Source organism: Martes martes, assembly GCF_963455335.1.
Source record: "Martes martes genome assembly, chromosome: X".
NCBI classification, from domain to species: Eukaryota; Metazoa; Chordata; class Mammalia; order Carnivora; family Mustelidae; genus Martes; species Martes martes.
Genome location: NC_137897.1, coordinates 43,458,320 through 43,746,677, shown reverse-complemented (window position 1 = coordinate 43,746,677; position 288,358 = coordinate 43,458,320). Strand labels below are relative to the sequence as shown.

The window sequence follows — 288,358 nt, the reverse complement described above, 5'->3', positions numbered from 1 at the left end:
TGAACTTCTGGGACTTCATCAAGATAAAAAGCTTCTGCACAGCAAAAGAAACAGTCATCAAAACAAAGAGGCAACCCACGGAATGGGAGAAGATATTTGCAAATGACAGTACAGGTAAAAGGTTGATATCCAGGATCTATAAAGAACTCCTCAAACTCAACACACACAAAACAGATAATCATATTAAAAAATGGGCAGAAGATATGAACAGACACTTCTCCAATGAAGACATACAAATGGCTACCAGACACATGAAAAAATGTTCATCATCACTAGCCATCAGGGAGATTCAAATCAAAACCACATTGAGATACCACCTTACACCAGTTAGAATGGCCAAAATTAGCAAGACAGGAAACAACGTGTGTTGGAGAGGATGTGGAGAAAGGGGAACCCTCTTACACTGTTGGTGGGAATGCAAACTGGTGCAGCCACTTTGGAGAACAGTGTGGAGATTCCTCAGGAAATTAAAAATAGATCTTCCCTATGACCCTGCAATTGCACTGCTGGGTATTTACCCCAAAGATACAGATGTAGTGAAAAGAAGGGCCATCTGTACCCCAATGTTTATAGCAGCAATGGCCACGGTCGCCAAACTGTGGAAAGAACCAAGATGCCCTTCAACGGATGAATGGATAAGGAAGATGTGGTCCATATACACTATGGAGTATTATGCCTCCATCAGAAAGGACGAATACCCAACTTTTGTAGCAACATGGACAGGACTGGAAGAGATTATGCTGAGTGAAATAAGTCAAACAGAGAAAGTCAAGTATCATATGGTTTCACTTATTGGTGGAGCATAACAAATAATATAGAGGACAAGGGTAGATGGAGAGGAGAAGGGAGTTGAGGGAAATTGGAAGGGGAGGTGAACCATGAGAGACTATGGACTCTGAAAAACAACCTGAGGGTTTTGAAGGGGCGGGGTGGGAGGGTGGGGGAACCAGGTGGTGGGTATTAGGGAGGGCACAGATTGCATGGAGCACTGGGTGTGGTGAAAAAACAATGAATACTGTTACGCTGAAAATAAATAAAAATTTAAAAAAAAAAAAGTAACAAAGTAGGAGGTTCCACTTCACTTAATTTCAAGACATTACATGGCTACAGTTAGCAAGATATGTGTTATTGGTGGAAGGATAGATACATAGATAAAATAAAATAAAAAATAGAAGAGGAAGGAAAACTTCCCAATTCATTCTCTTTTTTAATTTAATTTTATTTTTTCAGTGTTCCAAGATTCATTGTTTATGCACCACACCCAGTGATCCATGCAATACATGCTCTCCTTAATATTCACCACCAGGCTCACGCATCCTCCCACCTCTCTCCCCTCCAAAACCCTCAGTTTGTTTCTCAGAGTCCACAGTCTCTTATGGTTTGTCTCCCCCTCCAATTTCCCCCCACTTCACTTTTCCTTTCCTTCTCCTAATATCCTCCATGTTGTTCTTTATGTTCCACAAGTAAGTGAAACCATATGATAATGCCTTTCTCTGCTTGACTTATTTCAGTCAGCATAATCTCCTCCAGGCCCATCCATGTTGATGCAAGTATTGTGTCTAATGGCTGAGTATTATTCCATTATGTATATGTACCACATCTTCTTTATCCATTCATCTGTTGAAGGGCATCTCAGCTCCTTCCACAGTTTGGCTATTGTGAACATTGCTGCTGTAAACATTGGGGTGCATGAACCCTTTTTTTCACTACATGTGTATCTTTGGGGTAAATGCCTGGAGTGCAATTGTTGGGTCCTAGGATAGCTCTCTTCTTAACATCTTGAGGAACCTCCATACTATTTTCCAGAGTGGCTGTACCAACTTACATTTCCACCAACAGTGTAAGAGGTTTCCACTTTCTCCACATCCTGGTCAATATTTTTTGTTTCCTGTTTTGCTAATTTTTGCCATTCTAACTGGTGTAAGGTGGTATCTCATTGTGGTTTTGATTTGTATTTCCCTGGTGGTTAATGATGTTGAACATTTTTTCATGTGCCTGTTAGCCATTTGTATGTCTTTTTTAGAAAAGTGCTCATGTCAGGGCGCCAGGGTGGCTCAGTGGGTTAAGCCTCTGCCTTCAGCTCAGGTCATGATCTCAGGGTCCTGGGATTGAGCCCTGCATTGGGCTCTCTGCTTGGTGGGGAGCCTGCTTCCCCCTCTCTCTCTGCCTCCCTCTCTGCCTGCCTCTCTGCCTACTTGTTAGCTCTCTCTCTGTCAAATAAATAAATATTTTTTTAAAGGAAAAGAAAAGTGTTCATGTTTTCTGCCCATTTTTGGACTGGGTTATTAGTTTTTCAAGTGTTGAGTTTGAAAAGTTCTTTATAGATCTTGGATACCAGCCCTTTATTTTTAGTGTCATTTGCAAGTGTCTTCTCCCATTCTGTGGGTTGCCTCTTTGTTGACTGTTTCTTTTGCTGTGAAGAAGCTTTTAATCTTGATGAACTCCCAAAAGTTCATTTTCATTTTTGTTTCACTTGCCTTTGGAGACATGTCTTTTTTATTCTGCTTTTTATTTTATTTTTTCAGTGTTCCAAGGTTCATTGTTTGTGTACCATTACCCCAAAGATACAGATGTAGTGAAAAGAAGGGCCATATGTACCCCAATTCTCATAGCAGCAATGTCCACAATCAGCAAGCTGGAGACTTGTCTTGAAAGAAGTTACAGTGACCAATGTTGAAGAGACAACTGCTTATGTTCTTCTCCAGGATTTTGATGGATTCCTGTCTCACATTGAGGTCTTTCATCCATTTTGAGTTTATCTTTGTTCATGGTGTAAGAGAATGGTCCAGTTTCATTCTTTTATACATAGCTGTCCAATTTTCCCAGCACCACTGTTTAAGGAATCAATGCCATTCACCAGAGCAACAAAAACCATAAGATACCAAGGAATAAACCTAACCAAAGAGGTAAAGGTTCTATACTCTAGAAATTACAGAACACTTGTGAAAGAAATTGAGGAAGACACAAAAAGATGGAAAAATATTCCAAGCTCATTGATTGGAAGAATAAATATTGTTAAAATGTCTATCATCCCCAGAGCGACTTACACTTTCAATGCCATCCCTATTAAAATTACCATTGGCATTTTTCAAAGAGCTGGAACAAAAAATCCTAAAATTTGCATGGAACCAGAAAAGACCCCAAATCACCAAAGGAAGGATGAAAAAGAAAAACAAAGCTGGAAACATCACACTGTCTGACTTCAAGCTATAATTCAAAGCTGTGATCACCAAGACAGCATGGTATTGACACAAAAACAGACCCATAGACCAATGGAACAGAATAGAGATTCGAAAAATTGACCCTCAACTCTAGGTCAACTAATCTTTTTATTTTATTTTATTTTATTTCATTACATTTTACTTTATTTCATTTTAATTTTTTCAGTGTTCCAATATTCATCGTTTATGTACCGCACCCACTGTTCCATGCAATATGTGCCCTCCTTAATACTCACCACCAGGCTCACCCATCCCCGACCTCCCTCCCCTCCAAAACCCTCAGTTTGTTTCTCAGAGTCCACAGTTTCTCATGGTTCATCTCCCCCTCCGATTACTAATCTTTGACAAATCAGGAAAAAAAATCCATTGGAAAAAAGACAGTCTCTTCAACAACTGAAAAAATACTTTAAAACTGAGATCGTTTCCATAAAGAAAACAGAGTGCCATGTTTTAGAATACTGTGTGAGAACCTAATTTAGAAGGTGTGACAAGTACTGTTGGTTTCCCACTCCCAATCATCACAAGCCCCTTTCTTTGCTGACAGAGATGCTCTCTCATCACAAAAACCCAGAGAACTAAACATTCACTTTCTCAGCCTCCTTCACAACTAAGGAGTAGGTATGTGACCCATATCTGGCCAATGGCACCTGAGAAGTCTGCTTTGAGGATTCTTGGAGAGATTTCCCTTCCTGATAGAAATGCAAAGAATTTTTCTTTCCTATTTTTTGATATCTGAAGACCCCTGAGGGGCCTAGGTAGATAACAAAAGCCAAAACATTTTCTGCTCTTAGGTCACTATTTTCCTTTCCTTAAAGCTTTTCTTAAAGCAGTTCGGGGTTGGAGGCTTCTGCAGCACTCTATCCAATCAGGATATAGGAGAGGCACTATGGAAACTAAGGGAATTCACTGCTGTTTTGTTCCTCAAGTCCCAATGTCCCTAGGCAGTTTATCTTCCTTCCACCTTCAGAGTCTTCATATGCTTGTTTGTCATGTATGTCCAGAGCTTATTAGTTGTATGAGACAAGACCTAGGGAGAATGGGATTATTCCACCTGGGAGAACTGGGAGTCCAGAAATGCGTTTTAAATGTTTATTCTGGTTGCTCTGTAAAGCTTGGTTTATATGGAGGCAAAGATAGAGCATGGATACTTACTAGGAAACTGTTGCGTTGTTCAGGACAGAGATGGTAGCTTGGACTAAAGTGATAGCAATGGAATCAGAAACAGACAGATCAGAGATATATGTTGGAAAGAGAATTAGGTGAACTTGCTACTGAAACTTGCTATTGCTATCCACATTGGGAATGGGGAATGAGGAAAAGAAAGGAATCAAGCAGAAACCATTCAATATCTGGAATTTTCAGAGATGGAGGAGACTGAGGTAGAGCTGGTTTCCAGGGGGAGAGGAAAGGATGCAGCATTTTTGTTTTGAACATGTTAAATATGAAATGTCTGTGCAACATCCTAGCAGAACTGTCATGTGACCAGTTTAATATATAAATCTAGAGCCTGGAGGAGTGGTCTAGGCTAGAGAGTTTAAATTGGGAATCTTCATGTTAAAATCTTGGGACTAGACAAAATCACTTAGGGAGAACATGAGGAAAGGGAAGAGGGCCAGGAACATGTCCTGAGGAGTCCCAATATGTAGAGGCAGAATAAGTCATAAGAGAAGTATGAAAAGAGGAGGCCAGAGATGTAGGGGGCACACTTAAAAATCTTCTGTGACTCTGGTGTCATAGACGCTGAGAAAGGAAAACATTTCAAAAAGGAAGGAGTGGTAAATTGTCCAATATCCTGATGAAAGCAGGAATTAGAAGTCAGCAAGGTGGCTACTGAATTTGGCAACCTGGAGTCTATTTGTCATATTGACATATTTCAGTTCGATTATGGGGTTGGAGGACAAATTTGAATGGGCTGATGAGTAAAGGGAAGTGAAGAGGTAGTAGCCATAAAGAGTATAGACAATAAGTTTGAGAAGAGTGGCTTTGAAGGAGAAGAGAAATATTCATTCATTTACTCTGCAAATAGTTGCTGAATGACTAATATAGGTTAGGTATTATTTAGGCTCTGCGGATGTATCTGCGAACAAGCCAGGTGGAATAAGCTCTAATATGGAAAATTACCTGGTTAAGAGGACTTTGGGGTTAGAAAAACTAGAGTATATCAATAATCCAGTTGAAAGAAAAATACTATTCTGCAGGAGAGTGCATAACACAAGAAGAAAAGTCCTTCAGAAGGCAAAAGATAATCATAGGCTGAGAAAATATTTATCACCAGTACCTTGTGAAAATTATCTGAAGATGATCTCCAAACAATGAAGCAAAGTTAAGTTTAAATATCAATTTCTAAACAAACTGAGGGTTGCTGGGGAGTGGTGGGGGAGAGATAGGGTGGCTGGGTTATGGGCATTTGGGAGGGTATGCACTATGGTGAGTGCCGTGAATTGTGTAAGACTGATGATTCGCAGACCTGTAGCCCTGAAGCAAATAATACATTATATGTCAATAAAAAATATAATCAATCAATCAATTTCTAGTTTGAAAATAATGATTCTTTATCCATTCGTCTGTTGAAGGGCATCTTGGCTCTTTCACAGTTTGGGAGCACTGGGTGTAGTGCATAAACAATGAATCTTGGAACACTGAAAAAGTAAAATTAAATTTAAAGAAAGAAAATAATGATTCTTCAACATTTATTGTAGTTTTTTCAAGTATACAGAAAAATTATGAAAATGGTACAGTGAACACTCATATACCCACCATCTAGATTCTATAAATAATATTTAGCTAAATTTGTTTTGTCACGTGCTTAGCAACTCATATTACTTTTTGATGCATTTACAAGTGTTAGAGACATCAATACACTTCATCCCTAAGCACTTCAGAGTGCATAAAAGATAATTATTTCAGCACATGTGTTTAATCCAACTGAAACAACCTAAGAGCTATAAAGATAAGAAAAACTCTTTATAAGTGAACAACAAGTAGAACAGAAAAATATCTACAAGATAGTCAGATAAAAGAGGTGAGTAACCTACAATTTAACTCATCAAGGTAGGGACATATGTAAGAAGTAAGATGGTTATCCACCCCTGCCCCCCAGAAGAGCTTTGGAAATGGCCAAAGTCAGCAGCTGAGAGTGGAAACAGAAGCAAGCCACAAGACAGACACCAGGGAGAAAACCAAGGGACTGATAACTGTTTCAGCATCTCACATGTGGACCAGCTGGCTGAAGTCTGGCCCCAGCTTTCATTTGCTGCAGATGGTAAGGAAAGTGGGAGGCATTACCATAGCAAGATTCTTAAAAAGGTAGTTGAACCAGTTAGAGAAAGGGTGTTGTGCCCATTCTAGCAATTATCACAATGATAATCACAATTGTCATTGGCACATCAGGAACATTCCTTGCACTGTGGGCATATTTTCCATGGGCAATTAGATTTAGGGCCCAATATAAGAGCTCTAAATCTCAGACTGCAGGAGCCTAAGAGTAGACTACAAGATCACTCTAGGGAAAAAATCCAAGTTAAGAGATATATTGGGCACTATACACCATAGTGCTGGCCCATAGAATAGCTAGGGAAAAAAACTAATCATTTGACAATATACTTAACTTCCCTGACCTTTTGGTAGTTCATTTCATACTCTTCATGTCCCAGTGGAATTCCCCCAATACAGCAAAATAAAACTACAGAAAATATAAGCTTTCACTTTTCCTCTTTGTTTAGAATACCATCTCAGAGAAAATCTGTCTCAAATGTCAGGAATAGAAAAACATAGGCCCCCTCTTCAGAATTAGCAGTCAAAGTTAAGTAATGAGCTTATGAAAAGATTCAAAAATTTAAGGGAGAAGACCATTCGGAGGAAATGTTTACCTTTGAAATAGACTCAATGTAATAAATAGGTGATAACTTTAGAAAACTACAGATTAGTATTCTCAGAGAGATTTGAGAGGACATTCCATTTCTGAAGAGGGAGCAATCCAAGCTTAATTTCAGATGAAAAACCTGATTGCTGAATTTGAAAACACAATAGTGATAGTGAATAGTACTTTGGATATTGCCGCAAAAAGTCAGTTATTGAGACAAAGGCTAAAGAAATTCTTTTATAACCTAAAAATTAAAAAGGTGATGATAATGAGTCAAAAGAAAATCAACATGAAAGAATATCATGAGGAAGGAATGAAATCCTATGAAAATCTAGAAAGAAAAGAGCAGATTAACCACAAAGGGAAAAAAATCAGGTCACTATCATATTTCTCTTCCACACCATAAAATGTGAGTGCTCACTTCAGCAGCACATATACACACCATAAAATATGAGAAGACAATAGAGCATTATCTATATAGAGTTTTAGGGGAAACCGAAGTTGTGACACAAGAGCTCTATATTTCACCAAACTATCACTTGTATGAAGGCAGAAAAAAAAGACACTCTCACAGATATTCAGAGACTCAGAAGGTATACACATTTATTTCCTCCATGCCCAATCCTGCTTTGTAGAAAAGCTTCCTTGCACACAGAACATGGAGAATGTCCCCAAATACCTGCCCATGGCTCTATGGACTAGCACTAGATAGATACTCCCAAAATGAGGGAGTCCGTTTATTCACAGAACTGGAAATGGGACGCTGAGAGACTGGTGAGGGAGATAGCTCTGGACATTTGAATCAAAAGGTTATTTAAAGTCAGGGTGGAAATCACCATATTGTAAACCTGCAAGTTCAAATTCTGGTGGAGCAGTGTGTCTCTAAGAGAGAGGAAGAATCTGATTTGCAGAAAGAAGCAGGAGAATGGAGTGGATCCAGAGAGATGAATGAAAGAAAGAAAGTATTCAATTTGAAAGTATTCAAATTGGCAAAGAAGAAGTCAAACTCTCTCTCTTAGCAGATGACATGATACTTTATATGGAAAACCCAAAAGACTCCACCCACAAGTTACTAGAACTCATACAGCCATTCAGTAATGTGGTAGGATACAAAATTAATGCACAGAAAATAGTTGCTTTCTTATACACTAACAATGAAAATATAGAAAGACAAATTAGAATATCGATTTCACTTACTTTAGCACCAAGAACCATAAGATACCTGGGAATAAACCTAACCAAAGAGGTAAAGGAACTGTACTCAAGGAACTACAGAACACTCATGAAAGAAATTGAAGAAGACACAAAAAGATGGAAGAACATTCCATGCTCATGGATCAGAAGAATAAACATTGTTAAAATGTCTATACTGCCTAGAGTGATCTATACTTTCAATGCCATCCCAATCAAAATTCCACCAACATTTTTCAAAGTGCTGGAACAAACAATCCTAAACTATGTATGGAACCAGAGAGGACCCCGAATTGCTAAGGAAATGTTGAAAAAGAAAAACAGAACTGGGGACATCACATTGTCTGATTTCAAGCTTTACTACAAAGCTGTGATCATCAAGACAGCATGGTACTGGCACAACAGACACATAGACAGACACATAGTCTAGTGGAGCAGAATAGAGACCCCAGATATGGGCCCACAACTCTATGGTCAAATAATCTTTGACAAAGCAGGAAAAAAATACATAGTGGAAAAAAGACAGCCTCTTCAATAAATGGTGCTGAGAAAATTAGACAGCTATGTATAGAAGAATGAAACTTAACCATTCTCTTACACCATCCACAAAGTAAACTCAAAATGGATTAAAGACCTCAATGTGAGGCAGGAGTCCATCAGAATCCTAGAGGAGAACATAGGCAGTAACCTCTTTGACACTGACCACAACAACTTCTTTCAAGACATGTCTCCAAAGGCAAGGGAAACAAAAGTGAAAATGAACTTTTGGACTTCATCAAGATCAAAAGCTTCTGCACAGATCTTTAACCTCTTTGGTTAGGTTTATTCCGAGGCATCTTATGGTTTTTGGTGCTATAGTAAATGGAATCGATTCTCTAATTTGCCTTTCTGTATTTTCATTGTTAGTGTATAAGAAAGCCACTGATTTCTGGACATTGACTTTGTACCCTGCTACATTACTGAATTGCTGTATGAGTTCTAGTAGTTTGGGGGTGGAGTCTTTCGGGTTTTCCATATAAAGAATCATGTCATCTGCGAAGAGAGAGAGTTTGACTTCTTCCTTGCCAATTTGGATACCTTTTCTTTCTCTTTGTTGTCTGATTGCTGTTGCTAGGACTTCTGATACTATGTTGAACAAGAGTGGTGAGAGTGGGCATCCTTGTCGTGTTCCTGATCTCAATGGGAAGGCTGCAAGCTTTTTCCCATTGAGGATGATATTTGCTGTGGGTCTTTCATAGATAGATTTGATGAAGTTCAGGAATGTTCCCTCTATCCCTATACTTTGAAGCGTTTTAATCAGGAACGGATGCTGGATTTTGTCAAAAGCTTTTTCTGCATCAATTGAGAGGATCATGTGGTTCTTCTCTCTTCTCTTATTGATTTGTTCTAACACATTGATTGATTTGCGAATGTTGAACCATCCTTGTAACCCAGGGATGAATCCCACCTGGTCATGGTGGATAATCTTTTTAATGTGCTGTTGGATCCTGTTTGCTAGGATCTTGTTGAGAATCTTAGCATCCATATTCATCAGTGATATCGGTCTGAAATTCTCCTTTTTGGTAGGGTCTTTGCCTGGTTTGGGGATCAGGGTAATGCTGGCTTCATAAAAAGAGTCTGGAAGTTTTCCTTCTGCTTCAGTTTTTTGAAACAGCTTCAGGAGAATAGGTATTATTTCTTCTTTGAAAGTTTGATAGAATTCCCCAGGGAATCCGTCAGGTCCTGGGCTCTTGTTTTTTGGGAGGTTTTTGATCACTGCTTCAATCTCGTTACTAGATATTGGTCTATTCGGGTTGTCAATTTCTTCCTGGTTCAATTTTGGGAGTTTATAGTTTTCCAGGAATGCATCCATTTCATCTAGGTTGCTTAGCTTATTGGCATATAACTGTTGATAATAGCTTCTGATGATTGTTTCTACTTCCTTGGTGTTAGTTGTGATCTCTCCCTTTTCATTCATAATTTTATTAATTTGGGCTTTCTCTCTTTTCTTTTGGATTAGTGTGGCCAATGGTTTATCGATCTTATTGATTCTTTCAAAAAACCAGCTTCTAGTTTCGTTGATACGTTCTACTGTATCTCTGGTTTCTACCTCGTTGATCTCTGCTCTAATCTTGATTATTTCCCTTCTTATGTGTGGAGTTGGTTTGATTTGTTGTTGATTCTCTAGTTCTTTAAGGTGTAGAGACAGCTGGTGTATTCTGGATTTTTCAATTTTTTTGAGGGAGGCTTGGATGGCTATGAATTTCCCCCTTAGGACCGCCTTTGCTGTATCCCATAGGTTTTGGAGTGAAGTGTCTTCGTTCTCATTGGTTTCCATAAATTGTTTAAGTTCTTCTTTGATCTCCTGGTTGATCCAAGCATTCTTAAGCAAGGTGGTCTTTAGCTTCCAGGTATTTGAGTTCCTTCTGAACTTTTCCTCGAGGAACTACAGAACACTCCTAAAAGAAATTGAAGAAGACACAAAATGATGGAAGACCATTCCATGCTCCTGGATCGGAAGAATAAACATCGTTAAAATGTCTATACTGCCCAGAGCAATCTATACTTTTAATGCCATTCTGATCAAAATTCCACCAGTATTTTTCAAAGAGCTGGAGCAAATAATACTAAAATTTGTATGGAATCAGAAGAGACCCCGAATTGCTAAGGAAATGTTGAAAAACAAAAATAAAACTGCTGGCATCACGTTACCTGATTTCAAGCTTTACTACAAAGCTGTGATCACCAAGACAGCATGGTACTGGCATAAAAACAGACACATGGACCAGTGGAACAGAGTAGAGAGCCCAGATATGGACCCTCAACACTATGGTCAAATAATCTCTGACAAAACAGGAAAAAATATCCAGTGGAAAAAAGACAGTCTCTTCAATAAATGGTGCTGGGAAAACTGGACAGCTATATGTAGAAGAATGAAACTTGACCATTCTCTTACACCGTACACAAAGATAAACTCGAAATGGATAAAAGACCTCAACATGAGACAGGAATCCATCAGAATCCTCGAGGAGAACATAGGGAGTAACCTCTTTGATATCAGCCACAGCAACTTCTTTCAAGATATGTCTCCAAAGGCAAAGGAAACAAAGGCAAAGATGAACTTTTGGGACTTCATCAAGATCAAAAGCTTCTGCATAGCAAAAGAAACAGTCATCAAAACAAAGAGGCAACCCACGGAATGGGAGAAGATATTTGCAAATGACAGTACAGATAAAAGGTTGATATCCAGGATCTATAAAGAACTCCTCAAACTCAACACACACAAAACAGATAATCATATTAAAAAATGGGCAGAAGATATGAACAGAAACTTCTCCAATGAAGACATACAAATGGCTACCAGACACATGAAAAAACAACGTGTGTTGGAGAGGATGTGGAGAAAGGGGAACCCTCTTACACTGTTGGTGGGAATGCAAACTGGTGCAGCCACTTTGGAGAACAATGTGGAGATTCCTCAGGAAATTAAAAATAGATCTTCCCTATGACCCTGCAATTGCACTGCTGGGTATTTACCCCAAAGATACAGATGTAGTGAAAAGAAGGGCCATCTGTACCCCAATGTTTATAGCAGCAATGGCCACGGTCGCCAAACTGTGGAAAGAACCAAGATGCCCTTCAACGGATGAATGGATAAGGAAGATGTGGTCCTTATACACTATGGAGTATTATGCCTCCATCAGAAAGGACGAATACCCAACTTTTGTAGCAACATGGACAGGACTGGAAGAGATTATGCTGAGTGAAATAAGTCAAACAGAGAAAGTCAAGTATTATATGGTTTCACTTATTGGTGGAGCATAACAAATAATATAGAGGACAAGGGTAGATGGAGAGGAGAAGGGAGTTGATGGAAATTGGAAGGGGAAGTGAACCATGAGAGACTATGGACTCTGAAAAACAACCTGAGGGTTTTGAAGGGGCGGGGTGGGAGGGTGGGGGAACCAGGTGGTGGGTATTAGGGAGGGCACAGATTGCATGGAGCACTGGGTGTGGTGAAAAAACAATGAATACTGTTACGCTGAAAATAAATAAAAAATTTAAAAAAAAAAAACAGGGAACTTGGCAAAATAGAAATTTTACACATTAAGCAAAGATAACATTGTGGTTATGAATTATAGGGTCCTAAGAGCTCATCTGGCACTGCCTTTTTCTTCTCAATGGCCCAAAGTCATTTGGCTTTTAGAATATAACCAAGGATATGGGGCGCCTGGGTGGCTCAGTGGGTTAAAGCCTCTGCCCTCAGCTTGGGTCGTGATCCCAGACTCCTGGGATCGAGCCCCGCATCAGGCTCTCTGCTCAGCAGGGAGCCTGCTTCCCTCTCTCTCTCTGTCTGCCTCTCTGCCTACTTGTGATCTCTGCCTGTCAAATAAATAAATAAATAAATAAATAAAATCTGAAAAAAAAAAAAAAGAAAAAATGTTCATCACCACTAGCCATCAGGGAGATTCAAATCAAAACCACATTGAGATACCACCTTACACCAGTTAGAATGGCCAAAATTAGCAAGACAGGAAACAACGTGTGTTGGAGAGGATGTGGAGAAAGGGGAACCCTCTTACACTGTTGGTGGGAATGCAAACTGGTGCAGCCACTTTGGAGAACAGTGTGGAGATTCCTCAGGAAATTAAAAATAGAGCTTCCCTATGACCCTGCAATTGCACTGCTGGGTATTTACCCCAAAGATACAGATGTAGTGAAAAGAAGGGCCATCTGTACCCCAATGTTTATAGCAGCAATGGCCATGGTCGCCAAACTGTGGAAAGAACCAAGATGCCCTTCAACGGATGAATGGATAAGGAAGATGTGGTCCATATACACTATGGAGTATTATGCCTCCATCAGAAAGGACGAATACCCAACTTTTGTAGCAACATGGACAGGACTGGAAGAGATTATGCTGAGTGAAATAAGTCAAACAGAGAAAGTCAAGTATCATATGGTTTCACTTATTGGTGGAGCATAACAAATAATATAGAGGACAAGGGTAGATGGAGAGGAGAAGGGAGTTGAGGGAAATTGGAAGGGGAGGTGAACCATGAGAGACTATGGACTCTGAAAAACAACCTGAGGGTTTTGAAGGGGCGGGGTGGGAGGGTGGGGGAACCAGGTGGTGGGTATTAGGGAGGGCACAGATTGCATGGAGCACTGGGTGTGGTGAAAAAACAATGAATACTGTTACGCTGAAAATAAATAAAAAATTTAATTAAAAAAAAAAAAGCTTCTGCACAGCAAAGGAAACAGTCACAAAACAAAGAGGTCACCCACAGAATGGGAGAAGATATTCGCAAATGACACTACAGACAAAGAGCTGATATCCAAGATCTATGAAGAACTCCTCAAGCTCAACACTCAAAAAACAGATAATCACATCAAAAAATGGGCAGAAGACATGAACAGACACTAGTCCAAAGAAGACATACAAATGGCTAACAGACACATGAAAAAAATGTTCATCATCACTAGCCATCAGGGTGATTCAAATTAAAACCACATCGAGATACCACCATACACCAGTTAGAATGGCCAAAATTAACAAGACAGGAAACAACAAGTGTTGGAGAGGATGTGGAGAAAGGGGAACCCTCTTACACTGTTGGTGGGAATGCAAGTTGGTGCAGCCACTTTGGAGAACAGTGTGGAGATTCCTTAAGAAGTTAAAAATAGGAAAAAAAAGAAATTAAAAATAGAGCTTCCCTATGACCCTGCAATTGCACTGCTGGGTATTTACCCCAAAGATACAGATGTAGTGAAAAGAAGAGCCATCTGTACCCCAATGTTCATAGCAGCAATGGCCACAGTCGCCAAACTGTGGAAAGAACCAAGATGCCCTTCAACAGACAAATGGATAAGGAAGATGTGGTCCATATACACTATGGAGTATTATGCCTCCATCAGAAAGGATGAATACCCAACTTTTGTAGCAACATTGACGGGACTGGAAGAAATTATGCTGAGTGAAATAAGTCAAGCAGAGAGAGTCAATTATCATATGGTTTCACTTATTTGTGGAGCATAAGAAATAACAAGGAGGACATGGAGGGATGGAGAGGAGAAGGGAGTTGAGGGAAATTGGAGGGGGAGATGAACCATGAGAGACTATGGACTCTGAAAAACAATCTGAGGGTTTTGAAGGGGTGGGGGGTGGGAGGTCGGGTGAGCCTGGTGGTGGGTATTATGGAGGGCACATATTGCATGGAGCACTGGGTGTGGTGCTTAAGCAATAAATTCTGGTACACTGAATATAAATTTAAAAAATTAAAAATTAAAAAAAAAACAGTTTGGCAGTTTCTCAAATGGTGAAGCATAGAGTTACTGTATGACCCAGCAGTTCCGCTTCTAGGTATATACTCAAGAGAACATATGCCCACGTGAACACTTATATACAAATGTTTGTAGCAGCATTATTCATAACAGCCTCAAAGTGGAGAAAACCCAAATGTCCATCAATTGACAAACATAAAAAATATGGTATATCCATACAATTTAACATGATTTAACCATAAAAAAGAATGAAATATTGGTATGTGATATAACATGGATAAATCTTAAAAATATACTAAATAACAGAAGCCAACATAAAAGACCATATATTGTGTGATTTCATTTATACAAGATGTACAGAAAAGGCAAAACTATAGAGACAAGAAGTGGTTGCCAGGGTCTGGGGGAAGGAGAAGTGGGGAGTAAATGCTAAGGGGTATGGTTTTCTTTATAGGATGAGGAAAATGTTGTAGAACATTCAATACCTTGAATTAGTTGTTGGTGATGGCTGCACAATGTTGTGAATGCACCCAAAAATCATTAAATTGTACACTTTAAAGGGGTGAATTTTTTGGTATGTGAATAATGTCTCAACAAAATAATTGCATGAGAAAAAATGAAAGAAACCTTAAAACAATGCATGCTTATTCTTTTTTAAATATCTAAACAATAAAGAACTCCATAAAGTAAAAAGAAGTCATTTTCTGATCACATCTAAGGAGTAACCATTATTAACAGGTTGCTGTGTATTCTTTCAGACCCTTTGTTATGCATATAAAATGTATATATAATCTCCACAAATAGGTTTGGTGAGGTTTTCTTTTTCTTTTTCACAATGATCAAATCAATAGAATAATACTATACGCTGTTTTGAATTTTTCTCTTAACCTTGCATGAGTGCTACATTGTGTTGACCAAAGCCTGCACTCAGTGCCAGGGGTTGGAGTCATGGTACAGTCAACATGCTAATGGACAGAGTGCTCTCCTAGGTAGTCTTCTGGGGATAGGAAAATTCCTTGCCTTCCAGGAGGCTTCAGCTGCCTGGGTACCACCTTGACTCTGCACTCAAGGGCTTCTATTCACAAAGATGCCTTTGTTTCATCCTTCAAGCAATCACCCTTGACTCTCTTCTTCTAATGTTTCTATTATCTCTAAACTTGGAACATCCCCTTCTCCAAGACGTCACTAAGTTTTGTAGCATTTTTTGCCTCTTTGTGTGATTCAAGGATTTCATTTCCTTTGTTTTTCCTTTTTTTTAATTATGTTATGTTAGTAACTGTACAATATATCATTAGTTTTTGATGTGGTGTTCCAAGACTCATTGTTTACATATAACACCCAGTGCTCCATGCAATACGTGCCTTCCTTAATGCCCACCACCAGGCTCACCCATCACCCCACCCCCCTCCCCTCTAAAATCCTCAGTTTGTTTCTCAGAGTCCACAGTCTCTCATATTTCATCTCCGCCTCCGATTCCCCCCTCTTCACTTTTCCTTTCTTTCTAATGTCCTCCATGTTTTTCCAATCATATTTGCCTTCTCTCTTTCACAGATTCCTCATAATACTAGTTCTTTTGGGGGAACATCTTTCAGTTTTCAAGCACCATATTTGTTTCTTTTAGAAATATATCATTTATGTCATTTCCAAATATTTAGAGCAGGAGCAAGATGCTGGAGCATGTGCTTAATTCTCCATCATGATCTACTCCCCTTCATACTGCTTTGTGACCTATCTTTTTCATTCAGCATTATATAATGGGGTAATGGTTAGAGCCCCTTGACTGCAAGGAACCAAGCCTGATTTATTTTAACAAAAGAAAAAAAGGGAATTTACTGGAAGAAGAATGAGATAACTCACAGAATCAAAGAAAAGCTGAACAACTGAACCTCAGAAAGGACAAGAACCAGGACGACTTTTAGAATCTAGGAAATCAGTTCAAACGGACAGGATGCCGTTATTGAGATGAATCTGCTCCTACAGTAATTTTTTCCTATTTTTGTGATTACAATCAAGTTTCAAAATTCCTGAGAGAGGCTTATTGGCCTAAATTAGGTCATATGTTCAGGCCTTTACCATGGGAAATAAGACTTAATGTGTAGTTTAGTCAAAAGTATATGTATTTATTGGGATAGGATAGCTCTCCACAGGAAAAAAGGAGTTATTACTAAAAGAAGTATACTGTGCAGACAAGAAACAATAGCTGTCCACCACAGGCCATTCCTCATCTGCCCAATAGCCACCTTCTATACTTGCAATTTCAAAAATGCCCCCTTACATAATGTACCTATTCCATGTACAACTGAAGCACACTCACCCCATTCCCCTAGAGAGTCAAAAGAAGTTTCATCAGTTGCTACACCCAGATCCAAGTCCAGGATCTCTGCAGGATGACTTTCCTTCTCCACTCCACCCTGATCCTAATGTTCTGTAGTCTATGGAGTAAATGATAATGTTCATCATCACATCCATCACTTCTACATAGAGCAATGGAGAAGAGTAAAAGAAAAAAAATTAAACATATATAAATATAGACACATGTATGTGTAACAAATGAAGTAAAATATTTAAATTAAAGTGTAAATATTCATTTCTACAACTGGTCAGGAGGCTGTGTTTGGTATTTATGACTTCCCTTCCCCATTACCCATTCTACATTTTGAGCTGTTGGTAGGCCTGCCTATATGGAGTTGCTTTAGTTTTCCACTAGCTTTTACTTCTGAACATAGTAGTAGCAGAAAGTGCCCCAGAAGATCCACCAAGGAGGGCCATCCATACTCACCCTTGTCCCATTGGGCTGTAGGAACCCTATTTCCCCTTGATAGAGTTGTTCATTTCAGCCTAATCAGTAATTCCCTCCCTTTTTCTGGCCCATCTCTCCAGCAGCATGAGAAGCTTGAAATGACAAGGTGGCTGTTTTCAAATATACTTCAGGGGAAGCATTCCTCTCTTCAGTTTTAAAAACTTCTAAACTGGTAGAGTTCAGAATCACGGAGACAGGAAGCAACATTTTTACAAATGATGCATTAAGTGTAATAGTAAGAAGGATCACTCCTCTTTTCATCCCTTGGTTCCTTGATCCATGTGTTCTGGCTATGAGATAAAAGCACCATATGTTTCAGTTACTGTAGAATGGCACTCCATGTTAATAAGGTGCTGCCTCCCAGCTGAGGCATAACTGTCCTCCCCATCCTCTAAAGCTAGTCGGTTTTAGGTGATGGAAAAAATGGTGACCTCTGAACATCAGTTCCTTGCCTGACTTTTTCTTCTGTGGGACAAGTTTCTTGGTCAGAACAGTGTTCTATGTAGATATCATAATGTTGGATGAGGCATTCAATAAACCCATGGATAGTGAAAATTGTAGAAGTATGGTGAACAAAGAAGGTAAATCTGTTTCCAGAATAATTAGACATTACAGAGACAACAGATCACTGCCTGTTCAATGAGAGAAGGGGTCTAGTGTAATCAACATGCCACTGTGTAGCTGGTTTGTCCTCTCAAGCCATAATCCCTCATTAGAAGCTCATGACAAGCAATCAGCATTAACAACATGGTCATTCAGCAAAGACCAATTCAGACTTAGGAGAAGAAAGTTGGACTTTTGTTCATGAGTCCATTTTTTTAATTAAATTTTTTATTTATTTTCAGCATAACAGTATTCATTGTTTTTTCACCACACCCAGTGCTCCATGCAATCTGTGCCCTCCCTAATACCCACCACCTGGTTCCCCCACCCTCCCACCCCGCCCCTTCAAAACCCTCAGGTTGTTTTTCAGAGTCCATAGTCTCTCATGGCTCACCTCCCCTTCCAATTTCCCTCAACTCCCTTCTCCTCTCCATCTACCCTTGTCCTCTATATTATTTGTTATGCTCCACCAATAAGTGAAACCATATGATACTTGACTTTCTCTGTTTGACTTATTTCACTCAGCATAATCTCTTCCAGTCCTGTCCATGTTGCTACAAAAGTTGGGTATTCGTCCTTTCTGATGGAGGCATAATACTCCATAGTGTATATGGACCACATCTTCCTTATCCATTCATCCGTTGAAGGGCATCTTGCTTCTTTCCACAGTTTGGCGACCGTGGCCATTGCTGCTATAAACATTGGGGTACAGATGGCCCTTCTTTTCACTACATCTGTATCTTTGGGGTAAATACCCAGCAGTGCAATTGCAGGGTCATAGGGAAGCTCTATTTTTAATTTCCTGAGGAATCTCCACACTGTTCTCCAAAGTGGCTGCACCAGTTTGCATTCCCACCAACAGTGTAAGAGGGTTCCCCTTTCTCCACATCCTCTCCAACACACGTTGTTTCCTGTCTTGCTAATTTTGGCCATTCTAACTGGTGTAAGGTGGTATCTCAATGTGGTTTTGATTTGAATCTCCCTGATGGCTAGTGATGATGAACATTTTTTCATGTGTCTGGTAGCCATTTGTATGTCTTCATTGGAGAAGTGTCTGTTCATATCTTCTGCCCATTTTTTAATATGATTATCTGTTTTGTGTGTGTTGAGTTTGAGGAGTTCTTTATAGATCTTGGATATCATGAGTCCATTTAGCAAGCCCTGCAGTGGCTGGGAAAGGAGGATGACTGATGTTAATAGGATGGTTCATCCTGTGCACCTGATTATTGAGAGCTATTTCTGTAGTTGAGAGCTATGATGAATATTCTAGAACTATAAAAACAGTCTCAAAATCTGGGACAATTTTGAGAGTTCTGTGTGTGTGTCTTCCTTAGATCTCTATGCTATTATACCTCCAAACATGTTCTTTTCTAGTTTCAGATCCTCCAACCAAACCATTAGAAATTGCCTATCATTTGGTGTAGATCCAAACCTCTGACTGTTTCTCTTTCATGGAAAAGAGGACAACCAGTTTTATTACTTAAAGTTCTGCCCACTGATAAGATGTCCCTTCACCACTGTCCTTCAAAGCTGTCCATGAGTGAAGCTATAACACTGTAGCAATCTACTTCTAGCTGGCGACAGCAAATTACAGATTGTGGAACAATCTGTAAACTAGGTCAAATAGGTTTTTTTTTAATTCCTTTATAATCTGTCCATGGGTAATTCTTCATCATCCTTTAGGTATGGGATCCAGACAATGTAAGACACCTATTCATGCAACCTACTCGGGCCTCTAGGAATTTTTTGAGTGCAGTCTTGAATTTACTTCCCTTTCATTATGAAATATCTGTGAGGACACCAATTTTATCACTTGGTAGATCAGAAAAAAATTAATGACAAGCAGCTTAGGTTGTATACCTAAGAATGTTGCATGCCCAAGGTCAGGTATTCAGTCTCCACCGGAGCAAACCAAGATGTGCTACTCAAGAGGAGCTCAGTGCTTGGTGAAAGGGGCACAGATTAATTTCAAACCCTTAAAAATCTCAGTTGTGATTCCCCTATCAAGGTCTTCCACAGGATCCCTTCCCATTGCAAATTAAGCTGTTTGTTCCATAAAGGAGATAGTGGAAGGAGCCTGGGGGGATTTCAGATTTTGAAGTGGCTGCTGTTCCCCTCTCCCAGCCAGCACCAGAGAGAAAGAGAGAGAGAGAGCCAGTGAGAGAGCACTTTCTTTATATTCTCCCCATTCTATTGTTAGAGCCTGGGGTGGGGGAATTCCTGGAGGAAAATACAGCAAGAATGCCCTTGCCACTCCCAGGAGACCCATACTCTCATGCTAGTTCACATTCCAGCAATTGCCTCCAGCAGTTCATCAAAATTACTACTTTACTGTTCTTACTGGTTTATATGACATCAAGCAGTGTCTGCTCCAGGAAAGCAAATGCACAGGTTCTGTGTTTCCCTGCAGGCACCCATCTCTAGGACATTTGGTTTGAGACCTCAGTTCTCTGAAGGAGTCTTGAAAAGTCATTAATACATAGGCTTTCCAGCTTTTTTCTTATGAGGGCAGGAGTGACATCTTTCTAGCTCTCTACATCTCCAAGTTGAAGCTGCACATTCTTTGGAGACTGAATTTAAATTTCATATGATTTTCACATGCCACAAAACATTATTCTTCTTTTGATCTTATCTTTTTATTTTTTTATTTCTTTTTTTAAATTGTATTTTATTTTTTCAGTGTTCCAAGATTGTTTATGCACCACACCCAGTGCTCCATGCAATATGTGCCCTCCCTAATACCCACCACCAGGCCCTCAAAACCCCCCACACCCCTCCCCTCCAAAACCCTCAGTTTGTTTCTCAGAGTCCACAGTCTCTCTCTCTCTCTCTCTCTCTCTCTCTCTCTCTCTCTCATTTTTCCCCTTGGATTATTTGTTTCTTCAATGCCATATATTAGTGAAATCATATAGTATTTGTCTTTCTCTGACTTATTTCATTTAAGATAATACTCTCTAGCTCCATGCATACCCTTGCAAATAGCAAGATTTCATACTTGCTCATGGCTGTGTAATATTCCGATATACATACCACATCTTCTTTATCTATTCATCAATCACTGGACACTTGGGCTGCTTCCATATCTTGGGTATTGTAAATAATGCTGCTATAAACATAAAGGTGTATGTATCCGGGGCACCTGGGTGGCTCAATGGGTTAAAGCCTCTGCCTTCAGCTCAGGTCATGGTCCCAGGGTCCTGGGATCAAGCCCCGCATCGGGCTCCCTGCTCAGTGGGGAGGCTGCCTCCTCCTCTCTCTCTCTCTGCCTGCCTCTCTGCACACTTGTAATCTGTCTGTCAAACAAATAAATAATTTTTTTTAAAAAGTGTATGTATCCCCTTGAAATAGTGTTCTTGTATTCTTTGGGTAAATACCAAGTAATGCATGTGCTGGATCATAAGATAGTTCTATTTTTAACATTTTGAGGAAACTCTATACTGTTTTCCACAGTGACTGCTTCAGCTTGCATTCCCACCAACTGTGCATGAGTGTTCCTTTTTTCTACATTCTCCCCACTGCCTGTTTCTTCCTGTGTTGTTGATTTTACTATTCTGGCAGGTGTGATGTGATATCACATTGCAGTTTTGATTTGCATTTCCCTAATGATAAGTGATGCTGAGCATCTTTCCATCTGCCTCTTGGCCATCTGTGCGACCTTGGAGAAATGTCTGTTCAAGACTTCTTCCCATTTTATAACTGGATTATTTGTTTTGGGGGTGTTGTGTCAGTTCTTTATATATTTTGGATACTAACCCCTGTCATGTGCAAATATCTTCTCCCATCCCATAGGTTGCATTTTAGTTTTGTTGATTGTTTTCTTCACTGTGCAGAAACTCTTTATTTTGATGTAGTCCCAATAGTTTGTTTTTGCTTTTGTTTCCCATGCCTCAGGAAACATGTCTCAAAAGAATTTGCTGCAGCCAATATCAGAGAAGTTATTGTGTGTGTTCTTCTTTGGGATTTTTATGGTTTCAAGTCTCACATTTAGGTTTTTAATCCATTTTGAATTTATTTTTGTGTATGGCATAAGAAAGTGGTGGAGGGACGCCTGGGTGGCTCAGTGGGTTAAGCCTCTGCCTTCGGCTCAGGTCATGGTCTCAGGGTCCTGGGATCAAGCCCCGCATTGGGCTCTCTGCTCAGCAGGGAGCCTGCTTCCCCCTCTCCCTCTGCCTGCCTCTCTGGCTCCTTGTGATCGATCTCTCTCTCTCCCTCTCTCTCTCTCTGTGTGTGTGTCAAATAAATAAATAAATAATATCTTTTTTTTTTAAGTGGTGGAATTGTTGTCCAGTTTTTCCAATACAATTCGTTGAAGAGGTGGTCTTTTTTCCATTGAATATTCTTTCCTGCTTTGTCAAAGATTAATTGACCATACAGTTGTGGGTTCATTTCTGAGTTTTCTATTCTGTTCCATTGATCTATGTGTTTACTTTTGCACCAGTACCATAATGTTTTGATTACTACAACTTTGTAATAGAACTTGAAGTCCAGAATTGTGATGACTCTAGCTTGGCTTTTCTTTTTGAAGATTGCTTCGGCTATTCGGGGTCTTTTGTGGTTCCATACAAAGTTTAGAATTGTTCTAGCTCTGTGAAAAATGCTGTTTGTATTTTGATAGGTTTTGCAGTAAATGTGTAGATTGCTTTGGGGAGTATAGACATTTTAACAATATTTGTTCTTCCAAGCTGTGAACATTGAATGTCTTTCCACTTCTTTGTGTCATTGTCAATTTCTTTCATTAGTGTTTTATAGTTTTCAGAGTACAGGTTTTTCACCTCTTTGGTTAGGTTTAGTCCTAGGGATTGTATTTTTTTTTCAAAGATTTAAAAACTTTATTTCATATAAAATTTAAATACAAAATATATAATATCTGAATATTTCTATAAAATCTTTACCTAGAAACCAGAGGAGTAGGAAAAAACTTTAGAAAAAAAAGTAAGGAGGGAATTGTATTATTTGCAATTGCAAATGGGATTCTTAATTTCTCCTTCTGCTGGTTCATTATTGATGCATAGAAATAGAACAGATTTCTGTACATTGATTTTGTAACCGGTAACTGTACTGAATTTGTGTATCAGTTCTAGCAGTTTTTTGGTGGAATTTTTCAGGTTTTTAATATATATCATATCATCTACAAATAGTGAAAGTTTTACTCCTTCTTTACTGATTTGGATGTCTTTTATTTCTTTTGGTTGTCTGATTGCTGTGGCTAGGATTTCCAGTACTATGTTGAATAAAAGTGGCAAGAGTAGACATCTGGATCTTGTTTGTGACCTTAGGGGGAAAACTGAGAGTTTTTCCCCATTTAGGATGATGTTAGCTGTGGGTTTTCTTTTTTTTTTTTAATTTTTAAGATTTTTTAACTTATTTTATTTATTTTTAAAATTTTATTTATTTTTTATTATTAACATATAATGTATTATTTGTTTCAGTGGTACAGATCTGTGATTCATCAGTCTTACACAACACGCAGAGCTTACCACAACACATACCCTCCCCAGTGTCTATCACACAGCCTCCCCATTATCCCACCTCCCTCCTGTCCAGCAACCCTCAGTATGTTTCCTGAGATTAAGAGTCTCTTATGGTTTGTCTCCCTCTTTGGTTTCATCTTGTTTCATTTTTTCCTCTCTTCTCCTATGATCCTTTGCCTTGTTTCTTAAATACTACATATCAGTGAAATTCTATAATTGTCTTTGTCTGATTGACTTATTTCACATAACATAATACCCTCAAGATCCATTCATGTCCTTGCAGATGGCAAGATTTCATTTTTTGATGGCCATGTAATATTCCTTTGTTATCCATATATAATATATACCAGCTTTTCGTTATCCATTCATCTGTCCATTGACATCTGGGCTCTTTCCATAGTTCAGCTGTTCTGGACATTTACTTAATTTATTTTTTTATTTTATTTTTTCAGTGTTCCAAGATTCATTGTTTACGCACCACACCCAGTGCTCTATGCAATACATGCCCTCCTTAATGCCCAACACCAGGCTCACCCAAACCCCTGCCTCCCTCCCCTCCAAAACCCTGTTTGTTTCTTGGAGTCCACAGTCTCTCATGCTTCATCTCCCCCTTCAATTTACCCCAATTCATTTTTCCTTTCTTTCTTCTAATGTCCTCTGTGTCATTCCTTATGCTCCACAAGTAAGTGAAATCATATGATAATATGATAAATGACTCTTTCTGCTTGACTTATTTCACTCAGCATAATGTCCTCCAGTCCTGTCCATGTTGATACAAAAGGTGGGTATTCATCCTTTCTAATGGAGACATAACATTTCATTGTATATATGGACCATATCTTCTTTATCCATTCATCTGTTGAAGAGCATGTTGGCTCTTTCCACATTTTGGTGACTGTGGCCATTGCTGCTATGAACCTGGACCTTCTTTTCACTACATCTATATCTTTGGGGTAAATACCCAGCAGTGCAATTGCAGGGTCATAGGGTAGCTCTATTTTTAATTTCTTAAGGAATCTCCACACTGTTTTCTAGAGATTTTTTTTTTTTTAAAGATTTTATTTATTTGACAGAGAGAAATCAGAGCTAGGCAGACAGAGAGAAGGGGAAGCAGGCTCCTGTTGAGCAGAGAGCCCGATGCGGGGCTCGATCCCAGGACCCTGAGATCATGACCAGAGCTGAAGGCAGAGGCTTAAACCCCTGAGCCACCCAGGCGCCCCTCCACACTGTTTTCTAAAGTGGTGTGCCAACTTGCATTCCCACCAGCAGTGTAAGAGGGTTCCCCTTTCTCCACATCCTCTCCAACACTTGTTGTTTCCTGTCTTGTTAATTTTGGCCATTCTGACTGGTGTAAGGTGGTATCTCAATGTGGTTTTGATTTGCATCTCCCTGATGGCTAATGATGATGAACATTTTTTCCTGTGTCTGTTAGCCATTTTTTTTAATTTTTTATTTATTTTCAGCGTAACAGTATTCATTGTTTTTTCACCACACCCAGTGCTCCATGCAATCTGTGCCCTCCCTAATACCCACCACCTGGTTCCCCCACCCTCCCACCCCGCCCCTTCAAAACCCTCAGGTTGTTTTTCAGAGTCCATAGTCTCTCATGGTTCACCTCCCCTTCCAATTTCCCTCAACTCCCTTCTCCTCTCCATCTACCCTTGTCCTCTATATTATTTGTTATGCTCCACCAATAAGTGAAACCATATGATACTTGACTTTCTCTGTTTGACTTATTTCACTCAGCATAATCTCTTCCAGTCCTGTCCATGTTGCTACAAAAGTTGGGTATTCGTCCTTTCTGATGGAGGCATAATACTCCATAGTGTATAAGGACCACATCTTCCTTATCCATTCATCCGTTGAAGGGCATCTTGGTTCTTTCCACAGTTTGGCGACCGTGGCCATTGCTGCTATAAACATTGGGGTACAGATGGCCCTTCTTTTCACTACATCTGTATCTTTGGGGTAAATACCCAGCAGTGCAATTGCAGGGTCATAGGGAAGATCTATTTTTAATTTCCTGAGGAATCTCCACACTGTTCTCCAAAGTGGCTGCACCAGTTTGCATTCCCACCAACAGTGTAAGAGGGTTCCCCTTTCTCCACATCCTCTCCAACACACGTTGTTTCCTGTCTTGCTAATTTTGGCCATTCTAACTGGTGTAAGGTGGTATCTCAATGTGGTTTTGATTTGAATCTCCCTGATGGCTAGTGATGATGAACATTTTTTCATGTGTCTGGTAGCCATTTGTATGTCTTCCTTGGAGAAGTGTCTGTTCATATCTTCTGCCCATTTTTTAATATGATTATCTGTTTTGTGTGTGTTGAGTTTGAGGAGTTCTTTATAGATCCTGGATATCAACCTTTTATCTGTACTGTCATTTGCAAATATCTTCTCCCATTCCGTGGGTTGCCTCTTTGTTTTGATGACTGTTTCTTTTGCTGTGCAGAAGCTTTTGATCTTGATGAAGTCCCAGAAGTTCATCTTTGCCTTTGTTTCCTTCGCCTTTGGAGACATATCTTGAAAGAAGTTGCTGTGGCTGATATCAAAGAGGTTACTCCCTATGTTCTCCTCGAGGATTCTGATGGATTCCTGTCTCACGTTGAGGTCTTTTATCCATTTCGAGTTTATCTTTGTGTACGGTGTAAGAGAATGGTCAAGTTTCATTCTTCTACATATAGCTGTCCAGTTTTCCCAGCACCATTTATTGAAGAGACTGTCTTTTTTCCACTGGATATTTTTTCCTGTTTTGTCAAAGATTATTTGACCATAGAGTTGAGGGTCCATATCTGGGCTCTCTACTCTGTTCCACTGGTCCATGTGTCTGTTTTTATGCCAGTACCATGCTGTCTTGGTGATCACAGCTTTGTAGTAAAGCTTGAAATTGGAGAAGTGTCTGTTCATGCCTTCTGCCCATTTTTGATGTGATTATCTATTTTTTGGGTGTTGAGTTTGAAGAGTTCCTTATAGATCATGGATATCAGCCCTTTGTCTGTACTGTCATTTGCAAATATCTTCTCCCATTCCTTGGGTGGCCTCTTTGTTTTGTTGACTGTTTCCTTTGCTGTGCAGAAGCTTTTGATCTTGATGAAGTTCCAAAAGTTCATTTTCACTTCTGTTTCCATTGTCTTTGGAGACATGTCTTCAAAGAAGCTGCTATGGCCAATGTCGAAGAGGTTACTGCCTATGTTCTCCTCTAGGATTTTGATAGATTCCCGCCTCACGTTGAGGTCTTTCATCCATTTTAAGTTCATCTTTGTGTATAGTGTAAGAGAATGGTTAAGTTTCATTCTTCTATACATAGCTGTCCAATTTTCTCAGCACCATTTATTGAAGAGGCTGTCTTTTTTCCACTATGTATTTTGTCCTGCTTTGTCAAAGATTATTTGACCATAGAGTTGTGGGCCCATATCTGGGGTCTCTACTCTGCTCCACTGGTCTATGTGTCTGTTTTTGTGCCAGTACCATGCTGTCTTGATGATCACAGCTTTATAGTAAAGCTTGAAATCAGGCAATGTGATGCCCCCAGTTTTGTTTTTCTTTTTCAACATTTCCTTAGCAATTCAGGGTCTTTTCTGGTTCTATACAAAGTTTAGGATTGTTTGTTCCAGCATTTTGAAAAATGTCGGTGGAATTTTTATTGGGATGGCATTGAAAGTATAGATCACTCTAGGCAGTATAGACATTTTAACAATGCTTATTCTTCCGATCCATGAGCATGGGATGCTTTTCCATCTTTTTGTGTCTTCTTCAATTTCTTTCATGAATGTTCTGTAGTTCCTCAAGTACAGATCCTTTACCTCTTTTGTTAGGTTTCTTCCAAGATACCTTATAGTTCTTGGTGCTGTAGTAAATGGAATCGATTCTCTAATTTCCCTTTCTATATTTTTGTTGTTAGTGTTTAAGAAAGGAACTGATTTCTATACATTGATTTTGTGCTCTGCCACATTACTGAATTACTGTATGAGTTCTGGTCATTTAGGGGTGCAGTCTATTGTGTTTTCCATATAAAGTATCATGTCATCTACGAAGAGAGAGAGTTTGACATCTTCTTTGCCAATTTGAATACTTTTTATTTCTTTTTGTTGTCTTATTGCTGTTGCTAGGACTTCTAGTACTACATTGAACAACAGTGGTGAGAGTGGGCATCCTTGTTGTGTTCCTGATCTCAAAGGGAAGCCTGTCAGCTTTTCCTCATTGATAATGATATTCACTGTGGGTTTTTCATAGATAGATTGTAGTTCTATTTTTTAGTGGAGTCTTTGTCTGCCTTTGGAATCAGGATAAGGCTGGCATCATAGAATGAATTTGGAAGTGTTCCCTCTTTTTTGTATTTTAGAATTGTTTAAGAATAGGTATTAACTAGGGGCACCTGAGTGGCTCAGTTGTTAAGAATAGATATTAAATCTTCTTTTAAAATTTTTGGTAAAATTTGCCTATGAAGCCATCTGGTCCTGGACTTTGGTTTATAGGGTGTTTTTTTGATTATTCACACAATTTCCTTGCTGGTTATCAGTCTGTTCAAATTGTCTATTTCATCCTGTTTCCAGTTTTGTAGTTTATGTTTCTAAAAATTCATACATTTCTTCTGTCGTCCTATTCATTGGCATGTAGTTTTTCATAACATTATCTTATGATTTTTGGTATTTCTGTGGTGTTGGTTGTAATTTCTCACCTCTCATTTGTCATTTTATTTATGAGTCCTTTCTCTTTTTTTCTTAATATATCTGTCTAGAGGGGTGCCTGGGTGGTTTTCCATTAAGTGTCTGCCTTCAGCACAGTCATGATCCCAGGATTCTGGGATCAAGCCTGGCATTGGGACCCTTGCACAGTGGGGAGACTGCTTCTCCCTCTGCCTGCCACTCCCCATGTTTGTTCTCTCTTTCTCTCTCTGACAAATAAAATATTTTTAAAAATATCTGCCTGAAGGTTTATCACAAATGATAGAGGAGAAATAGCAAACAACTGCATGAAAATACAATCATAAGAGATATTATGAGCAATTATACGTCAAAAAATTGGGCAATCTGGATGAAATGAATAAATTCCTAGAAACATATAAAATACCAAAATTGAAACAGGAAGACATAGAAATCTTGAACAGACCAATAACCAGCAAAGAACTTGAGTCAGTAATCAAAAATCTCCCAATAAACAAAAATCCAGAGCCAGATTGTTTCACAGAGCTATTCTACCATTTAAAGAAGAACTAATACCTATTCTTCTCATGCTGTTGCAAAAGTAGAACTGGAAGGAAAGCTTCCAAATTCATTCTATAAGGGCAGCATTACCCTGATTCCAAAACCAAAGACTCCACTAAAAAAGAGAACATAGATGGAAAAATTCTCAGTAAAAACTAGCAAATCAAATCCAACAATACAATAAAACCATCATTCACCATGATCAAGTGGGATTTATTCCTGGGCTGCAAGGGTGGTTCAATATTTGCAAATCAATCAACATGATACACCACATTAATAAAAGATAAGAACCATATGATCTTCTCAATAGATGCAGAAAAAACATTTGACAAAGTACAACATACAATCATGATAAAAGCCATCAGCAAAGCAGGTTTACAGGAAACATGCCTCAACATAATAAAGGCCATATATGAAAAACCCACAGCTAATATCATCCTCAATGGGGAAAAATTGAAAGCTTTTCCTCTATAGTCAGGAACAGTACAGGCACGTCCACTCTCACCGCGGTTATTTAACATAGTACTAGAAGTTCTAGCCTCAGCAATCAGACAACACAAAGAAATAAAGGCATCCAAGTCGGTAAGGAAGAAGTCAAACATTCACTATTTGCAGATGACATGATACTCTATATAGAAAACCCAAAAAAGTACTAGAAATGATAAATGAATTCAGAAAAGTAGCACAACTTTTTTTTTCAAAGAAACAGCTTCTGGTTTCATTTATCTGTTCCATTGTTTTTTTAGTCTCTGTATCATTTATTTCTGCTCTAATCTTTATTATGTCCTCCCTGCTGGTTTTGGGTTTTTTGTTTATTGTTCTTTTTTCAGTTCCTTTAGGTGCAAGGTTAGGTTGTTAATTTGAGATTTTTCTTGCTTTTTGAGGTAGGCCTATATTGCTACAAACTTCCCTCTTGGAAAGGCTTTTGCTGCATCACAGAGGTTTTGAAGTATTGTTTTCATTTTGATTTGTTTCCATATTCTTTTTTTTATTTCTTTGATCTCACGATTGGCCCATTCATTCTTTAGTAGCATGTCATTTAGCATCTGTATATTTTTGGTCCTTCTAGATTTTTTCTTGTGGTTTACTTCTAGTTTTATAGCATTGTGGTCAGAAAATACATGTCATTTGATTTCAGTATTCATGAAGTTGTTGAGGTTTGTTTTGTGGGTTAATATGTGATCTATTCTAGAAAACAGTTCATTTGCACTTGAAAATAATGTATTCTGATGTTTTAGGATGGGATGTTCTAAATATACCTGTAAAATCCATCTATTCCAATGTGTTATTCAAAGCCATTGTTTCCTTGTTGATGTTCTGTTTAGATGAACTGTGCATTGAGGTAAGTGAGGTGTTAAAATCCCCTATCTTTGTGTTTTAATTGATTAGTTCCTTAATGCTTGTTTTTAACTGTGTGACGTATTTGGGTGCTCCTATGTTGGGTGCATAAATATTTAAATTGTTATAGCTTCCTGTTGGATTGTCCCCTTTATTATTGCATTGTGTCCTTCTTTGTCTCTTGCTACAGCCTTGTTCTAAAGTCTCTTTTGTCCAATAAAAGTATTGCTACCCCAGCTTTCTTTTGAAATCCACTTGCATGATAGATATTTCTCCACCTTCTCACTTCCAATCTGCAGGTGTCTTTAGATTTAAAATGAGTCTCTTGTAGGCAGCATATAGTTGGATTTTTTAAAATCCATTCTGTCACCTTATGCCTTTTGCTGGGAGCTTTTAGTTCATTTACTTTCAAAGTAATCATTGATAGATATGTACTTATTGCCATTTTGTTCCTTGTTTTGTGGTTGACCCTGAAGATTTTCTCTGATCTTCTTTTGTCTTTCTCTCTTTCATATTTTGCTGATTTTCTTTAGTGATATATTTGGATTTCTTGTCATTTATTCTTTGCATATTTACTAGTGGCTTTTGATATATAGCTGCCATTAGACTTTTATATAACCTCCTTCACATATAGCAGTCTATATTAAGTTGATGGTCATTTAAGTTTGAACCCATTCTTTTCTTCTCCCCTCCCCACATTTTAGGTATATGTAATTATATTTTATATCATTTTTGTCATTTCCTTGACTGATTGATTTTTTTACAGTAAAAATTCATTTCTACTGTTTTTGTGTTTCTTACCCCTCTACTATCAATTTTGTCCTCTCCTTTCCACTCAAAGAGTCCCTTATAATATTTCTTACAGGGCTGGTTTAGTGGTCATGAACTCTTTTAGTTTTTGTTTGTCTGGGGAAATCTTTATCTCTCCTTCTATTCTGAATGATAGCCTTGCTGTGTAGAGTATTCTTGGCTACAGATTTTTCCATTCAGCACTTTGAATAAATCATGCCACTCCTTTCTGGATTGCAAAGTTACTGTTGGAAAATCTCCTTTCAGCCTTATGTCTTTTCCCTTATCAGTTAATGACTTCTTTTTTTATTTTTTTTTAAAGATTTTATTTATTTATTTGAGAGACAGACAGTGAGAAAGAGCATGAGAGGGGAGAAGGTCAGAGTGAGAAGGAGACTCTCTGTGGAGCTGGGAGCCCGATGCGGGACTTGATCCCAGCACTCCAGGATCATGACCTGAGCCAAAGGCAGCTGCTTAACCAACTGAGCCACCCAGGTGCCCAGTTAATGACTTCTTTTGTCTTGCTGCTTTAAAATTTTTTTATTTATCACTATATTTTGCAAATTTAATTGCAGTATGTCTTGGTGTTGTTGGTCTGCCTTTGTTGATTCTGTTAGGGGTTCTCTATACTTCCTGATCTGGACATCTGTTTCCTTCTCCAGAGTAAGGAAGTTTTCAGCTATTATTTTGCAAGTAAATTTTCTGATGTCCTTTCTCTATCTTCTTCTTTTGTGATTCCTATAATATGAATCTCATTATATTTGATGGAGTTATTAAATTCCCTAAGTCTATTCTCATTTTGCATAATTCTTTTCTCTCTTTTGTCTAGTTTGGTTATTTTCCATTACTCTTCTTCTGGGTGACTAATTCATTCCTCTGCTTCTTCCATCCTAGCTGTTCATTCCATCAACTGTGTTTCTCACTTCATTTATTGAGCCCCTCATGTCTGCTACTCGCATGTCCTATTCCTTGTCTCAAAGTGCAGTATAGATGATAGGAGTTCCTCTTCAACATAGTACAATAGATGTCCAGGGTGATCTGAAGCCATCCTTTCATGTGCTAGAGCTAAGGATCTTCACACATTGGCTAGATGATTGTGATATAGGGTCTTGAGGCACAGACAGAATCTTGTTTCCATTCATGTCACAAGAGAGCAGTGAGAAGGTTAGGTCCCGGGGTATATAGGTAGAGCAACTGTTCTGTCATGCAGATGGCTAGGGGAAAAGATCTCAAAGCACAAGGTGTTGTTTCCATTCATAGGATGGATACCCTTGAGACTTAGGCCCTGGCCATGGTTCCAGGTTTGGTTCCCTGGTCCAAATCAGTGTTTCTCATGACCATACCCCTCATCCATTGACAACGACTTCTCAAGCCCTCCTCAGGCTATGTAACTACACCCAGTGGCCAGTCTCTATTACTTCACTTTTCTTTTCTTTTCTTTCTTTTTTTTTTTTTTTTTTTGGTATAGGGTTTTTATTATTTATGGTCTCTATTACTTTAGAGGATGGGTAAATGTTTTCATTTTTTCAAGGTCTCAGCTTGCCCCCGGGAAGGACTTCTTGCCACAATGTGTGTGTGTGTGTGTGTGTGCATGCGCATGTGCACACGCACATCACAATTTGAGCTCACACTACATACTACACTATGCTGCCCATAAAAGTCTGTTTCCACAAGGAAAATTCACTCCCCATCCCACAGCCCTCTCCAAGAGAAAAAGGAACGTGTTAGTTTCTAAAACTGATTCAAAAATTCCTGTCTGGTGGTTTCAGAGTTGATTGAATTAGTAATCAAATAACATCATCAAAGGCACAGGGTCTTCCATTCCTCTTTCTGTCTTCCTCTCCTGACAGCAGATCTTTCTTCCTGGTTGCAAGATGGCTGTTGCAGTTCCAGCATTGCATGCACAGAAACATCCTGTTAAGAAAAGAGGAGTTTCCTTCTATATATCTCCTTTCATTACTGAGGAAAACCGTTTCCCAAAACCCCCCAGCAGACTTTCCCTCAGATCCTAGGACATGATCTCCTCAGATCCTAGGTCACATGTCCATACCTAACCCAATTACTGACAAGGAGAATGAGCCAATTATTTTGACTATTTTTTTCTTTTTTTTTTCTTTTCTTTTATTTTTCTTCAGTGTTCCAAGATTCACTGTTTATGCACCACACCCAGTGCTCCATGCAATACGTGCCCTCCTTAATACCCACCCAGTACCTCAACCCCCTCCCTTCTAAAACCCTCAGTTGACTTTGACTATTGAGGATTTCGCCACCACCACAACAGAGGACTGGGGTAAGATTCCTTCCCTAAGGACATGACCACTTCAGGACTGTGTCAGCAAGGAAGAAGGGGGAGAAATGAATTCAGGCAAACAACTAGCACTGTCTGCTTTTTACCCATTTACCTCCAGATGACCCACATATAGATTGGTTGGGTGCTGCACAGGATTCCCCAGAGGTGTAGGTGGGTGGACAGTCTAATAGGTGGCTGTCTCCATCTCCCCAGTCAAATTCACCACCCAGCTCCCTCATTCTGATATTTTAGGTTCTGTTTCCCTCAATTTTAAACAAAGTTGAATCCCTCAAAAGATTAGTTCCTGTTTTCTGTTCTGGATACAGAGAGATTTTCCCCTGTCTACACTGGGGTATGTGGAGGTAGGTTTTCTAACCAATTCTTTTATAAGCAATAACTTCATTTGGTAGATCACTTTATCTGGTCTTGACACATTTTCTTTCTTTTTTTTAAGATTTTATTTATTTATTTGACAGATAGAGATCACAAGTATGCAGAGAGGCAGGCAGAGACAGAGAGGAGGAAGCAGGCTCCCTGCCGAGCAGAGAGCCTGATGTGGGGCTCGATCCCAGAACCCCGGGATCATGACCTGAGCCTAAGGCAGAGGCTTTAACCCACTGAGCCACCCAGGCGCCCCAGGTCTTGACCCATTTTCTGACTACACTTTGAACACAGTAGAGGGACTCAAGTTACCTTTCCACATGTTAGGAAGTAGCTGTCTAGTGATGGCTCACAGGACAACCCCAAGTTTCACAGTAGGACTTAGGGCCTTATCACTTCTGAGAATTTTTTTCATTTTTCAGAGTAAAAACTCCCTAAAGTTGTTATACATAGATTTCTTATCTTTGGAAACAAATGGCTGCAATCAGAAAATGTACTCTGCTGCCTAATTTTGTCCCCATGTGTGTTCAGGTGCATCCCATCAAGGGATCAAAGGCAATGACTTGCTGAGAAAAGCACTTTAAATTCTCTCCCTCCACCCACCATCACCATCCACTTGCTCCCAGATCACCCAAGTTATCATGCCAGGGTCTCTAGACAAGGAAGTTATCTTCTAAGAACAACACAAATTGCTCTCTCTGCCTTGTATAGGGCACTGAAACTCCTGGTACTGTCCCTAACACCAACCATTAGGCAGTTCTCATTCCCTCCAATCTTGAAGCAAAATATTAAGGCCCTGAGGGAAATAGAACCCTTGTTTCTTTTTTAATCACTTTCCTCAACTCAGGGTCAGCCCAGTCTGTCTTCCTCTACTCTACCCCCAAATGAGTTAGCAATGACTAACTTGGTGCCACATGACACCAGGCAGCCCCCAACCGTCAGCCTGTGCTGGGCCTTTTGCTACTCTTTTTTGCGTGTACATTTGAACCCACTTCCTCTGGTTAGGGACTTCCCCATCTTATGATTCTTGGAAGGAGGCAGAGCCTGCCTTCCTCCATAGACTTAAGAAAGCCACATCTACTCTCCCTTGCAGCTAGGGTGTTGGCACATAACCTAGACCAGTCACCCTAGACTTTGTCTTAGGAATTAGAGACTTGGAGACTGAGTCTCTTTCTCTCTCAGGCAGCACTAGCATTCTCAGCAAGACAGAGCTCCCTGCAGGGAAACAGTGGTGAAAGCTACAGAGTGGAGTGCTCAGAGGTGCTGCAGTGGGCTCCTCACCAGACCAGTTCTGCGGCGTGGCTTGAGTGTTGTTCCTGCCTGCAAACCTGCTTCTCCAGTCTGCCTGCTCATTCTGGGAGCTGCCCAATATCCTTTTAATGAATTCTTTTTCTACCTAAATCATCCGGAATCCAATTCTGTTGCTTGCAATCAAGAATCTGGACTATTACACAGCTGTATCTCCTTCAGGAATTTGTCCTAGTTCCAAGAAGTCCCAAAAGGCTCTCTTTGTCCCCAGGGAGAGTTGAAGGGGATTCTTTGTAGATTTCCATTTTGTTATAGATACCAAAATTAGAAACAGTAAGGCTACCCACTATTGTCCCACAGTATCTAGTTTAGTATCAGTGAGCACATATGCTCTGAGCAATGCTGGAAAGCCCCTTTTAAAGAGATTCTGTCCTGTCAAAAGACTTTAAAATGCCTCTTGAAACAGTTTCATGACATCTTTTGTATAATCGACCTGATCTCTGTGAACACATTATTTTGAAATGGGGATTTAAAATGTGCTTTGGCAGGAACTAAATATTCAAACGCAATGAGTGTAATTGACTATAAGAATGTTTCTTTTGAGATGATGCAATAACTGCCTGGTATTGAGCCTGCTTCTCCAGTGTGTGTTGGCAGGAAGGTTTTCAAAGTTTATACTGGTACATTTGAAATCTAGTAAGCGATTGGTTCCCTTTCTAAGCTCTGGGGTAGAATCCAGCCCTAAGTGATAAGGCACTAACAATGTCTTAAAACCTGACCAAAACAGGACTGGAACACTTTTCTGGAAATTTGATTTTCAGCCATGTCAGTCTGTCTGGGAAGACAATGGTGCCATCCCTCCTGTCATGACTGCCAGCATCCACCTTTCCCATTTACCTCCACCTGCTGTGCCCACTTCAGAAGGGTCAAAAGCTGCCTCATTAGGTGTTGCGCCAAAACTATCCATAAACACTAAGCATCTGGGCCTTGAGGGAATGGATGGAGGGTTTCTGCATGTCAAGAACATAAGAGCTGGTAAGGGAATTTGGGGAATGATGGAACTGCTCTGTAGCTTGATTGTGGTGGTGGTTATGATTCTAGGCTCTGTCTAAAATCATAGAACTGTACACCAATAATAAATTTTTATTATATGTAAATTAAAAATAAATTTAATTTTTTTTCTTTAAAGAAAAAGGGTGCTGTAACATTCCATGTGTAAATTATGGCTGTGCAGTGGCACAGCAGACAGACACATGACCACAGTGGAGGACAGTATCTCCAACTAATCTGAAAGCATGATGTGACTGTCAGTTCACACTTAAATTAGCCACCTCAAACAGGAAATTCTAAGCTTTTTGAGTAACCACACACTTCAGGGCCAGGAATTCAAATTTGTGAGGAGGGTACTGGGTGTGGCTTTCTTTCAGGCTCCTGCTGGAAGCTGAAAGAATCTGTTCCCCTTTTCTCTTGATATAGCGCTCTTTATTCCTAGACCCTAAAAACTAGGGTCTAAAACTAACGCGTATATACATAATGAAAAGGTTAGTAGGGTCACCTAACACTGAGAAAGCAATTCGCACTGAACAACCCATAGGGCCCAACTTCCCAGTAATAAGACCAAATTTCCCTGAAAGTTTTGTGGAGTGGCCGGATTCCCACCATTCTGCTACTTAGTTGGTGAGCAGCCCAGGTCTCAATCATCTTCGGGAGCTGGGCCACACAACTACTGGTTGACCTCCAGTAGTTCTCAACCTTGGATGTAATTTAGAATCACTTGAGACCCAGGCCACCACCCAGACCAGTTAGATAAGAATCTCTGGGGTGCGGGACTTAACGTCAGTGCTATTTTTTAAGAACACCTCAGGTGACATCTATACTTCTGAAAGGGGGCAACTTTCCATTTCATGGACTAGCAGGAACATGGGAAAAGGCATATATTAGTCTGCTTAGGCTACCATAATAAAATACCTCAAACTAAGTGGCTTACACAGCAGAAATTTTTTTTCTCACAATTCTAGAGGCTAGAAGTTCAAGACCAAGGTGCCAGCAAGGTTGGTTTCCCCTGAGTTCTCTTCTTGGCTTGCACATAGACACCCTCTTGCTGCCTCTATCCCAGGTAATCCCTCTGTGTCCTGTACTCCCGGTATCTCTTTGTGCATCTTAATCTCCTCAATTTATAAGGACACCAGTCAGATTGGATTAGAGTCAATCCTAACGGCCTCATTTTGCCTCATTTTCATTTAATTTCCTTTTTAAAAGCTCTATCACCAAATATATTCATATTCTGAGGTACTAGAGGTTAGGCTTTTATATGAAATGGGGCTGGGTAACACAATTCAGCCTATAATAAAGGAGATCATGATTCCTCTAATACTCCTCAACCTTTTTATCTTAACCTGTTGGGTTTAATAAACAAACTCATTGTCCTTTGGGATTGTGGCTGCCTGCATCAAGAGTTCAACAGAGCAGTCCAGTTTCTATCTTCACAACACCATTCTCCCAAAACAAACCACTGTTTCTCTTAGGACCAATGTTGTGCACTTCTGCTTTGTCTCCAGAATGCTCTGAAGTGGATAAGAATAAGACATTAACCAAATTAATTCCAAATTCCAGGCTACACCCTAAGCTATACAGTCTGTCCCTGTTTGTGTTTCCCATACCAAATTATGCCTAGTCACATTGTCTAAAACAGTTCACCAGAAGTTATATGTCCAGACCAAATGATAGTACTAAAATGTCCCAAATAACATATAAATATCCAAAATCTGAACAGTGTGAATTTTTTTACATTATTCCTTTCTTTATTATTATTTTTTATTATGTTATGTTAGTCACCATATAGTACGTCGTCATTAGTTTTTGCTGTAGTGTTCCATGATTCATTGTTTGCATATAACACCCAGTGCTCCATGCAATATGTACCCTCCTTAATACCCATCAGAGAGCCAATCCATGCCCTCAACCCCCTCCCCTCTAAAACCCTTAGGAGAAGGAAGGGGAAAACGAAGGGGGGCAGTCAGGGGGGAGACAAACCATGAGAGACCGTGAACTCTGAGGAACAATGTAAAATTTCTCAACTTCTGAAATTCTTGGGCAGAAAATAAATTTCAAAATTCCAAAGAAATTTAAGTCTAAAATTATTTCCTTCCCAATTACTGTTTCTGCTCACTCAGCTAGAGGTGTGAAGAAAACAGAGGTTGCGTTGGCAACTACAACCTGGGCAGTCATCCACTGGAATAAGTGAAGTTCACTAAGGACCCCCAAGAAAGAATTAATCCAACTTCAAGACTCTCATTCGTCCCACTGTGTAAGAGTTTTAAGAAATTAGACACATAAGATTGTCCCAGCATCAATGCCACATGTGCAAACTTTAGAAGAAAATAACATAAAAGAAGCAACCAGACAAACCCAGTAAGTGGAATATTCTGCAGAACAATTGGCCTGGTATCCTCAGCATATCAGTATTACTAAAAATGGTCTGTGATAGATTAAAAGAGACTTAAGGGACATAAGAACAAGATGTAATGCATGGTCTGGATTGGATACTGCTTTGGATGAAGCAACTGCAATGGACATTTTTAGGTCATTTGGGGAAATATAAATAAGATCTGGTGTTAGGTCAGTTGAAATTTTACTGAAATAGTAAGATAGAAATTGATGACTGAAAAAAATGGGCTAATAGAACAGTATATTTAGTGAGATCTCAGTCTGGTGATAAAATAGAAGCACATATAGACATACAGAGAGAGAGAGAGAGAGAAGGAGAGATCCTAAAAGGAATGCACTAGGGTCTTACAGTAGCGATTTCTGGGTAGTGGAAATTTTACTTATTTAATTATGTATTATATTTCCGGTTATCTATATAGTCTCGTTTTCTACAATGCATCTGGACTGTTTCTATACTAATAAAATGTTATTTTAAAAATTCTTAGTCACAAGTAAAACTCAGCCACTGAAGCAATTGTCCCAAGAAAAATTATGTTGCTGGAAAGTAGTACATAATACAGTCTAGACCACATCACTGTCAGAAAGCACAGCCTATGTATATCAGAGACAGTGTTATCTGGAGGAAAGAAGGGTAACCATAGAAAACGTGAGAGAAAGAGGAAATCATCTTGCTTTCAGTCTCAACAGGAGGCAACTTAAATTGTGCTAGTCGTCTAGGGTTTACAACCTCTCAATTTAAACTCTACTGGGATTTATCAAGAAATTAATGATGGCACTCAGTTTACCCTGTGGGGGAGGGTGGAGTTCCCTGCACGGTTGCTGTTACCTCTCTCAGAGAGTGGTGTTTGAGACAAGCTTGTCTTCTTGAAAAGTTGAAAGATTTTTTGCGGTAGCACTCCAGTCCTTAGGTCATCTTTGTGGCTCCTTTCTTCAACCTCCACTCTATTGGAAACCACTTAATTCCCATTATGAACCCAATGCTCTTGGCATCCCGCATTTCCCTAAGGATGGGCTTTGTGTGGTGACCCAGCCTCCGCACTGTGAGCGGTTACATGCAGTAAGCATGGCTCTGAGCATGGTTCAGAATCTTGCTGCAGGAATTTTCTATTGCTGTGGAACCAAATTTCCACAAACTTAGTGGCTTAAAACACACATGTATTCTCTTACAGTTCTGGAGGTCAGACGTCCCACGTGGGTCTCACTGGCAATAATCAAGTGTCACCGGGCCTGCCCCGGTCTGAAGGCTCCTGAGTATCTCATCTGAGCTGTTGGCAGAATTCAGTTTTTTGCAGTTGTTGAACAAAGGTCCTCATTTTCTTGCCTGCTACAAACTGAAGCTGACTACATTTCTTGGTTTGTGGCCCTCCTCCACCTTCAAAGTCACCTATACGGGTCAAGTCCTTCTCAGACCTACTCTTTCTCCACTTTTAAAGACTCCTGTGTTTAGACAGGGCTATCTCTGTTTCTGACCCCAGAATAACTCCTTTTTTGTTAGTTTTCAACCTCAGCCATCCATTTTTTAAACTTTTTTTAGGTTTATTTATTTAATTGAGAGAGAGAGTGGGGGGAGGGGTAAAGGGAGAGGGAAAGAATCTCAAGCAGACTCCCCAAGGAGTACAGAGTCCTATGTGGGGCTCTGTCTCACAACCCTGAGACCATGACCTGATCTGAAATCAAGAGTTTGGGGTTTAACCAACTGTCTCAGGGACCCTGTTCATTTTTTTTAACTTTAAAAATAGTTTATAAAAATGCAGGACTACTGTTTCAAATTCAAGCAAACTAAAAGAGACATTACATGCAATGCCTGAAACTTGACTGGATCCTGGTTTTTAAAAAAGCTATGAAAACTATATTAAGATATTTGCAATAAAGGATAAAAAAAATTCCCCAATGGGAAGCTAAAGGACAGTTTCAAATAAATCCCAACAGCCAGTTATGTCTCTGGGCTACCTCATTGTCCTTGCCACCAATAGTATGAGATTTCTTGAGACACTGTGTCTCTTTATGCTTGTGTTTTATTTAGTGTTCATTTGGAGAGAGGCTTTCTTTTTCTCCTACAATCAAGAAGTGACTGGGTGATACTGACACTTCGGATCATGCAGCCCTGAATATTTCAGAACCATTTTCTGGGTGCTTGATGAAAGAGTCAGAAAGTTCAAAGTTATGGAGATTGCTAAATTTAGGGGGAAATGTAACTTTAATTCACTGTTTTTATGGCAGCAGTTGGAATAGTATAGCAGGGTTAGAGAAAATAGGTTAAATATACTAATAAGATCTCATGAAACCAGGTAATAACTTTATGGAACTGGAATAATCTGCTTGAACACATTCCTTACTCTTATCTTTTTATGTTATTCTTTTAGATGCTCTATGTTTTAATTAGCTTCTTTCCTGGTGTTATTATCCATGAATAGCAATAGAAGCAGTAGCTATTGCTATTGCTATCAATAGCAATGAGAAGCAGTATACTCTGCTCCAACAATAATCCAGATCTGATGTTGAAAACTGCTTTCCATTAAAAGGATTCAAGACTCCTTGATTCCTTATTTAGTGCAGGAGAATTCAAGATGATCCCATGATCTCTTGCTATTATCCGAAATCAAGGACTCACTGAGAGGTAGAAGGATATCATTAAAAACAACAATGTAGTCATCATCTAAGGAGAGTTGCTATAGTGACAATTGGAGAATCCAAAAGGAAATGATAATGAAAGCTAAATGGATACAGTTGGGTCCAGGTAAAATCAAAAGGTATGATGCTTTAAAGAATACGCAAATATAAGAAAATACACAGATATAAATTATACTAGAAATAACCCTATATGGCCCAATTCTTGCTGTAAATATGGGGGACAAATCACTCAAATAATAAATTTGAAGTGTTTTAAGTTGTAAAACCAATACAATATCTTTCTTACACAAGGAAGTATAAATAGATGTTATGGTGAAATGATAATATACTTATTTTTTCTTCCTACATACGTGAAGTGGTAAATTTTTTTTAAAGATTTTATTTATTCATTTAACAGAGAGAGAGAGAGATCACAGGTAGGCAGAGAGGCAGGTGGGGGTGGGGGAAGCAGGATCTCCACTGAGCAGAGAACCTGATGCAGGGCTCGATCCCAGGACCCTGGGATCATGACCTGAGCCAAAGGCAGAGGCTTTAACCCACTGAGCCACCCAGGCACCCCATGAAGTGGTAAATTTTATAAACATTCCCCTGTATATGGGTTTGTTTCATTTTGTCTTTTATATAACCACTTAGATTTCAACTTTCTCATCTTTGCTTAGTCAGTTACAATTTTTCAGCAGCTTTCCATCTTTAAAAATTTTGTTGATCTCTTGTTTACTACTGTCTTTCTGGTTTACTTCTTTTATATTCCTTAGTTGTAATTTTGGTAGAGTTTGAATAAGAAATAGCAATGTAAGTGAATATCCATTCAATTACGTTTAGTGCGTATGTAGGAGTTTGTTTGTCTGTTTTTAAGAAATAAAGTATTCCAGTTATGGAAGGGCATTTTGGGGACAACTAGGGAAATCTTATTTTTTTTAAGATTTTATTTGTTTATTTGACAGAGAGACAGAGAGGTCACAAGGAGCCAGAGAGGCAGGCAGAGAGAGAGGGGGAAGCAGGATCCCTGCTGAGCAGAGAGCCCAATGTGGGGCTTGATCCCAGAACCCTGAGACCATGACCTGAGCTGAAGGCAGAGGCTTAACCCACTGAGCCACCCAGGCGCCCCAGCTAGGAAAATCTTAATATGGCCTTGATATTACTGGATTATATTAAAATATTATAGTGAGAAAATTATTGCTAATTTCCTTAGATGTGATAAAGGTTTTGGAATTAGGTAGGAGAATGTTCTTTCAAGATGCACATTGAAGTTTTTAGGAATGATGTAATTCAACTCACTTTCGGATGATTCAAAAAAATTAGATACACAATGATAGATACAGCAAATATGGCAAAATGTTAACAGTTGAAACTGAGTGGTGGGCGTAACAATATTCATTGCACTAATTTGAACTTTTCTACACGTTTGAGATTTTTCACAATAGGAAACTGGGAACATTTTGCACTAGACTTCTAGGTATCTAAAACAGGCCTGAGGGCAGGTTTTAGCAAATGCCCAAGCCCCCATCTTGATCCAGAAGCTCAGCTAAATTTTTCATGTTTTAATCTGCTTCTTAGGTTGGTTATCTTTCCTTCTCTAAAGTGCATGTGGCTATATTAGTTAAGATATGGATTCAGCTTCTTGTAAGAGACACCCAAATTGACAAAGTCTTAAATAAAACAGAAATGTATTTCCCTTGAATGTAACAGACCAGAAGAAAGCAGTCCAGGACTAGTGTGGTAGCTGTTCTATAAGGTTATTCAGAGACTCAGTCTCCTCCTCATCAAGGAGAATGGTGCTCCCGTCCATATGGTAAAAAATGGCTCACATTTTAGCCAGTAGGATGAAGAAAGGAAAAGCTCTCACCTTAAGGGATCTATGCAAAAGTTGTACACATCATTTCCAGTCACATCACATTGGCTAATATTTAGCCACACCTAGCTGCAATGGAGAATAGGAAATGCAATCTCTAGCTGGGCAGGTATGAGCATACCTAAAAAGATAATTACCTTGAAAGAAGGTGAGAACAGATATTGAAGGACAATTAGTAGTGTTGGATGCATTAGTTACTACTTTTTGGGTCACAGTGTGTTTCTTCTTTTTACTTTAATTTTGTTTTCAGACCCAGTCACTTGTTTTCCTAACAAACTCCTCTGTATTTTGTGAGGTTCATCATAGTGAAAGACATGCACTCAAGAAATTGTGGTTAACTAAACCCAGTGTGGCGATCATTTTACAATATATACATATATCAAATTATTATGATGTACACCTTAAACTAATAAGATGTCATATGTCCATTATATCTCAATAAAACTGGGAGGGGGAGAAATTCTGGATCTGGCAAAAGCATCCACAGTTCAGCAATTCTTATCTACCTTCACCTTCCAGAATTGGATAATTCTACCAGAAGTTATTCTCCCATTAAAATCAATATCAATTCCATCAAATCCTTAACTCAATCCATTATTTTCTTGCCTGATTTCTCTGTTGTATATCTCATCTTCCTAATTTCTTTCTCTAGGAGTCTTAACCCTACACGTTTTAAGCTTGTGCCCACAAGGGCATGTCATACCTGCTTCCCCATCCATAACTGCACTGCCTTGAACCTCATCTAAAGTGCTTGAAGTATTTTACAATGATCTTCTTAGTCTCCCTTTCATAAATCTGTCCAAATTTTTATACCCACTTAATATCATGATTTATAGTAGTTTTCTACTGCTGTTGTAACAAATTACCACAAACTTCAAGGCTTAATATTACAAATTTATTATCTCACTCTTCTGTAGATCAGCAGTCCAGATTGGTTCAACTGGTTTCTCTGCTCAGGATTTCACAAGACCAGAGTCAAGGTATCAGCCAGCTGGGCTCTTACTGGGAGACTCTGGAAGTAATCTTCTTCCAACCTCATTTAGGTTGTTGTCAAAATCTAGTTCTTTCCACTAATAGACCTGAGGACCTAGTTTCCTTGTTGGCATTCAGCTAGGAGTGGCCCTTAGTTTTTAAAGGCCTGTTTCTGTCCTTACACATGGGTCCTTACATCTTACATTTGGAATTCCTCTGACTTCTCCTTCTGCCATATCTTTCTTGCTGCCTGCAGAAGTAGGTTCTCTGATTTTAAGGGCTCATGCTATCAGAATGGGTCTACCTGGAAAATCCAGGATAAACTCCCTATCTTAAAGTCTGTACCCTTAATTATGTCTGCAAATTTCCCTTTGTCATGTAATACGTCATATTCACAATTTCTAGGGATTACAGTGTAAATATCTTAGGGAGGGGGCATTTTGCCTATTAAGCTGAGGTCTTTAAGGTAGGCCAGCTTTCAGAGAACATCTTTATATGCAAATACTTGCCTGTAGCATTGTAGATCTGGACTCTTGCTGGTAGAGTAATTTCGGCATGTTTTTTCTTCTCTGCCTATCTCTCTTTGGTCTTTCCGGAACTCAGGAAACATCTTTGACCTAGTAACAATTAAAGTATCACCCTGTTTTCTAGTTACATCTAGTTGCTAGTTCAACTTCAAGAATTAATAACACTTTGTCAATTTTAATTCATCTTTTCATACTTTTTTCTTTAATATTTCAAAGAAATCTTAGAAATCATGTCATATCACTCACACATGAATTAGTATAAAGCATTATTTTGAAAGAAATCCAATACCTCTTTGATTTTGTGAGCAAACCCTATTCTTAGAAAATATGGTCTTTAAAGATTTTTGCTTAGTCTTTGGAACTTTAATAATTTTGAGACTTGCATAGAGTACTGGGTGTGGTGCATAAAAAATGAATTTTGGAACACTGAAAAAAAACTAAATTAAATTTTTAAAAAAGACTTGTCTCTTCACCTCTAAACAAGAAGATGCTATGTCCTATATATGATGAGGACTCCCATTTCTCTATGTGTACCTTGATTAAAAAAAAATCACCTGCCTTCCTAGGTAAAGCCAAGAGTCTGAGTCTTTAAAATCTAAAGTTATAATCATGGTTCAGGTAATTAATAAGTTCAGTGCCAACCTGACACCATGTGGAGGTGGTGGGGGGGGTGTGGAATGAGTCTAGGAATCTGTGGATGTGCCACAAAAATTCAAGAAGGCAGCTCCTCCAGAGTTTTTTCCTTGCCTCTGTAACAAGATGCAATTCAAATCAAGATAGAGGGACAGAATTGATAGAATACAGCCTACTAAATATAAAATACATAATCTCATTCTTTAGTACTTTGTGGTTCAGATGGAATTTAGCTACTTTTTCAGTTAAAAGCCCCAGATTGTAGTCTTGACTGAGAAATAGGAAAAAGGGAGCAAAAAATTTTCACTCTTCTGATGCTGAAAAGCCTGATTATTAAAGCTGTGCTGAACATGAAACTAATGTAACATTGTGTGTCAACTATACTTCAATAAAAAATAAAAAGCTGTTTTAAGGCAAACCTAACCAAGACCAAAATATTCTTTTTCTGAAACTCTAATCCCTGTCTCAGCCACAAAAGCAAACACAGTCTGTTCTTACTAGGGTCCACTTGGTTCCACCTGCTTTTAGACACCAGCCACAGTTGTAAGGTCAAAAACCTCTGGGGCCTGTTCTGTCTATTAAAAGCGTTGCATGCCTGCAGACACCAATCATAATGTAAACTGTTACAAACTCCCAAAGTCAATGATGCACATGGCCAGCGCTTTCCAGGGCTGCCCTTATGGGAGAAAGAAAGAGAGAAAGAGGGAGAGAGGGAGGGAGGCAGGAAGGAAGAGAGAGAGAGAGAAAGAAAGAAAAAGAGAAAGAAAGAAGAAAGAAAGAAAGAAAGAAAGAAAGAAAGAGAAAGAGGGAGGGAGGCAGGAAGGACAAGAAAGAGAGAGAAAGAAAGAAAGAAAGAAAGAAAGAGAGAAAGACAGGAAAAGAGAAAGAAAGAAAGAAAAAAAGAAAGAAAGAGAAAGAAAGAAAGAAAACCGGTTGCAACACCTGTGCATACTGGCCACCACACTCCCACAAAGAAAACTGCCTCCCTGAAATGTTATTCTAGATCTCAAATGCCAGTCATTGTATTTGTTTCTCAAGGTTTCTCCACCCATACACCATGGGGTCTCTCCAAAGGTCCTGCAATCACATCACTGTCTCCCTTGAATTCCAAACTAATTAAGAAGTAGACACAGGAGTCAAAGAGGGATCTGAAAATTGAGATTTATTGTTGACAAGACTAGTTTGGAGAATTTCATCCCAAACCTGGATTTTCGCACCTTCCTGAGGGAATAGATGGGTCTGTACAGCAGAATCTTACTCCTGCTAAGCTGGCCTTAGTGGGGCTTGCCCACGTGAAGGGCAGAGGCTCAGCAGGGGCTGAGCAATAAGCCCTCAATTAAGTTTTGGAGTCTCACCAATCAGTCACTGTGGGGAGAAGGTGGTAAGTGAAAGAGGTAGGGTGGCACAGAGTGGAGACTAGAAAGCTCTCTTCCCAACACTTCCAAAAGGGCAGAAATTTCCAGTTCATGTACAGATGGGAATACTAGAAAGGGAAACATCACATAATTAATAAATATGGTGAAAGGGGAAGAACTAAGAGAAGGACTGCTTCCCCAGTGCTCATTCCGGTGGCTAGCCTTACATATCACTCCATGACTGGAACAAACCAGAGTGCAGTAATATGTAGAAATGAGTGCTACAGTGTCCAGTAGAAACACTGGAACATACTGGTTTTGCTCCATGAACATCCCTTAAGAGTCTTGCCTCCCATATGGGAGGGAGAGAAAGTTAGACCTAATTTAAGCCCAGTTATTCGTGGATTTTTGTTTGTTTGTTTTTGGTTTTGTTTTGGATTTTTTTTTTTTTTTGCCCCAGATGGCAGAAGACATCAAATCCAAATGCAAGACAGAGACTAAAAGAGAGCTTAAAACAGAGCTTGCAAAATGGTAGCCAGCTGAACAGATCCAGTCCACAGATGTGCTTGATTTGACCCATAAGAATTTAAAAAGATATTTTTAAAATTACTTGTCAGCATATAAAAATTGTTAGAGTCCATACCAAAAAAACAGATTTTATGGCTCTCCAGAAAAGTTGGAAGATTCCAACCACGTGAATGTGCATTTCTGTATGGCAAAATCAGATGGACAGAGTAGCCACTCCTTCTTTTAGGAAGGGATGCAGTGCCCAGCTAGCCTTTTGCATGACCTGCCTAGCCCCTGCGTACATTTGGGTTTGTGATCTTTGATTTAAATTGACCAGCGTTAGCGGTTGTTTGTGATCTGGAAAAAAAAAATGCAAATCACCCATCTCCGGGAGTGTTTAATCATGTCAGAGTGAGTATTTGGCAGTGTGAAGAGTGCCAGGGTGGTGTGTGCCAAGAATCTGACCATCCATTAGGAGGGGGAGGGATGAGAATACATCTGTCTATGTAATGAGGATGGAGAAATTGTTATGAAAGGCAGGAGAAAAGGGGGCCAGAGCCCGCAGTGTGGAGAAGCAGTCTAGGCTGGAGCAGGTGACAGCGGGAGTCAATTACAGCCAAGTGTTGCTAGGGCAACTCTGTCTCCATGAACAGCCTGGAGGGCCTCTGGCCTTCTCACTGCTAAGGCAGCTGATTTAGGAGCCCAGAGCTCTGAGGTCAAAGAAGCTTATGAGGAAAAAGATAAGGTTGCTGAAGCATTGTCCTTGGTTAGGGCTCAAGCGTTGGTAGTAGATATAGAGGGAGCCACAACACCCCACATACAGCTACTGGTGGCCACTCTAAAAGCCTCTGGAATTAAGAACCATCACGTCTCCATCCTTAAGGGCACTTCTTTCCAAACTGCAGATTGTAAGTCGTTGGTAGGCTACCCAATTAATTTAGTGGGAAAAGATCAGCACTTTTTAATGAAAAAATGAATACAGTTTTTAAAACAATAGAGTGCACTGCAGAGTAAATACCGTTTTGTGAAACAGTAGTTTCAGATGTCTGTGTGTTTGCATGCATGTACTGAATTGTGATGTCAAATCTGTTCCTTGCTCTGTTAAATTGAGCTCAAAAAATTTGAAAGGCTCTGTCACAGGCTACAGAGTCAGTCATGGTGGCCAGTTGACCGGATGTGTCTCATTTGGCAGGTCTAGTGGATTTTTTTGCTCTTTTGTTTTTGTTGTTGTGAGCAAGAATAGCAGATGTAGGCCAATTATAACCTCCTAAGGAGGAGTCTCTGGTATCTGAAAAAACACAGGTAATGTCGGGCCAGCTGGAAAACAGGTTTTGAGGTGTGGCTTCTCAAGGGAAGTGCAACTCCACCTGACTGCTTGAGACTTGACCCACCTGGGAGTGGTAGCACTGCAGGTGATTGTACAGGTGAAGCCAAAAGAAGAGCCTGTTCCACAGTAGTGAACCCAAATTATGTTTTTGTCTGGAATTGTCCAGGGTGTTTTTCCCTCGAGTTTTGATTTAAATTCCATTTAGTTAACGTAGAGTGTAATATTAGTTTCAGGTGTACAATTTAGTGATTCAACACTTCCATACAACACCCGGTGCTCATCACAAGTGCCCTCCTTAATCCCCATCACCTGTTTTATCCACCCCCGCCCCGCCAGACCATCTTCCCTCTGGTAATCACTAGTTCTCTATAGTTGAGTGTCTGTTTCTTGGTTTTCCTCTCTTTTGTGCCCCTTCTGTTTGTTTGTTTTGTTTCTCAAATTCCACATTTGAGTGAAATCACATGGTATTTGTCTTTCTGACTGACTTATTTCACTTAGTGTGTATACTCTCTAACCATGTGATTGCAAATGGCAAGATTTTATTCTTTTTATGGCTGAGTAATATTCTATTATACATATACATACAGTTAATATATATAAAATATTATACATATAAAATATTTTATATATATTTATGTATATTACATCTTCTATATCCATCCATTAGTCAATGGACATTGGGACTCTTTCCATAATTCGGTTATTGTTGATAATGCTGCTGTAAACATCCAGGTGCATATATCCCTTCAAATCAGTATTTTTGTATCCTTTGGGCAAATATATAGTAGTGCAATCGCTGGATCATAAGGTAGTTCTACTTTTAACTTTTTGGAGCCTCCATACTGTTTTCCAAAGTGGCTGCTCCAGTTGCATTCCCACCAGCAGTGTAAGAGGGTTCCTCTTTATCTACATCCTCGCCAACACCTGCAGTTTCTTATATTGTTAATTTTAGCCATTCTGATTGGTGTGAGGGGGTATCTCATTGTAGTTTTGATTTGTGTTTCCTTGATGATGAGTGATGTTGAATGTCTTTTCATGTGTCTGTTGGTCATCTGTGGGTCTTCTCTGGGAAAATGTCTATTTTATGTCTTCTGCCCATTTTTTAACTGGATTATTTGATTTTTTGGGTGTTGAGTTGTATAAGTCCCTTATATATTTTGGATACTAACCCTTTATCAGATACGTCATTTGGAAATATCTTCCCCCATTCTGTAGGTTGCTTCTTTGTTTTTTTTTAAAGATTTTATTTATTTGACAGAGAGAGAGACAGCGAAAGAGGGAACACAAGCAGGGAGAGTGGGAGAGGGAGAAGCAGGCTTCCTGCTCCCCCCACATGCAGGGCTCGATCCCAGGACCCCAGGATCCTGATCTGAGCCCAAGGCAGACGCTTAACTGACTGAGCCACCCAGGCACCCCATGCTTTTTAGTTTTCTTGATTGTTTCTCTCACCGTGCAGAAACTCTATTTTGATGTAGTCCCAATAGTTTATTTTTGCTTTTCTTTCCCTTGGCCCCAGAGACATATCTAATATCTAGCAAGAAGCTGCTATGGCTGATGTCAAAGAGGTTACTGCCTGTGTTATCTTCTAGCATTTACTTATTTCTTGTTTCAGATTTAGGTGTTTAATCCATTTTGGTGTAAGAAAGTGTATTTCATTCGTTTGAAAGTTGCTGTCGAGTTTTCCCAACACCATTTGTGGAAGAGATTTTTTTTCCCATTGCATATTCCTTTCTGTTTTGTTGATAATTTATTGACCATATAGTTGTGGGCTCATTTCTTCATTCTTTTCTGTTCTATTGATCTAAGTGTCTAGTTTTGTGCCAGTGCCATACAGTCTTGATCACTACAGTTTTTTTTTTTAAAGATTTTATTTATTTATTTATTTATTTATTTATTTATTTGAGAGAGATAGAGAATGAGAGAGAGCATGAAAGGAGAGGTCAGCGGGAGAAGCCCGCCCAGCAGGGAGCCCAACGCGGGACTCCATCCCGGGACTTCAGGATCATGACCTGAGCCGAAGGCAGTCCCCCAACCAACTGAGCCACCCAGGCGCCCCTTGATCACTACAGTTTTGCAATGTAACTTGAAGTCTAGAATTGGGATGCCTCCTGCTTTGCTTGTCTTTTTGAAGATTGATTTGGCTATTTGGGGTCTTTTGTGGCTCCATACACCACAAAAACAATTTTAGGATTGTTTTGTTCTAGCTCTGTGAAAAATGCTGTTTGTATTTTGATAGGTTTTGCATTAAATGTGTAGATTGCTTTGGGGAGCATAGGCATTTTAACAATATTTGTTCTTCCAATCCATGAGCATGAAATGTCTTTCCATTTCCTTGTGTCGTCTTCAATTTCTTTCATCAATGTTTTATACCTTTCAGAGTACAGATCCTTTACCTCTTTGGTTAGGTTTATTCCTAGATATCTTATGGTTTTTTGTGCAATTGTAAATCAGACTGATTCCTTAATTTCTCTCTCTGCTGCTTCATTATTGGTGTATAGAAATGCAACAGATTTCTGTATGTTGCTTTTGTCTCCTGTACTTTACTGAATTCATGTATCGGCCCTCGCAATTTTTTGGTGGAGTCTTTTGGGTATTCTAAATAGAGTATCATGTCATCTGCAAATAGTGAAAGTTTCACTTCTTCCTTACTGATTTGGATGACTTTCCTTTGTTTGGTTGTCTGACTGCTGTGGCTAGGACTTCCAGTCCCATGGTAAATAAGCATAGTGGGAGCGGACATCCCTGTCTTGTTCCTGACCATAGAGGAAAAGCTCTCAGTTTTTCACCAGTGTGAATATTAGCTGTGGGTTTTTCATGTCTGGCCTTTATTACGTTGAGGTGTGTTCCCTCTAAACCTACTTTGTTGAGGGCTTTTATCATGACTGGATGTCATACTTTGTCAAATTCTTTTTTCTACATCTATTGAGAAGATCACATTGTTCTTATCTTTTCTCTTATTAATGTGGTGTATCACGTTGATTGGTTTGCAAATACTGAACCACCCTTGTAGCCCAGGTATAAGTCCCACTTGATTGTGGTGAATGATTCTTTTAATGTACTGTTGGGTTCAGTTTGCTAGTATTTTACTGAGAATTTTTTTTATTTCTTTTCAGCGTAACAGTATTCATTATTTTTGCACCACACCCAGTGCTCCATGCAATCCGTGCCCTCCTTAATACCCACCACCTGGCTCCCCCAACCTTCCACTCCCCCGCCCCTTCAAAACCCTCAGGTTGTTTTTCAGAGTCCATAGTCTCTCATGGTTCACCTCCAATTTCCCTCAACTCCCTTCTCCTCTCCATCTCCCCTTGTCCTCCATGTTATTTGTTATGCTCCACAAATAAGTGAAACCATACGATAATTGACTCTCTCTGCTTGACTTATTTACTGAGAATTTTTACATCTATGTTCATCAGGGATATTGGCCTGTCATTCTCTTTTTTTAGTAGAGTCTTCACCCAGTTTTGGAATCAGGGTAATGCTGGCCTCATAGAATGGGTTTGGAATTTTTCCTTCCTTTTCTATATTTTGGAATAGTTTGAGAAGAATAGGTATTAACTCTTCTTTAAAAGTTTGGTAGAGGGACGCCTGGGTGGCTCAGTTGGTTAAGCGGCTGCCTTCGGCTCAGGTCATGATCCCAGCGTCCTGGGATCGAGTCCCACATCAGGCTCCTTGCTCCGCGGGGAGCCTGCTTCTCCCTCTGCCTCTGCCTACCACTCTGTCTGCCTGTGCTTGCTCGCTCTCTCTCTAACAAATAAATAAAAAAAAAAAAATTGAAAGTTTGGTAGAATTCCCCTGTGAGGCCATCTGGCCCTGGACTTTTGATTACTGATTCAACTTCTTTGCTGGTTATTTGTCTATTCCAGTTTGTATTCCTTCTTGTATCAGTTTTGGTAGTTTTTATGTTTCTGGGAGTTTATCCATTTCTCCCAGGTTGTCCGATTTGTTGGCATATAGTTTTCCATAGTATTCTCTTATTATTGTTTATATTTCTGTGGTGTTGTTATTTCTCCTCTCTCATTCATGATTTTATTTATTTGGGTCCTTTCTCTCTTTTTTTTTTTTCTTTTTAGATTAAGTCTGGCTAGGGTCTTATCAACTTAACTAATTTCTTCAAAGAACCAGCTCTTGGTTTCATTGATCTGTTCTTTTGGATTTTTTTTTTTTAGTATCTATATCATTTATTTCTGCTTTAATCTTTATTATTCACCTTCTGTTGACTTTAAGCTTCATCTTCTAGCTCCTTTAGGTGTTAGGTTAGGTTATTTATTTGAGATTGTTCTTGCTTCTTGAGGTAGGTCGGTATTGCTACATACTTTGGAATTTTCCAGGGATTTTAGGAGTGCTATCATTCCCACCATTTTTTTTTCTTGGCCGACATTGTTGGTACCCTACCCAACTGCCATCCTTCAGTTTCTTCCTCCCTAATACACCTTAATTTCTGTTCATATTTAGGACAACCCTGATCGCTTCTTGGCCTTTTGGCTAAGATCAAGTGTAGGACAACCCTGGATTTCATGGGAGCTGGGATCTCAAATGAAGACCTACAAAATGCCAGCCCCCAATTTTTATTATATTCAGAAGACATCAAATTACTCAGTTAACTTGTTATAAAAGTTTCTACATGTGTAATCTCAATTTCTGCACTTAGTTTGTCCTAAACTAATAGCCAACATTTTGTAGACCAGCACCAGCCCAGGAACCAAACTGAGTAGCATTGGTCTGACCTGACTAATCATGATAATTCTATTTATCTTGCCAAATGATTGGTTTGGGCGTGGACAAGAAACATGATTTCTGGCCATTAAGATAAGAGGGGATGTCTACTGGGGACACCTGGGAAAAGTTTGGTCTTAGTAAGGGACAAAAGACAGTTATGATCTTTTTTCCAGCCTCTTGATGTTAGTGTATGACCATGTGATGCCTGAGTAGCTGCAGCCATCTTGGGGTCATAAAGTGAAGGACTAATAGGCTGAGGATAGTGGAACAGGATGTAGGGACACTGCATTCTTAATGATGTTGCTAAGCTGATGAATTACCTACTCTTGAATCCCTCTATGTCTGGGAGATAATAAAATGGCCTTATTGGTTGATCCACTATGTGTTGTTTTTGCTGTTAATTGCAACTGAAAGAATTCTAACTGATGCACCTTGAAGGACATAACAGAGTTAACAGCTTGGGTACAGAGGCCTATCTGTATTTAGGATATTTCATGGTGACCTTAGAATTCCCAGAAGAAATTATAAGGATAAAAAATGGTTAAATGAAACTATAGTTGTGTACTGACCCACCAGACATAGCAGGTATCATTCTAAAATTAGCATCATTTTTTTGTATTTTAATTTTAAATTAACACACAGTAAATTTGATTTTTTATGTGTGTATAGTTCCATGAATTTTAACAAATGCAGAAATTCATATAACCACCACCATAGTAAGGATACAAAATAATTTCATCATCCCATAGAAACTCCATCATGCTATTGCTTTGACCTCACAACTTTTCCCCACTCCTAACCATTGATCTGTTCTCAATCACTATATTTTTGTCCTTTCAAAAATGTCATATAAATGGAAGCAAACAGTACATAACATTTTGAAATCATCTTCTTTCATTCAGCGCAATGGTTCCGAGATTCATCCAAGTTGCTGCATATTCATTCCTTTTCACTGCAGAGTAGTAGTCCATTGGATGGCCATATCACAGCTTATTTATCCATTCATCCCTTAAAGGATATTTGGGTGCTTTCCAAGTTTTGGTGATTATATGTAGAACACTTTTAAAACATTTATGTACAGATTTTGTATGAACATAGGTTTTTACTTCTCTGGGACAAGTACCTAGGCTTGGGATTGCTGGGTCATATGGTAAGTGTATATTTAACTTTATAAGAAGCTGCCTGTTTTCCAGGGTGGCTACAACATTTTGCATTCTCACCAGCAATCTAAGAAAGTTCCAGATGTTTCCTTATGTTTTCCTTGAAAAATCGTATTGTTTTATGCTTTACATTTAGTTCTGTGATCCATTTTTTTTTTAAAGATTTTATTTATTTGTCAGAGAGAGAGAGAGAGAGAGAGAGCGAGCACAGGCAGACAGAGTGGCAGAGGGAGAAGCAGGCTCCTTGTGGAGCAAGGAGCCCGATGTGGGACTTGATCCCAGGACGCTGGAATCATGACCTGAGCCGAAGGCAGCCGCTCAACCAACTGAGCCACCCAGGCGTCCCTCTGTGATCCATTTTGAGTCAATTTTTATTAAGTGTAAAGTTTTAATCAAAATTCATTTTTTATATATTGATGTCCAGTTATCCTAATATCATTTGCTGAAAAGACTGTAATTTTCCCATTGAATTCTTTGTATCTTTGTCACAAACCAATTGACCATATTTGTGTGGGTCTGTTTCTGCATTCTCTATTATGTTGCATTGGTCTATATGTCTATCCCTTCACCAATACCACACTATCTTGATTACTGTGCCTATATAGTAAGTCTTAAAATCAGGTTGTGTGACTCCTCCAACCTTATTAATCTTTTCAAAATCATTTTGGGTATTCTACTTCCTTTGCCTTTCTGTATGAATTTTAGACTCAACACATCTGTATTTACAAAAAATTTTGCTGAGATTTTGATAGGAGATGCATTAAATCTATATATTAATTTAGGGAGAACTGACATCTTTAATATTTTGAGTGTTCCACTCCATAAACATGGTATGTTTGTCCAGTTATTTAGACCTTTGGAAATTTCTTTCATCATAATTTTATAAACTTAAGCATACAGACCTTCACATGTTTTGTTAGATTTCCCCCCAGGTATTTCATTTTCTGGAGCTATTATAAATAGTATTGTTTATCACTACTATGTAGAAATGTGATTGATTTCTGTGTGTTGACCTTGTATTCTACAAAAATTCACTTATTAGTTCTAGGTGTGTGTGTGCATGTGTGTGTTATTTGGGGTTGTCATCTCTGAATAGAGTTGGTTTTATTCATCCCCTCTCCTTTCTTCTTCTCTCCCTCCCTAACTGCCTAGAGTTGAGCTGCCTAATTCAGGTGAAATATAAGGATAAATAGCGTTGTTATAGGTCACCTGCAAATTATTCAAGTTGCTTAGAAGTTATTCTACAACAAGATGACCAAAATAGTACATGCAGATGATGCGATCATATAGCTATGAAAATGGTAAAACAATAATAAAAATCTATAATAATGAATATTACAAAAATACTAGTACTTCTTATGTGCCAGGGACTGTTCCAATTATTGTACATAAACAAACTTTTGTAATCACAACCTATGACATGGATACTATTATTCCCATTTCACAGATGTACAAGCTATAAATGGCAGAGCAGGGCACAAACCCAGGTAGCCTGTCTCCAAAGCTTGCACTCTTATCATTACCCATTGGAACAGAAGATTCTGGAAATGGAATCCAAAATATCCAGGAGATTAGTATGATTTCAAATGAATGAGTAAAATATTGACTATTCAACAATTATATAGAAATAACTGGGTAGCTATTGGGAAAAATTAAAGTTGGAAACCTATATTTATGTTGTACATCAGAATAAAACCCATATTGGACAAGTATTTAAAGGCAAAAATTAAAACCATAAAGGTGCTAAAAAACACAAAGAGTGTTATAATCTTTTTTAAAAAGATTTTATTTATTTATTTGACAGAGACATAGAGAGCACAAGTAGGCAGAGTGGCAGGCAGAAGGAGAGGGAGAAGCAGGCTCTCCACTGAGCAGGGAGCCCGATGCGGGGTTTGATCCCAGAACCCTGGAATCATGACCTAAGCCAAAGGCAGACGCTTGACCAACTGAGACACCCAGATACCCTAAGAGTTTTAAAATCTTGAGGTAGGGAAAGCTTTTCCAAGTAGAGCACATAAGCCAACTATTATAAATGAAATAATCAGTGATTTGATTGTATAAAATATTTTAAATGTGTATATTCTAAGAAATTTACAAGGGTAAAAGACAAATAACAAACTAAGGAAAATATTTGTGACAGGAAGCCAAAGTGTTATTTTTAGATTTTTTTTTTATTTATTTATTTGACAGAGAGAGAGAGAGAGAGAGAGAGAGCACAAGCAGGCAGAAAGGCAGGCAGAGGCAGAGAGAGAAGCAGGCTCCCCTCTGAGCAAGGAGCCCGACGCGGGGCTCGATCCCAGGACCCTGAGACCATGACCTGAGCCGAAGGCAGCGGCTTAACCCACTGAGCCACCCAGGTGCCCCAGCCAAAGTGTTATTATCCACAACATAAATAGAGCTATTCCAAATCAATAAGAAAATACTAAATTCAATGAAAACCTGGGCAAGCAACACAAACAGGCTACATATTCGAGAAAAGAATTCAGGTGTCTAAGAAACAAATTAAAAGGTGCTTGATTTCACCAAAATGTCAAAAAATATGAAAATGAAAGCAATGACATATCACTTTGTACCAAATTAGCAAATACAAAATGAGGGGAAGTACACAGCTTTGGCAAGAGTATGTGGGGGAAACATTCTCATGCTCTGGTACTAGGAATATAAATGTGTATAATCTCTTTTGGAGGGAGATTTGGCAATGTCTATCCAATTGTAACATGTGCATACCCACTGCAGCAATTCCATTTTCAGGCATTTGTCTTAAAGGAGTACATACATGTGCAAAGCTATTTATAAGGATGTTCATTTTAGTAATCTATAATAATGAAAACTCAATAATGAAAACTCAATCCAAACTCAATCCAAACAACAATCCAAAGAAACACCCATCCCTTGCAACTAATTAAAAAATAAGGTATATCTTTAAGTATTGACATATTAAGAAACCCATAATTGATTGTTATCTCATCCATTTATTTCTGAGGATCCTTAAGGGATTTCATATAGGATGACTAAAATGGGCATAATCATAATGCTTGCCTAATAGGGTTTTTTTATTCATTCAGTCTTTCAAAAAATATTTATTGAAAAGATACAATTGCCAGACACTACACTAGGTACTGAGGTACAAATAAAACAAAAAAGACATGGGCCCTGCTCTCAAGAAGTTTACTGTTTAGTATAGGGTGTATGTATAGGGGGGCAGGGAGAAGGAACAGCCATTAATCACACAACTGTACAATTGTCTTGGGTACCTAGGGAGGAAAATAGCTGAGTATCAAGAACGTGTATTACAGGGTGTCCTGATCCAGTTTGGGGGGGGCGGTCAGGGAAGGCTTCTCTGAAGTGATATTTAAATTAAGAAGGAAGATGGTGATGGGCCGGGCACTTTGTATAAACGCCAGCTCTAGAGTTAGTTTAAAAGAATAAGGTAGATGTATATACATGGACAAAGAAAGAATGTCAAGAATACATTAAGTCATTCATCAGTTGATGAACATTTAGGCTCTTTCCATAATTTGTTTTTTGTTGATAATGCTGCTATAAACATTGGGGTGCATGTATCCCTTTGAATTAGTAATTTTGTATTCTTTATTTAACTACCTAGTAGTGCAATTGCTGGATAGTAGGGTAGTTCTGTTTTTAAATTTTTGAGGAAACTCCATGTTGTTTTCCAGAGTGCCTATACCAGTTTACATTCCCACCAACAGTGTAACAGAGGAGATGTGGGTGGGGGGATGGGTTAAATAGATGATGGGATTAAGGAGTGCACTTGTGATGAGTAGTGGGTGTCCTATGGAATATGAATAACTAAATTGTACATCTGAAACTAATATTACACTGTATGTTAACTATCTGGAATTCAAATAAAAACTTAAAAAATACATTACATCAATAAAACAAGTTATAAAACATATATAGCATAATTCTTCCACTTTTTATGGTTTTAAAGAACCTATGTTGTAATACACATATGTATCTGTGTATAGATAGAAAACAATCTGGAAGAATATATACCATACTAAGAGTTGTTAACTCTATTTGAATAATTTATAAATTTGTCTGACATACTGTAACCACAAAAAAAATAAAGATATATATATATGGGGTGAGAGCTCAAATATTAGAAATATTAGTATTCAAGGCAAAAAGTTTTAGTATATGTGCTGCTGAAGTGAGCATGAGGCAAAAAGTTTTAAATAGGGTAAAGAGAGATACTGATAAAGGAAACTATCTACAAAGAATAACTTCTATCATAAATATGCATACCAAACAATATTACATTAAAATATATGAGGAAAATAGAAAAACAAATAATTTATATCTTATAGTGTGTATTTTTAAACAATACCTATGCAACCCTTGCAAAAAATATTCATATACTGAGTCACAAAAGAAAACACATACATTTCCAATAGTAGAAACCATAAAAATCACATTATTGGACCACAGTGCAGTACAACTAACTTGCTACTAACTTCTAACCACAAAAACAGAAAAAAAAAAGTTGAGTCACTTCAAAAGTCAAATAACACTTCTAAATAACTCATGGTCAAAGAACAAATCAAAACCAAAATTATAGACTAGAAATTAATGAGAATGAAAGCACTGTATGTTAAGGTCAAATACAGAAAAAATATAATATTAAATGCTTTTAGAAATAAATAAGAAAGACTGAAAATGAATAAACCACACATATCATGTAAACCATTACACAGAAAGCAGCAAAATAAACTTTAGAGAACTAGAGGAATATGTTAATAAGTACAAAAGCTGAAAATAATTATATGCAGAGAGGGGGTAAAATGGTAGAATAGGAAAATAAATCCAAGAGTTGGTTCTTCAAAAATATCAACAAAACAGAGAAACCTCTATAGTCTAGTTAAAAGAGAAAGAAAGAAATGCATCAAAAAATAAGACTATTTGATTGATGGGTAGATAGAAGATAAGCAAATGTATTAAAACATCAATGGTAACATCTATGTTATGGGTATGCAGGTATTTACTGTAAAATTCTTTCAACTTCTCTGTATGTTTGAAAACGTTCATAATAAAATAGATAAAAATCTATTATCACCCAGAACATCAGTTTGAAGAACATTCTATTAGAAGTTTCATTAAAACCAGAAAAAACAACAAAGATGCCTGCTGTTACTGCTATATTTAACATTTTTCTAGAAATTTAGTAAAATGTAATATGTCAAGTAAATGCATATAGGAATTATGAATATTATACAGGGGGAAAATCATTATTTGCAGATGATATCATGATCTACCTAGAAAACCAAAGAGAGTGAAAGTAAAAACCATTAAAACTGATAAGGAAATTAAGCAGGGTGACCAGTTAAAAAAGTTATCCTATTATACTCCCAAAATATTAAAGGGCTACTTCCAAATAGAGGTGATAGAAGAAATGCGTGAAAGGTGTCTTTCATATTTTGCTCCATGTTCAATACTTCTGTGATATTTGAATCTTTTACAACCAGAATGATTCATGTAGTTGTTTGGAAAAGGGAAAGTAAATCTATGGTAGGCCAAATCCAAAAAGCCCCCTTCCCCAGATTTCCCACCCTAATTTCCAGACTGTGAATGTGATCATACCTATGATTATATTACCTGACAAAAGGGATTTTGCAGATTAAAATCCCCTTTAAAATAGGCAGATGATTCTGGATTATCCCAATGGCCTTAATCTAATCACATAAACCTTTTAAAAGCAGAGAGTTTTCTCAGGTTAGTGGCAGAAGAGAAAGGCAGAGAGATTCTAAGCAAAAGAAGGATTCAGCCTGCCACTGCAGGCTTGAAGATGGAAAGGGTTAAGTAAGGAGAAGAAAGTGTGGGTGACCTCTAGAAGCTGGGAGCATGGAGATTTCACTCCTACAATGTAGCAAGGAACTAAATCCTGACAATAGTTTAAGTGAATATGGAAATGGATTCTTCCCCAGAGCCTCCAGATAAAAGCCAAGTCTGGGGACACCTTGATTTTGGCATTGTACAGACCTAAGCAAGAACTCAGTTAAACCCACCAAGACTTCTGACATACAGAACTGTGAGACAATAAGGTATTGTTTTAAACTGCTTAATTTGTGATCTGTTGTGGGAAAATAGAAAATACAAAATACTTGGGGTGCCTGGGTGGCTCAGTTGGTTAAGTGGCTGCCTTCAGCTCAGGTCATGATCCCAGAGTCCTGGGATCGAGTCCTGTGTGGAGCTCCTTGCTCAGCAAGGAGCCTGCTTCTCCCTCTGCCTGCTGCTCCCTCTGCTTGTGCTATAAATAGATAAATAAATGTGCAAATAAATAGATAAAATCTTTTAAAAAGTACAAAATACTTTACATCCATTAAACAATGAGATATGTAGCCTATCAAATTTTCAAAGGTTCAAAACCCTTTAATGACCCGGTCATGGATAGAAAAATGACTCACCCATACTCCCAAAGGAAATGTAAATTGGTAAAATCTTTCCTAAAGTACACTGGGCCCCTAAAATGTGGATGTGCTTTGTCTTGTTGAAATTTATTGCAGTTGGATAATCATAGTGGTGAGCAAAGATTTTTTCTGAATATCCTTTACAGAACTGCTTATAACAGTGGACAATTAGAAACAACATGACTTTTTCCTGATTTGTGAAAGATTAGTTGACCACAGAGTTGAGGGTCCATTTCTGGAGTCTCTATTTTGTTTCACTGATCTATGCGTTTGTTTTTGTGCCAATACCATGCTGTCTTGGTGATCAATGTACTATATGGTGGTTAACTGAACATAAGAAAAAAAGAAAGAAAGAAACGACATGATTATACAGCAATAGAAGACTGGTTTGTCAAATATAATATCCTACACCCACTTGATGAAATAAACTTATGCAAGCAAAACCCCAATAGAAATTCTTATAGAACTTTACAAGCTAATTTTCAAATTCATCTAGGAAAGAAAATGCACAGGAATAGTCAAGAGATTTGTGGGGAAAAAAAGAGAGAAGGGCTTATCCTAGCAGATATGAAATAATAATTTAAAGCTCAAGTGTTTAAAAATATGTGGTATTGATGCTGGTATGGATTTTAGGACTATTGAACTGATGATTTATGTCCAAACCCATATACATACTTAGGAATTTCATTTTTGATATAGGGAAAGAATGATCTGTTGAATAAATGTTTAAGTCCTAATGAAAAATACTAATAAGTAATTGGTATTACAAGGGAATAATAGTCATCTATTAAGCATAATATTGTAAGAATATTTAACAACTTAGAAAAATGTCTACAAAAAAATTCCAGAAAATTAAAGAGCCAAACATAAACAATTCTAAAATATCACGAGGAAATACAGAACAATGTTCCTAATCTTGGAGTAGAAAGGCCTTCTTACGCAAATTCAAAATGCAAAAGCCATAAAAGAAATAATTGGTAAAATCTGAATACATCAACATTTAAAACAATCTATACCCCATGAGCAAAATTTAAAAATAAGCAGAAGTCTGCAAAACATCTCCTACACATGTAACAAAGACTTATATCCAGACTACATAATTCAATAACAAGAAGCCAAACAAGCCAATTCAAAAACAGATAAAAGATATGAACAGGCAAGTCACAAAAAAACACAAGCAATAGCCAACAAACATATGAAACTGTCCCTTAACCTCACTAACAATCAGGGAAATGCAAACGAGACATTTTTTACCCATCACATTGGCAAACTATTCAAACAATTGGTTAATCTGTTTTGTTTCTTAAATTCCACATATGAGTGAAATCATATGGTATTTATCTTTCTCCAACTGACTTATTTTACTCAGAGTAATGCCCTCTAGTTCCATCCATGTCATTGCAAATGGCAAGATTTCATTCTTTTTGGTGGCTGAGTAATCTTCCTCTGTGTGTGTGTGTCTGTGTGTGTGTGTGTGTGTGTACCATGAACATAGGGGAAGGGAAGGAAAAATAAAATAAGATAAAAACAGAGAGGGAGGCAAACCAGAGGAGACTTTCAACTATTAGAAACAAACTGAGGGGTGCCTGGGTGGCTCAGTCGATTAAGCATGTGCCTTTGGCTTGGGTCATGATCCTGGGTTCCTGGGATTGAGTCCTGCATGGACTCCTTGCTCAGTGGGGGGCCTGCATCTCCCTCTCCCTCTGCTGCTCCCCCTGCTTGTGCTTTCTCTCTCTGTCAAATAAATAAATTCTTTAAAAAAAAAAAAGGAAACAGACTGAGTGTTGCTGAAGGAGAGGGAGGTGAGGGGCTGGGGTAATTGGGTGATGGGCATTAAGGAGGGCACTTGATGTAATGAGCATATATTATATGCTGTTATATGCATATAACATATATGGTGTTATATGCAACTGATGAATCACTAAATTCTAGCCCTGAAACTAATAATACACTATATGTTACATAAATTGAATTTAAATAAGCAATTTTAAAAAACAATTGATTGATAGTGTGGATAAAATTTAGGGAGATGGCTATTCTTTTTTTTTTTTAAGATTTTATTTATTTATTTGACAGAGATCACAAGTAGGCAGAGAGGCAGGCAGAGAAAGAGGAGGAAGCAGGCTCCCCAGCAAGCAGAGAGCCCGATACGATACGGGGCTCGATCCCAGGACCCCGGTATCCTGACCCGAGCCAAAGGCAGAGGCTTTAACCCACTGAGCCAGCCAGGAGCCTCAAGGGAGATGGTTATTCTTATTCACTGCTGGTGAAGGTATAAACTGAATCATTCTACAAGACAGTTTGGCATTGAATATTGAAATTTCTTTCTTTGAGCTACCTATTTTATTTTTCCATATTTGTCTTACAGAAATATTTTAGCGTATGCACAAAAAATGTACAAGGATTTTCACTGCAGCACTGTTAATAGTAAGAAAAAAGAACACTCTAATAGTAAAAGATTGAAAACAATATATATTTATCAATAGGTGGCTATAGCAAGAGTTAACTATAGTATACTCAGTCAATGGAATACTATACAGTACATAAAACAAATGACATAGATTTATAGATACTGACATGGAAAGATCTTCAAGCATGGAAAGAGAATAAAGCAATTAACAGAACGGTACATAAAATAGGATGCCCTTTATATCTTTAAAAAGTAAACAACACAAAATGCTATGTATTTCTATATGAGTATGTGAATGTAAGAGGAACTTTAAATGCATCTGTGGTAAGTGTTTTTGCAAAAATGTACTCATTTGTGTGTAATTAGGAAAACCTTTTTAAAATGAAAAAAAAGAAGAAAAACAAAGCTAATTACATGTTAAAGAAAGGAATGTTTCATGTTGCCATTAAAATTATGTTATAAAATAAAATAAAATAAAATGTTATAGACAAATATTTAATTACATGGCAAATATTTACGAGGTTAGATAAGATTTTTGTTTAAAACTATAAATACATATATAATGCATTATAAAAGGCATTATTAGTGTTTCTAAGTGGTGGGATTACAGGTTTTTTATCTTTTGGTATTTTCTTTATGCTTTCATATATTTTCTGAATATTCCACAATAAGAAATAGAAGTATGTGTGTGTGCGTGTGTATGTGTGTGTGCGCGCGTGTGTCTGTAGGGGGATGTTGGTTGGAATTAAGACTATAAAAGGAGTGGAATTGGCAAGTAAACTGAAGACTCCTACAGATTGAAATTATAATGAAGATTGTGGGGTATGTGGGATTTTAGAATTAGGAGTTGAAAAACTAGACTTCACAGGGCCTAGGAATTAACAGTAGAAATGTAGGGGTTAGGACTAGGTATAGAGCCAATAGATTATTAGAACTAATGCAGATACTGTGAGAGATTAGAATTAGAGTCAAAGGGTTTACTAAATTAAAAAGTTTTTTTTTAAAGATTTTATTTATTTGTCAGAGAGAGAGCACAAACGGGGGGAGCAGCAGGCAGAGCAGGCAGAGGGAGAAGCAGGCTCCTGGCTGAGCAGGGAGCCGGATGCGGACACGATCCCAGCACCCTGGGATTATGACCTGAGCAGAAGGCAGACCCTTAATCAACTGAGCCACCCAGGTGTCCCTAAAAAGTTTTTTGAAGACTGTAGTAGCACTATTGGTGAAGATATTAGAATATCCAAATAAACTGGAATTTTTTTTTTTAAGATTTTTTTTATTTATTTGACAGAGAGAAATCAGAGCTAGGCAGAGAGGCAGACAGAGAGAGGGGGAAGCAGGCTCCTGCTGAGCAGAGAGCCTGATGCGGGGCTCGATCCCAGGACCCTGAGATCATGACCTGAGCTGAAGGCAGAGGCTTAAACCACTGAGCCACCCAGGCGCCCCATAAACTGGAATTTTTATATATTTCTGATGGGACTGAATATTGTTACAACTGTTCTGGAAAACCTGTCATGTACTTTTTTGGGAGGAGTGGCATTTTGACCCTATCTTTTCCATTTCTACAAATTTCTGGAGAGACATCTTAGAAATATGCATATATATAGTTACATCAAAGTTCATGTCTGTATTTCTTTTAATAAAAAAGTCCTAAACATGGTATCTTGGTTAAATAATTAACATTAATGGAGTAACAGTCACCCATTAAAAATAGCACTGTAAAAATATGGATCAATCTCTCTCAAAAGGGGCCTCCATAAAGCCGAGCTCATACACAAAATTTTTGTGTAAATATATATTTGGCGGGCAGTGGATCCATTCATCAGATACTCATTTCGGGGCATGAACCACTGTTCTGTAAGGTTAGAATTAAAACTGGAATTACAGTTTTTATTTCTTCTACGTCTCAAGAGTATTTTGGACAGTGCTTTTGTGTATATACTTAAAAATATTGAGTTAATACATGCTTTTCAGAAAAAAAACAAAACAAAACAAAACTCAAACCTTACCGAAAGTTGCAATTCAAAGCTCCCCTCTCCTCTCACCCTCTAACCTCATACTGCAACCGATGAAGCATGGTTAATAGGGGTATCTCCTACAAAATTCTTTTTATTCCTATGCATTCACAGGTGAAAATCCTCTATAAACTCTGCCAATCGCACTACCACCCCAAATAATACCAAGGAGAACAATAAAGAGAATGTTTATTGAGAGCTTACTATGTGCCTGTAGTAAGTGTTCTAAGGGTTTGCCAGGGGGGATTCACTGTAGTGGGCGTCGCCGTCGTCTCCAGCCCTCCGCACCGTGTCCCTGCTTGCCCTCTTGCCCCCCATTCTTCACAAGGCAGCTGGAGAGATTAATTTTTAAACGTAAATCAAATCAAATCACGTCACCCTTCAGTGGCTCCCATCGTGCCACGAATCAAATCCAATTTCTTAGCGACCCTACTATCCTCTATCGTTGGGTTTGTTGGACCGCGAAGAGCTCAGGCTCAGTCCCTTAAAGGGGACTCGGCTCCACCGCGGAGGGAGTGCCCTCCGGAGGGGCAGGGGCGGGGCTTCTCAAGCGAGGGGGTGGAGCCTCAGATCGGGTGTGGGGAGAGCCGGAGGGGTAGGTTTTCCGCGGAGGGCGAGCGAGGGGAGCAGGGCTGAAGCAGGGCTGAAGCAGGCTTCTGCGGGCCCCGCGGAGCTACTGCCACCGAGGTGAGCGTCTTCCCCCGGGTTGGGGGGCGCTCTCTGCTCGCGAGGCCGTTCTCTGCTCCTTGCGGAGGGTTGTTCCCACGGGACCCTGCGCGGAGTCGCGGAGGTGGCGGCCTTGGGGAGCCAGCCCGAGAGGCTGGTGAAGGGGCCCGGCGGCCTGCCCCAACCCTCCCTCAACCCCGCCTTCTCTCCCCTCCCCCAGGCATCAGCCGGCGCCAGCAGAAAGCTAGCTGCATCTTCAGGGGCAGCCGGGCAGCGGCAGGCAGCGCGGCGGGAGAGCGGCTGACAGTGCTGACAGTGGGGATGCGAGGTACCGGCATTAGTCGTGGCCAAGTGGCCCTAGAGAGGGAGTAGAGGCCGGGCCTTCGGCGTTTCTCTCACAGGCTCTCGGAAGGCGGCCTCAGAGGAGGGGGAAGGTGAGGGTCCGGCAGGCAGGCTTCGCGGGTAACTACTAGGTGTTGTATATGTATGTTTTGGTATCTAAATGGTGCTACACACACACACACACACACACACACATACACGCATACACGCACAGACATTCATTTCGACTAATTGCTTTTTAAAAACTTAATATGTCTTGTAGATCTTCCTATATCAGGGAATCTAAATTTATCTCATTTGTAAACAGTTGCATTGTACGATTGTACTACAGTTTATTTAACCATTTCCCGATTGATGTACATTAGCTTGTTTCCCTTTGAAGAGGGGGAGGGGGCTATTACAAGCAATGCTATAATGAATGGGTTTGTATATATACGTTTCATGCACATGTATGAGTATTTCCGTAGAAGAAATTCTTAGAAGAGTAATCGCTACTCAAAGTATATATGCATTTGGAATTTCGATAGATTTGTCCAAATTGCCTTCGCAAAAGGCTATACTGTTTTACACTCTCCAATGTTGTGCAACATTGCCCATTTTTCCACAGTTGTGCCAACATGAATAATTATCAATCTTTGTAATTTGGGCCAATTTGAAGCGCAAAAAATGGTATGTCATTGTTTTCATTTGCATTTTTCTGATTACTAGTGAAATTGAACATATTTTTTATTTGTCGGATTACAAAAGTAGGCAAATATCAAATATCTATAAGCGATAAGCATTTCGAAAATTTAATATAACCCCATTCGCAGTAGCAAGAAAAATGAAAAAAAAATCCTAGAAGTAAACTACAAAACTTTATTGAGATACATAATAAAAGAATGTTTGCATACACGGAGAAGGGATACCATGCTTCTTGATAAGAAGGCTCAGTTTTGTAGTGATGCCCATTTTTCCTATGTCGATTTATACAATTGATGGAATGTCAATAAATATGCCAAGTTTTTGGAACTTAATGTGATTCTAAAGTTCATCCAGAAAAAAAGATGGCTAAGAATAACCGAGAAAATATTTTAAAAGATAAGATGGGGGTATTTGTACTACCATCTATTAAAATGTACTCCAAAGGAACAATATTTAAATGAGAATGGACAGAACAATGCATTAGAATAGAAAAGCCCACAAATCGAGCCAGATTGGATCCAAGATTTATTGGAGAAACATTGTTGGCTAGACGTGGAAAAACTGCCATATTAAAAACTGCAAGCACGCACCCCCCCCCCCCCTCAGTTTGAATTTTCCTTTGAGGGCAGACTCCTTTGTTTGGCGAAAACCACTTTATGATCTTTTGGTTGTGCCAAGGTAAAGCGTCCGGAGTTAAAAATTAGTGGCTTTAGTGCTAGAACTAACGATATGAGCCTTTCGTTACGTTAAGATGGATTCAGGTTAGCCTGCAGTGCGGCGAGGGAAAGAGTCGGGATATTATGTCTTAAAAAAATTTTTCCCCGATCTAATGGGCCAAAAATGTTATGTCATTGTTTTCATTTGCATTTGCGAGCTTTTTGTGAGACTGAACGTCTTTTATGTGTTAGTCCAGGATAATATGTGATTACTGGAGGCAGGTAACAATGGGGGACCCATTGCTCCTCTTCCAGAATGGAGTTTGGCTAATTGGTACAGCTCTGCCCGGAAGCGTGAGAATAAACAGGTTGACTTTTTAAATTTTCCTCAAGCACTAGGCTCTAGACACCTTAGATCGGGGGCGGAGGCAGTTTTCAGGACATGGCCGAGATTTGGCGCTGAGCTGTGTCATCGCGAGGTTTGGCAGCCAGCTCCGCAGTGGGTCGGAAACCTCGTGGTAGGCGAGATCCCTGCAGGACGGGAGGTGCCTCCCTTCCCCCGAAAAACTCCCAGTCATTTTCATTGAAGCCCCGCCTCTCTCCTTTTTAGGAGCGTGCACTAGGTCTCGCGAGATCTTGTGTTTCCTAAAGGCGAGGCGCGGGCGGCATCCTGCGGTGAATTCGAGGGTCTCGCAGAGACTAAAACGTAATATCGCGATAGTTCTCTCGGCGCATGCGGGAGCCGGCGGCAGCAGATTGGCTCCGCCCCTTAGTGCTTCGTGAGGTTGTGCGTCATTTGCTTTTCGCTTCGCGTAGGGTGAGAGCGGATCCGTAGCGACTTCGGCTTTGGTGGGAGGAGGGGTCTGGGAAGGGCTGGGCTCAAGCTTTTCCCGTCCGGTAAGAGGTTCTCGCGGGATCGCGCGGAGGCGGCCGCGGTTCAGCTACGGACTGCAGCAGCCGCGGAGGCGGCAGCAGCGTCTTCGGCTCGTGCTGTTCTTAGCTGGTGAGTTCTCGCGCGAGCGGGGTTACGTCCTCGTGGGATCCGTTGGAGGTGGCGGAGGTAGCTTGGGGTAGGGGGGGGCAGTGACTAGGGTCGGTCCGCCTGCTGTTAAGATGGCGGCGGAAGCTGATGTCTGTCCGGCCAGGACCGGAGACTGAGGTGTTGGCTATCCGCGTTTGTGACGCTTCCCAAGCACCCGACGTTAAGGAGGTGACTGTTGGCGAAACACCGAGGTGCTGGTAAGCCGAACCTGAGGCAAAGACCACGCCGTCTCTGCGAGGCGACACCATTTCCCGGGCCTCTGTCGCGTGTGGGCCCGCCTTTGCCCCACCAATCGGTCAACGCCTCCGTTGTTGCCACCGCAGTGGGCGGGTTGGGAAGGGTGGGGGGCGGGAGTGCTGGAGTGAGTTAGAGAGTGGGGCTGGGGGTTAGATTGGGCGGTGGGGGAAAAGGGACCAATCAATGACGACTGGCTGTCTCCCTACTACCTTTTTTCAGGCCTGCCTCTCTTCTCCGCCCCTTCCGCGGCCCAAATGAATCTCCCAATTTTTCTTGAGTTGAGGTGGGCTCCAGTTTCTCAACTGCTTTGGTCTTTTAACTAAGATTTAGGGGTCAAGCTTCGGTGTCTCTGACGTACTCCTCTCCCTTTCCCCCTAATTCTGATCTCATCCACATGGATGTTTAATGCTCGTATTTAATAAGGGGAGACAAAGCTTTTCCCTGTCACCCCCTCCCCAGCCCTACTAAGGAAGAGCTTAGTCCAAGCCCCTTAACCAGGACTGTCTCCCTCTTCTATTGGTCCCCTTGACGCAAGACTTGAGTAGAGCCTTTCACGTTCCGTGCATTTACTCCATCTTTGTGGATGCAATTATATGGTAGCCTTCCATTTCCTCGGGTCTTCATGCTTGTATGACCCTGATTCGAGTACAGGACAGATTTCTGCAACTTTGCAGACTGCTCGACCACTCTTAGATGGAACAATGAATGGGTTGGTGGCTGGATGATTGCAGACCTCTTGTTCTTGGGGCTCTTAGCCTTCCCTTCCTCATAACACCCCTCAAAAAAAAAAACGTAAAGAAAAGGCTGTAGAAGATAATCCTCCAGTAAACCAACTTTTTGTCCTTCTCTGTCCCCTGCCATCCCTCTTTGCAAGCTCGGGAACCTCCCCTTTTCCCTGCCTTGCTCTGAGTTCTTGAGTCCTCTAGGTCTGTGGACCTCTGTCTTTGCTACTAACCATCTCTTAACATTCGTCTCATTTAATTATCTTCCCAGCCCCGTGTTCTTTTTTCAAGAGTTGAATCCGCTAGAGAGAAGATACCCTCCTGTCAGGCTCCACTACATTTCTCCTCCTCCATGTGCTAGAAAATAAAATAGCTTTGATTATCTTCTGACCCTCAATCATTGCCCTGTTCTACTTTTTTCTCTTCCCTTCCCCCATTCCACCATTACTATAGATGATTCCCTATCATTTGTTTTCTTTGTAGATTGCATGTCGGCATTGTTTTCTGTTAACCCCAATGTTGAGTAGATTGAGGAGACCTCAACATTCTCCAAGGGAGGCACCCTGATATGGTGGAAATAACTGTGTGCTTTGTGTTCACGTCAAACTTTGTGACTTTGGGCAAATTTTCAGATTCTCAGTTTTTTCATCTGTATGATAGATAGTAACGCTTACACTTACTATAATTCAACAATTTGTAAAGTGCCCAGCTTATGGTAGGCACACAATAAATTGTGGTTACTTTTTCTAGGTGTAAGAATAGGTTGGAAGACTGATCTGTGTCATATGGTAGTTTTACGATCTGGAAAAGAATAAGATTTTTTATTCCTCTAATTGTGCATTTTCAGTATATTTCTAGGCCAGCCCTGTCATTTTTGTAGTTTTTTCCTACTCATGGGCCACATTCTTTATTTCCAGTGGTTCTTGGTGTTTGATTGTGATTTCCACCTGTCTTAATCTACTAGTCTAGGAATTTCAGTGCGAAGTCACTAGCTTGAAATAACCACTGGCCATAAGGTTCCTGTCAAGAACCACACCCAGGTGTTCTGCCTTTTAGAAGGCATGCCTCATCCCTTGCCTACTCCCTTTTCCACTGCTTCAAAAAGACTTTGTTCTGTTATTCACTCAAAGATGAAATTTGTTGCTATGCTTTTCACAGTAATCAAGGGAACTTCTGCCAGCTAGTTTTCAAGTGTTCATACTGCTTTTCCCCTGCTTCCTTTCTTTGGTTCCTCAGATCAGTGTGGGGATCTGCTATTTGGCTATACCTGCACAGGGTAATTCCTATCTGAGAGAATTTAGGAAAGTTGTTTGGAATACCAAGCTTATTTCCCATAATGAATTACTACCAGTTCTTTAATGCACTACATCCGTTGTGTTTTGCCATTTTATATTTTCCAGCATTCTTTTAAAATAGAAGTGAGTGTATTCAATTTGGAGGTAGTTTTTCTTACTGTTAATATTTTGATTAGACCAATATTAAACTGAACACTTTTATCTATTACTATTACCTTGGCCAGGTGATGGGGCTTGAAATAGGATGGTGAAAAGTTTATGTAGGATTAAAGATCTACCATGGGAAACCATCTGGTAATTAACTATGTAGACACTAGTTTTGAGCTTTAGGGTTTACTTTGTTCAATTTAAAGTGCTTTGGAGGTAATAGAATATTCCCTTTTTCATTGGAGGACAGGAGATCACTTTCTGTTTTGAGATACTGCCTTGGAGTTTTTTACAGTGGGTCAAGCAATGAATCAGTAATTAACTAAACCTTAATTTGATTCTTGTCATTCAGGACTAGAATAAATCTGGAAATGATAATCTAGGTGTGACCTAAAAGGTTTAATTTATTCCAGTAGATCTCTAAGGAGAGAGAGAGAGAGGAAGGAGTGGCAATAGCAGTCAAAAGCTTTGTCTAAGCTTCAGTGGCAAAGTTCAACCTGAGTTTCCCAGGTGTTTATCAGTTGTCTCCCAGTATGCCCAAAAAGCATGTGTGAAGGTGAAAAGTAATTTTTATGAGTGCAGATTTTTTTCCACAAGAAAATAATAAATTTAACATTGCGTTAGTGTCAGTTTCTAGTGAGGATATAAAATTATAATTACTATCCCCTATCATTTCATTTGGATTGAGGACTGAGTTAGTTTTCAGGGGTGTTGGCTGTTGGTTTTGAATTCTTGTTACTGCTTAAAGCAGGTCCTTAAAAATTGATATGTGTGGGCTATTGCTTAAGAAATAATGTGATCGTGTTTGAACATTGATATAATGGTTAACTCCCCTACACTCTAATAAATGTGTTATCTCTTTCTTCCCACCCTTTTTTTTTTTTTGGTAGGTCCTCCAGTAGTCTGACCTGAGTGGGTTAGTACTCCAGAGGAACTAGCAGACCAACTTGGTCAGAAGGTTCAGGAAGCTGTTGGAGAAGTTTGGGATTTCCCACCAGGATGAGTATGATTGGCTGTGATTTTAGGTTAGTTTTTGTAGATCTTTGGGTAGTATTTGTATTTTACTTCATGGAATAGAGGTGGGGGGATATATTTCCATTCTGTAATTGAGCTACTTTGATTTCTTTCATTGTTTGGATCTGATGTGGCATTGGCTGCTTCTCTTGTTATTGTTTAAATGAAGTCCGTCTGTATGTGATTTTTAAATCACTTAAAGCTCCATTCAAAAAAATAAAGTTGTAAGATATTATGTCTAATCAATTCTTTATCAAAGAGTTATGAAAAAATCAAACATACAGAAATCAGATAGTATAATGATCCCCCTGTGTATCCATCACCAGTTTTAACAGTTACTGGCTTGTAGCCATTCTGCTTCATCTGTACTTCTACCTACTGTCCCCATCTATTATTTTGAAATAAACCCCTGCTGTCATATTTTTACTTGCAAAATATTTATATGCCTGAAAGAGAACTTGCTCCTTTAACATAACCTCAAAAACCATTATCACAACTCAAAAAATTAACAGTGATTTTTGAAGATATCAGAAATGAAGCTAATGTTCATATTTTAGTTTGAATTAGGGTCCAAAGAAAATCCATTTATCACAAAGGTGGAGATGTATATTTCTTAAATCTATTTTAATCTGCAGGCTCTCTACCTTTTTTTCTTCTGATTTTTGAAGAAATTGTTGTGCAACTTCCCTCACATTTGGTGATTGTATCCCAGCAGTGGTATCTAACACGTTCTTAGTAAGTTAAAGACCTTGGAGGACCCCTATTATAATGGAACAAAAGCAGTAATCTCCTCTATCCTAGTTGGAGTTGATACTGCTGGCCTAGGCACTATCCCAAAATAACTAGTCATGGATTCCCTTTTCTGTGGCAGAGTCTGATTTAATTGATACCTGACCTTGGTTCCATGTCTTGGCCCTGCTTACTGCTCCACATGAAAAGTAGGCCTCCTTATGGAAGAAGCTAATGTTTCCTAGATAATGACCTAAGTGTGCCTTTGGGATTTTTCATGGTTTCAATTTCCTTAGGTGGTTTAGTTATTTTTATACTATCTTACAATGTTGCTTTTTATTCTTTTGATGTTGGTATCTCAGCTGCTCTGACCCATAACTTCTAAGCTGTTAAGCCTTAGTGATGAGTTCTTCGGCTGCTATAATAGTTTTTGAAATAGCAGTACTAACCAGTTTTTGAGAGCTTCTGCTCGCATCCTGATTTTCAGCTATTAATACGCAACCATAGTTTTTCTGTTGTTAGTTTTCATTTTCTTTCTTTTGGAAATGGTGATCAACAGCACAAAGTCCTTTAAACTGTTCATTTCTTTCCAGGTGTAGAATTGGTTATCTTGGGATCTACTGTATGTCCCTTCCATAGCCAAAACCTGGGGATGGAAGTTGGACATAAGCACAAATATGGACAGAGCAAGGCCACTTGAGCCTACCTTTAAAATGAGAGTGATTCCAAGTTGAAGGACAGGGTAGAGATCATGAATGAAAGTTTTTGAGGTATTTAGATAAAAATATGATTTTTGAATCACCAGTGCTATGGATCATAAGTTCAGGCTTTTCAGTTCATTAATGGAGAAATCAGATCGCTAGTTGAAAAGTGACTGTTTAAAGAAGTGATTTCTTGGGAATTCCAGTGAAGTCCATTCATTTAACAAAAAAATTTTGAGTGTGTTGGATATCATGGTTAGATATTTACTCCTGTCTTCAGTTTTCTGTAGTTATTAGAAGTTTGAACAAGGTCACTTACACCTTCTAATCCAGAGTTTTGAATCTGGGATAACTAGATTTTTGGAACAGAGTTTTATGCAGTAGGCATTTCAGTATTTGAATTGTTTCCAGGGTTCTTAACAGCTACAAGTTTATAATGGAAATGCTGTTGGTTTTTTCTCTTTTGTTGTGTTTTCAGCCATGGCTTCAAAGTATTATTGAAATATCAAACTTGGTTGCTTTGAAAATGTTTGCCTTTCACATTCAGGGTTACCTTTCCTGCTGTTAAATTGTTAAAATTTGCTGTGTAGCCGTAACCATATTAGGCTGCTTTACAGTGGTCTCACTATCTATAAGGTTGATAGTCCCAAGTGCTTGGGCTCTGGGTGTTTTGATGTATTGTTCTCTGACTTGTTTCCTCAATGACTGGTTACCAGATGTTTATATGTTAATGTCAGGGATAATTCAGCTCAGAAGATTCTTTGGAAGCTCTCTCATTTGTTGTGTCATAGGGGTTGAGTTGCTAAAACTTGATGTACTTGTTAACCAGCTTGGTCTTCTGGTTATAGAAATGTTTTCAGATAGTGTGAAAGAGTGGCTCTCTGTGACTAAAACAACTGTAGGTTTTGTTTTGGCTGTTAATATTGAACATTTTCACATTTTAGTGCCCTTAAAAAGTTTTTAATCATTTGGCTTTAAAAATTACAGTGGTGACATGGATTGATCCCAGGATGTGATTTTATAGAAAGTTGGGATTTGTTTTAGGTTTTAATGAATATTATATGAAGATCAGTATTGTAGAAGATTCAGTCTGGATTGCTGATTGGACTAGAGGAATGTGAAAGTTCTTTTTCAACCCCTAGATTCTGACTGTACAGTGACTAAAAGGGACTAGGAGTAGGGAGATTCAAATTATTCTGAAATGACCTTGTAGTATAATCATTTAGATTTTAAAGATTGGTAAATGTGAACATAACTGCTGTGAATTTATGTGCCATATTTAGCATAATCCAGATTTTAAATCCTTATAATTAGATATCTGAGATAATTGCTCTGGAAATACTGGGATATATTGTATTTGATTGCTGCTTATGTTTTGGAATGCTTTTGGAAGATTGCTTTTTTTTTTAAGATTTTATTTATTTATTTGACAGACAGAGATTGGAAGCAGGCTCTCTGCCGAGCAGAGAGCCCGACGCGGGGCTCGATCCCAGGATTCTGGGATCATGACCTGAGCCGAAGGCAGAGGCTTTAACCCACTGAGCCACCCAGGTGCCCCTGGAAGATTGCTTTTTTAATGACAGCATTATTTGCTGTGATTATTTGCCTGTGTTTTTAGTGAGACATATTTCTCCTGGTCTTTGCATTTTTTTCTTCTACTAATTCTTCATTATTGCATTCTGCCAGTTGAGTTCTTATGGGTGGAAAGATCTTTCAGCATAGTGATTAAGAACATGGACTCTGGAACCAGACTCTCTAGATTCAAGTTCTGACTTCATTTTTTACCATTTGTCATCTTGCACAAACTATTTAACCTCTGTGCCACAGTTCTTAATCTGTAAAATGCTAATAGTATTACCTACTTCATAGGGTTTTGGAGTTTAGCTGAGTTAATGCATATAAAGTGCTTAGAACAGTAGCTCTGAAACTTTTGGGAATGTCAGAATTACCTAGAGGGCTTGTTCAAACAGATTGCTGAACTCCAACCCCAGAGCTTCCTATCCTATAGGTCTGGGAGGGGCCTGAGAATTTGCATTTCCAGCAAGTTCCTAGGAGATGCAGATGTTGATGGTCAGGGAATCAGTTGGAATAGAACAGTGCTTTGCAGAGTGTTAACTTTTTTTTTTCCTGGACTGTTTTCTCAGTCCCTGAGTAAAACACTTCACTTTCCAGTGCTGTTTAGTACTGCTTTGAGATATAAGCAGTTTTGAAATCCCTTGTTGCATTGGTTCTCAAAATGTGGTCCCCAGATCGACAGCAGCAGCAGCAGCAGCATCTGGGAACTTGTCAGAAGTGCAAATTCTTGGGCTCCACCCCAGGCTTTATTTTAAACGTGTGTCTTGGCTTAACAGGGGTGTCTTAGACTTTTTAAAAACAGTTTTATTGAGGGACGCCTGGGTGGCTCAGTTGGTTAAGCAGCTGCCTTCGGCTCAGGTCATGATCCCAGCGTCCTGGGATCGAGTCCCACATCGGGCTCCTTGCTCCGCAGGGAGCCTGCTTCTCCCTCTGCCACTCTGTCTGCCTGTGCTCACTCTCTCTCTCTTTCTCTGACAAATAAATAAATAAAATCTTAAAAAAAACAAACAAACAAACAAAAAAAAAAACAGTTTTATTGAGATACAATTCCCATGCCATACGATTTGCCGACTTGAAGCATACAGTGATTTTTGATGTGTCTCAGTTGTACAGCCATTACCACATCATTTTTAAAACATTTTCATCACCCCTAAAGGAAACCCAGTACCCATTAATAGTGACTCCCCTTCTCTCTCCCAACCACCCCAGCCTTTGGCAACCACTAATTACTTTATATTTCTATGATTTGCCTAGTCTGAGCATCTCATACAAATAGAATCATATCATACATAAGCAGCTTTAATGTGAATATAGTGTTTTCCTTTTATTGTAACAAATAGAATACAGATAGGGGAAACCACCCATAAACAAGTTTACAGTTTAATAAATTAAGGCAAACACTTTTGTTACCATTACCCAACTCAAGAAATAGGACTTTGCCTGTTAAACCATTAAGTCTTTCCATGTGCTCATCCCAGTCACAGCATCTTCCCTCTCCAGAAGGTGTCTACTCTTCTGACTTTATAGTCATCTCTTGTATTGTTCTGGTTTTATCATCCAGGTGTGCACCCCTGAACAGTATAATTTGCTTTGTCTACTTTTTAAAACTTGATGTATTTTAAATACCTTTAACTTCCCTTTCTTTCTTTTCCTTATACTATATCTGTTGAATAACTTAGGCCGTTTGACCTGTGGAGTTTCCCACAGACTGAATTTGCTTATCGCATACTCAGTACAGTTATTACATGTTCGTCCTCTGTATTTCCTGCAAATTAACAGTGGATCCAGAGGCTTTTATAAATTCAGGTTCATGTCCTTTGGCAAGAATTGGCAGTGGTGTGTTTATGCACAACATTCATTAAGTTGTAATGACGTCTTATTTTTTTATATTAACAGCCATTTCTGCCTAAAGCTTAGATGGATTAGTTTATTGGAAATATCAAAATGGTGATGTTCTAGCTCTGTCATTTTGTTTTTGTGTATTAGGTGGAATAATTTTATAAGGTTACTCAGTGATATAGTTTGTATAAGAAGGGTAGGATAAATGCTGAATTTTTAATTTTTTTTCTGGCCACTTAATAGTTCTGTCACATTGGGCAAGTTAACCTATCCGTTGTCTCATCTGGGGAAAATGCTTTATTTGTGGGGTTATTGGGGTTAAGTGGGGGAATTTTGGTTGTTAGTATACTCTGTGTGGTCAGCAGATGGTCATTTCTTTAACAAACTATTTCACCTAGCCTCTTCAACAGCTCAGAGATGGGCAGTCATGGTGGTGAAATGATGGCCAGGTAGCAAAGCCTATCTGGACCCTTCAGCTCTGTGTTGGGATCATCAGTGGCGGGGAAGAAAGGGGTTTATACTTTGGTCATTTTGGGGTGGACTGTCTGGCCTGAGATAAGTGGGTGTCACCAGAGTAGTTTTTCACTTTGCCAAGCATTAGGAGTCAAGTTCATACCCTCTAAAGGGTCATATCTACTTCTGTGGTGATGTGTAATACATTGGTTGCCTTGATCTCCTTTCATCTACATAGCCCCCTACTGTTCAACTTTGTTCTGTTCAAGGTTCTGCTGTAACCTTAGTAACCTTAACCCATAATGAGTCTTCCTAATAGTCATCAGTATTACCACTGTTAATATACTTGAGTAGCACCGTATCTAGCAGGTTAGAAAAGAGGTAAATATTATCCCTTTTAACATTTTATATATATTATCAGAAGTATAACACATGGCACATAGTAAGTGCTCAATAAATTTTAAAACCATTTTAAAAAAATTAATATGTCTTTTTCCCTCACATCGTAAGCTCTTTTTAGTTCAGTAACCATTTACTGAGTGTTCTTAAGTTCAAGGAGCTAGGGACATAAAATGAATGAGAGTTGGTTTCTTCACTTGAGAAACTCACAGTCCATTTAAGGACTGAGACAATGTTTAAAGTTCCTTAGCATTTTCCTTTATGTTGTCACTTTTCCACCTGCTTTGTCCATGTGTGATATAACCTGGCTGTTAGCTCTGTATCCCCAGCCTTTGAGATTGCTGATCTGTGTGAAAGCCTGCAGTCGTCTTCTATGAATAGAGGGTAATATCAAGAAAAACCTTTGGGCCAAGGTCGGATTTCAAAGTGGCACATGTGGTTGACACTAAAATATCGGTTTATGGTCTTCAGATGGACCTATAAACTGATTTTCAGTCTCTATCCAATTGCTTTAACTTTCTTCCTTTTGTCCTCTCCCTCCCCCATATCATTCCCCAAGATGTTTGCTACGTAGAGGGTCCTATACCCAATTAGTGATTTATAAAGTATGTAAAGAGACAGCTGAACTTCTTATAAACTAGGATTTGTGTGTGCCTCATATTTCATTCTCACCTATGAAATGGTAATCAAAAAGCCTACTTCATAAGTTGCTGTGAGCATTAAAGTGAGATGATATATTACTTAAAATGTTTAAATTATACAGTATACTACAAAGTTTTGGCCATTGTAATTTACATAAAATAAATACTTAATAGCTGTGTTACTTGGGGCAAATTATTTCATCACTGAGCTAGTTTCCTCATCCTTTAAATGAAGGTGATGATAACTCATTCTCTCAACAAATATTTGAGGACATACTCAATAATGCCAGATACTGGAAATTCAAAGATAAGCAACTAGGGAGTGGAGGGTAGCATGGTCTACTAGGGGAGGGAGACTTGTAAATCTTGGTCAAAGGGATTAGTACAATGAGGAGGAGTGAACAAAATGTGCAATAGCAGTTTATAGGAGGGCTTCAGCGAATGTAACCCAGAATTTTGTGGGGCTTAAACAAGATACATGAAAAGTACATCATGATCTCAAAAAATGCTTTATAAAAATGAAGTTAGTTAATGTATCCCAAATGAATCAGTAGCCTCAACCAGTATTTCATTTCTTAACAAGACTTGTGCTTTAGGTGTGTTTATTTCTTTAAGCTGGATTTTATGAGTTCCTCTAGGGTGTTATCTGCTCCTATAATAGGGTATTCTGAAAGTACTACTTGCATCTGAAAGGCTTTTTTTCACCCACTTTTATAATTTTCTAGTTTCTGTTACTGAATTAATTTAGGAAAAACTAGAAAATGTGTTCTTATTTTGGGAAAAGATTCCTACTCCCACAAAAATATTCAGTCATCATTAACATCTTGGTTGGTGTGTTCCTGTCTTAATGATAAGAGTAACATTTTAAAAATAAAAGCAGTAGAAAATTAAGGACAGGCTTTTCCCAGAATAGGAACTAAAACTGTCTGGTAACAAGAAAAGATACTCAAACTAAATACTAGAAATGCAAATTAAAATGAGATATTTTTTAACCATTAGATTGGCAAAAAATAATTAGATAATAACAGGTTATAGCAAAAATACAGGGAAGAGTATGGTCTTAGAATACTGCCCACAAGTGGTTTAAGTTAATACAGCTATTTATGTGAAGATATTTGGCAAGCTGTAAGATAGTATGTACTATATGGTGCTATTTATATATTAAAAACTAGGGTAAACTGATTTTTTGGAAGGAGTGGTCAAGAGGAACTTTTGCTTTTTCTGTAATTGCATTTCTTTTTCTGAGAAACTTAAAATACACTGAAGAATACAGAGAATAATAAAACAAAACCCTTAGCCTACCCCCCTCTCCTCATGAACTGATAACTTTAACATTTATTTTTGCCTCCAGTCTTTCAGTGGGGGGGTATGATATGAGGGGAAATTCTTAAGTACTTTAACTCGGTATTCCCCTTCCCACTGCGATCTTTGCCATATATTGTGAGAATGGTATAAATTACTCATGTAAGTAGAAATTTAAACTGTGATGTTCACACAGCAGTTTATTACTTGTGTGGAATTGTTTACATACTTACTTAGTTTGTAAAATCATTTAATAAGAATGCTTTGGGAGTGGGCCTTTAGTCATTTGTTCATTTTATTGTAGTTTTTGTTTGAAAATGTTTTCCTGACTTTATTTTTAAGTAATGTTTCTCAGGATTATAGCAGTATATATGGTTTATTTTTGAAAACATACACAAATAAGCACAGAAATCTCCTGCCATTCAGATAAATACTGTTAGTATGCTGGTACACAATATATTCTTCCAAGGCTTTTCTTTATCCCTGTGTAGCATAAGCATACTTTCTCTCCCTAAAACTTTACTCTTTAAAAATGTAATTCATAACCTTCCCTCCAACTTTTTATTGTGAAAATTTTCAAACATAAAAATGCTGAAAGAATAGCACATTGAGCATCTGTATATCACTGGCTATATCCAACAATAGTTAAAATTTGCCATATTTGATATATGTGTACATATATGTGTTTAATTTTTCTGAAGCATATGAAGTAACAGTGACATTTCATCCTTAAAAAAAAGTGACATTTCATCCTTAAGTCCTTCGGCCTGCATGTCTTAATAAGGACCTACAATATCTACAATACTGTTTATCACACCTAGAAAATTTGTTCTTTACCTTGATATCTAAATAGCCAGTCCGTAGTCACATTTCCTCAGTTGTCCCTAAATTGTCTTTTTTTTAAGCTGTTTCTCCAAACCAATATAAAAATGGTATTTTTAAATTTGTTGTTACCACTTTATTGATCTCTGTTCCCTGTCATAATGTATTATGACAACATAATACTTCTCATGGCTGTATTATTTTCTGTGGTGTACATGATTTATCATTTATTAACCAGTTTCCTATTTTCAGACCTGTAAGTCCTAGTTTTCCATGATCTTTAAAGAATGCTTCCTAGCAGACAGTAGGCCATTTGGTAAGTAAGTATTGAATAAAGGAAAGAAGCTTAAGAACATCTGAATGAGATGTCTTTGTGACATTATGTTTACCTCCTTAAGAAATTTCTAGAACTGGAATGCAAAAATATAAAAGGCTTTGGATACTTACTATCAAATTGCCCTTTACAAGGACTGTCCTACATTATTCACAATGGTGAGTTTAGTGTAATCCATGTTGATTTACAGTATGATAGCACCTCAGGGTAAGCCTTGATACGTTAGTGTTAGAGAAGAGCTTAAACCTGGACAGATCCAGTATCATTGCTATAGATGGCTCTCTCCTTACATCTGTATGTACTGCTGTATTTTGTAGGGGCTGGCTTGACTCTTCCAACCTATGGTGCCTTGTAGTCTTTTGACCTAATCTGGGGCTCCATTTCCCTGCTACTCACATTTCCTTGAGTGTCGTGGCAAGACCATCCTTAAAAGTATAATCCGGAGGGATGTAGATATCACTTGAAGACAACCTTTTACATAGATCTTACATAGATTTTTGCTTTTTAAAAGTAAAGTCAGACTGCCTGCATAGTTAATTCCAATCTCTACCTCTAGCAAAACAAATGACCAGTGGCTTTAAAATGGCACTCTTCTCCATGTCCCCAACAGAAGAGCTGAATAAGAGTCTGTATTTGATATTACCGTATTCATACTTTATAGACCTGGATTAGGGGAAATGATTTGTCCAAGATAACAAAGGTTGCTGGTTAGTGGTAGAGTTGGGCATTGAATCCAGGTTAACCTAGTCCAGTGTTTTCAGTATGCTGTACTGTAATCTGTTTCTAAATGTGCCAGCAGATGTCACCCATAGAAGCGCAGAATAAGAAAGTTACCCCCCGGGGCGCCTGAGTGGCTCAGTGGGTTAAAGCCTCTGCCTTCAGCTCAGGTCATGATCTCAGGGTCCTGGGATCGAGCCCCACATCGGGCTCTCTGCTCAGCAGGGAGCCTGCTTACCCCTCTCTCTCTGCCTGCCTGCTTGTGATCTCTCTCTCTGTCAAATAAATAAATAAAATCTTTAAAAAAAAAAAGTTACCCCCCAAAATGGGGAAATTTTAGGGGAGTAGAAAGGTAAATGAGAAGTCCCCCAAAAAGCTCAGTTTCTTTGCCCTTTTGACTATGGCTGTTACTTTTCAACACAGGGTCAATTTTGAGCTCTTTCATGGGACATTTCAATTTGGCCATGGGTTTTTGTGCATATTTATGGATGCCATAAGCCTGTAGCTAGGACCGAATTTCCTGTTCATAAAACTTTCAAATTAAAGTGTTATTTTATAAACCCATCTTTTTTTTCCCCCAAGCCCATCTATATATCCCTTCTCAGTTGTTTTAAATTATGGAAGTGTTTCCTGTTAAAGATTCAAACAAAATAAACATTTTAGTTAAAAATTAGTCTCCCCCCTCCCCAGATGATAGTCTTGTTTTATTCATACCACATTTCAAAAATCTGTTGACAGTTCGTATATATTCTTCTGTATCTTTTAGCATTTACATACTGTGCTTCTCCGTTTATGTCCTATGTATATTTTTATATGTTAAAACATATAGCTCAACTCCATTCTTTTTAATGGTGCTTTGCATTTCAAAGCATGGATCTCCTATAATTTAATCATTCCCTATTTGTTGATCCTTAGAAGTAGAGTTCTTTCTGGGTCAAAGGGTGGTACCATTTAAATTTTTGATGGATACTGCCAAAGTGACCTCCAGAAAGGCTATATTGAATTGCCATTCATACCAGCAGTGTCTGTCAGTGCCCTTTTCTCTACCTATATCTGCCAATACAAGATAATCTTTTCAACTTTAACCAGTCTGATGAATGAGAAATAGCATCTCCTTGCTTTGATTGGAATTTCTTTATTATTAGAGAGGATGAGCAAATGTTAGTATCTTCTGCAGATTGCAAGTTTGCGGTCTTTTACTTGGTTTTCAATCAGATTATTTGTTTTACTGAGTTTTGGGAGTTGTTTGTATATTAGAAATACCAACTCTTTCTGTATCCTTTTAAAAATATTTTCTGTGTTTATGGTTTGGAATTTTTGTGTAGCCAAATCTTCCCTTTTTCTTTCCTTTATGGTTTCTAGGTTGTGTATCTTTCTTGGAAGATCTTTTAACAAGATTACAAGAATATTTATCTGCATTATTTTCAAATACTTTTATAGTTTAGCTTTTTATGTTTAAGTAATGGTGTGAAGTAGGTGTGTGCTTTTATTTTTGTCCAGATGGTTAACCAGTAGTCCTGTTTTGGGAAAGACTATTTGATTTTTAAACATAAAATCAGCTTAAAACTGAATTATTTGGAAAAATGTAGTTTGTTAAAACAAAAGTTGGAATTTGTGCCAAGTAGAAAACAGACTTGGTTACTTTTTGGTCTTTAGTTTTTGAGAATAATTCCAGTTGTTCACGTTTAATACTTAACATTTGTCTTGAACTGAAGGCAAAGTGTTAGAGACAGTGCTTTGAGAGATTTTAGTTCTTTTATTTTACGTGTTTGAAGCTCAGATTGTCCTAAGGTCACAAAGTCAGTTGGTGGCAGGGAACTAGAGTACCTATGCATACTGTTCTTTCATTTTCAGCAAACATCTTTCATGTTATAGATATAAATGTTTTAAAGCAGCAGATTGTTCACATTGTTTAGTTTATTTAAAGAACATTGGAAATGAGTATGTGCCAGGCTGTGTTTGTGTGTGTGTGGTGCTGTTAAATTTATGGAGCCAGTTTTGTCTATATGTTGGGACATACTTTTTTCCTAAAAGCATTGTTTTAAAGTTTTCTTGTCAATGAATTAATTTTAGCCTCATAAAAAACCTGTGAAGTTGGAGTTATTTCATGTTGAAAGGAATTTGCTGCCATGTTGATAATTGCCGTAATTACTACTGTTATTTAAATCATGTAGAAGAATCTTGGTGTCTTCTGCATTCCAGATTCATTTCAACCAGCTCAGAATAGCTCAGATACACTTAAAATCTCTTGATTCTTAAGTTGTATGGCCAAGACAGTATTTAGTGGCCTGTTTAACCTTTGGAGAACTATAACTTGAGAAGGAGATCCAGAACTTCCCAGTCTCATCATCAAAGTTGAGTTTGACTTTTTGGTTCATGTCATTACTTTAAAGCTAACAGTTTCAATACATGCTTTATGTTCTTTCATATGCAGATAACATGTAGAAAGTTTGAAAAAACCAGCCCTTGTTTGCTTTTGGGGTGTGTGTGTGTGTGTGTGTGTGTGTGTGTAATATCTGGCATAAGAATGCTGCCCTTAAATTAATCTGGGGCTAAAAGAAATGGAACAAATAATAATATGGCTTACTCATTGCCAGACATAGTCCCTTGAGGTGGACTGTGTTGTTTATTTTATGGAGGTTACTGACTCAGTGAGGCATAGTAACTTGTCTAAGATCATACAGCTAATAAATGGAATTTAAGCCCATTTGCGTCCCAACTCCCAAGCCTTTCCACTATGCTGTTGTCCTCTACTTCATTTTGACTTTCTTCCAGTTGTATTCCTCAATCTCTGCCTTTAAAATAAATTATTCACAATATACGGTGCAAGTAAATACATTACTAAGGTCTCTTATGTTCTCCCCATACGGATTTATCTTTCGTCAGAATATTTTAAGGCATTAAAACCTAGCTTTTAGGGCGCCTGGGTGGCTCAGTTGTTAAGCGTCTGCCTTCAGCTCAGGTAGTGATCCTAAGATCCTGGGATCAAGCCCCACATCGGGCTCCCCCCTTGGTGGGAAGCTTACTTCCCCCCTCCCACTCCCCCTGCTTGTGTTCCCTCTCTCACTGTCTCTCTCTGTCAAATAAATAAGATCTTTAAAAAAGAAACTAGCTTTTATTTAGAAATACACTTAATCTAGGCTTTTTATAGAAGGTTTGGGCCTTTTCTGCCTTTCTTCAGGATACAGACTAGAGGATTTTATCCAGGAATACAGAATTCTCTCTTATACAGAGGTTTAATCTGCGTATTTCTTCTTAAACCCAGGGATATGAGATAATTGGAGCTGAATAATGCAAAAGGGTTGGAATTCTGTTTCTTTGGTTTCCTGTACTATCTTTATTATATTTGACAGTAGCCTATCATGTGACTTTAGGGGAAATACCATATGCCTGTGTTTCATAAGTGAAAGTGAAAACATTGTAGTCACTAAGTACTAAGCAGTCTTGGAAATCTTCCTGTGGGGTGATGGTTCCTACTGTTGCAGGTCGTGGATCACTTTAAGAAGCCACTGAAAGCTATCAACTGTTTTTTCAGAAAAATTCCGACGTACGCAAAAATTTTCCGTAGAACTTCAGAATTTTTATGGAAATCCCTCAGTATAGGACAAGAAATCTATAAAGATTTCTTCACATGCTTTAAAAGGATGTCCAAATTGCTATGTATGTATTTTTCTGGACTAAAGCACTATGCCCAAAAAGTGAAACTGGGCTAATTGTTTCAGTTTTGCTAACAGTGTACTCTGTTTTATGCAACTTGAATCTCTAAAATCCAAAATTTTAAAAAAAGCAGGAGGATTATGTTTGGTGTTCTATAAGGATTTATTTTATGTATTTTGTTGATCTCTTGTAATTGCGTTTGCAGCTTTGCTTAGGCCACTAGGAAGTTGCAATTTGATTGTGTACTGTAATTTGATTGTGTTTTGTGTATTGACTTTTCATTGCTTTTATACTATCATTGCTTCTAGTTTTCCGTTTTCCTCTAATTTACGTTTCTGAATACCTGGCTATCTCATAGCACCCTTCGCAATGCCCTGCATATAGTGTGTCCATACCTATATGTTGATTGGAAAAATGCAGATTGAATGAATTTTATAAATTGGTTTTGTCAGTTGGAAATTTCACCAAGAGTCTGTGACTTGGATTTTTAAGCTTCCTTAAACGTTTACTGGATAGTCATTCATTCATTCATCTACTAAGTGACAGTTCCTGTGCTGGTGACAGGAGTGCAAAGATAAATAGACACAGTCCCACTTATGCAGAACTCACCCTAGTGTTGAGACTGATAGGTAAATAAAGAAGTGTGTTGATTGAGGGTATATGCAGGACACAGTTGGAGGGGGCACAAAGGAGGGAGTGATCGATTTTTCTCTGAGGGAGAGGATAGCTGAAAAGGCCTCATTGAGGTGACATTTAAGCTGAGCTCCAGGGGATATGCAGAGAGCAGCCATTTTAGCAGAAAGCGCAATCTGAGTCAAAGTATTTGAAGTCTTGAGTGTTAGGGGAACTGTAAAAAGCCTCACGTGGTTAAAGTATGTGGGGAGCCAAGGGGAATATTATGTAATGCTGTGGCCCTGGTAAGAGAGGTAAGCAGGTACCAGGTCCTAGAGGTCTTGGATGCTGGATTAGGTAAGGAGTTTGCACTTGATAATGTAGGTAGATTTTGAGTTTGAGGGAAATTGTTCTGGTAGTAATGTGAAGGATGGAATGGAGGGATCTGGCAGGATAAAGTCTTAATTTAAAATACTTTAATTTATGATATTTTCAAAACTATACAAAAGTTAGAGGATAGTATAATGGAACCCCAGTATACCTGATACCCAGCCTCAACAGTTAACGACACATGGCTATTCTTGCTTTATTTATACCCATTCTATCCCTGTTCTCTTTTTTAAGATTTCATTTATTTGACAACACATGTGCACAAGCTGGGAGAGCAGCAGGCAGAGGGAGAGGGAGAAGCAGGCCCCCCGGGGCTTGATCCTAGGACCCTGCTGGGATCATGACCTGATCTCGAAGGTAGCCGCTTAACCGACTGAGCCACCCAGGCACCCCCTCTCCCCCAGTCTCTTAAAGAAAATTCCTCAGTGAGTCACAAATAGGCAAAGGATAATTAGTATCTAATAAAGTGGCTCTCAAGTCTGGCTGTGCAGCTATATCACCTATACAGTTTGAAGAAAAAAAGTTCCCACCTCCTATTTACTAAGTCAGATATTTGTATAACCATACATTTTTAGTTTTTGAAATAAGGCTCAGGTGACTTTGCACAGTCAGGGTTGAGAACTCTGCATTTAGTTTTTAAGTAAATTATTTTGAAGGTAATTTTTAAGTAGGTTGATTTTTCTGGCAAATATGTTTTTCCTGAGCTCACTAAATGTTGCCTGTGGCACTTCTGGGTGAAGTTCACCTATTAGAAAGTGGTAGGCTTTTCTGTGGTTAAGTTCTTGACATTAGTTTGAATAAAGAGTATTAGTTTAAAGGCTCGTGTCTTCATTTTCTGTTAGAGGTGGGCGAGACTGAAAAGGCAATTGCATCTTTGAAATTCGATGTGATGACATAGGGAATAACCATTGTTACAGTTGATCTTTTGCACCAAGTCCAGCCACAAGGAAGGAAGGAGATGGGAGACAGATTAGTCTTTGAGGGTAGATGAGGATTATTCCAGAGCACCAGTTGAAAATGTGTAGACAAGGAATCTCTTCCTCTCCTCCTTAATTTGCATAATTTTCATGTAGACATTGCTGCTTGTTTTTTTGTTGTTTGGAATGCTAAGAAGGGGCTACTTGGCATGCTGCCCTTTCCTTTCTACTGGCAAAACTGATCTACAACTTTGGTGAGTCCTATTTTGTTGCCTGATTCTTCTGATGCCAGTTTCTCTCTCTTAAGTAATTGGGAGTAATGACCTAAAGGGTAACTCCTGGATCTGCACCTTCCCAGGGCTGTAGGTAGAGCATATCTAGGGGATGTGTTCTTATACATCATTCTTACCTCCAGAGTCAGTGTTAGAGGTTTCAGATTCCTCCTTCTTGGTATCCCTGTAAGAGATTTTCTTTGAATATACTGCAGAGCAAGGAGAGTGAGGATACACACTTACCTGAGGTATAGTGTTTACAGATTTTGAAGGAGGCTCTATCAAGGTAATTCTGCAGATAATTCCCAGATTTGTCTTGGGTGAATAACGGCTGTTTTTTGGGGGGTTGCTTTATTATTGCATTTTACTATCAGTGCCCAATAAAATCTAGGTCAGCCATCCTCAGGGTCATATTTTATATGGCTCAAGGATAAGGATATTGGTGTCTAGGAGGGGGGTGGCAGGGTGGACTGTGCTTATAGACATTTTGTGTACTGTGGAATCATGGAGCAAATTTGGTTTTGTCCAGGTTTACCACTTACTGGGTATGTGGCTACTCTTGGACTTAGTAAGCTGGAAACAGTCTTCATCTTCAAGGATTAGAGATAATGCATAATTAGGTGGTAAGTAAATATTAGCCGTTGTTGTTATAATGACAGATGGGTTCTCTGAATATTTGTTGGATTGATATTAATGTAAACAATCAAACTAGGCTGGATGGAAATGTGTACCCTTTAAGAAATCAGTTAATGTGATGTCTGTGTCTCTGTAATCAAATAGTATATAGCAGAGTGGGTTTTAAGATTGTTTGCTGCTTCCTGAGATAATGGATGGTCTGGGCAGTTCTCACCTGAATTTTGTCTCAGACTTCATAGAGGCAGAGGCTTTTTGCCTTGTGGCATTTTGGAGTTTACTGTGCTCTGAAAACCTTTTTATGTAAAAACAGCCAAATTGGGGTGCCTGGGTGGCTCAGTGGGTTAAAAATGGCCAAATTGCTTTTCCATGATTTCAGTGGGAATTTTAGGCTGACTTTGATTCATCCACACTCCCATATGTGTTTGCAGCATTTCTTAATCTACCAATAATAAATCAGTAAATACTGAGTCCGTGCTATGTGCTAAACTTCAGGATTAAACAGCAGAAGGTATAGAAAAGAAGCTCCAAGAGCACTTAGCAGACTCTACTACAAGGCATTTGTTTAGATGACGCGTTCTTAATTTGATGCTGCATGCCATTTGGATTAGGGGTCCCTCTTTTCTACCTTAAGAAAAATTGTACAAAAGGAAAATTCTCATAAATGGATGTTTGATTATAGGAAGTTTGAAAGAACCTGAAAAGCATGAAGCATAAATTAAAACTGTGTTATCCTGCCACCTAGAGGCAACCACTGATAATGTATATTTTTTCCCTTCCCAGGTTTCTGGGGTTTTGTGTGTATGCTTGTTTTAAACTTCCTCACCCTGTGGCAAGCATTTTCTCATTAGTTGTCAGGGAAGTGATAGGTACAGGGTACAATGTAAGCATATACAGAGGGACACTCAGTCAAGTTTTAAGAGATTAGGGAGAGGATTGTCCTAATTCTGGTTAGTATTTGTGCTTTCAAAACCCACAGGGGCGCCTGGGTGGCTCAGTGGGTTGAGCCTGTGCCTTCGGCTCGGGTCATGATCTCGAGGTCCTGGGATCGAGTCCCAAATCGGGCTCTCTGCTCGGCGGTGGGCCTGCTTCCCCCTCCCCCTTCTGCCTGCCCCTCTGCCTACTTGTGATCTCTGTCAGGTAAATAAATAAATCTTTAAAAAAAAAAAAAACACCCATATGAGTGTTCATTATATTAAGGTGAAATAGAGGTTAAAGGGTCCCCTACCCTCAGCTTTCTTGGAATTTTCTTTCTGTTATCTCCTCTTTCCCTCTACCATTCAATGACCCTGTAATTCTCTGCTTGTATCTACAGACAGCATTTTCAGAAGAGTTTTCTACACATGCTGTCTGTATTGCCTCATTTTCCATTGATTCCCTGACTCACTCCATGGCTTCCCTTCCCATCACCCCACTGAAACTATTGGTGGTCAAATTATCTCTATTCCCAATTTCAGTGTACATTTTTCTGGACATAACTCATCTTAACATTGGACACAATTGGTCAGTCTTACCGTCTTTTGTCTTTCATGATACCATGATGAACTAGTTTTACTTCTACATCACCAAGCTCTCCTTTTCTGGGTTCTCCTCCTTTTTCTTACCTTTAAATGTTAGATCAAGTGGGAACTCAGTTCTGGGTCTCTTTCCTTCCTTCCTTTGTAAGTCATCATCTCCAGACCAATGGCTTCAAATACTGTCTATATACTGACAATCACATATTTTTATTCTCAGTTCATACTTCTTTCATGAACTTCATCCTGCATTTGCCTACCTATATCATGTGGTAGATGCTGTGCTAGATGGTGACAGCTTAACACTGTAGAAAATCAAACTAGTTACATTGATATTGGCTATGAGAGAAACAAGCAGGATAGTGTAATAGAAAAATAAGACTAGCTTTAGGTGAATTGCCCTGGGAAGCCACTTGGGCTCTTAAAAGTCAGTCCTCAAATGGAACTAGCTATGGGAAGAAATAGGAGTGTGAAGTAGAAGCATTCCAGTGGGAATAGCACTTGTAAAGGAACTTAGAGCATTCTAGAAAGTAAAGGGAAAGTAAAGTAAAGGGAAAGACTAAAGTAGTTGTGCCTAGAGGAGATTGGAGAGAGTTCTAGTAGCTAAATCATGCCAGGGCCCTGTGAGTCATGATTAGAGTTTGGATAGAGTTCTAGGAAGTCTGTTGAAAGGTTTTAAGCAAGGAAGTAACTGAGCTGATTTATGTTTTAAGAAGATTACTTTTGCTGCTCTCTGGAGAATGGATTGGATGAAAGTAAATGTGGAAGTGGGGAGATCAGTTATCCCTATTTCACAGTTGAGGAAACAGGAGTACACAAAGGCTGGTTTGTCCATGCTCATACAGTGAGTAAATGATATAGCAGGAATCCTAACCTGGGTTTCCTGATTTTGAGCCTGTATTCTGAATTGGTGCTTCTCAGACTTAAGATAATCACCTGAAGATCTCATTAAAATACAGATTGATTCCTCAGGTCTGGGTGGGCCTGAGATTCTGCATTTTTAATAATTCCCAGGTGATATCAGTGCTGCTGATCCTTCAACCATACTTGGAATTGTAAGGCTAGACTGCCGCTACACTCAACTTCTATTGAGCCAGATTTGGGAACTACAGGTGTCTTTTGCCCTTAAGCTGATTCAGTATTGAAAGTCATTCTAAATTTGATCAACTGAAGGTGATTACTACAAAGTGAGCTACCCTTTCAAGGGCGACTTCCCCTTAATATATTTTAAGTGAACACACTTGTCTTGTTTAAACCCTACAAAACCGAGATTCAAACCTCAAAGGTAAATGAAGTTAGGGGAAAAGGGGGAAGGGAAAAAAGTGGTTAATTAAATAGAAGTATTTAATTAATGTATAGCTATGGGTGGTGGTTCATAGTAATTCATTAATTTCCTTAAAGCTGATTTTTTTAACATAGGTTTAGGAAGAAATCTTTACTACATGTAAAGATTGTTTGGTGCTTAGAGTTCTGGTCTGACCCAACAAAGGCAGTAGGCCATTTCCAGGGATTTGTCTAGAACTGCCTTCTTTTTGTTAGAGGCTTTTTTATATAATGGGATTTTTACCCATTTAACTTCTAAACATTAGGTAGAACTCACTCCCTGGTTACTGTTCTGATCATTAGTGTGATTTGATGGTATCTCAGCTTCTTACCTTGTGCCCCAGCTTTCTCTTTTGCAATAATTTTTTGAACATAGGATCCAACAGTGTAGAAGAGTCTGTCACAAATCTATATTTTCATCTACAGGGATTTATTATAAAACTAGTAAATAAAGTAAAAAGCATGTTATGAAAGCATGGACTTGGGAACCAAAAAGGCCTGGATTTAGATCTTGGTGCCGGCATTTACTAGCTAGGCATAAGGTACTTAATTTCTCTGAGCCTCAGTTTTCTATCTGTAAATGGGGACAAAACTTGGCTTGAGAGGTGAGGATTGTATGAAAGACTATAATATGAAGCCCTTTGGGCAGCATGTTTCAAAGTTTGTTCTTTGGGATACTTAAAGGGGTGGGCTTTTAGTAAATAACATTTGGGAAAAAATGGTTTTGTGCCCTAATAAGTTTCCTTTACCCAAGATTTCTTGGAGCTATTAGTAATGTCAGTCAGCTACATGACTATCCTAAAGGAAGACAAATTCTGTTTTTAACATTTCCCAAATTGCTGGAACCTTGTCTTCCTTCCTGGAGCAGAATGCTCTAAAATGCTTTAGGAAACACAAACTCATTGCCTGGCTTGTAGTGAGTGCTCAAAAAATTCTTTCCTTCCCACTGCGAAACCAGCTTAGAGACTAACTAGGAACAGAAAAACTTTTGAATTTTCTTAATTGATGTCTCATGGACAGTAATAACCTTTTAAAAACTATAGATGTTTCTTGCAACAAAATTATAGAAACCAGATTAACATTGCACTTGTTAGGGGAACGTGTGTGTTCATTCATTTGTTTTGGCTTGGTTATTTAATTGGGTGCCTGTCATCTCAGTCTGTTTATGAAAAGTTTGGAGCCCAAACACTGGAAACGGAAAAAGCCAAATGTACTTGCTCTCCTTGAACCTTGACAGCTAGGCCTTGGGCTTAGGACCTACACCTGACGGATTAGATGCTCACACTTTTTGTGTCTAGAGCCGCTGATGCAAATAACCTGAGACCGTTCAGAAATCATTCTGCCACCAACAGTACCTTCCAGGCATCTAGAGTCTGGTGTTGACAGTAGAGGCACCCCCAACTAAGCTGTGGGAGTTTCTTGGGTATAGTTCAAGGCAGCATAGCTTCCTTGGTTCCTCCTGTTCTCTGAATGTGGATCTGTAGGACTTCCTATTGATTCCCTAAGCTGTTATCCTTCCAGTAAATCACTTTTCTGCTTTGGTCAGAGTCTGTTGTTCTCAACCCAGACCCTTGACTGGTACAGAATTTTCCAAGTCAAAACAGCTGTAGTTAAAGTGAGACACGTGTGAAGATTTGCCAGTACCTCATCTACACTTTCTTAAATCAGTGAAAGAGTTGGAGTTGTTTATTAATGCAAGTTAATCAGTGCTCTTATTTTGGAGGATAGTTTGGTTTTTTATTGTTGAATACTGAGGTTCTTTATATATTCTAGATAACTATATATAGCTTGCAGATATTTTCTCCCAGTGAGTTTTATACTTTCACATTTAAGTCTGTGATCCTTTTTTAAACTTTGAATTTTTTAAATTGAAATAACATGACATTATAATGGTTTCAGGTGTACAACAGTGATTTGATACTGTATCTGTTGTGAAATGATCATAGTAAGTCTAGTTAGAATTTTTTCTTAAGATGGAAACTTTAAAGGTCACTCTCTTAGCAATTTTCAAATATATAATACAATATTAACTATAGTCTCCATGCTCTGCATTATATCCCCATAACCTATTTGTTCTATAACTAAAAGTTTGTACCTTTTGACCCCTTTTAGCCATTTCACTCACCCCTACCTACCTCTGGCATCTACCAATCTGTTCTGTGAGTTCAGTGTTTTGGGACTTTTTTGTTTTTTTTCGTTTATTGAGACTCTGTATGTGAGACCATAAAGTATTTGTCTTCCTCTGACTTACTTCACTTAGCATAATGCCCTCAAGGTCCAGCCATTTGTGACAAACGGCAAGATTTCCTTCTTTCTTATGGCTAATATTCCTCTGTGTGTGTGTGTGTGTGTCCACTCATCCATCAATGGATAATTAGATTGCTTCCATATTTTGGCTGTTGTAAATAATGCAGTAAGCCTGGGGATGCATAGATCTTTTCAACTTAGTGTTTTCATTTCCTTTTGCTAAGTACCCAGAAATGGAATTGCTGGATCATATTTTAAATATTTCGAGGAATCGCCATAGTGTTTTCCCATATTGGCTGCACCAATTTACATTCACTCCAGCAGTGTACAGGGGTTCATTTTTCTCCACATTCTCACATGATTCATTCTGAATTAATTTTTATATAAAGTATGAGGCTTTCTTAGGCCAAAGTTTATCTTTGCCTAAAGATATCTATTTCTTTGGCACCATTTGTTGATGAAACTATTGTTTGAATTGCTTTTTTAACTTTGTCAAAAATCATTTGGGTAGGGGTGCCTGCGTGGCTCACTTGGTTAAGCGCCTGACTCTTGATCTTGGCTCAGGTCACAGTCTCAGGGTCTTGGGATTGAGCCCCATGTTTGGGCTCTGTGCTGGGCATGGAGCCTTTTTAAGGTTCCTTCTTTCTTTCTCCCCCTGTGCTCGCTCTCTCTAAAAAAATAAAAAAGAAAGAAAAGAAAAAAGGCAGTCTGGCATATTTGTAGGAGTCTGTTTCTTGAGTCTCTATTCTGATTCATGTATGTGTCTATCCCACCTCTCCAATACTATATAGACCGTCTTGATTACATATAGAGAAATTATATATGTAGGTCATGAAATTGGATAGAGTGATTCCTCCCTCTTTTTCAGAATTATTTTAGCTATTGTAGTTCCTTTGTCTTTCCATATACATTTTGAAGATTTATTTATTTTAGTGGGAGGGGCAGAGGGAGAGAGAGTCTTAAGAAGACTCTGTGCTGAGTGTGGAGCCTGATGGGGGCTTGATCCTATGACCCTTGAGATCACAACCTGAGCTGAAGCCAAGAGTCAGACACTGAATTGACTGTGCCACTCAGGCACCCCGTATATGTTTTAGAAAAATCTCTTTATTTACAGGAAAATTCTTGCTGGGCTTTGGACAGGATCTGCATTAAACCTGCATATGAATTTTGAGGGGAATTGACTTATTCGCTGTGTTGAGTCCTCTTAATCTAGAGCATAGTTTATCTCTTCATTTATTTAGCTTTGATTTTTTTTAATCAGCATTTTGTAGTTTTGAACATACAAGTCCTATACTTTGTTAGATTTATACCTAAGTATTTCAAGTTTTGTTTTAGCAATTGTGAGTGGTGGTGTAGTTTTAAAGTTTGGAGTTTATGTGTTCATTGCCAGTATATGGAAATGGATTGATTTGTGTATGTTTATCTTGGATCCTGAAACTTTACTGAGATCATTTTTTAGTTCTGGGAGGGGTTTTTTTGGGTACATTTGGGGGATTTTCCACTAGATAATCCTTTGTCATCTGCAAATAGGGAGTTTTATTTTTCCTTTCTGATCTGTATACCTGTTATTTTGTTTTCTTACCTTTTTAAAGTGGCTAGAACTTCCAACACTTTGTTGAATGAAAGTGGTGGAAATGGACATCTTTACCTTGTTCCTAATTTTGGAAGGAAGGCATTCAGTGATTTGGGGTATATGGTGTTGGGGCTGGCTGCTACTTCCTGCAGTAGAGGTAGTCTCAAAGCCTCCCAGCAAATGACTGCAGCCACAGTAGTGTGATAGCTGCTTGTTTTAGGTAATGTGTGAGTGTGAGTTTTGTGAGGAAAAAGCCACAACTGAATACAAGTAGCTCACTTACAGTTTCCACTAAATGAATCAGATTGTTGCCAGAATACCATTGGTCTTGTTTTAGATATTTGGAAGTTGTAGGCAGCAGGCATTTTGTTCATTTTCTTTTATATGAAGAGGTAATTTTTTAAAAAGTAATCTGGAATCCCGTATCCTAACGTGTGAACCATAGAGGGAAAACATTTTTTTATCTCTCCAAAAGCATTTTAGAATATACTTTGGATGTTTCACCAGTTCTTCCTGAGTGCCCATTGGTTAAATAGATGCCAACCATGTAGGCAAATATACTTTATTTCCACAATACTGAGTATGTTGGACTAATCTAGGCCAAAAGCCACCTGAAATTTATACTTGTGCTTGGTCAGCTTTATCTTATGACAGCCGTCATAATACACTGACGTTCAGTTACTGCTGTGTAGCAAATACATTATTAGTAGGAGAATCCTTGGTGTGTGAATAGCTTTCAGTTCACCTCTACTTCTGTCCGTGTGTCCTAGTTGCTAATGGGAGAAACCTGTATTTCTTCCTGTCCCTTGGTCAGAGCATCTTGAGGGACCTGTCTGCCATGAAGGATCATATAGGTTTATACTGTGGGTTGCCCACTTTTGTGCCTTCTAAATTAAATGGGTTTAGTAAAATGATTGTGTTCTGTGCTTAGAACATTTCTAGTGGGAGTCTTACACCTCATTTTCTAATTTAAAAATAAGGGTGTTGTGTTGCCTTTGTCCTTATAACACAACTAATATATTTTTATTGGTTAAAACAGTAAAAAGATACAGAGGTGAGTATACATAATCATTTTGGTTAGCAGTGAGTTAACATTTTGATGCATACCGCTTCTGAGCAGTTTAGACATAGGTTTATACTGTTTGTTTTATAACCTTTTTATTTCACGATGAACATCTTTTCGTTATATAATTGTGTGCAGTGTTTATAACAGTTGTGTAATATTTCATTTTAAACCAATCCTTTTTTGGATGTTTGGTCCTTTCCAATTTTTCACTATTACATATGGTCATACAGTATAGATTCCTGTGGTTAAATATTTGTGTACATCCTTATGATTTTCTTTGGATAAATTCCCAGAAGTGGAATTGCTAAATTTTCCAGAAAACTGCAAGGATACGGTGAATTTTTTCCATCCTGAGGTGTGTTAAAAACAGTGATCTTTTATTTTCAATTATGAGTTTGAGAGGTTTTGTTTTAAGAAAAGGGTTTTAATTTTGGCTTAAATTGATTACAGTCTTATGCAACATATGGATGTGGGCCAATTTTGTCTGGAAAGATTCCTTTTTCTTCCCTACCTCATAGCTGTGCCTCTGAGTTGGCATGGCGTCATAACTCCAGAGTTTTTGCTTTAAGCATTTTGCATGTTCTTCATTCTGTCTTGTTTATGTCAGTCATGTAGTGCTCAAGATTGCTAGTTCTCACTTTTTGGGGGAATTTCTTTTCAGGTCATAAAACGGAAAATCGAAAACATGAAAGTAGACAGGACTAAACTGAAAAAGACACCTACTGAGGCTGTAAGTATCCAGAAGTATGCTCTATTTTTTTCATTTCAGAAAAAAGTCCTAGCAGTCAGTTCAACCATAGTGATCTTCAAAATATGTCATCCCTTATATATACAAAGTGCAATAAAACAGCAAGGTGTCTTGAAACAGTCATATTTACTTTTGAACTTCCCTTGATTAAAAAAGTGAACAGGCGAGTCACCAGTGGAAATGAGCACTAAACTGTTCGTAGCTTTATGTACATAAAGTAGGCTCCCTGCTGCTGTCCTGTGCATTGGAAGGCAGTATGGTATAATGGAAAGAGCAGATGTGGATTCAGATTCTCTCTGTACTTGTGGGGTCTTTCTCAATTTTATTTTCTTGAAAATTAAAGTGGTAACACCTTTCTTAAGTAGATTTCTTGTGAGGCTGGTGTTGTAGCTTTTTTTAAATTATGGATTCTTAATCATACAGTTCAGCTTAACCTGTATTAACCTGTGTGTTGGGTGACCATGTCAATTGGTCCTGTGTTGGCAGTAGAAATCCCAGCTTTTAGTCCAGTATTCTGTCAGCTGGCTTAAACTGCATTTTGAGATTAAGAAAGTATTGCTGTGTTAAGACTCCTATAGATCCCATTATGCTGTAGTTCAAGGAGCACGAGCTTTGAAATTAGACATGAGTTTAAATCACTAGATTTTTGTGGCCTGGTTTTCACAGTTGTAAAACTTGGTTGATAATTTTTCTCTTCTTGGTGTGAGGCAGATGCTTAGCAAAGTATCTGGCACATAATTAGTTCATTTTCTAAATACAGGCCACTTAGTTTTTAAAAACTGCAACTACCTGGCAAGTGTCACCATGGATATCACTATTAACATTTTGCTATATTTCTTCTAGTCTTTTTAAAAGATAATTGCATGGACATTCTTCTGCCCGTTTTTTATTAAGCATTATACTAATGAATGTGAGAAATGCTATCTTCCCATATCGTCATCAACAATACAGATTATCTTTTGGATTTTTGTTAATAAGTGGGGGAAAATATTTCATGGTTTTAATTTTCATGCTTTAATTACATATATTTTCAAATTTATTGGCCTTATATTGGTTGTCTGCTCATGCTGGTCATTTTGTATTTGACATTGGAATATTCAGGTTGTTTCTTATTAAGTGCTGTATATATCAAGTATGTTCACTTTCATATCTATTGCAGATACTTTCCTTTTGATTTAGTTTTTAATGTGTTTTGGCATCTTGAATTTTTGACAGTTATATACTCAAATTATTTTGAAACTAAAGAGCAAAAAGAAAACTTGCCTTAAGAAACTACACAAATTAAGGGGCGCCTGGGTGGCGCAGTGGGTTAAGCCTCTGCCTTCAGCTCGGGTCATGATCTCAGGGTCCTGGGATCAAGCCCTGCATCAGGCTCTCTGCTCGGCAAGGAGCCTGCCTCTCTGCCTACTTGTGATCTCTCTCTCTGTCAAATAAATAAAATCTTAAAAAAAAAAAAAAAGAAACTGCACAAATTAAAACACTGGCATCAAGGCACCTGGTGGTTTTTTTGGTTAAGTGTCTGCCTTTGGCTCCAGTCATGGTTCCAGGTCTTGGGATCAAGCCCAGCATCGGGCTCCCTGCTCAGTGGGGAACCTGCTTCTCCCTTTCCTGCTCCTCCTGCTTGTGCTCACTCACTCGCTCTCTGTCAAATAAATACAATCTTTTTTAAAAAAATAAAGCCAGTGGCATTGGTGTAAGAAGATAACCTAGGAAAGGATGCTAGTGTGCATATGCATAAGAACTTAACATATAATTATAGGAATTATTGGTTGATAGGGAAGGACAATATTATTCAAGAAACTGTGTCAGGAAAATTGTTTATGACTTTTGAGTGGGGGGACTATTATAATGAAAGAAATTCTAGATAACTCAAAAGTCAAATATTTTTTTTTAATTTTTTTTTAAAGATTTTATTTATTTATTTGACAGATAGAGATCCCAAATAGGCAGAGAGGCAGGCAGAGAGAGAGGGGGAAGCAGGCTCCCCGCTGAGCAGAGAGCCCGATGCGGGGCTCGATCCCAGGACCCTGGGATCATGACCTGAGCAGAGGCAGAGGCGCCACCCAGGCGCCCCAAAAGTCAAATATTTTTAAAAGAAATACATTACAGGTGAAATATAAATGAATATTTACTTGGTTTTTGGTTGGGTTGGCCCTTCCAAGCATTAAAAGAAAGGGAAAAAAACAACAGAAGCATTAAGTAGTATATCCAAAGTAAAAAGGTACATGACGAGCTGCGGAAAATATTTATAATAACCTAATACACAGTTGACCCTTGACTAATATGGGTTTGAACTGCAAAGTTCTACTTCTGTATGGATATTTTTCAATAAATACAGTATTGTAAATATATATTCCTTATGCTTTTCCTAAAAATCATAACATTTTCTTTTCTAGTTCGTTATAAGAATACAGTATATAATAAACATACCATAAAAAATACGTGTTGCGTGTTTGTGTTACCAGTAAGGCTTCTGAAAGTCAACAGTAGGCTGTTAGTGGTTAAGGTTTTAGGGAGTCAAAAGTTCTACTTGGGTTTTCTACTGCATGGGGGGTAGTCCGCACCCCTAACCCCCATGTCGTTCAGCAGTGAACTGTAGTTGATATCTTTAGTAGCTATTATCAGTAGGAGAGATGAATATCCCAGTGACAAAGTGGACATAGGTCATTTCAGAAAAGAACAAATTCAGTAAACTTGCAGAATAATTTAACCTTGTAGATAATCAGGGAAATGCAAATTAAATTTTTTCTTCTTTTACCTAGTGGATTCTTACAGATTTGTTCTTGGGGTCACACCTATACACACATTCCTGGCTCAAAACATTTGATAGCTCCTAGCAAATTACTTAAAGTCCTGGAATTGGAATTTTTAGATCACTGCCTATATATTTTTTTCCTAAAGATATTTATTTACTTGAGAGAGAGCTAGAGTGAGAGGGAGAGTGAGTGAGTACAGAGGGAGAGGAAGAAGCAGACTCCCTGCTGAGCAGAGAGCTCCACAAGGGGTCCTGAGATCATGACCTGAGCAGAAGGCAGACACTTAACCAACTAAGCCACCTAGGCACCCCCCCAATACATTTTTAAGGCTTGAAGATGCCTACTTTCCTTGAGCAGCATACCCAGTTTTCTGTACTGTGGTTAATACTAGATACTATTTTTAAGAAGAACATTCGAAAAAAAATTTTTTAACCTTTTGACCCCCTTTACCCATTTTCCCACCTGTCCATCTATGGCAGTCAACAGTCTGTTCTCTCTATCTATGAGCTTGAGTCTTAAACTTGTTTTTTGTTTTTTAAATCCTGCGTAGAAGTTGAGATTATATGGTGTTTGTCTTTCTCTAACTTATTTCATTTAGCATAATGCCCTCAAGGTCCATCCATGTTGTCACAAATGGCAAGAATTCATTCTTTTTTATGGATGAATAGTATTTCACTGTATATGTATACTGCATCTTTATCCATTCATCTGTCCATGGATTTAGGCTATTTCTGTATCTTGGCTGTTGTAAATAATGTTACAGTGACAATGGGGGTGCATATATCCTTTCAAATTATTGTTTTCTTTTCTTGGGTTAAATACGCAGAAGTGGGATTGCTGTATCATGTGGTAGTTCTGTTTTTAAGTTTTTTTGAGGAATCTCCAGTTTTCCATATTGGCTACACAAGAAAGACATTTATTGATCACTTTGTATATCGGCAACTGTGTGAAAGAGTTTTCCCCTAGATTTGATATCTTTACTGGAAGAAATCAGTGTGAACCTTGGCAATCAGTATGCATCCATTGAACTGGCAAGTGCTTTCTTTTGCATTACCAGGTGAAGGAAAATAACAATCAGTTTGCATTTATGTAGCAGGAACAAGATGGTAAAGATAGACTTTTGTCCCTGGTGCATTCTGAAACTATAAGATCCAGAGAGACCTTGATACTGCTGATAAAACAGAACATCATGCTGCTATATTAAATTGATGCTGACTGAATCTTGTGAGCAGAAAACACAAGTACCTTAGATGCCTTAGGCATATGTGTCAGAGACTGACTTCCCTTTGAAGCATGAAGGTCTTCTACATCAGGAAAGTTTCTAGGGGTCCAGAGGTCTGGGAAGATTTCCCTTCTAAAGTGAGAGATGAATTGCTGTACCTTGTACCATATAGCATGAGACAGAGGAACAACATATGAGGTGCCTCTTTGGATTTTGGAGCCAGCATACATCAAATTTGAACTTGCTCTTTTGATTATTTACTGGATAACCTCTAAAGTGATAGTGAAGTCTGGATCTAGAAAAGGCTCAGAACGGTTCAGGTCATGATATAAGCTGCCCTACTACATGGACATTTCGATCTAGTAGAATAAGATGTCTGACTTTGGTATCAGCCAAAGATGCCTCTGGCAAGCTATGATAGGAGAAGTGCAGCTGAGATTCCTAGAATTTTGGCAAGGCTATTGTCTGCCAACAACTATTCTAACATTCAGAAAAGCAACTTCTGGCTTGCAACTGAAACTTGATAAAGACTGAATGCCTGATTATGAGATACCAAGTGATGAGAGGATTCAAATGTTCATCATGAATTGGGTTAATTAACCCACAGAATCAAAAAATTGGATCTGCATAACTGCATTCCATTAGATATTGAAGTGGTATATTTGATACTAAGCCTGAGTAGGTCCAGAAGGCACAAGTGAACTACATGAGTAGGTGGTATAGACTCCCATGTTACATTTCTCTTGCTCCATCACCTCTCCGTCCATCTATATGACTTCAAGGAGAGGAGAAAAAAGTACAGGCCTGGTTATGGAAGGATTTTATGCCAAGGATTTTACATGCATTTAATTACCACAGAAATTTGAGGTAGCTCTTACTAATGCTTCCTCAGAGGGAAGAAAAGGTTTGGGACTTAGCTGAAAGAAAACCTTTAAACCCCTGTTTTTCCCTGTTCTGTTTTGGATACTGAAAATACCTCTAGTTTATATTTCACAACAATATTGCTGGATAAATAGGTGGTGTTAGTTCATTTTGCAGAAGAGGATACTAAGATTCAAAGAGGTAGCTTACCAACTATCTAATTCCAAAGTTCATACTCTTTGTAGTAATATGCTGTTTCTCAGTATTTAAGCCCCTGTTATGTGAAGTAATTGCTTTAGTAGGTGGCAAACATTTGCTTCTCACATTACCAAGGTAATTATTAGGTCTCTTTTCCTAGTAAGAAAACTGGTTGAGAGATTGGAGTAGCTCATGATCAAACAGCTTATTAAACATCAAGCTAATAACTGAACCCAGTTTTGTTTGGTTGCAAATCTAGGCCCGTTTCCAGGATACCATATTGCTTTACAGAGAAAAAAAGCAAGTGTAATCATTTCCAGTTACCATTCATTAATAGAAGACTTCTCTGTCCCAGTCCCTAGCCTTCTTCCTCCTCCACTTTCAGAAACTTTACTATAAGCTTTCAGTCCACACCTTGTTACTGGAAAAACAGGCCCTTTCATCAGTAAAAAGAGAGCAGGAATATATGGCAATGGGAATCCCGTAAGGATGAAGTCCCAGTTTTACAAAGTTAGAAGGTCTTTGCCTCCTACGGTTAGAGGGTTTAATGTTGCAGAAAAATACAGCCAGTGTTAATCTTCACCTTTAACTGGGAATTCACTAGGGCTTTTCAGTGTTCCTGATTCAACATTTCTTATCAGGCATTCTAGTTAACTTTCAACTGTGGTACAGATTCTTCATTTTGTTTTTATTGGTGTCTAGCTCATTTCCTTTATTTCTGTTGTCTGTACCCTTCCAAGTAGATTGTCTACATGTACAAGTTTATCCAAGTTAAAAATGCACAGATGGATTGTTTTATTATAATATTTCCCTTTAATCCCAAGTGATTGGCAAATTTCCCATTTTCTAATGTATATTCTTTCAAAAGTTAAATTGCTAAGTGTGTTGGCCTAAAGATTTCTTTTCCTATTCTTTGTTTTTGTGTATCCCTCATCCTCCAAAACACTCTTTGTGAATACCTGTTTTCCTCAGCCTGCAGACTGCAGAGCCTTAATAGACAAACTCAAAGTTTGTAATGATGAGCAACTCCTCTTGGAACTGCAGCAGATCAAAACATGGAACATTGGGAAGGTATGTGAACCCATGCTCCCAAAAGACAGGGCTCCCTGGAGTATTACATCGAGAAGCCACAATGAGGTAGCATCATTCATCAGTTACTTAATAATTATCTTCTGTATGTCTAGTACAGCTCTAGACCAGTAGCTTTTAGCTTGTGAACACCAAGGAAATTGTGAAAGAAAATTTTGCTAGCTGAGGATGAAGAATGTTTACACAGGTAATGATAAAGAATTTCAACCACAATTCCTTTAGTTTGACAATATAAGTTTGAGATAGTTAAAAGAGTCTTCTTTAGAGAACTCTAAAAATGAACACTTCTGATAAAATGGGTTCTGGCAGGGAGAGTCATTGTGTTTGTAGACCTCAGAATGTAGCCAGAATTCACTCTCTGAAGACCTAGTTAAGGTGTCTACTGGTGTTAGTACATGTGTACTTTGATGGATGTAATAATGAACTCAGGTTTATATGCCTGAGAGTATGATATTTCACATATGGGTTTCTGTACTGGTGGGGTTTAAAGAGAAGCAGAGGTAGGAAGTGAACTTGTCTAGGTTCACGCTCAGCAATCCATTGTAGCAAAGCACCCACACAGTACTTAGCACTTTATTCTTTGATGTTCCTCTTTCTCTTCCCTTCTCCAGTGTGAGTTATACCACTGGGTGGATCTGTTGGACCGCTTTGATGGAATCCTGGCAGATGCTGGACAAACAGTGGAGAATATGTCGTGGATGCTCGTATGTGATAGGCCGGAAAGAGAACAACTGAAAATGCTTCTCTTGGCTGTGTTGAACTTCACAGCCTTGCTCATTGAGTACAGCTTTTCCCGGCATCTATACAGTTCCATAGAGGTAGGAGAGGTTCAAGCCTGTGTGGTCTCTTCTCAAGTAGAATTGTTCATGTCCAGAGATAAATTGCTATTTCTTTCTGATAATTGTTTCTTTCCTTTTCATTATGGAGGTCTAGGGTTTTCATTGTCAAAGACAATGATGATGTTTCTTGGATATAGATACCTTTCACAGATTGTTGGGAAGGTTCTTTACTGTCACCTTCACTCTGCCTTTCCAGATTCAAGAAATTAGTGAGAATGTAATACATGTATTGACGTATTCTTGGGAATTTCCAAAAAAATTGATCTTTGTTCCAGGTTATTAGAGCAGCCCCAAATCACTTAAACTATTAGAAATAGTTTGATTTCCTTGATACATTACTCATTGCCTAAGTTCCCTGTTAGTGTTAATTTCCTCAAGTCTTTGGTAAAGAAATAGGGTAAGAATTGAAAGGAAATGGCTTGGGAAGAGTGGAATAACTGAACTAAAGTGTAGCACCCACAGTTTTAAGTGAGGAACAGATCAGCAGTCTCTTAAAGATAAAACAGATTAATTGCAAAAGGAAATCCATAGCCTTCAGGATTATCAGCAACCAGAGATACCTAAGTTTTTTGCCGTCTAAATGACATAATGATTTTAACACTGACCAAATGCTTCAATATATTGATGAACCTTGATTTTATTAAAAAAAAAATCTAAGTAGTCACTCTTAGGTTACTGTTACATACACTATACTGTAACAGTCGTAAATGCCACTAGCTGTTGTTGATATCTTTAGCTTCTATACGGAGGACCCTGCATTTTAATTAGTTCCAGTTTTATATTTGTCTCAAAGGATACAGAAGAACAATAAAATTATCTTTCTTTCACAGTATTTATAATCTACTTAGAGACTTAATGTTCTTGAGTTCCACTATATATTAAAATATCACTTTTGTCTCTTTTGTAATCCCCTGTGGGGATACCTGTGCAATTTCAAGCTGTTGCTCACTTTTTTTTTTTTTAATTTTGTTGGACTTTCTGGCTTCCTGCCAGTTTATAAGCTGCTTATGGACAAGGTTGCATGTTGTAGGTGCTCAAATATTTATAAATTTGTTTTGTACTGTTAAACTTGTTGATAGCTTTGTATATATAAACAAATCTATTACTACATAGGCATTTTAAGTTTTCAAGGCCTAGTGTTCCCGATACCATGAACTTGCCCTTTTTGTTCCCTGTAGCATTTGACAACTTTATTGGCTTCCTCTGATATGCAAGTGGTGCTGGCAGTCCTTAATCTTCTGTATGTATTTAGCAAAAGATCAAACTATATCACACGCCTTGGATCTGACAAGAGAACCCCACTGCTAACCCGGCTGCAACACTTAGCAGAGGTGAGTCACGGGTAAAGAGTTGGAAGGGGACAGAAATTAGACCATATAGTTCATTTTCCCAGGTGTTTTTTATATTGTCAAAATGGATAGTAATCCCTAAGTTTATTGGCCTAATTGAATAGAATTATGGGGGCCCCCTTAACTAAGTAACCCCCAAAACCTAAGAAGTATTTTCATTTGTTACAGAGCAATTTTGAGGGATTTCATGAATTCCTACTCAACAAAGCAGAATCACTCTTTGTTCAAAAATGGCAACAACTTTTCTAGAAAGAAAGTTCATAATCAGATTCTACTTAGGAAGGAAGTATGGTACAATCTGGATTTGAGTCTTGTCCCTGTTTATTAGCTCTGATACCAGTTTTCTCATAGAATTTAGTATGTCTACCTTAAAAGTGGTTTCAGAATAAAATAAAATGTAGGTTACTTAGTGCTATGCTCAGTAATTGGTTTGTAATGGTAGTAATTAGAATTGAAGGCAAAAGAAAAAACCCTCTCATATAAAAGTTCAACTCAACCAAACTATTGTCTAGTTTTAGAGACAAATTGATGATATGTACTTACGGTTTGAGAGAGGTAGAAAGCTTTGCTAGAAAGCTTGCTTAGAAGAAAATTGAGGGACACCTGCATGGCTCAGTCAGTTAAGTGACTGCCTTCAGTTCAGGTCATGATCCCAGGGTCCTGGGATCAAGCCCCATATCACACTCGCTCTTCTCCCTTTCCTCTGCCTACCACTCCCTGCTTGTGCTCTCTCTCTTTCTGTCAAATAAATAAAATCTTCTTAAAAAATTGGTAAGGCTGACTTCTTAAAAGCCAATTAATGATTACCTCATAAATAATATAACTTAATTTTCAGGCTATTTTTAGGTACATGATTCCTTAAAAAAAATTTTTTTTAAAGATTTGTTTATTTTAGAGAAGGAGACAGAGTCGGGGTGGGGGGTGGAGGGGCAGAGACAGAGGAAGAGTGAGTCCTAAGCAGACTCCATTGCTGAATGTGAGCCCAGTGCAGGGCTCAGTCTCACGACCCTGAGATCATGACCTGAGCTGAAACCAAGAGTTAGACTGTACCACCCAGGCACCCCTCCTTAAAAATCATTTTTGAATGATATGATATGTGACATGTATTATGAAAATTCTAGGACATATGGAAAAATGAGAATATTAATCACTTTTAATTCATCCAGATGGAGCTTCCTTCAAAATTTGAGCAAACTTTCCTCTTGTATTTGCAAATATGTATATACAGATGTGCAGCCTGTTTTCTTAACATAATTTTCTCATGTTATTAAAAAATGTAAGACAGTTCAATATTAGCTCCCCACGTAACAGTAAGAGGAGAAAGAAGCCATATTTCAATAGATGCTTCAAAACCATTTGATAAAATTCAGCATATTAATTAAAACTAATATAGACTCTTAGAAAGCTAGGAAGACAAACTTTAAATATATAAATCATCTACCGGAAGTCTTAATGGAAAAACTGAAGCATCACTGTTGAGTTGAGAGTTACATAAAAATGCTATTACTTTTTGCCGCTTAAATTTGTAGTAGAGGTCCTAACAAATACAAGAGAAAAGAAGGAAATGAAGGATACATATTAAAAGAGAAAACTTGGGCCCCTGGTGGCTCAGTCGGTTACATGTCTGCCTTTGGCTCAGGTCATGATTCTATGGTATTGGGATCCCTACTCAGCAGGGAGCTGCCTTCTCCTTCTGCCTCTCCCTCTGCTTGTGCATGTTCTCTGTCAAACAAAGTCATAAAAAAAAAAAAAGAAAGAAAACTTGATACTATCTGAGGGTGATAGGATTGAGGCTTTTGGTTTTCTGGGGAGGTGGTATAAAATTATTAGAACTAATAAAATTATAGTGAGGTAGCCAGTAAATAATCACTATACAGAAACAAATATTTCTTCCATACCTTGGTAATAACCAATAAGATGATTAGAAAAAAGACCCCATTCATGGTATCAACAAGTGTATTAAAATAAACCATACTAGATAAAGCCATACATTTAAGGAGAAGGTAATGTGTAGAAGGTTATAGTGTGATTTACTAGTAGGGAAGGAACTCTTAAAGCATAAATCTTAACTGTAAAAATTTGAATTTGATAATACAAAATTAAGATTTCCCTTTCAGTGAAAAACATAACTCCCGACTGGCACTTAAATTGGAATGTAAATCAGCATACTGCTTCTTTGAACAAGAAAAACATTAGTTGAAATAAACAGTGTACTTACTGATATGGTTGACTAACATTTCTGGTGCAAACTCATTTTGTCATGGACCAATACCACATTCGAACAATTGGTGCAATATCAGCTGGCCTGTGTACAACATTAAGCAGCCACTGCCAAAGATAAAATTTAACAGAGTAGTGAGTGATAGATCAAAAGTGTTTAGTCATGTTCTAAAACTATCAAGCGGGGTGGGGGTGCTGCAGTGGCGCATTCAGTTGAGCATCTGACTCTTGGGTTTGGTTCAGGTCATGATCCAGGGTCATGGGATCAGGTCATGATCACAGGCTCTGCACTCGGGCTCGGAATCTGCATGAGTGCCTCTCTCCCTCCCTCTGTTCCTCCCTCTCCCCATCAAAAATAAATTAGCAATTTTTTTTAAAGAATTGTCAAGGGACTGTATTAGTGTAGTATATTTAAGGGACACCTCCAAATTAACAAGGATAAACAAAGGCTATGGATAGATAATTCAGTGTTGAAACTCATTAGTAATTACAGAAATACTTATAAAACTCATTAGTTTATAAAACTATAAAACTTTTTTAATTATAAAACTAAATATAAACAGCTTATAAAACTGTCATTAATAGAAATTAGAAAACTGTGTATTGGGTAAGTGTTAGCAGGCATGTGAGGCTATAGGAACCCTTGACTCTTACTCCTGGGTATATATCCCAAAGATGGTATCACATTATTCCTTAAGGTAACATCTGGGAAAATATCGCATCATTGTGGCAATTAGTAGATTGGGTACTGTAAAATGTGGTACATGCATATTATGGAATATGTAGCAGTTAGAAGCAGTGAACCAAATAATACATGTAGCAACATCAGTAGCTTTTAAAAATAATGCTGGGGGGTGGTTAAAAATGTTTATTGGTCAGTACCATTTCTGAAACTTAAAAATGTGCACACACAGCAATGTAAAGTTTTGAAAAAATTAATAGATATCAGAAGTGAAAAGTGTTGTCTTTGGCAAGGAGAAAGGAATGTGAATGGGCAATAATCAGACAGATGGTTTCAATAAATAAGTAAAAGAAAATAAAGTTAATCAGCAGTATTTAAGATCTGTTAGAACAAAACTAAACCTTTACCTACAAATTTAAAAGATGATCTAAATTTGTGAGCAGAGACAGATACCATTTTTTGCATGGGAAGATGCAGTATAGAAGAAGCTCTCTTTGATCAGGTTAGGGTCAATAGTTGTTAGGTTAGTTATTGTTAAAATGTTAAAGCAGATCTTTTTAAAAAATGTCATTAATACATACCACTTTTTAAAAAATATTTTATTTTTAGAGAGGAGAGTGAGTGGGGGAGGGGGTTGTGAAGGGGGCAGAAGGAGAGAGAATGTCAGGTGGACTCTAGACTGAGCATAGAGCCCAGTGCAGGGGGGTTTAATCCCATGATGCCAAGATCATGATCTGAGCCAAAATCAAGAGCCTGAAGCTTAACTGACTAGCCACTTAGGTGCCCCAGTGCATACAGTTTTTTAAAAACTGAAACACAAATGGCAATTCCTTTTCCTCCTTCTAATGTAAGGCCACAGACACTACTTTGAGTGAGAAATAGTCTGTTCTCTTACTTACATAAACTACAACGATCATCTCTGATTTCTTTAAAGTAGAGCAACAGTGTAAAGACTTCTTTGTAAAGGAACCTGAATGCAGAATTAGAAATTTTTATCATTTACCCCTGAATCTTTTTCCTAATTTAACACTTTTAAAAATCTTACCTTTTAGCTTTTGCCAAATATTTGGATTAGTTTTAATACAAATAGTTTCCTTTTCAGTTTAAATCATTGTTCTGTGTAGTGTTTTAACTTCCTTGTATACAACTGATATAAATGAGTTTAGAGATAAACACCTGATTTGGTACACATACAGATAACTGGTGGGAGCAAAAGAGTGATTGCAAGCAAGGCTGCATTATTCAGTATGTTTTAAGTTTTTTAATTGGTATAGGAACAGACAAATATGTCTGCAGAATAAAGTAGTAAGCCCCATGTTGTTTATAAAGAAAAGTGGGACAATTCAAGAGAAAAATGTGTTTAGATCATTTCTTTACACTATTCACATAAATCCTACAAACCTATTTAGAAGTAAATATAGGCAACTCTTTAACATCTTTCATGAGGAAGGATTTCCTAAGTCAGGAAACCTATAAGCCATTTTAAAAATTGACAGATTTTATGTGAAAATAGTAAGACTTCTGTATGATAAAATAGTTAAAGTAAAGGGCAGATGACTTCTTAAACTGGGAAAAAGTATTTGTGTACAACAAAGGAGTAACACATTATGTAAACAGCTTTTACAAATCATTAAAAATGTAAATAACCCAGTAGAAAAACATGCAAAAGTATATGGACAGATAATTCATAAATGAATATGAAATCATTTTTAAACTTGGTCAAGAAAACATGAAAAGAGTATACTAGTAATAATGGGGGAAATGTACATTATGTGAGATCATTTTTTACCATCAGATTGCCAGCATTATCTACAATTGGCTAGGTTGTGGGGAAACGGGTACTTAGGTACTTATAAACTGTTGGTGTAAAAACGCCCTTTTGTAAGGTTATTTGGCCACACCTTTAATTTTAAAATGTATACATTTTATTTCATCCAGTAGTTCTATTTTAAGGAAATTATGTTAGGAACATATTCAGATGTGCACAAAAATTATGCTTAAGTATTCTTACTACACCATTGTTTGGAAAAAAATTTTTGAGACATCATATTTAACAAGGCATGAGCCTATATATGACCCTGATAGAGCTCCTCAATGAAAGGATCTCTTAGCAAGAAAAGTTAGTTGAAGATCCCCATTTATGGTTTTTTAAAAGTCCAAAAGTAAGACTATATTAATAAAGTGAAGAAAGAGTTATATATCTTAATTGTAAGCTTAGATAGGGAATTGAATTGGGGGAAAAGATGATGGGTCAGTTTCACTTTTTATATTCTGTGCTTTAAATGTTTTATAGCTATAATATACTATATATTTTATAATTAAATGTGAGAATTTGTAATAACTTTGTAGATCTATCTTTAATGACTGTAACATTCCATTGTTTGTGCTGTTGTTGTTACCTGATTTAATGCCTACTATATGTAATCCTCTTAATACTCTGGGAGTAAGAATTCTTACCCTCATTTTACAGGTGAAGAGTATGAAGTTAAGCAAGCTGAAGTGATTTGCTTATAATTCTCATAATCAGACAGTGATTTGGGGTTTGAAACCTGATCTGTCTGCTTATACGAGCCATACCCTCTCTGGGGATGTACCATATTGAATGGTTTTCAGATTTCAGAACAAGCTTTATGTTTATAGATGGAAGAAGAGTACTCTAGTTAATTTAGTATTTTGTGTAGAGCCATAACAGTACCTATCAGAATTCATATTTTGTTAGATCATAGCACCCCACTTGGAGGCTGATTATCTGTAAAACTAATACTTACTACTATATTTAACTGTTCTGACGATTTAGAAAGTAAAAGTTGAGATGCATACTATACTTTTACAGGGCACACATATGCAAAGTGTGGAATTTTTTTGCTGTAGTTTTTGGGTAGTTTGGGGTTATCTTGTTCTTTTCTTCCCTTGGATCATTCTATCACCAGGAAGGATTGCTTAAAAGATTGCTGTTACAGTAGTCTCCCCCTACCCTATCCACAGGGGATACATTCCAGGACCCCCAGTGGATACCTGAAACCAGAAATAGTACTGAACCTCTTATATACTATGTTTTTTTTTTAAAGATTTTATTTATTTATTTGACAGAGATCACAAGTAGGCAGAGAGAGAGGAGGAAGCAGGCTCCCCGCTGAGCAGAGAGCCCGATGCGGGGCTCGATCCCAGGACCATGGGATCATGACCTGAACCGAAGGCAGAGGCTTTAACCCACTGAGCCACCCAGGCGCCCCTACTATGTTTTTTCCTGTACATACTTATGATAAAGTTTAGTCTATAAATTAGTCACAGTAAGAGATTAATAATAATAACTAATTGAACAGTTATAAAAATATACTGTAACAAGAGTTACATGAATGTGGTTTCTCTGAAAATACTGTACTGCATTCACTCTTCATCTTATGATATGATAAAATGCCTATGTGATGAAGTGAGGTGAATGACTAGACATTATGACGTAGTAATCGTGATACAGCCTAGGTTTGCTGTTGACCATCTGATGGTATATCAGGAGGATCATCTTTCAGACTGCTGTTGACTGTGGGTAACTGAAATCATAGAAAGTGAAACTTAAGATAAGGCAGGACTGCTGTATATTCTGTTGTGTTTTGGGCTCCTTTTACCATATGATAGATATGCCCCCTTTTTCCTCTGAAATGTGCTAACGTAAAGACTATAGATGGAAGGTTAACTTTTGAGTCCCAGACAATTTAGAATATTGATAGGTGTAGCTTTTGTTACTATATGATGTGCTTGATGCCTTTGTTATTACAAATAAGGGCATCTTAATGTTTTCGAGGGATAAGATATAATATGCTAGGTGTTCAGTAATAGTAGCTACCATTACTCAAACTACTGTTAAAATTTTTAAACTTAATTTTTCTCAATTTACACGATATAATTTGTAAGTTGTTGACACAGGTTGCTTTCTCCTACATCTTCTTTTGAAATGTGACAGTTCTTCTAACAGTGGTCTTTGATAGACATTTTGGTTTGTGTCTTTTCATTTTTTAGACTGCTTCCTAAATCTGAATTCTTACTGTTATCAATGCCCTGTACAACAACTACATGTATTCACTTGCATGTGGTTAAGAACTTGGGTTTAGAAGGACCTAGTTCTGTCAACAGATCAAATTAATCTCTGTATATCTGTAAATTGGGGATTATGGTATCTGCCTCATAGTTTTGAGGTATAAACTAAATGAGGTCATAAATAAAATTCCTAGGTTTAGTGCTGAGCACGTTGAAAGTACGTAATAAATGGACACTATCATTGAAGATGGTTGTCAGCACATAAATAAGTCCCTTTTATATTTACTTTCTTTTAAAACTATATATACATTATTTTGCATAAATACCTATTGCCACACAGTTTTTTTGGTGTAGTGTGTTTTTCTCTTGGGTCATCTTCCCATAACCTAAAATGTATCCTAATTATGTACATATAATGTACATATAAAAGTATGTATGTATTTTTATCTTCATGTTATATTGACAATGTTTAGCATATTTTTGTCTTTGAATTATAAAGGCAGGATAATTTTGCATCTCAGTTTTCTTATTTAATGGTTTGTTAAAAATTCACTAAATCACTTGTATAACTATGTCTCTCTTTTAATGGCTACCTAATATTCCATAGTTTGAATGTTCCATAATTTATTCAACTGTTTCCCTATTAATGCATATTCTATTTTTTCCTGTTATGAACAGTGATTGCTACATTAAGCAGTTTTATATATGTCCTTACTTACTGATAATTTTGATTCTTTGTAAGAGTCCCAGTAATCTCCATGTTACTTTAATTGGCCCTTACCCGATGAGTAGTGAATTTGAGCATCTTTTCATGTTTGGCTATTAGAATTTGCTCTTGTGGGATTATCTGTTGATTAGCCCATTTTTCTCTTTGTTTAGTGTTTTTCTACAAAAGTTCTGTTGGAGATATTAGCCCTTTGTCTCTTTTAAAAGTATTTTCCCCCAAATCTTTGTGTTCTTTTTGTTTATTGTGTTTATGTACATACTGTTTTCAAAAATGGTTGAAAAGAAGGTAAATGGCTTCTAGACGAAATGTTGAACATCATGTTTTGATCTTTATGAAAAAATGACTTTGTATGTGGTATCTTTTCTCATGATAGTTTTTTGGTGGCTCCCTTAACCCAGTGATGTGGGCCAGTTGTGAATATGAATAGTGGTTAGTTAACTGCAAATACAGAGAAAGTTCTCCAAGAAGACTTATTGAATTGTTGAAAGCTAGCTGATTTTTTTTGTTGTTGTTACTGTTGTTTTAAATTTATTTAAATTCAATTTAGTTAACATATAGTGTATTATTAGTCTCAGGGGTAGAATTTAGTGATTCATCAGTTGCATATAATACCCAATACTTATTACTTCAGGTGCCTAATGCCGATCACCCAATTACCCCATCCTCTCACTGATGACCCCCCCCCACCCAGCAGCCCTCAGTTTGTTCCTGTAGTTAAGAGTCTCTTATGGTTTGCCTCCCTCTCTTTTTATCTTATTTTATTTTTCCTTCCCTTCCACATGTGAGTGAAATCATAAGGTGATTGTCTTTCTGTGACTGACTTATTTCGCTTAGCATAATACCCTCTAGTTCATCCGCATCTTGCAAATGGCAAGATTTCGTTCTTTTTGATGGCTAAGTAATATTCCATTATATACATTTATATATATACACATATATATATACATACACACACACACACACACGTACATACTACATCTTCTTTATCCATTCATCTGTTGATGGACATTTGGGCTCTTTCCATAGTTTGGCTATTGTAGACATTGCTGCTATAAACAAGGGGTGCAGGTACCCCTTCAGATTACAACGTTTGTGTCCTTTGGGTAAATACCTACTAGTGCAATTGCTGGGTCATAGGGTAGCTCTATTTTCAACTTATTGAGGAACCTCCATACTGTTTTCCAGAGTGGCTGCACCAGTTTGCATTGCCACCAACAGTGTAAGAGCATTCCCCTTTCTCACATCCTTAACAACATCTATTTCCTTAGTTGTTCATTTGAGCCATTCTGACAGGTGTAAGGTAGTATCTCACTGTGGTTTTGATTTGTATTTCCCTAATGCCAGGTGATGTTGAGCACTTTATCATGTGTCTGTTAGCTATATGTATGTCTTTGGAGAAATGTCTGTCCATGTCTTCTGTCCATTTCTTGACTAGATTTTTTTGTTCTTTGGGTGTTGATTTTTATAAGTTTTTTTTTTTAAGACTTTATTTATTTGGGGTTTCTGGGTGGTTCAGTCAGTTAAGTGGCTGCCTTTGGCTCAGGTCATGATCCCAGGGTCCTAGGATCAAGCCCCACATCCAGTTCCCTGATCAATGGGGGAACCTGCTTCTCCCTTTCCCTCTGCATGCCGCTCCCCCTGCTTGTGCTCTCTCTCTCTCTTGAATAACTAAAATCTTTTAAAATGTTTTTTATTTTTAAAGATTTTATTTATTTGAGAGAGAACAAAGAGAGGAAGGGCAGAGGGAGGGAGAGAAGCATGCTCCCAGCTAAGCAGGGAGTCAGATGCAGGGCTCTATCTCGAGACCACTCATCCGTTTTGATCTAGTTGGTTTTGTGAAGGTCTAGTACACTGGTTCTCAAACTTGAGCTTATATCAAGTAATTTTATTATTGGTCTCCCCCTCCTGTTTATGATTCAGTAGGCCCAGAACAAGGCCCGATAATGTGCATTGTTGTTGTTGTTGTTTTAAAAATTTTATTTATTTGTTAGAGTGAGTGAACATAAGTGTGGGGGTGGGGGGAGAGGGAGAAGCAGACTCCTGGCTGAGCAGGGAGCCTGACGTGGGGCTCCATCCCAGGACCCCAGGATCATGATCTGAGCTGAAGACAGACATTTAACCAACTGAGCCACCCAGGCACCCCGATAATGTCCATTGTTTACAAATTTCTGGGTGAGGCTAAGACTACTGGTCCAGGGACCACACTTTGAAAACCCTGGTCTAGTCTATCTTATTGTGTAAAGTTACAAAATCTTACTGAATTCTTACAGCTGCATCTCAAAGAACATCAAGCCTTTTTCCTGATATCTAAATACTTACTCTTTAGCAAATCCCATCTAGTGAGGTGGTGTCAAATATGCCTCTATGGCATGGTTGGTAAAATAGTTATTTATTGGGTGTCTGCTTAATTGCTAGAATCATGGTAACACTACAGGGTAGGTGAGCATAATGAGATTCAGAAGTTACATTATTTTTGGGAATAGCTTGTGGGCTCTTAGCCTCTGATGAACTGTGAAATGTATTATTTGTTGTTACTGTGGTAGGGGTTGTTATATAGCATGGTTTGGAATAAAAATACAGGTGTGTCAGCCTGAGGCTGACTCTTGAATCCACACCCAAACCTTCCAGTTGATACCATTTAAGAGGTGTGTAACCGGGGCGCCTGGGTGGCTCAGTGGTTTAAGCCTCTGCCTTTGGCTCGGGTCATGATCCCAGTGTCCTGGGATCGAGCCCCACATCAGGCTCTCTGCTCAGCGGGGAGCCTGCTTCCTCCTCTCTCTCTCTCTGCCTGCCTCTCTGCCTACTTGTGATCTGTCTGTCAAATAAGTAAATAAAAAATTAAAAAAAAAAGAGGTGTGTAACCAACCCTCTGCTGGATGTAATACAAAACATGTTCTTTTCTTTATAAAGCTTACATAGTTGAGAAAGCAGATATATGTGCATAATAAAAAGGACAAAGAACTAGTTTTTCTGAGTAGTCTAATAAATACCCTAGAATCTCAAACATTCCATAGATTTACCTTGCTGGCTGCAAAAGAAACTTTTCCCCATGATAAAAATATATGCTCATTATTTTTAAAAATTTAGAAATGTACAAAAGATAATTTATCATGACCATGTGCTATTCTTAGCATTTTGGTAGATTTTCTTAGTCTTTGTTTTATGAGTATTTCTTTACATAGCTGAACATGTGGTATATATAATTTTATAACTTTAATGTATTAGCATTGGTGTTTTCCCCTATTAACTTTACATAATTTTGTAAGAAATGTTTCTTCGTGTGTAATATCATAAATGTCACTGGGTCACAGACTTTGATGAATCAGGTTTGGTTTGGCACATGGTTTTTTAAGGATTCTAGCTTAGCACAACTTTCTAGTCATTGGTGCTCTATTTTTATCAGATTACAAAAGACAGAAGGAAAGATTTTGTGGTGACAGGTGACACGTATAAGTATGCTAAAACAATTAGTTGTGACAACAGAAGAAACAAAAGGAACAATGTGAAGGTGTACAGCCTTTCAAGCTTATTCTGCCTTGCAAATTCAGATCTTTGGTTTGATCCTGGGTCTCATCCTCTCTGTCTTTTCTGTGTGGCACCAAATCCTCATTATTAGCAAATTACATGTTTTTTCACTAGAAGTCCTGGGAATAGCCAAAAAAGTAGAAAATGTAATGACAAAGTATTTTTCTTACTGGGTTTTAAACTTTTTAAGTAAAGCTGTAGGAGTTAAGGTAGCATGGTAGGAACAGTGGAATTCAGTTGAATATTTACACAAACAGATCTAACATATAGGACTGGAATTTATAATAACGACAACGTTTCCCATTAGCAGAAAAAGTAGCTATTCAATAAATAATATTATAACAACTGGCTAACTATTTGTGGGGCAATTAAGGTAGATTCTGCCTCAAAGTAAAATTAAGATGTATTAAGAAGTTGAGTGTTAAAAGCATGAAGCTAAAAGCATTCAAAGAAAGTATAACTACATGTTCTCAGTTGTTTTGGGTGGGCAGTCATTTGGGGAATGAAACCAATACCATCAGAGAAGAAATAGATATAAAAATAATGGTTTTATACCTTCTGTAAGTGAATATTTTAAGTACTCTCAAGTTACACCAGCATATGACTATCTCCATTAACAGAACATTTCTCATTGTTTGGGTAAGTTTTCAGTATTTTTCTGTCGTAAGTAATGCCACAATGACTATCTTTAATGCATCAGTATTTGGTAACAGATGCCTTTATCAAGTTCTTAATGAATGTTGGACCTTGTAATTTATACATTCTTATCTCATGTAATCATCAGAAAGATGCTATAAGCGTCATTTTCTCAATTTTATACCTAAACTCAATTTTGAGATAAAGATCCAAAAAATTGAGTATCTTACTCTGACCGTTGAAGATGACCATAATAGCCAGCTGCCTTAAATCTTTCCCTTTTCACTGGTTCCTCCTATCTATATGTATATTTGAAAAAGAACAAGAGAAAGCAAGAACATACTTTTTTTTTTGGTCAGTCTAAAAGCATGTCTATTTCTGTTGATTTTTTTTTCAAAGAACCAAAATTGGTTCACTTGATTTCTGTTTCGTTTATCTCTGCTATAATTTTTGCCATTTCCTTCTTTTTGTTTGCTTTGGGTCTGGTTTGCTCTTTTTTCTCTAGTTCCTTAAGGTAGAAAGTTAGGTTACTGATTTTAGATCTTTCTTTTTTTTAAAGGTAGGCAATTACAGCTGTGAATTTCCCTGTAAGCACAGCTTTCAGCAAATCCTTAAGTTTTAGTATGTCATATTATTTTCATTCATCTTGGGGAATTTTCTAATTTCCCTTGTGATTTCTTATTTTACCCATTGGTTGTTAGGAGTGTGTTATTTAATTTTTACATATTTGTGAATTTTTCAGATTTCCTTCTGTTTGGGATTTCTAACTCGGAGATGATAACTTTGTATGATTTTACTCTTTTTTAATTTCTTAAAGTTTGTTTTGTTGCCTAACATGTGGTCTATCTGGGAGAATGTTTTATATGTATTTTAGAAGAATGTAGGGGAGGCTGGGTGGCTCAGTGGGTTAAAACCTCTGTCTTCTGCTCAGGTCATGATCCCAGGGTTCTGGGATCGAGCCCCACATCGGGCTCTCTGCTTGGCAGGGAGCCTGCTTCCTCCTCTCTCTGCCTACTTGTGATTTCTGTCAAATAAATAAATAAAATCTTAAAAAAAAAAGAAGAATGTATATCCTATTGGATGGATTGTTACATATATTTATCTGTTAGGTCTAGTTGATTTAATGTTCAAGTCTTCTACCCTTGTTTTTTTGTCTAGTTATAAACATTTTCCCTTTGGATTAGACTAACACTTGAGTAATGAAGAGTTAGTTTGAATTAATCCTTAGTTTTAATAGTACACAAAAAATTTGGTCCTGTAGAGTTCTGTTCCCCCATTTTGTGTTGCCACAAATTACATCTTCATACATTGTGTGCCCATCAGCATAGATTTATAATTACTGTTTTATATAGTTGTCTTTTAAAACACAGAAAATGAGGGGTTATAAAATTAAAAATATGTTAATACTGACTTTTATAATTTACCTATGTAGTTACATTACTGGTGTTTTTATTTCTTCACATGGAGTCAGGTTACTGTCTTTTGCCCTTTCATTTCAACCTGAAGGACTCCAATTAGCATTTCTTGAATCATGTGTACCAGCAACAAAGTCCCTCAGCTTTTATCTGGAATTCTTAATTTCTCCTACATTTTTGAAGGATAATTGTGTCAGATCCAGAATTTTTGATTGGCAGTTCTCTTCTTCTAGCACTTGGAATATCTCTTCCTCCATGTACTCTGACCTCTGTGGTTTCTGATGAAAAAAATTAGCTATTCATCTTACTGAGGATCACTTGTACATGACAATTTCTTTTGCTCTTGCTGCTTCAAGCTTCCCCTGAATTGGATTTGTAGATCATGTCTTCGGTGAAATTTGAGATGACTTTAGCAATTATTTCCATAAATAATTTCTCTCTTCCCCTTTCTCCCCTCTTTCTGGGACTCTCGTTATGCATACATTGGTATATTTGACGGAGTCCCACATATCTCTTTGACTTACTTTTGATATTCCTTCTTTCTGCTCTTCCAGCTGGGTAATATCAGTTAACCTAGCTTCAAATTTATTGATATTTTTTCACCTCCCAGTATTTATATGCAAATATACTTGTCTCAGAATTTTTACAAAAGTAATACATGTTTAGTGTTGAAAGTAAGAAAGTACATAAAATTATAAAGAAGTAATAACAGTCTTCAGTCACCATCATGTACAAAAAATAAACAGTAGCATTGTGTTCGATATCCTGCTTTTCCCTCCACATAACCCATGGTGAATATTTTCCCACAGCATTAAGTATTTCTTTGAAAGTGTGATTTTTAAAATAGAACTACCATATGATCCAGTAATCACATAACGGTATTTACCCAAAGAATACAAAACACTAATTCGAGAGGATATATGCACTCTTATGTTAACTGCAGCATTATTTACAGTAGCCAAACTGTGGAAGCAGCCCATGCCCCATGGATGAATGGATAAACAGTGGAAGAATATTTAGCCATAAAAAGAATGAAATCTTGCCATTTGTAACAACATGGGTGGAGCTGGAGAGTATAATGCTAAGCAAAATAAGTCAGTCAGAGAAAAGACAAATACCATTTGATTTCACTCACGTGGAATTTAAGAAACAAATGAACAAAGGGAAAAAGACAAACCAAAAACCAAACAGATTGTAGCCTGAGAGGAGTTGGGTGAAATAGGTGAAGGGGATTAAGAATACACTTCTTGGGGGCGCCTGTGTGGCTCAGTGGGTTAAAGCCAGCTGCCTTCGGCTCAGGTCATGATCTCAGGGTCCTGGGATCAAGTCCGCATCCGGCTCTCTGCTCAGCAGGGAGTCTGCTTCCCCCCCCTCCCCCCGCCTACTTGTGATCTCTGTCAAATAAATAAATAAATAAGATCTTTTTTTTTTTTTAAAGAGTATACTTCTTGATGAGAACAGAATAATACATGGAATTGTTGAATCACTATATTGTATACCTGAAAGTAAGTTAATACTGTATGTTAACTGTACTGGAATTAAAATAAAAATTAATAAATGTGTTGACTTAAAGATTTTTTAAAAAGCAAGTTTGTTTTAGTACTTTGTAGGAAAATAGAAAATGTAAAGAAAATAGAAAATGTAAAGAAAATTTTAAAGATTAGGTAGTAGTCTTGGCTTCAAAACCACCTCCTGGTCCTCCTGAGTTTCCAGAACTGCCCTTCTGTGTCTCTTGGCAAGTACCTCCTCCTGTGCTCAGCCTCTGAGTGTTAGAGTGCCTCAGGGATCCACCCTTGGCTTTCTTGTATAATTGCTGACTCAAAAATCTTTACTGGATATATAATAGATACCTCAGTTGTAATGTGTACAGTATCAGACTTCTGACTTCTCGCATTTGTTTCCCCCAGGCTCGGTCTATTCCATGTACCTGGCCCCTTTCCTTTCCTGGACGGTGCTAGGTAGACTCTTCTGCAGGACCTCTACATAGCTGTGTTCCCGGTTCTCTCTATGGCTTGCTCCTTCATCTTTACCACTATCTCTGCAAGGTCTTTCCAAACATCCTGTTTTAAAATTGGAACACCCTGTGTACTCTTTGTCACCCTCTTTGCTTTTATTTTTCTTTATAGCACATATTACCTACCACCTGATGTTCTATGTATTTAATTAGGTTAGTTGATTCATACCTCTCCCTGCTTACATCTGCTGGTGAAACACTCAAAAAGTGAATATTTTCATTTTTGTTACTGTCCTTTACAATGCTATAATTTGTTTGCTTCCTTTTTTATAACCTCTTTGTTTATATTTGGTGAAATATTCTCATGGCTTCCTTTAGTTCTTTGTGTATGATTTCCTTTAGCCCTTTGAGCATATCTAAAATTATTGATCTTTGCCTATTAAGTCGAGTATCTGGATTTAGGAACAGTTTTTTTTCTAGCTTTATTGAAATATAATTGATCTATAATGTGTAAATTTAAGGTTTACAGCATATTGATTTGATACACTTGGATGTTACAAAGTGATTACCATACTAGGATTATCACCTCACATAGTTATTCCTTTTTTGTGGGGAGAACATTTAATATTTACTCTGAGCAACTGATAAATATATAATACAGTATTGTTAACTATGGTCACCATGCTATACATTGGATTCCTAGGTCTTACCATAAAACTGGAAGTTTGTACCCTTTGACCAACATCTTTCCATTTGCCCCAGGCCCTAGCCCCTGGCAACCACCATTCTGTTTCTGTGAGTTCAGCTTTTTAAATTCCACATATAAGTGATATTATACTGTCTTTCTGTATCTGACTTGACAGAATAATACTCCTGTGTGTGTGTGTCATATTCTTTATCCATTCATCCATAGATGAACACTTAGTTTGTCACCATACGTTGTCTAGTGTGAATAATGTTCCAGTTAATAGGAGAGGGCAGATATCTCTTTGATGTCCTGATACCATTTCCTTTGGATATATACCCAGAATTGGGATTGCTGGGTCATATAGTAGTTCTATTTTTAATTTATTGAGGATAGCATTTTCCATAGTAGCTGTGCCAATTTACATCCCCACCAACAGTACAAAAGGTTCTCCTTTTCTCCAAATCTTAACCAATACTTGTTATCTCTTGTCTTTTTGATAGTAGTCTAGATTTTAAAAGGTATGAGGCAGTATCTTATTGTGGTTATGATTTGCATTTCCCTGATGAATAGTGATACTGAACACTATTTCATATACCTGTTGACCATTTGTAGGTCTTCTTTGGAAAAATGTGTACTTAACTCTTCTGCCCTTTTTTAAATCATTTTTTGTGTATTGCTGAGTTGTAATGAATTCTTTTAGTGTTCTCTCCCTTGTTTTTTGCCTTTGTTGCTTGTACTAATGGTATCCAAAAAAAGTAATTGCCAAGACCAGTGTCAGGGAGCTTTTACTGTTTTCTTCTAGTAGTTTTACAGTTTCAGGTCTCATGTTGAAGTCTTTAATCCATTTCAGGTTTATTTCTTTGAGGGGTAAAAAGAAAGGAGTACGTTTTCATTTTTCTGCATTTTGTTATCCAGTTTTCCCAGCGCCGTTTAGCAAAGAGTCTGTGCTTTCCCCCATTGATTATTCTTGGATCCCTGTCAAATATTAGTTGACCATATATATATGAGGGTTTATTTCTGGGCTCTTGTTTCTGTTCTGTTGGTGTATTTGTGTTTATGTCAATACCATACTGTTTTATTGCTCTAGCTTTGTAATGTTTGAAGTCAGGACGCATGATACCACTAGCTTTGCTGTTCCTTCTCAAGATTGTGTTAACTATTTAGGGTCTTTTGTGGTTCCATGTAAATTTGAGGATTTTTTTTTTCTATTTCTCTGAAAAAAATGTCATTGGAATTTTAAATAGCAATTACATGAATCTGTAGATGGCCCTTGGATTCTGTGGACATTTTAACATTCTTGTGATTCATGAACACAGGATATCTTTCCATTTGTGTCTTTAATTTCTTTCATCAGTGTTTTATAGTTTTCAATGTATAGGTCTTTCACATTCGTTAAATTTATTGCTGTTTCTGGTGCTAATGTAAATGGGATTGTTTTCCTTTTTAACTTTTTTTTTTAGGTGGGGGAGAGTGAGCAGGAGTGGGGCAGGGATGGGCAGAGGGAGAAGGAGAGAAACCCAAGAATCCCAAGCAGGCTACACACCCAGCACAGAGCCCACCCTGGGGCTCAGTCTCACAACCCTGAGATCATGACTTGAGCTGAAATTAAAGAGCTGGACGTTTAACCAGCTGAGCCACTCGGGCGCCCAGGGATTGTTTTCTTAGAAATTTCTTTTTCATATAGTTTACTGTTAATGTATAGAAATGTAGCTGATTTCTGTACATTGATTTTATATCCTGCAACTTTGCTGAATTTATTCTAACAGGTTTTTTTTGTGGTTTTTAAGGGTTTTTTTAATGCATAAGATATCACTTATAAATGGAGACAGTTTTACTTCTTGTTTTCTGAAATGGATGCCTTTTATTTCTTTTCTTACCTAATTGTTCTGGCTAGGACTTCTAGTACTGTAATTGAACAGGAGTGTTAAGAGTGGGCACCCTTGTCTTGTTCAGGATCTTAGAGGGAGAGCTTTCATCTTCTTACCATTTGAGTATGATGTTAGCTATGGACTTGTCACATATGGCCTTTATTAAAATGTTGAGCTGTGTTCCTTCTGTACCTCGTTTTTTAGTTTTTATCATGAAAGAATATTGACTTTTTGTCATGTTTTTTTCAGCATCTATTGACATCTTGGATTTTTGTCTTTTATTCTCTTAATGTGGTATATCATATTTATTGGCATGTATATGATGAACAGTCATTGCATCCCAAGGATTAATCCTGCTTGATAATTGTATATGATCATTTTAATGTACTGTTTCAATTTGGTTTGCTAGTATTTTGATGACAGTTTTTGTGTCTTCATTTATCAGGGATGATAGCCTGTTTTCTTGTAGTGTCCTTATCTGGCTTTGCTATCAGGGTAATTTTGGCCTCTTAAAATGAGTTTGGAAGTCTGGCCTCTTCAATTTTTTGGTAAGAAATTGAGAAGGATTAGTGTTAATTCTTTAAATGTTTGGTGAATATATACCAGAAAAACCATCTGGTCCTAGGCTTTTCTCCATTGGGTATGTTTTGATTACTGATTTAATCATCTTTACTCATTATCGGTTTCTTCTGATTTTCTGTTTCTTCATTATCCACTATTGGTAAGTTCTGTTTCTAAGAAATTTTCCAATTCTTATAGGTCATGCAATATGTTGGCAATTTGTTCATATATAGTTTCTTTTTTTTACTAAGTTTTTAAATTCTAATTCCACTATAGTTAACATACAGTGTTTTATTGGCTTCAGGAATACAGTATAGTGACTCAACAACTCTTAACATTTCTCAGTGCTCATCATAAGTGTACTCTTACACCCCACCGCCTATTTCACCCATCTCTCTCCCCACCTCCCAACCAGTAACCATCAGTTTGTTCTCTATAATGAAGACTTTCTTGATTTGTGTCTCTCTCCTTTTTTTTCCCTTTGCTTATTTTGTTTCTTAAATTCCACTTACAAGTGAAATAGTAATTTCATTTATCCTTTCTATCTTAATTTTTTCTATGTGGTATCATTTGTAATGTCTCCTCATTTCTGATTTAAGTTTTCACTCTTATTTTCTGAGTCTATCTAGAATTTCATCTATTTCGTTTATCTTTTCAAAAAAACCCTTGGGTATTTTGTTTTTGGTTTTTTTTGGGGGGGGTCTCTATTTCCTTTATTTCTGCTGTGATCATTGTTATTTCCCTGCCTTCTACTAACTTTAGGATTCGTTTGATCTTTTGTATCCTTGAGTTATAAAGTTAGGTTGTGTATTTGATATCTTTCTTGTTTTTTACTATAGTCATTTATCCCTGTAAACTTCTCTCTTAGTTCTACTTTTGGTGCATCCCCTAAGTTTTGATAGGTTTCCACTGTCTTTTGTCCCGGTATTTTTAAATTTCCCTTTTGATTGTTTTTTTTTTTGAGTCATTGGTTCTTCACAAGTGTATTGTTTAGTTTCCACATATTGTGAATTTTCCAGTTTTCCTCCTGTTAATTGATTTCTAGTTTTATACCATTGTGGTTAGGAAAGATACTTGATGTAATTTCAGTCTCTTAAATTTGCTAAGACTTATTTTGTAACTTACTATGTAATCTATGTGGAAGAATGTTCTATGTGCAGTTGAGAAGAGTGTGTATTCTGCTCAGTGAAATGTTCTGTATATTCCTGGTAGGTTGCCATTTGCAATAATATGGATGGAGCTTTCTAGAAAGTATTACGCTAAGTGAAATAAGTCAGAGAAAGACAAATACCATATGATTTCAGTATTTGTGGAATTTAAGAAACAAAACAAGCAAAGGGAAAAGATAGGCAAACCAAGAAACACACTCTTATCTATAGAGAACAAACTGATGGTTACAGGGTGTAGATGTTGGGGGGTTGGGTTAAATAGGTGATAGGGATTAAGGAGTACACTTGGAATGAGCACTGACTGGCTGTTGAATGAAAGTGTTGAATCATTATATTGTACACCTGAAACTAATATCACACTGTATTAACTGGAATTTAAATAAAAACTTTTTTAAAAAGGTATAGTTTAAATTCATCGTTTCCTTATATTCTGTTGGGACAGTTTATCCACTGGTGAAAAAAGTAGAGTATTGACATCCCCTATCATTATCTATTATTAATCTGTTTCTCCCTTCAGATCTGTTAGTATTTGCTTTTAATGTATTTAGGTGCTCCAGTATTGTGTGTATATAATTTACAATTGCTATATACTCTTTGAATTAACCCCTTTATCATTATATAATGACCTTCTTTGTCTCTTGTTATAGGTTTTAAGTAAAAGTATTTTGTCTGATACAAGTACAGCTACCCATGCTCTCCTTCCGTTTCTGTTGCATAGAATATCTTTTCCATTCCTTCACTTTGAGTCTACATGTATCCTTAAAGCCGGAGTGAGTCCCTTGTAAGCTGCTGAGACTTTGTTTAAATTTTATTTAAATTCAAATAATTAACATATATATTATTTGTTTCGGGGGTACAGGTCTGTAATTCATCAGTCTTATATAATATCCAGTGCTCTTTACAACAGATAACCCTCTCCAGTGTCCATCACCCACTTAGCCCAACCCTCCACCCCTCTCTATTCCAGCAGCCCCTCTCTACTCCAGCAGCCTCCATAAGAGCCCTTATGCTTTGTCTCCCTCTCTGCGTTTGTCTTGTTTCATTTTTTTCTCTCTTCCCCTCTAATCCTCTGCCTTGTTTCTTAAATTCCACATATCAGTGAGATCATATGATAATTGTCTTTCTCTGATTGACTTATTTCACTTAGTATAATACCCTCTAGTTCATCCATGTTGTTGCAAATGGCAAGATTTCATTTTTGATGGCTGCATAATATTCCTGTGTGTGTGTGTGTGTGTGTGTGTGTGTGTGTGTGTATTTATATTTATATTTATATACCACATCTTTATCCATTCATCTGTCGATGGACATCTGGGCTCTTTCCATAGTTCAGCAGCATTGATGCTATAAACATTGGGGTGCAGGTGACCCTTCAGATCACTACATTTGTATCTTTGGAGTAAATATCCAGTAGTGCAATTGCTGGGTTGTAGGGTAGCTTTAATTTCAACTTTTGAAGGAACCTCCATACTGTTTTCCAGAGTGGCTGCACCAGTTAGAAGGGTTCCCTTTCTCCACATCCTTGCCAATGTCTGTCGTTTCCTGATTTGTTAATTTTAGCCATCCTGACTGATATGAGGTGGTATCTCATTGTGGTTTTGATTTGTATTCCCCTGATGCCAAGTGATGTTGAGTACTTTTTCATGTGTCTTTTGGATGTCTCTTCATGTCTTCTGCCCATTTCTTGATTCGGTCTTGTTTTTTTATTCCAGCCAGCCATACCGTGCCTTTTAATTGGAAAATCAGTACATCTGCATTTAGAGTAATTATTGATAGGCAAGGACTTAGTAATGCCGTCTTATTGTTTTTGGCTGTTCTGTATTTTCCTGTCCTTTATTCCTCTCTCCCTGCCTTTCTTTGTGAATTGATGGTTTCCCATAGTAGTATGCTTTGATTCCTTTTTGTTTATCTTTTTTCTGTCTAATCTAGGTTTTTGTTTTGTGGTCACCATGAGCTTTACATAAAACATAGATAAGTCTTTTTTAAGCTGATAACAGCTTTGGTCACACACAGATACTCTACCCTTTTACTTCCCCCAACCTTATTTTATGTTTTTTTTTAGAGTTTTTTTTTAAGATTTTTATTTTATTTATTTGACAGACAGAGATCACAAGTAGGCAGAGAGGCAGGCAGAGAGAGAGGGAAGCAGGCTCTCAGCAGAGCAGAGAGCCCGATGTGGGGCTCGATTCCAGGACCCTGGGATCATGACCTGAGCCGAAGGCAGAGGCTTAAACCACTGAGCCACCCAGGCGCCCTTTATTTTATGTTTTTAATGTTCATTTTACCTCTTCTCAAATTGTATATTCATTAATAAATTATTTTAGCTCTTACTATTTTTTAATATTTTTGTCCTTTGAACTTTATCATCCATGGGTGATCATTTGTTTGTTTGTTTTGTTTGTTAGTTTTTACAAACCCTTGTGTCAGGATTGACTTTCAGTAGATCACAGTGAGGATTCTGCTCTCCCAACCCAGAAGCAGGTCATCTATGAATGATTTAGCTCCAGGTTCCCACAAATGTGTGTTGTGTGACAGGCAAGGGGCCAGCCCTCTTTCTGGCCGTATCCCATTTCCCGGGATGAGCAACTATAAGCACTGGACCCTGGTCCCAACAGGTGGCAGGGTCGGTGAGGGACTGGCTGTCTGAGGCCAGCTGAGGCCCCATGACCCTGCCGTATTATTATTCCGCCTGGGCGGGATCTTGACTTAGAGGCATTCAGTCATAATCCCACAAATCATACCTTCACCCATGGGTGATTCTTTAAGACCATGTTCTCCTGGGGCTCCTCAGAGTGGCAGTAGCTGGTTCATAGGCCACTGTAGGGTGTGTAGCTGGGACCAAGGTCTTTAAGTCTATTACCCAGTAGGCAATTGGGTGAGACTCTCCACCACCCCCATCCTTGGGTTTATGGGGCTAGGTTCTCCAACTCCAACAAAGGCACTTTTGTTCATGGGTGGATGCCAATTGTTGCATAGGGGCAGTGAGATATGTCTTATTTGGCCATAATGCTGACATCACTGCTCATGCTCATGTTGCTGTAATTTCTTTTTCCTTTGTGTGTTTCATAGTCTTGTTTCTTTGTATACCTCATAGTTTTTTGTTGTTGTTGTTGAATGGTAGACATTTTTAATATTATAATGTGGCAACTTTGGAAATCAAATTCTCACCCTTCACCAGGGTTTGTTGTTATGGTTTGTTGTTGTTTCTTTAGACTTTCCTGACCTGATTTCATAATTATATGATCATCAGAATCTATGCTCTTAGATTAGTGGTTAGCTAGTGATTTGCCTTAAACTCCTGAACAAAAAAAATACATACTTCCCTTCCCCCACCCCAGTCTTTGCACAGGTAGGTTCTGTGTATATGTTAATATCTTCAGTGGCAATACTCATATCTTCACTGCTTAACCAGGATGTTTACAAACTCTGCCTTAGCCTTAACTTGTGACTTGCACAGAGCCTGATGACCACCCAGGCATGTAGAACTTAGGGCCTTCTCAGGTCTTTCCTGAGAACGTGCTTAACCTTGGGCATGCATGTGGCCTCCTAGATTCCCAGGAGTCTGTGAAACTTTTCCAAGCCCTTATTCTCCAAAGCATCTCACACCCTAGCCTTTTCCCCTCAAGCTTTTCAGTTTGTCTGTTGTTTAACGCAATTGTTTGCCTTGTCCCATGAAGCAGGGATTAATGCATTTGCTATTTAATGTTTTCAGGAAATGTTCACCCCACCCTTGGGAGCATTCCAAATCAAGCAAAAATGTTTGATATCTCAAGCACTGTTGAAAATGCTAGTGAGTTTATTAAGCAAGAATATATGGCTGGAGGTTTGGGTTTGAAGGCCAGTTAATAGTGCACAATTTAGTCATTCTCCCCCATTACCTTAGAGGCTAGTATTGATGAGTTTTTAGACTTTGTGGTGGCAGAGCATAGTAGGAGTAAGCAGTAGAGTCTTCTGCTTTGCAACTTGGTTCATGTTTAAAAATGGGACTGTATGGGGTGCCTGCGTGGCTCAGTGGGTTAAGCCTCTGCCTCCAGCTCAGGTCATGATCTCAGGGTCTTGGGATCGAGCCCCGTGTCGTCTTCTCTCCTCAGCAGGGAGCCTGCTTCCTCCTCTTTCTCTGTCTGCCTCTCTGTCTACTTGTGATCTCTCTCTCTCTCTGTCAAAGAAATGAATAAAATCTTTTAAAAAAATGGGACTGTAGAGCATGTGATTCCTCACTGTAGTGAAGAAGGTGATACAAGCTGAGAGCATGGAAAGCATAATAGAGTACTGAAGGCCTGATGGGATAAAACTAACCTGTCAGCAAGTATGACAACAGGCATTTACAGTGCAATAGTTGCTTATGTTTTTCCCAGTAGCATCCTTACAGAACAGTGAAATTGATCTCATTGGAGAAATCACCTTTAGGCAGACCATCTTGCCTTGAGTCTTAAGTCCTTGCTTCTATTTGCTCCCTCTGTTTGTTGGACTTTCACAGTGGATGTCTTCTCAACACCGTATTCCAGGCAGCCGCATACTCTTAAAATATTTTATACACAGGGCTACTTTAAGCACTATTTTAACACTGTGTTTTTCCTTTTTTAAGAGTTGGGGTGGAAAGGAGAATGGCTTTGGACTTGCAGAATGTTGTAGAGACTTGCATATGATGGTAAGTAATTCTGGGGTATTGGTGTCTTTTGGCAGAGTTATGTGTGGTCTCTTTTTGAGCCTTACTTTATGGTAAGGCTCAGATATATGGTATATTAAGTTGCCGCTTCAAATCAGGACCTTTGAGGAACCTGAGCTCAATTGAGACATAACATACCTCATCTAGAAATGCTTGGGCCCTCAGTGTGGTGACAGTAGGAAGAATCTCAGAAACACAGTGTATGTTCATACCCAGCTCTTGAGTAGGAAGCTGTATTTGGTAAATAGGTTTGAAAGTGTTGAAAAATCCCAGAAATTGTATTTGTTTGCATTCTCTTACTGGAACTATTGGAACTCTGGGCAGTATAGCATGGTTTTTAAGAATGGATGCTTGGGGAATAGTCCTGCCATGAAGGTTATTGAGAACTTAAAATGTTCTGTGTGTTTTACATGTTTACTCTTCATGTTCTGTCCTTCTCATACCTTTCATCCATGCTTTGGATAAAAGGTTGGGCCATCCTCCCTTCTGCTTTGATAGGTTGTTTTGGAACCACAAGGCACAATTGGATTTGTTAAAAACAGTTCTGTTCCAAGAAGCAATTATATTTTTCAACAGATGTTGCTATTTTTGTCAGTTTGTCATGCACAAGACAAATAGCTGCAGTGAAATTTAGTGAATTTATCTTAGCAAGCTTTTCCCCCCTGGGAAAATGGTTTTTTTTTCTGGTCAAAGAAAACTACAAATTAAAACAAATTACTTTCCTGCCTTAGTTGGTGTACTTTCTTTAGTGTGCATTACATGAATGAATATTGGGTAATACGGAGGTTAGTGTTGTCTAATAAAGCTACATAAATCTTAAAAGAATATTCAGCCTGGAATTCTAATTAAGAGAAAATAACTTTCATCTTAAAGTTGGTTAATTCTGAGCCTCCTTTTGTATATCAAGCTTGTTCTTTACCCTTTGTCAGAACAGTGTGATAACACTGTATGGTTTGTATGATGTCTGTCTGGGGCCCAGTCTGTGTTAAGAAATCACACATCCTTTTATTTATTGATATTTGGTATATCAGTGAGACTTTGAAAAATATGTGTACTTTAAAAGGAAGTAATACATATGCATGTTTTTAAAAATACATATATATACATGCAGTTTTAAAATGATTGCATACTGTAATTCTTTCAATTTAAAAAATTATTTTATATAATTAATAATTTAATTATACAATAATTCTCCATTTTCAGAGGCAACCCCTGCTACTGGTTTCTTTTAAGGATTCATTTTAATGGGCATGCTGTTGTCATCTTAATTTTGTTTTTGCTTTTCAGAGTTAAAGTGGATTTTTGTCAGGGTCTGGTTTATATTGACTTGGTATTCACCTGTGCAGAAAAGCATTTTGAGACCATGGGAAGTGGTGTAGAATGGTATGAAAGGGTATTTAAAGAATTAAGAAGGCACAATAATGAAGCACAGTTTGAAAAAATATTTCAAAAGGTGATGATATACACTAAAGTTTCCATTAAAATGTTCCTTTCCACTCCCAAGTTGGTACTTAGACCCTTGTATTTGGTCTCCATCCTTTCTTGGATTCCTATTCATTATTGCTTGGCAGACTTGCCTCTCCTTTTCCTCTTGAGAATAGCCACAGTCAGAATTAATCTCTTGAAAGAAAGGGCAGCTGATAACTTATAAGAAATGTGAAGGCTTTTGGAGCTCTGGGCGCCATCCTCCTGATTTTGTGTTAAAAGATATCTGAGCTCTGCTAAGACGAGGGGTGGAGGCACTGTAGCTGCTGACCACACTGCTCATTCTGCTGCTACAATGAGTTGGACAGATGGTTAGGACTTTGGAGGATGATTTGAGGAGAAGACAGTATCTGATTCTTTCATGTGCTTTATACACAGAAATACCCACCCAGTGCAACTACACTACACTTTGAATTTTATGCAGACCCTGGGGCCGAGGTCAAAATCGAGAAAAGGGTGAGTCTCATTGATTTGTTCTGATAGGGTCTATGATGTACTGTAACTGGAGTTGACTTCTGGGACTCCTCAGTTAAATGAGGGGATGGTTTTGAGCTTCATTGCTGCCCTCCCAAATTAAACATACCTAGTACCTTCTCAGAAATAACTATTCATTGTATGCCCAGCTCTGATAAGTTTGGATCTTACTTATGTTGGAGCTGCTGAAAGACAGGATTCCCCTGTGAGGCATTGCCATGACTTGTGTATTTTTCTCTACTTAGCCAGTTTGTAAGAAGTCTGTATATTGCTTACAAGGTCCTGCTTCAATTATCTAGTCATTCCATATTCTTTTGAGGAGGTACTAAAATTCAGTTTTGTTTATAAGTAGCTTAGTGAATAGATTTTTTTCTACCTATAGCTTAATTTCTAGATTAATGGCGCCCTGAAAACAGCTGTAGTGCATATCTAGAGTGGAAGCCATTTTCATGGATTTGGTCTTTGCTATGGATACAGAGGCTGTGGGAATTAAGCTAGGTTTAAAAAAGGGATAAGGAAGAGAAAAGAGACAAAACAGACGATACAGAGAACAAACTGGTGGTTGCTGGAGCGGAGGTGGGGGGGGTGTTAAATAATAAAGGGGATTAAAAGTAACACTTAACCATGATGAGCATTGAGTAATGTGTGGAAGTGCTGAATCATTATACTGTACACTTGAAACAAATACAACAGTTTATGTTAATTATACTTCAATTAAAAAATAAAACTTTTAAAAATGATAAGGAAGAATATTGTGTCTGACTGTGTGCATTATATTTTGATACTGTTGTCTTCAAAGAAGCATTTTTGAGAATATTCTGTATATAAAATGGGTATTTTGGGGGACTCTAAGGTTACCTTAATTTTAAGAGCATTCAGTTAGGCTTCAACCTAGGGTGACATCTTAGTATTCAGACAGCTCTCTTTTAGTCTTATGGAAAGGGAAGCTAAGGTATTAACACTAACTTCTGACAACTCTGTCTTTTTAATTTCAGACAACTAGTAACACACTACATTATATTCACATAGAGCAACTTGACAAGGTAAGAGGAATCTTTGACTGTTTTGGCCAGTTTCCTAACATTCAGTTTACTTTTTGTTCCTAACCAATTTTTTTTCTAATGTAGATTTCAGAAAGCCCTTCTGAAATCATGGAATCGCTTACCAAAATGTACAGCATTCCTAAGGACAAGCAGGTATGATAGGTCCTAATATTTATCTAAAGGGTGTGGATTGTCATCCATGTAGATTAATGGCACTTGTTGGGCTGGGAGACAGCATATCAGAAAGGAAGGAGTCAGATCATGGGTAAATTAGCCTCTGAACCTTAGTTTCCTCATCTTTTATGAGGCCAACACCTGCTAACTTCCTAGTTAGGTTTTTATAAGAATTGAGAAAGACGTAAGCTGCTTTACTCGTCATGCAAAATGGAGTGTTAGTATCTCAACACTTTACGTATGAAGGAGAAAACATTTAGTTGTGTTTTTTCTGGTCATTCTTACGGCGATAAAATATTTGATTTGATTAATAACAATCAGAACTCTTGCCAAATGTCTTCAGCTTGTTGCCAAGAACTATCACTATACCGTTTTACCAAATACCCCAGTAGGTAAGATTTAGCCCTTAGAAAGTACATTCTCCGTTTTCATTGGTTTCCTAATTGAGGTCTTCTGTTCCTACAGATGCTGTTATTTACACACATACGGCTGGCCCATGGCTTTTCTAATCACAGGAAACGATTGCAGGCTGTTCAAGCCAGGCTGCATGCAATATCTATACTAGGTAAGAGACTATAACACTGTAAATAACAGGCCCTGATTAGGCAATTTAGACATGACTTCCTTTGAGCTTCATCTATGTCTTTGTTGCTGTGAGGCTTAATTGTAGTTATCTAGGTGGCAAATTAATTTGTAAAATCGCCTGCATTTCTAATGTTCACTATATTCATCATTCTTGAGCTTGTTAATGTTGTATTAGAAAACCGTATAATACTTAACAGATGTATTACTTGGGTTTAGTCTTGATTAGCCTTTTTCTTTTAGATGGATGTTCAGGTAGTCCTCTCCCCTAGCCCCTATTCGTCCTTTTGCCATTTCATCTTCCTCTTCTGTTCTGTCAGTAGTACAATTTTGAAGTTAGAAGATATTAAGTAAGAAGTCAATACTGTGCATTTTACTTTTACTTCAGAGTGGTAGAATGGAAAGGACATTGGGTTTGGAATCAGTCCTGGGCTCTCATTTGGATTCTGCAGACGATTAGTGCTACATGTTTATGCTTTTGGCCTGTTTTTTCACTTAATATTGGGATAGCGCTTACCTTATAGATTGATACAAGGATTAAATGAAAACCTATAAAGCACCTAGCACAGCCTAGGCACTTAGAAGGTATGAAATGGTAGCTGCTGTTAATATTACCAGCTTTCATTATGTTACTTGTTTTTCTCCTCTTTTAAACTATGAGTTCTTAAAGTGAAATTCATACTCTTCTTTTTGTACTCACACCTCGCATAACTTCTGGCACATTAATGGATGCATGTTTGTTTAAATGAATGTGCTCAAATCCATTAGTTGCACTTCAGGAGATCATGTCTACTATTACGTCTGTGTGGGATTCATTGAAAGTGGATTATACACATTCTCAACTTTTACTCCACAGTGTCATTTACAAGTTTCTGACTTAATCTGCAGTAGTCCAAAATTCTGTTCTTTACAGCCTATATAAGTGTTTCCAATGAAAAACAGAAGTATCACATGAAGAAGACTAGTCTTCATGTGAAGTCTATACAAAAGGCATAATAGTTACTCTATCAAGTAGTGATACTATAAAAAATTAGCTCTTCACTTTCTCTTCATACTTCCATTCCCAAAAATCCTTGCTCATGACTACCAGTACTAATAATAGGAGAATCTGTCAATTTGGAGGACATTTAAGGCTTATCACCCTATTTGATCAGTCTTCCAAAGTTCAGTGATTCTGCCCTCCAGTGCTGGTTGGAAGGGAATCTTTTCCCAGAATCAGTAGGTGCCAAAGGTTTGTCATTGGGCAGTGGCTTGACCACTGCCTTCTTGCCTAAAGTGTTTATTTCTCCTTTTGCAGTGTATTCCAATGCCTTGCAGGAGTCAGCAAACAGTATCTTATATAATGGGTTGATAGAGGAGTTGGTAGATGTCCTTCAGATAACAGATAAGCAGCTTATGGTAAGTATTAATATTCTAATGTGTATGTCAGGCTCCTGTGTATTTTGTTTATTTTCCTTTTGGTTTCTCCCAGGGGTTTAGAATGAGCTCCAAGAGGGGAGTTTAGTTCTTTTACGTCTTCCTCTTTGGATATTTAGCTACAGAGTTCAGGGCTGGATTTTCAGTGTTATTCTCAACAGACCTCCATCTACCCCAAACCATTATCAGTAGAATGACCTTAATTTTGAGTTCTGGATATTAGCAACATGGTTCAATCATCTACCTTTTTTTTTTTTTTAAGATTTATTTTATTTATTTATTTTAGAGTACGTGGGGGAAGGGGCAGAGGGAGAGGATCTCAAGCTGACTCTGTACTGAGCACAGGACTCAATCTCACAGCCATGAGATCATGACCCGAGTGGAAATCAAGAGTTGTATGCTTACCTGACTGAGCCACCCCGGTGCCCCCAGTCATCAACTTATTTATTAATACATCACATGTTTACCTTCTGTTTTCATAGGAGATTAAAGCTGCTTCTTTACGAACATTAACATCAATTGTCCATTTGGAGAGAACTCCCAAACTCAGCAGTATTATTGACTGTACTGGAACTGCCTCTTACCATGGATTTTTGCCTGTACTTGTGCGGAACTGTATCCAAGCCATGATTGGTAAGTTTTGATGATTATTATTTTAGCTAGCAGGAACTTCGCCTTTGCTTTTATCAGTCTTTGTTTAACATCTTGCCCTCTTAACATCAAATTCTGAGCTTGCTTTTTTTTCTCTCTCCCCCAACTTCCCATATAGATCCTTCCATGGAGCCATACCCTCACCAGTTTGCCACTGCTCTCTTCTCTTTTTTATACCATCTGGCCAGCTACGATGCTGGTGGTGAAGCCTTGGTCTCCTGTGGAATGATGGAAGCCTTATTGAAGGTGCCTTGTTTTTTTGTTTGTTTTTTTGGGTTTTTTAAAAAATACATCTTTGGAGAAATCAACTAAGAGCAGGTGTAGAGTTATAAGTTTGGAATGGTTAACAGTGAGAGCAGATAGCATAAGGAAGCTTACCCAGAAAATGTTATTCTTAATTTTTCTAGTTTGGTATTCTAGTTACCTATCTCATTAACAACTAATAAGTGCAGCTTAATTATTAAGAATTGATCATAGTGTAGCATGGTCTGAGAATCAGGAGGCTCCAGGTACTAGTTAAGATTAGCCATATCTTACCATGACCTTAGGCTGTTACCCCAAAGAAAAAATATGTAAAGGTACTTTGTAAATTGTGCTATTAAGGTACATTGGTTTTACTTTGTGCTTGGCACTGGACACCAGCTTTTTTCCTCTCTGAATATTTTATTTAAACCTGAAAAGTAATTTTATGTCCCCATTATCTCAGGAGGTTGAATCCCAGAAGTAATAGAGCTATCATTTGACAAACACCTATTTTTTTTCTCCCACACAGTACTTGCCTCCTTGAGACCCTAGACAGCATGTTTCTAAAAGAATACATTATTCACAGTTTTGTGTCTCTTCTTTTGATTGGCTTTGTCTTTTTTCTCTCCTCAATAGGTTATAAAGTTTCTTGGCGATGAACAAGACCAGATAACATTTGTCACCAGAGCTGTTAGAGTGGTTGACCTCATCACCAACCTGGACATGGCAGCTTTTCAATCCCATAGTGGGCTTTCTATCTTCATTTATAGACTTGAGGTATTATTATACAAGGAGTACTTGGCATAGACATACCCATCCAGTAAGAGATGAACCTAGGAAGTATCCTAATAACGCTAAAGAGCCATCTTAGCCCTTTTCTGTTTTTAGAAACCAATTTTATAATCTGCCTGTGACATTCTTTCATTATAATTATTTTTAACTCCTGGTATATATGTAGGATTTTCTTACTACTTTTCCCTTGATTGTAGCATGAAGTAGATTTGTGTCGGAAAGAATGTCCATTTGTGATCAAGCCAAAGATCCAGAGACCCAGTACTACACAAGAAGGAGAAGAAATGGAAACTGATATGGATGGTAATTAACAGTTACTAAGTCAGTATTTTTGTGCTTGGCATTTTCTTATCATCCAGCCCCAATTTTCATTCTTCCTCCTCATAAATTCCAAAGTGCACAAGTGACTTGAGTGTGTATTTTCAGCAACAAAACAGTATTTTTCTACATAAGTAATTTGCATATTTTTCATGAGGATAATTATAAAAGGAGGAGGCACAAGTTGTTGGGAATAGCAGTGGAAAGTGAAGCAGACGGTAGAGCTGCAGTAGAGCACTACAGTCACTCTATGGGATGTTAATCTGTTTTATTTCAAGACTTAATAACTGTTTTCTAAGTATTGGTTCATTATCTTCCTATTCCCACTAAAATGTAAGCTCCATGAGATCAGGGTACTATTTTATTCACTGCTCTATCTTCAGCAGTGCCTGATACATCGTAGGTGTTTAAATAATGTGTTTGAGAAAGATAAGGAGAATGTAGGCTCTAAAATGGAAACTGTCAGGCTATTTTGAGAAGGAAGAGGAGAGGTGAAGAAGTTGTTGAATAGGGAACATATTTTAAATCATAAAGTCAAAAAGCTAGATAACCAGATATTCTTAATGTTTGGGTGCATCATCATGTGTGTCCTTTTTTTTTTTTTGCACTCTCCCTACCCCCCCATGCATAATTCATGATAATAGTAATAAAAGCAAAAAACCATTCCCCAAAACAGCTTTCTTAGAATTCAGATTCTTATCTTGATGACCCAGGATATCATTACATGAATCTGTTATCATGCTTATGATAAAGGTACTAGAATTTATAATGGTTTCATTCTTAACACTCAGTACCCATAGGATGCTGTTCCTTTTTCTCTGTTATCTTTCCTGAACACAGTTATTTACATGCATTGTTGCCCGTAGAAACTCCTTTACCCAGTTTCTGTCTCTGGTTTATTATGGGCAAGCTGGCATTTGAGTTAATGGGTGAGATCCCAGAGTGTTGATTAAAATGTGACATCTACTAAATAGAAGACTATTTAAAAGCCTCATTGTTTATTATAAATCAGGTGTTGTCAAACTTGAATATGCATAAGAATAAATTAAAGTGCTTGCTGAGATGTAGATCTCAGGGGCACCTGGGTGGCTCAGTTGGTTAAGCGTCCAACTCTTAATTTCAGTTCAGGTCATGATCTCAGGATCCTGAGATTGAGGCCCACTTCAGGTTCTGTGCTCATTGTGGAGTCTGCTTGAGATTCTCTCTCCCTCCCCCTGCACCCTGACTTGTGCACTCGTGCTCTCGCTCTCAAATAAAATAAATAAATGTTTTTTTAAATAAATCAAAATTTTAAAAAGTTATAGACCTCATCTGTAATGTTTGATTCAGAAGTGTGCAAGTGAAGACCAGGAAGATCCACACTTTTAAAATTTTTTTTAAAGATTTTATTTATTTAGAGAGAACATGTATAAGTTGGTGGGTGGGGACAGGAGAAGGAGAGAATCTGAAGCAGGCTCCCTGCTGAGTGCAGAGCCCTACTTGGGGCATGACCCCATAACCCTGAAGATCGTGACCTAAGCTGAAAACAAGAGTTGGACTCTTCAACACAACTGAGCCACTCAGGCATCCCAGGAAATCCACATTTTTAATAACTAATCCAGGTGATTCTGATGTATTTATAGAGGAAACTTTATATTCTATAAAGGGGTTACAAAACTATGAGTTTGTGCTGCCTTTATATAAGTAGGCACAAGTATGTATGTTTGTGTATGTATAAAAAGGTTGGAAGAAAGTATTTCCAGTGTAAACTGTGGTTTAATACTGTAGGAACTGTATTATATTTTATAAATTGTAAGAAGTAATTATGTATTTTATACTTCATTAAAATTAGAAAAAGCTTTACCCATAGTTTGCTACCCACTGGTAGTATGTGTAATTGCATGTTTTACTTACCATTGTTTCTCCTCCCACATTTGGTGGGTGAGAAATATTGAAGGGGATTTCTTTTGAAGGATTGTTTTTAACTTGCATTTCTTAAATAACTAGTGCTGTTAAATACTTCTCTATTTGTGGAAAGCTTACATTTTTATTTTGAGTTTCGATATCATCTGTCACCATTTTTTGTATCATTTATCTCACCTTAATGGGAAAAAATTTTTCATTCTTTTGGCGGTGCTTTTATTCTAACAGGTTTCTTTATCATAACTTTTACTTTAGTTACAGATGTGACTATGGAAAGTAGTCCAGGCTCATCCATCTCTGTGGAGCACCGGCTAGATGTTGAATTAAGGGCATCAAGTTCTAGCAGCAGCACTAGCATCTCCTCTGGCTCTGGCCCTGGCCCCCGTCCTGGTGGGTAGACAAGTAGATACACAGTCTTTCACAGTGAATTACTAAGCTAGTCAAGGAGGTACTTTGGGAACAGCTTTAGTGATACATTTGGAGGTTTGTTTCTTGGGACTATGCATGTTATTTTGCCATTCTGGTATCCATTTTCTCATATTAACATTTATTTCATAGCATTTCACAGTTTTCCCACTGTTCACATGTTGATTATTTTATCAAAGCACCCATTTCAGCAGATAATATCTAAAACAGAAACTGAGGATCCCAGAGTTAATCTTTTTACTTGCACTTTTACTTCAGTCTTTTCCTTTTAGTATTAGTTTTGTATAGCCCTTGGTGATTTATTTTCCCCATTTTTAAAGCTTAGTAAGTAAGTACTCTTCCCAACATCCAGAGATCTCATTTCGAATGTCTGCTGGTGTTGATATAGTGTATATGCTTCTCTTAAAAATTTGTTTTATGTGCATACTCATTGTGGTCTGATGGTGAACTCAGTATAATCCTCCATCTTTCTCTCTTGCCAGGAGTCCAGTGTATTCCACAAAGAGCAGCACTTCTCAAATCCATGTTGAATTTCCTCAAGAAGGCCATTCAAGACCCAGCTTTCTCAGATGGCATACGACATGGTATTTGATTTTAGATTCTTTCTTGAAGGATGTGACTCTCTCCAGAGATTAGTTCTTTTGATACTGATGCTACTCTTGTTTTATAAGACAGGCTTAAGAAAAGGCATGCCATGCTTTTAGTCTTTTAGTGTCACTTTTCCTAGACCTAAGGATTCTCTAGCTATTTTCATAATGATTCACCTATTTTTTTCCTTTTTCAGCCTTTGACTCTGTGCTCACTTCCAGCCTGCTACTCCACTTTGTCTGTGTCTGTATTCTTTTGTTCTTTGACCCACTGTTAAGAGGCTATTTCATGGACAAGGAATAAATAATAAAATAGGAGGAGATAAGTAGAAACCATTAGACTGGAATCAACACAGGATGTTTACCACAGTGGTGGTATATATAATACATTGTTCCATCATCTCTACCTATCAAACTACTTCTGGGCTGATGATACTCTCTTTGATGTTCACTTTTCTTTTCTCTTAGTGATGGATGGTTCTCTCCCTACCTCCCTGAAGCACATCATCAGTAATGCAGAATACTATGGCCCATCACTCTTCCTCCTCGGTAAGTGGTATTGATAGTTGGTTATACCAAGCTGGAATAACCTGGCAGAGTTCTCTGTGTATTTTATATCCTTATAGGATTTTACTCTCCACATTTGTCCACTGTGTTATGTATCTTTCTAGTTGATGATGAAATAGAGAAAGGTCAGAATTCAGTTTCAAATACCCATTTTTTGAATATCAAATATGCTTTCTATAAGAAGTATATTATAAATCATTTGTGATAAGTAATATTGTACATTTGTGCTGTATTTAACATTGCAAGTGTGATAAGAAGCATGTCTTAACTCAGTGGTTAGTCCCTCATCTTGGTCTGGAAAATTCAATCAGAATGGTTTCCATTCTTAGAATTGAATGACAGACCCCCCCCACAAACTATAGTATAGAAAATAGTTTCTCACTGTAGAAAATGCAGTTTGGGAACCTGTGGTTCCTTTGTAATTATTTAAAAATGCCTGTGCAATTTTATTTTGGCAGTATTCTGTGTATTGCTGTTGTTAAAACTTCATTTTTTTTTTCATTTATTGGGTACCATACATATTCATTACAGTGAGATACATCAGTTTCTAGAATTCTCCTTAAAACTAAAGGAATGTACTGGGAAGTGTAGAAATAGACAAAACCTCCTTGTACCAGTAGCACATGTTTTTTAATACTTTGGGGTATCTGGAGGTAGTAGTTTTGGCTACTACAATTTAGGTACTTGGTCCCTTGCTAAAACAAATTTGGGGTTTTATATTTTAAATTTGTATCCTGTGACCTTGCTAAATTCACTTAGTAGTTCATAATTGCTTTGTTAATTTCTTAAGATACTCTATATAGGTTTCTTATCTACAAGTAGTTCTTTTTTTAATAATCATTTTGCTTTTTATGTCTTACTGCATTGGCAAAGATTTCTAATACAACTCCAAATAGAAGTGGTGAGAATGGGCCTTTTCGCTTTATTCCTGAACTCAGGGGAAAGCATTCAGTATTTCACCATTAAATTTGAGGTTAGCAGAAGGTTTTGTTCCTCTTTATCAGGGTGAGGAAGTATTCCCTTATACTATAGCAACTCCATCTTGACATGGAAAGACACCCTTAGGTTCATATGGCAGAACTCATGGAAGCAGTTCTTTAATAAAATCAAAGATTTCTTACACAGGTGGAGAAGTCCCAAGTTACGATACAGGGAAGAAGGATGGCTCTCTCTGGGAGAAAGCCCCAAAACAGAGAAAAGCAAGTACACAGGCATCTTACAAAGGGAAACTTTAAAGGAGGCAGCAAGAGGACATGTATGCTTATGGGGTGGAGGCAGGGAGCAGGTAAGCCTTCAGAATGACACAGGAAGCCAGAAATGAGACTTAGAGCACTAAAGCAAACATAGTGGAGGTCAGAATTCTTCTCTAGAGTCTTGTACTTCATCCCTGCTATTTAAATTAGCATAATAACCTTTCTGGTTTCCTGTAAATAACTTGTATTTGAGAGGGACCAAATTTGCAAAGCCAACTCAAAATAATTAGGCCAACAGTTATTATAGCTCCATAAATGATGGTGTAGAGCCTTTCACCCTAGCCAGAGGGAGACAGCCAGGAAAAGAAATTAATGGGGGTCTAAGAATCTCCTGGTACATTTTTTTATGTAGTTGGCTATTTATTTTGTTGTTGTTGTTTAAGATTTTATTTATTTATTTGACAGAGATCACAAGTAGGCAGAGAAGCAGGCAGAGAGAGAGGAGGAAGCAGGCTCCCTGCTGAGCCGAGAGCCCGATGCAGGGCTCGATCCCAGAACCCTGGGATCATGACTTGAGCCGAAGGTGGAGGCTTTAATCCACTGAGCCACCCAGGCGCCCCTTGTTCTTTTATTTTAACTCTTCTGGATACCTTGTATTTTTGACCCACCTGCAGCAGGAAGTCCCCTAAGGCACAAACGCTGCCTTAAAGTGACAGTAGTTTAATACTGATCTGTTTTAAGAGTTTATTTATTTATTTTAGAGAGAGAGAGTTTATTTATTTATTTTAGAGCACACTCTTGCTCAAGTGGGAACTGGAATGGGGAGGGAAGGGGGAACAAATCTCAAGCTGACTCTGCACTGGGTGCGGAGCTCAATGCAAGGCTTGATCCCATGGCTCCCAAGATCGTGACCTGAGCCGAAACTGGATGCTTAAACCAACTGAGCCACTCAGGCACCCCCAATCTTTTTACTAATTATAGCAGCTAAACTGCTTTGTCTCTCATTAAGGGCTTCTAAGGCTTGAGCTCTTTGGTTTATATGATTGGCTAGGAGTTGTGCCATTTTTTGGGTAGCCTCTGTAAGATGCATCTATGTCACAGAATTAAAAACGCCTAATCTTGTGCCCATTATACCAAAGATGGTGATGCAGTCCAGTATAGAAGATAAAAAGATGGCCCAGTGCTCCCTTTTGTGGCAAGACTTGATCAACAAGCTAGACATTCTAGTTTGATCTAGGGTACCTGGATACTAAATACCCATAGGACACAGGTCAGGGTGTATGGACTAGAAGGGAGCAGTTGGTGGAGTAGAGTGTATGACCTTGCTGAATAAGAGTTGTGTCCTAGGAGATCCAGTAGCCCAAGGGGGCTGGAGGGTGGAGTTTCTAGTGGCCAAATTATATCAGGGCAGACATGCGAGGGCAAAACAGTCTCAACAAGAAAGGCATCATTGTCTAGACTCTGGATTGGTGGGGAAGGCTATGAAGGGCATGAAGAAGTCAGTAAGGAAACATCTGGTGAGGTTGTGCTGTCCTGCGGCAATAATTCTGTGCTAAAACCAACCAAATAAGGATTCTGACTCTTCCCAAATTCAACCTCTGACTCTTCTACCCCACTTTTATACCCAACTGTATTCCTTTCTAAGTTCCCCAGCTACCTTTTCTTCTCTCACTTCCTGTTTAAGTCCATATTCCCTGAGCTTGTGCTCTGTTCCTAGATTAGGTGATGCCAACAACCATGATGGTTGTTACGGACTGCTTAATCAGGGTGGTGACAGATAGTCAGTATGAATGTTGAAGACCTTCCAGGGGACAAGAGTTGTTTGTATAACTAATTGCCTGAACCTGGGCACCTGTTAACATTGCTAGAGTTTTAGTGCTCAGGTGACATTCTCTGTTACCATTATATAAATATTGTCTTTCAGGTTGAGGAAGATGGGCAGTGTTGGTGCAGTGATGGTGGAATAATGGAAAGTGAAGTGTGAGACTGTCAGATTAAGGAAAGTCAGTTGATGGGGCCATTGGAATTGTGATGAGTGATGTGGCCACCCATTATAGGGGCAGTTAAACATTTGGGGCTGTTACCACGGAGGCTGGGACCACCGATTGTGCTAACATCATCCTCTAGGATACTGGGTTCGTGGGAGTCCTGACCTAACCCCAAAACTTTGATGGAAGGTTTCATACATTGGAGAACTAATTACAGAAGTGATTTTCAGTATTGCTTTGTCTCTAGGAGTTACTGAGTAATTTCTTTTTTTTTTTTTAAAGATTTTATTTATTTATTTGACAGAGATCACAAGTAGACAGAGAGGCAGTGGGGGGGGGGGAGCAGGCTCCCCGCTGAGCAGAGAGCCCGATGCGGGACTTGATCCCAGGACCCTGAGATCATGACCTGAGCCAAAGGCAGCAACTTAACCCACTGAGCCACCCAGGTGCCCCCTACTGAGTAATTTCTTACAGGGAACTGTGGACTGATTGAATATCCCCAAACAGTCAAGGTCACAGCATGGACATAAAGGAGTCCAAGGAGTTTGGCACTGAGTTGGAATGGTAGACTCCCAGATGCAAGCCATGAGCCAAATCTGACATTGCTAGGCCAACCAGAACCAGAGTGTTCCATAATATTTTCAGACCTGTTGAGATCTATAGGCTTGGCATGATGGAGGTGTCCATTTATTTATGTAAGTCACAGGCATTGTTATCCCAGATCCTGTAGTGGCTTCCCATTCATTAGCTCGTAATTAGGGCTGTAATAGGGTGAATCCAGAGCTAGCATCCATATTTAAGAATGTTAGTACTGAGAACTAATTTAAGATCTTCCTTTTCTTTTTAGAAGAAGCATAAAATTGTAGGTGTGGGAACAGGCAAGACTTCCATTTCTTACAAAAAGGGAACTCCAGTTAGTGAACCTTTAGAACTATTATATTGGGAAAAGACTTTAGCAGAGACTACCTTTGTGGCGTACAGAATAGTCTGAAAGGGCAAAGGGCCTCAATTTTCAGTGGATCCCATTCTGTAACCCACTCTAAATGGAGGTACCAATCTAGCATAGGTTGCACCAAGTACAAAAAGGGGGCAGTGTCTTAAAGTGAGAAGAGACTCTGTTCGGGTATTATAGATTCATACATGGCAGGCATTCGTTTCATGACTAAGAGAAGAATAGAAAGGTCCTCATAATATTTTGTTAGGATGGCATGTGACTTAAAAGGTTGAGAGTTCAGGATAACTAAGATAAAGTGGTTAAAAGAGAGACCCATTTAGGAGACCATTGTCCATTTTTTTAAATTTAAGAGCATGCCCTTAAGTAGGCTATTATGTTTTTGTGTTAGGTCTGCTGTCTGCAGATGATAAGACAAATCAAGTTTCAGATGATGCCTTGCTTTTATTGCCAGTGCCCAGACTGAATGAATAAAAAGTGTACCCCCATGAGAGTCAGCGTTATTTGGAAACTAAAAGGGGACTAACATTTAGTGAGATCTATATTAACTGCCAGCAGTAGTATGGCAGGAAGGATAAACCAAGAACATGGTTGTATAACATTAAATCTTTGTGAGGGAATAGTACCTTATACCAGCAGATTGGGGCAGTGGCTCATTAAAATGAATTTGCCATTCAGAGAGGGAGTGTTCACTCCTTTGTATGGATTCCCATTGACCATGATGCTAATGGAAGACAGAGTGCAAAGATCACACTGGTATGCTAGTGTTTGGGCCACGGCCAGTAGCATTGGATACTATGGCACTGAGCCCAGGTTTAAGGGTCTGGAGACTGCAATCACTGGAGGTCTCATTGAGCTGAGTCAGGGAGTAATATCTGAGCTTATTTGAGAAGTGTGAACAAATTAGCTATGGTGTAAAAATGAGTTTCCTGTGTGGCCGCCTTGGTATGAGTTGAAACATCAGACTTTAATTGTAATACGTGATATCTGAGCAGCAATATATTCCCAATGTAGGAAGCCTAATAGAGCATGATACTGAATGTGGTAACTTTTGAGCCCATCAACCTAAGACCCACTAAAGCTACCAGTTAGCTGCCATCCGGGAATCTATAAAAATATGAACGGTGGTCATACCTTTATTGAGGTGTCCTCCAGTGCCAGAATGACTGTGGTCTGCTCTCTAGTTAGGCTGACTCTTGACCCATCCTTTATCAGGAGTGACCTGATCATGGTTTGGAAAGCACCAACTTTCCAGCAGGTTCCATCACATGTGATTAGTGTTACTGCCTTCTGTAATAAATGGACTCCCTTTCTACTGGATTTCCTATTCACTGTGTCCCTGTGTTTTTAAGACAAAAGCCGGAGGCTGTGAGTCCACATTTTCACTTATTTTGGACCTTTAACTATAGTTTACTTTGTCTGCCCTTCACATTTAAAAAGATTTTTCAGGTGTTTAATCCAGCTTTTAGTTCTTTTCAGCAGAATGATTTATTAAAATATTGTGCCTTTTTATTTTAAAAGAAAGAATTTTCTATGTTGATGTATTTTTTGTGATCACCAATGTTTTTCTTTCTACTGAAGTCTTGTGTCTTATGTTAATTTTTTTCATATTCTGAATCTTACACTAGTTTTCTTACTCCTTTTTTTGTAATGGTTATTTTTATATTTTATTGACATCTAAACTTAAAAAATTTCTTACTCTGTCTTCTGCCAGACTGGAACAACATAAGGTCTTCAACCTGCCTTCATGTCACCCCTTTCTCATCATTTTTTTTTGTCCTTTTTTGACTTTCCTTTTCTGATTCATGTTTTAGTTTTGTTGGGGTACATCTTTGGGTAATATTTAAAGTGTTATACTTCCTTTTCTTTCAGAATTTTGTGGACATTTCTCTATTTTCTTCCAATGTTATGCATTGTAGATAATAACCACGATGTTAAACTGGTTCTTGTTCTTCTGTAGGTAACTTCATTTTCTCTTTACTCTAGGAATTTACAAATTTCACCAGGACATACATAGTTCTCTTTCTTTTCAGTATTCTCTCATAGAACTTGGTTAGGCCTTTTAAAAAATCTGATAATTTTTATTACTTCAGGAAAATTCCTTTGGTTCCTTTTAACTTCTATATTCTCTCTCAGAAATCCTAATGTATAGCTAGCACACCTGCCATGTTGATTTCATGTCACTATCTGAGAGTTTCTCTGTATAACCTTTCAAGATGCCTTTGGCAGTATCAAATTTTAAACAGTTTTTACAAACTTTGTAAATTTCTAACTCTTTCCTTATTCTTAAGGGACCCTTTGTCTCAACACATTATTGCTGTTTTATGGATTTTGTAGGTTCTAGAATGTGATTTTTATCATTAACTTTTTAAAATATTTTTTTATTTTTTTATTAACATATAATGTATTACTAGCCCCAGGGATACAGGTCTGTGAATCGCCAGGTTTACACACTTCACAGCACTCACCATAGCACATACCTTCCCCGATGTCCATAACCCTACCACCTTCCTTCCTACCCTCCTCTGCCTGGCAACCCTCAGTTTGCTTTGTGAGATTAAGAGTCTCTTACAGTTTGTCTCCCTCCTGATCCCATCTTGTTTCATTTATTCTTTTCCTACCTCTCAACCCCCCCACGTTGCCTCTCAGCTTCCTCATATCAGGGAGATCATATGATAATTGATTGGCTTATTTCGCTAACCATAGTACCCCCTAGTTCCATCCATGTCATTGCAAATGTCAAGATTTCATTTCTTTTGATGACTACATGGTATTCCATTGTATATATATACACCACATCTTCTTTATCCATTTATCTGTTGATGGACATCTGGGTTCTCTCCATAGTTTGGCTATTGTGGACATTGCTTCTATAAACACTCGGGTGCACATGCCCCTTCGGATCACTACATTTGTATAGGGTAAATACCCAGTAGTGCAATTGCTGGGTCATAGGGTAGCTCTATTTTCAACTTTTTGAATGCTATTTTCCAGACTGGTTGCACCAGCTTGCATTCCCACCAACAGTGTAGGAGGGTTCCCATTTCTCCACATCCTCACCAGCATCTGTCATTTCCTGCCTTGTTAATTTTAGCCATTCTGACTGGTGTGAGGTGGTATCTCATTGTGGGTTTTTTTCTTTCAAGATTTTATTTATTTATTTGACACAGAGAGAGAGAGATCACAAGTAGGCAGAGAAGCAGGCTCCCTGCTGAGCAGAGAGCCGGATGTGGGGCTCGATCCCAGGACCCTGGGATCATGACCTGAGAAGGCAGAGGCTTAACCCACTGAGCCACCCAGGCGCCCCCTCATTCCCCCTCATTGTGGTTTTGATTTGTATGTCTCTGATGCCGAGTGATGTTGAGCACTTTTTCATGTGTTTGTTGGCCATCTGGATGTCTTCCTTGCAGAAATGTCTGTTCATGTCCTCTGCCCATTTCTTGATTGGATTATTTGTTCTTTGGGTGTTGAGTTTGATAAGTTCTTTGTACAGGTTAGGTACTAGCCCTTTATCTGATAAGTCATTTGCAAATATCTTCTCCCATTCTGTCAGTTGTGCTTTGGTTTTGTTGACTGTTTCCTTTGCTGTGCAAAAGCTTTTGATTTTGATGAAGTCCCAATAGTTCATTTTTGCCCTTGCTTCCCTTGCCTTTGGCGATGTTCCTAGGAAGAAGTTGCTGCGGCTGAGGTCAAAGAGGTTGCTGCCTGCGTTCTCCTCAAGGATTTTGATGGATTCCTTTCTCACATTGAGGTCCTTCATCCATTTTGAGGCTTTTTTCATGTGTGGTGTAAGGAAATGGTCCAGTTTCATTTTTCTGCATGTGGCCGTCCAGTATTCCCAGCACCATTTGTTGAAGAGACCGTCTTTTTTCCATTGGACATTCTTTCCTGCTTTGTCGAAGATTAGTTGACCACAGAGTTGAGGGTCTATTTCTGGGCTCTCTATTCTGTTCCATTGGTCTTTGTGTCTGTTTTTATGCCAGTACCATACTGTCTTGATGATGCCAGCTTTTAATAGAGCTTGAAGTCTAGAATTGTGATGCCACCAACTTTGGCTTTCTTTTTCAATATTCCTCTGGCTATTTGAGGTCTTTTCTGGTTCCATATAAATTTTAGGATTATTTGTTCCATTTCTTTGAGAAAAAATGGATGGGATTTTGATAGGGATTGCATTAAATGTGTAGATTGCTTTAGGTAGAATAGACATTTTCACAATATTTGTTCTTCCACTCCATGAGCATGGAACATTTTCCCATTTCGTTGTGTCTTCCTCAGTTTCTTTCATGAGTACTTAAAGTATTCTGAGTATAGATTCTTTGCCTCTTTGGTTAGGTTTATTCCTAGGTATCTTGTGGTTTTGGGTGCAATTGTAAATGGGATTGAGTCCTTAATTTCTCTTTCTTCTGTCCTGTTTTTGGTGTATAGAGATGCAACTGATTTCTGTGCATTGATTTTATATCCTGACACTTTACTGAATTCCTGTACAAGTTCTAGCAGTTTTGGAGTGGAGTCTTTTGGGTTTTCCACATAAAGTATTCTATCATCTGCGAAGAGTGAGATTTTGACTTCTTTGCTGATTCGGATGCATTTTATTTCTTTTTGTTGTCTGATTGCTGAGGCTAGGTCTTTCTAGTACTGTGTTGAATAGCAGTGGTGATAGTAGACATCCCTGCCGTGTTCCTGACCTTAGCGGAAAAGCTCTCAGTTTCTCTCCATTGAGAATGATATTCGTGGTGGGTTTTTCTTAGATGGTTTTGATGATATTGAGGTATGTACCCTCTATCCCTATACTTTAAAGAGTTTTGATCAAGAAAGGATGCTGTACTTTGTCAAATGCTTTTTCAGCATCTATTGAGAGTATCATATGGTTCTTATTCTTTCTTTTATTAATGTTTCACATTGATTGATTTGCGGATGTTGAACCAATCTTGCAACCCTGGAATAAATCCTAATTGGTCGTGGTGAGTCATCCTTTTAATGTACTGTTGGATCTTATTGACTAGTATTTTGGTGAGAATTTTCACATCTGTGTTCATCAAGGATATTGGTCTGTAATTCTCTTTTTTGATGGGACCTTTGTCTGGTTTTGTGATCAAGGTAATGCTGGCCTCATAAAATGAGTTTGGAAGTTTTCCTTCCATTTCTGTTTTTGAAACAGTTTCAGGAGAATAGGAATTAATTCTTTAAATGTTTGGTAGAATTCCCCTGGGACGCCATCTGTTCCTGGGCTCTTGTTTGTTGGGAGATTTTTGATGACTGCTTCAATCTCCTTAATGGTTATTGGTCTGTTCAGGTTTTCTATTTCTTCCTGGTTCCGTTGTGGTAGTTCTATGTCTCTAGGAATGCATCCATTTCTTCCATATTGTCAAATTTGTTGTTGTAGAGTTTCTCATAATATGTTCTTATAATTGTTTGTATTTCTTTGGTGGTGTTTGTGATCTCTTCTCTTTCGTTCATGATTTTATTTATTTGGGTCCTTTCTTTTTTTTTTTTTTTGATAAGTCTGGCCAGGGGTTTATCAGTCTTACTAATTCTTTCAAAGAACCAACTCCTAATTTTGTTGATTTGTTCTGTTGTTTTTTTGCTTTCTATTTCATTGATTTCTGCTCTGATCTTTATTATTTCTCTTCTCCTTCTGGGTTTAGGCTTTCTTTGTTGTTCTTTCTCCAGCTCCTTTAGGTGTAGGGTTAGGTTGTGTATTTGAGACCTTTCTTTTTTCTTGAGAAAGGCTTGTATCGCTATCTAATTTCCTCTCAGGACTGCCGTTGCTGCATCCCACAGATTTTGAACCATTGTGTGTTCATTAGCATTTGTTCCCATGAATATTTTCAATTCTTCTTTAATTTCCTGATTGACCCCATTCATTCTTTAGTAGGATGCTCTTTAGTCTTCATGTATTTGGGTTCATTCCAAATTTCCTCTTGTGATTGAGTTCTAGCTTCAGAGCATTGTGGTCTGAAAATATGCAGAGAATGATCCGAATCTTTTGATACCGGTTGAGACCTGATTTATGACCCAGGATGTGATCTGTTCTGGAGAATGTTCCATGTGTACTAGAGAAGAATGTGTATTCTGTTGCTTTGGGATGGAATGTTCTGAATATATCTGTGTTGTCCATCTGGCACAGTGTGTCATTTAAGGCCTTTATTTCCTTGTTGATCTTTTGCTTGGATGATCTGTCCATTTCAGTGAAGGGGGTGTTAAAGTCCCCTACTATTATTGTGTTATTGTCAATGTGTTTCTTTGATTTTGTTATTAATTAGTTTATACAGTTGGTTGCTCCCATGTTAGGGGCATAGATATTTAAAACTGTTAGATCTTCTTGTTGGACAGACCCTTTGAGTATGATATAGTGTCCTTCCTCATCTCTTATTATAGTCTCTGGCTTAAAATCTAATTGATCTAAGGATTGCCACCCCAGCTTTCTTCTGACGTCTATTAGCATGGTAAATTGTTTTCCACCCCCTCACTTTAAATCTGGAGGTGTCTTTGGGTCTAAAATGAGTTTCTTGTAGATAGCATATTGATGGGTTTTGTTTTTTTTAATCCATTCTCATACCGTGTGTCTTTTGATTGGGGCATTTAGCCCATTTATATTCATGGTAACTATTGAGAAATATGAATTTAGTGCCATTGTATTGCCTGTAAGGTGACTGTTCCTGTATATTGTCTCTGTTCCTTTCTGGTCTACTACTTTTAGGGTCTCTCTTTGCTTAGAGGACCCCTTTCAATATTTCCTGTAGAGCTGGTTTGGTGTTTACAAACTCTTCTGGTTTTTGTTTGTCCTGGAAGCTTTTTATCTCTCCTATTTTCTTTTCTTTTTTTTTTTTTTTAAAGATTTTATTTATTTATTTGACAGAGAGAGAGATCACAAGTAGGCAGAGAGGCAGAGAGCAGAGAGCAGAGAGCCCGACGTAGGGCTCGATCCCAGAACCCTGAGATCATGACCCAAGCCGAAGGCAGAGGCCTTCACCCACTGAGCCACCCAGGCGCCCCTCTTCTTCTATTTTCAATGATAGCCTAGCTGGATACAGTATTCTTGGCTGCGTGTTTTTCTCGTTTAGTGCTCTGAATATATCATGCCAGATCTTTCTGGCCTGCCAGGTCTCTGTGATAAGTCTGCTGCCAATCTAATGTTTTTACCCTTGTATGTTACAGACTTCTTGTCCCGGGCTGCTTTCAGGATTTTCTCTCTGTGGCCAAGGCTTGTAAATTTTACTATCAGGTGACAGGGTGTGGACCTATTTTTATTGATTTTGAGGCGCGTTCTTAGCATCTCCTGGATTTTGATGTTTATTCCCTTTGCCATATTAGGGAAATTCTCTACAGTAATTCTCTCCAATATACCTTCTGCTCCCCTCTCTCTTCTTCTGGAATCCCAGTTATTCTAATGTTGCTTCGTCTTATGTTCCCACTTATCTCTTGAATTCTCCCCTGGTGGTCCAGTAGTTTGTCTCTCTTTTGGTCAGCTTCTTTATTCTCTGTCGTTTGGTCTTATATATCACTATTATGTATATGGTATATACATATTGTATACACATTATGTATAATATGTGCATATTATGTACATATTACATACATTTTGCAATATGTACATGTTATGTACACATTATACGTAATGTTTATATATTATATATAGTATATATATTATGCAATATATATAATATTTATTATATATTGTAGTAAATATGTATATTATATATCACTATATATCACTAATTCTCTCTTCTGCCTCCTAGCAGTAAGAGCCTCCATTTTTTGTTGCACCTCATTAATAGCTTTTTTGATTTCAACTTGGTTAGATTTTAGTTCTTTTATTTCTCCATACAGGGTTTCTCTAATATCTTCCATGCTTTTTCAAGCCCAGCTAGCACCTTGAGAATTGTTATTCTGAACTCTAGATCTGACATATTACCAATGTTCGTATTGATTAGGTCCCTAGCCTTCAGTACTGCCTCTTGTTCTTTTTTTTGTGGTGAGTTTTTCCGCCTTGTCATTTTATCCAGTTAAGAATATGTGAAGGAGAGAATAAAATACTAAGAGGGTGGCAAAGACCCCAGGAAAATGTGCTTTAATCCAATCAGAAGAGACCCCATTTCATAGGGGAAGAAAGGGGGTAAAAAGTTCAGAGAAAAAATATATATATATATAAAAAAGAAACTATATATATTAGACTGGTGAATAGAACAGAGTCACCCACTTAATTTTTGGAGTACTTTAGTCTCTTAGAAGAAACTATCTCCCCAAATTTTAAGGAATGAAATATATATATACACACACATATACACAATAAGGGTAAACACGATGAAGGGATGGAATATGACTATAAAGATGAAATTTTTTTTTAACAATTTCTATAAAAGGAGTTGATAAGTTGTTTGGGAGAATAAAGAAAAAGAATGTGGAGAGAATTTGCATAGTCTGGAGACTAGAACAAAGCCCTATGCTAGATTTAGGGTATATTTTGATACAGTAGAAGAAGTTGTATCCCCAATTTTTTTAGAAGAAATAATATGTGTATATACAAAAAATAAAGTTAGATACAATGAAGGATAAAATATAACTATAATAATGAAGGTTCAAAAATATTTTTTTGTGAAAGGTGTTGTTAAGATTAACTAGTTAAGAAATGTTAAAAGAGGAAAGAGTAAAAGTTAATAAAATTTTAGCATAAGAAAAAAATAAAAGTAAAAAAATTAATTAACTTTGCAAGACTAAAGAATTATGGGGAGAAATCCATGAATTCCATGCTTTGCTTTCTCCTCCTCTGGAATTCTGCTGTTCTCCTTGGTAAGTGAACTTGGTCTTGGCTAGATTCCTTATGATCTTCTGAGGGAGGGGCCTGTTGTAGTGGTTCTCAAGTGTCTTTGCCTGAGGCAGAATTGCACAGTCCTTACCAGGGGCCAGGCTAAGTAATCCGCTTGGGTTCACTTTCGGGAGCTTTTGTTCTCTGAACGCTTTGTTTTCCGTAGAGTTCTGGAGGACGGGAATGAAAATGGTGGCCTCCCAGTCTCTAGGCCTGAGAAGCCGAGAACTCGGGGCCCCATTCCTCAGTGTGCCCTCGGAGAAAAGCGCTCAATCACTCTTGTCTCCCTGGCCCCTGGCCATGCTCCAAGCTCACCCAGCCTGTGACCAAGCATCTCTGTCTCTGGCACACAGCCCCACCTGGAGTCTCCAAACCCAGCAGATCCCTGAGCATTCCCGGGGGGGGGGTCTCCCCAGATCTTGTGGGGTCCCTGCTCAGAGAGCAGTGTCTTGACTGTGCCACAGATCACAATTTAAGGTAACCCCGAGTTGGGAGCTCACTCCTCGGCTCCATCTCTGTAGCCGGCTTCCCCTAATACCTGTGAGCTCTGCGATGCTCAGACAACCCCAATCCTTCTGTGACCCCACGGGAACTGAAACCACATTGTCCCCACCTGGGCTTCACCTGGCTTAGCCTCTGGAGGGATGTCCCTCAGTGGAGCTGACTTTTAAAAGTTCTCATTTTGTGCTCTTTTGCTCTGCCACTTGCCGGGAGCCAGTCCCTCCCGCAGTGGTCTATCTTCCCGCCGCTTTGGATTTACTTCTCCGCAGGTCCTACCTTTCAGAAAGTGGTCGATTTTCTGTTTCTAGAATTGCTGCTCCTCTCTTCGATCTCCTGTTGGATTTGTAGGTATTCAGAGTGGTTTGATAAACTCTCTAGCTGATCTCCTGCTACCTGATCTCATCTCAGCCTGCTACTCCTCCATCTTGACTCCTCCCTATCATTAATTTTTTAAGAGTCAACTTGGGAGTCAGTTGCTAGGTTCCACATGGAGCCAGTTGGTTTTTGTGTTTCCTTTTTTAAAAATTCTTATATTTGGTCATCTGTTAATTTTAAAAGAGGGTTTAAACTGTCCCATTGCACAGTAGCATTATGACATAGCATTATAGTTAAGACCATGGTAAAATAGCAGATTTGATGTCTTAGTAACCTCTAGTAGAATACTAATTTTAGTTTATGAATACTCAATTTTAGTAACTTCTTGTAATTTAGACATTTGTTTTAAGAAAAAGTCTGTGGAAGATTCTATTATATACCAGTAGGAACCCAAAAAATGACTTATAGTTTCCATAAGTTTGTCGTCCATCAGAAGTCCCAAAGGTCATTGACAACTGTTGGTCCCCAGTAATTGTCATATATTTGCCCATTTCAATGACATTTGGAGTAGATGCACCCCTTTGTCAGGTTTTAAAATCAAAATTTTTAAATCTCATACAGTGAGTTGGGAAGCGTTGTCTTAATTGCTCCTGGAAGGTTTAATAATCTCACATCTAAAATTGTTACTTTAGGGACACCTGGGTGGTTCAGTCTGTTAAGCGTCTGCCTTCAGCTAAGGTCGTGATCCCAGGGTCCTGGGATCGAGTCCCACATCGGGCTCCTTGTTCAGCAGAGAGGCTGCTTCTCCCTCTGCCTGCCTCTCCCCCCGCCCCGCTTGTATGCTCACACTCTCTCTATCTGACAAATGAATAAATAAAATCTTTTTAAAAAATAATGAATCTGTTGGTTTGGTGCCTGTTACTTGGTATTTTTACTTATAAAAAGTCTTGTGGTTAATAGGCTAGCCTGCTTTGCTATCACTTCTTGAGAGTCATTTTTTTTTTTACGACATTTTCTTACAAAAGCATTACATTTCACTTGTTACCATACAGTTTGTAAAAGAATTTTATTTGTTCTGAATCTGGTCAGATCTCCTTTTTTCACTGCTGATATATTGCCTGCTTTTCTTGGATTTCCCATAAGCTTGTCAGCTTTTTCAGTCTTTTCAGAGGGTTAGTTACAGGTTTTAATTATTCGTCCTATTGGCTTGCAGTTCACTAAATGCTATTTTTTTCTATTATTTCTAGCTTCACTTTTGGTTACCTTTAATGAATGCATTAATTTTCTCTTGAGCACTGATAACCATCTATACAGCCCATGTTAAATACAATATTGTCAAAAGTTGGGCAGATTACATACCTAAGAACTCTTAACATTTCTAATGGTATTTTAAAATTGCTAAAAGGCTTTTGAGAAGACATTTTGTCCATTCCATCAGTTGTTTACTTCAGTCCAGGAAACTACCCCCCCCCATCTTAGATATTTTCCCTACATTTTAAACAAAGGTTGTATTTTTAGATTCATTAGTTCTCATAATCGCGGTCTGGTTTATATCCACAGTGGTTCATGTATTTAGTGGAGTGGTATGCAGCCATTCATTTGAATGAAGTGTAGTGTAGTGACAGGGAAAGAAAAAGGAGAATATATGGTGTATATTATAATTTAAAAGAAACAGGTTATATAGCAGTGTAACCTCAGTGGTGTAAAAATATGCTCCTAAAATCTTAATATTTTTTTCATTTATATATATTTCTTGAATTATATATGTTTAAGATGTAGAACATGATCTAGTATATGTAGTGAAATGATTTCTATAATCAAGCTAATTAACAAATCATCTCACATAGTTACCTTTTTTTTATGTGAGGAAAGCACCTGAAATTTCTCAGCATGTTTTTCAGTGTTCAGTATGGTATTATTAATTATCATTATAACTATACATTGCCCATAAAAATCTTGAAGGTTTGTCACCTAATTCTTAATAGTGATCTTCTGATGGAGCAGTATTAGGAGCTTTCATTTCAGAGTAAGTACAAGTATTTAAATTGTTGTACATTGGGTATGTTTTTTTAAGCCTTTGGAGTTTTGTTGTTAATACCTGTGAAGAATATCTGAGTTTTTCCTATTTCTCATCTTTTTTAGCTACTGAAGTGGTGACTGTGTTTGTATTTCAAGAACCATCACTTCTCTCCTCACTCCAGGACAATGGATTAACAGATGTCATGCTTCATGCACTGCTTATCAAAGATGTGAGTCCTTTACTGTTTCTCTGTAAAGAATGCTCTTTGCATATCCTTCCCCATGATATGGACCTTCCCACAATATACCCCTCCCCTATTATTTCTCTGTGCAATAGGCTGGTCAGAGGTTTGTGGCATCTATACCTGAATGCTCTTAGAGGTCTTGAAATTCACTTGATCTTCTCTCTAGGTTCCTGCTACCCGTGAAGTCCTTGGCTCCCTTCCAAATGTATTCAGTGCACTCTGCTTGAATGCCCGAGGTCTTCAGTCATTTGTGCAGTGTCAGCCTTTTGAACGTCTTTTCAAAGTTCTTTTGTCTCCAGATTACCTCCCAGCCATGCGAAGGAGGAGGAGTTCTGATCCTCTTGGTAAGTCGCCAGGATTTATCTTACAATAATTGGTTTGCTGTTGTGCTAAGATTTTAGGTGATTATCAAGCCACCAGTTTGAGAAGAAAACCCTTTTTTGACCTCACATTTCTCTGGCTAGGTGTGCTAAGCTTAATGGGAATTATCAGTATAGTTATTACTATATCACTGTATACGTTGTATTGCAGGTAGAAAAGAATATTTCACCCTTACCTTCTGCTCATATTTTCATGTTTCTTAGCAGTTCAGTGTGTGTGTGTGTGTGTGTGTGTGTGTGTGTGTGTGTGTTCAGAAGTTCAAAGTTTTAATCCAAATTTGTACAAGTGTTGGGAAAACCTTTCCCTTCCTAGGCCACCAAATGGTCCAGATCACATTCCCAGGTGGCCTAAGTGGCTCCAGATCTTCAGGTGATACTTCCAGACCATGCCCTCATGTTCCAGTTGGCTGTAGCATTTGGGCGGGTCAGAAGCTGAACTGTGGAGTGACTCACAGAGGCTGCCCCCCTCTTCTTGGGTTAGGGCAGGAGGGGCAGCCCTGGATTCCCAGGTGGACTACCAGGAGGCAGGACCTACACTGCACTGCTACCTCAGTGGGATTACCCAGAGGAGCAGGAATTATCCAGTGGAGATCTTGGGGGCAAGGTCACCTAGGGCTTGGGGTCTGGCACAAGGGGGAAAGGGTCTCCTTGGGAAATTTCCACCTGTCATCATTCTGTGCCACTTTGATGCCTTAGTGGCCAGAGCTTGAGAGAGGCTGAGGACTTCCTTCCAGTGACCTTCGGATGTGCAAATAAGAGGTGGTGTTCCTCAGACTATCAAACTTCATTGTCAGATCTACTGTCATGGTGCTAGTGAGAGACGGGTATTAGGGGCAGTATATTTCCAGATCCACTGTCTAGTCTAGCAACAGGAGATACAAAGTCCTGAGGTGTTGATCTTAGTAGTCTTCTATTCTAATCCAAGTCCCCAGAATAGTTACAAATGAATAGATTTCCTTCCCAGTGTATTCGAGACCATATTATTGAGGAATAGTGAGAAGGTAGGGCTCTAGAAAGAATCCAGTTTTCATAAGTGTACTTTGTCTTTCGAGCTGCCATTGTCATTCTGTATTGGGGCAGCCGAGGATTAATGGTTTTATGCTTCTTTCTTTTCTCTCTTTGCTAGTTCAGACCTTGGTAGTAGAGATTGCAAGGGTAGAACGTAGACTCAGTAGACTGATGGCGTTTTCTTCTTCCTCCCCAATGATTTACTTTCAGAAGTTGGTGTGAATTCATTTGAGAAAACATGGCATTAGAAAATCACAAGCACCAGCTCAGTTTCTTCTTTCCTCCTCATTGACAAAGAAGATAGCTCAAATTCTATTTTTTCAGTCTTTCTAACAGTTCGTTTTTTGCTTTAAGGGGATACTGCATCTAACCTGGGGAGTGCTGTTGATGAGCTCATGAGACATCAGCCCACCCTCAAAACAGATGCAACAACGGCGATCATCAAGGTAGGAAGTAATTAAGACTGACCATGGGCACGAGAGAGCAGTTAAGGGGGCTTTTAAGAAAAAAACTTGGCCTATTGGAGGTCATTTGGATTCTTGGGCTAGGCCTAGAAGAGGATTATGTCTGCCTTATTTTCTCCATGTCCTTGGTTTGGTCCTTTGTCCCGGACCCTCCCCCAAAAGTCACTTAAGTATTGCTTTCATCTATAGGATATTAACAAGTTGCCAGGATTTAACTTCTATTTGTAAAAGCATGTTACTTTTTCTAATCTTTGTTTCTTGATATTTTTTTCACATTTAGTATCCCTGCCAGTTGCCTGTATAGTGTATGAGTTCCTAGTTCTTGTGAATTAGGACATGGAGTCAGATTAGTCATTCGGTCACTTAACATCTATGTTAACAAGTTACTGAACTTCAGAACTTCAGTTCCCTTGTTTGTAAAATAGGATTGATAACTATATTCCATAAGTGATATACATACATACATATATACATGTATATAGAATGTTTTGGCACTTCTGTGTATAACACATAGAAAATGCTCCAAAAGTGTTAGTTGTCCCCCATTTCTTATTTACTAATAAATAATCCTATTTCCTATGTCTTTCAGTTACTTGAAGAAATCTGTAATCTTGGAAGAGACCCTAAATACATCTGTCAGAAGCCATCAATCCAGAAGGCTGATGGCACTGCAACTGCTCCTCCTCCAAGGTCTAATCATGCTGCAGAAGAGGCTTCTAGTGAAGATGAGGAGGAGGAAGAAGTACAGGCCATGCAGAGCTTTAATTCTACCCAACAGAATGAAACAGAGCCTAATCAGCAGTAAGTATTCACAAGACAGGTTCCCTAGCCTTGTGATCTTAGGCATGTCACTTTCATCCGTAACATGAGGGAGTTGGTTCATTATAAGGTTCTTTAAGCCCTAAGAGTCTAGTTTTTTCTTTCTTTGACCATTGTGCATCATTTATGCTTTCATAATTAATTGTATTGGTTGCCTTAGCAAGGTATCTTTCTTTAAAATTTGTTCATGGAATTGAATCCACTATATCCAGTTTATGGGTTTTTCTCAGAGGACTTTTTCCCCATTGTTGATTTGGTATTTGCATCATTGCTTGATTGTTTGCATAAGTGAGCACATAATGAAACATTGCACTTTTGAATTGAAGCCTGTCTCCTAAGTCCTTAAAAATTACAGAGATTTGTTGTTGGTTTGTCTTTGCTTTTGTTTGATTACTATCTGTTTATTCTAGATAAATCATAAGTCTTTGGAATATACGATATTATTATAACCAGGCACGGTAGATTTTCCTTCTTATTTCTATTTATTTAAGTTTTGTTTTACATAAAAATTGACTACCTGGATGGTGAGATGGGGATGGGCTTAAAGACTGCTTGCTGGCTGGTGGTGCGTAGTCTACCAGGCTCTTTGAGCTTATATTGTCACGTGCAAGGGATGAAATGTAACTTGTAGCTGTAACTTTTTTTTTTAATTTATTTGACAGAGATCACAAGTAGGCAGAGAGGCAGGCAGAGAGAGAGGAAAGGAAGCAGGCTCCCCACTGAGCAGAGAGCCCTATGCAGGACTTGATCCCAATACCCTGGGATCAACAACCCAAGCTGAAGGCAGAGGCTTTAACCCACTGAGCCACCCAGGTGCCCCCCTAGCTGTAACTCTTAATCATATTCATGCCAGAAGAGGGTGTGATACCTCTGAGCTGTCATGCATTTATCCATTTAATAAGTGCTCTCCTGGTTTATAGATAACTAGTTCTGAGAAAAACAGGAAATGTTTTAGGTGTGGATATGAATGGGTTTGGGCTGGTCTTGAAGGACAGTTTGGAACTTAAGAGAAAATTATGGCAGAATACACAGGAGGAGGAAAGTCCTGGACAACAAAACTGGTGTGCCTTCTTGGAGCTCTAGGAAGTGAAGAGCCTGTTGGTATGAGGTTTGTTTGGGTTTTGGTTTTTTGGGGGTTTGTTTTGTTTTGTTTTCTGGAGGAGATGCATTAACTACTAAGTTTGTTGGGCGATGTGTCTTACCCTTGTCTGAGATGGCAACTCTACCTTCATTCTAGCAGCATCTTCTAATTTTGATTAAAACATTCTCTTTCGGAAGACACCTGAAGGAAAACAAGATTTTATATGCAGAGGAGTCAGAATCTGTGCTTTACTTGCCACACCCTTGATTGTCAGCCACCCTGCTGGGATATGGTTTCCTTTCCTGACTACAAGACAAGGGAAGGATTTCTTAAACTTGAGGAGTGGGAGGGTGGTTTTGAGTGAGGTTGTGTGTGTTCATCTGCATATAACTTTTTCTCTACCAGAATATGTTATAGATACCTTAGATCTAACGTGCCCACATTTTAAGCTGTCATAGTAAATTGATGTTTTCTCACACCCTTGTATTTTTTCACTCCATGCTTTTCTTGGGATATATGTCACTGTGTTCTATTCATATTTTCCCCCCCAACCCCAATTATCTTATCTCCTTCTTTTCTATCTACTAAATTCCTGCAAAGCCAGTTCAAACATCACATTCTTTTTTTTTTTTTTTTTTTTTTTTTTAAAGATTTTATTTATTTATTTGACAGAGAGAGAGAGATCACAAGTAGTCAGAGAGGCAGGCAGAGAGAGGGTAGGAAGCAGGCTCCCCGCCGAGGAGAGAGCCCGATGCGGGGCTCGATCCCAGGACCCCGAGATCATGACCTGAGCTGAAGGCAGAGGCTTAACCCACTGAGCCACCCAGGCGCCCCTAAACATCACATTCTTAAAGGAGCTTTTCCTTTTACCTCCGAATGGGAAGTCAGTCTTTTGTGTTCTTCCCAAAGTTTAGTTGGAATTATTCATATATTCTAATGGTTTCTCCCATTAATCTGTGTGCTCCTCCAGGGAAGGGACAGTGTCTCATTTTACAGTGTATCCTGATTACTTTGTATATAGCAGATAATTGCCCAGTAAATGTTCATTTGGTGCTTTGATGGAATGACTCTAGAGCATTAGATGAAGGATTTCCTGAGTTTTAAATGCCAAGAGAGGTGGGTCCTAATGAAACATGAATGAGAAGAGATAGTAAAAATACAGGCACGCACAGCATTAATAGTCTACCATAGTGTTAGTCATATGTAGCTAGTAATTGCTGTTCCATGGTATTGATGTTTTCCTATACTCTGCGTGGTCTGGGTGTTCATCACTACCTCATTCACGTAACATATCTAAGAGTCTCACAAATGTTGACACGTGTATACTTTCCCAGTTCTGCCACCTTCAGAAGCCTCAATTGGGTCCCTCTGGATTATTAAGGCTGGAAGGAAAAGTAAGAAACTGACGAAACTCAACCTTCATCTCGAAAGCCACAATATATTAAAGGGAGTTCTTTTATCTCCTTATCCCAGGTAGTTGTTATGGTGGGAGTTACTATGTTCTTTCTGCCAGTATGGGAAGAGGCTTAGAAAAATTTATAGTGTGTGCCATCCCCTCTCTCCAGAAGTCTTGTTTGTATCCCCCAACTCACCCCCCATGCAAAATTCTTCAGTGGGACTCTCAAATTCCAGTCTCACATGTCCTCATCTGTTGTCCAGTGCCTTAAATAAACACATGAGTAAATTTTTTCCTGTGTTTTCTTATTAAGGTTTAATTTCTGTAAATTGCACAAATCTTAAGATTCCTATTTCTCTACCCTAAAGTGGGGCAGCTACTTATTTTTTTTTTTAAGATTTATTTATTTTAGCGAGAGCGCACATTGCCAGGGCATGGGCAGAGGGAGAGAATCCTCAAGTAGATTCCCCACTGAATGTGGAGCCCAACTATGGGGCTTGATCTCAACCCTGAGATCACAACCTGAGCCAAAACCAAGAGTCAGACACTTAACTTATTGTGCCAGCCAGGCGCCCCTACTTATTTTAATCATCGCTGAATAAATTTGCATATTCCAGAATATTCTATAAACACAATAGATGGAGTCTCATATGTGTAGCATACCTGATGTATGTACTTTCTTGTGTCTGGCTTTCTTATATCTGGCTTCTGTTGTTCAGCGTGTTTTTGAGATTCATGAGAAAGGAATCTCATTGTTGCATCTCTCAGTTGGGTTCTTTTCGTTGCTGAGTAGTGTTTCATTGAATAAATCCACTCCTGTGGATGGATTTTTGAGTTTCTAGGTTTTTCCAGGATAAAACAATATTTTTCTCTTTATTTTTTCTAAAATCAGCAGCTTGCATTTGAAAATGCTGTTTGTATTTGATCTTGAGACAAAACCACATGGTTTTGTGCTCAATCTGGAATAAAGAAATTTAAGCACTACAGTCTACCCCAAATACATGACAGTTTGCTCTACATCCAAAGACATTCACAAGTAATTCTAAATACTTGTGTTTTGGCCTCTTTCTTCTGCCTTCTAAACTGTTTTCATGTCAGTAAAACTGATACTGCTGGGGATGAATATACTTGCCAATGAGTAACCAGGGCTTTTAGTTAAGGCACCATGGTTTATTTTGCAGTAGATTCCATTTACTTTGCCTAACTTAACTGCCTATCCTGAACAACTTGAAAGAAATGAGATATATAAATCCATGTGGTCTCTGAAACTTGAATAGCAAGTGTCTGGGCTTTAAACGCAGCCAATTAGAAAAGCAGTTGTTTCCTTATTTGTAGCTCACTGGGAGGACTTCTTTGCCAAAGGCAGCTGTGTCTCCTCAAGAGCTGGAAGAAAGAGATGATTCACCCCACCCCACCCCACCCCCTAAAAATTCCCTGAGACCTGTTGTCCTGTACACTGTACTATGACACACAATTGGAATTTTTCTCCTGTGCCTTTTTTTTTTAGATTTTATTTATTTATTTGTGAGAGAGAGCGAGCGCACGCACAAGCAGGCAGAGGCAGAGAGAGAAGCAGGCTCCCCACTAAGCAAGGAGCCCAATGCAGGACTTGATCTGAAGACCCTGGGATCATGACTTGAGCCAAAGGCAGCAGCTTAACCGACTGAGCCACCCAGGTGTTTCTTTTCTATACAGAATTCTGATTAAGGGCTCCAGTACCATAAATACACATGTAAAATTGAGTTTGGGAATATGTGTGCTTTATTCAAAGGGGAGACAGGAAGTTTTTAATTTGACAGTTAAGGTAAATTGTTTTATTCATTGTAGGAATGCAGACTTAACTGTTTCATAAATGTTAATGGGTCAAAGTTTCATATGAGGTTAAGATTAAAATTCTTCTTAAAACCAGTTAATAAAGGGATTTCTACTAGGGAGAGTTTATCATATGTACTGTTCCTGTATGATGTTCTGAGCCTGGAGGCCAGAAGATGAGGATAATGAAAAAAGTGATTATTGAACAAATTTGTTCCTAGATTTGGATTAAGAACCACTGTGTTGATTTGTTTTCTTTTATTTTCCCTAACTTCTATTTCCCTAAGCAAATGAAGGAAGTACCTTGGTCCCATTTCATGATATTATTTTGGCTCTTTGCCATTACCTTCGGTTTCTACAAAGGGACAAGTATTTCATTTGGGCTAGAGCCACACCTGTACTCCTTAGCTATAGAGATGGATTTATTGGTTCTTTTCCAGAAGGTGCAACGAAGCTGGGGTAGATGATTGATACGAGTAGCAGGGAATGCTGCAGTGCTTCTGAGAAGGAGCTTTACAGTCAAGGAAAGGTTGCAGTCTTGCCATGGAGTCATTCCACTCATGGCTTATAGGTCCTGCCTTTGTACAGAGTTCTTCCCTAAATTCTTCATTGAGTGTTCACAATATCCTTGCCAAACCCTAGCTCTGGAAATTCCATCACTGAAACCATTTCTGATGCCTCTCCACTAGGTCTAGTCTCCATTTTGCTGCCAATGTCCTCATGCCTGACAAATTTTATTTACATCTTGTCTTGCTCAAGGACAAGGACTGTTAACTTCTTGCAAATTCTCTTGCTTTCTCTCTTCCCCTACTTCTCCCTTTTATTTCTGCCCCTTCCCCCCAAATGTCTTCAAGGGCCTGTATCCAGAATGCTCCCTATTAGACTCAAGTTTTGTCCCTTTCTAGGGTTTACCTTGAGGTAGATTTTGTTTCATTTTAATATATTTTTGTGGATTTTCTCTCTGTTTATTTCTTGCAAAAGCCAAGATTGAGCTAAGTGCTGCATTTTCTGCAGCTGTGGCATTAACTGCAGCATTGAAGTATCCAAAGCAAATGACCTGATCACAGTTTTTGGATAGTTCAGGGACCGTTGTGATACAAATATAAATTGCTAAGAAAGGAGGCTTTGGGTGTTGGCTTCATCTTTGATTAACTTGTTCTGAATGGTTTGTCAGTCTTAAGCATGGAATTTTGAACAAAATTAAATTCCATTTCCTGCTCTCTATTATAACTTTAAACCCGATGCAAGAACATGGTAAGATGTTTATTGTATTTGTTTCTTTGTCTAGCTCTTGTCTTCAAGAAAATGTTTCAATAGTCTTAATCAAACTGGCTTTTTTTTTGTATTTTCATATTGATGAATTCCTCTCATGATAGTTTGCCTAAGATAGTTTCTTTTGAGATATGTGCATATGCTGAGTTTGTGAAGACTTGGTTTTTCCTTTTGTGCTCTCAACCTAGTCAGGCTAGAAAAGCTAGTTTCAGAATTGATTTCAGCTCTTTTTTTTTTTTTTCCTATACTGTACTGAAGACTAGAAGTCTGACTTAGAGAAAGGACCTAGAATTTCATGCTATTTCCCTTTCCTCACTTTGTTCTCTTGCACTGGTATTGTGAATTTGTATAACTCACTCTTTTCTCCCTTAACAGGGTTGTTGGTACAGAGGAACGTATTCCTATTCCCCTCATGGATTACATCCTTAATGTGGTAAGATTCATGGTAGGGTAAACTGAGTAAAGTTGTGTGTTTTTCTGGAAAATGCGTGGGATTACCAAATAGTCTAGTGATTTCCACATTTATTTTCATTGGGGCCCTTAGAGTGTGGATCAGTGGGAAAAGATGTGCAAACCTTGTTCTATAAGACTGGTTTGCCAGCAATTGGACAACACTCTTCCTTCTTTTAAATACTCCCAGTTTTTTGTTCATTGTTACTGTTTGCCATTGGAATTCAAACAGGAGAGTGGGCTTTGTTAGGACAATCCAGTATTATGTTCTTTGAATGTGTCCAAAATAAATTTTTCCCATTACTTGCTATTTTTCCTGTTAACTTCTCCTTTATATTAAAAAAAATAGTAATATGACCATTTCTTTCAACTTACCATGTGTTTCATGGGAGAAAAGGGAAGAGTTTGAATTTTCCCAGAATTGTTTCCCTATAAGGGCCCACTTAGCAATTGTTCTAGCCCACTGAGCACTTCCAAGACTTCCAGAGATGGTTCCTCTTATGCCTGTGTGTTTCTTGCCCACATTTTACTTTCTTCCCTTAAAAAAATGCTTTGGTCCAAGTCACTCTTCTAGAGTTTTGGTTTTCATTTGCATTATGAACACACTGAGAAAAAGTATCCATTTTTATTTATGGGGAGAGGCAACACACTACCATGTAAGAAGCACATTAAGAGATCAGATCTGATTTTGCCACTAATTCATGGGTGTGGCCCTGAGCAAATAATTTATCCTCTCAAATTACATGACTTTAGGTGTAGCCAGAAAGGTAGATTGGGAAGAAGTGATTATTCCTGTGTGGTATTTTTTGGTGGTTTTGTTTTTGGTTTTTTTGGATGTTTAGGGTCCATATCCTATCTCTCTCTCTATTTATTTGAGGTTTTGGTATTCTAGAAAATACTGGTTTTATGACTGCAAGGCAACCCCTGTCCTTACTCCAGGCTTGCTTTTAGTTCCAGATATCAGACTCTAACTTAATTTTTTAAAATTTTCATTACCTAGATGAAATTTGTGGAATCTATTCTGAGCAACAATACAACAGATGACCACTGCCAGGAATTTGTGAATCAGAAAGGACTCTTGCCTTTGGTTACCATTTTGGGCCTTCCCAATCTGCCCATTGACTTTCCCACATCTGCGGCCTGTCAGGCTGTTGCAGGTGTCTGCAAATCCATATTGGTAAGAGCTTCTGGCCAAATATCTTCATTTCTTTTTAGAAATCAATTTTGTAACACTTCTGTATACATGTTTTTACTTTGGTCTCCCTTTACTTTCAACTAAAAATTAATTTGTGGTTATGTATTACAAGTGAATCAAGTGAATTTTGTGGCTAATAAGTAGCGTGTCACATTATTTCTCATTGAAAAGTTAAAGTATTTGTTCATAGGTTTGGTATATAGTTCCAGTAATTGAGTTTATTGGAGGGGATGATAGATGAAGAAAGTTTTGGAACTGGGATTATTACTATTGTGTCATCCTTTCTCATGGATGCTTTTTAACACAATCTGGTATTGTTTAGTCATACAGCTTTTTTTCTTTTTCAAGCTTGATAGTCATGCATTTTAACCATAAGTGACCTATAGTTTATTGCTCAAATTTTGCCAAAAAATTAAGTGCTTTATTTACTTTAGTAGTGGTAAAATACACATCACATGATGTTTACCTTTTTAACCATTTTTAGGTGTATAGTTCAGTAGTCATAAGTACATATACTTTGTTGTACAACTGATCTCTAAAAGTTTTTCACCTTGCAAAACTGAAATTCTGTACTCGTTAAACAACAGCTCCACACTCCTCTCTCCCTCCCAGCCCCTGGTAAACATTGTTCTACTTTCTGTCTCTGAATATGACTGTTCCAGGTACCTCATGTAAATATAATTCATAAGGTATTTGTCTTTCTGTGATTGGCTTATTTTGCTTAGCATAATGTCTTAAAGATTCACCCATGTTGTAGCATATGTCAGAATTTCCTTTTTATGATGCTGTTGTATATATAAGCCACATTTTGTTTATCCATCCATTCACTGATAGACCATTGGGTTGCTTCCACCTCTTGATTATTTTTGAATAGTGCTGCTATGAACACAGGTGTGAAAATACTTCTTTAAGACTAGTGTGTGTGTGTGTGTGTGTGTGTGTGTGTGTGTACACGTACAATAAAAGCACTTAAGGATCTACGGTCAGCAGATGTCAAGTATACAATATATTATTAACTATAGACACCAAGGATATATTATATCCCCACAATTTACTCATACTGAAAGTTTGCCTTTTGACCAACATCTCCACATTTCCCCCCAGCTCCTGGCAACCATCATTCTGCTCTCTGGTCCTATGTATTTGACTTATTTAGATTCCATAAAAAAGTATGATCATACCCAAGACTCCTTTCAGTTCTTTTAGTTGTATACTCAGAAGTAGGATTGCTGGATTATATGGTAGCTGTTTTTAATTTTTCAGGGAACCACCATACTGTTTTCCATAGCAGCTCCATCATTTCACGTCATTCCAACCAGCAGTGTACAACGGTTCCAATTTCTCTGCATCCTCACCAACACTTACTTTTCCTTTTCTTTTTTTTTTTTTGTTGTTGTTGTTGTTGATAGTAGCCAACCTAATAGGTGTGAATTGAGATCGCATGGTCTCAGTTTGCATCTTGTAATGATTGATGATGTTGAGCATCTTTTTATGTGCGTACTGGCTATTTGTGTATCTTTGGAGAGATGTCTATTACAAGTACTTTGCCCATTTTTTAGTAGGGTTTGTTTTTTGTTGTTGTTGAGTTATAGGGGTCCTTTCTATATTCTGGATATTAATTCCTTATCAGATAAATGATTTGCAATATTTTCCCTTGTTCTCTGGTTTGCCTTTATCTCTGTTAATAGTGCCCTTTGATGAACAAAAGGTTTTAATTCTGATGAAGTCCATTTTATCTTTTTTTATTGCTGTTGCTGTGCTTTTGGTGTCAAATCTAAGAAGTCACTCCCAAATCCAAGGTCCTGCAGCTTTTACCCTATGGCTTCTTCTACATGCTTTTGTAGTTTTGACTCTTATATTTAGGTCTTTGATCTATTTGGAATAATTGTTTTTATGTGGTGTAAGGTAAGGTCCAGCTTCATTCTTTTGCATGTGGATATCCAGTTTTCCCAACATCATTTGTTGAAAAGGTTGTTCTTTCCCTGCTGCACCTGTGTTTTGACACCCTTGTCAAAAATATTTTGACCACAGATGTGAGGGTTTATTTGGGGGCTTTATTATATTCTGTTGATCCTGATGTCTGTCTTTATGCCAGTACCACATTTTTTTTTATTATTGTATCTTTGTGATAAGCTTGGAAATCAGGAAGTGTGAGACCTCCAGCTTTGTTCTTTTTAAGGTAGTTATATCTATTTGGGGTCCCTTGAGATTATTCTACAAATTTTAAGAGAGAGATTTCTATTTCTGCCCTCCCCAGCCATTGATGATTTTATAGGGATTGCATTAAATCTGTGAAGCTCCTTCATTAGCTGGGTTGTGCAGTGATAAGAAATTTCTGGTAAAAATCAGTAATCCAGTTGCATTTGGACTTGTAAAGTCCGTAATTGTGACATATCCGTAATGTTTTATTTTGGTTTACTCTTTGCAATATTAAGTGCTGTTTATAGGAGAGAGGAAAAGAGGCTGTGCTCCATCATTATCCTACCTCTAAGATACTGTGTGAGAATTCATAGATTTATCTAAAGCCACAGTAAAGGCACATAAGTTATCCTATCTTTGAATGGCAAGTGATAGTATTTTACTGTGAGATTTTTCTGCAGATTTGAAAAGCAATTACAAGGGCCATGTCCTATGATCCTTAGGTTGTCTCATAAAAAAGGAAGTTGCCTACCTCATTCCTATTCTAGAATCATCTCTTTTTATTTTAGGAAGAAAAAAACAGTAGTAATACTGGCTCACTTCCATACTTTGAAAACTTGCCTAATATTGCTCCTTGTTGAGCAAAATTTATAATTAATCTTATAGTGTAGGGTCATTGCTATAATAGTATATTTTCAGTTTGGCCATCACAAGCTTTTAAATATGATTGACTTACCACATTTGAAAGCCTCTCATTTGAGAGAAGTAAAGGCATTGAGGTATGTCATACCTGCATTCATATTTTGGCTCTACCATTTACCAGGTGGGATACCATGGCCAGGTTCAAAATTTGTGACACTCGTCTTCTGCTTCTTCCATTGTGACTATTAAAGACATGGTGTATATGAAGTTCATTGTATATTAATACTTTAATTATTATTCTTGTTTCAGACACTGTCCCATGAACCCAAAGTCCTTCAAGAGGGTCTCCTTCAGTTGGACTCCATCCTTTCATCCTTGGAGCCCTTACACCGCCCAATTGAATCTCCTGGAGGCTCAGTGTTGTTGCGAGAACTGGCTTGTGCTGGCAACGTTGCTGATGCTACCCTCTCAGCTCAGGCCACACCTCTACTCCATGCGCTCACTGCTGCCCATGCCTACATCATGATGTTTGTTCATACTTGCAGAGTTGGACAGGTAAGAATTGGGGGGTGAACAAGCTAGTTTAAAGCCAGCAAAGTACATAGGTCACATACTGGGCATCTTACTGTGCTTAGAAACAGTTCTACCTGGGCTAGCTGCTAAAAGAACAGATTTGGGGGGGGGGCGGGGAATGCAGGTTTATGCTTCAAGATGCCATCTAGTTTATTTTCCCTTGTTTTTTTGTTTTGTTTTGTTTTGTTTTTTTCATTAGAATTTGGGTGACCATATAATTGGTTTTGTGAATTAGACTTTCTTGAGAGTGAAAGTTGAGTTGAAAACTTTGTTGAGTGCTACCTCAGGAATTTGATCATTGCTCATATTTTATTAAGTTACTGTAAATAATAGGCATTAATGGGGCATCTGGGTGACTCAGTCAGGTAAGCACCTGCCTTCGGCTCAAGTCATGGTGTCAGGGTCCTGGGATCGAGCCCCACATTAGAGAAGTCTGCTTCTCTCTCACACTCTCCCTCTGTTCTCTCTCATTCCCTCTCTCAAATAAGCAAATAAAATCTTTTAAAAAAATAACAGGCATTAATAGCTCTTAGCAGCCATATAGGCCAACTGGGATTTATAGTCACCTTTTTAGTGGACAAGCTTCAATTGGGTGCTCATCTGGCCTTATTACTTCCTAATCTTTGTACAAATGCATGTAGGCCTGATAATGGGATGGCAAGAAGGAAATTTGACCATAGCGCGTTTAAGTCAGTGGTAATTAAGAGAGATTAGTAAAGATTACCTGAATATCAAACCCTATGCCTGTAATCCATGTGAGGTTCCTCCTGTGGTTCCAGAAAGGGGGGGTGGTTTGTGTGTGCTCATGGTTTTACAACTTTCAGTTCTCAAGTAATTGATTCTAAAGATGAATGATTTAGGGACGCCTGGGTGGCTCAGTTGGTTAAGCGGCTGCCTTCGGCTCAGGTCATGATCCCAGCATCCTGGGATCAAGTCCCACATTGGGCTCCTTGCTCCGCAGGGAGCCTGCTTCTCCCTCTGCCACTCTGTCTGCCTGTGCTCACTCGCGCTCTCTCTCTCTCTCTCTGACAAATAAATAAATAAAATCTTTTAAAAAAAAGATGAATGATGTAATGTTTTAGCACCCTTGTTTTATGCTGTTGAGCGGGAGTATATTCTTTGTATCAAATCCATTGAAAAGCATGGATATAAACTATTGAGGAAATAATTACATAACAAAGGTTTGGAATTGAGTTTTATGACTTTTTATTAAATAAAATTAAGGTGAAATGTTCACTTCAAGGAATTAGATAAATCCAAATATTAATTGAAGTTAAGAAGTAAGAGGGAAATAGCAAGTCCCACAGCACAACCTAACAGAATTAGAAGGCTGTCATTGAATCTGCAAAACTGTTTCTTTAAAAAGAGTTGCCTATGACCATTGCCTTTTGATTTACAAAAAGCAATGAGAAGAAATTGAGAAGGGATGTTAGATACAGACTGTAAATGTTACAGAGGGCATCCCAAAGATAGCTTCTGTTTACTTTGTTTGCAGAGTGAAATACGTTCCATCTCCGTAAACCAGTGGGGCTCTCAGTTGGGTCTGAGTGTTCTGAGTAAGCTGAGCCAGTTATACTGTTCCCTGGTGTGGGAAAGCACTGTCCTTCTCTCCCTGTGTACACCAAACAGGTAAGGGAGGGGTCATCTCTTGATTATCTCTGTTGTCTTTCTTAATAGAGAAACTAAGTTCAGTGATCCTGGAGGATTGCTTTGGTCAAGAGCAGAAGGCTGTTAGTAAAGAGTTCAGAGGGTTCCTTGTCTATCTTAATCCATTCGGGCTGCAATCACAAAATACCACAGAGTAGATCATTATAAACAGAAATTTATTGTTCATAGTTCTGGAAGCTGGAAGTCTGAGACCATGTTGCTAGCATGGTTGGGTAAGGGTCCTTTTCTGGGTTGCAGACTTTGCATTGTATCCTCACATAGTGGAAGGGACTAGGAATGTTTCTGGAGCATCTTTTATGAGGCAGTAGTCCCATTCGTGAAGGTTCTGCCCTCAAGACTTAAGCATTTCCCAAAGGCCTTACCTACTAATACTATCACATTGGTCATTAGGATTTCAACAAACGAATATTGAGGGGACACAAACATTCACTCCACAGTATTGTTCTTCCCATTTACTAGCCTAAGGACATGCTTACAAATGGGTTATTTTCTGTATCTTTGATCTTATGTCCTAATTATTCTGTGTCAGCATGATAGGTATTTACAATTTGTTAGCCAAATCTAAAGTTGGGTTGGAAATCTTGTTGAGTACTACCTCAGGAATTTGATCATTGTACATGTTTTGTTAGGTTCACTTACCTGTCAGCCAAGCAGATGAGGGACCAAGCAGAACTTAAGAAATGAGCTATCAGGGTTCTTTTTACTCATGGTTTGTCTTATTGCAGCTTACCATCTGGGTGTGAATTTGGCCAGGCAGACATGCAGAAACTGGTTCCAAAGGATGAGAAGGCAGGTACGACCCAGGGCGGAAAAAAATCAGGTAACTCCAAGAAACTAAAATCTTAGTCATTTATTCTCTTAGATTTGTCTCTATATCTTTATAGGTCTATGGTGAAACTAAGTTAGCTGTATTGTCTTTAGCCCTCAATTTTTTCCTTTCATTTTTATTTTAAAATTAAATTATTTTCAGTCAGTTTCTCTGTAAAATGTGTATATACAATGGTAAAAATTAGAGGTTGCAGTAAAAAGAATCACTTAACATTTGTACCACAAATAAACAGTATTTTGGAACTATATACCTAATCTTTTCCCCTCGGGATGCATTTTATTAGTGTAGTTGTGATTATCTTAGAGATAATATTTTATAGATCTCTTTTTACTTAACATTAAGTGCCATGTAAAGGGTCTGTGAATTAACCATTCCCTATTGTTTTCTAATGTACTATTTTGAAATATGAGTATATTTTTATATAGTTTATGCAAATGAAAAATTAAATCCTAGAAATTACTGTACTGAAAGTTACAGCGGGACCCTAATTTTTGTATGCTTATTTTTCAGAAGTTTAATTTCACTGTTAAAAATGGCAAATGATTGTTTTAAGTGGCTGTGGAACACTTTAGAACCACGCTGTTCAATATGGTAGCCACTAGCCACATGTGGACTGTTGAACACTTGTAATGTGGCCAGTATAACTAAAAAAATTGGATTTTTTTTTCTTCTTTTGCTCTCCCTCCCTCTTTTTCCTTTCCTTTTCTGTCTTCCCAGGTGCTTTTTTTTTTTCTTTATTTCCTCTTATAAGGGAAGGATATAAGGGGTTGATTTGTATGTCTGTCTCCCCACCACACAAAACAATACTGTGTTGAAGCACTAACCTCCCTCCCCCAGCACCTCAAAATGTGACTTTATTTGGAAATAGGGTTGTTAAAGATATAGTTGAGAGTGATAGATTGGATGGAAAAAACTAAATTCTTAATTTTTATATAAATATAACTACTACTATTCTGTATAGTTGTTAGAAGGCTTTTAAGAATGTTTAGAACAACTTTGGTCTATGAATGTATTTTTTTTTCCCAACTAAATTGTATGAAATAAATGTAGGTCAGTTTTTATGAAAATTTAATGTCTGAATTGAGATGTATATAAGTATATTTCTATATATATTTCTATAAGTATCTATATTTATATATTATATATTATATTTATATATATTTTTATATATTTTATATTTTATTATATATATTTTATTATATATTTTATATTTATATATTTATATAAGTATCTAAGTATATTTCATAGATCCTTGTTTTTTTAAAAATCATGAGTATAAAAATGTAAAAACTCGTTGATTTTTATATATGATTATGTCTTGAAATAAAAACTCAACTATATTGTGTTAAGCAGTATGTTAAAAATTACCTGTTTTCACTTTTTAATGTGGCTACCAGAAAGTTTAAAATTATATATGTGGCTCACATATTTCTGTTGGACAGTGCTACTTTTTCTGATTACATATTTAATGTATTTTTCTGAATTTTTCTTTTTTTCTTTGGTTTTTATATTTTTTAAGGTTTTTTTTTAAATTCCAGTTAGTTAACATACAGTGTTACAGTAAGTTGTATTACATTTCAGTTGAACAATAAAGTGATTCAACAGTTCCGTACATCATCCAGTATTCATTAGGACAAGTACATTCCTTAATCCGAATTACTTATATATATAACATATCCCTGACCCCCTTCCCTCTGGTAAAAATAATATACAGTTTGTTCTGTATAATTAAGAATTTGTTTCTTGGTTTGTCACTCTTTTTCCCCCTTTGCTTGTTTGTTCTGTTTCTTAAATTCCACATAGGAGTAAAATCACATGGTGTTTGTCTTTCTCTGACTAACTTTGCATAGCATTATACCCTCTAGGGTCTATCCATGTCCTTGAAAATGACATTTCATTCTTTATTATGGTTGAATGATACTCCATTGTATGTATATGCTACCACTTCTTTATCCATTTATCAGTCCATATCTTGGCTGTTGTAAATAATGGTGCTATAAACATAGGGGTACATGTATCCTTTTGAATTAGTGTTTTTGTATTCTTTGGGTAAATACCTACTAGTGCAATTGCTGGATCTTTTTTTTAACTTTCTGAGGAACCTCCATACTGTTCCCCACAGTTGGCTGCACCAGTTTGTGTTCCCACCAACAATGCTTGAGTGTTCTTTTTCTGCACATCCTCAACAACACCTTTTGTTTATATTTGTATATTTGTTTTGATTTGCATTTCTTTGTTGGTAAATAAAGATAAACATGTTTGCTTGTATCTTTTGGCCATCTGTATATCTTCTTTGGAGAAGTGTCTTCTGCCCATTTTATAGTTGGATTATGTGTTTTGGGGGTGTTGAGTTGTATTTTTTTGGATATTAACCCTTTATCAGACATGTCATTTGCAAATACCTTCACCCGTTCTGTAGGTTGCCTTTCAGTTTTGTTGATTATTTCCTTCACTGTGCAGAAGCTTTTTATTTTGATACAGTCCCAATAGTTTAATTTTTATTTTGTTTCCCTTGCCTTTAGAGGTCTGTCTAGAAAAAAAAAGTTGCTATGGCTGATGTCATAGAGGTTACTGCCTGTGTTCTGTTCTAGGATTTTTATATATTCAGGTCTCACATTTAGGTCTTTAATCCATTTTGAATTTATTTTTGTGTATGCTGTAAGAAAATGGTCCTGTTTCATTCTTCTGCATGTTGCTGTCCAGTTTACCCATTAGCATTTGTTGAAGAGACGGTCTTTTTCCCATTGGATATTCTTTCCTGCTTTGTCGAAGATTAATTGACCATATAGTTGTGTGTTTAATTCAGGACTTTCTCTGTTCCACTGATCTATGTGTCTGATTTTTGTGCCACTGCCATACTTTTTTGATTACCGCAGTTTTGTAACATAACTTGAAATCTGGAATTGTGATGCCTCCAGCTTTGTTTCTCTTTTTCAAGATTGCTTTGGCTCTTCAGGGTTTTTTGTGTTTCCATACAAATGTTAACGATTGTTTGTTTCGGTTCTGTAAAAAATGCTGTTGGTGTTTTGATAAGGATTGCATTAAATGTGTAGACTGCTTTGGGTAGTATTAGACATTTCAACGTTATTTGTTCTTCAGTCTGTGAGCATGGACTGCCTTTCCATTTCTTTGTATCACCTTGAATTTCTTTTTGTCAGTGTTTTTATAGGTTTGAGAGTACAGGTCCCTCACCTCTTCGGTTAGTTTTATTCCTAGGTATGTTATTTCTGGTGTAGTTGTAAATGGGATTGTTTTCTTAATTTCTCTTTCTCCTGCTTCATTATTGGTATATAGAAATGCAACAGATTTCTGTATATTGATTTTGTATCCTGTGACTTTACTGATACATACATCAGTTCCAGCATTTTTTAGTGGAGTCTATAGGGTTTTCTATATATAGTATTATGTCATCTGCAAATAGTAAAAGTTTTACTTCTTCCTTACTGATTTGGATGCCCTTTTATTTCTTTTTGTTGTCTGATTGCTGTCTTTAGGACTTAGAGTATTATGATGAATAAAAGTTGTGAGAGTAGACATCCTCGTCTTCCTCACCTTAGGGGGAGGAAAAGTCCTTTGTTTTTCCCCATTAAGGATGATGTTAGCTCTGTTTCTCATATATGGCCTTTATTGTCTTTAGGTATATTCCCTCTAAGCCTACTTTGTTGAGGGTTTTTTTTTATGATTTATTTATTTATTTTGAGCGCGCATGAGCTGCAGGGTGGGGCAGAGGGAGAGAACTTCCAGCATACCTTCCTTCCCCCAGCATGGAGCCCAATTGAATTCATTACCTGAGATGAAATCAAGAGTCGGACAGTTAAACAACTGAGCCACACAGGTGCCCTTTGAGGGTTATCATGAATGGATATTGTACTTATCAAGTGCTTTTTCTTCATCTATTAAAATGATCATATGTTCTCTGACAAATAAATAAATAAAATCTTTAAAAAATAAATGATCACATGCTCTTACCTTCTCTTATTGATCTGATGTATCACACTGACTGAATTTGTGAATGTTGAACCACCCTTGAAGCCCAGGAGTAAATCCCATTTGATCCTGGCAAATTATTTTTTTTAACGTATTGTTGAATTGGATTGCTAGTATTTTATTGAGAATTTTTGCATCTCTATTCATCAAGGATTTTGACCTGTAGTTCTCTTTTTTAGTGGAGTTTTTGTCTGGTTTGGAATCAGGGTAATGCTGTCCTCATAGAATGAATTGGGAAGTTTTCCCTTTTTTCTATATCTTAGAATAGTTTAAGGAGAATAGGTATTAACTCTTCTTTAAAAGTTTGGTAGAATTCAACTATGAACCATCCAGTCCTGGACTTCTGTTTGTTGGGAGTTTTTTGATTACTTATTCAGTTTCTTTGCTGGTTATCAGAAATTTTCTATTTCCTTCTGTTTCAGTTTTGGTAGTTCATATGTTTCTAGAAATTCACCCAGTTCTTCTGGGTTGTCCAGTTTGTTGGCATATAGTTTTTCATAAGATTCTCAGGATTTTTTGTATTTCTTGGTTTTATTTCTCTTCTCTCGTTTGTGATTTTATTTATTTGAGTCTTTTTTTAACAAGTCTGATAGGATTAAAGAACTAACTCATGGTATCATTGAACTGTTGTTCTAGTTCTGTATCATTAATTTCTACTCTAATTTTTATTAGTTCCTTCCTTCTGCTGGTTTTAGGTCCTGTTTGTTATTTTTCTAGCTCTTTTTGGTGTGAGGTTAGGTTGTTTGAGACTTCTCTTGCTTTTGAGGTATTGCTATATACTTCCCTCTTAGAACTGCTTTTGCTGCATCCCAAAGATTTTGGACCATTGTGTTGTCATTTGTTCCCATGTACTTTTTTATTTCTTCTTTGATTTCCTGGTTGACTTACTCATTGTTCAGTAGCATGTTCTTTAACCTCCATGTATTTGTGATCTTTCCCAGATTTTATCCTGTGGTTGACGTCTAGTGTCAATAGCATTGTGGTCTGAAAAGATATACATGGTATGACTTCAGTCTTCTTGAATTTATTCAGGCTAGTTTTCTGGACTAATATGTGATCTATTCTATAAACTGTTCCATATGTAATTGAAAAGAATGTGTATTCTGTTTCATTTTAGGATGGAATGTTCAGAATCTATCCATTAAATCCATCTGATTTAGTGTTTCATTCAAAGCCATTGTTTCCTTGTTGATTTTCTGTTTAGATGAACTGTTGATGTAAGTGGGGTGTTAAAGTTCCCTACTATTATTATATTACCATTGATCAGTTCCTTTATTTTTGTAATTATCTGTGTATTTGGGTGCTCTTACGGGGGTATATCATAAATATTTACAATTGTTAGAGTTACTTGTTGAATTGTCCCCTTTATTACTATATAGCGTCTGTGTTTGTCTCTTGTTACAGTCTTCGCTTTAAAGTCTATTTTGTCCAATATAAGTATTGCTACTCCAGCTTTCCTTTGATAGCCATTTGCATAATAAATATTTCTCCATCCCCTCATGTTCCATTTGCAGTTGTCTTTAGGTCTAAAATGAGTCTCTTATAGGCAGCATATAGATGGGTTTTCCTATTTTATCCATTCTGTCATCCTATCTTTTGATTGGAGTGTTTAGTCCATTTACAGTTAATGTGTAATTATAGATAGATAGGTAGGTAAGTAGGAGGTAGGTATTGCCATTTTATTACTTGTTTTGTGGTTGATTCTGGAGATTTTCTCTGATCCTTTCTTGTCTCTTTCTTTTCTTTCGTGGTTTGCTGATTGTCTTTAGTGATATATTTGGATTTCTTTCTCTTTATTCTTTGCATATTTACTAGTGGTTTTTGATACATGGTTACCATTCTATTTGTATATAACATCTTTTTTATATAGCAGTTTATATTAAGTTGATGGTTGTTTTAAGTTTGAATGCATTCTTCTCTTCTCTCCACATCTTAGGTATGTGTTACTATATTTTATATCCTTTTTTTTGGTGAGTTCCTTGATACTGTCACTTTTGGTCTTTCCACTCATAGAGTCCTCTTTAATATTTTAGGGGGCTGGTATAGGATCATGAACTCCTTTAGTTTTTGTTTAGGAAACTGTTCATCTCTTCTTCAAACTGAATGATAGCCTGTCTGGATAGAGTATTCCTGCTGCAGATTTTTTTCATTCAGCACTTTGAATATATCATGCCACTTCCTTCTGGCTTGCCAAGTTTCTGCTGAAAAATCTCCTGCTTGCCTTCTGAGTTTTCCCTTGTAAGTTAATGACTTTCATCTTGCTGCTTCTAATTTTTTTTCTTTTATCATATTCTGCAATTTTAATTACAGTATGTCTTGATGTTGATCTGCTTTTATTGATTTTGTTGGGGGTTCTCTGTGCCTCCTGGATCGTGATGACTGTTTACTTCCCCACATTAGGGAAGTTTCTAGCTATTACTTCTTCAAATAAATTTTCTGCCCCCTTCTCTCTCTCTCTCTCTTCTTCTGGGCCTCCTGTAGTATAGATGTTACGTTTGATGGCCTTGCTGAGTTCCCTAAATCTATTTTCATATTGCCTAAGTCTTTTCTCTGTTTTTTTCAGCTTGATTACTTTCCATTGCTCTTGTCTTCTGGGTCACTAGTTTGTTCCTCTGCTTCTTCCATACTGTTGTTTGTTCCATCAAGCATGTTTCTTATTGCATTTATTGAATGCTTTATGTCTCCTATGTTGTTTCTTACCTCTGTGTCAGGGGTCTTACTCATGCCTTCCACTCTGTTCTCGAGTCCAGTGAGTATCCTTATGATCATTGCCTTAAATTCTCTATCGGGCATGTTACTTATAGCCATTTCACTTAGATTTTTGGTTGTGGCTTTATGCTAGTCTTTGATTTGGGATAAATCTCTCTCTGTATATTTTGTCTGCCTCTCTTTAAGAAAATCAGCTGTGTCTTCTGCTCTTGAAAGTAGTGACTTTATGAAGAAGCAGTCCTAGAATGCCCTGGACTGCATTGTGCTCTGTTCACCAGAACGTGGTACTTCAGGAGATTATCCTGTATGTGGTGCTTATGTCTTGGGGTTTTGTCTAAGTTACTTTCCTGTTTATGCAGCCATTTGCACTGACACTCTCAGCCTTTTGTGAGCTGTACTTGGTCTCTGTGGTGTTAGTGGGACCTAGGCAGGCTGGCTCTTGAAGAGGTGTGTCCGCTAGTGAACTTGAAAGCTGGAAGGCAGTGTTAGGAAATTGTGCACTAGACCACTAGTCCTATGCTAGGTTCCTCAAAGCACAAAGTGGCTAGGGAGATGCCTAGGTGGGGTATGTGCAAATTTAACAGAATTTGCCCTGAGTAGGTGAGTGCTCAGGACACCTCTTGGCTGTGGCACACTGCTAGCAAGTTAGGTAGCAGTTGTCTGTATAGCCTCGCTTCCTGCAGGTTGCTCTGTGTTAGAGCTGGGGGTGGGGGTAGGGAATGGCTCCCACCAGCTCTCTTTTCAGAGAAATCCTCCAACATGCTCCTAAATCAGTATGAACAGATCTGTCTCTCGGGTGCCCTCAGCATGATGTAAACTGTCATTTTTATGTTACTACTTGATACAGACTGCTGTCTCTTTAAGGGTGGTGACCCAGTGATAGTTGGCCCATTGCTGAGTCCTCCAACTTTTAAAGCTCCAGACTCCCAAGTCCCAGTGGTTTTATAAACTCCCAGAATTCAGCCACTCTGGTTTTTAAAGCCAGACGTAATGGGGATTACTCTCCCCATGTGAGCTTCCTGGTGCGAGTGCCCATTTCTCTGTCCTTGCTGTGCACACAGCTCCCTCCCTTCAGTGGGCAGCCTCCCTCTGCCTTTCTGACCTTCCTAAACTTTCAGATGCAGCTGCTTCCCTATATTTAGTTGTGGAGTTTGTTCTGCCAGCCTTCAGATTGCTCTTCAGTTTAATGACTTGGATTTGGATGCTATCTAGTTGTAAATGTAGGACGGGGTGAGCTCAGGGTCCTCCTACTCTGCCATCTTCCCAAGCTCCTCTTTGTACAGTGGGTATTTTTTTATTTAAGTAATTTCTACCCCCAGTGCTCGCTTCGGCAGCACATATATTAAGTAATTTCTACTCCCAGCATGACTCAAACTCAACAATCACATGCTCTTCCAGCTAAGCCAGCAAGGCACCCCTGTACAGTGGTATTTTAGAAAATGGCTTTTATGTTATATCACAGTAAAGTCGGAAATTTCAGTAAGCAGAAATTCTACACAATTTTCAGACTCTAATGCAACAAACTTAAAATTAATAAAAACTTTCCTAGAAAGTTTTTCCCTTATATTCTATATCAGGGAAGAAATAAATTTAATAAACTATTAAGGAAACAAGACAATTCTATGTATAAAAACTGATAGGATATGCTTAAAAATTGTACTTAGGTTATTAAACATAGGGGAAATGCTTAAGGAACAGAGAAAGGATTTATATAACAGCTGGTTATTATGGGAGAGGAGAGAGAATCAGTAAAATAAACACAAACCTTTGGCCCGTGTAAATTTGGAGAAAATGGACCAAACCAAAAATTAGAACCTCAGATTTAGTCAAAACACAACAAATTTGAATCAAGGAAAGAAATAATTTACTAAGAAATATGAACAAAATTGATTTGGTGTCAAAGAATTGCTTCACCTAACAATCTGGATATATTTTTTCTAGCAGTTTCTTTTACACATTTAATTTAACAAAGATGACTCCATTTCCACTTAGTTTTTTTTTAGAATATTACAAAGACAACTTGGTGGTGTGTTTTATTAAAGGTTTGTCTGATCTGATTATTAGACATAAAAGCATGCATATGTCCACCAAAAAATAGATGTATCTCATGTTCATATACAAAAATCTTAAATGTCATAAAATATATTTCTCCAGTGGCCATCTGTGATGTTTAATTTGAGTTTATTATTGACAAGCCATAAAATATTAACAGGATATTCACCTTGACAGCATGGGGGGGGCACGGTACACCACACACACACTGTAGGCTATGTGAATGGTGCTCCCTGTGTCATACAGTGCCTACAGTTTTGCAAGATAGCCCTGGGTTAAAACAGTTCATATGCTCTTGCTGGAAGATGTTAGTATTGGCCACCTAGAAGGTCTCAAAGGAGAGGAGCATATCAGTAGTTACATTTTGGTTTGATTTTTCCTTTTCAGATTTAGGAAGTTATGGACATTTAAAGAGTAACAAGCACCATACGTAGCTCTTTCTTGTGACTGTTCAGGACAAGGAACCAGGTAAGTGATGACTCAACATGGTCTTATTGCTCGCCTCTTATGTCTACAGATGGTGAGCAGGATGGAACAGCTGCAAGTATGGATGCTTCTACCCAGGGCTTATTAGAAGGCATTGGGCTTGATGGTGACACACTGGCTCCCATGGAGACAGATGAACCTACTGCTTCAGACTCTAAAGGCAAATCTAAAATCACACCTGCTATGGCTGCCAGAATCAAGCAAATCAAGCCTTTATTGTCAGGTGAGAGATTTTCCTCATTTTACTCCCTTTTCTGGCTTTCAGAGCCTTAACCAGTTTTAGACAAACTCAGTTGGTATGGCTGTATTATTTCCTTTAAGGAACTTGTAAACCTTGGTGGCTCATTTTCAGGTGGTATCTATATGATAGGCTCTGTACTAACTGCTAAGGATACAGGGATAAGAGACTGACTTCCTGAAAGTCTTGTTTTAAAATTCCTTCCTTGCTACTCATTCTTCAACTACTACAAATGATTCCTGCTCTTACATTCCACTGAAATGACTCACCAGTGACCTGTTGCTACGTCCATTAGTTACTCTTCAGTTCCCTTCTAACTTGTCTACAGCATGATAGTCAGCCCATCACTTCAAAATACTCTTCTTGGTTTCTGTGGTATTAAACTCTCCTGCTTTCCTGTTACCTGTTTGGCTACTACACCCAGTGTTCTTTGCCTTTCTCTATTCATTAAATATAGCTGGCAAATGACATGGCTGATTCATGTTTTAATAATGTCATTTTGGCAGCTCTGTGGAGACATTAACATGATATAAGACTGCATTAAGGATGTTCACTGATCTGTCCTTGTCTTCTTTTGCCCTTTAATATCAATGTTTAGAGAACGTGTTTTGTATATTTGTCACTTTCTGACACCTTAATGTAGAGGAAGGTGAAGACCTGACTCCTGGGAATCTGGAGCTCTGCCCCAAAGCAAGCAGAAAATGGCCTTTGGTGGGGCACCTGGGTGGCTCAGTTGGTTGAGGGTCTGACTCTTGATTTCAGCTCAAATTGTAAGATCAATCCCCACATCAGGCTCCCTACATCAGGCTTCTCTATCTCTTTTCTGCCCCTTCCCACTCGTGCGTGCACACAGTCTCTCTATAAATTAATTAATGTTAAGAAAGCCACTTATAAAATTTTTATGCTTTTCCTAGTGATCTTTTTTCCTTTGGGGATCATATATTTAATGTTGTGATCAGACGATATATATGATAATTCTGTTAACAGTTTTGCTGTTTTTAAAGTATTGTGGGCATTTTAAGTGATTCTATAACCCAGTAAATGTATCATTTGCTTAACTGGTTCATATTGATCTGTTGCTTTTTCTACAAAGGTGATTTTAACTCTACCTCTTTAAACAGTGTGTTTATCTTATTTGTCTTTCACATCTGTTATGTATCAAGTTCAAATATACTTCTCTGTCTCCTGCCTTTAAAAGAGGCATTTGTTCTCTGTGGAACTTCTTTTTGGATTATTAAATGTAGAAATAAGTCCAAGTGTTTCCCAGGTGTTGTTGGTTAGTTATAATGAAACCATTCTGAGCATACTCTCATGCCTTATTCTGACTTTTGGTTTCCAGCATCCTCCAGATTAGGCCGAGCGCTCGCTGAACTATTTGGACTCCTTGTTAAACTTTGTGTGGGGTCTCCTGTCCGCCAGAGAAGGAGCCATCATGCTGCCAGCACCACCACAGCACCGACACCTGCTGCTCGATCCACAGCCTCGGCCCTCACTAAGCTCCTCACAAAGGGCTTATCTTGGCAGCCTCCACCATATACACCTACTCCTCGCTTCAGGTGAGTTCTGCTTGAGATACAGAATCTAATTGGTTCCTTTTGTACTTAAATGGAAAGTGAGCCACTGAACTAGAGGACTTGAAAGGTTCCCTGTTAACTCTAGATGTGTAGCCCACATGCAGTTTAATGTACTTATATTGGTTCTTTTTAGTCTAGAATATAGAGATTTTTAAAGCATTTATGATCAAAGTGTATTTCAGTAACCTTGTATTTTTTAGTAGGTGAGGACTGTCACCTTTTTTGCCTTAGAAGTTTTAATAACCAGACTAGCCAGCCACCCACCTGAATTCCAGTCAGTCTCTCAGTCACTTTAGTACAGTGTTAAATTTTACTCTAGGCAGCTACGTGAATTTCCCACCACTTCTGTGACTGCCTCAGAGAAAGCTAAAATTTTGCTTTTTCCCCCTTTCAGGCTGACATTCTTCATCTGTTCAGTTGGTTTTACATCCCCAATGCTGTTCGATGAGAGGAAGTATCCCTACCACCTCATGCTGCAGAAATTTCTCTGCTCTGGAGGCCACAATGCTCTTTTTGAGTAAGAATCAAGTTGCTTCACAGAGAAGCATTTCTCGGAGTTTGATCTTTCTTTGTGCCTTAGCAGCGCTTTCTACTTTCTAAATCACCTGTCCTGTGACCACAGGATACACAAAGATAGCCATTAGTTGTAACCTTTCACATTCTGGGAACTCGCCATATTTCTCTCAGTCTTCCTTGGAGGGTGGGATTCAGCCTTTCCTAGAGATGTTTGTCAGAGTCTCTGCTTTTCTTCATCTGGTTTTTAGTGCCAGGTGTACATATTTTTCTAATAGATTTACCCTTTCCTATTGTTTCTCCAATTGATAATTTTTCTGCTTCTCTTGGTCTAAAGATTCTAAGCAAAGTTTCACTTGTTTCATTGAAGTATAGTTGACATACAGTGTTATACTTGTTGCAGGTGTACAACATTGTGATTTGACAATTTTGTACATTATGCAGTGCTCATCACAATAAGTGTAGTTACATCTTTTACCATATAAAGTTCCTATAATATTATTATCTCTATTCTCTATGCTATACTTTTCATTTCTATGACTTGTTTATTTTATAACTAAGTTTGTACCTCTTAATCCCCTTTACCTATTTCAACCATCCCCCTATCCCCTACGCTCCCCTCTGGTAACAACCACTTTGGGATTTTTTGTTTGTTTATTCATGTTGGCTTTAAAAAGTAAAGTTAAAAGTGGTAATCATTTTGCATTCTATATGTGTATCAAATCGCATTGTATACCTTAAACTTATATCTGTTATATGTCAGTAATACACCAATAAATCTGGAATAAATCCTCCCCTCAAAAAAGATAAAGCTAATAAATGTTGGACAGATTAGCAGCTGTAACTGCAAGAGGAGAGATGTGTAGTGGCAGTATAGATACTGGGAACCTTCTGAATGCCGCCCCCCCCATCTAAAGTACTAATATTTTATCTCCATATTCTCTGTTATTTGAATTTTAGAACTTTCAATTGGGCCCTATCAATGGGAGGCAAAGTTCCTGTTGCTGAGGGATTAGAACATTCAGATTTACCTGATGGCACAGGAGAATTCCTAGATGCCTGGCTAATGCTAGTGGAGAAGATGGTGAATCCCACCACGGTGCTTGAATCTCCACACTCACTGCCTGCCAAATTGCCTGGAGGTGTCCAGAACTTCCCACAATTCAGTGCCCTCCGCTTCCTTGTGGTAACTCAGAAAGTGAGTATTGAGCATTCTGAAACCAAGAGGGATTTCTCATGCTGACTAGGTAGCTCTCCTTTTTTGTCCTCCTTAATGAAATAACTTGATTCTTAAAGAACCATTGGATCCTACTCCCAGATAGGGCTGCCTTACAGAAAGGGATAGAGACCACTGGAGAATTTCCTATAGTGTAAATATTTGAACTGTAAACTTGAGATTGGTACTTCAGGTTGGATTAAAATGCCCCTTCTCTGTGCTGCTTTAGCCCTCCACAGCACTGACCTAGGGTTTTATTGTTGGCACTGACCTTTCGTGGAAAGACTGTCCCATAGGTCTTAGATTTATTCCTCCAGTGGCTTTGAATTGAGACAAAATGATCTTCACACAGCGTTTCAAATGACTTCTAGGCAGCCTTTACTTGCATCAAGAACCTGTGGAACCGGAAACCCCTAAAGGTATATGGCGGGCGAATGGCTGAGTCCATGTTGGCCATCCTATGCCACATTCTCCGAGGAGAACCTGTGATTCGTGAGAGACTGAGCAAAGAGAAGGAGGGATCTCGAGGAGAAGAGGACACAGGGCAAGAGGAAGGTGGCTCCCGCCGGGAACCTCAAGTCAACCAGCAGCAACTGCAACAGGTAGGGTCCTGGGTTCCCACTCCAGGGCCGAGACTTCGCTGCCAATAGAAAACCCACAAACCCACAAGTATATTCTAAGTTCACATAACACTAAGTGGGTTGTGGGTTTTCTAATTTACGTGCCACAAAGTGCTTGGTCCTCTTAGCCAGGAGATAGCTTTAAATTTGTTCCCTCTTAGCTTTTCTTTTTTCTCCTGAAAAGCCAAGGTATGGTTTCAGTGCTCCTAACCAGTGTAAGATTTGTGTCTTCCCAAGCATGTTGCTTAGTATTAAAACTCTTTTATAGTAGTATAGTATAGTAGCCACTCAGTAGGCTGTGGCTGTCTTGTTCTTTGGAGGTGAACTGTCCTCAGCTACTTTCTGATTTCTCTGTAGAGGAAAGGATTAAGGGTATCTCCAACAAGAGCTCTCTGCAACCTTACCTACAGAACTTACTAGTTTTTTCAAATAAATATATAAACCACATTTTGAAAATCGGAATCCAGAAGCGGAGGTGGGGGAGGCACTTACGATCCTGACCTTTCAGTCTCACAGAGCATTTAACCTGGGAATTTATGTGTGTGTATGTATGTTCTTTTTATATCTAGGGTAGTCTTCAAATAAGTCTTCTACATATACATGTCACATTTTTATTATAACCAATAAATGCTCCCTTTAAGAAAATCTAGAAATACAACAAAATATTTTTAAAGTCATTTATAACAACACACAAGATAGTTTTTCATCACTTAGTTTTATACCTAATTTTTACATAATTAACATATAGTATAGAATAGTGCTATCATTAAGAAAATAATTTTTTAATTTATTTTATTACTGGATATTAATTTTCTTAAGTTGATTTTGTAAAACTGTCGTGTATAGTTTTTTTTTTTTAAGATTTTATTTATTTATTTGAGAGAGAATGAGTGAGAGAGAGCATGAGAGAGGAGAAGACGGTCAGAGAGAGAAGCAGACTCCCCAAGGAGCTGGGAGCACGATGCGGGACTCGATCCTGGAAGTCCGGGATCATGACCTGAGCCACCCAGGTGCCCGTATAGTTTCTTTTTGTACAGATCTTTCCGTACATCTCATGATTATTTCCTAGTAATAAAATTCTTAGGTCAGTTTCTCAGGCTCTTGTTCTGTTTCCAGTTTGTTTTCCAGAAAAATGGGGCCCAATTTTTGCTTCTATGTGAAATCTCAGTCTTTAGATTACGGTGATCCTATTTATTATAATAACCATCTAGCTCCATTTTCTTAGAGGACAGAATTGAAAATCACCTTGGCTTCCTGCCCCATTGTATAGCTCTAATGTTCGAATACTGTGGAAGCACCAGATGGAAAGGATTGTTCATTTACCTAACTGTTTGAGCTTAGTTCTCAGTTCTTACGAAGTTAGAAAAACTTCTTTCGGGCGCCTAGGTGGCTCAGTGGGTTAAGCCGCTGCCTTCGGCTCAGGTCATGATCTCAGGGTCCTGGGATCGAGTCCCACATTGGGCTCTCTGCTCAGTGGGGAGCCTGCTTCCCTCTCTCTCTCTCTGTCTACCTCTCTGCCTACTTGTGATCTCTGTCAAATAAATAAAATCTTAGAAAAAAAAAAAGAAAAAGAAAAACTTCTTACAATCTTGAAAGGGTTTCTGCCTTTTTTTTTTTAAGATTTTATTTGTTTATTTGAGAGAGAGATCGAGAGAGAGCGTGAGAGGGGGGAAGGTCAGAGGGAGAAGCAGACTCCCCGTGGAGCTGAGAGACCGATGCAGGACTCAATCCTGGGACTCTGGGACCATGACCGGAGCTGAAGGCAGTCGCTTAACCAACTGAGCCACGCAGGCGCCTGGTTTCTGCCTTTTTAAAGTGCATTTGGATTTCTCTTTTACTGCCATTTCTGAGATCCTGCATTCTTTCTGTAGCTCATGGACATGGGCTTCACAAGGGAACATGCCATGGAGGCCCTGTTGAACACCAGCACCATGGAACAGGCCACAGAGTACCTTCTAACCCACCCTCCCCCAATCATGGGAGGAGTCGTTCGGGTAAGTTGGCTTGGGGGCTCTAATTTTGTAGGCATTGGCTTGGCTGCTGATAACGTTTTTTCTTCTGTTGTACTTCCATCATTGGCCTTCCCTTCGAAAACTACTTTTCATTTTCAGACTTGTGCATGCCAATATTTTCATTTTGTGATAACTCTTGGTTCTAGAATGTAATCAGAGCAGAAGCTTCCTATCTCCCAGCCATGCAAATTACTGGACATTTTTTTTGTTTAGAAGAACTGTTAAATTACCCAGTCAGAAAGCAATAGAAGAAACTCCCTTTTCTGAGCTGCAGAATAAGTGGTCACATTGAAATCCCTTCCTATGCTTAACTTCATTGTGATTTTCCCTCTCTGTTACTATAATGACCAAATAAGCCTAGTTGGGTTTGACTGTTACAGAGCAACATATGGAGCACCTTCTCCTCTAAAACTTGAGCACAGGATGTCTGTTTCCCTGTAAGTTGGTATGTGCTTTGTTGCTGGATTTCCTGTTGTTTCTCTGTAGGATCTGAGTATGTCTGAAGAGGATCAGATGATGAGAGCAATTGCCATGTCTCTGGGACAGGATATCCCAATGGATCAAAGAGCGGAGTCACCTGAGGTAACTAGGAAACATGACATCCAAAAGGGTCTGACACATTAATCTTAATATTTTTATGGAAAGATAATTGGAGGAATTAATATCTAAAGAAGGACATGGGGATATTCATTCATCCCAACTTTGCCATTACTGATAACACTTACCTCTATCACTGATACACTGTTTTGACCTGAAGCTTTAAGTGAGGCCCATGAAATGTTAACCTTTACTGTCAAATAAGAGACCCAAAATGTACTTGGTAGTGTTCATTAGGCCAGTTTTGGCTGTCTCTACTTAGGTCACAGTTACTTTAGTTTACTATATTGGCAGAGAATGCAGGACAGTGTTTCCAAATGATTTTGTGGGAGGCTGCAATATAGGATGCTGTAAATAAATTGGCAATACTTTGAGGGTTGGAAACATCCTCGTCCTCTGCTTTCCTGTGTTGCCTTAGCCTTTGAGGCTGCCCTCATGAATGATTACCACACCCTGAAGAATTTATCACCTGCTTGAGGCGAAGGTAGTGGGTCTTCAGTATGGTAGGGCAGTACATTCTTAGAGTGTTCCTTGTTTTTCTTAAACTCTACCATATGCTGTCGTTTCCTTCCCTGCCTCCAGGAAGTTGCTTGTCGGAAGGAAGAGGAGGAACGGAAAGCTCGGGAAAAGCAGGAAGAGGAAGAAGCTAAATGTCTAGAGAAGTTCCAGGATGCTGATCCATTGGAACAAGATGAGCTCCACACTTTCACAGATACCATGTTGCCAGGTTGCTTTCACCTTCTTGATGAGCTGCCAGACACAGTGTACCGGGTTTGTGATCTGATCATGACCGCTATCAAACGTAATGGAGCTGACTATCGAGACATGATTCTGAAGCAAGTAGTCAATCAGGTAAGTTCTCCAGGAGCCAGAAGAGGAGAGTGTTATATCCAACTAATGAATCGTTGAACACTATATCAAAAACTAATGATGTAGTACATGCTAGCTTAATTGAATATAGTTTAAAAGTTTTTTTTAAAAAGTGTGTAAAGTGGTTTTTCTGCCATCATCAAACTCTGATTTTTTTTAAATGAAACTTTTTTTTGTATGTTGTTTGTTTGGTTTCGTTTGTTTTAATCCAGTACAGATATATTCTCTTTGAATTCTTTAGATTTGGTAATCTCGCTCTTTCTTGAATGTTCCTTGCAAAAAGTGAATAAGCTACTTTATAAAAAATGTCTTTGAAAGGAAGAAACAGGGCTCTCTTTTTCTAGGCATCTCTTCTGAAATTCATCTAAAATGTCCCAAATGTTTCTTACTCTTGAGCCGATTTAGGTCCCATGGACTAACAGTGAATGTTCATTTTCCCTCTCCTATGTAACAACCACATCAACAAAAAAAGTTCTCATCATAATGAATAGCTGTGACCTGGTATTTCTGGTATTTGTATTTTTTTTAAACTATTTTCCTCATTATGAAATTAACATACACTAATTGTATACATTACTACTTTTTTTTTTTTTTTACTATTCATGGGGTTTTTTAAAAAGATTTTTGTTTATTTAGAGAGAGAATGCATATGAGGAGGAGAGGCAGAAGGAGAGGGGGGGAGAGAGAATCTCAAGCAGACCCCCCCACACTGAACACAGAGCCAGACGCAGGGCTCAGTCTCAGGACCAAAATCAAGAGTCAGATGCTTAACTGACTGAGCCACCCAGGCGCCCCTACAATTCATGTTTTTAAGTCATTGAAATCTTTTACATATTTTTTGAAGTCAAGAAGCAGAGGAAAAAATCAAAGTGATATATGGAAGCATAACTTTCGTGTATGGAAATATCACAAAAGTAAAAGGCAAACTGGATAAACCTTTTTTTCTACACAAGATAAGACCCAGGCTTAGTTATCTTTATATAAAGAGCTTACAGAAATGATTTTAAGAAAACTAAAAAAAGCAATTATGTCAGATTTATAAGAAATTTAACATGCAAACTAAAGCAAGACCAACATTTCTAACATTCTGGTTTATTTTTGTTTTTAATGATAATTCTGGGACAGATGTAGTAAAAGATTACTGGTGGAAGTGTAAGTTTGTTAGAAGCTTGTGGTGTTGACTATTAGAAATTTATTCTCGCTAGAAATTTTTTAAATATTAATTTCCTTCAACTTACTAGCTTCTTAGCTTCTTGTAATCTAGCCTTAGAAAATCATCTTTTAGAGGTGCTCCTTTCGTAGCATACATCTTTTGATACAGACACTAAGTCCAAATGTTTTACTATTTACTCATCCTCCTTCAGCAAATGTGTTGGGGATAGAGGGAGTATTTTACAAGGTTGAGAATGTTTTGACAAACCTTACTATACTCTGTCTACAGTTACCTGACTTGGCCACTTCTCTGCTTTTATAGGTATGGGAAGCTGCTGATGTATTGATCAAAGCTGCTCTTCCCCTGACAACAAGTGACACAAAAACTGTGTCAGAGTGGATCAGTCAGATGGCCACCCTGCCCCAGGCCTCCAACTTGGCTACTAGAATCTTGCTTTTAACACTGCTTTTTGAGGTAAGATTTAGATTTTTTTTGGTTCCTGTGATTCATTAAAGAATTAAAACACATGTACCATTTGAGACCTTGAAGATAGTGGAAATATAAGGCATGATCTCTGCATTTCATGAGCCCACAGTTTCTGATAGGCTATAAGACATGTAATTAAGTACAAAATGCAATGTTTTGTGCCACATAAATAACATAAAGAATTTTTCTCTGAGTTCAGGAGGAGGGCTAATGCGTCACTTCTGAATATAATGAGGAAAAGGCTTCTCAGAACAAGTATTAATTGTGTCATAGAAGATTTGGGGGAGTGGTAGTTAAAAGGTTTTTAGAATGACCATCATAGTATAGTTACGGAATCATTTGGGCCTCTCTGAAGAAACCTAACTGGCAGCCAAAGAGTGGGATCAGGTGTGGAAATTGGATAAAGGGCATCAGAAAGAATCTGATTCTTCCTCATACCTGGTCAGTCACCAGATTATTTTAGGCAAGAGAGTGGTTTGGCCAGGACATGTTCTTTTTCCAGTCAATACAAGAATTAGGAGGCAACTGACCTTGAACAAGTGACTCTTCATTTGTAGCTCATGTTTAATAGTAAAGCCTGAACTTAATTGAGTAAATCCTTTACAACTGCTGAGGAGATTAAGTCCAATATATGTCATATTGTGTGTCTGCAGTCTTGACTTTCCTTTATGATGAAAGTGGTGATTCTTACTATGGCACTTAAGAACGAATACTTCTGGGAAAGATTGCAAAGTACTGATTGTTGGGGTCCCCAATAACATAATATGGAGAGAAATCACTTATGATTCCCCTCCCTTTTAAAAATCAAAGGACTGGTCTTATATTTTCTTCTAATCCTTTTCCTGTGCATTTAAACAATTAGACTGTTTAGAAACTTTTGTATCCTGTATTCTCAGTATTATATTATGAATGTTTTCCCAAGCCATGTATACATTCCATCTTTGGGATGTCCCCTAGTTTACTTAAATAATTGCCTGTTGTTGGACATTTAAATTTCTTCTAGTGCAACCCCTATAAAGGAACTACTGTAGTGTAGGCCCTATAGGGGAACTGTACTAATCATTGCTGCATTTAATTATTCCATCTTCCTGGAAAGAATGTAAAGGTTCTCTGTAACAGAAGCTTTTTAACTTCAACATAATTAAGACTGTGTAACCTAGATGACAGCCCTTAATGATATCAATGATACTAATAACAGCTTCTGTATTAAGTATATGCTGATGTACCAGGCACCATGTTGACATTAGAGAGAGTGAGCGAACGTACACACACACTTCATTTAATCACCACAATTAACATTGGAGGTAGAAATAATTATTTCCTGTGACCCCTGAGGGTCTAGACACTGAAGGCCTAGAGAATTTAAGTAACTCCTCTCAGATCACACAGCTGGTTGGTGGTGGAGGTAGAATTTGAATTCATCCAGTTCTCTTAATGTTCTTCCTGTACTGTGCTAATCCTTAATACTGAGTAGAAGTTGGGATTTATGTTTTTTCTTTGATCAATTAGGAGTTGAAGCTACCTTGTGCCTGGGTGGTTGAATCAAGTGGCATCCTCAATGTCCTAATCAAACTCTTGGAAGTAGTTCAGCCCTGCCTACAGGCTGCAAAGGAGCAAAAAGAGGTCCAGACCCCAAAGTGAGTGACTTTTATCTCACCTGGTTTCACTTCTGTTCCCCTTACGCTTGGGCCCTAAAGTGTAGGGCCTGAATCAGGCACTTTCCTAGAGCATGTATAGGACAAATCTTGAGTACTCCTGTGGTTTGAAAATAGTTGAGGTCCCTAATGAAATCAAGTAAGTTTTCCCATATTATGCAAGTTTCTGGCTTTTCTAGAGTAAATCATTTCTTTTTTAGGTGGATCACCCCAGTGTTGCTCCTGATAGATTTCTATGAAAAGACAGCCATCTCCTCTAAAAGAAGAGCCCAAATGACTAAGGTATATAATACATGGTTGGTAAAACTACTTAGCTTCTCGAGGCAAGAATAGACCAGGAGAGAATATGGGAGAGTGGTAAAGAATCAGGAGAAAGCTCCCTGATTAAGACATAAATCTCTTAAGGAAACAGAGTAATTCTAGATTTCTCTTCTGCATGGTCAGTTAGAATTATTTTTCTCTGGGGCTGCTTGCAAAAGTTCTCAAAAACTACCCTGGAAGTAAATATTAAAGGAGTGTGCTATCTCCAAAGGAAGGGGGAGTGGCTTTTATACAGCAATTCCTTCAAAAGCCAAATGCTCCTTTAAAAAAAAATTTTTTTTATTTATTTATTACTATTTTTTTAAGAAAGGGAGGAGAGAGGGCAGAGAGAGACTCTTAAGTAGACCAAGAGTCAGACACTTAACCGACTAAACCACCAGGTGCCCCAAGCCACATGGATCTTTATATGAAAATTATATATGTCACGTTATCTCAGTGCCTTCTCAGAAACAGAAATTTTTGTTCCTGCCCATCCAAAATGTTACCTATTTGTAGAAAAACAATTGGAAACAAAAGGAAAGCTGAGAATTGCAAGACAAAGGTATAGAGGGTTTTGTGCCACTGAAGGGGCTTAGGAACTTGACGGTTAATGCATACAAAAATTTCTCTCTTGGCTTTCAAAATTTCATTAAATGTTGGGTGTTATTTCTTTTTCCTGGGTTAGCTTTAGCAGTAAACAGATGAAGTTACTATTTCTTCTAACAATGAACCTTGTAGGAAATACAGTTAAACTTTGTGTTCTTATATTTAGTATCTACAGTCCAACAACAACAACTGGCGCTGGTTTGATGACCGCTCTGGGCGTTGGTGTAGTTACAGTGCAAGCAACAACAGCACAATTGATTCTGCCTGGAAATCTGGAGAGACGAGTGTGCGTTTCACTGCAGGCCGAAGAAGATACACAGTCCAGTTCACTACAATGGTGCAGGTACATGCTCACTCAGTGCCATAAACTTTACTGAAATGAGGGGAAGGTACTGGGTGTGCTTTTTGGCTTGCTTCTTCCTGAACCAGCAGTCCTCACATGTTCTAAGAAGCACTGTTACCACTACTAAATTGGGTGTAATTTACAGAGAATGGAGTCTTTCTAAAGTCATTAGTGAGACCATGAGTCAGTCTGGCAGTTTGATACTGTCCCATCCAGAAATGATTTTAAGTGTTAGTGATGGTATCTGCTCTGTTGGAAAGTTTCCAGTTTGTTCTATGGCCTTATGTATGCTACTTTCCTTCTGGGGACCTTAGGCTTTCTCTCTGTAAATGATAGGGATGGGAAAATGGCCAGGGTTCCTTCCTATTACAGGATTTTGCCTGGGAGTTCCAAAACCCCTCTTACAGTTTTTTTTTTTTTGTAGAGATATTCTTTGTCTCCTTGAAATTCTAGGTTAATGAAGAAACAGGGAACCGGCGCCCTGTGATGTTGACTCTCCTGAGAGTACCACGGCTGAATAAAAACTCGAAAAATAGCAACGGACAGGAGCTAGAGAAGACACTGGAAGAAAGCAAAGAAATGGATATCAAACGTAAAGAAAATAAAGCCAATGGTATGGACTTTTAGTTTTGAGTCTTTCAGGATATGTTATATAAAGCTTAGTGTGTCTTTACGGCTTAAATTCTGGCCAGCTTCATCATGAGTGATTTTCTTATCCATCAGATTGCTTGATGACTTAAAGATCAACAGTCCTTTTTATATGCCCTTTCATCTGGTCTTGGAATTGGTGTTTTGTATGTTTCTCTTAATAAGGACCCAGGTGCTTGACCTGGCTCTGAGGGAGAGATGGAGGAGGAAATGTCAAGTTAAACTGTCTGAACTCTTACTTTCTTATTTGTAGATACTCCTTTGGCCCTAGAAGGTACAAATACTGAAAAGGAGACAAGCCTGGAAGAAACAAAAATTGGGGAGATCCTAATCCAAGGCCTGACAGAGGATATGGTGACTGTTTTAATCCGGGCCTGCGTGAGCATGCTAGGAGTCCCTGTGGACCCAGACACTTTGCATGCCACCCTTCGCCTCTGTCTGAGGCTCACCCGAGACCACAAATACGCCATGATGTTTGCGGAGCTGAAGAGTACCCGCATGATCTTGAATTTGACCCAGAGCTCAGGCTTCAATGGGTTTACTCCCCTGGTCACCCTTCTCTTAAGACACATCATTGAGGACCCCTGCACCCTCCGTCATACCATGGAAAAGGTGAGTCTTTGTGGTGGCAGAAGCTGTTTTAGCTCTGTATCAAACCTTTGTTCTTCTTGGTCTCAGAACAGATATATTTCTGGTTCTTCACAAGGTATATATATAGTTAGATACATAGACTATGTGCTTTGTCTGGCAAACTTTACCAAATATGTGATCTGGTGCTTGATTAGGTATAGTAGATTGTCCCATCGGATGACATTTTTTAAAAAGTAGAACATAACATTTTCTATCCTTAAATTTACTATAGTTAATAAATCTTACCTATAAAGTTCTCTCTGGCAATATATATACGTTTTTCAAACCAAAAACTATTAATGAGGAATGGGATACCTTCCGCCAGGTTCGTGTCTTAATTACATTATAGGAGTATTTCTCATGTGTTCACCTATGAGCCTATTTTCCAAACACCATATTTTGGGGTTGTAAAAGTAGTCAAGTTTGGGGAATACTTATGATATACCAGACATTTTAATAAGCTCCTTACAGATACCCATTGTGCAATCAGAAAACTGAGGCATATATGTTCATTTTAGGAAACATATAAAGCAGTGGAAGAAATGACAAAACAATTAGAAAAAATGGAAGTATTTTTAACAACAACATTAAGAAAGCGGAAGAGTAGGGAAGTCAAATGTCTTATTTCCTCCTCATTCTTTGTCAGCAGTCATCATGTGAATGTTACTGGACTTCGATTTTTTTCCATTGGGACACTGATTACCACATTTATAAGTAGTGTTGCAATATGCATTTTTGTGCATAGCTTTGTTGCATTTAGCTTTGTTTTTCTTAGGGATTCCTAGAAATCGGGTCAAAATGTATAAATATTTTTTAACTTGCCAGAAAAGGGGTACCACTTTATACTTCCACATGTGTGTGAGTATACATCTCAAATTCTTCAGTTCTTTAACCAGCCTTTTTAAATTTCATCTGATGTGAGCAAAATCAAAAGAAAGAATGCTATTAAAAGCTGCATATACATTATTCCAAGGGCAAGAGAAAGCCTAAGAGGGAAGGAACAACTATATACAGATAGAATTCTGACTTAAAAACAAATTGTTTAAAGTTTATACAACTTAAAAAATGCTAGGAAAAAAAATCAGGTTTTTGTTGGATGAGAGAACTTTCTAAGCTTAATTGTATTTGGGGGTGTGGGGAGCAAAGGAAGATCAATGGCAGTTTTAACATAATCAAGTTGGCGAAATGTAAATGCTTGATAATATCCATTGCAGGTGTGGGTGTGGACAACCAGGCATACTCTTACTTTTGGTAGGAGTGGAAATTAGTGCAGCCACATTGGAGGGCAATTTGGTACTGTCAGTTTAAGATATCCTTTGACCTAGAAATTCTGTGGCTAAGAATTTATTTGATAGTTAAAGTCAAGTATGCCGAGGTACATATAGAATGTTCACTGTAGAATTGGTTGTAATAACAAGAAATGAGATCAAATGTCCAGCAGAGGACTGGATAAATTATAGCACGTTCTTTATAGTGAAATTACACTTCTTTGTATTTAAAAAATGAGAGTTTATTATTGTAGCCTTACAGGCAAGATAAAGGGGTTAATAAGTTAAACTAAAGAGCATGACTGATTTGGTAAGAAAAGCATTAAGATTCCAAAAGATGTTTGTGAACAGTTGACAAAGGAATAAATAATGGAAAATATAGTGGAGTTATTTTCTTTATTCTTTCCTGCATTTTCTATTGATTGATGAGTCCTTTTATGAGAAGACGAAAAGCATAATGATGTGTAAGCCCTGTAGTATCAGAGCAAAGGGTCTGTAAATAGTTTGGTATTTCCTGTGGCTATCTGAGACTGATGATTGAGACATAAAGAAAACGTCTAATTTTGTTCTTAAACACCAAGATATCAGTATTGCATATTTTTAGAGTTTGAACCATTCTGGTTTAAAATTGGGACAGCATTTGGGAAGGCTAGGAGCTGGCACTTAACGTGTGAGAGCTATAATTTATATGGATGATCAGTGGTCTAGATATATTTTCCAATTTCTATGAAGATCACATGCCATCTGGTGTAATAATTGATAGTTTGGGGATATGCTGAATACTGTAACTTTTTTTATAATCAGGAAGGAGTGGGACTTAAAAGACCAAGTGCATCTTTTCTCAAAAATCTAAAGCTGTCATCTACTGTCTTGAGGCAGAGTTTGGATAGTATTTTAAAAACCTTGGTAACTCTTCCTTGAATGCAATTGTATTTTTGAAAGTGGTCTTATCAGCAGTGTTTCTTCTTCTCTTTACAAGGTGGTTCGCTCAGCAGCTACAAGTGGAGCTGGTAGCACTACCTCTGGTGTTGTATCTGGCAGCCTTGGTTCTCGGGAGATCAACTACATCCTTCGTGTCCTTGGGCCAGCTGCATGCCGCAATCCAGACATTTTCACAGAAGTAGCCAACTGCTGTATCCGCATTGCCCTTCCAGCCCCTCGAGGGTCAGGAACTGGTGAGTTTCCCCTTCCCCTGGCCTTTGAGATATTGAAGTCTGTGGCCTAGTATAACCCCAGAGATTTTCTGTGAAGAGACCTGTAACTTGGAAAGCCTCTTTGGTAGGCAAGTGTTGGGACATTGACTGATTGGTCATGTGGGCCAATTCAGAGGTACTTCAGTAGCTTCTTACTTGCCCTGTGGTAATCCCTGCCAGAGAAAGCAAGTTCTCATTCAATTTAGTCCTTGCCTTCAAAGAATTTGTCTTGGTGTGACAACAGAGCTTCTATACACTGTGAATGGTTTACAGAGAGAGTGGTAACTGACAGACAGGTAGACATGTGATGACTCACCTGATGCAGTAGGGAGTACGCAGTATCAGTGTGTTCTTGCTCAAAATGTCCAACCTATATTTAATTACGAGGAAACAACTAAATGCAAATTGTGAGATATTCTATAAGGCAGCCAGCCTAGACTCTTCGAAAGTATTAATGTTCTAAAGGGGAAAAAATGCAAGGTTACCCTAGGTGGTAAAAGTAAACTAGAAAGAACTACCGACCTTGATGGGATTCTGGACCCAATAAAGAGATTGAGAGAAATTTGAATACTGACTATGTATAGTCAGATAATTATATCTTTGTTAAATGTCTTGGGTGTTACGATGGTATTGTGGTTATGTAGGAAAATATCCCGGATCTTAACTAGAGGTAAATATATTTATGGGTAGACAAATGTTGATTCTAGATGAAAAGTATGGGTGTTATTTATTCTAACCTTTAAATTTGTCTGTAGGGTTGTAGGTTTTCTTTTTAAAATAAAAGGTAGTTTGGGAAGGGGACTCTTTTATCTTGGGAGCCTCAGATATGTACCTGGCTCTCTGTGCTGAGCATTTCTCATGTGTGATCTCATTTAAACCTCAAATTTTAGGAATTAAAAAAATAAAATGAAGGTTTGTTTTAAGTAATTTGGCCATTATCCTGTAACAGAACTAGATTTCAGAACGAAGTCTCCCCAGTTACAAAGACTGTATTCTTTTTTTTTTCTTTAAAGATTTATTTGTTCATTTGCATGGAGGGGACGGGGGGCGGTTGCCGAGAAGCAGATTGCCAGCTGAACATGGAGCCTGATTATGTGAGGCTCAATCTCATGATCCTGAGATCATGACCTAAGCTAAAATCAAGAGTCAGACATTTAACCGACTGAGCCATCCAGGCGCCAGGCAAAAGGCGTACTCTTTTTTGCCTATATTCTGTTTACTATTTGGTACTGCTCTAATAAATCCTGTGGTATTTAGAGAAAGTAAAAGCCAGATTTTCTAGTGGGCTACTTGAACATTGTTTGTAAATGGCCACCTGTCCCAAGCTTACAGGTTATACAAGCCCCCATCTGAGTCTTTATCCCCAACCAAGGGTAGGTACTGGTTCACTATTGACTGATTTTTCTCTGTCTCACTTTGGCTTAGCTTCAGATGATGAATTTGAGAATCTTAGGATTAAAGGTCCTAATGCTGTACAGCTGGTAAAGACAACCCCTTTGAAGCCCTCGCCTCTGCCTGTCATTCCTGATACTATCAAGGAGGTGATCTATGATATGCTGAATGCCCTGGCTGCATACCATGCTCCAGAGGAAGGTATGTAGCTACCATACCTCAGAAGTCTGGGCACTTTGCCTGGATATTTCAACCAACTTAGTCTATTTTTTTTCTTCTTTTTGTTTATTTATATATTTTTTCTTTTTTTTTTAATAAACATATAATGTATTTTTATCCCCGGGGGTACAGGTCTGTGAATCGCCAGGTTTACACATTTCACAGCACTCATCATAGCACATACCGTCCCCAATGTCCATATCCCCACCACCCTCTCCCGTCCCCCCTCCCCACAGCAACCCTCAGTCTGTTTTTTGAGATTGAGTCTTTTATGGTTTGTCTCCCTCCCAATCCCATCTTCTTTCATTTTTTCTTTTCCTATCCCCAAACCCCCCACATTGCATCTCCACTTCCTCATATCAGGGAGAGCATATGATAGTTGTCTTTCTCTGATTGACTTATTCCGCTAAGCATAATACCCTCCAGTTCCATCCACGTCGTCGCAAATGGCAAGATTTTCCTTTTTGATGGCTGCATAGTATTCCATTGTATATATATACCACATCTTCTTTATCCATTCATCTGTTGATGGACATCTAGGTTCTTTCCATAGTTTTGCTATTGTGGACATTGCTGCTGTAAACATTCGGGTGCACGTGCCCCTTCAGAGAACCACGTTTGTATCTTTAGGATATATACCCAGTAGTGCAGTCGCTGGGTCATAGAGTAGCTCTATTTTCAGTTTTTTGAGGAACATCCACACTGTTCTCCAGAGTGGTTGCACCAGCTTGCATTCCCACCAACAGTGTAGGAGGGTTCCCCTTTCTCCCCATCCTCGCCAGCATCTGTCATTTCTTGACTTGTTAATTTTAGCCATTCTGACTGGTGTGAGGTGGTATCTCATTGTGGTTTTGATTTGTATTTCCCTGATGCTGAGTGATGTGGAACACTTTTTCATGTGTCTGTTGGCCTTCTGGATTTCTTCTTTGCAGAAATGTCTGTTCATGTCCCCTGCCCGTTTCTTGATTGGATTATTTGTTCTTTGGGTGTTGAGTTTGCTAAGCTCTTTATAGATTTTGGATACTAGCCCTTTATCTGAGATGTCGTTTGCAAATATCTTCTCCCATTCTGTCAGTTGTCTTTTGGTTTTGTTAACTGTTTCCTTTGCTGTGCAAAAGCTTTTGATCTTGATGAAATCCCAATAGTTCATGTTTGCCCTTGCTTCTGTTGTCTTTGGCGATGTTCCTAGGAAGAAGTTGCTGCGGTTGAGGTCAAAGAGGTTGCTGCCTGTGTTCTCCTCAAGGATTTTGATGGATTCCTTTCTCACATTGAGGTCCTTCATCCATTTTGAGTCTGTTTTCGTGTGTGGTGTAAGGAAATATTCCAATTTCATTTTTCTGCATGTGGCTGTCCAATTTTCCCAGCACCATTTGTTGAAGAGGCTGTCTTTTTCCATTGGACATTTTTTTCCATTGGACATTCCTTCCTGCTTTGTCGAAGATTAGTTGACCATAGAGTTGAGGGTCTATTTCTGGGTTCTCTATTCTGTTCCATTGACCTATGTGTCTGTTTTTGTGCCGGTACCATACTGTCTTGATGATGACAGCTTTGTAATAGAGCTTGAAGTCTGGAATTGTGATGCCACCAACTTTGGCTTTCTTTTTCAATATTCCTTTGGCTATTCGAGGTCTGTTCTGGTTCCATATAGATTTTAGGATTATTTGTTCTATTTCTTTGAAAAAAGTGGATGGGATTTTGATAGGGATTGCATTAAATGTGTAGATTGCTTTATGTAGAATAGACATTTTCACAATATTTGTTCTTCCAATCCATGAGCATGAAATGTTTTCCCATTTCTTTGTGTCTTCCTCAATTTCTTTCATGAGTACTTTATAGTTTTCTGAGTATAGATTCTTTGCCTCTTTGGTTAGATTTATTCCTAGGTATCTTGTGGTTTTGGGTGCAATTGTAAATGGGACTGACTCCTTAATTTCTCTTTCTTCTGTCTTGTTGTTAGTGTAAAGAAATGCAACTGATTTCTGTGCATTGACTTTATATCCTGACACTTTACTGAATTGCTGTACAAGTTCTAGCAGTTTTGGAGTGGAGCCTTTTGGGTTTCCACATATAGTATCATATCATCTGCAAAGAGTGATAGTTTGACTTCTTCTTTGCCAATTTGGATGCCTTTAATTCCTTTTTGTTGTCTGATTGCTGAGGCTAGGACTTCTAGTACTATGTTGAATAGCAGTGGTGATAACGGACATCCCTGCCGTGTTCCTGACCTTAGTGGAAAAGCTTTCAGTTTTTCTCCATTGAGAATGATATTTGCAGTGGGTTTTTCATAGATGGCTTTGATAATATTGAGGTATGTGCCCTCTATCCCTACACTTCGAAGAGTTTTAATCAGGAAGGGATGCTGCACTTTGTCAAATGCTTTTTCAGCATCTATTGAGAGTATCATATGGTTCTTATTCTTTCTTTTATTAATGTATTGTATGACATTGATGGATTTGTGGATGTTGAACCAACCTTGCAGCCCTGGAATAAATCCTGCTTGTTCATGGTGAATAATCCTTTTAATGGACTGTTGGATCCTATTGGCCAGTATTTTGGTAAGAATTTTCGCATCTGTGTTCATCAAGGATATTGGTCTGTAATTCTCTTTTTTGATGGGATCCTTGTCTGGTTTTGGGATCAAGGTGACGCTGGCCTCATAAAATGAGTTTGGAAGTTTTCCTTCCATTTCTATTTTTTGGAAGAGTTTCAGGAGAATAGGACTTAATTCTTCTTTAAATGTTTGGTAGAATTCCCCTGGGAAGCCGTCTGGCCCTAGACTTTTGTTTGGAGATTTTTGATGACTGTTTCCATCTCCTTACTGGTTATGGGTCTGTTCAGGTTATCTATTTCTTCCTGGTTCAGTGGTGGCAGTTTATATGTCTCTAGAAATGTATCCATTTCTTCCAGGTTGTCGAATTTGTTGGCGTAGAGTTGCTCATAATATGTTCTTATAATTGTTTGTATTTCTTTGGTGTTGGTTGTGATCTCTCCTCTTTCATTCATGATTTTATTTATTTGGGTCCTTTCTTTTTTCTTTTTGATAAGTTTGGCCAGGGGTTTGTCAGTCTTATTAATTCTTTCAAAGAACCAGCTCCTAGTTTCGTTGATTTGTTCTATTGGGGGTTTTTTTTGTGTTTCTATTTCATTGATTTCTGCTCTGATCTTTATGATTTCTCTTCTCCTGCTGGGTTTAGGCTTTCTTTGTTGTTCTTTCTCCAGCTCCTTTAGGTGTAGGGTTAGGTTGTGTATTTGAGACCTTTCTTGTTTCTTGAGAAAGGCTTGTACCGCTATATATTTTCCTCTCAGGACTGCCTTTGTTGTGTCCCACAGATTTTGAACTGTTGTGTTTTCATTATCATTTGTTTCCATGAATTTTTTCAGGTCTTCTTTAATTTCCTGGTTGACCCATTCATTTTTTAGAAGGATGCTGTTTAGTCTCCATGTATTTGGGTTTTTTCCAAATTTCCTCTTGTGATTGAGTTCTAGCTTCAGAGCATTGTGATCTGTAAATATGCAGGGAATGATCTCAGTCTTTTGATACCGGTTGAGACCTGATTTATGACCCAGGATGTGGTCTATTCTGGAGAACGTTCCATGTGCACTGGAGAAGAATGTGTATTCTGTTGTTTTGGGATGGAATGTTCTAAATATATCTGTGATGCCCATCCGGTCCAGTGTGTCATTTAAGGCCTTTATTTCCTTATTGATCTTTTGCTTAGATGATCTGTCCGTTTCAGTGAGGGGAGTGTTAAAGTCCCCTACTATTATTGTATTATTGTCGATGTATTTCTTTGATTTTGTTATTAATTGGTTCATATAGTTGGCTGCTCCCACGTTAGGGGCATAGATTTTTAAAATTGTTAGGTCTTCTTGTTGGACAGACCCTTTGAGTATGATATAGTGTCCTTCCTCATCTCTTATTATAATCTTTGGTTTAAAATCTAATTGACCTGATACAAGGATTGCCACTCTAGCTTTCTTCTGATGTCCATTAGCATGGTATATTGTTTTACACCCTCTCACTTTAAATCTGGAGGTGTCTTCGGGTCTAAAATGAGTTTCTTGTAGGCAGCATATTGATGGGTTTTGTTTTTTTATCCATTCTGATACCCTGTGTCTTTTGATTGGGGCATTGAGCCCATTAACATTCAGGGTAACTATCGAGAGATATGAATTTAGTGCCATTGTATTGCCTGTAAGGTGACTGTTACTGTATATTGTCTCTGTTTCTTTCTGGTCTACTACTTTTAGGGTCTCTCTTTGCTTAGAGGACCCCTTTCAATATTTCCTGTGGAGCTGGTTTGGTGTTTGCAAATTCTTTCAGTTTTTGTTTGTCCTGGAAGCTCTTTATCTCTCCTTCTATTTTCAATGATAGCCTAGCCAGATATAGTATTCTTGGCTGCATGTTTTTCTCATTTAGTGCTCTGAATATATCATGCCAGTTCTTTCTGGCCTGCCAGGTCTCTGTGGATAAGTCTGCTGCCAATCTAATGTTTTTACCCTTGTATGTTCCAGACTTCTTTTCCCGGCCTGCTTTCAGGATTTTCTCTTTGTCGCTAAGACTTGTAAATTTTACTCTCAGGTGATGGGGTATGGACCTATTTTTATTGATTTTGAGGGGTGTTCTTTGCATCTCCTGGATTTTGATGTTTGTTCCCTTTGCCATATTAGGGAAATTCTCTACAATAATTCTTTCCAATATACCTTCTGCTCCCCTCTCCCTCTCTCCTTCTTCTTCTGGAATCCCAATTATTCTAATGTTGTGTCATCTTATGGTGTCACTTACCTCTCGAATTCTCTCCTCGTGGTCCAGTATTTGTTTGTCTCTCTTTTGCTCAGCTTCTTTATTCTCTGTCCTTTGGTCTTCTATGTCACTAATTCTTTATTTTGCCTCATTTATCCTAGCAGTAAGAGCTTCCATTTTTTATTGCACCTCATTAATAGCTTTTTTGATTTCAACTTGGTTAGATTTTAGTTCTTTTATTTCTCCAGAAAGGGCTTTTATCTCTCCGGAGAGGGTTTCTCTAATATCTTCTATGCCTTTTTCGAGCCCGGCTAGAACCTTGAGAATCGTCATTCTGAACTCTAGGTCTGTCATATTACCAATATCCGTATTGATTAGGTGCCCCACCTTCGGTACTGCCTCTTGTTCTTTTTTTTGTGGTGAGTTTTTCCGCCTTGTCATTTTGTCCAGATAAGATTTGCTTTCTCCTCCTCTGGAATTCTGCTGTTCTCCTTGGTAAGTGAAGTTGGTCTTGGCTGGGTTTCTTGTTGATCTTCTGCGGGCGGGGCCTGTTGTAGTGATTCTCAAGTGTCTTTGCTGGAGGCGGAATTGCCCCGCCCTTATCAGGGGCCGGGCTAAGTAATCCGCTCAGGTTGGCTTTCGGGAGCTTTTGTTCCCTGAACGCTTTCCGTAGAGTTCTGGAGGATGGGAATGATAATGGCGGCCTCCCAGTCTCCGGCCTGGAGGAGCCGAGAGCTCAGTGTCCCACTCCTCAGTGCGCCCTCAGAGAAAAGTGCCCATTCGCTCCCGTCTCCCTGGCGTCTGGTCGCACCTGGAGAAAAGCACTCGGTCGCTTCTGCTTCCCTGGCCTCCAGCCCTGCGCTTGGAGAAAAGTGCTCAGTCACTCCGTGTCCCTGGCCGCTGGCTGCGCTCCAAGCTCACCCAGCCTGTGCCCAGTTCAAGGTAACCCCGAGCTGAGAGCTCACTCCTCGGCTTTGTCACTGTAGCCGGCTTCCCCGCTCTAATACCTGCGAGCTCTGCAACACTCAGACACCCCCGGTCCTTCTGTGACCCTGGGGGACCTGGGGTTACGCTGACCCCGCATGGGCTTCTCCCCGGTTTAGCCTCTGGAGCGATGTCCCTCAGTGGAGCAGACTTTTAAAAGTCCTGATTTTGTGCTCCGTTGCTCCGCTGCTTGCCGTGAGCCGGCCCCTCCCCCCGCAGTCTATCTTCCCATCGCTTTGGATTCACTTCTCCGCAGGTCCTACCTTTCAGAAAGTGGTCGATTTCCTGTTTCTGAAATTGTTGCTCCTCTTCTCTTCGATTTCCCGTTGGATTTGTAGGTGTTCGCAATGGTTAGATAAGCTATCTAGCTGATCTCCTGCTACCTGATGTTGTCTCAGCCTGCTAATTCTCTGCCATCTTGACTCCTCCTTCACCAACTTAATCTTAATGAGCACTCACTATGTGCCCATGTACTGGGAATCAAGATGAGTAAAACATATGATGTCCTTTTCTGAAAAAACTAATGGTCATACATTACGACAGATGGCAAAGTAGTGGTGAATCCTAGAGCAAGGCATCTGACTTGGTGGGGGTTGGGGCCTGTAGGAAAGTTTCTTAGAACAGGTGGTTTCTTAAAGTAAGTCTTAAATTATCACTTAAGAGGAGATGAGGAGAATTCTGACATATGAGAGTCCATCCCATACAGAGGAAAGAATAAACAAAGATTAAAGAGGAGATAGTATCTTGTGGACAGAAAAATAAATACCAAGGAGTCTCTAATATTTTCATTCTCAGAAGCAAAAACATCTTTATCTCCCAAAAAACTGGGATCAGTATTAGAAGGTGTAGTTAGGCTTCCTGACCTTTGAGAGCACCATCTCAATCCACCTTTCTTCCTAGCTAAGGTGCTGCTTGTACGTACTGGGAAAGTCATGCATGAATGAATAACTTGGAACCTCAGCTTTCATTCCAGTCATATCCTTCTGGATTTTATTTGGGACATATTTCTTTGATAGGTCTCACAGAATTGCCAAAAATTGATTAATATAGTCTTTACTAAGTCAAGAAAATCTGAGTCTTTGGTGCTTTTCATCCATTCAGCACTCTGATCTGTAAAGAGCTCCTTGTTTCTTCTACAACCATAGAACCTTTACTCCACCTCATATCTTCCCCTACCCCAAAAAATAATTTAGCTATATAGCCAGTGCAACCATTTATTGACCTCTGTTATATTAGGCATAATACTGGCTATGTTCATTTAAGCTTAGTGACAGCTGAGGAAAGTTGAACAGACCAAGTAGATTGCCTGTGGTCACAAAACTAGTTAGTGAAATAATGAGCCTTTCATCCATGCTCTTTTGGTTATACTACATTTATCCTCTTAAGTGAAAGCCTGGCAATATCACCATATAAATAGTCACGGTAAGTTGGAGTAAAATTGACCAAGCTGCCAAATAGGCATTGACGTTGCACAGTTACAGATGAGTTTTGTTTTTGTTTGCTTTTTTAGCAGAGAAATCTGACCCTAAACCTGGGGGTATGACCCAAGAGGTTGGCCAACTCCTACAAGACATGGGTGATGATGTATACCAGCAGTACCGGTCACTTACTCGTCAGAGCAGTGACTTTGATACACAGTCAGGTTTTTCCATTAATGTAAGTCAATTCCAACCTCCTATTTCCTTTTCCCTTTCCAATACCTATGTGTTCTCCATATTTAGGGTTATGCTAGGGAAATTTCAAAGTTACTGATTTTGATATAGCTATTATCTGTTGCCTAAAAATGAAGATAAATTTAGGGTGTCCCTGGGATTTGTCTCTGTTTGGATTGGAAACATTTCCTTAAATTCATTTTTCATTCTCATTTTTCCCTGTCCTTGCTCTCCAATGTCCCAGTCACTGTTTATAATGATTGCTTCCCACAGATTATAGTATATAGCAGGTAAAGGTGGTTAAAAGATAAGCCAAAGAGAATCTGTAGCATTTACAATGAGTATCCTGGGAAGGGATCCTACCATTTAGGGATAATTGTCTTTGAAATTAATAATGGCTCATGAATATTCTTCTTCCATAGAGTCAGGTCTTTGCTGCGGATGGTGCCTCCACTGAGACTTCCACATCTGGGACATCCCAAGGAGAAGGTAATGGTTTACTTTCTCTTGTTCTTATTTCTAGAGAGGACAAAGAAATTGGGTTGGGTATCTTGGGCAGGAGGTATGGGAATATAGGCATAATTGTTGCATTTACTTATCTAAGTAAACTTTTCCCAAGGGTGAGCTCAGTGTTCTGTAAATAAAGGTATCTATATGTTAAAATTAATAAAACTGACATAACCAAGTAATGGTTGCTATGGTACGATCCTTTAGAGCTACTCTTTAAACCACCCCATATATTTCTTTTGTTGGCTTTCATGCTGGCTTATAGAGCTTTGGTGCCAGTGACACAATTCTAGCTCTAAGGTTTATGTGGTAGATTCTTGCCTTGTAGCAGTGTCATGTGGAAGCAGTTTTAAGGATGCCTTCCAAGAGCTGCTGCTCCTTGGATAGAGAAGATCTTTGAGATCTAAGCAAGGAGACATTGTACTTGATATAACTGCTGGGATAAAATATAGAGGGCATGTGATTAATAGCATCTCAGTATTCCTGGATGAGACAGGAAAGCATTTAGAGAGGAGATCAGCTTTTGAGCTAAGCTAGATAAGTAAATGTGTACCAGAGAGACATGTGGGAAGGAAAAGGTAAAAGGGTGTATAAGGCATCTTTGGAGTATACAGTATTTCTGGAGCATAAAATTATGTGTAAAAGAAGGGGAGTGACAGAAGATATGTGAATAGCCTCCCTGCTGTACCTATCATCTTAGCTGTCTGTCCTTCTGCTGTGTTGTGAGGGGGACTTTCAGTTTGTACCATTGTCCTAAAGTGGAGGAGGAGGAGTATTCTTGCACTTGAGACTTGATGTTTGCCAATATTTCAGTGTGAAATTGAACCAGAGTTTGGCTCTTTCTCAACAGCATCAACTCCAGAGGAGTCTCGGGATGGGAAGAAAGATAAAGAAGGGGACCGGGCCTCTGAGGAAGGCAAGCAGAAAGGCAAAGGCAGCAAACCTTTAATGCCCACCTCCACTATTCTTCGTCTTCTGGCAGAGTTGGTGAGGTCCTATGTTGGTATTGCTACCCTGATTGCCAACTACAGCTACACTGTGGGCCAATCTGAGCTGATTAAAGAGGTAATATTTCCAGTATGTCTAAGGCTTTATACTGTTATCATTTGGCTACAGATGTGTCAGACTCTTTGCTAGGAACCTATGCATGCTAGCCCAGTGTTGCAAGGCAGAGGCCTCTTAAGATACAATGAAGAAGTTAGATATTTTCCAGTGATGTGGTGCTATCAGGCTCATTACAGGGAGTGAATTGGTGCCATTTGTTATTTGTTTTGTAGAAAACTACTTGGTCTGCAGTGTGGCAGCTACAAAAGGCAAGGTTTGGAGTCAGACCAGTTAAGAATCTGATCTAGATAGCAATCTAGGTAATACAGCATCTTGGTGAAGTTGCAGGAAAAAAATAGGTGAGTTGAAGAGATATTTTAAAGGTAGAAACAGACAAGAATTGGAAGAAAACAAAATCAAGGACTTGATATTTTATGGTTTTCCATTCCTTTTTATGTTAGTAGAAGAAAATGGTTTGAAGAGAAAAGGTAGAATTCAAAAGGTTTGAAGAGAAAGGTATCTGTGGTTTGTCTGCATAAGGGTGTCTAGGGGACTGTAGAATAAGCCAAATAAACAAGAATATGGGTGTTTATCTTCCAGATGTACTCAGCACCTGTGCTAAGACACCTGATGTGGTTAATAATATTGGTAATATGGAATATAAGGAAAGTCTAAATGTCTGTCAGAGCTTGGAGAAAAAATGAAGTCGTATTTTGTATGTCCTGATATGGAATTATCTTTAAGTTATTTTTCAAGTGAGAGGGCACTCTAAGAAACTAGATTATGTTCCCATATATGTAAAAGGAGTGCCCAGGGAATTTTTTTTCATAAAGTGGATCTTGTTTGGGGTTGTCATATTTTAACTTTATGGTTAGTAAGTAGTAAAGGTTTTGAGAGTGGAATGGGGACATTAATGTTGCAGGCAAAGAATAAGAAAGCAGCTGCCATTTTTTAAGCTATTTTGGCTTTAATCCAAGTTTTTAAAATACATACAAAGATACACAGTTCCTGAATAATTCATCAGTTTTTCTTGGGTGACCATTACCCAAATTAAAATGTTACAAATTCCCTAAAAGCTTACCCCTTCATGCCTTTACACCTTTCCCCCTCCCCTTTAAGCTTCTATAAGGTCACCATTATCTTGAGTTCTATTGCCACAGGTTAGTTTTGCAACTTTGTGTAAATGGAATCTTATAGTACATACTCCTTTGTGTCTGGATTCTTCTTTGTTTAATGTGTTTCCAAAATTGATTTTTTTTTTTGTGGTTATAGTTTATTTGCTATATAGAGTTCCCTTGTGTGAATGTAACACAATCTTATCCATTCCAGTGCTGAGACACAGTTGAGTGGTTTTCCATTTAGAGGTATTAAAAGTAGTGTTGCTACAGTCCATTCTTATACATGTCTTGGTGAATATACACAGTTGGCCCTTGAACAACACACGAGTGTTAAGGGTGCCAACACACCCTTCCCCCACTCCATTTATGCAGTTGAAAAATCCGCATATAACTTTTGACTCCTCAGAAACTTTACTGGTAGCCTGCTGTTGACCAGAAGCCTTACCCAATATCATAAAGTTAATTAACACATACTTTGTATGTCTGTATGTATTCGAGAAAAGAAAATATGATTAAGAAAATCATAAGAAGAGGGGCGCCTGGATTGGAGCCCCGCATCGGGCTCTCTGCTCAGCGGGGAGCCTGCTTCCTCCTCTCTCTCTCTCTGCCTGCTTCTCTGCCTACTTGTGATCCCCCTCTGTCAAATAAATAAATAAAATCTTTAAAAAAAAAAAAAGAAAATCGTAAGAAGAAATATAATTACAGTATGGTACTTTATAAAAAAAAAAAGTGCATATAAGTGGGCCCACACAGTTCAAACCCGTGTTGTTCAAGGATCAAACTGTACAAGTGTTTCTGTTAGGTGGTATATGCCTAGAAATAGAATTGCTAGTCTCTTTAGCTTTAGCAAATGGTGCCAAAAGTTTCCAGAGTGGTTGTGTCAATTTATATTATCACCAAACATAGCATATGGGAGTTCAGGTTGTTTCACCTCCTTGCCAACACTTGGTATTTTTCTCATTTTTCATTTTAGCTGATCTAGTGGATTTGTAGTGGTATTGCATTGTGGTTAAAATATCCTTGTCTTTATTGGCCATTTGGATATTCTCCTGTGATGTGTCCAAGTCTTGTATTCTTGTTTTCTATTGAATTCTTCACATATTCTGTATATAAGTATTTTTATGGAGTTACGTGTATTAAACGTACATTAGGCATTTTATTTCAAAGTTTTTAATCATTATGCCAGTTGTAGTTACTGGTGGAATAAGACATTTAATTGTAAGTTTATTAAGTGTGTGTTTAATACATGTCACGTGGCCTTGTGGTACTGGGTACTCCTAGGTGCTTTACAAATGCTATTGATGATCCTTTCCTCAGGACTGGAAGGTGATTGGTATTGCCACCCTTAACAGAGAAGTAGAATAGGCTCAGAAAGGTTAGCTTGCTCAAGGTCAGCTGCAGAGTAGCAGGATTAGAATTGGAACCCAGGTTTCTGATTATAAATGCAAGTCTCTTTACTGCATCACACTGCTTTCCCAAATTGCAAAGCTTTTTTTCCAGTTTTTAGTAATAATGTCACATAACATATTTATATAATTTTGTATTCACTACTGGGAATTTTTTTCTAGTAAGTTCCATCTTAACTAGGCTACCTTATTTAATTATCCAGACTTTAGAATTCTTCAGTGCTTTTTTTTTTAATTGAGGCAAATTTTACATAAAATTAAGCATTTAAGTGTATAGTTGACTTGCATTTGGTACATTAAGTGTTGTGCAACCATCATCTCTTTCTAATTCTGAAATCATTAATGTATTTTGATCCAAAATCTGCTTGAATGACAACAGAACTTTAAGTTCCTTTCTAATATAAGGAATTACCAGGGCAGAAATGATTGTTAGAAAGGAACAAGTCTCAATTTCCTTCCCTTGTTGCACCTTTTTTGCTATTTTATGTAACTCTTCATTAAATATGTTTGCATCCATATCTGTGACTACTGTTCGAACTCCTGCCACTTTTTAGCCCACGTTCCTTAGCATGTTGTAGGTATTGGTAAATATTACAATTTAATAGAATACTGAAGGAATTGTAGCACTCAATTATGAATCAGGATTTGAATCCTTTCCATTGGCTAAGTTTTTTGTGCAGGCCATGTTTCTTTGGGCCTCAGATTACCCATCTGTCAGACAGGGGAAATATTGAACTTGGCTTAACTGTTCTATAGGTTTACTGTGAACAGTTCTATCAAATATCACACATAAAAATGTTTGAGAAATGCCAAGTGACATGTAAATAAAGGTGCTTAAACTGTGTAATGAGAAATGAATGAGATTTAAAAGCATAAAATCTGGATTTGCTACTCGCTTAGCATGTACCTTCAACCTTTGGTCTTCTCATCTATAAAGTAGACCTGATAATTGACGGGATGACTTGAAGGATCAAATCTCTGTATATGTACCTTGTTGATAAGCAAATAATATGGCATAATTGTGCTTGTGAGTAAACGTCATGGTTAATGACTTTTCAGGACTGCAGTGTGCTAGCTTTTGTTCTGGACCACCTCCTCCCACATACCCAGAATGCAGAAGACAAGGACACACCTGCCCTGGCCCGCCTATTCCTCGCAAGCCTGGCTGCTGCAGGGAGTGGCACAGATGCCCAAGTGGCCCTTGTGAATGAAGTAAAAGCAGCCCTGGGACGGGCACTGGCTATGGCTGAGAGTACAGAGAAACATGCCAGGTAAAATCCATGCCTGATGTAGTGCTAGTAACCAATAGCATCCCCTTACTGCATTCCTTGTCCATGGAATTCCTTGCACTTGAACAAGAGTTCTGGTCCCACTGGCACTGTGTATTCTCTGGTCCTCTCAAATAGTTCTAGTGCTTCCAGATACCTACAGTATTGATTACATTTGGAGGAGGATACAGCTTAGAGAAAAAAACAAAGGGATGTTTTCATTATATTTCTGAGGTCTTGAAGTTCAACAGGCTATTCAGTCTCACTTTTTAAATTATGTGTAAAGAAAACTAAGAGTGCTACCACTCAGGGAGTGAGCTCTCACCTCTTTCAGTGTTACTTCCACAAGGAAATACTGAGGGCACAGGAAGGTTATCTGAGGTGAGTTAGTGAAGACACCAAAGAACAGGCAGTATTCATATGATAGAGGTGTCACACTTCTCTCCCAGGCTTCAGGCAGTGATGTGTATCATCAGTACTATCATGGAGTCCTGCCCCTCCACCTCCAGCTTCTACAGCAGTGCCACAGCCAAGACCCAGCACAATGGCATGAACAACATCATTCGACTCTTCCTAAAGAAGGGACTGGTTAATGACCTGGCAAGAGTGCCTCACAGCCTGGACCTGTCTAGGTAAAGTTATTCCTGAACTCCAGCTGCAGGCTTTTGCCCTCTCTTTAGTCATGCTGCTTTTATTTCTTCATTTGCTTGTATTTCCTGTATCCTCGTCAGATGAGTAGTGAGCCACCAATGTGATAGGAAAGATTTGGATATAGGTGGGAACCTGAGTTCTTAGTATCGTGGTTAAGCAAGACACTTTGCCTTTCTTTAGGCCTTAGTTTTCTCATTTCTTGCGAACTCAAGGGTTAGACTGTATGAATAATTTTTTTCCCAAGCTTCCCCCACCTTAATTAAAATTAACCTATTATTGTAAGATTATATGTGTATCATGAGAACTACAGATGAGCAAAAATAGATATCACTGCCACTCAGATATCACTGTTACCTACCACATATCTCTCAGTGGTTTTCTTCACATACATACAAAATGTATTTTGTACTAAAATGATGTTATATATGTTGTTGTATAACCTGGGTTGGGTTAGGGGGGTTTTTTTGTTTGTTTTTTTTCAGTTACTATGTCTACCTTTCAGTGTAAGTAAATTTTCATCCTTTATATATAATGCCCAAATCCATATTCAAAAAATTTTGTGCAAACCAGAATCTAGTTATAGATCTTGCATTACTTCTGGTTATGTCCTCTGAATCTCTGTTATTCTAACACAGAACCTTAATTTTTTTAATCTTCATTTTATTTCTGTTAGTGACACTAACTTGTTGAGGTGGTCAGGCCTGCCATCCTGCAGAATCTCTTGCCTTCTAGATTTGGTCCATTGCAGTTCCTTTACTCCCTGTTTTCTGTAAACTTCTAATTAGAGCTAGAAGCTTAATGGAGCAAATTAAAGTTATTGGTTAGGATATATCTCATATTCTGTCATGGGGCAACACATCTCTTTGAACTATCAAAAATCATGATAAAACTGACTACTAGAGTGATAATTGTCATTGTACTGTTACATTTTCCCCCTTCTTACTACAAAGTAATCTGTGTTAGTATTTTGGCACTGTATAAATGTTTGGTTTCCTGTCAGCCATATACCTAATTAATGATCTTAACAGTAACTGATAATCCTTTCCTGTTCTAATTTCTTTGGGGATTATCAGTGATAACTTTCTCAATTCTGTCATTCCTTCTACACTATTAGCTGGCATTTTTGTGTGACAAAGCCCTATTCAAGGGGGTTACCCTGAAGTACAGTTCCTACTGAAAAAGCAGGATAAAAACTTCGTTTTTTTTTTTTTTTCTTTAAGTCACCACTTTTTAGAGTAATCAGTAGACTTAATCACCACCCCAAATGCAACTTTTCTCTGGCTTTCAATTTTCTGTTTTCACTGATTTTTTTATTTTTTTTTATTTTTATTTTTTTAATTTTATTTATTTGACAGACAGATCACAAGTAGGCAGAGAGGCAAGCAGAGAGAGAAGGGAGGAAGCAGGCTTCCTGCTGAGCAGAGAGCCCGATGCGGGGCTCGATCCCAGGACGCTGGGATCATGACCTGAGCCGAAGGCAGCGGCTTTAACCCACTGAGCCACCCAGGCGCCCCTTCACTGATTTTTTTAAATCAGTAATTGAATTATTTGGACCACTGCAGTCATTCTTTCTCGTTATATCTTTGGCTCATGGGGCCTCCTCAGACAGATTTCTTTGTCCTTTTGATACAAATTCATCAGCTTTTTTTTTAAAGATTTTATTTATTTATTTATTTGACAGAGATCACAAGTAGGCAGAGAGGCAGGCAGAGAGAGAGGGGGAAGCAGGCTCCCCACCGAGCAGAGAGCCCAATGTGGGGATCAGTCCCAGGACCCTGAGATCACGACCTGAGACGAAGGCAGAGGCCTAACCCACTGAGCCACCCAGGTGCCCCTCATCAGTTTTCTTAAAACGTTTAAAATTTTCAAACTCAGGAGTGTAATGAGCACCGTATGTCTCATCTAGATTAACCAGTGGTTATCATTTCTGTCCTGTTTGAGTTCCCCCATTTAGAAGCTAAATCATTTGAAGTTCATTGCAAACAACATGATGTTTTAACCTCTGAATGCTTCAGCATGTTTCTCCTAAAAATAAACATTCTTTTACATGGCTAGAATATCATCACATCTAAGAAATTTTACCATTGATATAATAGTACTCAATATGTATTTCATATTCAGATATCCCCAATTATTCCAAGTATTACACCTTGAGGGGAGAGTGGTTTTTGTCCAGGATCCAATGAGCATCACTAATTGCATTTGATTATCCTGTATCTCTTGTTATGACATTTGACTGTTTTGAAGGATCCAGAAAGACAAATGTAGAATATTCCATAATCTGGATTTGTCTGATTGCTTCCTTATATTCAGGTTTAGGTTAAACTTTCCAGCATTAATAGTATATAGGTGATGTTTGCCCTTATTGGTGCATCACACCAGGAGATAAATAATACTAATTTGTCCATTATTGGTAATGCTAAGTTTGATCACAGTTAAAGGTTAGCTTTCCCCTTTGTACTTAATAAGTTTTCTATGGGGTGATGCTTTGAGTTCACGTGAAGATCATATGAATATCTTATGCCCTGAGGATTTTTAACTCCATAGTTTTAGCATTTATTGGTGATCTTTGCCTGGATCACTTACATTATTGTCTGAAAAGTGATGATTTCTGACTTTATCATGCCTGTTTATTAGCAGGCATTCTTTTATAGTGAAGATTTCCTTCTGCCTGTTTGTATCCCTTTGGCTGCAGATTCTTTTTACATTTAATGTAATACCATTACCATCATTATTGTTGATACTTCAGTGTTTCAAATTTGACCTGTGGTAATGATGACCCCATTAATTTTTTAAAGCCTCTGGTACAACAAGATGTCCCAGACTCACCTTGTACCCTCCATGCCTCATCCCTGGAATCAGCTGTTACTCTGTTGAGCCTTGGTTCCTCCTTAGTGTGGGTTTCTGTGCTAAGTCCATCTCTATATCTTCCTTTATCTCAGTCCAAACATGGCCAACACAGTCAATGCTGCTTTGAAGCCTTTGGAAACACTTTCCCGGATTGTTAACCAGCCCAGTAGCCTTTTTGGCAGCAAGAGTGCTTCTAGCAAGAGCAAGTCTGAGCAGGATGCCCAAGGAGCTGCTCAGGACTCCAATAGCAACCAGCAGGACCCAGGTAGGGAATCAGAGCCAATGGACTGAAGAGCTGGCTGGGTGGGCATAGCTATTTTATGGGTGCATTGCATCACAACTGTTCTGGCTTGGTGGTGTTTCCCTGGGAACTTGCTGGCCTTCCAGAGATCTGTCATAGTGGTGTGGGAATCCGCCCCACAAAGAATTCCTTCAAATTGCAGCCTTATTTGGCTCTCCTCACACGTAGCCTTGTCTTTTCCTTTGTCACCCATTCATTTATTCTCTGAGAACTTGTAAACTTGCCCAGGGAAGGGACCTTATTGTCTTCATGCTTGCCTCGTGGTGCCCTGCACATAGGCACCCTTTGATTATTTTGCTGGTTGGTTGATTGTTTCAGGCGAGCCTGGGGAAGCAGAAGTGCAGGAGGAGGATCATGATGTCACTCAGACAGAGGTGGCAGATGGGGATATCATGGATGGGGAGGCTGAAACCGACTCAGTGGTGATTGCTGGGCAGCCTGAGGTGCTCAGTTCACAAGAGATGCAGGTAGGGAGGCAGATCACCCAGCATACCCCTATTGCGGCGCTGAACCAAACCCCCAAGCGATGTGGGTGGGTGAGTACTTTAGATCTTTGCCTCAATGCTGTCTGTTTTGCAGAGGAACACAGATGATACTCTTAGTAGTGGATCAGTAAATGTGTTTGAATTGTATTAAATGAGGGGTGGGGGCAGGGCCAGGATGCCATCCATGTACTACGAAACAGAAAAGATCCCAAGAGGAAAACTTAAGCACAGGTGAAATGTGGATGCAGAAAACTGGCCTGAGCCCTTTGGGCCCAAGGTATTTGATTTATTTGGCTCTGGTCATTAATGGAAACTCCTTAACATTACTGTTGTGCCTATAGCACCTGGTCTCACTGGAGCATTCAAACCAGCTATTTTCTAAAGACCCTAAAGAAGGCATTGTAATTTCTGGAGCTAGTAGCAGTGCTAAGAAATGGGGCCTACAGTCTTAAGCTGCTAGCTCTGAGGAGATCTGCATGTATTCCTGGATAGTAAAACAACTACCAGATCTGAGATAACTGGGATGAATCCATTTGAAGGACAGTCTGAGTGCGGATTGGCAGCACATGGTAGTTTCTGTGCTCTTAGCACCAAATGTGTGGTGTTTATGCAACATGTTCTGTCACATGTTATCCTAGAAATATATACTCCCTTGTTGGCTTTTTTTAGGGTTTCCTTGCTAGCGCAATGATAGACTTGTGTGCATCCATATATATGTTCTATTTCTCTCCAGGTTGAGAATGAGCTGGAGGACCTGATAGATGAGTTGCTTGAGAGGGATGGCGGATCTGGGAACAGTACAATTATAGGTGAGAGCCCCAGAACTGAGTATAGCCTCTTCCTTTGCCTCAGTCTCTCTTGGGAGGACCCTTTTTCTCATCATCTGCTTGCTCAGCTCTGCCTAAGGGCTCATAGCCAGCCTAGATTGCTGCTTGTCTTGATGTTGATGGTCTTACAGATGAGAAATTCACAAACCATCTACAGACCTGTGGTGACAGGTCTGAAGCGTTGCCTGTGTGGGGGAGGTGGAGGGGGTGGCCATCAGTATAGATGATACATGAGGCACATCAAGAGTGTTTATTCATGGAAGCCTAGAGGAGGAGGCTTTAGAGGCTGTAGGGTGAGAAAGTGCTTTCCTTTCAGTTCTTCAGCAAAATCCAGGGGCTTTCCGCCTCTGAGTCTCAGTAGTGTAAAAAGAGTGATCATTCCCTAAGGGTGGCCCTTTTTACAACTCAAAGGGAAAATGGCAAAAGTACCCTACTGTCACCTGGCTCCAAGGGTCTATGTGTTACTTGTTTTTATTTTATTGATAAAGGAAATCAAAGGATAAATGGAAGTAGACCTGTATTTTTAAATTTGACAAGACTTTTTCACACCCATTATCCTCTGTGGTTTCACAATTAGTGGGATTGGCAGGGCAGATGTGATCATCCCATTTTACAGATGAGGAAACTGAGACTCAGACAGGTAAAGTGACTGGCCAAGCTCACCTAGCTAGTCAACAGCAGAGAACCTAGGTCTTCTCCCTCATCCAAAAAAAAAAAAAAAAAACTGGATATCTGCTGGGTGTACATAGCTACTTTAGGCGCACCCAATCTGGAAAGGGAAGTCCTCTGTTGTTCAGTGAAGGCTCTGCTCTGTAACCTTCAGTGAGCAGAAGTGGAGAGGATGAATCACAAGAGGACGTGCTGATGGATGAAGCTCCTTCCAACCTCAGCCAAGCTTCCACCTTGCAGGCCAACCGAGAAGGTGAGAGTGCCGAGGCCAGAAAGGCCTCCCTTCTTGCCCTGCACGTCTGACAGACACTACACTAGGGTTTTCCTGGAGGCAGCTGCCCACATGTGCAGAATAAGGAAGCATCTGTCTGCATGCGCTGACATACACCATCCACTTTATCCTCAGCCAGTTTTTCAAATAACATGTTACTACTGCTTGCCCAAAAGTTTGTCACTTCTTACTTGGTTCGCTTTCTTCTCACCCACCTGCTATCATCGCTCCAGATTCCCTCTTACCAACAGGATGCAGTCAGTAGCAAAGTAGGACTGGAAAGGCAAAGGGGCACCAGCAGACTTGGCCAAGTCCTAGACCATGGCTCCTGAAGTACCACCCTATAGCCAGCCTCCACATTCAGCCACCCTGCTCAGCGTGTTGATGCATTGATTGGCACTCTCAGGAAATCAGGGCTGGCTCACTAAGTCTGTACATCACCCCAGATCTGGTTCTTCCTCTCCTAGAGTCAGATACCCCATCGCCTTCCCACTCAGTCTGCTGGCCTGCACAGTAGCCTGTTTGCTAGCTACTCAGTATAGTCCTCCAATGTGCTCCCTTTGTTTTAGATTCCATGAATATCCTGGACCCTGAGGATGAGGAGGAGCACACTCAGGAAGAGGACAGCAGTGGCAGTAACGAGGATGAGGATGATAGTCAGGATGAAGAGGAGGAGGAGGAGGAAGATGAGGAAGATGATCAGGTGAGGGGGGACTGTGTTTGGGCTGGTTCAGACAACCTCTTGATGGGAACACAGAGCTGGAGAAAACCAACAGTCTGGGTTGCTAGCCTCAGCGCCTCCCTCCCTCATGTGCAAATGTGGCCATGACACCAGACTTCAGAAAACCCTTACCTCCAGCAATTCTCCATCTCCTATTTTCCCCTTAAGGAGGATGATGAAGGTGAAGAGGGAGATGAAGACGATGACGACGATGGCTCTGAAATGGAATTGGATGAGGATTACCCTGATATGAACGCTTCTCCCTTGGTCCGATTTGAGCGCTTTGACCGGGAGGATGATCTCATCATTGAGTTTGACAACATGTTCTCCAGTGCTAGTAAGATACAGGGGCTCAGCTGGGTTTTACCTCTTGATTCGTATACCCTTCTCTAGGGTAAGCCAAGCAGTGAACCAGAGCAGCTATCAATCTGATACAGCACTTCTTTTCCTATGCTGACTTCCTGGGGCAAGGGATATCTGAATCCATCTCTCTCAATAAATGTGTACTTAGAAGAAGGAATTGTGAGAGGCTGCTTTTGTTCTCTCCACCTCAGTAAACAGGCAGCCATTTTAGAGCCTGGACAACTTGATGATTTGCTTGAATTTTTTTTTTTTTTAAGTGAGACCAAGGCTGACTGCATCAGGCACCCATGTGCATGCTACAGTGACAGGGAAATCAATAATTCTTATGTCTGTAACACTGGATCTTGAGAGTTTGGATGAACACCTTTGAGCTTGGCATTGGGGAGTATATTTGAGCACATTCACTCTGGTCATCAAGGATGCATCTTTTTCGGAGGAGAGAGTGAATCTCTTCCCTTCTCCCCCATCAACGACAAAGTTCGCTTTTAGCATCTAGTTCTTAGAATCAAGCTGTCCTGAGAAGGCAGGTCTTGACCCCAAATCACAAGCATGATATAGCAGAAAATACTGAACTGTTCTGGTCTGTTGTCTTGGCCAAGTAGTCTCTTACCTCTTTGAGCCTCAGTTTGTCACCTGTAAATGAAAAGTTCTAAAAGAAAAAAAATGGGTTGTATTACATAATTTTCAAGGTGCCTTCTATTCTGTGATTTTCTTTGCATTTTTGTGATTTCCATCAGTCTTTTGTTGAGCCTCCCTTCATTTAGCAAATTAAACATTTGAGGAGTGCCTACTGCTTCCTAGGTACTCAGGATACAGCAGTGAAAAAGAAAGCAGTCCTTTTCCATGAAAGAAGCTTATGGTCTGTTAGGAATTATAAGTTAGGAGGCGTTACGTTGTAGTATGGTAAGAAAGCCCAGAAAAAAAGGATTATTAAGCCAATCTATAGAATCAGAGGAGTGACATCTGGGCCAAGAACAAAAAAGCAGGTGAAGGGGGATAGGAGTCCTCTAGGTGAAGGGAGTAGCATGTTTCTCAGGGGCCTAGAAGCATCACTGTGGCTATAGTGTGAAGAATGGATTGGGAGAAGGTACTATTTAGGAGGCTGTTGCTATATCTAGATAAGAGATTGTGGCATAAGCTATGGTAGTGTCAGTGATTATAAATGAGGTGTGGGAATGAGGGAGAAAGGACAAAGCTCAGGTTTCCGTGTGAGGAAGTAAGGCCCAGGAGACATGGTTCTGTTGGAACAACCATGGAAGAGATTTTTTTTTTTTTTGGCACTGACCCCTTTACATATTGTCCTTGCAGCAGACATCCCCCCATCCCCAGGAAATATCCCTACCACTCACCCACTGATGGTACGCCATGCAGACCACAGTTCTCTGACGCTGGGCAGTGGCTCTTCCACAACGCGTCTCACCCAGGGCATCGGGCGCAGTCAGAGGACCCTAAGGCAACTAACGGCCAATACAGGCCATACCATTCACGTTCATTACCCTGGGAATCGCCAGCCCAACCCTCCTCTTATACTCCAGAGGTAAGTTACATTTGTCCCATTTCTTGGGATTGTATGTGCAGCTTTTTGGGGAGTACTAAATCATGTAACAGTCTTCTTGCTTAAGTGTTCTCCTATGCATACCTTCAGCAATCGATGAAGCATCTCATGTGCCAAGCACTTAACACTTTAAATATAGACAGGACAAGATTTCTGCCCTCAGTCTTAGAGTTTGGTGGAAGAAACAATATCAGAGTGAGAGAAAAGGACATAGGTGTCATAATGGTCAGTGTACAGGCTACAGTGGGTACACAAGAGAGATAGGGTACGGTGCATGGCATTATCAATGACACACACTCTGCCAGGAACTAATATCCAACCTCAGCCCAAATAAAGTTGGCAAACTGATAGTTAGAAAAGTAACTGAGATTTATGCTTAGTGGGACACCTGACTGGCTCACCCAGAGGAGCAGGCAGTTCTTGATCTTGGGGTCATGAGTTAGAGCCCCATGTTGGGTGTAGAGATTACTTAAATAAAAGTTAAAAAAAAAAGATTTATGCTTAATATGATCAGGTCCATAATAGTGTTAAGCATTTCCAAGAGGGTACAGAAAGGATCTCGCAATAACATTGCAGGACCCCTATGAATTACAGTGACCATGGTACCCCCACCATCACCCTGCAGGTTGCTTGGTCCTTCTGCTGCTGCTGACATCCTTCAGCTGAGCAGCAGCCTTCCCCTACAAAGCCGTGGCCGAGCCCGCCTCCTGGTAGGCAATGATGATGTCCACATCATTGCCAGATCTGATGATGAACTGCTGGATGACTTCTTCCATGACCAGAGCACAGCTACCAGCCAAGCAGGCAAGTTTGTGTGGTGAAAGGAAGAGTACAGTTTTTCACATTCTGCTTTTTTCTTGCTGAGGGAAGGCAGAGCAATATCTGCCCTGCCTAAAGTAACCACATTTTATCAGATCCAGAACCACTTGATAGTTTAGCCAAGGTCAACAAAACCTTTACTATCTCTGGACACTTGTGATGTGCCAAATGTTGTGATAGACTTTGGGTCCTGTTAGAGAAATATGGCAATTTTGGGATCAGATGACATAGGACCAGGCCAAGAATCTCACTCTTTTGCCCCTACAGGGACCCTGTCCAGCATCCCCACAGCCCTGACCCGCTGGACAGAGGAATGCAAAGTTCTCGATGCTGAGAGCATGCATGACTGTGTTTCAGGTATGAGACAGCTTGGTTATCTGGGCAGTAGTGAGCCTTCCACAGCTGGCAATGAGTGCGTGGGAATTGTTGCCCTCATTCTCTGGCCACAGGCTCTGCCTCTTGGCTACCTCCACTGAGCAACTTCTGATCTTTGCTTCTTTGATCCAGTTGTTAAAGTGCCCATTGTCAATCACCTGGAATTCCTGAGGGATGAGGAGCTGGAAGAGAGGCGGGAAAAACGCAGAAAACAACTGGCTGAGGAAGAAACAAAGATAACTGACAAAGGCAAAGAAGATAAGGAAAACAGGGAGCAGAGTGCACAGGTGATTTTCAAGGGCCGGAAGGACTCATCTTTGGCTCTGTCATCCTTTACTTTCATATGGTTTTGGCATATACATAACACCAGTGATTAAAGAATACTGAGATGTTCACATTGAACCTGAGAAATGATTCCTTCCAGATGCACCCTACAGTCACATGGTTTTTTTTTTAAGGGAAAGAATTTCAAACCCTGAGGGAAAACTATTTCTCCAGTGTCTCTTGCTGGGGAAAACTGGAGCAAGAACCAGAGTGGCTCCTAACTTAGCAGTGACACTGTATAGTCTCTACCTTCAGTGACTGCAACTGGACAAGAAGAATGATTCTATTATGCCCATGCTCTTGGTGATTCAGTTGCAGTTCACTCAGTGGATTGACTGACCAAGTGTGGGGAGACCTTACTTAGCAAGATGACCCCATTCCATCATTTTGATAAGTTAGGCTTAGGCTTCAGTCAGGAAATACTCATGCCCTAAACCCCAGCACCACATGTCATTTTCTGAGGCTTGATTTTCAATTTGCAAAATCTCTAGCATGACTTTGGTTTAGAAAGAAGCTACCTATTTTGAAATTTCTGGGGAGTTGAATAATACTGGCTTTAAAATATATGAAATATATAGAAATAAGAAGAAATTGGGCGCCTGGGTGGCTCAGTGGGTTAAAGCCTCTGCCTTCGGCTCAGATCATGATCCCAGGGTCCTGGGATCGAGCCCCACATCGGGCTCTCTGCTTAGCAGGGAGCCTGCTTCCTCCTCTCTCTCTCTGTCTGCCTCTCTGCCTAGTTGTAATCTCTGCCTGTCAAATAAATAAAATCTTTAAAAAAAAAAAGAAGTAAGAAGAAATTAAAAGACCTGAAAGACTATTATATCCCACTCAGCAGTTATGATATCAGCTTAAGGATTTTAAAAATGTTCAGTTAGGATAACAAACTTGATACAACAAATGGATAGAAAATAAGCAAGCCTGACATATGATTTTAAAAGCTGGAGTGGACAGTTGGGGTGCCTGGGTGGCTCAGTCAGTTGAGCATCCAGCTCTTGGTTTTGGCTCAGGTCATGGTCTCAGGGTCATAGGCTGGAAGGTTCAGGGTGGAGTCTGCTTGTTCCTCTTCCTCCCACTTCTGTGCCCCTTCCTTCCCAAACCCCACTCACGCGTGCTCTCTCTTCGTTCTCAAGTAGATGAATGAATAAAATCTTTAAAAACAAACAAACAAAGCTGGAGTGAACAAAACGAGCCCAAGGAAGGGAAATACATAGTGATGAAACTTTAAGGAATTCTTGCTGGTCTCATGGTTGTATTTAGGTCATGTTCTGTGCCCAGCCCGGCTCATTATTCAGTCAGCCTCCTGGCTGTTTCCCCTTGTTCCCAAGCCATCTTTCAGCACAAGTATGTATTAGAGATACATTGCACATTAAAATGCTCATCTTTCATCCAGGTTCTTGAACTCCTAGGTGGCTTATGTGGGCAGGGGTAGCTATTACAGTTTTCCACTGTCTTACATGCTTACGGAAGTCCCACATTGGTCTGTCCCCTCTCTTTCCAGTGTACTGCATCTAAGACAAATGACTCCACTGAACAGAACCTCTCAGGTAACTCTTCCCCTTTTTCATGTTCCTGCTAATTGGTTGGTTCTTTTTTCTGACCCTTTCAAGTAGCTGGCCCAAGTGGGCTGAAGATGAACACTGGTGCTCTGTGGGATGAGGTAGTAGATTGTATAGTTTTAGGGTCATACCCCATCTTGGAGATAACTATACAGTCTACTGTCTTTCCCACGGTGGTACACTTACCCTCCGACGTGCTCTGTTCAGGGTCTCACTCGGATCATGCTGTGCTGCATTCTGGCATGTGTAGCAAGGCCATGTGTCCTATTGCCTTTGGTGACCACCGTGGTGTGGTGCTTCATGAGAATATCTAATGGTGGTTCCCAAATGCCAGCCCTCTGTGGAAATGAACAAAAAATAAAGAGGGTTTAATGAGTTTTTCAGAAAGCTGAATTTATTCAATTTAAAGAACTGGTTTTTATAGAGATTATGTCCTTCCTAGTTCTTTGGTATCAAAATATTTTTATTAAGTGTTATTGACAGGATTCTTTCTTATTTGTCTAAACTAACCTAGGTTTGGTAACCTTATGTTAGTCTCTTTCTATTTTTTCCTTTTTATATAAACTTTGTGAGTCTTCGGAATCTAAAAGTCTAGGGATGTTATCCTGAGCAATCTGGTTTTGGCATCTGTGGGCTAACTGGTATTACTACTATATGTTTTGTATTCCTCCTTCTAATCTTAATGTCAGCAGCTATTTCATGGTTCTGATAACTTGTCCATGTGGTATTATGTGTCCCCCACCCCTAATTCCTCAGAACTTTCTTCTGCTTCCCTATGCCTTCTGTCTCCTTTGGCATTTGAATTGCAAAATGAGATACTAAAGCCTACACAGTTTGTTTTTTTTTCTAAGCAGTGAAAGTGGGTGGTAGGTGTCCTCGTGCCTTAAATCTAGCAAAAGGTCTTTGAAAAGGTCTGTTACCAGGTAAAATGGCCTTTTGTCTGCTGCCTTTGCTAGAGGATTCTGCTCATGCCGGGGTGAGGTAGTAAGTTGTATTGTTGTGGGGTAGGGATTTTAGGCCCCAATTAGAAGATAACTATACAACTTACTACTTTCCCTGGGGTGGGCATATTCATACTTAGTCTTGGGCATATTCATACTTAGCCTCCATCAGAGATACAGATGTTCCTGGGATAATCAGGACTCTTAAGGAAAGGGAGGTCAAAGGGGATAGGTGACATTTAGGGTGAGGCAAGTATCATCATAAAGTGACTTTGAACTCTTTCCCCTTCCACCCAGGGCATAGAAAGGATTTAATTCTTAGGATCTATAAAGATTCAGATCTTCAGTTCTTGAGACTAAGATGACACTGTGCCTTAGCCCTCATCCTGGGTATACCAGATGAGCCACAAGCTGTCCTAGGAACACTTGGGGGCAGAGTGGGAGGATATTCCTACATTACTGACTGGGGTGGGATACTTGTCAGGCCACATGTGCTGATTGAGTGGCTCCCTGGTTTCTTGGCTGATTGTCCCTTAACACCTGCATTGTTATTCTTTCCGAGAAAGATGGGACTCCTATGCCTGACAGCTACCCAACAACCCCATCTTCAACTGATGCAGCTACATCTGAATCCAAGGACACCCTTGTCACTCTGCAGCCTTCACAACAGCAGCAAACACTCCCACCCCCACCAGCCTTGGGAGAGATTGCTCAAGAGCTGCAGTCCCCTGCTGGAGAAGGGGGTAGCTCTACACAGCTATTGATGCCTGTAGAGTCAGAGGAATTGGGTCCCACAAGGCCAAGTGGAGAAGCAGAAACAACTCAGATGGAGTTGTCCCCAGCTCCTACTATAAGTGAGTAGAATTTCAAGGTTTGGGTGAGGGGTGAAGGGTGATATAACAGGAGGGAAAATGGACATCTTTGGAGTTTTTTACTGTCCTTAAAGAAATACTAGAAGTTTGGGTCCTCGGAGAGTAGGATCTTAGCTTGCATATTTTCTTTCTTAGCTTAAGTTGAGGTTTCTTCTCTGTGGACTCAAGTGATCATATATCTGAGTGTCGAATGATACAGGTGATAATGCAAACAGTTTATTGAGGTGATCACTTTTCCTGGGCTATCATGGCAAGCCTGTTACTTCTTTAAAAGCAACCTTCCTGGGGCTCCTGACTGGCTCAGTCAGAAGAGCATGCAGCAACTCTTGATCTCGTGGTTGTGAGTTTGAACCCCACACTGGGGGTAGAAGTTACTTTTAAAAAATAGTAAATAAACGTCCAAAACAGAAACAACCCTCCAAAGTAGGTAGTATTATCTCCGTGAATAAACTGAAACCCACGTGAGATTATTAGCCCAGGACCATTCAATAAGTGATTGAGCTGAGAAAAATCCAGATCTGTTGTGTGACTTTAAAGCTTGCTCTCCTTCAGCATCCTTTAGGGATGGCAAGCACATCACCCACCCCGCACACACACACATCTCTCCCATCCTGGCAAACACTATTTATCTCATGGCACTATTTCCCACTGGTTTGCAGTGGGGCTTCAAAATTCTTCACAGCAGTGTTCCAACAGGGTAAATTGAAACCTGTTTGCTATTCCTGCTCTGCACCACACTGCCTGTGATAGGCTATGGAAAAACCTTAAGGCGTAGGAGTTTTTTATTTCAAGGACCCTTCTTTAGATAAACAAAATCAACATGCATGTACAAATGGTGCCTGCATGGAATCTGAAAGTGACAGACTCCCTTCCTTACCTGGGGTGCCTAGGGAAAGGTGTTTCACAGGCATACCAGGAACATCATGAGGAACTGAGGAGCTGAGCTTTATAAAGCATATGAGACTGAGGGGGAATGTCAGGCCAGCAAGACAGTAGAGAAATGAGAAGTCTAATCTGGCTACATCATTCGGCCCCCTCTTCTAGGCAGAGATCTAACCTCTCCATGTGACTTCCTCCTAGCCTCTCTTTCCCCAGAGAGAGCTGAAGATTCTGATGCGCTGACAGCTGTCAGCAGTCAACTGGAAGGCTCTCCTATGGACACCAGTAGCCTGGCTTCCTGTACCCTGGAGGAGGCTGTGGGTGACACCTCAGCAGCTGGCAGTTCTGAGCAACCCACAGCAGGCAGCTCCACTCCTGGGGATGCCCCACCTGTTGTGACAGAAGTGCAAGGCAGGGGAGATGGGTCAGGGGAACCTACCCAGCCCCCTGAGGACAGGTAAGCATTGTGTGAGCAAGAGGAAAGCAGAATATGCTGGTGGGTATTTCAAGCCACATGCATACTTGTTAACTCTTGCACATGCTTGGTGCACTGGGGAAATCATCCTGGCTTCTATGAGACTGGGGTATTATGGGAGTATTTTATAAATGGGGAAACATTAATACCAAGAACAACCTGAAAATTATTTTCTTTAGCTCTCCCCCTGCATCCTCTGAGAGTTCTTCCACCAGAGATTCTGCTGTGGCCATTTCTGGAGCAGATTCCCGGGGAATCCTAGAAGAGCCACTCCCTTCAACAAGCAGTGAAGAAGAAGATCCCCTTGCAGGTGAGCTCCATGTGTGCTTAGGCCATCCTAGGGTTATGTAGGCTTCTAGGAGCCTTTGGCTTGGAAATGCCCGCCAGTTAAATGGTTCCATCCACATGGAAGGTGGCATACCTATGGGAGGAGGACCAGCAGTAAGGGGGTGCTGGTGCTGCATGATGGAATGAGCCCAGGCTTTGGAGTCAAACAGATCTTAGCTCAGGTTACCCCCTCTGTAGTCACCTACCTTCAGAACTTGGAACCATTGCTTAACTTTTCTGATCCTTATCAGTACTTAGGGGGGTTGATAATAGCTACGTGGCAGGGTCTTGATGAAAATTAAGTGACAGCATACACGAAGACTGTGGCACATAATAAGAGCTTTTCTGAGCCTAGGGAATGTGAATGGGCCCTCTTTGTGTCCTCTGTCCTTTGCATGCATTGAGGTTAAATAAGGCCATGGGTCTCTTTACTCCGAGTACATTTTAAGCGTTGGTAGAGATGGGAGTCCCTTCACATTTTGTGCCTCCCCTCAGGTATCAGTCTACCCGAAGGGGTGGACCCCTCTTTTCTGGCTGCTCTGCCTGATGACATCCGCCGGGAAGTCCTGCAGAACCAGCTGGGTATCCGTCCACCAACTCGGACTGCCCCTTCAGCAAATAGCTCAGCTCCTGCAGTGGTGGGGAATCCTGGTGTGACTGAAGTGAGCCCTGAGTTCCTGGCTGCCCTGCCTCCAGCCATCCAGGAGGAAGTATGTGAGCGGGGAGCGGGTGGGGCTAGGCTGCCTAGCTATGAGTATGCCCCTGTTGACTTCTTCTGCTCCGTAGGTGCTGGCACAGCAGAGAGCTGAGCAGCAGCGACGGGAACTGGCACAGAATGCCAGTTCAGACACCCCCATGGACCCTGTGACCTTCATCCAGACCCTGCCCTCAGACCTGCGCCGTAGTGTCCTGGAGGACATGGAGGACAGTGTGTTGGCTGTGATGCCACCTGACATTGCTGCTGAGGCTCAAGCCCTGAGGCGAGAGCAGGAAGCCCGGCAGCGACAACTCATGCATGAGCGGCTCTTTGGCCACAGCAGCACCTCTGCACTCTCTGCCATCCTCCGAAGCCCCGGTACAGAGGGAGGCAAGTGGGAGGGCTCTGAAATGTTTGCCTTTGGCCACATGAGGCTCTGTTGTTCCCCTTTTCTGTTATTGGACCTAGCTCACCAACCACCTCCCCAGTTTCAGTTTCCTTTTTCTTTCCTTCCAGCTTTCACCAGTCGCCTCAGTGGCAACCGTGGAGTCCAGTACACTCGCCTTGCTGTGCAGAGAGGTGGCACCTTCCAGATGGGGGGTAGCAGCAGCCATAACAGGTACCTTTTTTTTTTTGACATTGCCATACCACCTCTCACTTCTGTTGCTAGTCCAACTTCCTTAATTTATAGGTGGAGAGACTGGATGATCTCTCTAGGATATTGCCTTGAATGAGTAGGGGAGCCAGATCTTTGGACTCCCCCTTCAGAAAGCCGCAGTTTTGGGGTGGTGTAGCTACCATAGACCATAATCATGAAGTAAGGCAGACTGGCAGCAGGTGCTAGCTGTGGTTATAGTAGGAAAGCCACTTGCCTAGAGCTTGTAACATCTAGGCTGTGGAAGAAGAAGAGTTCATTACTACCCAGGCTGAAGCAGACTGCACCCAACATGCCAAAATATAAAGGGAGTGATCAGTCCCAATGAGGCAGGCAAATCCCTGATAGGCTAGAGAAGGTAGGAAATAAGCATTATTGGTTTGTTTTTTAAGACCTTAAGTGCAGTCTGATTTCACCAATTGATAATATGGACACTGTGATATAGGGCAAGTCACTTAACCTGTTTGAGCCTCTTGTTCATCATCTCAAAAATGGGCAGTTCTTTGGTCTTTTCAGCAGCCCCATACCAGCTGGTATAGATTATAGAGTACTTGGTACCCAGTAGATACACAAGAGGGCAGCTCTTCTTACTGTTAAGAACACTTAGACTAGACACTCTTCCCTTATGCCTCCTTGGAAGTATGCAGCTCATTCCCCTTCCCTTGGCCTATACCTATCCCCAAGCTCTAGCTGAAGTGTTACCTAGAAACCATGCTCTGTTCCAGGCCTTCTGGCAGTAATGTGGACACTCTCCTCCGCCTCCGAGGACGGCTCCTCCTGGACCATGAAGCCCTATCCTGTCTCCTGGTCCTTCTTTTTGTGGATGAGCCAAAGCTTAATACTAGCCGTCTACACCGAGTACTGAGAAATCTCTGCTACCATGCCCAGACCCGCCACTGGGTCATCCGCAGTCTGCTCTCCATTTTGCAGCGCAGCAGTGAGAGTGAGCTATGCATTGAAACACCGAAGCTCTCCTCAAGTGAGGAAAAGGGCAAAAAGTCAAGCAAAAGCTGTGGGTCGAGCAGCCATGAGAACCGACCCCTGGACCTGCTACACAAGATGGAGTCTAAGAGTTCCAACCAGCTTTCCTGGCTCTCAGTATCCATGGATGCAGCCCTAGGCTGCAGGACTAATATATTCCAGATCCAACGTTCAGGGGGTCGCAAACACACCGAGAAGCATGCAAGCAGTGGCTCCACCGTCCACATCCACCCACAGGCTGCTCCTGTTGTCTGCAGACATGTTCTGGACACACTCATTCAATTGGCCAAGGTGAGGAGCTTGAACCCAACCCTTGGGGATGAAAGGGGGGGGAATCACAGCCACAACCTAGATGAAATCTGAACTCTGGGAAAGCTAGCAGGTCTTTCTGCACTATTAATCCTGAGGCCCATATTGTTTCTGGGAGTTATCCAGTAAATAATTTTGTGGGGTTCTTACTTTCACTTTTTATAAAGAGTGCACTTTTTATAATTTTTGTGCATTTGGTTATCAAAACAACTCTCAGTGGTCTGTATGATCCCCATTCTACAAATGAAGAAGCTAGGGTACAGAAATTTTTAATGGCTTTGTCATGTGGCTAGTAAGTGATGGACCTGGACCCAGAACCTGCTCCTTTTTTTAAAAAAGATGTTTTTATTTATTAGAGAGAGAGAGAGAGCGCGCGCGCGAGCACGAGTGGGGGAGGGGACAGGGAGAAGCAGACGCTGCACTGAGCAGGGAGCCTGATGTGGGGCCCGCTCCCAGGACTCTAGGATCATGACCTCAGCCGAAGGCAGACACTTAACCAACTGAGCCACCCAGGTGCCCCTGTTCAGTCTTCTTTTTAATAATCATTGCTGCCATTTTTGAGGGCCTATCTTGTACCAGGCACTATGCAAAAATACATTATCTCCTTTAATCTCAGCAGTTTTTTGATAGAGCATAATTGTGCTCCCCATTTAAGTACAGAGACAGATGCTCAGGTTAGCTAATCATCTCCCTACAAACCCCTTGTTGGCTTCTCTAGGCGACTTCACCATCAGTTAGATAGAACTCCTCCTATATGATCTTTCTCCCATGTCACCAAAGCTATTCAGAAGAATGGTGTGTCTAGGAACCAGTTGTCTTTCCTTGTCAGGAAGACGTATTTTCTGCGTAGACCCTTAGACCAAGCCTGTCCTTCTTTTGCCGGCAGGTATTTCCCAGCCACTTTACACAGCAGCGGACCAAAGAAACAAACTGTGAGAGCGATCGGGAGAGGGGCAGTAAGCAGGCCTGCAGCCCATGCTCTTCACAGTCCACCAGCAGTGGCATTTGCACAGACTTCTGGGACTTATTGGTAAAATTGGACAACATGAATGTCAGCCGGAAAGGCAAGAACTCTGTGAAGTCAGTGCCAGTGAGCGCTGGTGGTGAGGGGGAAACCTCCCCATACAGCCTCGAGGCCTCTCCACTGGGGCAGCTCATGAACATGTTGTCACACCCAGTCATCCGCCGGAGCTCTCTCTTAACTGAGAAACTCCTCAGACTCCTTTCTCTCATCTCAATTGCTCTCCCAGAAAACAAAGTGTCGGAAACACAGGCTAATTCTGGCAGCAGTGCTTCCTCCACCACTGTTGCCACCTCAACCACATCTACCACCACTACCACTGCTGCCTCCAGCACGCCCACTCCCCCTGCTGCAACCACCCCTGTCACTTCTGCTCCAGCTCTGGTTGCTGCCACGGCTATATCCACCATTGCCGTAGCTGCTTCGACCACGGTGACTACCCCCACGACTGCTACCACTACTGTTTCAAGTAAGTGTGGATGTAGGCTGGGAGCTTTGGGGTATGGACACCCACCTCACTCTCCACTCCCCCATCCAGGTATTCCTCCCTAATGATAGCAGTCGGCTTGGTTTGTGTTTGCGAGAGCCAGATGTGTTCATTTTTGCCCTCCTCAGTCCCAGTTTTCTCTCTCCATCATTCTTTCCCACACTCATCCACCCACCCACACAGACACTCCTGAAGACCAGTGGACATTCACTGAATGTGGCTTCCCTAGGCTAAGCACCAAAAGGAGGAGAGAGAGAGAAAGTCCCTATCTTTAAAGAGCTCCCAGCCTTTCCATCCTGGTTAAGGGAACCAGTCTCAGGAAAAAGTTTAAGAGCCAGCAGGATACCGTGTGAATAAGGTTAGAATAGCCAGGCTATCTTAGGAAGTAAAAGGAATGCGCCCTACAGCAGACTGGTAAGAATTACTGGAAAAAGTTTTGAAGAGGGGGCTCTGATAGTAGGGAAACAATTGAGAAATGTTTGAGATTGTCACTTTAAAAGGTACAGTCATGAGAGTCCTGACATCCCAGGTCATTTGGATTTGGCTTTGGTGGGTGGCTTTTCATTTGTACTACTTTATCATAGTGAAGCCCTGGACAGTTTAGTGATTGTTAGGTTCTGTCATGTGAGTTTTATTAGAGGCTTACAGTATTCCATCTGATTCCTCAAAGCTTCTACAACTACTAAAGTCAGCAAATCTCCAGCAAAGATGGGTGATGGGGGCAGCAGCAGTGCAGACTTTAAGATGGTATCCTCTGGCCTCACTGAAAACCAGCTACAGCTCTCTGTGGAGGTGAGTCCAAGCTCTTCTGAATTCCTAAGATTGAGGGGAAAAGGTGGATGGGAATAGATAAAGTTTGGTACTCAAGTTGAGGCTTACCCTTTTTCTTTCCCCCAGGTGTTGACATCCCACTCTTGTTCTGAAGAAGGTCTAGAGGATGCAGCAAATGTGTTACTGCAGCTCTCTCGGGGGGACCCTGCGACCCGGGACACTGTTCTCAAGCTGCTACTGAATGGAGCTCGCCATCTGGGTTATACTCTTTGTAAACAGATAGGTAATAACCAGAGTAAAGCATCTTGTCTTTCTAAAGCTTTCCACTGAGGGGTCACCTCTTTATGGAAGCCTTCCCTGAATCTCCAGGTTGAATCAAACTCCTCTGTGCTTCTGTAGCACAGCCCCTGTCCTCTCCTCCGTTGCAGCACTGATAATACTGGATTGTCATCTGTTTCCCTCTACTTATTTGTTCAGGGAGAACAGGGCTGGGCTTCTCTCTACATTCCCAGTGCCTGGCACATGCCTTGTAATCAGTGCTTAGTAAAGGAAAATGAGTACATATAGGACCAGCAGTGCTCTTTTGCTTCTCAATTCTGGGCACTTATAAGAGCCCTATGATGAGCCTGCTAAGGCAGCTTCCCACCTCAGAGATACACCTGCACTTCACTTAGGCTGAAGAATTGAGAGTCCAAGTGGTAGATATCCTCTGCCTTTGTGCAGTTGTGAGGGTACAGAAGTTCTAAAAACACTTGTAAATTGTCTAGTTTCAGTCTCCCTTCCTGTTGTTAATCAAGAAGAAAGCTAAAACCCAGGGTGATAAACCGATTGAATTGAGGAATAGAGCCAGATTTTCTTTAAGCATAGAGAGTCTCTTTGCTCTCTCCCACCCCCAACCCAATCATGGATTTCCCTAGATCTCAGCTACCTGCTTAGTTATCTCTTTCTCACAAATGTGCCTGGAACTGAGGTGATACGGGTATTGGTTAGACTGTATGACCCAGAGTATTTGTTACATGAGAACTATAAGGTTCTTCCAGAAGGAATTTGGCCAGTCTCTGACTTTCCTTGAGTCCTACCATTCAATACCCATGGGCCAGACAGTGTCCCACCTACTTAAACTGCCTTGTGAGATTAGTCACTGTTAGTCTCGTTATCAAGATAGATTAGTGAACTTGGAGAGGAGTTTAAGCAATTTGCTTGAGATCAACTCAGAAACCGATACTTTTCCCCTCTGCACTGAGCTGCATTTTGTGTAGATTGAACAGATTCCTGAGGCAAGGGTATATTGGTAGTCTCTGAATGGCTGATCCATGAACATACATAGTAAGGTGAACAACAGAATTCCTGTTCACTCCAGATTCTCTGCAGCTGAGCAAAGAAGATAGCCTGGGCAGGTTTCTTGGAAAAGTTTGGCTTTCACCTGCTTCACTAGGGGAGTCTCTGAACAGTTGCTGGCTCCTCTGCCTGACCAGGTACCCTTCTGGCTGAGTTACGGGAATACAACCTAGAACAGCAGCGACGAGCCCAGTGTGAGACCCTCTCTCCTGATGGCCTGCCTGAGGAGCAGCCACAGACCACCAAGCTAAAAGGCAAAATGCAGAGCAGGTGGGTGGTTGCCACCCATTTGGCTGTGGGGCTGGAATCTGGGGTATTCTAAAAGGTGGCTCTTGTTGGTTTCCTGGTGGTGTTGGTGGTGTTGTTGTTGTTGTTGTTGTTGTTGTTGTTTCCCCTCTTTGGGCAGATTTTCTTATCTGTCCTATACATGCTTTACCTTATTTTTTCCCACTTCTGGGATTTCCTTCTGAGATTCTTTAACCCTCTGGTTGACACCAAAAAGCCCTGCTCGCTCTGGATGTTTATGCTTTGATGCTGTCAGTATACGCAAGCCACCTCTACACCATCCAGGTTTGACATGGCTGAGAATGTGGTAATTGTGGCATCTCAGAAGCGACCTCTGGGTGGCCGGGAGCTCCAGCTGCCTTCTATGTCCATGTTGACATCCAAGACGTCTACCCAGAAGTTCTTCTTGAGGGTACTGCAGGTCATCATCCAGCTCCGGGACGACACACGCCGAGCTAACAAGAAAGCCAAGCAGACAGGCAGGCTAGGTATGAAACTGGAGTGTCCAGTTGAGGGGCAGGGTTGGTGGTGGCAAACTCAGAGTCCCTGGAGGGCAGGACTTAATGTCATATTTCCATCCTGCTTAACCTCTTCAAAAAAGGAAGTGATGATCCTTTCCTAGGCTGTTGATGGCTGCGTTCTATAGGTCACTCAAGCTGTCTGCATAGGAAATTCATTAGGGCAAGTGAGAATTAAGGGAGAGTGGAAATCCGGCAAAGAAACTGGAGGCAGCTCTTTTGTTGAGCAAGATTTAAGGCACTGAGTGTGTCTCCTTTCTGCTTCTTTGATCACTCCTGACTAAAACATTGCAGCCATGTTGCCTCAGCTGTGGCCTGCCAAGTCCTACCTCTTTTCCTCCTGTCCCACAGAACCCTCTCCACCTGCCACTATCCATCTGCCTAGCACCATGTCCCCTGCCCTTACTTGTAATGGTAGTTCTTAGTGCCTGGTGAAGAGCACTCTGAAGCTGCCTGAGCTGAAGCTCAAAGACTTCAGCAAGATGCCCTGTGGCAGCCCAGGAGATGGGAGAGAGAATATTGGGCATTTCCTCTTTTCTACTTTTTATATCTTGCTTTTTTTTTTTCTTTCTCCCAGGTTCTTCCGGTTTAGGCTCAGCTAGCAGCATCCAGGCAGCTGTTCGGCAGCTGGAGGCTGAGGCTGATGCCATTATACAAATGGTACGTGAGGGTCAAAGGGCGCGGAGACAGCAACAAGCAGCAACGGTTAGCATGATGCCTGTGGCCCCTCATTCATTTGTCTCTCTCCCCTTCCCCACCACATTATCAGTGGGGTTTCATTGCCCTTACCTTGTATGCTTTTGCATTAAGTTTGCTGTATGGATGCTTCCGGACAACAGGGTTACTTTCTATTGGTGTTTTCTCTACTGTTTGTTCATTGTTTTGGATTGATGTGATTTAAAGCTTGGCCATCATACCCCACTCCCAGCTATCAGTCAACAGTGGCGCTTTTGCAAACTGCATAATGCTTAGTGTCTGGGTTCTGAGGGGGTGTGGGATCAAGGTTTTTCAGTCTCATGGAATAATGCAAGTACATCAGGAATCCTGCCCTTGAAATGCCCCCAGGCTTGGTATACATCCCATGCAGCCTCTTCTAGGCTATGGCTGGTCCATCTACCCTGGCCTCTGCTTCTGTTCTCCATACTCTCTTGGTACCGTGGCACCTAGGCACTTAGGCACTTTTAGGAAGAAACCTTCAGGTTCCTAGATAGCCAACTCATTCTTGGGATCCCAGCACAGAGTGGCTACGGGAAAAGCCTAGCATCATGTCTATATGCTGTGGCACTCTTCTTTGTTTTCCTGTCCTTGCAACATGCAAGTCACCTTCCCAAGATCCGGGAAATAAAGGTATCCTGAGGCCTGGTTTTTCTTTGCATATTACTACTATTAACACAGTATGATTTCATTGAGCATGCTGAGAACATCGTAGAATTTGAGGGCTGTGACTCCCAACACAGTAGAAAGGGAAAACAACTATTATTCTGGAGTATTTTCTGCACCATCTTTCCCATACCCAAAAGGACAGATGTTGGCTTTGTGAATACTCCCACCCATCAAAGGTTGTCCCTTATTTCTCCTTTTCTGAGCAAACAGAAACAGAGAGCCAAACCTACAGTGTGCTCACCTGAGTTTTATATATGTATGTAATCTGTTCTCAGAAGAAGTCTTCAGGTCTGGTGTCTAACTAGACATAACTAACTGGACATAGGTCTAGAGTACAGTGGAGGCAATGCAGGCATCCAGGGAGCTTTTTGGAAAAGTTTGCTAGCTCAGGGTGGAGGACGGCAAAGGAGGTGGGAAGGCCATTCTTTTGTTCTAGAAAGCTACAGAGTTTTTTGACCAGATAAAGGAAGCTTTATCTTCTAAGCTTTCCAAACTTATGATGTATGAGAATGGGTAGAGCCAGCCTCTAGCCTCTCCCTGAGGAAAGCAGAGTTGCACCCTTTTATGTGACTTTGTCTCCCTTTTATCCAGTCGGAGTCAAGCCAGTCGGAGGCCTCTGTCCGGAGGGAGGAGTCACCCATGGATGTGGACCAGCCATCTCCCAGTGCTCAGGATACTCAGTCCATTGGTCAGTACTACTTCCTGTTTCCAGTACAGCAGAAGAGAAAGCCAGTCTGCTGCATCCCCTGTTCTCTAGTTTGTTCCAGTGAACGCTGGCTTTTGTAAATGTTAATAGGCATTTACCAACCAAGATCACTAACTGTCACCACCTCACCCTTTCTGGAGATTCATAGCATACACTACAATTCCTGTAGTAAAGAAACTGTGATGTGATAATGTTAGACATGGAGACAACATATGTTTGAGTTGTGGCTCTGCCATTTACTAGCTCTGGGACATGAAGCAAACCTCTCTTAGCTTCAGTTTTCTTGTTTAAAATAGGGATGTTCATAGTTAAGATTGAACAAGTTAACACACACCCATATATATAGCACTTAAAAAAGAACCTGGCACATGGTGGGTGCTATTAGTAGCAGCATTTCTTAAAGTTAATTGTACGTGGAATACTTTCCGATGCCCTCTTAACACATTTCTGTGGAATAGGGTTGTCACAGGACATCCGTTTTTGAAATGTATTAAATCATTTAATAATCCATAGATTCTTTGAGAGCTAATGAGGCAGTGAGTAAACCAGCTCTGTCTATAGTAGTCACTGGCCACATGTGCCTGTTGAGCACTTAAAATGTGGCTTCTGCAGCTGTGAAACCAAAATTTTTATTGTATTAATTATATTTGATTTAAATTTAAATGTCATCCAGTGTAGGACTGGAGCTTGCTTTCAGATGTTGCTCAGTATTACTTAGTAGCCAGTGGGCCAGTCTGCTTGATCTGGCATTGGACATCTGGATTAATGGCCTGCACATTTGGTCTGGGAAAAAGCTAAATGAAGGAAAAACCTCAAAACTTTCTCTCTCTCCTTTCTGTGGCCTGTAGGCTCAGATGGAACCCCACAAGGGGAGAAGGAAAAGGAGGAGAGGCCACCTGAGTTACCCCTGCTCAGTGAGCAGCTGAGTTTGGATGAGCTGTGGGACATGCTGGGAGAATGTTTAAAGGAACTGGAGGAATCCCATGACCAGCATGCGGTGCTAGGTGAGTTGTGGCCTTTGGGCCAAGGTCCCACTCTGCTGATCTGCTCTCGGTCCCTTTCTGCCTGCTCAGTTTTCTTCCTTCCAGATCACACCTACCTCTCTCTCTCTCTCAATGTCTCTGTAATGAGAATTCAAAGGAGAGGTGTTTTTTTCTCTCTCACTTCAGTATCCAAAAAAAAGATTTGCTCTTTCTTTTAGTAGCTGTATCTTTTCACTTTTTAGACCAGGGGAATCTTTGTAACTGGTTGCCTTTTTTTTTTTTTTTTTTTAAGTTTCAGGGAAGCTCAGACTTCCTCTATGGCTTCATTTTTCTTTGCTACCATTGTATTTCTCCTATAAGTTTTCATTATTTTTTCTAACATATTGTGTCTCTGTAATTTGATTATGAAGAAAAAGAGGTTTGTATGTTGAAGTTTCTAAGGTAAAATATCATTTCCCTGTCATTCCTACCCCCAGTGCTACAGCCTGCCGTCGAGGCCTTCTTTCTGGTCCATGCCACAGAGCGGGAGAGCAAGCCTCCCGTTAGAGACACCCGTGAGAGCCAGCTGGCACACATCAAGGATGAGCCGCCTCCACTCTCCCCTGCCCCCCTAACCCCAGCTACTCCTTCCTCCCTTGACCCATTCTTCTCCAGGGAGCCCTCGTCTATGCACATCTCCTCAAGCCTGCCCCCTGACACACAGAAGTTCCTTCGCTTTGCAGGTACAGGGAACTCTTAGGCCCATAAAAGAAGGCTTCATTTTTTACAGGGTCACTTCATACACTTTATTCTTAGCTATTTTCGTAGGGGAGAGGCGGTGAGAGTGCATGTGTGAGTAAGTGTGTGGTGGGGGGAGGAGAGAGAGGGAGAGAATGAAACTAGTGATGTAGGGCCTGGGTTTGAAAGCCCTTTTATGCCACACGGTCTTTTTTCCCTGAAATACACAGAGTTGCTGGTTGGCAGTAATGTAGTCTTCTGGGAGCCAAGATGTGCTGATTCTTGGTGTCCTTCCTCCCCTCAGAGACTCACCGCACTGTGTTAAACCAGATCCTACGGCAGTCCACCACCCACCTTGCTGATGGGCCTTTTGCTGTCCTGGTAGACTACATTCGTGTCCTCGACTTTGATGTCAAGCGCAAGTATGTGTCCTGGAGGCTGTGGGATGGAAACTTTTCAAATGGTATCTCTCTTCCCAGAAAGGGGCCAAAATTCCTCCTGAAGGAGTGTTTTCAGGGAAAAGAAGTTTCCCTTGGTGGCAGCCCTTGGAATGGTGCTAGGCAGGAGGGAGGAGGTTCATCTGTGCCACTGACCGTCATCATACCTAAATATTCCCTTTCCTTCTCCATTTCTGTCTCCATTCTTCATCAGAGAAATGCAGTCCTTTGTTTAATCACATGACTTCTAAAGTTCCATTCCATTCTTTGGGGTCATACAGGAGGTGTGGGTAGCCACAGTACACTTACAGCAGGGCTCGGGGGCGGCAGGGACTCCACAGCACTCCCGTCATCCTTACCCTTCTCTTTTCTGTGCACCTACACATACTACCTGGTTGTTGCAGATACTCTGTGCCACAATCTCTGTGGGACTTTATGCAGTAGAGATGGGAAATTTTGGTGTTGGTAATAAATGACCCACCTCTCCCAACTACTGGGTACTTTTCACCTTCCCCTGGGGAACAGATGTTTGGAAGATGGGAGAAGCATCATTATAGGTCTTCATTCTAATCAAGCAAACAGAAACTTGGTCTGCCACACCCAATCCTATATTCCTTCCTTCCCTACCTCCCAAGATATTTTCGCCAAGAGCTGGAACGTTTGGATGAGGGACTCCGGAAAGAAGACATGGCCGTGCATGTCCGCCGTGATCATGTGTTTGAAGACTCCTATCGTGAACTGCACCGGAAATCCCCTGAAGAAATGAAGAATCGATTGTAAGAGCCCAGAACGAGAAAAGACAGGATGGGAGGGTGGAGGATCTTCCTACGTGGTAGTGAAGGCTTACTCCAGTGCCAGATGTGCAGGGGAACTCCAGAGGAATTCCAGATAGGAACCCGGTATAGAAAATCTCACTGAGCTGTCTCCTCTCTCCTCAGCCTGGTCTCATGAGACTGGTCTTCTACTAGCTAGCTGGCCCTTGGGCTGAGCTACCCACCAATTCCCAGAGAGAAGAGTCTTCGGCATTTACAAAGATAGACCTGATGACTTCGCAGAGAGTTTTCTATTATACTAGGAATGGGAAGCCTGCTGAGCAAATGCTATCCAGGCTTGGGGGAGACCACACTTGCATGAGTGGCCCCTCACCAAATTGGTAATCATTCACTGGTAACTCTGAAGCTGCCTAGAGGAGATCAGTTTATAATAATAGTATATGTCATGGAAGCCAGTGAGATGATAGACCTATTGGTGTAGTTTGATGCTCCTGAGCTCAGGAATCTGATTCTTCCTCTCCCTCGTGGCATGAGCTCACCATCCATGTTACCACATAGGAAGTCAGGCTTCTGAGACAGACTGGGCCCAGCTCCTCCACCACCAAATACTTACAGACATCAGACTGAGCTCAGGCCTCTCTGACACCACTTGACAACTCCTCTCCCTGCTTTCCCTAAGTGAGGCCCTCATTTAAGCCTCTGTACCTTTCCTGTTGCTGTTTTCTGAAATATTGATAAGCTTTTATTGATAATTCAGGATATCTTTTCTGTGATGCTTTTTTGTCCCAGATCCCCACCATTCCTCTGGGCTTTCCTGGCACTCTGCATTCACCTCTGTTCTCTGATCTTGCACTCCCCAGCCACTGCTTCACTCACTCACTCACTCACTCACTCGGGTCATGCTACATAAATGAATGGATTTGTGCTGGGCTTTCTGCACATCTGTTTCTGGTCTCTTATGCAGGTATATAGTGTTTGAAGGAGAAGAAGGGCAGGATGCTGGAGGGCTCCTGCGGGAGTGGTATATGATCATCTCTCGGGAGATGTTTAACCCTATGTATGCCTTGTTCCGTACCTCACCCGGTGATCGGGTCACCTACACCATCAACCCATCTTCCCACTGCAACCCCAACCACCTCAGCTACTTCAAGTTTGTTGGACGCATTGTGGCCAAAGCTGTATATGACAACCGCCTCCTGGAGTGCTATTTTACTCGGTCCTTCTACAAACACATCTTGGGCAAGTCTGTCAGGTGAGGAATGTGGCACAGGATCCACATCCTCACTTGACAGGTCCTTTTCTTGTGTTCCACCCCCGTACTTCCTCTCCTCTACCCTAACCTATGACTCTGTGTTTTTCTAGATACACGGATATGGAGAGTGAAGATTACCACTTCTACCAGGGCCTGGTTTATCTGCTGGAAAATGATGTCTCCACACTAGGTTATGACCTCACCTTCAGCACTGAGGTAGGTCGAGAAATCTTGACCGCAGCACATCCTATCTAGTCCAGGAAACCCATTGGGGGACCACCCTTGAACTGGCACTGGATAAAGTCTCATGCCCCATTCCCCATCTAGCAGTGAGCAGTGGGTATTTGCATGAGACATCACAAACAGAAAAACCAGGATTTTGTAAAACAGTCTAGGGTGTTTCCTAGTTTCCTTTTTATTTTTTTAAAAAAAGAACTGTTCAGTACAGTATTCTTCATTCCCAAAAGTAGTTCATTATAACAGATTTAAGTGAAAAACAGTAATTTTTAAGGTTGCTCTTCCTCCAAATTGTTTTCCGTAAAGATTGTGCCGTGTCATGTTACGCATGTTAACCATGGCTTTTCCCTATTAACAAAGTTATGCACTCATGATAAAGGACACTTTTTTATGACCTTGCTTTGTCTTTCTGCCCAGGACATGTCAAAGAGTTCAAGTAATCACAGATATCTATATAAGTCCCATCCTAGACCAAGCCTGACATGAATGATTGGTATTTTGGGTATTCCAGGTCCAAGAGTTTGGAGTGTGTGAAGTTCGTGACCTCAAACCCAATGGGGCCAACATCTTGGTAACAGAAGAGAATAAGAAGGAATATGTACACCTGGTGTGCCAGATGAGGATGACAGGTAGGGGAAATGTCCCTTAGACTCCTTATTGTTCATACGGAAGAGGTCAGGCCGCAGTCATTACACAGATACTGTTTTTTCTCTTTCCCTGTGCCAGCCACAAGTGCCTGGCACAAAGAGTCTGCAAACATCTGACCAAAAAATACTTCCCTTCATCCACCTCCATTCAAGGGCCAGAAGCAGTGTTAGGTGAAACAGGCAAACCATTCAGCATCCTAGTTGCAGTAGAGCCAGACTGAGGATCTCTGACCTCTTAACAGTTGTGTGAGTTTAGACGCCTCATGGCTTGTTGGTTCTCTCCCCAGGAGCCATCCGTAAACAACTGGCAGCTTTCTTAGAAGGCTTCTATGAAATCATTCCAAAGCGCCTCATTTCTATCTTCACTGAGCAGGAGTTAGAGCTCCTCATATCAGGACTGCCCACAATTGACATTGATGATTTGAAATCCAACACTGAATACCACAAGTACCAGTCCAACTCTATTCAGGTGAGCTGCTGCTGGCATCCTTCCCCATGTCCCTAAGCAGTGCTAGTTGGTATGACACCACACAATTCAGCACTGTTAGGGGGCAAGGGGATATAGGTGACAACTTACTTATACCTAACTCTTCATCCTTCCAATACGTGTTTTCAGGGGGTGTTCTTGCCCATCTTATGGAATGAAAGAACTGAAGCCCATTTCACAGAACGGACTTGCCTAAGATTCAAGATTCCAACCCCCTCACACTGGCTTTTTGTGTCCTTTTCCACAGATCCAGTGGTTCTGGAGAGCATTGCGTTCTTTTGACCAAGCTGACCGTGCCAAGTTCCTTCAGTTTGTCACGGGTACTTCCAAAGTGCCCTTGCAAGGCTTTGCTGCCCTTGAAGGCATGAATGGCATTCAGAAGTTTCAGATCCATCGAGATGATAGGTCCACAGATCGCCTGCCTTCAGCTCACACATGGTGAGAGGAAGGGGTTGTTCTTCTTTTTAGCATTCAGACTGAGCTTGCCTGTTTGTTGCTTCTAGACCCCTAACCAATGGCAGGAACCCCAATCTGGCCCCAGCTGTGCTAGACCTGGGGTAGTGCATAATTTGGTAGTTTTGTGGAAAAGGTGATGTTTGAGATGAGAAGCTGGCCCAGATTCACAGTGAGGCTGGGGAGACATTGCGGGTGAGCACTGCCACATGAGAGCACAGTGTACTCCAGGGCTTAGCTGGAGCAAGGAGTTGGAGGGAACAGAATGCTTAAAGATGTTGATCAGCAGAGGTTGGACCACCAGTGACCCCAAATGCCTCTTTGGAGCTTGCACATTAACCCATAAGTGAGACTATGGTGTTTAAGGACTGACAGGGTCAGATTTATGTTTTAGGAGCCTGATGGGCAGTATTGGGGCCAGATTAGAGGAGGGAAGACGAGGCCTAGGACAAGATTTCAAGTCTACAAGAGAGGAAAAGTTTCCATCAGGGTGGAGAGGTCAGTGGGCACCATGGGGACATAGGGATTTTGGCTCTCTTTTGTCACAAACTGGTATTTTTTCTTTCTCTAGTTTTAATCAGCTGGACCTGCCTGCCTATGAGAGCTTTGAGAAGCTCCGCCACATGCTACTATTGGCCATCCAGGAGTGCTCTGAAGGCTTTGGGCTGGCCTAATAAGGCCCCGCCCACCACTGTGGGGTTTTTCTACCATTGTTGGACCTGGGAATTGGGGGGAAAGAAAAACAAAAAAGAACCAGAAAGAAAATGTCAAAAACCAATAAATGAAATCCACCAACTCACCATGTGTGTGTCCCAGCTTCCCCATCTTCCCCAGCACATACCCATTCCCCCTTTCCTGCTCATTCTCTCTCCCTCTCTCCCTCTCCCTCACCTCCTCCTCCCTGTTCCATGCCGTCCATGATCCCCAGCCCATGTGTTAAAAAGGCATTAGCCTTTGCAGGGACCTATTTGTCCCAACTGTTTGAACAGTGTGCTCCTCAGATTCTGTGTTCAGAAGGATTTGCTGCATTGAGACTTGAAACCTTTGGATAGGGGAAAAATTATATATATATATATTTTTTTGTTCTGTTTGCATTTCTTAATTTGTGCTTGGAATGTGTTGATGTGCACAGCTAATGATTCAATGCGAGACAAGATTGGCGTCTGTGTTGTGGAGGTTTCAAATAAAGAGCACTCTTCATAACTCACTTTTCACAACGGAGTTTTTTTCAAACTTAAAAGAAACAACTCTTGAACACATGCTAGACATCTAGAGAAAAGATGCAAATGGACTCTCCAGAAAACCATCTTTGCCACCGCCACTGGTGCATCTTCCTTCTTCAAAGTTGGTTTCCCCATTGTCAGGAGAGATCAGCAACCACCAGGAATTGAGGGGAGCCTGTTTTTTATTATGGGATCTGCACTTGAGGGCAATGATGGTGTTACAATTTGCAGCCAAGGACAAAGCATCACCTTGCTTGAGGGGAACAAACCAGCAAGTTGTAAGAAACATTCTGAGAACTCAACCCAACCAACAGTTCTATTTGATGAGCCTTTATAACGGCCTCAAGTGTAGAGCTCAGTTTAGTATTTTTGTTTCATTTAATGTTTTAGGTTTTCTAGCAAATTTCAGTAAGCAAGCAAGCAATTGGACTAGCTCTCCAGAACAATCTTCCCATCCATTTTGGTTTTGTTTCGTCATCTGCCAATCTGTTCACAGATCACCCAGTAGTCTCTTGGTCTCTTGGTTTTTACTCCATCCAGCAGTTAAAGCTGATCCAAGGACTTTGATGGTTCCAGCTTTCAAAGAAAATAATAAAGGTTTAGTTAGAAAACCCCAAGTGATGCTTGCTTTGTGTGTTTTTTCTCATTTTCTGAGGCTCTATTTTGTAAAGATTTTCTCCTTAACCCCTTACCCCCTTGGTCCTGATGCAAATGGCTGCTGGACATTTTCTCCCTTTTTTAAAATATTCACACTTGCCTGTGCCTCATTCTGCTGAAAACTGAGAAGACAGATGAACTGACTCTGTCCCTGCTATTAAATTTCTGGTCAAGGGGGAAGGAGACTGAGTAGTTCTGTGACAGATGGAGGGACGGGGTCCCTAGGTTCCCAGAGCAGAAGTCCTTGACCTAGCCTGGAAGGTCAGGGAAGGCTTTCCAATGTTGGGCACTCATGAGTTGAATCCTGGCTGGGAGTTAAGATTAAGGAGGGGAGGGTAATCTAGATCAAAGTAGTAGGAGTCCAGCTAATGGCACAGCTTGAGCAAAGGTTGGTGGCCTGAGATGAGGCTGGGAGTCAGCAAACAGAGCTTTGAAATGAATAAACAGAAATACAGTGGAATTGATAAGCTTAAGAATGGATTCCTCGAAAAACCAAAGTAGAAAGAAACCTCTAACATTTAAATTCGGGAGGCATAGGGTTTAGGAGTTGGGTATGGAAGCTGGGAGCACAGATGGAATAACCCTGAAGAAAAGTGAATCTAATTCAGTGGCATACTACAAATATTTAACGTGCCTAAGCATGACTTGCCTTTGGGTTGTGTGTATAGTGTAATATTCATCACCTCAATGTCAAATAAGAAAAATCCTGTCAATTGATGCAAGGCATTTGCTAACAATTATTACTGGTAACTTAAAGACACTACCTTGGTAAGGTTGGCTCAGACCAACAGCCAACATCACACAGGAAGCATAAGGTGGCCAATTACCACTAGTAACACTCGTATGTCAGTTCTAATCACTTCAGTAAAGAAGAAAATAAGGTACAACTACTGAGGAGAAACTGCTAGCCAAAGACAACCAAAAGTTACTAGCACTTAAAACAGGCCAGCAAGAGGACTGGTTATAATGAAAAAAAAAAAAAATGATGTAGACGTTGTCCCAACAAGTGTGAATAAATAATACAATGGAATCCTGTGTAGCAGTAAAAATGTATATCAACATGCATAATCTCAAAGATAAGTATGAGACCTTAAAAGTCACAAAACAATACTATATAGCATGTATGTATGTATGTATGTATGTATGTATAGCATGAAAAACTGTCCATATGTATGAAGAGTGAAAATCCATGCATGAGTATGACAGAGTACTGCACAATGTTCAGGATAAGCTGTGGGAGACAAGCAGATGCAGTTTGGAAGAGGTAATCACACAGAGCTTCAACTACCTTGGTAATGTTTATTTCTTAGGTTGGGTGGTGCTAGACACATGGGTGTTTCTTACAATGCTGTATATACTGTGATACTTTATAACATGACATTTCATAATAAATCTTTGAAATATATGACTTATTAAATTTCACAATGAATTTGAGGTAGGTTGCAGGGGAATCAATAACAGGCCTAATTCTACATGAAGGCTGCTTGCATGACGTGATTGAACATGTCTCTTTTTGCCCTCAAGTAATTCCCTCTGCTGATCTGTCTGTGTGTTATGATTACCATGGGTTACCTTCTTATTAGAGTGACCATGTAACTTATCATCCAAAGTTGGAAAATTTAAGAATAAAAAGGGTACTATTAATAATTATGCTGGGCCACAGGGACAAACCGAATAAACTGGAATGTATGGTTCTTTAGGATATGTGTCTGTCTAGGATGGAGAAAGAGTTATCACCCCTAATAAGCAAAATTCCACTGAGCACTTACCATGGACTGACAATACTGAGAAGGCTCTGTGTGAAGGGAAGGAGGCGGGTGTTAGGAAACTACGGGGGCAATGGGTACACAGAGACTTAGCAGGCAGGCAGGGGTAGCAAGATTAAACATGTTCTCAAATACAAGCAATAACCAGTTAGAAAATGAACAGGAAATAGATTATCTTCACAACAGTAACAAAGTACCAAAGAGTAGACTTAAGAAGGAGTGTTTAGGACTCGTGAAAGAAAAATGACAAAACTCATGAGAAGCATAAAAGAGACAAATAAATGAAGAGATGTACATTTGCATAAAAATGCAAGTATAGCTGGCTTTGAGACTGGGGGGGACAAACTGACATGCTAAACAAGATGGGAATTGAAATAGACCTGACAGAATGGCCTTAGCAGTGAACATTCAGCATGTTGTGGTCTGTAAAGAAAAAATGAGGCACCAAGAGTTAGTTGTGGAAAGAATAGTTTTGTCAATGTTAGGAAACTTGCCTGAGTATTGGGAGGGTAAAAATATATGAATTTATAAAATTTTAAATTTATAAAATATAAATATAATATGAATTTTGCCCTGCACTTCACACAAAATAAATTCAAGAGTGAAAACTATGAACTGATATTTTAAAGCACAAAATGAGGATATGGGCAAATAATAACTGATCTGGGATATAGAAAACCTAAGGCTAAAATCTACAAAGACATCATAATGGAATATATATCATAATGATACATTTGACTACTAAAATGTTGGCAACACCGTGAACATAATTTAAAAACCAATGACAGGGACGCCTGGGTGGCTCAGTGGGTTAAAGCCTCTGCCTTCGGCTCAGGTCATGATCCCAGAGTCCTGGGATCGAGCCCCGCATCGGGCTCTCTGCTCTGCAGGGAGCCTGCTTCCTCCTCTCTCTCTGCCTGCCTCTCTGCCTACTTCTGATCTCTGTCTGCCAAATAAATAAATAAAATCTTTAAAAAAAATAAAAATAAAAAACAATGACAATTCCAGGGGAAAAAATATCTCTAACAGGCAATGGGTTAATACTTTATATACATATATTTTTTAAATATATATATTTTTTAAACTTATGAATCACTAAGAAACAAACTCCCCAACAGAAAAACATGCAAGGATATGAAAAAATGATTCACAAAAGAAGAAATATAAATGAACAGTAAGTATATAAAAATGCTTACCTCTGTGATAATTATTACCTCTGTAATAATCAAAAATCCATGAAAAGCCCAGTGGAAACCACTTACCAAATTGAAATATATGACGGTTACCAGAGGGAAGGTGTGGGGATGGTTTAAACAGGTGATGGGGATTAAGGAGTGCACTTGTGATGAGAACCAGGTGATGTACGGAATTTTGAATCACTATATTGTACACCTAAAACTAATATAACACCTAAATATAACTAGTGTAACAGCTAAAACTAATATAACTAACTGGGATTAAAATAAAAACTTAAAATGTGTGTGTCTGTGAACACAGGTATCAGAGAATGTGAAGAAATAGGCACTGCTGAGAAACTGGCACCACTTTTCTGATGTGTAGTCTTGTAATGTCTACTGAGAAAGAGAAAAGCAGCCGCTGACTTCTGAAAGCTGGCCTAGCATTCAGTTAGGCTTTGGTGTTCTTCTGTTGAACATAAACAATTTCACAGAATATCAACATCAGAGACGGTCATTCTGTAACTGTGGTGGATTAAGACAAAATTGAGACCACCTCAAAATCATGTCTGAACACAGACAAAACATCAGAGACACTGTCTAAACCACAGAAATTAACTGAACATCCCCATCCTGATTAATGAGTGGCTGCTTTTTTTTTTTAAATTTTTTTAAAGATTTTATTATTTATTTATTTGTCAGAGAGAGTGAGCACAGGCAGACAGAGAGGCAGGCAGAGGCAGAGGGAGAAGCAGGCTCCCCACTGAGCAAGGAGCCCAATGTGGGACTCGATCCGGGGACTCTGGGATCATGACCTGAGCCGAAGGCAGCCGCTTAACCAACTGAGCCACCCAGGCGTCCCAGCTGCTTTTTTTTAAACCAGTTACAGCTTTAGCCTCTTTCTAGTCTGTCCTCTCTATAGGGAAGATGTGTTAGCATACCCAATCATAAAATTACACCCACTTCTGGATAGTATTCAATCTAGAGTAAAACTTCACTTTGAATTGTCCCCAAATCACTTAACAAGCCCAAATCCTATGATACAACTTTTCTTTTACTGCAATACCCCACAGTCCCCCATGCTGTGTGTTCCCCCTCACTGCCAACTTTCTTGACTCAGGGCAGGTTCATGCTCCTGATCTTTGGTTGCTGGGACACTGACACTGACACACTATACACAGTAAGGTGCCAACTGGCATGTATCCTATATTCCTGTTAATGCTTTTTACTATTTATAAATTCAGATGGAAACTGGCAGCCCAAACTCTTTGGCTTGCAGACAACAACCTGGTATATGTATGAGGATGTGTGTGGGTGTGTGTTAATGTGAATGGTCTGAGGTGGACATATTTTCACAGGTCCCACAGTCTCTACCACTCCTTATTACACTCATATCGTCTGGCTTTGTTCATTGAATGAACATTTGTTGAGCGTGTACTGTGTCAGGCTAGGGAGGCACGGGTGAACACATCAGACATAAATTCCTGCCACCATGAAGCTGACATTTTCCTGGGGGAAGGCAGACAATAAACATGTCAGGGAATGAGTGACATATTTTCTTTTCTGAAGAAAAATACACAGAAAAAGAGAGTTGAAGGGGAGGTTATTTTAACTGGGGGTGGTCAAAGGAAGGCCTCTCTGAAAAGATGATATTTAAGCTTAGAAGGTGGGCTTGGAAGAAGGGAGGGTATAAGCCATCAGAGGATCTCAAGGAATAGTGTCCCAGGCAGAGGGAACAGCTAGTGTAAAGGCTCCAAAGTGGGAATTCGCATGGCATCCAGAAGGAGGACCAGTGTGGTTCTAGAGAGGTAGGTGATGGGAAGTGTCCTTGATTGTTGAGGTCAGAGAGATAAACAGGAGTCAGATCTCGGGCTTTTACTCTGAGTAAGGTGGGAACTACCAAGGGCATTGTACAGGAAAGATGGGACGCAGACCTCTCTACAGCTTGTGAAGCTGTGGTGGGAGGGGCCAGCAGGGAGTCCCAGGAAGCCTAAGGAGGCCCCCTTTCAAGCAGTTCACAAGTTACCGGCGGGCACTTTGAAAAGAGTCCTTAATAGGTTTACTGTAGGCTTGGGTGAAACAAAGCATTGTTAAAGGGAAAGGGGGACTAAGGGCCTAAGATGAGCCAGAGCCTCCTCTGGATGATGATGATGATGGTGATGATTGATGATGATAATGATGATGGTGATGATGATTTCCTTGTCTGTTTTTCACCCTGGGCGAGTATTTCTACAACTGAAAATAAATAGCCTATTTCTAGTGGGCACACCCAGCTCCCTCCCCTCCCAGACGCAAGCCTTAGGAACTAGAGGCGTCCCATCCCGCCCGGCACGCCCACTGCAGAGAAGCCTCGCCCAGCTCCTCTCGGTTTGCCGGGAACTTCCCGGGTTTTAGTGCTGAAAGTCCCACCTCCCCGGGAAACCAGGACGGTCGGGCACCGTCCCCGGGTTGGTCACCCTCCCAAAGCCGACTGGCTCCGCAGCAGCTGAGGGAGAAGGCTGGGGGGCAAGCCCCGCCCCCGCGCTGGGCCTCCAGCCAATGGCAGAACGGGACGTGGAGCCCAGGCTTGCTCTCTGCCCGGCAACCCCAGGGCCTGCCAGAAACGGCTCAGCCTGAGGCCCCACCCCGGAACGGCCTCCCCGCTCCCCTTCCTGGAAAATCAGTGGGTTTGAATCTGGGTTTGTGTCACTGCACAAGCTAGGGGAGGAGGCATTGTTCTGTGTTGGGGAGATTGTGTGCAGTCCTACCGCAAGTGATCGGATGACTATGTGCATTGCTGACTGTGCATAACCGAATGGGTTTGTGGGGTTTACCTGTGTGTCTGTGGTTCCAGAATTGGGTGTGTGACTGTGTGACCCCGTGCGGCCCGGATCTGCTGCCTTGAGTTATGGTGATTGTGTTGTTAAATAACGAAAACTAACTGAATAAATTTTAAAGATCTTATTGGCCTTATTAATCTATTCATGAATCAGACAGCATCCCATCTTGCAATTAGAAGGGGGCTCCAAAGGGCCACAGAAAGGGAAAGGTTCTTTGAAGTCAGGACAAGGAGGTCATAAAGAGAGAAAGGGATTATCTGGGGTGAGGTGACATCCTTTGTGGGAAAACGGGTCTTATTAAGTGGATTACCTCATTTTCCTTTTGCGGATAGAGAGCAAGGACCCAAATGTGACGGATTAATTTATTAGTGCTGACCAGAAAATTCCCGACTGGCTGGTTAAGACTACATGTCTGGAGGAGGTTGAAACTACAATCAGGTTTGGGATTAAACCCAAGCTTGGAGACTTGATCTCACGTAACTGACCCCATGTGGGACCTGTGATTTTCTTTTTAATAATTCCCCCCCTTTTGATCAGACTCTTGTCTTAATTTAGAGATGTGATCAAAATTTAAGGCATTAGCACTACTCCCAGCTACTACTCTAAAGGTCTTGCCGTTTTTCTTGCTCTTTTTGTGTGGTATCCACAGGTCTTAACCTTTGTGATATTCACAAGTCATGGTTTCAGGGTCACAATCTTTAAGTTGCTCATTCTTAGTTCCTTTTCTGACACTCCAGTCCTAAGGAGATCGTTTGCTTGGTGGTGAGCAGCTACTAACACACATTTACAGCTCTTGAAAGAATACAATGCAACAGGGAGATTATGGTGATTATAATGACCAGAATAATTTCCAGTGTTTGGAATGCACTTTGGAGCGATGGTCCCCAAGATGCAAACCAATCAAAATCGAAGTCAAGAAAGATCCTGCTGAAGGAGTCTCCTTTATAAGCTGAGTGCCTTGCTCAGCGATCTTAGTTAATTATTTCAACTTCCCCAGAAGTGTTAATCCAAGTGCAGCAGGTGGTGTTGGCCATAGCACAATCATCTCCTTACTCAGCTAAAAGATAGTCAAGGCCTATCCTTATTATTAAGAACTACTTTGGCCAGAGAGTCTACGGATCTTTCGGGGGTGACAATTGTCTTAGCAATAGAATCTGCAATACCTTCAAGAGTTAAGGAGGGGATTGTGATGATATCTTCATTTACATCTATTCCTAACCAGGGAAGTAGGGCCCTGGTTCAGTGAATTCTGAGTCATGAGAGGCTCCTGGGAAGTCCTTTCTAACTCAATGATGTAAATACAGGGGAGTTGACCAATGAGGTGTCTTAGTTCCTTTGGGGAAAGTTAGGAGCACCGGTAGATAACCTAAAAGGCATTGCCAGGTTATGTGCCGGCCATCCAGGCATTCACAGACCTATAGAGAATGAAACAGACAAAGACAAACCCTGTCAGGGCACAGACCATTCCCATTGGTTGGTCCTGTTAATACACAGGGATTGCCGCACTTATTCATTCAAGCCAGTGGTCAGTCAGGTTTTCAGTGCATATGGGAACAGAATCCCTGAGCCTGAAATAGTCCTTCTAAATGCCTAGCAAAGATGGGTGCTGCTGGGGAGATCTCACTGAGTAGGGGGCAGATCTGATCTAGATAATCATGGGAATGTGGGAGTGCAAATGGACTAAGATTTATGTAGGTAGTTTTGTCGAATTGGGTATGTACAGTTATAATTGGAGAGATGTAAACACAAGGCACTGGGTGTTCTGGCCATAAAAGTTGAACTCAGTAAGAGACTTCTAAGGGTGGGGAACAGTCAACTGTAGTTGAAGGGACATTAGGAGGAGAAATTGGTCACAGGGAGGATGAGGGGGTCTCTAACATCATGGGTACATTGCTATGTTGGATGACAAATACAGCAATCTGAAAGGCTTCCCTCCTCTTAGCAATGACCTAGGAGATACAGGGAAAGGCATTGTGTTTCCAGGCCAATGCCAATAAAGGAAAGGGAATAAAGGAGAAAGGGCTTCATGTTTTAAGGATGAAGTCTTGATCTGATGTCTCTCTCTCTCTCTCTCTCTCTATTTTTCTTTTTTTGCTTGTTTGTTTGCTTGTTTTTCCTTATTTTTCGATTAGATATCTTGAGCAGGAGCAGTCTACCCCAATGTCAGCTACTTCTCTTTCTTGTCAGTTTGAATTGGAGGCCTCCAGTGTCTGCCCAGGATTAGCTGTCGGATGGAGCTGTGAGATGTGTACCCAAGGCTCAATGCCTTCTAGTTCTGCAGCAGTGCCAGTGGTCAGGAGCACTTAGTAAGGGCCTTTCCAGTGAGCTTGAGTGGCTGTCTTACTCTGATGACAGTTCCAGATTACCCAGTCACAATGCTGTAGACTGTGACTAATAGGATCCTTTGAATTGGAATATGCGAAAGCTTCTTGAACCTATTGATAGGCTTGAACATAAGACATTAAGAACTTACAGTAGCTGATCATACTCATTTGAGCTAAGGGATCAGCAGAAGGTTTGTGTCAACAGACATTGGTCTACTGGTGACTAGCTCGTATGGAGTGAGTTTATGATTTCCAAAGGGGGTGCTACAAAGAATCAGCAAGACCAAAGATGGTACCTAAGGCCAAGGGAGTCTGCTAGTTCCAGCAAGTTTAGAGATTTTAAGTTTGAGGATCTCGTTAGTTCTCCCGACCTTGCCTGATGATTGAGGGTGATAGGACAGTGATAATTCCAAGAGGTTTGTGGGGTTCTGTGTTAAAGCTTTATGGTTGGCCCAACAAAGTGGGGGCCTCCATCACTGGAGATCATGGAAAGTATAACCCAAGTGGAAAATGCATTTAACAGTTTCTTTGCCACTGTGAGGGCATCAGCCCTGTGGCCAGGGAACACTTCGGTCCATTTGGAAAACATACATACAGTAACAAGAACATATTGATACCTCATACTAAGTAACTGTTGAATGACATCCAGCTGCAGGTGTTCAAAGGGTCCAGAGGAAGGGAACAAAAACACTTTTTCCAAGATTATGGACCTGACAAATCAGACATTGGTGGTAAACTGTTTTTTGCAATCTCACAGAAATCTCCCCGCTGGTGTCTATTTATGATTCGAATCATCTCAAATGCACCACAGTAGGTGAAGGAATGTAAAAACTGAAAAATGGGGTTTGCCAGGGAGCCGGGAAAAACCAAGTAGCCATCTGGGGTTTCCCATAGCTCTGACTGTTCATTTAATTTACAACCATCGTTTGCCCATCTTAAATTCTTTGCTTCTGACTGCTGCCATGTTGTAAGGAAATCAGGATGGCAAAAGTCTGGTATGGAGGGCACGCCTGGTCAGAGTCTGGCAGAAACAGCATGGACTGAAATTGCCTTTGCATGGGAGTCAGCCAGGGCATTCCCCTGATACTCAGGTTCAGTCCTTTCAGTGTGAGCCTCCATTTTAATGACAGCAACTTCAGAAGGTAGCAAATATCAGTAAGAAGGTCATTTACTTGCTATCCGTTTTTGATTGGGGTCCCAGAGGATGTAAGAGAACTCCTTTGTTTCCATAGCATTCTCAAATCATGGACAACCCCAAAGAAATTGCTGGCCATCAGTACAAATATTAACAGCTTGTCCTGATGACTGGCAAGCTCTGGTAAGGGCACAGAGCTCTGCCCATTGGGCTGATTTCGCTTGTGGAAGCTTTCCCATTTTGAGTAGTTCATATTGAATAGCAATAGTATAACCAGCTTGGAGATTGCCTTGTTCATGTCTACAGTATGACCCGTCAACAAACAAGATTAAATCAGGATGAGTTAAAGGGGTGTCTCGTGAGTCAGGGCGCAGTGTCATGAAATGGGATGTTACCTCCTCATTGCCATGGGGCTCACCTTCATTGTGCAGGGGTGGTAATGTTGCAGGATTAAGGATATTTCGGTGTTTTAAGCTGTAGATGAGGTAGTGAAAGCAGAAGGCAGGAGGTTTGTCCGCTGGCAGAGAAGACAGTTTAGTCAATTCAGAGTTAAGAAAACTTTGGACACAATGAGGAGTTTGTAAACAGACACTATTTTCTAGAGTTAGATCTGCGGAGGCTTCTATTAACTTTGCATCTGCGGCTATAGCCTTAAGACTGGGATAGTTAACTAATTAGAATTTAAATAAAAATCTTGAAAGAAATAAGAGACTGCTGGAATAGGCACAAGCAAGTGAACCAAGTTATGTGCTATAATAAGCAATAGGCATATGTTCATTACCACGTTCTTGCGTGAGCATTCCCAGGGCTTGATTATCCACCCCTTTCCTGTACAAATAAGGAGAAAACTTTTGAGTAGCCCTAAGGCAGGCAGTTCTTGTAGTACTTACTTTAGGCTTTTGAAGGCCTGCTCACATTTCTCTTCCCAAGGAACGGGCTCCGGGACTGAAATGTTCTTAAGTTTGTACAGTGGAGAAGCTAACAGAGAAAAATTAGGAGCCCACAGTCTGCAATTGCCAGTCTAGCCCAGAAACCCATGAAGCTGTTGCCTGTAGGCTTAGGAAATCCCCAGGTTAGTTTAATTCTTTTTGGAAATAGCTGAATTCCCCCAGCGCTTAGATTATGACCTAGGTAATGAACAGAATTTAAAGACAATTGCCATTTTTCCTTAGAGACTTTATGTCCCTTTGCAGCTAACTGTTGTAGCATAATAAATGGAATCTTTTATGGATGCCTCTTTGGTAATTGAGCACAGCAAGAAATCATCTACATATCGTAAAAGGCTCGATTTCCTAGGGGATTGGAAGGTCCTTAAATCCTGGCGGAGCACCTGGGAGAAATAAGAAGGGGCCTCAGTGAGCCCTTAAGGCATAACTGTCCAGGTATATTGTCGACTCTTCCAAGTAAAGGCAAACAGATAGTGGCTTTTGGGGTCTACAGGGTTGCTAAAAGAACGCAGGTCTACAGCAGTGAGCCTTTTGAGTCTGGTGGGACTTACGACAGAAAGGTGTTCAGGTTGGGACAACTGGGAAATACTGGCACAAAAACAGAAACATAGATGAATGGAACAGCCCAGAAATGGACGCTCAACTCTATGGTCAACTAATCTTCGACAAAGCAGGAAAGAATGTACGATGGAAAAAAGACAGTCTCTTCAACAAACGGTGTTGGGAAAATTGGAAAGCCACATGCAGAAAAATGAAACTGGGGAATAACTATCTTATTAATAGCTCTCAAATCCTGGACAAATCACCATCCCCACCCACTAGGTTTAGGGCCCCGTGGGCGTGTTACAGAGGCTGATACAGGGAATGATTAGCACCTGAGTGAGTAGGTCTTACACTGTGGGTGCGAAGCCTTGTTCGGCCTCAGACTTTAGTGGATATTGAGGCGATTTAGGAAGAGGCTTAGTTTTGTCTATTTGAGGTTCTTTTTTTTTTTTTTTAAGATTTCATTTATTTATTTGAGAGAGAGAGCGCGCGCACAAGCAGGGGGAGTGGCAGAGGGAGAGGAAAAAGCAGGCTCCCCGTGGAGCAGGGAGCCTGATGCAGGACTCAATCCCAAGACCCTGGGATCATGACCTGAGCTGAAGGCAGATGCTTAACTGATTGAGCCACCCAGGTGCCCCTGTATTTGAGTTGTTATAGGCTCTGCACTTTCTATTCTCCCAGTGTCAGTATTAGAAGTAGCCCACAGATTTGGGGGTACCTCAATTAAATTAGGCGACTTTTGTTAGACTTCTTCCTCTTCTACTTCAAGGACAGATTGTAAGGAATATAAAAGATCAGGTTGGAGTTGGTCAGGAAATTCCAAGGTGAGGTCTCCATTGGAGGCAAAAATGTATTAGCCTTTTTAACTTAGGAGATATCTACCTGTAAGGACCTATTTAGCCAGAGCGACTCCATCTTGGGTAAATAGCCATTTGTTGTTTGTGCAGGAAACTTAAATTGACTCTCCCCCGCAGAGAAACTTACTTAGAAACAAGTCCGGGAAACCAGTAAAATGTAGTCGGCTAGTTCCTGATAACAGAGCCCAGAATACAAGGACGAGTCAGGCCAGATAGAGACATCTAATCAGTACGAAGTACTGTTTCTAACAGTGAGAAAATCTTGCCCAAACCTAAATTGACTCCATCTTGGGAAGGACGACAATCTTATTATTCACACTGAATATGTTAACTGACTAAGCCTTCCCAAAAAGTACTGTTTGTAACTGTTCCTAGTATGGAGTAATCTTGAATAACACGTCACCAGACTGGATGGAACTAGCCAATCAGCAAGAGACACACAAACCCGGTGGGTTGAGATACCAAGATATGGGTTACAGTTTCACCCAATAAAAGGTAGCCTGTAAGATTGGGAGGGGTCGCTCTCTTTGGAGGTGGCCCTGACCGGTCAGTCAGTCAATTCTCGAGCCTGTAAACTGGGGGTGGTCGCTCTCTTCGGGGACGGCCCTGGCCGGTCAGTCTGACTTCTAATGTTTGGCATAGAATAGAGCTTTGCATAACTTTAACTTTGTTTCAGTCTCGTTCCCCTGGCCAATCAGTCTGACTTCTAATACTTATCATAAAATAAAGCTTTAAATAATTTTCACTTTGTCTCAGTCTCGTTTCATTTAATAACGGACCTAACATACCTAATAGGTTGACTAAGGCTGTATATCATACCAAAAAGGAATCTTTTTCAGTGAAAAGTCCCAGAGTCATCTGTACTGGTTGAAATACGAACTCTCTCTGAATTTTATTAGCTACCCTCACTATGGAAACCTCCTTATTACTCCAAGGGATTTGTCCTTGTGACAGTGTGGCTTAAGGTAGAAAATGTAGCTCTGGGGGAAAAAATAGAAAAGAAAAGAAAAAGAAAAAGAGAAAGCATAGCTCTGGTATCAACTCAAATTTGGCAAGATCTTACATCACTTTTAATTTTAGTTCCCCCTTGGCTGTTTAAGAGGATTATTGGTAATAATTTACCAGAGAACCCCTCAATGTCCCATCATCTGTGGGCGGAGCACATATGGGGACCCTCCTTGGGGGGTACATACAAGGACATTTCAAGAAAAATTTTCATAGAACCTTTGAGGACAATCTCTTTTCCAGTGTCCCAAGTGATTACAGCTGAGACATCGATCCTTGAGCCAGTGTGTTGCTGCTGAACCCCTAGGAGGGTGCCATTTGCAAGGCCCAGGTGCTATTTTAGGTCTCTGGCCTTGGAGCTGTTGTAACTGTAAGGCTAATACCTTGGCAACTTATTGTTTGTGGTCTCATTCCAGGGTTCTTCCAGAATGCTCAGCTATGGTCATGAGTTCGACCAGTCCAGTGGCCTCCCATCCTGTTTTCTATCTTTTTGTCAATCCACCAATTTCAGGAGATAATCCGTTTACAAATAGAGCATCTAGAGCAGGTTGGGTGACCTTATTTATTGTACAGAACCCCAAATGCTGTAGAAGGAGGGCTTCTAAGCAGGATTTAAAGTCTGCCACAGATTCATCTTGGGGTTTTTGTTTTGTTTTTTTGTTTTGTTTTGTTTGCAAGTTTGTATAGTAGACCAATCAGTGTGGGTGAGGAAGACCCTAGGAGTGGTTTGTAAGGGTTCAGGTGCTTTTTGTGAGCTTCTTCTGGTCCCTGAGACGTTGAAGGTCGAGGATCTTGAACGTCATCCTTGGGATTTTGCCATCTTGCTTCCTGTGTCCATGTTGGGGCTTTGCCAGGTCCTGCCAACATGTGTCCAAACAGATGAGGATCCAGCAGCCTGGAGTCACAGGCTCCAATAATGACTAAATATTCTTCAAAAAAAACTTTGGGGTTTTCTCCCTCGGTTTAGGAAGTTCTTTAACTATGGTCCTTAGTGCAGTCTTTGACCAAGGTAAAAGATAACTGAGGATGTCCGTCTGCAACCTCAGGTAGTTTTATTTTAAAGGATAACTGTTTAATAGTCTCTACAGAGTGGACAAGCAGTTCAGACAATGAATTAGTAAAATGTGAGTGCTCAAGTAAAGAAGGACAGAGAGGAACAGAAGGGGGTCACATCAGTCTGACCATGCTTTGTTTTACATATCCTCTTGTGCCCTTAATTTTTCATTACCCTTCTACGATGACTCTCTTAATGAAGCTCTTTTAGAATCTTAAAGTCTTTTGGAACCTTCTGCCTACCAATTAAAATAGTTATCTCATTCTCTGTGTTTAATTTGGGATCACTTGCCTTCAAGGGCACATCATAAATGAACTATCTTGTCTAATTGGAACATTCCCCATAATGGCTGTTGTAATTCTAGGGAGCTTTTAGGAAGATTTTGCCCTTTTACTAGGTATCTATTTGCAACCTCAGGGATTATAATTTTTAGACTTAAGCAGGTGTTCCCGAAGGTGGAGCACTCAACTCTTTGAATTTAAAGGATCTTATTTCTCTTAGCTAGACCTTGGGCTTCTCAGAACCAAACCAATACCTAAGAGGGACATGCCATGGGATTGGGAATTGTGGGCTGTTTTACAGGGTACCTTGTTGCACAGAAATTTTCTTAAGGTTGGCAAATGTCACTCTGTCCTGTTCTGGCAGTTTTCTTGAGGTGGCAAGTGCTCCAACAGTCTTTAAATGCTTGACCCATGCCCATCAATATTTGTGGGTTTTTTTTTAAGATTTTATTTATTTATCAGAGAAAAAAACAAGCGGGGGGGGGGAGGGGCAGAGGGAGAGGGAGAAGCAGACTTCCTGCTGAGCGCAGAGCCTGACATGGGGCTCGACAGGACCCTGAGCTCAGCCGAAGTCAGACGCTTAACTGGTGGAGCCACCCAGGTGCCCCTAGGCTTTATTTAAAATAAATTTTATTTTATTTATTTAAAATAAATTTTATTTAAAATAAAGTTTTAAATAAAATAAAATTTTACTGACCTGAGGCCTCATACTGGACCTTTCAGCTTAAATCAGACCCAGTCCGATCCTGGACCTTCGTCTAGTTTTTAAGCCAGACCCAGTCCAGTTCAACCCAGTAACCAACAACATTTCCGAAAGTGGAATCTGGGGATTAGGGAAAGGATTAAGGTTTTTCAATCAAAATAGGGAACTGTGGAAAGCCAATTAATATTGGGAGCTCAAAAAAAAAAAAAAAAAATATTGGGAGCTCAACACTAAGAAAGGGGGCTCAGACCTGAAAGAAGCTTACCAATGGCCCTCGGAAACAGGGAGAATCACAGAGAACTCAAGGGTTCACAGACACCACACCTGTGTTTCTCATTATCCCCAAATGCTGTCAGAAGTTCTCTTTGGATCCTGATTCTGCCACCATTTCTGTTAAATAAAAGTTCAACCAGGTACATTTTAAAGATCTAATTGGCCTTATTAATCCATTCATGAATTAGGCAGCATCCCATCTAGCAAGTAGAGAGGAGATCCAGAGGGCTACAGAAAGGTGAAAATTTTTAAAAGCAGGAAAAGGAGGTCATAAAGAAAAAAAAAAGGGATTATTTGGGGTGAGGTGACATCCTTTGTGGGAAAAGGGGTCTTATTAAGTGGATTACCTCATTTTCCTTTTGAAGTTAGAGAGGGCCCATGTGACAGATTATCTTACTGGTGTTGACCAGAAAATTCCTGACTGGCTGGTTAAGACTATATGTCTGAGGGGAGGTTGAAACTACAATTAGGTTAGGGATTAAGCCCCAGTTGGGTGACTTGGCCTAGCATAAGTGACTCCATTTTGGGCCTGTGGTTTCCTTTTTTTAACAGTGGGAATGTCCATATTTGACATGGAAGAGGGGCCATCACTGAGTATGTCTGTGTTTCTGGGAGAATGTATGTGAGTGTGTGTGTGTGTGTGTGTGTATGTGTGTGTGTGTAACCTTGTGAACACATGACTGCATGGGATTGTCTCTGAGTTTGGAACTAGCTTTCTTATGGCCAAAAATTGTCCGTGTGTATCCCTGGGTCTCTCTGGACTTGTGTGTGACTCTTGCATAGTAGTCAGGCCTATAGGTTCTGAAATTAGACTAACTGGCCTGGGTGCAAATTCTGGCACTTACTGGCTAGGTAACCTTGAACAAAGTACCGAACCTCCCTCTTTCTCAGTTTCCTCACCTGAAAGACACAAATCCTAATCATTTATATTTGGTGGAGCATAGAATAAAGCAATACTTAGCTGGGGCTCGGCACAGCACCTGGCCCATAGGAAGCACTGGCTAAACATCAGCTCATTCAGGGAGCCTGGGTGGCTCAGTCGGTTGAGCTTCTGCCTTTGGCTCAGGTCATGATCCCAGAATCCTGGGATCAAACCCTGCATGAGGATCCCTGCTCAGCAGGGAGTCTGCTTCTCCCTCTACCTCTCCCTCTCCGTGTTCTCTTTCTCTCCCCCAAATGAATAAAATATATATTTTATATAAATAATATATATTTATAAGTATAAATATATAAAATATATATTTTACATTAAATATATATTTTATATATATAAATAAATTTATATATAAATAAATATTTTTTAAATGGGGCTGTATCTTCAAGAGTGCGCAGCTGTGATTCTGCCAGCATTTTAGAGATCATGCTTCTAGGTATGACTCTCGTGGGTTTCATCAGTTTACGAAAAATTAATTAGACACCTCCTAGATACCAGGCACTGCACAAGACACTGCATATGCAGTTATGAAAAAAACAAACTGGCCAAAAGCCCCTACCTTCAATCAAACGCCAACTCCAGGATCTGACCACACTGACCATTTTAACACTACAGACATACTTGCCAATGTACAGAATTGCATGGGCACAAATATATTGCAGGAAAGGAACAAAGACTATTTAAATCAGTGGGTGATTAGTTACACATGTTGTAATCCACCTTCATTATGCCATTTAAGCTTCTTCTATTCCTTGACTCTCTACTCTGTTCCAGAGATCTATTTGTCTATCTTGATTCCAATACCATGCTGTTTTGATTACTGTAGTTTTCTGATAAGCCTTGAAATCAGGTAGGGTTAGGCCCTCCAACTTTTTTCTCCTCTTATAACATTATTTTGGCTTTTCTAGATACTTAACATTCCATATGAATTTTATAATAAGCTTGTCAATTTTTACCCTCCCTACTCCAGGAAAAAAAAAACCTTCCTGGTATTTTGATTAGGATTTCATTGCATCTATAGATGAATTTGATGAGAGCTGACATCGCAGCAATATTGAGTATTTCAATCCATGAACATGATATATCTCTCCATTTATGTTGGTCTTCTTTAATTTCTCTCTGTGATATTTAGTCTTTTCAGTGTAAAGCTCTTGCAAATCTTTTACTAAATCCACCCCCCAATATCTAACTTTTTCATGGTATTATGTTTTTTACTTCAATTTCTGACCATTCATAATATATAGAAATACAATTGATTTTTTTCTATTAAAGATGTGTCCTACAATCTAGCTAAACTTATTTATTAGTTCTAGTATGGCTTTGGGTTTTTTTGGTAGATTCCATAGGATTTTCTACATAGGTAGTCATGTTGTGTGCAAATAAAAACAGGTTTTTTAAAAAGATTTATTTACTTGAAACAGAAGGGAGCAGAGAGGGGCAGAAAGAATCTTAAGCCCCTGATGAGTGCAGAGCCCAAGTCGAGGCTCAATCTCACGACCCTGAGACCATGACCTGAACCGAAATCAAAAGTTGGACATCCAACCAACTGAGCCACCCAGGCACCTTTGTCTTTTACCTTTAAGGATGAAATTAGATGGGGTCCCTGGGTGGATCATTCAGATAAGCGTCTGCCTCAGGTCATGATCTCAGGGTCCTGGGATCAAGCCCCTCGGCTCCCTGCTCCTTGGGGAGTCTGCTTCTCCCTCCCACTCTGTCACTCATTTGCTCTCTCTCGCAAATAAATAAAATCTTTTAAAAAAGAATTCATGTTAAAAAAAAAAAGAATGAAATTAGATGAAAAAAAGAATGAAATTAGATGTAGTTTTTATGCAGATGCTTTTTATCAGGTTGAAGAAGCCCCCAAATTCCTAATTTTCAAAGAAATTATATTTTGTTTTTTCTTTTTTAAAATCACAAATGGATGTTGGGTCTTGTCAAATGTTTTACTAGTGTTGATTGAGTGATCATATGGTTTTTCTTTATTAGTCCATTAATATGATCAATTACATTGATTGGTTTTCAAGTGTTAAACCAACACTTGTATTCTTAGGATTAAACCCTACTTGGTCATGATGTATTATCCTTTTTATATATTGTGATGGATTTGATTTGCTCAAATTTTGTTTAAAACTTGTGTATCTATGTTTATGAGGGATATCTGATCTGTAGTTTTCTTTTCTCATATCTTTGTGTTTTTACAAAGACTTTATTTTTACAGCAGTTTTAGATTCATAGTAAAATTGAGCAGAAGGTACAGATACTTCCCCTATGCCCCCTGCCCCTACACATACATACACTCTCCCGTTATCAAAATCTTGCACCAGAGTGGTACATTTGTTACAACTGATGAACCTACATTAACACATCATAATCACCCAAAGCCCATAGTTTACTTTAGAGTTTACTTGTGGTGTTGTATATTCTATAGGTTTGAACAAATGTGTAAGAACATTTGTCCATTACATAAATCATAAAGAGTAGTTTTAGTACCCTAAACATCCTCTGTGCTCTGCCTCTTCATCCCTTCCTCCCTCCCCCCAACCCCTGGCAACCATTGATCTTTTTACTGTCTCCATAGTTTTGCCTTTTCCAGAATGTCATATAGTTGGAACCATATAATATATAGCCTTTTCAAATCAGGTTCGCTTAAGGTTATTCTATACCTTTTCATGAATTGATAACTCCTTTCTACTTAGCACTGAATTATATTCCATTGTCTGGATACACCATGGTTTATTTATCCATTCACCTACTGAAGGACATCTTGGTTGCTTTCAAGTTTTGGCAATTATAAATAAAGCTGCTATAAATATCCATGTGCAGATTTTTGTGTGGACATAGTTTTCAAATTCTTTTGGGTAAATTCCAAGGAGCATGATTGATGGATGGTATGGTAAGAAATGTGTTTAGTTTTATAAGAAACTGTCAAACTGTTTTCCAAAGTGGCTGTACCACTTTGCATTCCCACCAGCAACGCATGAGAGTTCCTTTTGCTCCAGAGCCTAATCAACATTTAGTGGTGTCAGCATTCTGAATTTTGGTGATCCTGATAGGTATGTAGTAGTATCTCCTTGTTGTTTACATTTGCATTTCTCTAATGACACAGCATGTGGAGCATCTTTTCATATGCTTATTTTCTACCTGTATATCTGTCCATTGAGACTTTGGGCCCATTTTTATATTGGGTATTAATTTTCTTACTATTGAGTTTTAAGAATTCTTTATATGTTTTGGATAACAGTCCCCAATCAAATATGTCATTTTCAAATATTTTCTCTCAGTTTGTGGTGGGTCTTTTCATTCTCCTGACAGTGTCTTTCACAGAGCAGAATTCTTAAAATTTTAACAAAGTCCAGCTAATCAATTCTTTCTTTCACCTATCATGCCTTTGGTGTTGTATTTAAAAGGTCATTGCCAATTCCAAGATCATCTTGATTTTCTCTTATAGTATCTTCTAGTTTTATAGTTTTGCATTTTACATTTGGGACTCTGACCCTTTCTGAATTAATTTTTGTGAAGGTCATAAAGTTGGTGTCTAGATTCATTTTTTTTTTTTTGGCATGTGGGTGTCCAGTTGTTTCAGCACCATTTGTGTGTGTGTGTGTGTGTGTGTGTGTGAGAGAGAGAGAGAGAGAGAGAGAGAGAAAGAGAGAGATACGAACACTTACATGAGATCTACCCTGTTAACAACTTTTTAAATATACAATGCGTTATTGTTGACTATATAGGTACAGTATTGTACAGCAGCTCTCTAGAGTTTATTCATCTTATTTGACTGACGCTTTATGCCCATTGATTTGTATCTCCCCATTACCCTCTTACTCCAGCCCCTGACAACCACCATCGTATTCTTTGATTCTATGAATTTGACCATTTTGGTTACTTCATATGGGTGGAATCATGCAATATTTGTCTTTCTGTGACTGGATTATTTCACTTAGCATTTTGTCATCAAGTTTTATCCACATTGTCTCATACTGCAGAATTTCCTTCTTTTTAAAGGTTGAATAGCAGTCCAAAATATGTATATACCACATTTTCTTTATCTGTTCATTAATTAATGGATGTTTAGGTCATTTCCATATCTTAGCTATTGTGAATATTGCTACAATGAACATAGGAGTGCTTTTGAGATCTGATTTGAAAACCTGACTTCAATTTTTTTTATATATAACCAAAAGTGGAATTGCTGGATCATATGATAATTCTATTTTTAGAATTTTTTGAGAAACCCCAATAGTGTTTTCCATAGTGGACGCACCATTTTGCATTCCCACCACTGGTGTGCAAGTGTTCTAATTTCTCCATATCCTCACCAACACTTTTGTTTGTTTGTTTTTTAAGTTATCTCTACACCCAATGTGGGGTTTGAACCCATGACCCTGAAACCAAGAGTTACACGCTCCACCAACTGAGCCAGACATGTTTTCCCCCACCTTTTCTTTTTTTTTTAATAGTAGCTATCCTGACAGGTGGCAGCACTTGTTGAAAAGATTATCTTTGTCCCATTGTATTACATTTGTTCCTTTGTCAAAGATCAGTTGACTTGGGGTGTCTGGGTGGCTCAGTCATGTAATTGTCCAACTCTTGACTTCAGCTCAGGTCATACTCTCAAGATTGTGGGATCAACCCTCATGTCGGGCTACACGCTGGGCATGGAGCCTGCTTATGATTCTCTCTCTCTCTCTCTCCCTCTGCCCCTCCTGCTAAAAAAAAAAACAGTTGGCTATATTTATGTGGGTAAATTTCTGAGCTCCCTCTTCTGTTCCATTGATCAATGTCTATTCTTTTGGCAATACCACACTGTCTTAAATACTGTAGTTTTATAGTAAGTCTTGAAATTGGGTTATATCAGGCTTCCTACTCTGTTCTCCTTCAATATTGTGTTGGCTACTCTGGGTCTTTTGCCTCTCCATTATACATTTTACAGTCAGTTTGTTGATATCCATGAAATAACTTGCTGAGATTTCTTTGTCTCATTTAGTTATCAGGATCAGAGTAATGCTGAACTTGTGGAATATGTTGGGAAGTGTTTCCTCCTTGTGGTAGGTAGAATTCTAAGATGGTCCCCAAGATTCTCAGCCCCTGGTATACACATACCTTCTCCTACTTACTTAATTAAACATGAATCCAGTTACTATTGTGAAGGGATTTTGAAGATGTAACTGTCCAAAATCCAAAGCACTAGAAGCATTTGAGACAACTGTTTGTGGCTCAAAGACTGGGGTGGGGGCACATGGCAAAAGACAGGGTGACCTCCAGGAGACAAGAACAGCCTCAGCTGATTGCCCACAAGAAAGTGGGATCCTCAGTCCCACAACTGCAAGGAACTCAATTTTGCCAACAACAAGAATGAGCTTGGAAATGTTTTTCCCCAGATAAGTCCCTCCAGATAAGAACTTAGCATGGCAAGCATCTTGATTACAGCTTTGTTACACCTTGAGCAGAGAGCCCAGTCATGCCATGCTGGACTTCTGACCTACAGAAACTGAAATAATAAATAAATATTGATTGAAGCCATTAAGTTTATAGTAGTTTTGTATGTAACAATAGAAAATTAATACATTCCACTTCTATCTCCTGGAAAGTTTGTGTACACTTGCTATTATTTCTTCCCTAACTGTTTGGTCAAATGGAATGCCCAGTGAAGCTATCTGGACATTGAATTTTCCTTACGGAAATGTTTTTAACTATGAAATAAATTTCTTTAAAGATATATAGTTATTCAGGTTGTATTTCTTTTGGAGTGAGTTTGATAGCTTGTATCTTTTAAGGAATGTGTCGATTTTATCTAAATTGCCAAATTTGTGGGCATAAAACTCTTTATAACATCCCTTTATTATTATGTCAATTTCTGCAGGATTTATAGCATTGTCCCATATCTTATTCCTGATATTAGTCATCTGGGTCTTCTCTCTCTTTTCCCTCCTTATTCTGGCTAGAGGTTTATCAGTTTTATTGATCTTCCCAAAGAGCCAACTATTGGTTTCTTTGATTTTCTCTATTGTTTTTCTGTTTTCTACTTCAGTGATTCCTGCTCTTATCTTTGTTATTTCCTTTCTTCTACTTATTTTGAGTTTACGTTCCTCTTTTTATCATAATTTCTTAAGCTGAGGTCATTGGTTTGAGACCCATTCTTTTTTTTTATAGACCCATTCTTTTTTAATATAAGCATTTAACACTATAAATTTCTTCTTAAGCACTGATTTTGCTGCATTCCATAAATTTTGATAAATTATACTTTCATTTCAATTCCATTCAAAATACTTTCTAATTTTCATTATGATTTCTTCTTTGGTCCCTGGTGTGCTGGTTGTCAATTTATTGCTTCTCAACTTCAAATTCACCCTTTCTGCCTGCTCTGTGATAATGGAGCATATTTTAACTATTTTTCCTTTGCCAGCTGGCACTGAAGCTTTTTCAGTAGAGGGAGCTGGAGAGATATTGCAAGAGGAAAAGAGGCTTCCTTCCTGATTCCTGTGTGCTTGCTTGGCAGGCTCCTTCTGCATGGCTTTTTCTGGTATCAGACTCCTGCAGTGCTCACAACTTTTCCCGGGCCTGGTTCTTGCAGTGCATGGCAGCCAGTAGCACCTGGTGATTAGTAGCTTTTCCCTCCCCCTAGCACTCACCCTCAGGCACTTTGGTGGCAAGCTGAGTGCTTCTGGATCCTGCAGCCTCCCCAGGGCCTGGCTCCTTCAGAGCATAGAGGCCAATAGTGCTCAGTGAATCCCACAGCAGGCATATTTCTGGCAAGTTCCAGAGAAAAGGTTTCCAAAAAGTTCCACCAGTGTAGCACCACAGTGATTTCTCTGTTATTCAATGAGCTATGATCACGCTTCTCCAACAAAATCTGCATGTCAGCCCCAGAGCATTGTATCTCAGCCTGGAGATAGTGACTACTTCTTATATCTGTTATTTCTATGTTCTTTGGATTTCTCTTCACATCTTCCTAACCAACCTCTCATTATTCCAATCCCCTCTCATACGTAATACCTCATATTAACCTTCTCTGTTCAAATTACTGTGTCATTCCTCTCTCCAGATAGGACTCAGGCTGATACAGAATTGTCACCAAGAGTGGTCCCAGGAGGGGCGCCTGGGTGGCTCAGTGGGTTAAAGCCTCTGCCTTCGGCTCGGGTCATGGTCCCAGGGTCCTGGGATCGAGCCCCACATCGGGCTCTCTGCTCAGCAAGGAGACTGCTTCCCTTCCTCTCTTTCTGCCTGCCTCTCTGCCTACTTGTGATCTCTGTCAAATAAATAAATAAAATCTTCAAAAAAAAAAAAAGAGTGGTCCCAGGAAATAGACCTGCAGAAATGAGACTTTTGGTATGATTTGTTCACACCTCTGTGCTTGAGCACAGTCCTTGCCAATGAGAAATGGATGCTTATAATCCATGGCATATGGTGGCATCACAATTAATCAACCTATGGTTGACTGTTGAAATACCAACTGAAGCATGTCCTTGGAAGCTTAAAAGGCTGTTGCACTTGACCATTATGGCAATAATCATGGCTATAAAGACTGTGATGTGAGATGGATTATTTTGAGTGTACAGAGCACTTACAAAGAGAAAATGACCAGCTTATGTCCATTAATTTCTCAGCTCAAGCCACAGTCTAAGAACCAGAGAGCTTTCATGATGCATAAAAGATGTTCTTATTTATTGTAGCCACAGGGCTAATGTTGCTGAAAATCAAGTACGATACTTAATCGTATGGGTTGTTGAATTGTAATGACAGTTGAATTCACAGTCTTGACAAGTTTCTCATGTGAAAGTTGGTAAAAGTCTCGTAAAGAATGGGATCCTCAAACTTGAAATGGTAACATCAGTTTGGGTCCAGATGAAATTGACAGTCTTAAACTACAAAGTCACTCTGAGCCTCCCTTACTAATGGAAGTACCTTGCCCTTCAGTGTCTGAGTCTAGCCTTTCTCTCCTTGAAAACACTGTAATAAACTCACCTGGCCCAAATGCCTTGAAAGCAGATGATCATTCTTCTCAAGACCAAACATAACCACCTCCTACTGCTGATAGAACTATAACTTAAGTCAAATCTCAGCATGTTCCAGGGGAACAAATACACACTATGACCAAGGAAGAAACAGTTTATATACCAAAAGAACTGTAAGACTTTGCTAATATATACTGGCAGAAACCTGGGAAATCTGTGCAGAAGCAGATTCTAAGGGTGTTAGATGAAGGAGGGCAAAATTCATTGATATGGGTACACTTACTAGAAATTCTGGATTTAATGTGTCAGTATGTGTAGCTGAAAGTGGCTCTAAGAGCTTTCTTTGTGGACTGAAACTGGAACTTATTTGTGGCCCACATTAATGAAGCTGAGATGCCAGAGGTGCCCTGGCATGATATGGAAGAGGGAATACAAAAGCTTAGGATGATAGGAATGCTGGACAGAATTTATAATGTATGACCTGTACACAATCCCCAACCATGTTCCATGAAAAGGCTCAGAAGACACCTCCTTCACATTAAGACATTAAGAAATCCATTAATGAGAGGAGCACCTGCACCTTGGAACCTCTGTGGTTGTTTCCCTTTGCAGGCCAGGTATGACTTCAGGGGAAGAATGACACTGATGGCAATCCAGAGATCATCAGGCCTGCTTCTTTGATGATAGAGCCAGAGTAAAAGAACCCTGGGGACACTGCTTGGGGGCCAGCTACCCAAAAGCCTAAGGGGCCCAATCCATGACCAGCAAAACTGTGGAGTAATCCTGCCACCATGTGCCTCTCTCCAGTGTGTCTAGAAGGTGAGACATCCACCCCAGCAGACCTGCGGGGTAGAATGTCCAGCCAAAGAGCCTTACGGTCTAAAGGAATTTGCCCCCTTGGGTTTTGGACTTGCCTGGACCCTATCACTTTTTCCTTCTCTCCAATTTCTCCCTTTTGGAATGGGAATGTCTGTCCTATGCCTGTGCTGACATTATATTTGAAAGTACATGACTTGTTGGGTTCACAGCTGGAGAGCAATTTGCCTCAGGATGAATCATATATTGAGTCTCACTCATAGCTTATTTTTTAAATTATGTTCAGGTAGCCAGTGTATAGTACATCATTAGCTTTTGATGTAGTGTTCAATGATTCATTAGTTGCATATAATATCCAGTGCTTATCACAACACGCGCCCTCCTCAATACCCATCACCTGGGCACCCCATCCCTTCCCCTCAAAATCTTCAGTTTGTTTCCCGGAGTCCATAGTCTCTCGGGGTTGATATCTGATTTAGATAATACTTGGATAAGATTTTAGATTTTAAGGGTGCCTGTGTGGCTCAGTCATTAAGTGTCTGTCTTAAGCTCAGGTCATGATCCCAGGGTCCTGGGATCAAGCCCTGCATTGGGCTCCCTGCTCGGTGGGAAGCCTGCTTTCCCTCTCCTAGTCCCCCTGCTTGTGTTCCCTCTCTCACTGTGTCTCCCTCTGGCAAATAGATAAGTAAAATCTTTAAAAAAAAAAAGATTTTAGGGGCGCCTGGGTGGCTCAGTGGGTTAAAGCCTCTGCCTTCGGCTCAGGTCATGATCCTAGAGTCCTGGGATCGAGCCCCACATCGGGCTCTCTGCTCAGCAGAGAGCCTGCTTCCTCCTCTCTCTCTCTGCCTGCCTCTCTGCCTACTTGTGATCTTGTGTGTCAAATAAATAAATAAAATCTTTAAAAAAAAAAGATTTTAGGTTTTAGAGATGATGCTGGAACAAATCAAGACTTTGGGGATTGTTGGGCTGGAATGAGTATATTTTGCATGTGAGAAGGACGTGAGTTTTGGGGGGCCAGGGCTAGATGCTATATCCTGAATGTGTCCCCCCAATTCATATGTTGAAACCTAAACCCCAGTGTGATGGTATTTAGAGGTGGGGCCTTTGGGAGGTGATTAGGTCACAAGGATGGAGCCCTCAAGAATGGAATCGGTGCCCTTATAATAAAGGCTCTGGCCCTTCCACCATGTGAGGACACAGTAAGAAGACAGCCATCTATGAACGAGGAAGCAGGTCTCAACAGACACCAAACCTGCAAGTGCCTCAATCTTGGACTTCCCAGCCTCTGGAACTGAGAGAAGTAAATATTTGTTTTTTATAAACCACTCAGTCTATTATACTCTGTTAGGGCTGCCTGAACACAGTAAGACAGGCTCCCTGTTTTCTTTTCTTTTCTTTCTTTCTTTTTTTTTTTTGCTAAATACTATTCAAATTTTATTTACAGATATAAGTTTGCAGCAACACATCTATTGTGTGAAACACTGTCCCTCTATGAGCATTTACAGAAAAGAGTTAAGACATGAGGCTGTTCTGGAGTATCTTCTACCAGGAAACATACTGTTCATCAAACAATGGTTGAACACATTTTTTTTATTGTGTTATCTTAGTCACCATACAGTACATCATTAGTTTTTGATGTAGTGTTCCATGATTCATTGTTTGTATATAACACCCAGTGCTCCATGCAATCTGTGCCCTCCTTAACACCCATCAACAGAAGACAAAAGAAGATGGAAAAACATTCCATGCTCATGGATCGGAAGAATAAACATCATTAAAATGTCTATGCTGCCCAGAGCAATCTATACTTTTAATGCCATCCTGATCAAAATACCAATGGCATTTTTCAAAGTGCTGGAAAAAACAATCCTAAAATTTGTATGGAACCAGAAAAGACCCCGAATCACCAAGGAAATGTTGAAAAAGAAAAACAAAGCTGGGGGCATCACATTGCCTGATTTCAAGCTATATTACAAAGCTGTGATCTCCAAGACAGCATGGTACTGGCACAAAACCAGACACATAGACCAATGGAACAGAATAAAGAGCCCAGATATGGACTCTCAACTATATGGTCGACTAATCTTCAACAAAGCAGAAGAGAATATCCAATGGAAGAAAGACAGTCTCTTCAATAAATGGTGCTGGGAAAATTGGACAACTATATACAGAAGAATGAAACTGGACCATTCTCTTACACCATACACAAAGATCAACTCTAACTGGATGAAAGACCTCAATGTGAAGCAGGAATCCATCAAAATCCTAGAGGAGAACATAGGCAGTAACCTCTTCGACATCAACCACAGCAACTTCTTTCAAGACACTTCTCCAAAGGCAAGGGAAACAGAAGGATCCCTGTTTTCAATGGGGATGATGGATTCCCAGAGGAGCTGAGGCCAAGTGGCAACACTTAACTGCAAAAGACAAGGTGGGAACATCTACCATAAAGGTATGAATGTATAAGCAAACTAATCACGATATCCCTAGGGATGAAATAAATGAATAGTCTACTGCAATATTGCTAATCTATATGATAAGAAAAGTTCTAGATCTAGTAACCAGAAATCTGACTCAAGTCATCGTAATGGAGAGTCAGCCTCTTGCTGTTTCTAGTCTGAGATCAATTTGTAGACCTACAGACCTTTGATTAAAGGGGAAGCCAGGTTCCCTTGAGGAAGGAGCATGCATCATTGCTGCAAAAACATATTGCAAATCTTCCTCCAAGCCTTCCCCAAAGGGACTGTGGCCCTTTTAATAGAATGAGTGCTCATTGAGGAAAAGGAAATACCAAGACTTTATGAGGATTCCTAGGTACTGGCTCTGAATTGACATTAATTTCTGGGGACCCAAAATGCCACTGTGGCCCAACAGTCAAAGTGGGGGCTCTACTTTTGCTTTACAAAGTGGTGGCCAAATTATAGAATTTTACCTCAGATCTGATTCCCATTGAGCCCAGTTGGTCTAGGAACCCACCTTGTGGTTATTTCCCCAGTTCCTAAGTTTATTATTGGAATAAATATACTTAGAAACTGGCACAATCCCCACATCAGTTTACTGATAATAATGAGGGCCATTATGTTAAGAAGGGGGCTAAGTGAAAGTGAACTTCTTCTAGTTTCAAAGTTGGTAACCAATGATAATACATCCCCAGGAGAATGCAGAGATTAATGTCATCATAAAAGACAAAAAAAAAAATGAGTGATACTTACCATGTTTCCCTTTAACTTGCCAGTATGGCCTATACAGAAGTCAGCTGAATCTTGGATAATGACTGCAGACTATCATGAACTCAATCAGGTGGTAATTCCAGTTGTAGATGCTGTTCCAGATACAGTATATTTACTGGGACAATTCACTATAATTCCTGGAACTTGGTATGCAGGTATTGGCCTGGCTAATGGCTTTTTCTCTAAAAAATAAATTTCAAGGACTACCAGATGCCATTTGCTTTAACTGCCAAGAACACCAATACAATTTGGGGGCACCTGGCTGGCTCAGTTGGTAGAGCATGTAACTCTTGATCTCAAGGTTGTGAGTTCAAACCCCATGTTGGGAGTAGAGGCTACTTAAAGAAAAAAAAATCAACAAAATAACTTGAAAGTGTTGCTTCAGGTATACACCAAATCTCCTGGTCTCTGCCATAGTATAGTCTGCAGAGATCCTGATCATCTTGACACTCAATAAAACATCACACTGGGCTTCAATATTGATGAAAGGCTGATTAGATCTGGTGAAAAGGAAGTATCAAGTATCTTAGATGCTTTGGTAAGAATGACCCCAACAGAGCTCCATCCCACTTTCTACTACGTGAGGTTACAGTGAGAGGAGAGCTGTCGGTGGGGAAGGAGGTCCTTACCACACATCAGATCTGCCAGTGCTGTGATCTTGGACTTCCAGGATTCAGAAGTGTGAGAAATATATGTTGTTTAGAAATCATGCAGTCTGTGATGTTTTGTTATAGTAGCCCAAACAGACTTAGACACCTTGGTAGGCTTCTTTGGATTTTGGAAGCAACATTTGAGTGTATGACTTTGAACCCACAAGGTTTCCAGTTTCCAATAGGACCAGAACTAGCTAAAGCTAGGCATATTCAGACTCCAGTACAAGCTACTCTTCAACTGGGACCTTATGATCCAGCAGATCCACTGGCACTTGACAAATAAGAATGCTGTATAAAGGTTCTGGCAAGCACCAATGAGAGAATCACAGTGTAAGCCGCTAGGATTTTAGAGCAAGTCTGTACCCTCTTTTGCAGATAAGTACTCTCCTTTTGAGAAACAGCTTCTGGCATACTACTGGACCTTGGCATAGACCAAACTCCTAACTGGTTATTAGATATCAGGTGGCCATACATCCTGAGATTCCCACGTGGGTGTTTTGTCTGACCCGCATAGTCATATGGTTAGATATGCATAGCAGCAATTTATTATCACATGAAAAAAAAAACCAACTTGAGCAAGTCCAGAAAGTCCAAGAAAATTGTATGAGCAAGTGGCTCAGACTCTTTTGACACCAAATCCTGTAATACTGCCTCCTCTCCTTCAGTCCATGTCTGTGGTATCACGGGACATTCCTTATGATGAGTTGATGAGTTGATTGAAAAAGACAAGACTCAAGCCTGGTTTATATATGGGTGGGCCTGCATGATATGCTGATACCATTTGAAAGTGGAGATATGCATTACAGCTCTACTCAGAGGTGACTGTGAATGTCAGTGGTGAAGGAAAATCCTCTCTAGTGAGCCGAACACAGAGCAGTATATTTCATTGTCTACTGTGTCTGGAGCAAGAAAGAACCAGAAGTATGGATCTACACTGATGCATGTGATCAGGGAGTTGGAAAGAATAGTACTGTAATATTAGTGACCAAGAAGTCGAGGAATGAGAGAGGTGGATGAACATCTGAATGGACACAATGAGGATATGTGTATCCCATGTGAATACCCACCAAAAGGCATTTACTGCAGAGGAGACTTGCTCTGTGCACATCAGTCAACTTCTTTTACCAGCCACTCCTGTGTTTGGTAAAAGAAACAATGGGCCTGTGTACTAGTCTTCTCAGGCTATAATAACAAAACATCATAGACTGGGTAGCTTAAACAACAGAAATTTATTTCTCACACTTCTGGAGGCTGGAGAAGTTCCAAAATCTGAGTGTGGGCAGATTTCATTCCTGCTGAGATCTCTCTCCGTGCCTTGCACACAGCCATCTTCTTGCTGCGTCCTCGCATAACAGAGAGAGAAGGTTCTTTCATGTCTCTTTTTACAAGGACACTAATCCTACATGAGGGTTCCACCCTCATGACCTAATCACCTTCCAAAGGCTCCGTCTCCGAATACCATCACAACTGCAGGTTAGGGGGTCAACATATAAATTTTGAGGGACACGATTCAGTCCATAGCAGCCCAGAACAAAATGGTGGAGATGGAAACTATGCCTGGGCTCAACAATATAGACTTCCCTTTAATGAGGATGGCGTAGTTAGTGATGTTTCTGAGTGCCTAACTGCCACCAAACAGAAATGAAAATCGAGTCCCTGATAAGGCATTATTCCTTGTGGGGACCAACCTGATGGCAGGTTGATTATATTGGACCTCTTCCATTATGAAGGGGGACAGAGATTCATCTGCATAGGAATAGACACATTTTCTAGATATGGTTTCCCTTTCCCATCCATAATGCTTGTGCCAACACCACCATCAGTGGACTCTTTTGCATTGCATTGCATCTGATCCAGAAACTCATTTCACAGCAAAGAAGGTGTGGCCATAGGTTCATGGCTATGGAATTAAAACTGGTCTTACCACATACCACATCATCTGGAAACAGCTGGCCTAATTGAAAGGTGGAATGGCTTTGAAGACTCAGTTATGATGCTAGTTAAGAAACAACACCCTGAAAAGGTGAGATTCTGTTTTATAGGATAGAGCATATACTTTGAATCAGAGACCATTATATGGTGCTATCTTCTCCCATAACCAGTATAAATGGGTCCTGAAATCAAGGAGGAGGAGTAGGAATGGCACCTCTCACTATTACACCAAATAACCCACTCATAGAATTTTTGCTTCCCATCATGGCAATTTTGAGTTCTGCTAGTTTGGAAATCTGTGTCACTGTGATGGTTAATTTTATGTGTCGGGGCACCTGGGTGGCTCAGTGGGTTAAGACTCTGCCTTCGGCTCAGGTCATGATCTCAGGGTCCTGGGATCGAGCCCCACATAGGGCTCTCTGCTCAACAGGGAACCTGCTTCCTCCTCTCTCTCTCTCTACCTGCCTCTCTGCCTACTTGTGATCTCTGTCAAATAAATAAAAAAAAATCTTTAAAAAAAATTTTATGTGTCAACCAGACTGAGGCATGGTATGCCCAGATATTTGACTAAATATTATTCTGGGCGTGCCTGTGAAAGTATTTCTGGATGAGATTAAGATTTGAATTGGTAGACTGAGTAAAGTAGATTGCCTCCCCAGTGTGAGTGGGCTTCATCCAGTCCTTTAAAGGCCTGAATAGAACAAAAAGGCCGGGTAAAGAGAATTCTCTCTTCCTCTGCCTGACTGGCTGTCTTTAAACCAGAACATCAGTCTTCTCCTGCTTCAGCCTCAGCCTCAGCCTCAGACTCAGATTCAGACTCGAACTACACCATTTGCTCTCCTGGTTCTCAGGCCTTTGGACTGGGACTGGAACTATACCATTCACTCTCTATACTATGTACTGTTACTATATACTATATACTACACCAGTATACCGTATACTACTGTATACTATATGCTACACCATCTCTGCTGGCTGCAGATCTTGGGACTTCTCACCCTCCGTAATCTCATGAGCCAACTCCTTGTAATAAATCTCCTTATATATAAGAATATCTTATTGGTTCTCTCTGAAGAACACTGACTAATACCTATTTTGGTGCCAGGACTGGAGCTAGATGAACAGAATGTTAAGGATGAATTTTCTAAATTGGTTCTGGAGTTTCTGGAGTTGGCTCTCTAATCTGATTAAATTTAAAGATGCTAATGACTCCATTTCCAGTGTAAAGAGAGTACTGATAGAACATGGCCTGATCTGGCAATAGAGATACAGAAAATATATCCATTGGATACTTCTAATCAACTTCTTATAAGAAAGAGCTCAGTGACAGTGTGTATGATACATTTGAACATTTTTAGAGAACAAACAAATATAATGGTATTGGCCAGTTGCTCCTAATGTTGCTGGACAAAGTAGAGGAAGAAAAGGATGAGCTCAGAGATTTGAACTCCCAGCTCAAGCACCACATAAATGACCTAAGATCTAGGTGTGTCCTGAAGGAGACCCTAATCTTCTGTAGCCAGAGAGCTGAGATTACTAAAAATCCACTGCAGAGTCTCATGCAATTGGCCAAATTACAATGCAAATTGAAATTGCAGCCTTGCAGGATGTCTACTGTTAAAGTGAGGGCATTGATGGGGAAGGACTAAGGTTCTGTAAATTGGCATGGGTACATGTGGGAAGACCCTAATGAAGCTGGAGACACTGTCCCCTAAATTTTGATGATTCTTTGCCAATGAAAGAAGCCTCTACCAGGGGGCACAACAATAGTTCTACTGAATTGGAAGCTGAGACATTTTGGACTCCTATGCCAGTGAAACTACAGGCAAATAAACACGGGGGAGGAGGGAGGTAGAGTTAATTCATTGGCTGGAATGATTGATTTTCATTACCAAGGGGAAATCAGGTTGCTTATACAGTGGAGGCAAGGAAGACTATACTTGCAACTCAAAGGATTATCTGGGGTGCCTCTTAGTACTACAATGCCCAATGGTAAAAATTCATGGAGAAGTTATGCAACTCACAATAGACAGGATAATGGAGAACTCAGACCCTTTAGAAATGAAAGTTTGGGTCACTCCATCAGATTAAAAAAAGATCACCTGAGGTGCTGGAAGAAGGCAGAGGAAATATGGAATTGATAGCAGAAGAGGAAAGCCACAGATGGGAACTACAGCTTCATGATCAATTATAGAAATGAGTGCTATTTTAGCTTTGCCTATTTTCTTTTTGCTTGTTATATTTATGTGTTTATCTCTATATGCTAGCTATTTTCTTTTTCTCTCTCCTTCCCGTTTTTATTTTATATACAAATAGTTGTTGGAAGTTAATCTTACAATTTAGTCTACCAATATTAGAATAGCAGTGGGACTGTGACCAAATTTGAGGGATAATTAATATAGGCAACAATGGATACAGTGGCCCTTGGGACTGTGTGTCTCATTTTGGGGAAAGAATGGTAACTTCCTCTTTAAGAAGGATAGCCATATATAGGTAGAAATAAAATTGCTTTGTTGTATCAGAATTCAAATATGTGTAGAGGGGTACACATGTAAGCTGAGTAGTCAAAGGGGCGGACTGTTAATCCACCCCTGATTGCCACTTACTGACTGTTCCTCTTGGCTTCAAATCCACTCTAGGCCTGCTCTGTGGAAATGGATCTGGCCCGTTTAAATATTTTTCCTTTGCCAGCTAGCACTGAAGTTTTGCCAGTAGAGGGCACTGGAGACATCGCAAGAAGGAAAATGGTTCTGCTTCCTGACTCTGTTGTGCCCACTCAGCAGGTTCCTGCAGCATACACAGCTTTCTCCAGCACCAGGGTACCCCTAGATTCTCCAGTGCCTGGCTCCTGCAGTGCATGGTGACCATAAGCACCCAGTGGCCAGCAGCTTCTATCTTAAACCTGCCATCAGATGGGTTAACAGCAGTTTGCTTCTGGCTTCTGAAGCACTCACAACTTCCTCATTTTTTCTAGTTTCTGCAATGCACAGCAGCCAGCAGCGCCCAGTGGCCAACGACTTCCCCTGGCACCTTCCCTCAGGTAGTTTTGTGGCAGTGTGCCTCTGATGATACAGCTCCCCATGAACAGCTTTCTTTGGCATCCTAGAGGGTGGGTTTCTGGCAAGTTCCAAAAAGTAGATTTTGAGCAAGTTCCACCACTCAGTGAGCCACAACCACATTCTCTCCAACAAAGATTGGATCTCAGCTCTGAGTTTTGGGGAGTAGAGGAGGATCTTCCTTGGGTGTGGTATTTTGGCCATGTTCATGCTTTCTGCTACCTTCTTGAACATATGGATTATATTTATAATGGCTGTTTTAATGTTATTTGTCTATTGGTTCTATCATCTGGGTCATTTTTTAGGGATTATTTTTCTTCTCATTAGGGGTTGTATTTTCTGGCTTCTTTGCATGCCTGATAATCTTTTATTGGATGCCAGACATTGTAAATTTTACCTTGTTGAGTGTTGACTTTTTTGGGAGGGTACTTAAAACACTGTGGGGGGGACGGTAGGGGGGTGTTCTGGGGCACAATCAATGTGATCCTTTTGAGGTTTGCTTTTAAGTTTTTAAAGCTAGACCTGAATGGTCTTTATTTCAGAGCTAGTTTGATAGTCTAGAGCTAATCTGCTACTGAGGCAATACCCTTCTAAGTTCTCTATTCAGTGCCTCATAGGTTTTTCCACTCAGACTGGTGTGGTGATGAACTACCACCTCTGAGGATTGTTCCTCCTGATCCTTTTCAGTGAACTTTTCCTGGCCTCAGGAAGTTTCCTCACATATGTTTGCTGATCAGTACTTGGTTGACGACTTGAAGGGAGACCTCTGTAGATCTCCAGAGCTTTCTCTCTCTGTGAAGCTTCCTTCTCCATAGTACTTGGCCCTGTTGTGAGAATTCTAGCTGTTGTGATCTCCACAAACTCTTACTAGGTCTTCTAAACTAAAAGAGACCACCAGACTCCTTTTGAGTTCCCCCACCATGCCACACACAACACCTGGAAATTCTCTCCAGGCAGTCATATGGTTGTTTACCTTCTCTCAGGGAGAGAGAAGGTCCCATGTGTCCTGTTGTCTAATGTCTAGAGACTATTGTTCCATACAACTTATCTGGTTTTTCAGTTGTTTAAGGCAGGAGAGTAAGTTTAATCCCTGTTACTTTATCATGGCTGAAACAGAGGTCCCCAAACTTTCTTTTCTGACCCATCTGAGACATCGCCTTCTGCAACTCACATTTGGTCATCACCAGAATCCCTACATCCTCAACCTGCTCGATGAAGTTTGAATTCACCTTCTTGCACCAATGGGAACCTGAATCTTCCTAGACAATACTGTAGTTCTCTCAGGCAGTGAATTCTCTCCCATAGCTCTCATACCAGTGACTCAGGAGGCATAGTGCTCCTCGGAGGCACAAACATCAGGTTATATGGCCCTCTATGCGTCCTTGTTACAGTCATCTACCAAGCCCTTCATCACTCCCCTCTGGGTATTGAGGATTTTTTCCTGACCCACTGTGACTCTCTCCAATGCCTCTCTTGCCCAGAATCTTGGTGATTTCAAAATCCAAATCAATGGTGGATTCAAAATACACATTCCAACCACCTAACAGCTCCCTGTGACATCAGCTGGATGTCCTACAATTCAACTCAATTCTAACACTCTTTGCTATCTGCCTGCAGATAGTGTTAGATCCCACAGGTTAAGGGCTGAGTCCTATAAGACTGGCCCTCCCCCAATTCAAATGCCAGTTGCAAGTCCAAGTTGTCATCTGTACTTTTGACCAATAGGATGTAGCTGTGAGAGTCTAATGACCCCCTCCTTGGGTTTGATTAATTTGCTAGAGTAGCCCACAGAACTCAGGGAAATATTTACTTATATTTACCAGATGGATGAGATGTGTAGAGCAAGGTAGGTGGGAAGAGGCACTGACCTTCCATGTCCTCTCCAGATATGCCGCTCTCTCAATACTTCCACACCTTGTCCATTAATCCAGAAGCTCTCCAGACCTTGCACTTTGGGGATTTTATGGGGGCTTCATCATGTAGGCACAGTTGGTCATTAACTCCATTTTCATCCCTTTTCCCTTCTCAAGTGAATGAAGGGGTGGGGCTGAAAATTCCAAGTTTCTAATCATGGTTTGGCTTTTCTGGTGACCAGCCCTCATCCAGGAGCCATCAGGAGCCCACCCAGAGTCACTTCATTGGAATAAAAGACACTCCTCCTATCACCCAGGAAATTACAAGGGGTTCAGGAGGCCTGTGTCAGGAGCCAGGAACAGAAACAGTATATATTTTCTACTATCTCACAGACTTCAACATATGTATTTTGAGGGGACACAGAAATTCAGTCCATAGCACAAAATAAGGAGGAAATACTCAAAATTACAGTCCTCGGTTCTGTAACTGGCCATATGCTTGTAGCTGGTATTTATAAACACCTTCTTCACCTACCTGTTCCATATTCCCTCCCCTTGCCCTCAGCAAGCACCTCAGCTGGTTGTGCTCCTTTGCTGGTGGGGTGGCCCAAACCTTCATTCCTGAAGGGTCTGGGCCATTAGTAGTCCTACCTGGATTGAGTTGTTGCAGTTATTCCATTGACCTTAATCATCAGGGCACTGTAACACTAAGAGCTGCCCTAAGGGATCTCTGTATTGCAGACATACTTTTCCTTCTCTCTGTCATGGAGTAGCAGTCCAATTTCCCCTGAGTAGTCAGGATCAGTTATCCCAGCCAGCACAATAACTCCCTTCTTTACCAGTTGATTCAGAGGCATGAGAAGCCCAAAGTGTCCAGGTGGCAGACTCAACTTCTGGTTCAATGGACTCATTATTGTGTCTCCTGGTGGAAACATTCTGCCTTTTGGAAATAAGACCTCTAGGCCTTCAGAGCATAAGGTTATGGGAATAGGAAGCAACCAGTGGCCCAGTCAAACTGATGTATAAAATTAACCATGACACCCTTCAGCCCCATTAGCACCTTGAATTTATTGCCTCTATCTATTACCTTTTCACTGTTCCATACCTCTCTCATGTCCTCACTTCCCAACTTACCCATAAATTCTATGCTCCATAACTGCGTCCCTCTCTTACTTCATTTAATTCATTCCAGCCCAGCTCCTAATGAAATCACGGACCAAGCAGTGATCACTGATGGTTGCTATATCCCAAGAAGAAACACACTGGATATGAATGGTTATGCATGATAATGTCCTCTTCTGTGTGCCTGTGTCTGACAGTGTGTTTTAAGAGAATTTCTATGGCTGGCTCAGTATGTATGACCTCAGTCTGCATGCTCCTCTGTTTCTCAGCACTTTTGTTTGTGAGTGTGTACCTGTGTGACTGTCTGTACAGGGCGGGTTTGGTATCACTGTATGTTAGCCTGTGTAGGTTCTGCTCATGTCTGTGTTCATGGGCTGTGTCTATGCATGGCATGTGCATCTCTATGTGACTTGTGTCTCTTTGTGAGTGACTGACAGTCGCTATACTCAGTGTCTCTGGGTGACTGTGTCTGCATGTGTCTCTGTTTTTACAGTTGCTATATGTCAGAGTATGTGTGCTTATATTTGTGTTCGTGCTGTGTGTATGTGTGTGTATGAGTAATGCATGGTTACTCTAGGTGGATGTCTCTGGGTGATTCGGGGCTGTGCCTGTGCTGTCCCCTTTCTATGTGTCTGTGCCTCTGATTGAAAAGAGAGGGTGGGGAGAGAGGGAGAGAGCAAGCAAAAAGACTCTGATTAAAAATTTTTTCCACTCCCACTCTCATAGGCCAGGGCCACCATCTTGCAGCCTCAGGACATACTACAGGAGACAGGTGATCCACTGGGTGAGAAGCACCTGCCATCTGTACCCAAGGCTCTCCCCAGATGCAGGGGGTGGCTTTCCCCCAGGGAAGGAAAGAAGGAAAGAAAGGGCGAGGAAGGTGAGGTATTCCCTCCCCAAAGGGCGAGGAAGGTGAGGTATCCTGATTCACCCTCAGTCTTAATTCTATGCTGACCCCATCCCCAGCAGAGTCACTGAAATGTCATACACCCATACCTACTTCCTATGCCCATGACCCTTCCCACCACCATCTGTACCTGCCCAGCTTCAGGAGAGCCTTTCCTCTCCCTCTCCCTCTGTGCTACCAATTGAGCCAAGCTGGAATGTGTGCCTGGCAAAAACCTGAGTCCCAAGCATTTCTGCCCTTACTGGATCCTAGTCACTAGCCAGGCTTATTTCCAACTCAAAACCTTTACATTGCCCTGTGCCTAGAATACCCATTCCCCCAGATCAGTGCACAACTGGTTCCTTCAGGTCACCATTCCAGTCTAAGTTCATGGGTCACCTCAGAAAGGCCTTCTCTGATCACCACTGATAAGTACCCTCCCTGCTTCATTTCCTCTAGGGCATTCATCACCACCTGAAATAATGTACTGACTTGTTTACTGTTTGCTGTCTCTGCAAGATGGCAGCTTCCCTGGGGCAAAGGTTTAGGCCTATTTTGTTCCCCATGGTTTCCCCAGCACTTAGAACATAAAGGTGCTCAATAAGGAATTGACCGGATGAATTAAAAGATCTCCTGGTGTTAGATGTGGGCCCTAATCTCCCCCAGTCCCCAACCGAGGGCCTCACTGCTAATGGCCCTAACAGAGGGCAGGACAGAGCTGACTGAAGGTGAAGTCGCAGAACCAGTTAGGTCCAGGGCACCAGGCCAGCCTGTACCTGGCAGTTCCATGCTGGATGCACTCCCTGCACCCAGCCTTGGTTCCTACGGACCTCACGCCTGGGGAGCTGGTGCCTTTAACCATGCCAGCTCATATCAGCAACATGGAGGTTTTGTCCAGCTGAGAAGGCTCTGGTGGCCTGGGGTGGGGGACAGGCCCAGAATCCCTCTAGGGAGGGTGGCTCTGCAATCTCTCCTTCCCCCTGGACCTGAAAGTGGCCGAAATGGAGGGCCTCTCAGAGTGCCCAAATGCCCACCCTGGCTCTGGGATGAACAATTGCATTCATTATGGTTTGTCCTTCCTGGGTTTCTTCTTTGCAAAAATAAGCAGATACATGTCTATATTCCCTTCTTTTTAAAAAAGATTTTATTTATTTATTTGAGAGACAGAATGTGAGCAGGGGGAGAGGGAGAGAATCTCAAGCAAACTCCACACTGACCATGGAGCCCAACAAGGGGCTCAATCTCAAAACCCTGAGATCATGAGCTAAGGGGAAACCAAGAGTCAGTTACTTAACCGACTGAGCCAACCAGGTGCCCCGATACATGTCTATATTCTTATTTCTTCTTTATTATCAAAAGATAACACTTCATTTCTATTTTTTTTGTAAGATTTTATTTATTTATTTGTCAGAGAGAGAGCATGAGCAGGGTGAGTGGCAGGCAAAGGGAGAAGCAGGCTCCCTGCAAGGAGCCCAGTGTGGGACTTGATCCCAGGGCCCTGGGATCATGACCTGAGCCGAAGTCAGATGCTTAACTGACTGATCCACCCAAGTGTCCTTATTTTTATTTTTTTAAAAAAGACTTTTATTTATTTATTTGAGAGATATAGCGTGTGAGCATGGGGGTGGTGCAGAGGGAGAAGCAGCAGCAGACTTCCTGCTGAGCAGGGAGCCTGACAAGAGGCTCCATCCCAGGACCCTGAGATCGGGACCTGAGCCGAAGGCAGACACTTAATTGACTGAGTCACCCAGGAGCCCCAACACTTAAAAAAAAAATACTGAATACATGAAGTGGCCAATTCACCAAACCATCAAGTCTCTTAGAACCAAACTGATGAGAACTAATTTATTGAAAAACCAATGTGCTGAACTCTTGAGAATTTGGGGAAATTTGAGTTTCACGCTAGTCCTGGGTGTTACCAGGCAAATACCTTCAACCAAGTCTAGGTCAATTCACTGCAGCTGTTCTTCAGCCAGAGGCAGCAGCATGGATGATCACAAACCAAATCTTGGCAGTGGAAAGTTGTCCCCAGGCATGAGTTGTCTTGTTCAGTCAGCAATTGGGCATACAGGCAAGGATCCCAGGCAGCAGAGTGGCTTCCTCCCATGGGGCCCAGAGCCAGGGTGAGGCAGGAGTCAGAAAGTGAAGATAAGGGGGAGCAAGGTCCATCTCAAAGTCGAGCTTTTCTAGGTCCTGAGAGCCATGAGCCAAGCCTCACCCCAAGAAGAGGCTCTAGAAATTTTTATGATCTCAGGTTTGACAAAGTGTTAGGTATGACACCAAAAGTACAGAAAACAAAAGACAAAATAGATAAATTGTATTTCATCAAAATTAAAAACTTGAGTGCATCAAATGACATTATCAAGACAATGAAAAGACAACCTACAGAACAGGGCAAAGTATTTGTTAACCACATATCTAATATATACTCAGAATATGTAAAGAACTCTTACAACTCAAAAACAAAAAATAATCTGATTTTTTAAATGGGCAAAGAGAGGGACGCCTGGGTGGTTCAGTTGGTTAAAATGGGCAAAGAGCTTAAATAAATATTCCTCCAAAGGTATACAAATGGCCAGGAAGCACATGAAAAGATTAGGGAAATACAAGTCAAACCCCCAGTGAGGTACCATCCCCACTAGGATGGCTATAAAACAAACAAGCAAAATAAGTGTAGGCAAGGATGTGGAGAAATTAGAACCCTTGTGCACTGCTGACAGAAATAAAAAATGGTTCAACCACTGTGGAAACCATGTGGAAGTTCCGCAAAAAGCTAAACAGAATTACCACAATTCCAGCAATTTCACTCCTAGGTAGACACCCAAAAAAGGACTGAAAACTGGTACTTAACAAATAGATGTACACACACGTTCACGGCATTACTATTGACAATCGCCAAAAGGTGGAAACAGCCCAGATATCCATCAACAGATAAATGGATAAACAAAATGTGGTATAAATAGACAATGGAATATGATTCAGTCATAAGAAGGTATGAAGTACATGATACATGCTACAATGGGGATGAATCTTGAAAACATTATATTATGTGAAAGAAGCCTGACACAAAAGGTCACATACTGTATAGAAATCTAGAACAGGTAAATCCATCGAGATAGAACACAGATGGGTGGTTATCAGAGTCTGGGAGTAGCAAGGGGATGGATAAGGGAGAAACTGCTTAATGGGTACAGAATTTACTTTGGGGGATGAGGGAAACGTTTTAGAGCTAGATAGAGGTAGTGACTATACAATATCAGGTACTAATTGCCCCTGAGTTGCTCACTTTATGATAATTTTATCACAAACTTTAAAAAAAGCAAAAAGGAAAAAGGAGGAGGAGAAAAAGAAGAAGAAAGGGAAAGATGGGGGTGGATCCAACACTCTGGTGGGGCCTGGGAGAGTGGGTTTTCCTTCAGACATTTTTTCCAGCTTTATTTTTTTAAAGGTTTATTTGTTCATTTGAGAGAGAGAGAGAGAGAGAGAGAGAGAATGAATGCAGGGGGAGGAACAGAGGGAGGGGAGAGAAACTCAAGCAGACTCCATGCAGAGCAGGGAGCTGACACAGGACTGGATCTCAGGACCCTGAGATCACAATCTGAGCTGAAACCAAGAGTCATCCAGGCGCCCTGTTTCCAGCTTTATTGAGATATAATTGACATGTAACACTGTGTAAGTTTAAGGTATACAATGTATTGATTTGATACATATGTACTGTTTGATTCATATATACCTTATCACAAGGTTAGTTAATGCCTCTTTTACCTCACATAATTACCACTTTTTTGTTGTTGCTGTTGTCCTTGTGTTGTTATGGTGAGGATATTAAGACACTATACTCGGGGCACCTGGGTGGCTCAGTGGGTCGGGCCTATGCCTTCAGCTCAGGTCATGATCTCAGGGTCCTGGGATCAAGCCCCACATTAGGCTCTCTGCTCAGCGGGGAAACTATTTCCCCCTCTCCCTCTGCCTGTCTTTCTGCCTATTTGTGATCTCTCTCTCTGTCAAATAAATAAATAAAATATATTTTTTTTAAAAAAGACACTATTCTCATAGCAACTTTCAAGTATACAATACAATATTGTTAACTATAGTCACCACACTGTACATTAGATCCCAGAAACTTATTGACCTTATAACTGAAAGATTGTACCCTTTGACATTTAAACATTTTTATCACAATAATTCACAAGCATGGGAATAAGTCCCATGATCCCAAGGGGCTTTGGGTGAAAAGCAAAATTTCTGTCTGCCCCTCCCCACCCCATACTGCAGCCCTATAGACAACCACTTTTACCTCTTTGACTTAATTCTGATTTTAGTTCTTCCAGTGCTTATAGTTTTCAGAATACAGGTCTTCCAACTCTTTGGTTAAGTTTATTCCTGGATATTTTACTATTTTTGGTGTAGTTGGAAATGGAATTGTTTCCTTAATTTCTCTTTTTTTAAGATTTTTTTTATTTTCAGGGTGCCTGGGTGGCTCAGTGGGTTAAGCCTCTGCCTTCGGCTCAGGTCATGATCTTGGGGTCCTGGGATTGAGCCCCGCATTGGGCTCTCTGCTGGGTGGGGAGCCTGTTTCTCCCTTTCTCTCTCTGCCTGCCTCTCTGCCTACTTGTGATCTCTGTCAAATAAATAAATAAAATCTTAAAAAAATTTTTTTTTATTTTCAAGCAATATCTACATCGAATGTGGGGCTCAAACTCACAACCCTGAGATCAAGAGTCACATGCTCTACTGATAAGCCAGCAAGGTGCCCCTTATTTTCTCTTTCTGTTGCTTCATTATTAGCATGAAGAAATGTAACAGATTTCTGTGCATTGATCTTGTATCCTGTGACTTCACTGAATTCATTTATCAGTTCTAATAGTTTTTTGGTGGAGTCTTTAGGGTTTTCTATATATAGTATCATGTCATCTGCATATAATTAAAGTTTTATTTCTTCCTAACCAATTTTGATGCCTTTTATTCCTTTTTCTTGTCTGATTGTGGTGGCTAGGACTTCCAGTACTATGTTGAATAAAAGTGGTGAGAATGGACATCCTTGTCTTGTTCTTCACCTTAGGGAAAAATCTCTCACAAACCCCTCAGTTTTTAAAAATATTTGTTTAAGAAATCGCTACACCCAAGGTGGGGCTTGAACTCATGACCCCAAGATCAAGAGTCCCATGGTCTTCCAACTTGAGCCAACCGGGTGCCCCCCAAAACCCCTCAGTTTTAATGCACATGTTATGAGAGTCCTGATTTATCAAAGTCACCTACCAACCCTCACATCTCTAGAATTTTAGCTCCTAGGTTCATATCACTGTCTCCAATGCCACCTCTCCCTTGAACCTTGATGATTTCATTTCTCCTTAAGTGACCTTCCGTCTTCACATAGAGACCTGGTCTCTCACTTTCCTGACCTTCTTTCCTCCAGTGATCTTCCCATCCATTCACATCCATAGAAATAACTTTGACATTGTTACCCAAACTGGAACGAGTACAATATTAAGTTCATGTGTCTCACTCTCAGATGTCTTCCTGTTGTTTCAGCTCATTCTCTCTAGTACCCCAACTATAATAATCACTACACCCTAGAAAACAGAGAGTGAAACACTCTAGAGACTTTGCACCCATGAAACAGACACCTAGGCATATGAGATACAACTTGCCATGGACATATCACCCCAATTCATTCTGACTTCAAATCCTGACACAGATCTGTGAAAATCTCAGAAACCTCCCACCATGGACAGAACTCTAAAAACTCAGGTATGTCATACACTGGACACAAATCTCCAAAAGGATCAGGGACTTCACACCCTGGGACACAGACCACCCACTGAAGTACAGGGATTTCACAACCTGGGACACAGACCCCACAATAGCACAGATCTCATCCTCTGTAACATATCTGCAAACAATGTAGATATCTCATACATTAGATACATACCCCCTAAAAGTTCTGAGACTTCAAACCCTGACACAAACATGCCCAAACCTCAGAGACCTCAAAACCTAGAAGGAGACTACCCAGTCTCCTCAGACTCCTCACACACCAGGCATGAATCCTCAGAGAGCTCAGAGGCACCACACACCAGATCCTAAACATCTTAAAAACTACATACTCTAAAACACAGACCCACAAAAAACTCGTAAATCACATTATGACGGGCACAGACCCCCAAAAGCCTATACAATTCATGCTATGGACACAGAATCCCAAACAAATTTAAGACTTTACACGTTGGGACACAGAAACCCTGAAAGAATGCACACAAGAAACTTTAAATCAGCTCAAAGATTATCATTACATGGCCCATCTCCACAAAGACATAATAGAGAATTTAACACCTAGGGACACCACCCTACAAAGAGTTCAGAGACCACATCCTGGAAAAAATCCTACAGGAGAGACATCTCATTCCATGATAAAATCACCCAAACAGCATGAGATACCACACATGTAGAGATACAGACCCACAAATTCTCATGGGTGCTATCATCTCAGACAGAAACCCAGACAGCTGAGTGACCTCACATTCTGGATATATGTACTAAATCAGCTCAGAGGCCTGAAACATGCCTCCAAACAGTAATCAGGAATGAAAACCTTAAAATGCCAGAGCCTCCACACTCAGGGACACAGACCCACAGCATACTAAATCCTCACCATCAGGGAGAGTCTCACAAAGGTTGAGAGTCCCCACATCCTGGATAGCAGAAACATAAGGAGCTCAGAGGCCTTGTATCCAGTCAGAAAATAAACAAATCATCTTGAAGAATTCACAACCTAGAAAACAGGGCACCAAACAACTTAGAGACCTCACATCTGGGACACAGGCCACAGAAGAGCTCAGAGATTTCACTCTGTGAAACAAAGACTCAAATAACTCAGATACCACACACCATGGTATAAAGACTCTACAGATTAGACTATAGATTAAAGCTGTCACAACTTGGACAAAGTCCCTCAAGCAGCTCAGATACCTCGTAACCTCATGCACAGAACACCCAAACAGCTATCACCATATGATAAAATGCCTCCATCAGCCTTTGAGATTTCAGAACTTGTAAGAAAGATTCCCAAAATTACTTGTACATTTACTATCCTGCAAAGAGACACTAAAAACCTCAATGACCTTGCATTTTGGACATAGTTGCTAAATCAGCTCAGAAACCTGTCACACACCTTGGAATAGCAACATGGCCTTAAATTCAAGGACAGAACATTCAGAGATGTTTACAATGAGGGATGCTGATCCTCAAAGTATCAAATACCTCACAAAAATGGAAATGGACTCAAAGATCTCAGAGAATTCATGCTATAGTTAAAAGTAAACCAGCTCAGAGATTGCACAGACTAGGAAGTGTGAGATGTCACACATTGAGAAGTCAAGTCCCCAAAGGTCTCAGAAGCCTCATAGCCTGACCTACAGCCTAGAGACTTTGCATTCTGAAACTCAGATCCCCAAACATACCCAGGAGTTCACAGTCTGTGACAAAGAAGCACAAACATCTCAGTGACCTTCCGTTCATGACACAGACTCCCAAACACCTCCAGAACCTCATGCCGTGGGTCAGCAATCTCCAATATCTCAGAGGGTTCATACTCTAGAAACATAGACCCAAAGTACTCAAAGCCTTCACATACTGGGAAATAGAACCCCAAAGAGTTCACAGACTGCAAACTCTAGGACAAAGATCCGCCAAAGAAATACAAGCTCTCATACTAGGCTATTTGGATCCTCAAATAGCCTAGAAGCCTCACACTGCCCCCTACAGATGAGGGACACAGTCTAGGTGGTCTGGCCTTGTGGCTGTTGTCTCCCTCCTCCAGCTCTGGGGGTAGGGAGAGAGATTCCTTTGAATTCTGCGTTATCCTTCCTGCGAGACCCTAGTGGAGCTCCTGAAGTAAAAACCCATACTCACCCCACAAGCTTCACATTCTCCTTCCAACTGGTCTCCAGCAATTTGTCAAAATTTCTAGCTTAATGTTCCTTTTAGCTCATACAGCATCTAGTGGCTTCTTACCCAGGTAAGCAAAAGCTCTGGTCCTATGTCTCCCTGCAGGCAACTTGTTTCTCTTCAGATTTCAGGACAGCCATCTGCCCTGTGACCTCATTTTTCTGATGAGTTTGCACATTCATCAGTTTGTTCCTACACTTCTCGTAAGGATGGGGTTTTTTTTTTTCCTGCAGTTCTTGACGTGTCCAACTTGAAACCAAACATCTTTTCAATTTATTTTTTATCTTAAAAACTTCCCTCCTTTTCAATTTATTTTTTCAAAGATGTATTTATTTGAGAGAAAGATCATGCACAAGCTGGGAGAGGGGCAGAGAATGAGAAAGAGAATCTAAAGCAGAAGCCCCACTAAGCATGAAGCCTCATGCAGGGCTTGATCCCAAGACCCTAGGATCATGACCTGAGCCCAAGTCAGACCCTTAACCAACAGAGCCACCCAAGTGCCACTCCTCATTTTCAATTTAAAAAAGAAGGTGGTGTGGGGGAGAGCCT

General features: G+C 39.7%; 1 protein-coding gene across 1 annotated transcript; it reads left to right on the top strand.

Annotated features, from left to right (window-relative positions):
• The first annotated feature begins 65,205 nt into the window (after nt 1-65,205).
• Nucleotides 65,206-241,465, top strand: HUWE1 (HECT, UBA and WWE domain containing E3 ubiquitin protein ligase 1). Its single transcript, XM_080795415.1, has 85 exons — nt 65,206-65,329; nt 65,529-65,636; nt 71,324-71,458; nt 95,825-95,893; nt 101,921-102,019; nt 102,649-102,855; nt 104,055-104,207; nt 128,288-128,350; nt 130,232-130,309; nt 131,323-131,370; nt 131,455-131,523; nt 132,010-132,109; nt 133,424-133,524; nt 134,025-134,175; nt 134,312-134,439; nt 135,073-135,213; nt 135,426-135,531; nt 137,704-137,838; nt 138,357-138,458; nt 138,930-139,010; nt 154,926-155,032; nt 155,214-155,391; nt 156,790-156,881; nt 157,489-157,700; nt 163,655-163,712; nt 164,730-164,906; nt 168,015-168,260; nt 169,774-169,907; nt 170,672-170,766; nt 180,041-180,232; nt 181,587-181,803; nt 182,216-182,338; nt 183,295-183,532; nt 183,922-184,152; nt 186,042-186,164; nt 186,669-186,764; nt 187,362-187,631; nt 189,124-189,276; nt 190,798-190,925; nt 191,144-191,225; nt 192,016-192,192; nt 192,646-192,805; nt 193,094-193,452; nt 195,718-195,913; nt 197,357-197,524; nt 204,781-204,926; nt 205,345-205,411; nt 206,280-206,494; nt 210,057-210,268; nt 210,715-210,897; nt 213,859-214,031; nt 214,386-214,534; nt 215,286-215,361; nt 216,203-216,301; nt 216,889-217,022; nt 217,209-217,377; nt 218,712-218,940; nt 219,584-219,762; nt 220,045-220,134; nt 220,285-220,439; nt 221,978-222,023; nt 223,543-223,830; nt 224,929-225,184; nt 225,382-225,512; nt 226,025-226,239; nt 226,316-226,604; nt 226,743-226,845; nt 227,607-228,153; nt 229,058-229,661; nt 230,350-230,471; nt 230,577-230,733; nt 231,926-232,058; nt 232,359-232,561; nt 233,169-233,296; nt 234,566-234,662; nt 235,529-235,684; nt 236,140-236,385; nt 236,685-236,802; nt 237,453-237,593; nt 238,555-238,842; nt 238,953-239,058; nt 239,591-239,708; nt 240,014-240,195; nt 240,461-240,651; nt 241,238-241,465. The coding sequence occupies exons 4-85, from the start codon at nt 95,849-95,851 to the stop codon at nt 241,338-241,340; spliced, it is 13,263 nt and encodes a 4,420-aa protein (XP_080651541.1). The 5' UTR covers nt 65,206-65,329; nt 65,529-65,636; nt 71,324-71,458; nt 95,825-95,848; the 3' UTR covers nt 241,341-241,465.
• Nucleotides 241,466-288,358: the final 46,893 nt, after the last annotated feature.

What these genes read in the sequence shown, in the direction of transcription:
- HUWE1 (XM_080795415.1), top strand. Translation starts at nt 95,849, where the DNA reads ATGAAAGTAGACAGGACTAAACTGAAAAAGACACCTACTGAGGCT. An exon ending in CACAGCCTGGACCTGTCTAG is followed by an intron (nt 210,898 to 213,858) that starts GTAAAGTTATTC and finishes CCTTTATCTCAG; the next exon opens with TCCAAACATGGCCAACACAG. An exon ending in GAAGAAATGAAGAATCGATT is followed by an intron (nt 237,594 to 238,554) that starts GTAAGAGCCCAG and finishes TCTCTTATGCAG; the next exon opens with GTATATAGTGTTTGAAGGAG.